This window comes from Pseudochaenichthys georgianus, chromosome 14 (assembly GCF_902827115.2).
Source record: "Pseudochaenichthys georgianus chromosome 14, fPseGeo1.2, whole genome shotgun sequence".
NCBI lineage: Eukaryota > Metazoa > Chordata > Actinopteri > Perciformes > Channichthyidae > Pseudochaenichthys > Pseudochaenichthys georgianus.
The window spans coordinates 20003547-20291904 of record NC_047516.1 but is presented as its reverse complement, the minus strand read 5'-3'; the positions used below and the strand labels follow the sequence as shown (position 1 = coordinate 20291904).

At 40.7% G+C, this 288358-nt stretch overlaps 1 protein-coding gene and 1 long non-coding RNA gene across 4 annotated transcripts; one reads left to right on the top strand and one right to left on the bottom strand.

The window, feature by feature from the left end:
* Positions 1 to 68371: 68371 nt before the first annotated feature.
* On the top strand, positions 68372 to 280051 carry cadm2a (cell adhesion molecule 2a). 3 transcript variants are annotated; one of them, XM_034099363.1, is made up of 11 exons: positions 68372 to 68763; positions 205513 to 205539; positions 220794 to 220943; positions 240687 to 240839; positions 242943 to 243080; positions 254427 to 254588; positions 255094 to 255184; positions 255287 to 255465; positions 258442 to 258549; positions 274016 to 274138; positions 275002 to 280051. In XM_034099363.1, the coding sequence occupies exons 1-11, from the start codon at positions 68703 to 68705 to the stop codon at positions 275118 to 275120; spliced, it is 1311 nt and encodes a 436-aa protein (XP_033955254.1). In that variant the 5' UTR covers positions 68372 to 68702; the 3' UTR covers positions 275121 to 280051. The 3 variants fall into 3 exon arrangements, with proteins under 3 accessions (XP_033955254.1, XP_033955255.1, XP_033955256.1); XM_034099364.1 differs by lacking the exon at positions 205513 to 205539; XM_034099365.1 differs by lacking the exon at positions 258442 to 258549.
* Positions 260610 to 261637, bottom strand: LOC139435084 (uncharacterized). The gene is made up of 3 exons (XR_011644358.1): positions 261265 to 261637; positions 260826 to 260886; positions 260610 to 260720 (listed from the first exon to the last, which is right to left on the bottom strand). It is a non-coding gene; the product is annotated as an uncharacterized lncRNA (long non-coding RNA).
* Positions 280052 to 288358: the final 8307 nt, after the last annotated feature.

The window sequence follows — 288358 nt, the reverse complement described above, 5'->3', positions numbered from 1 at the left end:
TACATTTACCCAATAACCTGATCCAACAGAAATATTCGTCATGGCCCTGGCATATGCTTCCGCCTCAATATTTCTAATATCTAACACTGGTTCTCCTCTGCATTGTGAGGTGCTACCTTGTGGTGGATATTGCTGAGTTGGGCAATCTCTGGCCAGATGTCTACAATCTCCACATATGAAGCAGCCATCATTCCTTCTTCGTCTCCATTGTCCCTTTTGTTGATGCTGTATGGGAGTGTATACCTGTGCTTGCGGCTGTACTTGGGTAGGAAGATACACAGGTGTCTGCTGTTGAAGATACTGCGGTGCTTGTGGCTGTACTTGAGTAGGAAGATACACAGGTGTCTGCTGTACTTGGGGATAATACTGTTGTGTCTGAGGTTGGAATTGTGTAGGATTGTATTGTAGTACTTGTGGTGGGTTTAGTATTTGTTGATGCGGACAATCTCTGGACCAATGGTCCATCTGACCGCATGTGTAACATCCCACTTTCTTGAAACCCTTTCCTCTGCCTTTTCCTCGGAATCTTCCTCCACCTCTTTGCTGGTACTGCATCTGATTTTCTGGCACCACCTGAGCTTGAACGGTTAGCGGTGCTTGCATTACTGTCTCTGTTTCTATGGTCTTCTCTGCTTTAGTTGCCATTTGCCTTGCCACTTTCTTGTTTTTATTAGCTTCGGTATCTTTCTCAGCTATTTGTAGCTTCACGAGTCTCCTTGCTTGGATTTTATCGTCCTCATCAAGTCCCGTTTTTGCTGCCTGGTGTCTGTTATCGTGGTGAATGAGATGTTGTCTCCATTGTTCAGCGGGTTTATTGTCCAATCCCACCACTTCTTCCAGACGTGCCTGCACTGCTAGAGGAAGGGCTTTAATGACCGAGTTCTTCCACACCATTTCAATAGCTGGAGAAAGATCATGTCTTTCACCCGTGCTAGCCTCCCACACTTCTTCACATTTCTTCAAGAATGCATGCATGTTTTCGCCCGGCTCCTTCTTCAAGCTGCTGAGAGCATGTAAACTGCGTGTTGTCGGGTAGATGTGACGAATAGCAGCCCAATAATTCGACCTGATGTAGTTGAATGGAGTTTCATCTGGGTCATTTGTGCAATTGGCCTCGGAATCTACTGCTCTTGCCCCTAATCTTCCGCTCTCATGTCTCCCAAGCACAGGTGGTCTTGGGCTGTGTATCGCTCCAGATCATTCACCCACTTCTGACCTCCTTTCGTGAGTGGAGGTAGCTTTGACACTAATGCTTCCATGTCCCTGTGAGTCCATGGTTGGTATTGAAATCCTCTTCTTCCAGCCGCTATCAATGGCATGGAGGTGTGTGCACCGGTCTTGGTTCTTTTAGTTTTGGGGCATGTCCCAGGGTAATGTTGCTCGTTTCCGCTGTCGTCATTTTCATCTCCCTGTCCATTGGAATAGTCAGGAGAGTAGTTTGTCCGGCGTTTTCTTTGAGTTATTTGTTCTTCTTGTTCTCTCCGTTGTCTATCTGCCATCATGTCCTGGAATCTTACATCTTCTTGTCGTCTTTCCGCCAGAAGTTGTTGGTATTTATCTTCCTCCCTTTGTCTTTCTGCAATAATGTCATTATGGGCTTCATCTGCCTTTTGTCTCTCTTCCATCCCTCTGATGAGTTCTGCTTCCAGTCTTCTGTCGAGTTCTGCTTCTATTCTTCTGCAGAGTGCTTCCTCTCTTCTGCCGAGTTCTTCTTCCATTCTTCTGCCGAGTTCTGCTTCTATTCTTCTGCAGAGTGCTTCATCTCTTCTGCAGAGTTCTTCTTCCATTACTGGCAGATCTTCTGCTGCTACCACATGTAAGCTGTTTGTCAATCCCTGGCTGGTATATTTTAGATAGAGAATCAGATTTGCAACCATAACTTTTCTTTTTTCAGCTTTTTTCATAGCGTTTTTAGCAGGTCCATACCGAGGGGGTTGTCCGGCTTTGATCCATGCTTTTTCCTGTTGTAGGTATTCAGCATTCTCATGTTCAACTACAGCTTTTCTATGGGCTTCCGTTGGTCCAGGTTGATCATCTGCTGGAATCAATCCTCTCGTTTGCCACTGCTTGAACAGTTCCTCTATTTGGTTCCATTTCTTCTGTCTTTTAGTGGGAACTGTCCCAGCATCTGACCAGGAGTTTACTCTCGCCTTAATATCTGCAGTTGTGCCTGGCACTGGGAGTGCTCTTAACTTGGTGTCTGGCGACATGTTTCTTAAGTTCACGGATAATATTATTAAGTTATCAAAAATGAATTACTAATCCTCTGAATAGTACCTTTGTATTCTTTATAAAGATATCGTATGTCATCCGAACTTTTTTTTTGAATTTGAATTTGAATTTGGAAAATAAATGTAAATGTTGTAAAACTGAGATTAGAAAATCAAAATTAGACAAAATTATGCAAATTTCTAAAATCTAAATAAATAAATGAAAATGAACAGTGTATGGTTTTTACTTTGTAATATTAAAATAGGAATATGGTGCAAATCCAAATAAACCGTGTAGGCCTACCGTGTATACTAAAGTTTATGAAATTATGCAAATGTCATAAAATGTGTTAACTACAATACTTCAATTCAAAGAAACCACATGTAATCTTTATCTGTGTGGTGAAGAATGTATTAACGTAATACTTAGTATGTCCGCTAGGGGAGCTGTTTTATTTGTAACTCCTCTCAAATGTATCAACTAGTACTTCCGGTTCATAAACCTACTTCCTGTTTATTTCCTCAAAATATAAAGTGCAAATTACTTTCTTTGAAAAGCATGAAAAACAACTCAATCTACTCTCAACATTAATCTACACCATCCCTGTGTATTCAATCAGTAGTTACCGGTTGTATCTTTACTCAAACTATTTCACCATCTACTAATGCTAACTGGCTAGCTAACTAGCTTAGCAGTATAGCATTAACCACATGTGATTGGGGGAAGGGGAACACAACATCTGCAGATAAATAACCACACTGCTTGACAATACAAAACAATCTTCATTTATCTTAGCTCTAAATTCTATAGATGCTGACCTCATACCAATCTTGTACACAATTGCCTCGGCTTAGATCATCACACAAAAATACTTTATTAAACCAGACTACGCAGGTTTAACACATCAAACATATAGACTAACATGAATGGACCCAGTCCAGCGTAAAACAGATCAGGTCTGGTACCTACCCAGAGGTATCCCAGATACAAGCTAGTGCCTCCCCAGAAGGTCTTAATACTATGTAATATTCACATTAATCGGGCGGCGCCTGAAGATACAACAGAGACGAATAGAAACACTATATACACACTCCACACCACTTGCAATCACCACGGAATTAAACAGGTAACTGTCTCACCTTTCATTTAGGCCCAGCCAAAAACTTAGTGTGATGCTAGTTAGCTTGCAGCATTACCCCGTCTTCCAGCTCAATCTAGCTTCAGGGTCCACCCAGTGACGCCAAATGTTAGTGAATTATAGAGCCCTGAAGGCAGGAGAGACTGAAAAGAGTCAAGGGAAGCTTATAAAAGTTAACAGCATTTAATTACACAAAAGATGCGGTGGTGTACAAATGTGCGAGTGGCTCTCCCCATGCGTCCGGTCAGTCCGGGTCAGCCGGAGGAAGAGGTCAATCTTTTGCTTGCTCTTCCTGTTGTCATCTGAGGTCTTCTCCTATTGGCCGACGTCGTCGGGGGCGGGTCCAATGCAATTCCTGCCTTGTTGTATTGTTAAATTACATCATTCTGGTGTCTGTGGTTATTTAAACATTCCCTAATAAACGTTATTCAGCGGCAATAAATGAGTGCTAACCCCAGTGTGCTCTGTGTACAACATCACATGTCATTTCACCTTCGATTCATGGTTTGAACATGCAGCATTTCGCCACATGCTAATGCTAACCGGAAGTGAAGCATTTTCAGAATAAAAGTATTAAGTTAATAGTTAGGTGAACTTCAGGTTTTTCAGAATAAAACTGATTTAAATTAAATAGTGTATTTAATTCAAATTACGCCATATCAACATTGATTTTAATTTCTAACAATTTCGCGGGTTGAGTGATGTACAATGACAATGGCATCCCGTGGAGGAATTCTGAAGTGTTTTACCGTTACATCACAAAAACGCACAGCAGAACCAGACCCTGGAGCGCCGGCCTCTTTATTTACTTACTCCTCTTCATCCCCTATGAGTAATAAGGCTGAGATGAGAACCCTCCATCGTATTTAGTCCTTAGCAATATGCTGCGCCTCTCCCCGTGTAGGGATGGGTACCGAGCCCCGGTATTAAACGGGCCCCGGGCCGGAATTATTAAAGACAGTGGTAACGTTAAGCTCCGACGTTATCAGACTTTTTATCGGTACAGGAGACATTTAAAAAATATATGTATTATTGCTACATACATATTATATCGCAGTTTTAGTTTCACCAACTCCGTTTCTAATATGCAATAAGACTAAAACATGCGTCTATGATGTATTTTCGAGCTTTCCAATCCAGATGAGATCTCTGTCCCGTCTATGTGCGAGGGGGCGGGGCAGTTTGTAAAGGTCTCCTGACTGTGTTACAGACTGTCATCCTGGTTAGTGGTTACTCTGGGTTCTGTCTTCAGGACACAGTGTTGGATTTTTTTTTTTGATAATTGGATGGGACTTGATTGGATTGATGGAGTAATTTTCTCGTTTGTGTGTTTGTTTAAATATATTTGGCCTTTGTGTATGTGATTGAATGATTTACTAAAATAAAAAGGTTGATGAATTATCATCTAATGATTTGCATGATGTTTTATTTATGTTAAAGGTCACTTTGAATGATTTTAACTAATGATAATGTAGGGAAAAAAATAAAAATTCGGGACGGTCCACATTAATTTCGGGACGGCTTGGATTGTATTTCGGGACGGTTCCGGGAGGATGGGGAAAAAAGTTAGTCGAGAGCCCTGACTATTACACTACCAAGTCTATCTTGGGTATTAAAATCAAGTAAAATTATTCTAAAAATCTGTTTTAAAAGATCTGTTCAAATAAGTGGTTAAATTGAAATCAACGTGAATCATGGAAATAACCCTGATACAGGCTAAATAATGTTCTCAAATGTATTCTCTCTTTAAATCAAGATTTGTACATGTGTTACTAAAAACAATTGATAATACACATACAGAAGTGTTCCCTTTGCATGGGTACAATTTCATAGATCAAAGTTGAAATACAAAATGAATAAAAGATGAATAATCTAATTTATAAAACACCTGAAAACTGTGAAATGTCACATTGCTTTCACACCTAATATGTGCACTTACCATTCAACTACAGGGTTTATTTGCACCTTAAATTATGTGATTTTCGCACAATCCTTATCTAAGTGTGTGTGTTTGTGCTTGCTGAGTGGTGTAAAATACACTGCCCCCGGTTAGAATCCATAACAGTATTATGTGAATCACTAGAATCTTCCAAGATAATCACCTAACAATTATGATATGTAAAGCACTTAATAAATGTGTTAGTAAAGCTGTTTCACGATGCAATCAGTCCTGATTTACTGTAGGTTCTTTAATACAAGTCCAGAAGTGTGTGCTGTAGAATATCAGACAGTTCTTCATAGCAAGCCAGGCATTTAAGTGATAAATATGATGTATAAACGCAAGTTGAATAATTGTCTTCACATTTTAGAGGTGCACGTTTTGTAATCCTTTCATTTGAGGTGTGATGTGCCTCGGACATAAATGGCTTCTGCAAGTAGATTTGTTTCAGTATAAAAGCCAGCATTGCAAAATGTGATGTAAAGTGCATTTTAAAATGGTCACATAATATAATTCTGTCATTTTTAAGCAACCCACTCTTCAGTCTGCGTACAAATAACACGACTTTACACATTGGAAAATGCGTGCAATAGATACGCTAAAGTCCGATTTTGCGTGTCTATCATACGCCAACTATTCCCATTGGGTTCTGAGTCCGAGTTTTGCGTGCATATGAGACGCAAATGGATACGGTCGGGTCTGAGAAGACCGGAAGCTGTGTTGTCCATGAAAACATGTTATTACTCAATATCAAGCCACGATTATTGATTTTATTTTAAATCGTATAATGTCGGACTTTTTTTGCCGACCGTGAGGAAAAGAAATAGGGCTCAGAGCCTCAGAATACTAAAATCTGTATTTTTTTGTAATCTTTTTTTCCTTCGAATTTGTTATCCTTTTCTAAATAACACACTGTTATTTACTCAACAATAACACACAATTATCCTTGTTTTTATTTATTCATTTAATTCTATAATATTGGGCTTTTTAGCCGTCCGTCAGGAACTGATTTTCAAAATAAAGTCACCGGAAACAGACGTAGACCTGGTTCAAGCTCGATGATTGGATGTTGTAGCCGCAATGCACGCTGGGATATGGTGTTTCTCCAACCCAGTCTCACAAGTAGTGTGATGAGCCTCGGACATAAATGGCTTCTGCAAGTAGATTGGTTTCAGTATAAAAACCAGCGTTGCAAAATGTAATGTAAAGTGCATTTTAAAATGGTCACATAATATAATGCTGTCATCATTTTTAAGACAAGTAGCCTTAACAGAATATGAGGGTGGTTTTGCTTGTTTTTCTCTAAATCAGTGTTGTATACCATATTTCCTGAGAACAATTTCATACAAATACAGTTATTGGTGCCAATTAATTTACTTAGGATATTAACATCTTCCATGCATGTTGATCGTGTTGCAGCAGGGCAACTTTTCTCGTCCTCTTGGTGTGCTAAAAGACTGCAAGGTCATCTTTTGCCCTGATTTTTCTAATCTTTATGTTTCATGCCTCTAGGTCAAAGCCTAAAGAATACATATCAGCTCGATAAAATGTATGCATTTGATATTGCAATCTATATACATATATTATTCCGGTGAAATCATCATATCAAAATGGCACTTTCTGGTCTTAACAAAGCTTAATAAGCCAATCGGGATTAATACACAACTGTATTTTACATCCAACCTTGCCAAAGTGATTGACTGCGGGACCCAAGACAAAGCAATTAAATGTGTCTGGTATCGAGGGACTGGTACACACTGCTCTAACCTTTTATTGTATTGCCTCTGTCAAAGTACATACATTAACATGAATGCCTCTGATGTAATTAACTTTTCTATTAGCACACTGGCCTCAAAGGCAGCCAATGTCACATTTCAAAAAGGAGTTGTTCATTCAGAGTGTCCAGTTTCAGAGGACTCTGTAATGAGCCGGCCCTAATTGAAATGCAGAACCACTTTATTGGCATGCTGATCTTTCCGAAATTCTAATGCCTTTACCCTTAAGAAGCAGCCTTCACATTTCTGATTGAAAAGAAGTAGGAGCTAGTTAATAACAAGTAGTTTGTCAAAATCAGATCATATTAATGGCCTGTAGCACCATCCTTGATGGAGCATATGTGTGGAATGGACCTGTATTTTACAGGACAGGAGTGAGCAGAGGGTAGAGTTTTCGATTCTTGTTCAGTTTTCTGTGACCATCTTCCTCACCCTCTCAGACTTTCAGTTGCACACGCTACTAAAGATACGTGCTACCATGGAAACCAAAGAATGGTGTAGCTGTATTAAAGTCAGAGTGGAAACAGTCGTGAGTAAATCTGATTTTGTCAGAAATGCGGGAGAAATATGACCCCGGGAGGAAACCGGGAGAGGGCAATGAAATCGGGAGGGTTGGCAAGTATGATGATTGACGAAATGAATACATGTAGTTGCTTATTCCTTTTTTTACTGGCATTGGCACAACATAGGGAGCTTCTTCCATCTAGTTTATAACGTTTCTAAATAATTAACGACTCTTACTCTTGAGGTGAAATAAATAAAATGACAAAACATTTAAACTCCTCTTTCTGACTTTGAAAATGCATTTCATCAAAGCTGTTGTGAAGTCCTAATAATGCTCTAACAGATACAAGTAGCCAAGAAAGTACAGCTTATAATCGACATCTAATGGAAATTGGCTTGTTTATAGGAAAACTCCACCTTTTTAATGATATGAAACAATCCTAATTGGTATATAATCTTTTTGCTGTGCTTAACAACAAGGTTGCAAATCATGATCATTATCAGCTACAAGATTTGGCTGCAGCTTCCCTATTAGTCACTATTCAGGATCTCTCTTGAAGGGTGACATGATTAACAATCTACAAATGTGATCACTCCTGTCAGCACGGCTGTATTTACAGAGCAACATCAGGTCAAGCAGAGGGTTAAATAAGGCAGTGAAACAAATCATCCATCAGACTGCTAAACTGAAGCAGTCCGCTCTGTAGAGGAACATGATTCGGCAGACAATCTTCAGGTCCTGTTAATTTCACAGCCATCGCAACAAGCTTAACACAGAGTTCCAGCATGATCAGGATTAAAGTTTCCAATAATTTGTCAACACAAACCCAGTGTGCTTAAAGTGGACCTATCATACTATTTTTAGGCAATAGCATAGGTCTCAGATATATAAAGATATACACAAAACATGTCTATGAAGTGTTTTGCTCAAAATACCAAACAGATCACCCATTCTAGCCATGCCTCATATCCCTCTATTTCACTTCCTGTTTCAAAAGTGCTGATTTGGGGTATAAAGCTACTGTCTAAACTAAATGCTGCCGTGATGAAACGCCATATCATGGATTATCAAGGATTATCTCTGAAACAGTCTGGAGCTCAAAGGCTTTCTCTCTTGCCGGTTATACCACAAGGTGAGTTCCTTTTTATTTCCTGCTTCTTCACACACATGCTCTCCAGTACAGGTTAGCTCTGAGTGTTAGCGATGCTAATGTAAACATGCAACGACTATATTACGTCCAAAACAGTCGGGCATTGTTTCTGATAGCAACTTTCTGATAGGGCCGTGGGTGTAAAGCAAGCCTACATTTGCGATATTACGTCATATCGGACGCAGATCTGGATCAGCTCCGTTGTATCCCCGTTTTTAGAGATTTGGGTACGGAGGAAAAAAGAGGGTTTTATTTTTTGACCCTGCATGAGTTCCCTGACACCCCGGGGTCACATATTTATGTATAAAAGACATCAAAAAGTGCATTTTGCATGATAGGTCCCCTTTAAAAAGTCTAAATTACCCGCCTAAAAGCAGGTAGCCACAGAGACGGATACAATAATGCCTGTGAAAAGGCACTGTTTATCTAGATCTAGGAAAGCTTTGTATTTTCAGATTTAGCATTTCACCTACTGATAAAACCGAAAGGTCACTATTAGCAACATGCTGACCTTTATCAACAAACACATCCGCAGAAACAAGTATAGAGGAGGTAGCTTCAACTCACTGCTGGTTTTCTTTTTCTTTCTCTCACTGTAGATTGCAAACCGAAAACAACACGACTTCTAGAAGAATGTGAGATAGAAATTGCCAACACCTGGTGAGACAGCTCCAAAGGAAATACTAACAAGAGGTTTGCACTTTGACCCAAAATAAAAGAAACAAATTAAGCCAACACTCTACGCATCAGAAGGGGTTTGTAAATAGGGCAGCTGATGGAGAAATGTAAAGACATAAAAACACGTGCAAAAGTGAAATGCAAGCACACACACTGACATTCACACACTGAGCAGCAGAATTGCAGGTTGGTGTGAGCAAGTGCAAACCTTTTAGAGGAGGTTGATCTATCAACAAATCATCTTTAACTGTCTGGCGGGAAGCCTATTTGTGGAGATGGTCATCAGACATTACGTCAGCATTTTTTCCTGCCCCTTCACACACACACTAAATTAAACCTCCACCAGACCACACACTGCATACTCACATTTTAGCAAGGCTTTAATTGCATCACAGAATGTCAAATGAAAAATCAATATTTGATTAGTTCTACAACAAATTCTAAAGGGCATGGTTCATTTAATAAACGAGAAGATATTTTCGAAACACACCTAAAACAGTGCTGTTTGGGTGAGTACTGTATTTTTACAAGAGCAGTAATTAAACCATATTTTTATTAGAATGGGACTGCATAGAAATGTCCTGTGTTTTTCTGAAGCTTGAGCAGTATCTTTAAAAGTTGGATTTCAAAAACAATTTGGATAATTTGATATTACTCGACATGATTGTTCAGATCTTTACTTTTCCATTTCTCTTTTTCTTTCGTTACTATGACAGTTGGCATGCATTCATGTGCAAATGGGAAACATGTCTCTGAAGTGTTTGTCTGAAACACCAAACAGATCATTGCAATATCCCATAATCCCCTCTGTTTCAGCCCTGTTTCCAAAGTGCTGATTCTCTGTCTGTTACTTTAAATGAAAATAAGGAGCCCCTCCCCACGCCCCTCTGAGAGAGATTTGGTTAAAAAGAACACAAAGGTGCTCTAGGAGGAGATTCAGGTGATAAGGTGTGTGTGTGTGGGGGGGGGGGGGGGAGCGCTAATGGTTACACAAGCCAAAAAATCGTTATGACATCATAAAGTGGCTAAAATCTGATACGCTCATTTTCAGACAGGTTTTTATATAAATGGATCAGGACAAAGTGAGCGAATCTTTTTTCCTGAAACTTTCAGAATCTCTTTCCACAGAGGGGACACATGGTGATGTAGAAGAGACATGAAAAAGTGGATTTTGCATAATAGGTGACCTTTAACATCTCATGCTGTGTGTCTGTGTGGGGATCTGTATGTGTTATTGTCTTCATATGGACATTTTCTCTACACACATGAACTCAATCCCAAGGCTTCCTCTCACTGATGCCTACTCAACCATGACAAGAGGCTACGTTATTTGTTTTTTGTTCCTCCCTCCATCTCTCACTATTGATAACATCATGTCTTCCACAGTCCAGGCTTGTCACTATCTATCGTTCTTTGTCAATTTCAGCCTCATCACTTGTCTTCCTCCACTTCTTCCTCTCCTTTATGTGGTGTTGGTAATCCTGCCATTGTTGTTGCGATCATGTTTGTATTTCCAACATAATTGGATGAAGTGCTGCTGTCTAGACGGGATTGGCACGTCAATTGTTAGCCATCAGTCTTCTATACAGATGACTTTACTGTGCCAAATGAATTTCTGTCAATGAAAAGAAAGAAAAGAAAAGAGATGGGGCTTTTAGAGAAAGGGATGAATTCTCCAAATAGTAAAGCAGATTTGAACAAAATACAAATACGTGTGTGGTGCAGTGGGTTGTGCGTTGGTGTTCAGATCAGGGGAGCACAGGTTCAAACCCCACTGCAGTCAGCATGTCGTTGTGTCCCTGGGCAAGACACTTCACCCCAAATTGCTCCTGTGGGGATTGCCCACAGTATAGAGTATGTAACAAGTGACATGTAATGTAATATATATATACTATATGGAGGAGCATGTGTTAGTGAATTTGTGTTTTTATAATACACACTTGGGAAAACCAAAGAGATGATGAAATAATCAAATTGTTTTATTTATCTGTTAGTTGCAGATGAAGAAATAATCAAATTGTTTTATTAATCTGTTTTATGTAAAGGAAAATAACCTCTTTTAATCTCATTTTTTAAAGTGATGGTGCAGCGAGGGAGGCAATTTGTTGAGAATTACAGATGAAGAAAGTCAAAGGAAAAAACACCACTGAACTTAAAATCACAGTGAATAATTGAGAGAAATGTCAGGGTCTAAAATACACTGCAGCTCAAAAACAGAGCTGACTATTTAGGATTGGAACGTCATAATAATGTAGTTTTTTTAATGTTTTTTTTTTTTACCCCCAGTACGACCGTGTTTGATAAAGCCAATGATCACAGAGCAAATATGGATAACGAAACTGCTCCATGCTGTATAAGCCGAAGGCCTCTGTGAGCCACTGGGTGGTGCCGTGCTGATAACAGCCCATTAGCTGCTGAATGAGTGACCCAACTCTAACATGATCTGACGGAGCCAGCACTGAAGACATAAATCCAGCGTTTGTTCACATAAACATAAACATCACTGCTCACTCTCTCATGCAGATTTCATCCATTCCTCTTTCATCTTCTGTCTCTGACTCATTCAATTGTTCATGGGATTACAAAAAAAACACATTTTGAGGCATTCAGGCATACTCTATAAATATTAGTGTATTTTCTTTATATACAGGCATTTGTTTGGTATGTATCTTTGATATGGATGGAATGTCTAATTTAAGCAGATGCTAATGCAGGGTGTCTGCGGGGTCTTAAAAAGTATTACAATTTGATAAATCAATTTAGCGAAAATTAAGGCTATTAAAAAGTATTAAACTGCATTTTCCAAGGTATTACATTGTGTAGCTTGTTTTCAATAAGTATATAAATGGTCCAAAGAGGTTGTGTTCTACAGTGTGCCTGAATGTAATCATGGCGTAGGTGTGTAGTGTGATTCTGTGTCGTTTATTTATGGCATCCCGTTGGGTTTGACGTCATCTGAACAGGACATCGCACGCTCACTGCTTGATAGCGCGCAAAGGTCCGTTTACGCCGGTTGCTAAGCAACATCGTTATGGGGAAATGCAAGTTTGCGTCCAAATGGTTGGAAGATAAGGAGGAAGGACAATCTATACTGTATAGTCAATGTGAGGTAAAGTGTGTCGCCAAGGTAACCGGTTAAAACTCCAAGTGGCGATGAGGGCTTAAAATGTAGGAAAGGGTCTTGAAAGGTCTTACATTTGACTTCAGGATTCCTGCATATACCCTGTAATGACTGAAACAGAGGTAGAAAATACGAAAGGACATAAACTAATCAATAAAAAAAAGTATGAATCTGACAACAAAGATTTAAATTAACAGTAATATAATATAATTTAATATATCCCTCAGAATATACTGACTCCCACTTCTAGAAATCAGACTGTAATTGATCACGTATCTTATGCATATTAAATAAGCATAAAACAATCACCTTTTCTTCTAAAAAGCCCCTTTACTTATTGTTTAAACACTTTGCACTGATGCTCTTTGACTTTGCCCTTTTTTCTCATGACATTCTGTATGTTTGTGTGTGCAAAACGTTCTAAAGATTGTTCTACTGTTAATCTCTATATTATATCTCATATAACCTTAGATGTCAAAATGTAGCATTGAAATATACTATAACATCTTCGCAGACACACTAAGTTTGTTATGTTAATCTTCACTAAATTCACTCATTCTTTCCATAGTTCATTATAATTTAAACCACTCTTTTTAATACAGATTCTCTCTCAAATCAGGAGACTGAAAGTCAGCTATAAATGTCTTTGCATTTATATTTCCATAATTATTTTGTGCTGCAAAAAGCAAGAAGCGTACATTTATCTTTAAGAAAGAGGACCAACGTAATGTAAACTGCTTCCAAATTGAAAAGCCTGGTATATTCTTTGTGCACATTTTCCTACAAATCCACACTCTAAATACCACTTCTCATTTTAAATCTATATTCCACTCTTCCTGCTTCCTCTATCAGTTTACCACTTGTTGTCGCAGTGGCCCTTCTTGTGGGGATCATTACATTTCATCTCATCTGTTTGAACCTGAATAAGAACCCTGTTAAGCATTATAGGTTAGACTTGAGGATTTATAGAGTGGCATTTGAAATGTCACCTCTCGGCACAAGAAAGGCTCTTCATCTATAGTAATTACATGAATATTTAACATGCGCATTATCTGTTCCCAGAAGCCAAAAACAGCCTTAAAGGATGGGCTCATTGTGTTCATGGACACAATGAGCCATTACAGGTATTGTTTCTAGCTCACTCTAAAGGTGACGCACTGTCATTTACTCCCTATTGATGGCACAATGTGGTCATTTTGAATCTCATGGTAATGGCACACAAACAACAACAACAACAGCTATACATTTTAAATGCCATCTCCCTGTATGAGGCTGTCTTTCTTAACTACCTCACACATCTTTCTTTCTCTGTCTGTCACTCTTCCCAGATTCCTCACAAAGTGTTTTTGTGTCTGTCTGCATGTGAGAATGAAAGATTGGTGGATTTAATGTCTCCTGATACTTTAAGTGACTTCCTGTGTGCATGTTGATGCAGTGCTTTCCTTTTTCCAACTTCAGTAACGCGTGTACTCAGTGTGTGAGAGAAACACATTTCTATTGCACGTTTTACATGGCACACTGGCTTGCCAGTTCATGAGGTGCACTTAGCTAATGCTATTGTAGTTCGATAGGGCTACAAGAGGCATTTAATAATTCTGACATTTACAGTATGAAGCTCATTGTTTATGAGTGTCAGAGGGGCATTGATTGCACTCGGTTAGTTTAGAGGCTGTAGTTGTTTTTGCTGTGCTTTTGAAATATCTTTTTAATGTTTTTGTAAATCAGCGTTGCCTATCGGAGTGGGAATAAACAGGCACTACAAACATGTGCTGAAAGGAGCTAATGAAAACACAGCAGCACTCGTCATAAATCATATATGCTAATATGAAAATCATGTACTAGTTGCTTTAGTATCAACTAGTGAACACATTTAATTAAACAATATGTCCATTATAAACTGTACAAAACGTTAGGGGATTAAGCAATTTACTCCATACAAAACAAAGCAACAATTCAAGGGTTTTTCTCACCATGCCAATGATAAATCACCACCCCTCAGAGAGATACAACGTATGAGGCAAAAGTAGTGCTATCTTTTCTGCTTCAGTCAAAGCTCACATAAATCTGTTTCCTTCCACAAGTGAATGCTATGAGCAGCTTCTAAAAACTGAGAGCCACTTCCTGCAAGCTCATGTATTATGTTGTATACATTGGACATTGAATATCAAATTATTGAAATATCCTCAATAAATAAAACATGACTAAAATGAAACTGCTCAACCAAAACAATACATATAATAGGCTCTCAGTCAAGTGTCTGTACAATCCAAAGCATTGGCATCAAACAACACTGGGTGTTTCTCAATCGCGAGGATACTGGCTTGGTAGTCGCATACTTCCAAGTAACTTCCTTCAGAAACGAAGCAAGTATGCTTCCAAGCCACGGCTTCGGAAAACGAAGAAGAATGGAACAGGCTAACAAGTGTGCGACTCTCTCTAACGGTTTCAACATAAACTGTACCGAAAATAAAACCTCACGATGTCTATCTAATTATGAACTTGCTTTACTTTCACGGAACACATTTTTGGTTATAACAAACAAATGTAACAAGGTAACATATTTACCAACACATGTTCTACGCCACTATACTTACATTTAAATGTGTGCTGCATCGGTTCAGCCATTCTCCGCAAGGGTTTTTGAAATTGGTCCGTGCGCAAAGCATTGTGGGGATTTTAAGGACGCGAAGTCTACCCATGTGCAGCCTCGAAATTTCCCCCAAACCAAGGACGCGGCCTCGGTGGAATTCCAAGTATGCTGGAGATTGGAACAGTCCTTCGGCGGCACTCGATGACGTAGCATCCTTGAAATATTGGCTTGGAAGCCAGAATCCTCGAGATTGAGAAACTGCCACTGTGTTCTCTTTGATTAACCAAAGACACAGTCCTATATCACCCCTTGCTGCTAAATACCAATCAACTATGTGCTATATGTGCAATATATATATGCCGTTAATAACTGTGTAATTTATACCTGGCTGCTAAATCCTTAGAATCGTTACAAGGTGTGTTTTTTGCATTTTGTAAATTGTGTAACTTGCTGCTGTTAAATACCAACAAACTATGTGCAATATATACATTATTATATACATATGCCATAATAACTGTGTAATATATACCTGGCTGCTAAATCATAAGAACTGTTACAGGATTTGTATTTTGAAAAGTTTTTTTTTTTACTTTTTTTTTTTTATTATATCTTTTATTATATCATAACTTAGTACTTTTTTTTAACATATGTAACATTAAGCTGTCTGTGGCTATGTAACGATGCAAATTTCCCCTCTGTGGGACTAATGAAGCTCAGCGCAAGTTCAATCAGGAAGACCAATATCCTCTGTCTGTTACACGTCATCTCAATACTCTCTCCCCTCTCAATAAGTGACCGGGGGCGTTACTCCCCAGCTAGCCAATCACTTCCCCCCATTTTCACAAGCCTATCATTGCACCCGCTAACCCCTTTAAATCTGCTCTTCACTCTCTGTCAGCTGTCATTTCAGGTGGCAACGCACAACCCTCCTCCACCCCTTCGCCTCCTGTCTCCTAATACAGGGCCAAGCTAAAACCTTCTCCCTTCAGACCAGACCGAACTACTTATCACCACCACCAGTGTCTAGACCCCGGGGGGGGTTCATCGGAGCGTTTTTTTCCCCTCCTGAATGATCATCCTGCAAACCGGGGCCAAATCGCCAAACACCATTTCATTCACTTGTTACAATCTGTCAATCACTATTCATTCATATTATGTGTCCCGGTAATAAACATGTATTTCATACATCACGTCTCTCCTGATTGAAATAAAGGTATTCTGATTCTGATTCCGAACAACCGAAAAAGAAAGAGATTGGTAGTAGGAGTGTGATGTTTGACCTCAGGGTGATGGCATGTTTCTACATTTTGGGAGCAGTAATGACCACATTAACGTTGTGTCGTGTATTATACTATTTCACATTATACAATGTCTGATGGCTTAGCAAATGCATAATGACAAAAATGGACAAAGATCCTCTGGGAAGCATTAAAGGCATCAGTTAAATTTCTCATTACATCTTGACATATTCTATCCCCAAATGAAATGTTTGGCCTAATGGCTGCTGCACACAGGAAAGGTAAAAGGGTCATTACGATCAAATTGCCTTCTTCTTTCACTCTCTGCACGTTATTACTGTGGATTATGACATTGAAGACTGCACTTTATAATTTATGTTGTTGATTATGGTTGTTTATCTCATCCAGGGTCCACTGTCACTTTAACGAGTGCATATTTTTTTCCTTGCATAATATCCAATTTCATATGAATATGATACAAAGAGGGTTGTTTGTTTGAATATCCTTTTCTGTTTGGACTAATGCAGTTTTTAATTGTATGGAAATAAATCTGCTTCTGAGTAGTCATTATTTTGTAAAGTATGCAAAATATAGCTTGGATTGCTCTGTATACTACAAATGCTGCTGTCATCCATGTCTATAATACATAGATACATATCCTAATTAATAGAAACAAAACTCTTCTTATTTCTTAACCACTGCTTATAGATACCTCTAGCTAACGGCATTTAGGTTGCAAAGTTCTGAAGTAGAAAACAAAAAGGAAATGTATTCTATAGTATCTGTTCTTTCGGAAAACCATACTATACCAATTTTTTACGCATGATAACGTTGCATAATGAATATGAAAAACACGTCAATGCACACAGTTAGTCTCAAGGGAAACAACTTTCAAAAAGCAGCAACGCACTGATTATGCAGAGCTTACAAAACAGGGTTCCTGCTCGTATACCTGCTGCATTGTTAACAACCCATATTGTTAACAGCCCATTCCATAAGGGAATAAAAAACAAGAATTAGAATAACTAATCAGTTGATGGGATCCGCTGCCGTACAATGAGATGGGGGTTCATCTTTCCCTGCTGTGTCTTTCTATCTCTCTTACAATGTTTTGCATACCCCATGATGAGATACTGGCACCCGAGAACGATGGGGTGGCAGCTGCAGGTGATGGCTATCAGCTTTGCTTATTCTTTCGTGTGCATTTGCAAACACAAACGCACACTAACACACATAAACACACAGCAGGATCAGAAACAGCCGTGTATGGTTTTGATCCTGATCCCACTCATCTGAACGCTGGTCCGTGTGACACTGTCAGAAGGGTTGTCATTAATGGAAAATCATAGTCAGATATAGCTGCTTTTTTGTTATTTTTTTAATACCTGTCGAAGTGTATGAATGCTATGGTTTCATTCTCGGGAACAAGTGTTCTTTCGTTAAGTATTTTTTTAGAACTGTAACAAACAGTTGTTCTCATCTCTGCTGATTATTTTCTTAATTAATTGATATTGTGGTCAATACACATTTTAAAAGTCAAAAGTCCAAGGTGATATCTTTAAATGTTTTGTTTTGTCACTCAAATACCCAAAGATATTCAGTTGAATATGAAATTAGATGATGAAGATATACCTAAGACGCTGAAAACAGCTTTTTCTGACATTGATGCATAAATAAAACTCTTAAGATAAGTTGGATATTTTTTTCTTGATCGTTAAATGATCAGTCTGCTAAACATTACTGCTCTCTAATAGTTAACTTCACCCCCCACAACACAAGTGTTTTGTATGCATGTACCACTGCTTGATATGACAAGGTTTCATGTCTCAAAGTGTTTAATAAAGACAGTTAAAGGAAAATCAAAGCTCCCTGCTGTTAATGTCTGAGCGTGTGCATAACCTCAGTCCCCGCCTGAGTCCCATATTGCCCCCGGAATTGGCATTAATTGCTTGAGAGAGGAAAGTAATTATCTCAGGTAATTATTACTCTGGGTAGAGTGAGAAACTAGACAAGGCTTCTCCACCGATTCCCTGCGGAGAGAAGTAAAGAGAATTCTGCCTTTAACGTGTTATAATTGGAGGGGCTGGGCCCTCAGAGCCATAAGCTCTCATGGCTCAAGGGTTTAAAGCACACACACATGCACTCATGTCGCACACACACAGCGACATAGACACCATAGCTATCACAATCATACATTATAGACTCAGACTTTTAAGCCCTACATAAGTATAAATAAGAATCTCTGTGATGTCCACATTAACAATACTAATTCACCTTAATGAAAAAACAAACAATTACAGATTGCATGCACAATTCTCATTAGAAAACGTAATTACTAGTTACAATTATCACTTAAAGACACAATTGCCCTGGACCACAGATTAATGTTGCTGTTACAGGCTTTGTAATCCTCTGATAATGTCCTTTACCATCAAAGCATATTATAAAGTGACTAAGGGAGGCAGGTGAACTTGTATGAAAAGGAACAAGGTTGTGTAAAAATGTCACTGGAGACGTGCCGATGCTACCTGCTGCGCAGCAAACATGCCAGTCAAGCACCGGGTGGTCAGCAACCCCGCTAAGCCTTCACATCTGTAAAGACACAAACACACATATGGCAGCTGCGTAATGACACAGTCACAACAACACATAATGTGAAAGTAAAGACGGAGAAGAAGAGGATTAAAACATTTTTCAGACGTGTTCTTGCCCTCCAGACTTCCTAACTGTTATGTTAGGAATGATGCCTCCTTTTATATCAAGCATGTGAGCTAATGCCATATAGGAAATATAAGTGCTAGATATGAGGGAAATCAGAATCAGAATACCTTTATTAGTCCCACAGAGGGGAAATGTACATTGTTACAGCAGAAAAGAGCCAAAAACAGCTTAATGCAGTGGTTCCCAAACTTTTTCTGTCAGGCCCCCCCTTTGGAGAAAAAAAAAGTCGGTGCCCCCCAACACAAATAGTCAGGCTCAGTGGCGGCGCCAGAGATTTCTTTTGGGGGTGCTGTGGGGTAGCTTGACGTTTCATAGAGGGTGCTCGAACATTTAGGGTTTCTCATTAATGTACCGGTCACTACAGTGGCATTTTCTACTGCAACACTCCCCACACAAATACGCAGTGTACCCGCGACTGTTACAATTAAGGCTCGATAATCAGCTCACGGAATATAGGTGTAAGCAGGGGTCAAGTGCTATTTGTATAGGTGGTGTGTCGACCTCACATAGGGAGCTTGCCCCCGGGAAGATTTATTTTTAAATATTGAAGTTGAAAGCATCAATCTGGTGCACTTTGAGAGCAAAATGAAGAGATCTATGGATACATCTCTCAACACCTATATGAAACAGAACAGTAAACAGATTTTCTTTATGGATATTTTACAAATCACCCTTTTAAACTTTATTCTTGTTTTACTGTCATATAGTATTTCATACCTGTTTTTCATTTATTCACTTATTTTTTTATAACTATAATGATCATATAAACGTGTGCCTCGGAAACAATTGTTTACATTTGTGACCAAAACGTTTAAGACCCACTGAGATAACACTGAGAGAGTCCTTTAGCTCACTGAGTCTCTCAGTCTGACAGGAGAGGACTCTCCTCCACCTTTTGTTGAAAAAACTCCTTATATCCGTTAGCGTAGCTTGCTAGCACCAGAAGCTAACAACAACGATCTCCGGTACCGGTGCGCTCTCTCTCTCGCGCACACAAAATGGCTCGTTCCACACACACACACACACACACACACACACACACACACACACACACACACACACACACACACACACACACACACAAACACACACACACACACACACACACACACACACACACACACACACACACACAGAGCCGAGCTTTAATGAAATACAGAGACCCAGACGTAATAGTACTGTACTGCATCAAATTATTTTCGAATCAATCATTTTTCAAATATGATTTTTTTTTTTTTAATCTTTTTTTTTTTTTTTTTAAACATTTTTCCTCCTGGTCTCTCGCGCCCCCCCTGTCATGCCTCTGCCCCCCACTTTGAGAACCACTAGCTTAATGTTACCTAAGCATGCATACAAAAAAAGTACTTAAGATAAAAGAACACATTATAATAAAAAAGTTACATATTTTACAAAAATAATAAAAAAGTTACACATTAAAAAAAAATACACACCATGTAACAGTTCTAAGGATTTAGCAGCCAGGTATATATTGCATAGTTTTTAACGGCACATATATACACTGAACAAAAATATAAATGCAACACTTTTGTTTTTGCTCCCATTTTTCATGAGATGAACTCAGAGATCTAAAACATCGTAACCGACTTGAGTGGGCAAATGCTCACATTCGATGGCGTCTGGCACGTTGGAGAGGTGTTCTCTTCACGGATGAATCCCGGTTTTCACTGTTCAGGGCAGATGGCAGACAGCGTGTGTGGCGTCGTGTGGGTGAGCGGTTTTCTGATGTCAATGTTGTGAATCGAGTGGCCCATGGTGGTGGTGGTGGGGTCATGGTATGGGCAGGCGTATGTTATGGACGACGAACACAGGTGCATTTTATTGATGGCATTGTGAATGCACAGAGATACCATGACGAGATCCTGAGGCCCATTGTTGTGCCATTCATCCACGACCATCACCTCATGTTGCAGCATGATAATGCACGGTCCCATGTTGCAAGGATCTGTACACAATTCCTGGAGGCTGAAAACATCCCAGTTCTTGCATGGCCAGCATACTCACCGGACATGTCACCCATTGAGCATGTTTGGGATGCTCTGGATCGGCGTATACGACAGCGTGTTCCAGTTCCTGCCAATATCCAGCAACTTCGCAGCCATTGAAGAGGAGTGGACCAACATTCCACAGGCCACAATCACCAACCTGATCAACTCTATGCGAAGGAGATGTGTTGCACTGCGTGAGGCAAATGGTGGTCACACCAGATACTGACTGGTTTTCGGACCCCCCCAGACCCCCCCAATAAAGCAAAACTGCACGTTTCAGAGTGGCCTTTTATTGTGGCCAGCCTAAGGCACACCTGTGCAATAATCATGCTGTCTAATCAGCATCTTGATATGCCACACCTGTGAGGTGGGATGGATTATCTTGGCAAAGGAGAAGTGCTCACTATCACAGATGTTTTCAGATTTGTGAACAATATTTGAGAGAAATGGTTAGTTTGTGTATATAGAAAATGTTTTAGATCTTTGAGTTCATCTCATGAAAAATGGGAGCAAAAACAAAAGTGTTGCATTTATATTTTTGTTCAGTGTATATTGCACATATTGCACATAGTTGGTATTTAACAACAAGAGGTGTTATAGTAGAGTACATATACTCTTGCATAGTTGGACTTCAAATGGAATTATCAAACCAAAAAAAAAAACGACAGAATATTGAAAATAATGACACTATTTTTCACACTGATATAACCACTCAACTGATTATTTTTCTTGTAGCTTGTATTTGTTAGCCGTGGCGAGTGGACATGACAGCAGAAACGTATTCTTCTAGCTGACCTTATTGTGTATATGGTATGCTACAGTATGTAGACCCAAGACTGATTTTAAAACTTCCCACGTTTTTTCCCCCTGTTCTCTCACATCTTTAAATTGACCTTGTATGCAACCACATTACCTATATAATTCATGTGAAGTTCAGACTGAACACCTCTTAAAGAAACTTAGGGAGAGTATTCTCTGATTTGCTAATCACGCAGAGACTTAGCTGCAGCTCTGAAAATAGCTTGATCCGTGAAATACACAATGTACTCTGGAATGAAAACCTGCCCTCCTTGGCCTCTGTGGCATTTCCCGTGCTAGAGGATGTGCTCTCAGATTGAATGAAGACATCACTCTACTAGTGCAGAAAACCTACCCTAATAGTGAATCAGTTAACATTAATGTGAGTTGTTTGCAAATTTAAAATTTAAAGAAGCCCAAATCAACCAACTGAATGGTACAAATCACTTACATGGATTGTATTGAGACAACTTACATGGTAATAGATTCAGGGCATGCAGTGTGAAGACAGCTGTGATTTAAAAAGCCCATTTCCAACCATGCTCCCGGCTGGTGCAAATGGTTTAGTTATTTCTGAAATGCCTGCGATACTGTGTATTTTTCAGAAAATCCACATTCCCAGTATTTCATTGAAATTCCAATCACATTCAGTAGTTTGTCACAAAATCACATGTGAGATTGTGTAAAACCCCTGAAGTTAATCACACCCACTGTCAAAAACACTCGAGGGATACGAGTTTAGAAAGCATTGTTTTTAAAAGTGTATCGCTCACCTGCCAGTGGTCTGCTGAAAAAGGTGTTTGGCTTTATAGAGGTCGATCGTGCTCTGCTTTAGAGCTTTTATCATTTATATTGCTTCTGCGACAGTTGATCTGTTGATTATACTCTTTGAATCTACTACTGGAGATGAAGACAATACTATCACGTTTAAAAGTGTACTGTTTGAACTTTTACTCAATGTACAAACTAATGCTCTCAGTAGCAATGACAACAACAAAAAAAGCTAAATGGATGACTGCAGGCTTGATTCAGGAGACATAACATTCCCACTGGAGAACACGAGAGGAAGAAGAGTTTGCACTCGATTGAGGAATGGATTGGTTGCTGTATAGAGAATGGATTGCAAAACCTCCAGCAGCTGCAGAGCGCAGTGCGCAATAGGAAGAGTTGTGCTGGATCATATTCTGGTGATGGGAGGAAACTGCTCCTTTTGTATCCTATAGAGTAGAGTCTGGCACTGACCATTCTGAAAAATAGATGGAATTTGTAGCAACAAAATGTTCAAACACACCAAATCGTGATGATTATTTGATAATACTTTTTCAGAACTAGTCAATTATTCCTATCGGGGGAGAAAGGCTCTGCAATTCTAGGTCTATTCACATATAAACCAAATGTACTTTATTTTATCCAGCAAGAGCTGTGTTTTCTAACATTTGTCATTCATATTGGATCCATTTTAAAGGTCACCTATTATGCAAAATCCACTTTTCATGTCCTTTGTACATCAACATGTGTCCCCTCTGTGTAAAGAGATTCTGAAAGTTTCAGGAAAAAACATTTGCTCACTTTTGGTCCTGATCCATTTATATAAAAAACCTGTCTGAAAATGAGCTGATCAGATTTTGGCCTCTTTATGATGTCATAACGATGTTTTGTGATGCTTGTGTAACCATTAGCCAATCACCAACCAAGGTAACACCACCCACCTTATCACCTGAATCTCCTCCTAGAGCACCATTGTGTTCTTTTTAACCAAATATCTCTCAGAGGGGCGTGGGGAGGGGCTCCTTATTTTCATCTAAAGCAGGGGTGCCCAACCAGTCGGCCGCGAGATGTGTCTAAAAATAGAACAACAATATTCTGTTTTATCGTTAATGTCCTATAACATAATCTTCCTGTGCCAGAATAATGCACTTGAACGCATCAAAGCTTTGTGATTGGCCGGCGTGACCCAAGTGTCGGGGCGTGGCAGGTGGGCAGTGGACACTATTTCGCTGACGTTGTCCAGGAGTGACAGTCCGCACACACACAACACAGCAATTATGGCAGAAGCAAAAAAGCCCAAAATATATAATTTTCACTCCGAGTGGGAGGACGATTATTTTTGTATCTATTCCAATTCAAAGTCCATCTGTCTCATCAATGCGAGCGTGGCTTTATCGAAGAAGGGTAATTTAGGAGCGGGAGACGTAATTCCCTCCTAATTCTGCCCTACGCTCCCAAAAGGGGAGGGACCTGAAAGGACAGCTAAATGCACAGCAGTCCATTTTCACCAGGCCCAGCAACAAGAGCAAGGCTGCTACCAGAGCATCTTATCGTGTCAGTCACGTTCATGCGAAACACATTAAGTCTTTCAAAGACGGCGAAGTTGTGAAAGAAGCATTCCTGGAGGCTGCCGACGCGCTTTTGGGGGACAGTAAAAATAACAGTAGCATTTCAACAGGCTTTTGATATAATAAAAACTCAAGTTAGATACCGTTATTAATCAGCTGTAAGTTTTAGTTTGTTTGAACTTATTCATTATAATTATTGTACAAAATGGTATAAGAATGCAAACATTAAGATCTGTTCTGTTTAAATTGATTATAGTCTATTATCAATTCAGGTTAAGAAACTAGTGTTGCTTGCATCCTATTTTAAAGGCATTTCTTTGTATACTCTACTAAAATGCAAAACAAAAAGGGTTTGATTCTATACATTTTGTCTTTTTTATTGCACTTTGGCAGCAGATTCCTGTGTAGCTTCAGATCTGAGTTGTCTTATTAGTAAGCCTAATTTATACTTTTGTAGCAACACTATTTTTATATAATGGCAAAGAAAGGGTTCAGAGTCTTTTCTTTTTTCCCTGTGTCATATGTGGCAGCACTGTTCAATGTTTCTTGAAAACATTACCCACTGTAGTGACGTGTGGATAAACTCCAACTCTGTATCAACAACACTGTTGTGTAACTTCAGTAAAATACTTGTATGTGTGTAGATTAGAAAGAGGTAAAATAAAGGATCTGCAGTATTTTATGGAGTATTAAAGGTCAGTTTTATACAAGTAGTGTGTATTTACTTGGTAGTAGGCTGTCAGTAATGGCTACACCTCTCTATTTGGACTGGTAGATCTCGGCAGACTGGCAACTTTAAAAGTTGCTCTCGGTTCAAAAAAGGTTGGGCACCCCTGATCTAAAGTAACAGACAGAGAATCAGCACTTTTGAAACAGGGCTGAAACAGAGGGGATTATGGGATGCTGCAATGATCTGTTCAGCCAAACACTTCAGATACATGTTTTGTCTGAGACCTATAATATATTGATGAAAACAGTACAATAGGGACCTTTAATATCACTCATCCTGGCTATATTTCATAAAGTTGGAAAACATAGCCCCCCGATGTATCATTACACAGTCTATTTTTGCTTACCAGGACCTGTACTATATTCCTCTGACCCTTGCACCACATTTTTTTACCACTTTATTCTCTCACTCCTCTGTGTTGGTCATGCTCATTGTACAGACAGGAGAAATGAAAGAGCAGCAGTGCAAAAGATTATATGTCTTTCACAACTGATACGACGGGGAATCAAAGTAAGCCAGTGTGAGGCTGAGCGATGTGCCTGTTTACTTGAGCTCTTCAGATTTCAGAAGGTGAAGCTCTGCTCTTTTACGTGGCGATGAGGAGGGAAACATACCCAGCGGGGTCTGGGATGAGTACATGCATTTACATTTTTCTTCTTGAATTCATTAATCAGAGCAGTGGCTATAACCTACATTTTAAATAGGGCGGATAATTCCATCATTTATAGAAACAGAAAGAGCCATTTGTCCAACTCATTCCTGCAAATGACTGAGATAAAAATAAACCAATCTATATTCTGGGCTTATTAACTATTTCTACTAGCCTACTTCAAAAGTATGCAGGTTGTTATTGTGAAAATATTGTGATTATTAATTTGACTTAAAAGTCCTTGGGCAAAATGTTCGTACACTTAGTTGGGATGGAAGCAAAATTGCAAAAACCTTGAAATGTACAATATTTATGCCTGCAAAAAACATTTCATTATTATCTTCTCTACTTTGTCTTCATACAGGCTTTGATCTTCAATAACTGCCAAATTACACAGCCAATTTATTTTTAGATGTACTTGCTGGAGTATTTTCAAATGACTCTTCATAGTGAATTGAAAGGATGGATTTTAAAATGGGCTCCTGTCACTGGATCGCTCATAACTCAACTTTTGCTGCTGTGCATCAAATTCCAATCAGGTAAGCATCTGCTTAGAATTCACTAAACAACCCTTCATATTTACGCTAGGAAAAAAATTAGAGCTTTCTAGGCTTTTGCTCATTTTCTCCTTCTGCTGTTTGGGATAAGAGCTATGATTTATTCATTTCTAACCATGTTGGGCATCTAGATGGTATTCAGGGCCAGTTTTCCTTTTTAATTAACGTTGAGGTAAGCTGCAGTTGCATTTTGTAATTTATAGCACCATCCCTGACTATCTAACGCCCTGGGTCTGTGTGTCTTGGCGTGTGTGCGTGTGCGTGTGTGTGTGTGTGTGCAGTTGTGTCTTTGCAGGAAAGACAAAGACATCAATATTGTGTCTACATATTTGCCCATTGTTCATATCTTTCTATGAATCTTTTGTATAGGCTTGTTAACATGGACATCAGCATGCGTTCCACTGCGTGCTCTGCCTCAAATACATAAATAACAATGTCCATGGCAATTATTGTTATTATTGCAATAAAGTCGATGTTATATCAGATATTGAGGCGCTGGCATTAATTTATAATCATAACAGTAGGCTATGCAGATTAGACAATGAAATGCATCCCTGAGGTTGTGTGATACTGGGTGATTAAACTAATTTAGAAATAGCAAACTGACTGTGAATATGTGCCGACACTTTAACACACACACACACACACACACACACACACACACACACACACACACACACACACACACACAAGGAAATTCATGAGTAAAACTAAGTAGGCTTGATGGTTATTGAGAAATCTACTTTATATGACATTTTATTTTCATCATTCAAAAGTTATAATGACGAATTAAAGACACTACTCCCTGCCTGAGCGTGGACTTTTATTTTGACTTGAACGCTTTAAATCCTGTAAGTATGTGTCTAAGTGTGTGATTTACTTTTCTCATGCTTCTGGGCTTTTGCTTGTGCATGTGCGTCCCTTAGATGCTCCCCCCACTCCCCCGGCCTGCCTCCACTTGGCCCTGAATGCATTATTACACTTCAGATAAAACTAATAAAGAGGCGGAATTCAAATGTATCTGGATTCACCCTTTTCATTTGTTTCTACTGTTGTGAGGCATGCGTTGAGATTCACAGTGTAAAAAGCGGACGGAAATTGGATAGGCTGGGAGTCTATCAGTGATTATGAATAAGAGTAACCGGAGTGCAGCTCATTACAGCAGGCTGTGTGTGTTTTGAGGGGGGATAATGCATTGTTAACTGAGTATTCCTTGATATGAGTTACTAGTTGAGCTAAACAAACACATTTCCTATAAAACCCATAATCTGAAGGGTGTCAGCTTCACATTATTTCATATTAGGCAGCTTAGTGTTAAAATGCTGCACTTTAGGATTACTGTATGTTCACTTACACGTGGGGCGTTCCCTATTGTTTCCTCAATGAATACTAAAGGGAAACTGTTATTCTCCAAAGCCTGCAACGAGGGCATAATCCAATAACCTAAAAATGTGTTATGTTAGCCTAAAAAAAACACAGGATGTGTGTCCACCGCTTAATTAATGTATATTAAAATGAAATGAAACAACAATAAGGACTTCTCCATCCAAGGCACAATGACATGCAGGTTAATTAAACTGATATTTTTTGATCAAACAAAGCCGGCCTGATGCAACATACGCGTGAAAAGAAGCCATGTATTTAAATTAGGATGCAAGGACACAGACATTATTAACATGAGTAAATGGAATATGATAATATCTCAGGGTCTGTGTTTGCTGATGGTTGTCTACAGTTTGCATGTGTCAGTGTATGCTGTTGGTGTCTGTTAAATGTAATAACAACAAGTATTTATTTAAAAAAGAATTGTCTAGTTTGAACTATGCGATTGCGTTACATCCACTACGGTTCACTTGTAGCATGTCTGGATGGTTTCTTTGTTTTTAAAGTAATGTCTGACTATTTCAGGTGATTTCTCAGTTGGATGTGTCCAGCATTTTAAACGACTAAACTTTCCCCAGCTGGGAGGGATAATCAGTCATGCTGGGGATTAAAAATGTTGATTTTTATCAGCAACAGGCAAACCCACGTGGATTCGAGCAGAGTTATGCAGGACTGTCTAGTGGCTCAGAATCTGTAATTGGGTATAGGAACAATCCACTCTGGGCTGAATTCAATTTGAACACAATGCCCTCTACTTTGGCATCATTACAAACATTTCACACTGAATAATGAAGCAGAGTGCAATGCTAATTAAGGATGAGTGTCACGCTAACAATGCTCTTATCCGAAGAGAAAATGTCCATGTTTTCATTCATTATAAAAAACAAGAGCCCTCAGGTATGATGAGGGGGTAAAAATTATGTCTGGCCTTACTTTTCTTGCTGTATCCATTTGAAACGTTGATGTTCTGATAGGGACAAATTCAATGTGTAGGAAATAGCCAAATCCTTCCTGTAACCTTGCATTAAATCCACAAATAAGCTACCCTGCACAGCACAACAGAGCTCCGTATAGAAAACTTATATATCCTTTCAAAAAGAATGGACTCAATATAAAAAGGTCCTTCAATCTGTAATTGAATTGGATTTTAAAGGGGAACATGAAAGGAATGCATCATTTGAGTTCAGTTTGCATGTCCAGCTTTTTTATTAACTTTACAAATATAGATGTATTATTATAAATAGACATGGCATTAGTACATCCTGTAATTAAAACCTAGTGGCTCCTTTTAATTGACTGTTTGCATATATTGTCTAGTTCTCTCTTGGGTTGATCAAGACTGGATGAGGAGCCATAAACGCTCTTGTCAGATAAAATCAGTGGTGAACCGAAGGGTCTTCAAGGTATTCAGAGAATACCCTGAAACACTCAGATAAAACAAACAAAAAATCGATTTAATTAAATAAATACAATTTAAGAAAATGTAAATAAAATGATGTACGGCCTGGCTCAGTCAAGTGTAACAAAAGCATATTAATTTAAAATACCACAAAATCCAAAGGTCTTCAAAGAAACCTAATAATTGTGGAAGTCAGTTATCAGTAATGGTTGCGTGTATGGGTGTGTGAAAATGTGCAGAAACAAAGACGCGGCCGTGTCCAACAGAAGAGTGAGAGGGCAGTATGGGTTGGTGTTGGCCTTTTATGTCGACGGCCCAGGTGTGGCTCATCAGGTTGATCACCTGAAACACAAACAAGAGCTAGTGGAGTGGAGGGGGTCGTAACAAATGAATAAATGAGAATCGTATCTGTGTTGTTGATCTGTTCTATTACAGTGTTACGTTGATTGGTTTGTCTTTCTCAGTCCATGCACTACGCATTTGAGTGGTTTTGTGTTTAGTGGTTTTGTGTTTTTTGCAACCTTCGACACAGTTCATCATTTCTCCTCTCACTGTCTCCTTTCCCATGGCACAGGTCTATGGCCTTGGGTATTGCTGCTATCTCTCTTAAGGAGGAGCAGCTTGGGCACATTGTTGTTGCCAGTCTATGACAGAGCACAAGCCCGCCAAAGCTGGGCAACAATAGTCTTGCAAGGGGGGGGAAGAAAGGAGAAGAAGGGGGAAGAAGGGGGAAGACGAAAAAAGAGGGAGAAAGAGAGGAAAAAGAGGAGAAAAAACGATTCTCTTGCTCCCTGTTTCCCTTCTGCATGTAAAAGTATTTATATACAGAAGTACTTTAATAAAGACCAACAATGTATGCGTTTGTTGACTAATAACACTTGTGTTATGCAGTTAACTATTAACACATTTCTATTAAATATTATATATTTCTAATAAATATTAAGTAAAACGTATCTACTACTTATTACATACAATTATTATTATTTTCTTTATCAGGGATAGTTTTGAAGTACCCAATATGGACCAGCTCATGGTTTGTGTGCTGTGGACAAATACTTAAATGTAACCATTACATTGAATATGAACTAAGAAGGTATTGGTGTTATAATGTATTTCTTTTAACAAACAAAGAGAAAACCTATATAAATTCTAAACATAGCACTCCACTCAATTATTGGACAGACATACTTGGTAGAACCAAACCTTTATTTTAAAGTAGTTCAACTTAATAAAATGTAAAACAACCCATACAAGTAAGTAAGGTGCAGTATAACAAAATAACACTCTAAATGGGTTTTAACATCAAATAAACATTATCATAAACTTAATAAAATATATAAATATCATATATATAAATAAATATCAAACTATATACCGAACTATATACATAAATAAGTGTCCAGTGTCCATGCCTCTGGTGGGGGGATATACATGTTGTTATGTCCTCCAACCACTGCTCCTTTGGCACAATGTAGTTCACTACTCCCTGTACTGGCTGTGTCCAGTGTCCGCTGTCCCAAACCTCCCATACCTCCACACGTGTTGGGCAGTACTTTGCGGGTCAGTGTTTGGCTGTATGGAGCAGGAGCAGGAAAAGCAGAGAGAGGCTGGCATTCAGAGCCTGTGGAGCAGCGACCAGGACAGGAACCTGTGAGCTCACTGGAGTAAATATCATGGAGCCCAAAGGTGGAGCAGGGAAGTGCTGCAACACCACCTGAGGACCTGAGGGTGGAGCAGGGAAGAGCTGCAACACCACCTGAGGAGCTGAGGGTGGAGCAGGGAAGAGCTGCATCTCCACCTGAGGGCCAGAGGGTGGAGCAGGGAAGAGCTGCATCTCCACCTTGCTTTGATGCTTTGTGATCTGGAATGTGACAACAGCGAAGTTGAGGCATTTATTAGAAATGATCTACAGCAGTTAATGTTTCCAGATTCCCTAGTGACATCAGGACAGCAGAACGCTTACACACCTTCCGGCGCAGACTGAAAACTCATCTCTTTCGACTTCACTTCGAGCGATAGAACTATTAACAAAGCACTTATATACTAATAAAGGACTGGCTTATCTAAAGCCAGTTGAGTAGCACTTGAAATGTTTTTGCTCTATGAAACCTGATGTACTTATATGATTCTGTTTTCTTCAAGTTTGTATTTTGTTGGTCGAACGCACTTATTGTAAGTCGCTTTGGATAAAAGCGTCAGCTAAATGCAATGTAATGTAATGTAATTTATAACCGAACACATTTATAATAAAAACTAGTTTGTAATGTTATTGTTTATAAGAGAGTTTAACAAACACGGAAATCAAATACACAGTCACGTTATGTTTGACCTTTTTGGTTGAGTCCATCTTTAAGATGGAACCAAATGTGGAAGTGACGCTGGCCTTGATATGGTCCATGTGGGAGAGGATATCCCTGCCGTACATGGACAGCACCCAGAGACTGCTTGGGAGGAGGCTGGGCTCTGGGGGCTCCTGGCAGGCCACAGGGAGGAGGCTGGGCTCTGGGGGTAACTACTGGGGGTGTGATATAAAATGTATGCATGAGGCATTTCTTAATCTGAAACTATCATTATTATGTTTTAGTCTGGAGTGAGTCACTCAGTGTAAATCTTTTGATTGATAATATTTGCACCAGTAAATTGTAAATGTTCAGTAATATACTTACAGTATCATATGTGAATAATAAGTAATAGGTACATATGTTTCTATACTTTACCTTCTGACAGAGGTCACGTCACTTCCGTTTCCTTGGAGCGGGTTTATCTCTCCTGAAGGCCAAAGCCTGTCCATTCTGCATCTCCCATTTCGTTATGGCTTATAGGTTTAGTGATCATCTAAACTTTAAGTAAAATAACAATGCAAGTGTTAGAGAGAACTACACTGCTAAGCGAACAACACTGATACCATGTTAACCATTATTTATACAGGTTATCTACACATATAATCATGTATAAACACACATCATGTTCATAAACGGTGAAGTTGTCCTTTTATCCATATATGATTGATGTGTGTATATTGAATTACAATTAATGTAATGTTATATACAGTATATAGCTATCTTGAATATATATTCAACAATATACTGTGTCCTTCCTGGAGCATATAACACACTTTATCATATCATAGTGAGCAACGATCCCTTATCTCACATAAAGATATTTATATCATATAATATATGATATACTTTAGGTGTCTATATGAACAAATAAACTGAAAGACATAAACTCATAAAACGCCACCAGTAACCAATAGGCATCTTAACCAAATCTGTAAAGTAACTAAAGGTAAGCTATTAAACACATGTAGTGGAGTAAAAGTACACCATTTACCTCTGAATTGTAGTGAAGTAGAAGTACACAGTAGAGCCTCCCTTAAATATCTCTGGACATCTATGGATGTGTGTGTGTTTTGATTTGTGAAAGAGAGAGAATAGGCACATTAGAGTAAGGGGCTAATTCTAGTGTTGTAATCATGATGCCGTAATATCATATGGTGATATTTTGTGTTTTTCATTATACAATATCACATTGATATCTAATCCCAATGTAGTGGCTCTTAAATTTGAATTAAAGCGAGTTGAATATGATATAATTATTTGAACACAATGTGTAACCCGCAGGCTCACATGCTCTATGCGGTCAATTCAATTAATCGGCAGGTCAATACAGGAAATAGACTCAGGGAAGATCTGATCTGCCGCTGCTGCGGGTGTCGCTGCTCGTTCCCCGTATTTTATGATAGGAGTATAAAGCTGCGGTTCAGTCAAGTCATTAAGTTTTAATAACAAGAAAGTGCTACAATGTTTTGGTTATACTGCTCTTTTATTAGTTTGCAACTAAATGTCTTAATGTTTTTAGCCATTTTGTTATAAGATTGTTTTTAATCCTTATTATTCTGTAGTTGTTTTACTGCAGTGAATGGTTGCAGCGTTGAATCAATTGCCTTGTTTTTTGTGTGCGTTCACCATAAAGTTATAATAAATAGCATTTCCTAATTTACATGTCTTAACATGACTAGAACTTTATGTGTTGCTAAATTGTGTACCTACAGTACACTAAACTAGAAGTTTTCACCTATTTTCTAAACTAGAGACATATGTAATTTTAAATCAAGGTAACAGTCTGTATCATTCTGGTTTAATTTAGTGGCCTATAATTGATTCCTTTGCTTCAGTGGTTCAGTCATGAATAAACTTTGTATCCAGATTAAAACCTTGTTTTTATATCTAGGTACATATATATATATATATATATATATATACATGTATTCAATTGAATTGTTATCTTTTTGATTGAGCGTGTCTTAGTGGCATTGAATTACATATTATGCATTCAAGTCTGCCTTTGCTTTTACCGTATCTCTTTCTTTGTATGAAATCAATTGGGCCCTTTGCATATACCCACCATTTTGCAATCATCTATATTTTTGCAATTACAGTATAATATATTTGCCCGCGTTGAAAAATTCCATTTGGACTTATGAAAGTTGATTCATCAATAAGCTATAAAAGATCTCTAAATTGACATTTTGGAAAACAAATGTGATGCTTCATGTTTTGCATGTACAGGATAAACATCATTTCAGGCACATTAAAGTGGACCTATCATGCCATATTTGAATAATATATTGTAGGGCCATACCAATATAAAACATGTCTGTGAAGTTTTCTTTTCAAAATACCAAACAGATCCTTCATTTTAGCCATGCCTCATTTCGCTCTATTTGCTCTTTTCCAGCCCTGTTTTTGCAGGGGCTGATTCTGTGACGTAGCTTTAATGCAAATGAGCTGCAGCTGACCACGCCCCCCTTCAGGAGAGGGGAGCGTGCTCTGATCAGCTGCTGGGCTCTCAGAAGAGAGGCTCCGTCCTCCGTGTATTATTCTTATATGATTATATCGAGTCGTTATTCATTTGTTTTAAAGCTCAATAAATAACAAAGAAGACCTTTGACCGGCACTTTTCTAATTTTGTCCTGAAGATTTAACCTTTAACGGACATCTTGACCGGCGAAAAAAAATCTAACTGAAACTCTGCCGCACGGTCCCCTCGTCCCTTGGAAGAGGCGGAGAGGTGGATGTTGTCATCTGCTGGTGGCAAACCGGAGAGAATTAGAGTGCTTGCCTCAACGGGGAGGGATTTGCATTGAATTACAGCAGCAGGAGCAAACGCTTGCCTCGGGGAGAGAGAAAATGAGACAGAGCGTCCACAGCGGAGAATAAACAGAAGGGCAACCATGGCAACCATGCGCGGCAAGTCTTCTTCGCTGCTTTTGTGGCAGACTACAGCGCCACTTACAGGCCTGGCATATGTACTACAGCGTCTCCAGCGCTTTCGAGCGGCAGTGGCCGTGGCCCAACCCCCCATTCACCTGATAGGTGGAGAGTTGCCCATATAGGCGGAGTACCCCTTTTCTGACGTCAGAAAAATTAACGTCTGTATCAGCTCCGTTGCAGCCCTGTTTTTAGAGATTTGGTTATGGAGGAAAAGAGAGAGGGTTGTGTTTTCTGACACTTGGTGAGTTCCCTGACACACCGGGGACACATATTCATGTCAACCTGATCTCACCAGAATGCGTGACTCCACCACGACTCCTTAACACCACAATGCGTGGTGGAGTCACGAACTTTGTTACATTTGCGTGTCGGCACCACGCAAACAACCCCAATGTAAAGTGAATGAGGCTCCTTTGTCGTGGTGCACACACGCATTTCTACAACGTGCATTGTGTGTAATGCAACTGTGATTTTTATTAAATTAGTTAGTTTTTAAGGAAGGCCAGAGCTTCAGCTGTGTCAAATAGATTGTTCCCTTCAGTTAACGTTATTTAAAAGATAATGATCATGTCCCCTGTATTGTATTACGAGCGTCCATTCCCATTGGATAACGGAGAATTTTACACCCGGAAGTAAGTAGCCTATTCTCCTTACTGTCGATTGATTTTACAGTGATATCTGCACTACTCAACGACTAAAAAACACCAAATTGTCCTTGTTAATTACACAACATTGATTGGTTTGAATTGTGTACAATGCTTTTGTATTTTACCCCTTCGATTCGGAGAAACAAATATATTTTCGGAGTTTTTGGACGGCAGAAGACACTACACTACCCAGAATCCTCAGCTATCGTTTGGGACTACACCATGTGCTTAGCTTGACAAACCCCGTGATCAATCCTCAACCTCTGTGATTGGATGCGCGACGTTTACACAGAGCGTCCAAAAGGACTTTGAAATGGAATGAAACCCATCGACGGCACACTATTCAAAACAGGAATCGAACGTGTCCTACCCCCTCCCCCCCTTAGGTCACAGGCTCCTCCAACAGTGCTACGCAATAAAACAGATACACAGAAAAAATAGTGAAATAGTGCAATAAGAGTCTATATACAAGTGATTGGAATATGATATATTAGATAAATAATTTCTAAGTAGCAGCCAGATGAATGTTATTTCTAAGTGCAGGTGTTTAATAGTCTTCTGGCCTGTGGGATGAAGCTGTCTCTGTGTCTGGTGGTTTTAGTCCGAATGCTGTGGTACCGCCTGCCAGACTGCAGCAGACAGAACCGTTTGTGGCTGGGGTGATGGTGGTCTTTTATAATCCTGAGGGCTTTCTTTAAGGTTAACCTGGTATTTTTACTCCACTACATTTATTTTAGTTACTTTACAGATTTGGATTAATGATGTGAAATATAAACAACCCTTAAATCAGACTTTAGTTACACCTGAATGAAATTCAGTGAAGGTGATTGTCAAGTGCCAACAATCAGGCGAGATATTTGATAGTTGGTGCTTGAGAAGACTAAATATTTATCTGCAGATCCGTTTAAAGCATATTCATTACTCGTTATTCTCTAATAGTTCATTAAAGACTGTATATAATTGCTATTTTGCACATCCCTTTCAAGATTTCAAGATTTTCTAAGGTTTATTGACATATCATATACACAACAGTGTAGTTATGCAATGAATGAACAACTTGGGTCACAGGTTCATCAACAGTGCATTACAAGACATCTATCAATGTGTGTATACTTCCACCATTACACTGTAGTATTCTGCACATTTCTTTAATTAAAGCCTTATTAGTTAGCACATCCTCCTATCAGGCACTAAACTGTTTTACTCTAGATATCATTTGAGTATCTTCTTGATATTTTCTATTCTATATTTATATAATTGACCTTCTACTTTCCCACTATTTTGTATGTACTCTTAATATTTGAATGTTTTCATAAAATATAACACATTCAAAAGTGCGTTACAAAAATGAAAGACATTAAGAAAAAGGCATTTTAAACAGTCATTAAAAAGCAACACAATCTTCCTGCATTGCAATTACTCTAAACGTGTAATAACGTGCTTTAACCAGTAGGTGGTTTGGGTTAAAAGGCTGTCAAGTTTACAGTGTTAACAAAATAAAATATAGGCCTACTGCTGTTTCCGGTTTAGTTTACGACGAATATTATTTTGTTATTGTTTTGATATTTGTAACACAAAAGCGATGGAAAAAACCCATAGCAACCAAAAAAAGATGGTCTTAACATGACCCAGTCGTCTAGTAGTTAATAAAAAACAATAATATCAAAACAAAATATTACTACTAACTTTATTGTGAAATTAAAACAGAACGGTAGAAGAATAGTTTCCGGTGTATTCTGATGCCCGATCTCTGTAGATAAATAAAGAACTAAGACAGATGTGTAATATTTAATGCAGCCAAACCATTTATTACAATGCATTCATGTGATGACTATCAAAGAGTAAAGCAAGCACTGCTGAATAAAGTATGATTTTCTCTTTTACGAAACGTTTTTTTTCATATGGAATGCAGTTGGAGGTCAACCAATCAAAGAACTTGAGGACTGATCACGGGGTTCATGGTGTAGTCCCAAACGATAGCTGAGGATTCTGGGTAGTGTAGTGTCTTCTGCCGTCCAAAAACCCCGAAAAAATATTTGTTTCTCCGAATCGAAGGGGTAAAATACAAAAGCATTGCACACAATTCAAACCAATAAATGTTGTGTAATTAACAAGGACAATTTGGTGTTTTTTAGTCGATGAGTAGTGCAGATATCACTGTAAAATCAATCGACAGTAAGGAGAATAGGCTACTTACTTCCAGGTGTAAAATTCTCCGTTATCCAATGGGAATGGACGCTCGTAATACAAGACATGATCATTATCTTTTAAATAACGTTAACTAAAGGGAACAATCTATTTGACACAGCTGAAGCTCTGGCCTTCCTTAAAAATTAACTAATTTAATAAAAATTACAGTTGCATTACACACAATGCACGTTGTAGAAATGCGTGTGTGCACCACGACAAAGGAGCCTCATTCACTTTACATTGGGGTTGTTTGCGTGGTGCCGACACGCAAATGTAACAAAGTTCGTGACTCCACCACGCATTGTGGTGTTAAGGAGTCGTGGTGGAGTCACGCATTCTGGTGAGATCAGGTTGATTCATGTATACAAGACGTGCAAAAAGCACATTTTGCATGATAGGTCCCCTTTAACTTTAGAGATAGAAAGCTCTCCAAACCATACACAATCAGTATCCAAATTCTGCAACATCTCCAGTCTCTTTTTGCTCTCTAAGCGCTCAAATATTTTGCATGTCGGGAAGCCTACCCTGGCATAACCAAAAGAGCAATTCCGAGGAAGAATATCCATCCAAGACGAGGTAGAGAAGCGAAGTTCTGAAAGACAATTTAAGAAGCTCAAACTCTGAGCCAAATAGGTTTGATGCCCTGCGCTCAGGAGCATCGGGTGGTGTATTTACCAATCACTGCGCTGTTTGTTTTGCTAAATGTGCCGTCACAATCCACAAGCCACAATTGAGCAGAGCCTAATAATTTTGAGCAGTCCCAGTTAATTTTGGTCTGAAGTGATACATGAGAATTATTGCAGTGTTTACTTGTACACATGTAGTAAACCTCTCTTCCGCTCTCCTATCAATTTACACCAAGCCAGCTTAGCTCAGGCTACCTCAAGCATAGCCGGAAAAGTACCACACAATAGACAATAGAGTCAATCCTACAAAACAAGCTGGTACACACACACACACACACACACACACACACACACACACACACACACACACACACACACACACACACACACACACACACACACACACACACACACACACATACACATACACATACACACACACAAGCTCAGCACACTCAATAGAACAAGTCTGGGCTGGTATTGTAAATTACAAAATGTAACTGAGTCTACAATCGAACACACACATTCTCAATTTGTTCAAACATAGCAATCCGCTGTATTGGAATACATTAATCTTATGGACACACACTGGTTTCAATTATTGTGCCTCATTGTTACACACTAAACACGAATTCCTACCTTATAATTAAGGTAGAATCTAATTAAAATGTGTACTAGCACCCTTAAGATGTCTGGAAAACAATCTGTGCAAGTCATTATATTTATGGGCTTCATGTTTTCTCCCTCTTTTTCACTTAATTAGGTCCATTCATGCAAGCCAAGTCCCAAGGGGCAAAATGTATGTGTATAAAAGACACACATGTCATTTATATACCTAGATGCACTCTAGAAGATAGAGGAATATGTTATTTCAAAAGACTGGTGTAACACGAGCACCAAAAGTTAATGCAGAGCACAGAATTATTTATACGAATCAGTTTCAATCAAACCTAAGCTATATATTCTAATTTTGGGAAGCAGGACTCTGTATTTGAAATCTTATTTCAGACTCTTAAATAAAATGAAAGAAAAGTTATCACATTACTTCTATACACATATAGTTATAACATATTCAACATAGTATCAAAACAATCAATAATCAGTTCTTGGCTCTCAACTTGTGAAGAGAAAAAGATGCACAAGTTATTGTCCTACCACCGTTGTGGGTAACTGTAATAGTTCTCTTCCTTTAAGATAGGTCGATGGGTAGCTCGCCAGACTGAAATTCGCCACAGTACACCAACAGAGATGAGGGCAGCGTTCCAGTCAAAGAATCCAGAAATCTCCTTCACATCAAACAAAAAGACCCGACCAAGGGAATCATATAAGAGGCAACGCTCTTTGGAAATTGTGGCAAAGTCGGTCAATCAATGTCTAAATGATTCCAAATAACTACAATCAAAATCCACACAGTGCTACTGAGTCATTGTCCAAAAAGGATACACAGCACATCTCACTTCCTGCTAGACGGGCAGACAAGGGGGCGGGTCTAAACTTTGATTTGCTTAGCCTTGCTTAGCAACCACTTTAGATGGACAGGGGATTTAACTAATCACATTCATTTAAATGTTTTCATGAAGAATTGTCTAAATCATGTTGTCCTAAATTGCATATTGTGTATCTATATTGTTTCTATTTTAGTTTCAAATAATTTATATTGTGTGTGTATGTAGTGCTAAGCCTTAAAATAAAATGTACACGTTACTCAGTGTTATTTCTCAGTGTCTTAGTAACCGGGGGTTACACTGGCCCTTTATTTAACGAGTGCAATTATTAGTGTTACACTGTGTTGTTGAGAAATGTAAAGGTTGAAGTGGAGTAAGTGTCCTATGACCTGCTAAAGCAAAGATTATGACTGATTTCACTAAAAACACAAGATGAAGAGCTTTGTAATAAATGAAGTCCGTACATGTAGATTTACTAAAGCAGTAACTTGTATGGCAACTAAAAAAGGGTTCTCCTTAGCTTCTGTCACAGGCTGTGCAGCAGTTGCGGGTGTGGTTTCTGTCTAGAATCTCCAGAAGACTGGGTGTAGAAGTCACTGGGGGACTGATTGTGTTACCTTGCTGTGTGTAGTCATTTGATTGTGGCGGGTCTTTGGTAGTGCCTCTAACAGGCTGGGCCGGCAGCCAGGTGTGTGAAGAGATGAGCTGCCAGCCAAGGCTCTGGTGACTCTTCCTCCCATGTGTGTGCCATGTTCTACATTGTTTACGTGTGCGCCGTCCGTGGAGCTGCGAGTGTGGGGCCCATGGATCTCTTGTTTGTTTGTTTATTCAGGTATCCTGGTATTTCATCAGTTATTTAAGATCATACGTAATGTGTTGCCTTGATTTAACTTTGTTTGGCAAGATATGTAAACAAAAATCAGCAGCACTTAGCATCATTTTCACCACTGGCATCTTTTCTTTTTCCTAAATTAAATATAGACTGCTGCTGAGTCAAATCCCACATTGGATGTCTGTGTTTTACATTTCATACGGACTTTTTTGCTGACGGACTGTTTGATCTGTGGGTGGCTAACCACAAGTGGGCTGGATAATTCTGTTTATTATTGCTTTATTCATAGCATGAGGGAGCTTCAATTATTGGGTATCAACATCATCTGTGAACTGCTTGAGTTCCATAAAAACCACAGATGGGCTATAACTCGTAATAATGTAGCTGTTGATGCAAGGGATTGCCAGTATGTGTCATCAAAACTTTTTTCCCCACAAGGCTTAACAACATCCTGTGTTATATAGAAGGAAGTGCACACTTTTGTGATAACTGGGATGTTTCTTTGAACTACAGGTATGTGAATATCTTAACTTAAAGGGGATGGTGGTGACTTGCGATCTCCGTTGTTTGCTGAACAGTAGTGCATTTTACTCTACTCTGTGTAGCAAATTGTATTTATTTTTACAAGGTTAGATTGGAGACCTGGTGTGAATACACAACACATATATATAATCAACTTTTCAAACTTGGGCAATATTTGTTAAAGTACAGAAGCCTTGAAGCCATGGAGTACTGCCTTGAGGTGTGCCATTGTGTTACATTGGTATTCCAATGCACATCAAACTTCTACGTAATGTTGTGTTTATATGCCACGGGTTTTCGAAGTATCTTCATCAGTATAAACACCAGTTTGTAAGTACAATATCATAACAGCACTTCTGGTGTGTCCTGGATAACTACTGTCACTCATTGGTTGTCTTGATTTCAATTTGTGTCCAAGATATAGAATGTTCACCTACAAATGCAAAACTACATTTGACGGTATGCAATCATTAAATGCATTAGCTATGTCAACACTGCCGACAAAGTGGATGCATGTTCAAGTCTGAACAATATAGATCCTAATAAAGACACAGCCTTCACTCCACCTGCCTGTGCTATTTCCATCATAATAACTGTAAAGGTTTATGAGGCACTGTGAGCATGTGTGTGCATGTGTGTGTGCACGTTTGCTCCCAGATGATCACTAAACAAAATAGAGAGCTGCAAAAGTCTAAAGATTTACAGCCGAGGCATGGGCTTTCAGGAGACATGAGTCACACAGGAACATTAAATATTGCAGTATCTCTTCTATGCGCGTGCCTCTGTCTTGGTTTCCTGACTTTGTGCATGTGGCTGCATGCGTACTCTCTTCTATTTGTTCACAAGTGACCATTTGTGTGACTTTGTGGGGGATAGAGATATCTATCTCTCTTTTTTCGTTTACCTTCCAGATGTTTTTGGTTTGCTCACAGCTCTTTGTCATTACCTGGTGACCATAGCAGAGACAGTGCTGTTCAGATCTCCTCTGCTCAGCCCAATACAGAATAGCTTAGCAGCATGTTGGAGAATGGATGAGAAAGACGGGAAGGGGTGAAGATAGTGAAGAGAGAGGTGATGGATGATGCAGACTTGATTTAGGAGGGATGGGGGCAGGTGATCGCTGAGAGCCAACGAGTGAAATGGGGCGAAGAGGGTAAGAATAGGTGAGGAGAGATGAATGGGTGTCATAAGGGTGGAATAGGTGGATATTGATAATAAACTGCGCAAGATGAAAGTGTGCTGGGGGACAAAATATGGATAACAGAGTGGGCTGATGGCATGTGGGAAAGATCAAACCTCTCCCTGCAAAGGACAAACACTGATATATGAATACACCATTATATTATTAGAAGCTCTTCATCGCTCTCCTCTGTCTCTGTCTCCTCTCCTTTGTCTCAATACTCATTGTAGACTATTATCTCCCATTCCTTTCTCTCTTTTCTCTTCCCTTACTCCTGCGTTTTCTATCAGTCTATTTCCACCAGTCTAACAGTATATTGCCGAGCAGTGTATTATGGCTGCCATTATCTGTGTTATAGTAACTGCCTGTCCACTGATAACAGTAATCAATTACACCTCTGTTCACTGTGCCATTAGGCACTGAAGCAGGCATCACTTTATACAACACACTCTACCAATCTCTGCACTTTTTTCGTCTCCTGCTCAAACCTTTCAACCCCCTCATTATTCTCTCTGAATCCAGTTTCTTTGTTTCTTTCAACCCATCACGGGGTATGATGGTTTTTTCTATTTCTAAATCCCAGTCTCCAAAGCGGACCATGTTACAAACAGCATGCTGTATGATTTAGACCTCAGGACTTCCTAATACAACCTTTTCCTGAGGTATATAATGTTCAAAACAAATACCTTCTGTATCTTCCCTAGTTCACCCCTTTTGGTATATTATAACCCGTAAAATCATGATTCCAGCTTTCAAAGTATTATATATTACAGTATATAACAGTACATAAACAAATAGAATTAAGGTTGCAAAGGGCATTTCCTTTTATCACATATGTCTCTACAAGTCTTGAATTTTTTTTTTTTCTTTATTCATTTAAAATGTGTATTCTATAACACATAGGTTTGAGCAAGCTCTCTGATTGGTCAATAGGCGTGTTTGATTCCACGATCAAACAACGATCAAATAGAACGTGCCTAATCACAAAGTATCCAGTGGCCTACACACGCCACTAGCCTACCGAAACTACTTCCATGAGCCTACATCGTGTGGTTTCCATAGCGACGTTTAGCGACACACAGCCGTTACACTGTTATACATTGTCTCTCGTTGGAAATCGGTAGCTACAAAATGTCAGATTTTAAAGTTAATTTTGATTTGTTGGGGGGCCTCAGTATTGATGAATGGTTTCGCAGCTACTGGGCTCCATCTCTAGACAACAGAAAGATGTGGAGCAACGCGCTTTTTGCCGGTCCGGGACACGCCATGAAACGGCCACTGGAGGAAAGCTCTTCCTATAACGTAGTCCTACCCGTGAACACCATGGCACCACCTGCAAAAGAGTCTGGCATGGAGTTCATGGAGAGCTGTTTCAAAAATTGCACTTTTAATGGCAGCATGAACATCCACCTTCATTCTGAACCCAAAATGTTTCAGCACCATGGACAGCCTGATTTGATTTGTTCCGCTAATCCCACACAGTGATTACTCAGATATTTAAATAGCCTAATTCAAGAATTGTTTTCAATAAATAGTTTTCAATAAATTGGTTAATAATATATTATTTACTATAATTATATCAATAACTGTAAGCGGGGTAGCAGGAGTGTTCGATTGATCGGCTATCGTTACCATGGGAACTACTTTCTAGGAACTACTTTCTGACGGAGATTAACTCAAGCAGAAAGCTTAGGTTTGGGAGCAAATTAGCCCACATTATGAAATTATTTTACGATATTGTTGATTGCAATGATAGTTTGTGTAATAGAATCACAATCATACACTTGAGGCCGTTCTTGAACGTCATTATTGGTACGACATTATTGGCCTCTCATGTATGATTGCTTAAATATGTATGGTTCAATTCGCATTAAATATAAAACAAAGTTGCAGGTTCAATCCTAGTTTAGTCGTATAAGCTGTACAACTATATTTCGGTTACATTAGGAGCTATATGCAATGGCTCTGCAGGCTAGAAACAGTTGGTGTGTTGGTGGCCATAGGTTTAGTAGCAGTAGCATCTGTAAGTGCATACTGGTAGTAGGAGGAGTGTAAAGTAAACACACAATTGATAAGTCTTTACATTTGGGTTTTTCTGTGGTTTGCTGCTATTAAGAGTGGCTATAAAGGTAAGGATTCACAGCGTGTAAAGGCCCACAGCTCCTGGTGAGAAGTCACAGCTGTAGAGAAGTAATGAGACCCATTTCAGGCAGAGGGAAGACATATTTCCCCACAGCCTGCCTCGAGCAATACAGCCCTCTAGGACTCACTGTGGTGATTATCGAAGACAAAAGATAAAAGGAGAAGTATTTCGTTGCGAACACTAATGAAGTTGTGTAATGATTTCAATTACATTTTAACTGGAACAGGTTAAGCACACCATTTGCATCAACTCACCTCGGCAAGCATCGATCCCTTTAAATGCCGCCTTTCCCAGACACACATTTCCAGTTATAGATTCCTCCCAGCCCAGTATATACATATGGATACTGTATCCATATTGGAGTTCCACGCCTTCAGATTTATGTCCAATGCTGTGAAAAAGAGGGAAATAGTGTGCCGTGTATGTTGCAAGGTGAAAAGTAAGGGTTTGTTAAAGAGCATGTGCTGTAGTCTGTTTAACTTTCATTCTGGAGATGCACTAGTCTTGCTTTTAACATTTCTTTAACAAAACTCCACAAGCAAATGCATATATATTGGGCAAATTATTTTCTTTTTTTTCTTTTTATGGTTCTCAATAGACCGTAAGCCGATGTTTTGCTTGTCATTCCTCATTTGAAGACCGTAGATTCCAGATTCTAAATGGCTTTGAGTTGCCTAAATCCTTATATTTATTTAAACAATGGTTTAATTGCCATAACCATCATTTTCACATAGAATAGTTTCTTCCAAACATTCAAATATGAAACCATCACTGCAGTGAATCACTGAATTCTCCCACCCCCTTCTTTCTTTAAAAAGGGATTAGTTCAACATTTTATACCTTGCCCTGTCCCTGCATCAAGAAAATCACATTAAGCCAAACATATAATTAGCTTTGGATAATGGCTGCAGTAGTAGTGGGAAAAGATTATCTCCATACCCAAAGATGCATATACTTATGTGATTTTGTGATAGCAAATCCCAAATGTTCCTCCGAGCTCTCTGGTGATGTTATGAAAATCAATTCCGTTCACAGCTGAGATTCTAAATGTCATCAGCGAGTTGATAAGACATGTTGGTGTACTATTGGATACTACTGTAAAGTAAAATCTTGATTTGAATTTACACTATAGGCTATTGGCAGCCTATGCTATGATTAAAAAAAGTGTAGAGGCTCTTCCTCTGAATAAAAATCCCATGCCCCCAAACCATCTACAGCCACAGTTACTCGGGCTCTAACACTGTTAACGGTAGGTGAACTGACTCCTGACAGCATGTTCACTATAAATACTGTTATAGGGATTGTAGCAACTGATAAGAGTTGTGAGTGTCTGCAATGAAATGGACGAGAATACAGATTGGTTTTGCTAGACCCCTTGTCAGTCATTGGGCAGTTAAACAGGTGGTCCACACTGCAGCTTATCAAATTGTAGCTATTTTAAACTTATTTTTCTTTCACACACACCGGTAAAAACAGAGCCTCACTGCAGCCCTGCTCTATTAGACTACTGCAAGTCCTTTGAAATACACAGCTTTCCATATATCTATGTAAAGAAGCCCTGATATAATTCCTGTGTATATTAAACTAAAATATAATGTACAATAGTTGACATGAACTTGATGGAATTAAGTTGAAAATAAAGCCAAAGTTTACCTTCATCAAGGAGTCAGATTAGCAGAATTCAACCTGCTAGGAGTAGCTATGCTGTGATATATATATATACTTTTTTTTGTGCAATTACTGTTGGGCACTTTGAGGTAAATGAGCATAACAAGACTTCAGGTGTTTCTGCTATGCTAGTTTTAGAATCACAGTCATTCCAGCTATTAAACACTTTCCCCGAAGAGAAGTGAAGGACAGCAACCTCTAATTTCATGCTGATTCATAATGACCCATAGCTTGATTTGCCTGTGCAGCCTGCTGTGTCAGACCTCACTAATAATGACACTCCAAAGGAAGGCTAAAGACTGAGCAATAATAATTAACCTGTTAAACCCCAAGGTCGCTGCCGGCGGGGACCCTGTTTTTCTTTTTCACGACACTGTGTCTCAGGGGATCTTAATATTTAAGAACCTATTAATGTGTTATACCAGATTAACGGGAATAATCTCAGCTAATTGACGATACAAACCATTTTTACCAAAACAAAACACAAGTCTCATAAGAAGCATCTAAATGACCCCTTAGTGAAAAATGCTAACGGACATTGGCACAGAACTCAAGATAAAAGTACCCTTATTACTTATTGTAGCTGCACATACAAGATATCCGATTAACTTACTATATGTTGTACTTTGGATTCCTAAAGCTTTTAGTCTACTAACCCATCATCCAAGGTTAGTTTTCACTATAAGTACAAAATATTTTTTGGACGGACACTATAATTTACAGTTTTTTACCATGTTCAATCTGAATTTTCTTTCAAATAAAAAACATCTATATTGATTCTGACTTTTCTAAATCCAACTCACAAGTTTATCATTACTTTGATAAAAAAGATTATTAATGTAACCCTTTTAGAAGGGAAGATATGGTCATTTGTTCTGGGAATGTCATTTTCGAGCCTGAGACCTGAAAAACAGGCTCGGGGTTTAACAGGTTTGGCAGCCAGTTGTGGTTTGTTGATAAAGCTCTAAAGTAAGGATGTATGATTTTGTGAACTCCTTAGGGCAGCAAAGCATGAGACATAATATCTCCCATCTATCCATATTGATAATTTGATTGTTGATTGTTGATGTTGATTGATAATGTCCTTTCACCTTAGCTTTAAGTTACATTTTGTGGAGCGCCTATCTTTTCCAAAGCTTTTTGTATGCACTGCGACAAAGCAACCACAACATTCTAATCCATTCTGCTGCTGTGTTAAAGCAGCAGCTGGTCCTCACTAAACACATTTGGTGTTTTTCCACCTCTGCACTGTAGGTGCCAATGTGTATGTGGGTTAATAGCACAGTGAGGGCCTGTAAACTGAGTGAGGCTGATGACCAGAAAGTTTGTCGGCACCGAGAAACCCTTCAAGCCCATCATCATCTGGACCTCCGTCATAAACCCAAGGTTTATTGTATATTTGGGTCTCGACATGCTCACCGACACCTCTGTCTTAAAAAGATAATGGAAGCAATTCGATGGGACGGTAAAGTTGAAGGATCCAGCAAGAAGATTACTTCTATTAGCAACCTTAAAAGTGTGTAGAAGTCTGCTGATCCATCTTCGGTAGTGTGCAATATCACACAGGTTATACAATAGTTTTAATGGAGGGGCTGGCAGGACAGACAAATCTATGTTTTACAACGGCTATTTAAAACCTTCCCCTTGCCTTCTAAAGCTGCTTATTGTACAATTAAAACATAAACGTATCTAAACAATTCGAATTTTTATATCAACTGAAATAACCCTAATCACATGTATATTTTCATTGAATTGTTTGAGCCTTGAATAGGGCTGAGAGTTGATCTGTATCATACACCTTAACCCCATGTTTAGCATTAAAATGTCACAGGAACACATCATAAAAAGAATAAAACAATTGATTCACCGTACTGAAAAGACAGTCAAAATAGCCTTGCGGATTTCAGAAAAAGTATATGAAGTCAACTAGTAGCTGAAATAAATATTGTATTATGATAAGATATATAAATGATCCAAGGGCAGCCCCAGGCAAGTGCTTACCATGTTTAAACATCTGCATGAACTGTCACAACACCCCTGCAGCACGCCCGACCTTTCAAAGCTGTTGCCTCTGCATTTTGGCATAAATGCAGCTCAGGAATGTGTATTTTTTTTTGTTTAAGTTCTTTTAAAAGCAGTGCCACTGGAGATCCACTGGGGCAAGGCTGTTGAACACATAATGACCTTAGATACAAACATTGCTGCAATGTCATGTGGTACGACCGCATTGTCTGGCCTGGCCAGGTTAATACCTTTTTGATGACAGGGGATCAATGTGAGAGGCCTGTGCTGCCTACAAACAGCTCTTAGTGCTGGATGGGTTGGGCTTTGGCCAACTTGAATGTTGAAATATATCAAATGAGTCAAACCGTAACCAGGAACATATTTGGGAAATGCAAGTAAAAACAATCAAAAACTAGAAGTCAGCACAAGCGGGACAAAATGTGTTCAAGATGTGTCCATATTTTCTCATAGCAGAAAAACAGAGTAGATTTCTGTTATCCATCCAGCAGAACATCAGTAGAAATGCAATCCTAAATATATTTTCTTGTTAAGTGTACTCAAAGATTAGGGTGAAGTGACTTCATCTTCTCATGTTATTTTAGGATTGGACTACTGTCAATTTCCATGTTGCACGAGGTGAGCATAAAGGATGGAATGAATTGAGTCAGTGAAGGTTTTTACACCAAAGTGATGAAAGGGTTTTGGTGTTTTTCTTTTTCTTTGTTTCCCTGTTTGTAGACTACAGTACCTGCTGGCACTAGATTACCTTTAGTTCTCTCCACTAAAGCAACGTTCAGAGACACTGCCAGCATCACAATTTGAGTCTATGTTTGGATTACATACAATGACTCTTTCAATGTTTTGATATTCGGTCCAACAGAAAACAAAGCATAATGATAAACACTGGACTGCACCGAGTGGTTTGGATCAACTAGTAGATGAGGATGAATGGTTTTATATCATAAACCATTATGTAACTAAATATTCAACGTCTGTTTTTAATGTTTATTCCTATGATCAGAGATTAGATGGTTGGAAATGAGAAAGAACCTGAATGCTTCGGAGAGGCCATTTGGTTTGGACTTAATGGTTGAATATCCATAAATGTTTTTTGTGGTCTTTCAGTTGTAAAGGTACTAATTATATTTGACAGTAGAGCTTCAGATATTATTGAGACTAGGATAATGTTGGAGGCAGGTTTTTGTTCAGGGTCTGGAAAACTCCACAAAAAGCATAAAGGTAGCCTTCGTTAGCAATATCATTCAAAATGAGATACATGGCTGATCACTAAGTTATCAAATGATACGGTCTTTTGAATTTCACCATGAATTGATGTGTTTATTGCATTAAAAAAGGGAACATAGTGTAGGTACAACTTAATAGATCATATTACAAATGAGTATTTACTATTGGATTCAACAAATCTATGGAAAGCATGACAGTAAATAAAAAATGTATTCTGTGTGTCTCGAAGTAGATATGTATATTCATAAACAATTTGTATGCATACCAGGCATTCAGATTATATTTGGGCTATATGTTTATTCTATCTTTAGGCCTATTTTGTTTTTGTTATATTTTCATATTGGCTTACTTTTGCCATTGTCTATACAGCTGGATATGTATTCAAATGTTTTGGTAACAGTATCCTACCAGATAACCAAACAAATCTCTTTTCACAGGATACTAAGAACATTACCTTGGCCCGGGAACTGACAGGGGTTTTAACCCCAGCAAATCAAATGCTGTGCATGAGCTTTATCATTGTAGGAGTAGGTCAAGCACTGTGCTACCTATTGCCCTCCTCTCGCTGAACGCACCGACAATAAGAAAGTTTGTTTCTGATGAGGATAGTCTTTTTTTGGATTTTCAGGGTCTATGACATCTAAAGATCCCAGGTATCTTATCAATTGGGATGAGCTATCTGTCAGTTGTTCTGTGATTTAGGTTAGCCATCCCTTGCTCCCTTTCTATTTCCCCCTCTCTTTTATACACACACACATACACACACACACACACACACACACACACACACACACACACACACACACACACACACACACACACACGCCCGCGCACACACTTGCAAGAACTCTGGCCCATGGGGATATTTTTCTTTTGGCTGAGGGATCAGAAGGTTGTGGAACTGTGAATGCTTCAGTTCTGCTCTCCTTCGGTGTGCGCTCTCGCTCACACTGTGTTGGGAATTAATCACTTCTCTGTGGCCCATCAATAGCACCAAACACGTGGGGAGAAAACATAAGAGATAGAGTGTGGGGGGAGCAACAAGGGGAGTAGGAAATAGGAGATAAACATGGGACCTTGTGTTGAATTCCTTGGCTATGCACTGTACTGCGACAGAAAGGGAGGTAGAGAATAATACTAAAAGGTGACTAGAGAGCAATAGGAATGAAGAGAAAAGAACAATAAGATGGTGCTGAGTCAGATTGGCGATATTGAAAGAGGAGGTAATTTCATTTTTCCTTCCCACAAGAGACCAGAGAAAAGAGAGGGAGGTTTAACACTTCATGCCCTTTCCTTTCACCTTCTCACATTCAAGTTTAAACACATACTCTCATTCATGTAATGTTTTCTCAGTTGTACATTTACATTACATGTCAACACATGTATCCAGAGCTTAAAAGGAAAAGGAATAAAAGAGGTTGAGGGAAGGGATGTGAGGAGACCAGAGATTCCTTTATTCATCTATGTAGCCTTTGATAACAAAATAAAGCCCTCTAGAATGACTCAACCTACACATCATTAAGTTAGAATGCATGTATATGCACAATTAAAAAATCAACCCACTCTTATTAATATAATTGCATACTGGCAAATATTAAATAAGGCCAACACTATTGTAACCTGAGTTTCGCCTAAGGCCCTCTTGAAGCTACTCATTCACCCACACCCACCTACCCCGCCCCCCCCATAAGACAATGCAAGACGCTTATGTATAATTTATCATACACAGGCATTAAGAGAAGAAACACAATGCGATGTAAAAAGACATATTTAATCAAGACTTAAAGAAAAACACCTACCATTGGCTGAAGAGAGAAGGTTATTTTCATTTTGAGATTCTGAATTCTAACCAAAATAGATTTTGAGAGTAAACCTCATTCTCTCAGATTTCTCAGAGTGCAATACCTTTTTGGTTCCAAGTATAAAATAGGAAAAGGATATCTACCAAATGCTATAAACTCCTGAATCAGTTTAATCTCATAGGCAAATTGAATGCCTACTGACATCTTTAATAAGTGGCAGCACATGATTCACTTCTAAAACCGAGGTTCGTGTTAAATCTTGAGATACAGTATGTGCCCAGATGCGTTGAAAAATGTGTGGAGGTTGGGGTTGTAGATTACCAAGTTGTAACAAGACAAGTTACTGCACAATTGGCAGTTTTTTTTCCATTCTGTATTAAGTGTTTATCACTCTTCCCCATGTGGTGTGGCTCCAATTCCCAGTTCAATATTGTTAAGGTGATGACAGTTACTAAAAAAGGTGCTGACATTGTGTTGCCTGTCCGTAGTCAAGCTTGGCGAGGGAGCTCCCATACAGTAGTTTAGTCTGACTAAGCATTTTTTCCCTATTTCGAGGCTCTGCAGGCCTTCAACTGCAAGATCACTTGTCCCCTTACTCAATCAGCTATGACGGTCCCCACTGTGTATTTATATACTGTACCATTATCTGTCTTATCTCTTTTTCTATCCATCTGAAGTATTCTTTAACTGAAATAAATCTGATCATGAGCTGTCCTCTTTCATTTGAGCCGACACTACTTCATACTGTATGTCTCATCGCACTCAAACCGGAACATGCTGTAGTGAGTTTAGATAGATAGATAGATAGATAGATAGATAGATAGATAGATAGATAGATAGATAGATAGATAGATAGATAGATAGATAGATAGATAGATAGATAGATAGATAGATAGATAGATAGATAGATAGATGGATGGATACTGTCGATAGATAGATGTTTTTTAGTATAGTATTTTATTGATCCCAATTTGGGAATTATTTGTGTTGCAGCAGCATACAAAAACAAGGCAATGTACATAAGAGAAATTAAGACACTAGAAATAAACAATCCAAAAATATTTCTGAAGTAGAAATAAATAGCATTAAAAAGTAAAAAAATATACATGTGGAAATACAAATTTCCAGTAACAAAATATAATCAAGGATATTATATATATAATTGTGCAATAAATGGATTATTCAATATTAAATTGAATACAAATGTAAAATGTACAGTGGGTTTACAGGTATTTCTCATTGTTGTGTATGAACACATTTTATCTGAATTGTTGAATATAATAATAATAATAATAGATTTAATTTGTTAGCGCTTTTACAGGTGCTCAAAGTCACTTTACAGATATAGTGAAGGGAAAAGAAAAGGAAGGAACAACAAATAAATATATAGTTAAAGTTGAAGTCAAATAATACAAAAACAATCACACATTAAAAGCCAGATTGAAGAGGTGAGTTTTTGTGAGTTTTTTGAAGGTGGTGAGGTCAGTGCAGTCTCTGATGGGTTGGGGGCGTGATTTATATAATAATATAAGCAATATGAGAGCTCACTAAGAAAAAATAGCTACCATAATATTGTACTAACTTGTGCTGCCATCACTGAGTGGAATACATTTTGACTTCTTAGGAAGATTTGAACACACAGAGTTCAGTACAACCGTTCTTTTCTTTAGCCCCACCATCCAGAGTTGGATTGATTGCAGAATCGACTTGAGCTTGCCTTAAGTACTTGAATTACACTAAAGTGCTGACTTTAGCTTGCTCACATGAGCATTTATGGCACCGACACTAACAGCCAGTGAGGCTAACTCGCTTAGCTTTGATAGCCTTTAGGTTTCCATCAGTTCACTTCTCAATCTGCTGCGACCAACAAAGCTGTAGTTTGAAGTAGTCACTTTTTTTCCACTCGCAGCAAAAGGTTCAAAGTCAGCAGGATTTCCTTGAAGCAGAGGAGCTAGATGAAAAAGATTCTTCACTTGACATCACTGTTTAAGAAATACGATATTTCATCTAGTACATCTGATGACGTTACTGGCCTTCAGGCTATATTTTTGAAATGAGCTAAAATGTACATAGTCCTACATTCTGAACAGTTATTTAATAAAGGTTTTCAGTGTTGTGGAAAAGACTGAATGAACATCCGGACAAAAATGCAGCATTCAGAAGGATTATGATTCTATTGGATTATGTTTGAATGTAATTAACGAAGCAATTCATTATGCGATTACTTGACGGTAATACACATTATATAATAAACATGCATCCAGCCCTGCGAACAATGAGACATGCAAATACAGCCTTTTGATCAAATGTAATATTTGGTTCTGAACACTTGAAAGGTGGATTTTTACTAAGTAATCACTTCACTGTTATCAAAGACTGTTATTAGAGCTGCTTTCGTTGGAGAAATGTGAGTTGGAGAGCACAGCAGGGCATAGTCCAACAGCCTGTTTGCTTTGATAGGGTGATAGCACCCACCAGGGCCGGACTGGGACAATTAGTCAGGCCGGGAATTATACACCCACTATCAGTTTTTTGTGCCATTTTGCTGGATTTATTTGTCAACTTTTACAGCATTGCTGCCCATAGAGATAGCCTTCTAAATCTACTACCCAAAAATAAACATATGGACATGGGTTACTATTTAAAAAAAATGCGCAAATCTATTTAGGAACCTATGTGAACATATTTTAAGTGGGTGTGGACCTCAAATCCTATAGGGGGGTCCAGGGGCATGCTCCCCCGGTAAGATTTTTTTTTAAATGTTGGACTTAAATGCATCAATCTGGTGCATTTTGAGGGGGAAATAAAGAGACTACACCCATATGAAACATAACTGTATACATTTAAAAAAATCATAAACACATGGCCATAACCAATACTATATCCAATATGAAATTTTTTTGAAACTTGTTTATTTGTTTTTGGTTAATTTATAGTTGTGAGTGTGTCTGTGCTCCTGAACCAGCCTCACCTGTCTCCCTCCTCTGCCCCTGCTCCTCTTTGAGGCAGCGGGAAAGACTAGTTTTAGCTCTCAACAAGTTTTAATAGTTTATCTTACCTTTTTTCACCTAGTTAACCTTTTTTTTTGTATTATTCATGCATATTTTACTAATCACTCCCCCCTCAAATGGAAATATGTGTTACATTAATGGTGATCAAACTGTTTGAGACCCACTGAGATAACTTAGACTAAGTTAACTATCTAAACACTCAGAGAGTCCTTTACCTCACCTGAGCTGTAGTTATCAGTCTCTCAGTCTGACAGGAGAGGACTCTCCTCCACCTTGTTGTTGAAAAAGCTCCTTAAATCCGTTAGCGCAGCTAGCTAGCACCAGATGCTAACAACAACAATACACGTAACCGGTGCGCGCGCTTTATCTCACTCGCTCGCGCCACACATACACACACTCCCGAGCTTGAATGACACACAGAGACCAATCGAGGGCATTAGTATGATCTGTATGAAAGTGGCCATGTGGGCAGGCCACATCATGTAGACAGCCAGTCACCCTCTGTGAGGCAGAGTCAGACCCACATTTGCGCAGCATTCCGTTCACAATACATACATAAAAAAAAAATCCTCAGGCCAGCAGTTCACTTAACAGGCCAGGCCATCGGGAAACCTCCCGGTCCTCCCGATGGCCAGTCCGGGCCTGGCACCCACACAAACACACCAGCATCTTTAAGTGACAGGTCAGCACTTACTGTACTAAGAAAAGGCTTCTGAATCACTTTGGCATAGAGATGGTGACTTCAACAGCCTTCAGCCAGATTGCTGTAGAGCAGCTGGCTTTAGTTCACACATGAATTTGGTTCTGCTAAAATCCAAATCTATAGCCATGAGTCGTTTTAATGAATTAGCAAGCAGAAGAAAGGTTACATTAAACTAGTGGCATGCAGCTAAGTTAGCATTACCAACCAAACTGGTTGGTAAAGAAACACAACACAAAGAAAACGTCTGTCCTGTCATGGTCCAAATCATGGTTCAATCAATGTTTAGTTATATAGCCCAATATCACAAATGTTACATTTGTCTCAGTGGTCTTCACAGTTTGTACAGAATATCAGTATGACAATACGACACCCTCTGTCCTTAGACCCTCACATCATACGAGGAAACACTTCCAGAGAAAACCCATAGTTTAAAGGGGAACATGGGAGAAACCTCAGGGAGAGCAACAGAGGAGGGATCCCTCTCCCAGGACGGACACACGTTCAATACTGTAGATGCTGTGTGTAAATCGAAAAGATAATACATTTAAGTTTAAGTTTACAGATACAACATAGGTAGTCCAAATGTTTGGAAATGCATGTGTCTATAAGAAGATGAATCCACAAGGATGTCAACAATCCTGTGGGAGCCATCAGGGACGTAGTATGATGAGAGTCAGGCAGGACTACAGAGACAGGTTTAGCCACGACTCGAAATCCAGGACTCAGGATCCAGGACTCAGGATCCAGGACTCAGGATCACAGCAACAGGATCAGCCACGACTCAGGATCCCGGCGTAGATAGACACCAAAAATAAATTTGGGGGAAGCTGGGTTATTCGGAACATGAGTACACAGGTACAGACAGACAGAAGGAAGGAGTAAGGTGTCCCCCGACAGTCTAAGCCTATGCAGCTAAACTAGGGGTTGACTGAAAGGTGAATGAACTAAATTGTGTTGCAACATTTGATCACTTTCCAACTGATGATGGCACATTTCTTGAAGCCAAAATAAAATGGGATGAAAGGCCAGATATAAATAGACATGAAGACTTTGATTTAGTTTTTTTACTTAGTATCAATGAATCAGATATACCATAGGACTTATAATTTCCCATTAGTGATGTTCTCGTAAAGTTTTGCTTTTTGATTTGGCTTTCTCGTGACCTTAAAATGCTTTTTCATGCATAATTAGCATTTTGCTCCAAGTGTGAATTAGTTATGCTTTTGTTTAGGTGGATCATTATTTCAAGTCATCTGCAATGTGTTTTTTTTTGTATGCTTGTTTTCCAGTGTTCATGTTCATACCAACATTTGTGCTAGATCTCACGGCTCCAGCACTCGACTCCCCTGACCGCCTCGGGTTATCCATAGTTGATTCCAAATAACTGTCAACTTCTCAGGACCACACTACTATCCTATAGCTCAACCACATTGTTTCTCTCTTTTTATGAACATGACATCTAACTTGAGGGCACAATGTGTCACTTTGTTTCCCTTCTCACTGACACATGCTCACTTTATAAAACATACTTTTCCTGAATTGTTGGCATTCTTTGTTACTGTTGACATTTCTCCTCTCTTTAAAAACGTTACTTTTCAATTTCTAAGTAGTCAAAGCAAGTCACATGTTAAAACTGAGAGATATGTCTACTAGCTAACTATATATTTGACTATATCATTTAATAACTGTCTTATTGTAATTGTGACATTGACGTTTGCTTATTGATGAATGACAGATATGGGTGAATACTTTTAGTGAAACAGTGGCTAGATCATCAGTGGATTGTATACTAGAGATACCATCAGCAAAATGCTATTGAATGGAAGATGACATCAAAGCAGCTGCTATTGTGCCATAATAACATTAGTAATGCTGCAGCTGCAACATGTTCTCATACAGCAGTTCAGTTGATCCCTTTTGAAAAAATGATTCCTTGTTTTGTGTGCACTGAACAACAACTGTACAGCTAGCTTTGTGAATTTACATGTGATACATTCATATACAGTCTTTTCAAAATAAACTTCCAAATAGATTTTAAAAGGAATGAACAAATAACAGTGCATTTCGGTACCAACAGTGTAAGCACGCACACAGGTCGCACACCACTAGGCATCTGAATGAATACAAACATTGTACTGAGAGATTCTCCCTTCTCCATAGTTAACCTATAGAGTTTAAAGCATAACTCATCTATGGAAGATGAGTTTTGCAATATTCTGCAGGCAGAAAAGTCATGTTTGTTGCTCCTCTATTCCCTCAATACTGAATAGACTGTCTCTGTCTGCTTAAGAAGAAGACACAGGGTCAGTCCACAAGCCTTTGCTCACACTCCCAATGTCAAATATATCCTTATGTGGCAAAGATACTGTACAAGAATATTGTGGATGTGTTTCCCTGGCACACCTACTGTACACACAAACACATAACAGAGTGTTGTATTCAAAAATTGCTACCATTGCTTCTATTGATTACTGTTGCCTTTCACTTCTCTTCATGGGCCAGCAGTGTCATTGCAAGCTATTCAAACACACTCGACCTGCCCTCACCTGCATGTGTTTCTCTTTGAAATGTTGCTGCTGACATAACCAGTGCTAAGTATAAAGTGGCCACATGTTTTCATGTATTGCAATCTGAAATGCATCACTCACACCTTTTGACCAATAAGTGAAGGAAGGTTACTCGGTGTAAGTGATTCAGGAGATAGACAAGGGCAACAGAAAGTTACGAGGGCGGTGGCAATGTTTGTGAAAGGTTGGTAAATGCATCAGCATATTTCAAAAGCTTTTATGTTTCCAATGAAAACTCAAATAACAGAGTGCATATTTCAGAGTCCATCCAAAAGAATGTTACAAAAGTCAAATGACTGTGGTCAAAAAAGTGTACGGTGTTATTGTGGATGGAGAGAAAAACACAAATTCATCTCTAAGTGTAGTCACTACCTGCAGGTCTAAGGCTGCAGAAAGGGCTGGTAAAGGAAGATAAAGTCAGTCTATAAAGATAGATTTTTTCTTAGGGATATTAACCACAGTCGGAAACAACAGTCAATGTTGGAAGGATTGCCCATTTATTCTTTTTAAAAATGCAAACAAAGGGAAAGAACAGAATAATCTCTTTGATAATAATACAACGAATGCCTAAAACTCTGAACATTTTTTAGATGTGACATATGGACTTATGGACATTGGTCTTAGTAAAAATGAATGGTTATAGTAATAAGGGTTTGTTTGTAATATGCAATGGCTGCAGAGACATGTACTCTCCGTCAGGGATGCAGTAAAGCAGGTACAGTTGGAGCATCTGGATCGGTAATAACCAGGTTTTCTCGCAGCCTCCAGCAGCAATATAAACATGCATGCTTACACAGTATCAGCTCCAAATTAAATGTCTCTTCACATCGAACCTCCTTTTGGCAGCGTGTTTGAAGGTGACATTCAGGAGTGAGCGGTAATTTGGAAAAGACTGTACAAGAATTTAGCAGATTGTGCTCCCAGCTTTTGCCCCCACAAGCTGCAGATTCACACTGTTCCTGTGATATTTGTCCTTTGCTATGAGATAAAGTAGGAATAGATGAGCTGCCAAATTACCCATTTTCCTACACTTACCTCCGTAGCCGTAAGATCAAATGAATTAAAACAAGAAAATAGTAGAAAAGTGCTGAGAGTGAGGTGTGGAAAATGGTATTTGATAATTAGTCACATAAACCCTTGGGCTTTTAAACTGTGTGAGCAAGTGTGCATCCATTTAGCTTCCACTTAAAAGTTTTAGACTGTAGACACAGTCAGTGCAATGTGCCTGGTGCAAGAAGCAATATACGAACACATATACTGCTATTTGTATATCAGGATCTCTTATTATTATGTTGGTGGTATTATTAACCAGTGGTCGAGAGCACTCTTACCAGGAAGAAGAGCAACAAAACAATCAACACGTTTTTTTAATTTGAGGAACTTAAAAAAATGATAAAATAATCACATTAATAATGTTTTATGTTTGGAGTAATTAAAATGATTGGATTATTTAATATGTTGGCTTGCAAAAAAGTATTGGTCCATTTACCCCAATTAAAACTGTACAATTCCCGGAGGATGGTAGTGCGCGTTCAGCTTGGGAATGGCTTACATTAGATGCTTTTCTGTGAGACCAGTAATGATGCTCGGGAAAATATCATGTTGAATTTGTTTACGTTTATTTAACAGTAACTCATTTTACAAATGCGGACATTATTTTTTTCTTCCATATATTTTCTTTGTAGCATCTCTCCATTTGGCATGAGTCTGCCAAGCTCTTTTAATGTGTTTAGAGGGATTTTAACAATTTAGGATGAAGTGGTATTCATTATTCGTCACATCTGGGTAAGAGCTGGTTTGGATGGCTATGAACGTTTGGTGCATCTAGAGTTGACCTGTATTTATTTTGATTACAGAAAATGTAAGAGAAATGTAGGAGAATGTTGCTGAGGCCCAATGTGTGTTCTTTTATGAAATGTTGACTGTTCCTCCTTTGAACTGTTGTTGATTTTTAAAGTAAACGCTTAATAAATAAGGTTGTCGATAAAAAGCGCTGCCAAAATATAGTTTAGATTGTCCAGAAAAGTTGTGTACATGTCAATAAAACTAATTCCAATTCATTGTCTTTAAAGAGAAAAGATCTGCTATATATTTGTACCTCTATCTGTTACAGCTTCTTTTTTTGCAAGGAGCTGATCAATTCTCACTTTGGGCCTTTTATTTTCCCCTTCCTCCTTTCTAAATGTCAGTGCCGCCAGATCACCGTGCCATCGTTCCACCTCTGAACACTCAAACGGAATTGAGGGGAGCCAAGAGGAACCGGAACAATTTGGCCTGATAGCACACCCTCTGCTCAACATTGCTAAGCGACCACCGTGAACTCAATTTCGTGAGCCTTCCCTTACCTAGAGGCTAGAGCTAGTGAGTGAGTGAGAGTGTGCATGCGTGTGTGTTTTCATGTGAGGCCCACTTCTCCACTGAATCATCCAAAAATCTGAGCAAGTGCTGGTCTGTTGGGTTTCAGCCTACACTTGGTTACCGGTGTATGCTCATGTGTGTATAGTACTTGTGTGCATGTTTGCATGCACATGGCAATTGTGTGGTTCTGCATGAGTGAGAGGTCTCTGGCTTGACTAGATACCTCAGCTGTGGACAGTCACACTCATATTACAAATAAATGCCCCATCATGGAGCGTTTTACTGTGAGAGTGTGAGTGTGTTTGCGTGTGTGTGGCCTAGCATTACTATACTTGTGGGGACCTACATCTGTTTACACAGTCACGTGTGGGGACTCGCCTCCCTTATGGGGACAAATTGGAGGTCCCCATGAAGGGAATCTTTCATTTTAGGGTGAAGACTTGGTTAGGTTTAGGGTTAGTGTTAGGCATGTGTTGGTTAAGGTTAAGGTTAGGATAAGTCTCTAGGAAATGCATGTAAGTCAATGTAATGTCCCCCGAAGTGATGTATACATGGTATGTGTGTGTGTGTGTGTGTGTGTGTGTGTGTGTGTGTGTGTGTGTGTGTGTGTGTGTGTGTGTGTGTGTGTGTGTGTGTGTGTGTGTGTGTGTGTGTGTGTGTGTGTGTTTGTGTGTGTGTGTGTGTGTGTGTGTGTGTGTGTGTGTGTGTGTGTGTGTGTGTGTGTGTGTGTGTGTGTGTGTGTGTGTGTGTGTGTGTGTGTGTCAGAGTGGTCTTTTTTGTAAAAACATTGGCCTTTACAATGTTACAAACATTACCATTTTCATAACTATAATTATCAAGTAGCTTTACAGTCTTTGATTTATATTACACAAATGTATGCTCAAACTAAAAAGTAAATTACAAATGTAAGCAATGTCCTTCAAGGGCTTAATTAGTCATCCATTATGCGCTTCATATTATATTATATTTGACTGAGACTACTCAGTAAATTGCTTCTCTCCGTTCACAGAATATAATGCACCAAAGAGTCTTAAGTATTATTTCATTAAATATAAATATTATTACTATTCATAATCTTACATCAACAACTTATTTGTGTTCTCTGAAAATGAATGTTTCGCCTCTTTATGTTACATCAAGGGTGTGTGGTTTCTGCCTTTTGGCTGTTGAAACTATATACATATATCAAAGTTCACATATCCTTTATTTACGGTCGATAAATTAGTATTTATTAACATTTGATCTTAGCTTTGACTTCCACTGATTTGGCATCCTTGTCACTGCTTAGCTAAATATGGCAATCAAACACGGAAATGCAACTTAAATGGACTGGCTAATACTTTATCTCTGACTGCCAGGGAACAGTTGGTGTATTCAGATCTGGCTCCTTCCCTCTGGACCAGTACTGGATCTGGCTGAATCAAATGATGTATTGTGTCCAAGCACATAGACAGACATAAAGGCGGATGGGAACATAACACACAGAGAGACCGACAGTGGCAGACACAGAAACAAGAACACAGGCCAAACTGGAATCCTGTGTTTTCTAATGGACACGTCAGACGTTGCCCTTTATTGCTGATTCTGTGTAAACAAACTGAACCTCTATCTTCCCGTGTTAGATGAATCAGGGACGTTATGTTTGCATGTGTCTGCTTGTAAAAAGTTGGCAATCATCCTTCAAACTGCCTCTGTCACACCTGTCTGCAATCCCGTTTGAATATGCAAATGTTGGTGTGAAAAACAAGAGAAAAAGGCTGGTGCTGGTAAAGTTGTTGTCTCCGAAATAACAAGCTGTGTTTAACCACCAGCAAGACATAATGCGACATTTTACAGGCAACAAAACATACAGGAAGGATTCTGACCTTTCAAGGTTCAAAATGTACTAATCAAATTGATACCAGCACAAACACTCACACACACAGTCATGCTGGCTTTCACACAGGTTTTACTTGTGTGTGATATCAAAGAGACATGGTCATTATTCAGATTTGACAAGAACATGAGCATCAAAGGACCTAATATGTAATATTATATTATATTTTCAATTAGTTTCAGAGGGGTTTCCCTTGTAATGCAGACAGAAAACACCTTGTTTTATTAGAGAGTATAATTATGTGTGTATGAGAATAAAAATAAATGAGAAAACATTATGGGTGAATATGGGGGAGAACGAGATGGATAAAAGCGTCTAGCAAGTAACGTGTAACGTAGAAACAGTGGTGAGAAAGTGAGACAATGAAAGTGTTTGTGACATATTGTAATAATGGATGTGAGAGAGGATAGTGTGAAATAATACATCCGATTTTAATCTAAGAAAAAGGCATTTTTAAATTCTCAGGTGATGATTGTCTCTGATCAATTTTCCAATAAAAACCTTTAATGGATGCGTGGTGATTTTGGTGTAGAAGCAAGAGTAGAAATTGCAGGTCACATGACATGCTTTGATCATTAATGTATTTTTAACTACAGGGCCAATATAAAATATCTTTCTGTAAATCATTATATAAAAAGACCTCACACATGATTCTTAACATATGTCTTCGCATTATCAAATCTGAGCCATCAGTTCCAAAAAGATAAAAGCCCTAAAGGGTTATTTCAAGATCCTATTTGCATTGCCTTTCATAAGATGAGAACAACTCTGATGTGCATATGCCATAGTTCAAAGATCTGTATGTATGAGAACATTACGTGACATAACTCATGCATCTATAATAGTGTTTCTATATGCTTTAGCTTAGTATTATGTTTAATTTTCTCTCTCAACCTTGTTTGACTTACTTCAATTATTCACACCCACTTCCATTTTCTATTGGTTTCTGGTATATACAGTACAGTACTATAACATTTTATAAGCAGTGGGGTTTTTTATATATAGTAGTAGTGTATGAGTTATACAAAGAGCGTATGGCTGTGTATTTATCAGGGTATTTGAGTCTTTAGCGCTGTACTGTATTCATGAGTATGATTCTGTGAGCTAAAATGTATGGCCTTGTTTTGTTAACAGTCAGAAAGGAGCACACACTGAGTCAATACCGTGGACAACATAAGGTTAAGTTTTCACAATTCCCGGTTAATGGGCTACAAAAAATAGAAAGCCATCAGTTTGGTCTTTTGAAGACTGCTGCCAAACCGAACACTGCCTTGGAGCCCCTCACAGTTAATGTTCTGTTCCTGAATATGCCCGGATATGAACTTGACCTAAGTTACCAAACAACACAACCAACCCTTACTTTACTTTCTATCTGGCATATACTGCAAATCAAAGAGTGTCACTCACAAAAACATTGTATTGTAGAAACATTTTTAAGAGACCCAAGTGTAACAGTGAATGTTATTCAGAACGTGCGTCTACAGCCTTTTAAACCTCTGAATGTAAGTGGAATGCTGCCATTCTCATTAACAAGAGGGCAGTCCCTGCCGCCTTTGTATTCAGAGTTTGGTCGAGGAACACTTTCCGAGTGAGTGGTACTGAAACAATTGGTGTGCCACTCTAATCTCAACACTGCTGCTGAGCTTTGGATCTGGCTGTATTTGGCGGACAGTCTCCCCTTGTGGTGTGGCAGCCTGCAATGGCTCTGGTCTCTGTGGCACTTCATGGTTGCCAAAATCTGAAGGAAAGGTCATTTATTCTGCAGACACAGTGGGAGAAAAACACCCAGGTGTCTGAAAAATAAGCCGCCTGTGTCACACTGAAGTTATACATCCCTTCTGGATAGTAGCTACTGGGCTGTGAAGCCTTTTCAGTTACTGATGCGTTATATTAGCTACATGCTATTTCCTTCTCCACAGTCCGTCACTTGTCAATGTCATTTTCCCTTATCTGTCTAAGTTGCTAATTTGGGCTTTACTGACAGTATGTGTGTTGATATTGTTTTTCAAGCTGCAAACGTTTGGTTAAACTTGGATGAAAGCAATATTACAACACATAATGTTATATTATATTCAGCAGCCTTTACGTAGCTGTGATTTATATTAGTTAGTGATTTCGTGTTTGTAAGCTGTTCCACATCATTGTTAGCTCATCAATCAGGCAATGCCTTTTGCTTAATAAATGGATGGCAGGAGAGTGCTGCAGAAAAGAGAGCGCTCCAAACCCTCAACAATCCTGGCAAGGACACCCCCACGCTTCCAGATGTCACACCACAAACTTCCAAACTGTATGTTATTCACATAATTATGTCATGAGTCCAAGAAAAGTGTGAAGGAGGAATAATGTGTAATACTGAAAATCTGCTTTTTCTTACCAGTCAGTTCCATCTCAATATTCATCATCATCATCATCATCATCATCATCATCATCATCATCATCATCATCATCATCATCATCATCATCATCATCATCATCATCATCATCAGCTTTATTTAAAGAGACTCTTGGTCCATTATTTTATTTGAAAATTAAATTAGTTTTATAAACAGATACACTGGACAATACTCAACAGAGATAAATAACATCATGTGGTAAATATGAAATACTCATTTGGTTTGAACTATTCATGACAGGCCTTCATATCCGTTCTTTGATTTAAAACAAATCTTTTATCTAATTTTTATTTATTTCTCTTTTTCAAATTTGCCATTGTGAAACCCTTTGTACAGAATTGACAAAGTAGGTCATTCAATTGATCACACACACACAAACATCGATGAAAGAACATTTCAATATAAAAGCTGAGGTGATTTATGTCGTGCCCCGCCTTGTTTTATCCAAGCCAGAGTGCTCGGCCCTCAGCTTGGCAACGTGTGTCAGCCTATATTAGGTGGACGAGTGAACAATGGCCTCAGCCAGGAGCAGGTGGTGGTTACTTGAAACTCTGAGAGGAGGGTGTGCATTAGTGGCTGTGTGCATGTGTGTGTGTGTGACAGAATGAGAGAGACTGGTCTATCTGCCATCTGGAACGCCGGGACAATCAGGTGAGGCGGAAACTTGAATGTGCTGTTTCTATCAGTTCACTGACTGGCCTCTCTCCTGAATCCAAACACTTTTTTGTTTTTGTTTTTCTGAGAGGATCCAGTGGTTCCTCTCTATGCCTCTAGTGATGGCACACAGCAATTTTGAGAGTGTGAAATGAGCCATTACAAGGTGTGCTTCACCCCCTCTTAAAGTGGACCGACCCAAAATGAGATCAGCGGGCCAAGCCAAGTCAAGTTTATTTATAGAACATTGTCGGCAAACAGATTTGTATCTTTTTAACGGAAAACAAGGGTCAACATAACAAGGGGTTGTGTGTGTGTGTGTGTGTGTGTGTGTGTGTGTGTGTGTGTGTGTGTGTGTGTGTGTGCTTATACGAGCATGTGTGCCTGATTTAGAGTATATCAGAGGGAAAAACTGTTGTGTTTTTCTGAAAGTATCATGCTGAAGAAACAGGAAATGACTGACTGCTGAGAGTAAAGGCAGGTTATGAGAAATGCTGATTAAAATAACTGATTTTGAATTTGTGTTTTATACTGGACCGTGTCATCGTTTCTAAGTCAACGTGAGTCAAACTCTTTTGCACTCTGTCCTTAAAAAAGTGACTTGCTGTATATATTTTCACTGTGTTGTCTGATGAGGGACATCCTGCTAAGCAGCTTTACTTCTGTGATTGAATTGACGTTGGGCTCTTATTAGCATAGGTAGGCAACTTTAAATAAGCAATGTTAATTTGTATAAATAATGCATAGACTGCATTTTTTGAAGCCATCTGATAATCAAGCTAAAGATGCAATCTGAGACCCCGTGCCTTTGCCCCAGAAATATGAGATGAAAGATTTGACAAGTGATAAATGTCAAATACATTTAATTACATAACACGTATATATTTATAACAAAGTCAGCTTTTCAATCACACACTTTGCAACCATTTTTTACAAACACCTTATTAATAAATAAAGCTTTTGATTGCAGAGTGTCTGATGTCCTTCCTGAGATTAGTCTAATGATGCTTGACATTTATATACGTACAGTAATTACATAGTTCAAAGCATATTCCCGGGCTCTTCTACTGTATGTTATCCGATTATAGTCTCATGCATGCTCATTAAAGTCTTCTTCTTCTTATGTTCATGTAACATCACAAAGCAGTTTGTAGCCCCTTCTCTCTGATCTCACAACCGGAAGGCCTCAAACTATCCTACTCAACAGGAGCAAATTATTTCTATGGTCGAGCGATTTTGTGATAAACATTTCTTTCTTTTGCTGGTGCTACAAAAAAGGCATTTTCATATATGTAAATATCCATATTCTGTTCCTTCCTTGGACTGTACAATTTTCTGCTTACACTTACTTGTATCCCCTTTGTACTGTGAAACCTGCTCTTTCTCTCTATATTTCAGTCCCAGCAGCTTATTCCAAAGGGCTGTAGACCACTTCCACCCCCATGTCCCCTACACCTATACACCGCCTGATGCCATCACATCCCACCTCACCTCTCCACCCCTCTGATTGTCCTCAGCAAAACAATCTTCAATGCTCAGGCAGTTGTCAACATTAATACTTCACAGTCCGCTAACCTGGATCATCACTATCAACAGAGCAGAAAGCAATGCAATGTATAAGTTACTCAGTTCATGTGGAAGGACAGCTCACACACCCAGAAGCACGTTTGCATGCTCTTTCTCTGTTTTGAATTCTGAGCCCATTCTACTTGTACACTGCAAAAAATGACCCTTGTTGTCTCGAATGGGTCAGGTTGTATCCGGTTGTGGCTGACCATAATATAGCCTTCCTGAGACATTTGAGATACTGTAAGTGATGCTTTACATACATATTTTTACAAAACCAAATTCAAATATCTTAAAGGTGGGGTAGCTAAGTTTGAAAAACCGGCTCGAGATTTTTGTTATATTCCATGGAATGCTCTTAACATCCCGATAGCAATGAATATCTTAAGTGCTTTGACAAAAGATCCATAACAAAATGTCATCTGTGGAAGCCGTAGTACTGTAAAAAGCACGACCAATCATTTGAGCCGGCCCGGCTAAAATAACTGGATGACCTACCTGCCTGTCAGCTTTCCATCTGTGCACAAACTTATCTCGTGCCCTCATTGGTCATGTGCGCGTTCGTGTGTGTTGGAGGCGCACTCGAGCTGGTTTCTCCAAAATGACCTATACCCCACCTTTAAGTGTTTTCCAAATGGTGCTCTGGTTAACAGCAGGTTTTTATAACCTACACATTGCACATCTATTGCTGCAGAGTTGTTATTTATAATAATTGTAATTCCTTTAGATGGCTTTAGATAATTGTAAAACCTTTTTTTTGCTGCCCACCTCTTGACATGTTTTATTTTTATTTATATGTAGGTGTCTTTATAAAACTGCCTTTCTGAAGAGATGTCTTTTTTTGTTTATGTTCTACTAATGGAACACGTTTTTCTGCTGCGGAGAAACTAAGATATGATACCTTAGTTATGATAAAACAGAACTCTTTTTATAGGGATGAAAATGGCTATGTATGAACAAGTGCAGATATAAAACGTGATCAATAAATAATCCAAAGTCTTCTAAAACAGTTCACTATTTGAATTTTCCAAATATGTGCTATTATATCGGACAGGCCCTTATTTATGTATACTAACTATTGGGCCTTTTTTGTGCAGGCTTTTCCTAATATTTTAAAGGTTCCATGTCATGCTTTTCAGGTTATTACCCGTCCCCTTGTGTGTTATGAAGGTTTTTATGCATGTAAACGGTCTGCAGAGTCACAAACCCTCAAAGTACACCCTGTAGTGAGTAAAACTCTAACACAGAAAATACCTGTCTGCTGCCCCAGAACGCCTCGTTGGAGATTTCTCTTTTTCCATTGTTTTCTTCCTGGGTACAGTGACGTGCCCATACCCAAATGGACCAATCCGCGGAGCCGTTACGTTAAGTCCGTGGATTGGTCCAAATGGACCAATCCGCTGACTCCCTCCCTCCCTCACACACACACACACACACACACACACACACACACACACACACACACACACACACACACACACACACACACACACACACACACACACACACACACACACACACACACACACACACACACACACACCACACACACACACACACTCAGGCCCATTCCCAAACCGCCCCCTACACCCTACCCCTCCGTTTGCGCGTTCACGCGGAGGGTCCGCCATATTGAGGGCTGTTCCAAAGCAACGGAGGGGGAGTGGGCTATCAAGCCCTCAAACAGCGAGTCTGCAGCAGTGCTGACTTGAGACCGGTCTCTACCTGACCGGAGTCACGCTGTGTGTCCGTCAGGAAACACGCTGTTTACAGCAAACAACAAAGTTCCAGCAAACATCCACTGATAAATTGCGATGTTAACAACCTCATGATAACCTCATATGTTTTTAACTTAGGATCATACCTGTGTTTAGTCTAGAAAAAGGTAAATGTGTGCATTTTATTATAAAGTTGTGTATATTTACAGACCGTTGCAAAAACTAAGAAGCTTATAAACATCAGGTTTAAAACTAAAAGAGCTTTGAAACTCAATGAAAGATGTTTGGAGTTTTATTTGAGTTATTAAATTAAACTTTTTGTCTAAGAGATGCTGATTTGAAACCGTTGTTACATACAGTTACGGCATTTCCTGTTTCTGCCGGAGAGAGGGGAGGCCGTCCCAAAGCTTGCTGCTGTATTTACTCCCTCCATCTGACAGGACGGAGCCTCGTTGAGCTGCGAGTGTGGCTACAGACGGAGTTCACTCCATCACGGAGGGGTAGGGTCGAGGGAGTGGTTTGGGATTGGGCCTCAATCTTTTCTCAGCTGCAGCTCAGCCGATTTCTCCTCCCTGAGACGGCGGGACGCGGCGAGGGAGATGCTGTGAGTGTGTGAGCACACACACAGACTCCCAGCCATGCTGCGGGTGTGTGTGTGCTCGGGCTGGCTTCGTGCTGGGTTTAGCTGTGTCTCGCTGTCTCGCAGACGGCCACTGGGCTCAAAACATGCTGTATGAGAAACCACTGTGAGTTTGGAAATTGCACAATATAAATATATTTTAGTATACCTCAACAATGGAATTATGATCAGTAGACATGGTCATGGGACCTTTAATACTCAGTAAGTCTAAAGACCACTTCAAATAGACTTTTCTTGCAGTGTGTATCTCACGCTAACCCCCCTCCCTGCCTCCGTCCTCTACTTCGATGTACTTTGAGTCATTGTGATTGGCTCACGTTTCATGTCCATCAGAGCTGTGTGGGCGGGACTCAAACAATCCACTCGTGCTTTCTTCACTGAGGAGTGTGCGCCACAGCAGACAGTAGTACAGCATCGGCAGCATCCACTCTGTGACCGGAGACAACTACTGCTGTTGTTCACTCTCCCGCAAACTGAGCCTGTAGCCAACCGCTGGTGCATCCTTGAAATTGTTATTTTTTAGGAGCGAACACATTTCTGCTTTCAAAAGTAACACAGTTTTACGGTCGTGAAGTCGGTTGTGCCCTGAGACGCACTCCCAAGTCCACCTGGATAGCTGACAGAGCAGTCCGGTCTGGTTCGAGGTCCAGTGGGGAGAGACAGAGAGGAGAAGTTAGCCCGGAAGGCAAGAGGAAGAAACAGAGAAGCCAGGATGAATCAAAAGAGTCATTTGATTTTCACCCTCTACACTATTTATGGGATTCTTCTGAAAGGTGAGTCTGGGACAAGTGGTGCGTACATGCGGGTGTTTTGTGCATACTGTGTGTGTGTACTCGTGCATGTTACAGGGCAACAGCAGAGCAGGATGGAGGGACAACAGCACGCGCGGTCACAGTCACACCACATGCGGGTGCTGGCAGAAACATGCGGACCCCCCTCTCTCCCTCACCGGGTTTCTCATTCTCCAGCATGTGTGTTTGTGCGTGCGCGGGTGTGTACGTGAGTTGAATGTACGTGCATGTGCAAACGTGCGTCTCATGCATAGGTCTCATGGTACAGCTCGAGGAGAGCGAGAGAGCTGGTCCTCTAACATCCTTCTGGATCCCTTAATGTTCTGGAATGAGGAGGATACTATTTTCATAATTGTGTGCTCAGGGCACGACCCGAGCAGTGGCTGTGAAGCCAAACAGAGTGGTGCGACTCCTGAGTCTGCGATGTGCGTGAGTGCCAATGAAAGAAAAAATGAGCCCGCTAGGAAGACACACCTTTACATGAAGTAACCAACCCCGCGGTTGTTTTTGACATGCAGCACTTGGATGAGTACGCACCGAACAGTCTGATGCTGCTGCTGATAACGGCAGCTTTATATGCACACACAGCATTTTGACTCTAATCTCTTTAGTTTTCTTTTATGAATTTGCCCTCCGTTTTATCTGTGCAGGCGTGGTGTCTGTGGACATAGTGCGCACAGTCATCTCAGGTTTCAGGGAAGGCTATTGTCAATGAACAGGTGCATGATTAGGATGACAGGCTTTCCCATTACTTTCTGAGAAGTAGATGTTCCTGTGTGCGAGCTGATGTAAAGGTCAAGCTTCTCTCACATTATGCTTCATATAGCCAACATGCACAACAATGTACCAGTGATTATTACTGTGCTTACAGTATCCATTAGCAAGGAAATCAACTTGACAATGGCTGATGTAAATGTCAATAACATTTCGATCTCATAACTGTTTGTGATCAAATCAAGATAAACAGTGTTGTTTACAGAAGACAGGTATGTAAACATTAGGTTAAGGTGACATAGGGGTCAAGGTCATATGGTTGCCATGTCTGCCATAAGTGGTTCAGTGAGATATCAGCATATTAATTAAAGTGGAACTACAATACATACATTGCACTGAAATATCATACAATGGCAATAAAAAACAAAACAGCCGTGTATACAATATTATATATGCTTATAGTTTCTATTCTCCGCCTGTCTTAAACATATAAAGTATCAACAGAGTAGAGGATGTGGGCCAACACAGCAAGAACATTCTGGGGCTTCAATGGCTTGATGGTTTTGATCAGTGAATACAAGACTGATTTTTTAATTCAACTATCTTTAGAAAACTCTCTTTTTATATCACGCTATTTTGATGATGCAATGCAGAGGGTTCATTTTTGTTCCAGTATTGTTCCATATTTAAGAAATGTTATAGAAAGATGCCCGAGTACAACCCAGTGGCATGTTTTGTGATATTTGTTCACTTCACTTTAAACACAATACAGTGTTGAGTACTGGATTGCATTCACGTGTTGAGGCATCCAAGGAAAACAATATCTTTGTAAGAAATTAAAGAGGGACCACTTCGTATTGAGTTGCTGGACTGTCAGTGGCAGGAGGGTGATGGATTTACTCGGGGACAAACTGTCAGTCCAACAGCAGGGCCACTTATGCTGCGCTGAGCCCCAGTTTGTGATATAAAGTCCACTTTATCCCACTCAAATGACATCAATGTGTATTTAAGGCATTTGATAGCAGATTTATTAACATGAAAGCCTTGACTTAAACCAGCTTTCCACAAGAGTAAATCCCAAAGGAGAGATCACTTGATTCCCTTGATAATTTGTTGTTCTCTCTTTGAAGTGTGTGAGTGTGTGTGCATATGAGAGTGAGTGAGAGCAGTCCTTAACAACCAGCCATGATTAAGGCCACTCTTGACTTAATGAATTGATACGTAATGAGTTATCTTAGGGTATCTGATGTATCTGACAGCTCGCACTGCAGCAATTATTGACATTTAAGGGCTTCTCTGTTCCCCTTTATTCTCCTAAGGGTGGCACATTCATTATGAGTGTGTCTGTGTGAGCTTATTACCTTGCAAATGAGTGCCACGTTTCTATAGTTCAAGTCTGGAATGGCCTACGCAATGACAAAAACCATGCCGTTAGCAGCCGCGCGCATTTCGGATCGGTTTCCACACACCCTCACATCAGTCTCTTTCTCTCTCCGTGCCTAACTCTGAAGGGGATACTGTTAGGCTGCTTGATTTGAACAGTCATCTCGCAGTGCAAGACCTATTATTGTATAGGTTCCACACAGCAGGCAGGTCAGCCTCCCTCTGAATGAAGTCTATCTAGCCGCAGCCGTATCCGTGCGCTCTGTAAATGGCAGCTGTTTCAGCCCCTCTGGCCCGGTGCCACCTGGCATCAAGACATCCAGACACACTGCATCTCTGTCACCGACTAGACCTGCGTTGTGTATATATATATATAGTGTGAACGTGAAGTGTTTTGATGGAGGTTGTTGTTTACCAACAGCCCGAGTTGTTAGCATATTATCCAGTGTGTCTCGTGTGCCCATGCCGATTCAGAGAAAACAGCCTGTTATGCAAATGGCCCTCTTACGTAATAGCCCGGGGCTGCGTGGCAGGCGAGGGGAGATGGAGGCAGCAGAGAAAGAGGGAGATATTCTAGAATAGAGGACTTGATGTTAGAGTGACGTGGGAGGAGAGGTGTGGAGGAGGAATGTGCAATCTTCTCGGCTAAAGTGTGCAATATGTGTGCTCTGGTTGTTGTATGCTGTTAGGATGGCTGTTTATCGCTCTGCCTGCCTGGTAGTCCGTCTGTTTTGAACTCTGATCTTGCTAGCCTAAATACAAACCCCCGCTGAGGGATGTGTTTATCCCCGCAGTGAGTCTAAGCTGCTGTAGGCTGACCCTCCATCCCTCTGTACTTCCGAGCATTCCTCCCTCGCCTCATCCTCTCATCCTGGTGTGGAGCTTTGTACCACAGCAGCGTGGGAAAGCTTCCGATAACAAGCGGCCGTGTGTGTGTGTGTGTGTGTGTGTGTGTGTGTGTGTGTGTGTGTGTTTTGTGTGTTTGCAGAGCCACTGATTACATGGGAGAAACAAGGTGCTCTCTCTTTCTCACTCACTTGCACTCACCCTCTCAATTCTATGTGTTTCATGTTCATGGACACGCTTTGACGGGTGGAACATGTGACGTACTCTGTACCTTACAGAAGCCATCCACCTTCAATGCTGACAATCCTTAGTAGAGCAGAACTGGGCATCACACACACGGAGCCCCACTGTGGATTCATTGCTGCCCTGCCAAGGGATTTCCCATGATCAAAGCCAGTCTTTTGTTAGTCCAGGTGTTACAAAAGTTAAAACAGAAAGGAGGAGGAGGCTGGAGGGGAACGTGGGATTCCGAGCTTACAAACTCTTCATGGCAGAGCAGAAATGTGTCATACTTGTGCATTTCTAATTGCAAGAAAGTGCTTCAAAATGCAGCTACATTGGCAACATCTGCTTAATTCCATGTATTGTCTTTGTTTAAATGTTGTTCCTTAATGTTGTGCAAAGCATTGATTGAGTGCTTAATTGCTAAACATGTTCTGTAGCTAACATTATGGAATGATGTCATAATACTAATTGAATCGAAGGATTTACTGCATCCACAAATGCATATCTGTTCACTTGTTGTATCATCATGCTCTCAAAGGAAGCCTCGAAGTAGCTAAAGCTAATTGAAATGTAATTCCCCAAAGACGAATGTTCATGTTAATTGACTTTCTGTGTGTGCCTGTGTTTGTACGTGTGTGTGTGCGTGCACTTGAGTGTGTATATGTGTATGTTTTTGTATTCATAATATCGCCAGAAGTCACTTTCTAGTCCCTTGTCTAATCAGCTTGAGGGTCCCTCCACATCTTAATTCAGTGTTTGAAAGCCATTAGACATTCGTTTGCATTAGCACCATTTCTAAACACATCTAATTTAGTGAAATTAAGCATTTAGAATCCACTGATGTTTTCTTTAACTCCATTCAAGCCATTCCTTCCATTCACGTTGGTGCACATTGTAAATCGCAGCATACTTACCGCTGTTTGGTTTCACCTCTTATATATCAGGCATGTGTAAATGTGAAGAACAATAGGGCTGGGAACAAATGGATGGTTTTTGCACAGGTTTCCGTGTGAAAGTAGAGAGAACAGGCATTGTGTTTAAAGCCTACAATTAAAACTAAAGGTGTGAAATTTCATCCACTTGAAAAGGTTTCAGCTGACATTCAAATAGATTTTTACCAGTAAAATGAATTCATGTAATACCATGAGCAAAAAGCTTTAACATGACTTCAGAGTCTCTAAGTGTGCTTTCAGAAGGAGGTTATTTATGATATATTTCCTTTTGATCTGTAAATAGGCAATACAGTTTGTATTGTATGCATATGTGACCTGCTCTATCGAAATCAGCCGCATTGACCCGAAGACACATTTTGAGTTGTATACACTGCTGGAAAGAGGATATTCCTAGCTTTCTAATGATATCAGGATTGTTGTTGTACTCCAAATATTAAGCGAAATATGTCACATTATATAATGACTGTCACCGAGTCATCATTTTGAGAAAAAGGCCTTTAAAGTTTCCTCTTCTCTGGAATCCATCGATCTGATTGATTATTAGTGGAGCAAATGATCAAAATACTACGGAGGGAAGATATTTTCGTTTGGAGGGGAAGCTCGCGAGTGTGTGTGTTTGTGTGTGTGTTTGTGTAATTTTGCGTTTGTGTGTATTGTGTTTGTTTCCCGGGGAAAACCCTCACGAGAAACACCGGCTGTTGTTATGCTGTGACGTCAAGTTACTTTGTTCTCCGCTTGTAATTATGCCGTCACAAGCTTCAAAGTTGTATTTATCATCTGAATTTGCCAAAACAAGTTTAGTATTCTGAAAGCCAAGACTTTGTTTATTTGAAATCAGATGAAAACAAACTGTCCCGGACCCTGCCGTGTTATCTATGATTACTATACGCCTTACATTCATAATGTCAGCTGGAGGGAGGGGGGGCGGCGCTGCGGAACAGCAGAGTGGCGAGGGAGAGCTGTCTTCTTCTCTTTACAAGCTTCAAACATGTATTTATCGTGTGATTTTGGAAATAAAAGTTTCATATTCTGAAAGCCAAGACTTTGTTTGTTTAAAATCAAACAAAACCCCGAAAAAATAGTTTTTTACGTAAATCCACGTTTATTTTGAAATGAGCCGTTGCGACTTCCGACTGATTTCGATAGAGCGGGTTACATATCTTTACACGAAAGTGGCCTTATTCCTCCAAATCTCTCCATTCCTCTCCGTGCCTTGTGTCATACTGCATGACGACTTCCATTCAGTTGTCCTTAGCGGTGTCTATATTTCTATATAATGGATGCGTTTTGTTAGGAGAATTTGGGAATCCGTCCGCTTTCTATGTAGAGATTGCTCCAGGCCTGTTGTAGTGAGGAGGGAAGATGGAGTCAAGTGAGACAATTTATAACAGTTAAAAACCAAATGAATTGAGACCCTTGGCTTGGGTGAACGAGCGGCAGCATACATAATGCGCCTTAGGGATTTCTTCTCCACACACATTGCGCTGTGTGTGTGTGTGTGTGTGTGTGTGTGTGTGTGTGTGTGTGTGTGTGTGTGTGTAAGTCCAAGCTAGCAAACACATAGCACACAGCACCCTCCGCCATCTGTCTCTGTTTGCCACATTGCAAATCCATTATATGCAACACAACATTATTCCCTCTATCCTAAGTGGCACACCCCCCTGAGCTTACTTCCACTATCCCACTCAGTGGAACGGTGACAATTTGCCACCGCACACGCATCTTTATTAAAGATGTGGTGGCATGTTTCCAGCTGGATTTTAATACATATTTTCATGCTCCATTTGCATTTTTTGTAAGTTGTTGTTTAGCATCGATGCTTTGAGATGTTACAAGCCTGTTAGCTTGTTCCTCCTGCTCCATGTGGGAATTTGTGTGATATTTTCAGCTCGTCCCTGTTGAACTATCGGTGGACTTTAATAATCCTGCCACCTCCATAATTATTATTTTTTGCATTTTGGCAGACTGATTTAGCACATGCACACACACACTCACAGAGACACACACACACACACACACACACTGCATGCATCTCGCTAAGGTTTGGCTCAGTGGTTTTATAGCTAACTCATCTCCACTTCTAATCAAAAAGCCTCCCCAGCTCTGAACCTCCCGCTGAGGAAACAAAGAAGTTATTATGTTTTTAAATGGTCTCCAATTACGGGTAATTTCACCGCCTATCTTAAAGCTATTTGCTTTTCTCTCACTTTGCTCCGGATGGGTAGAGCTAGCATTGTGCTTTGCAAAATCAACGACAAGACAAGTTAGACACGCAGCAGATGCATTCTCGTGGAAAACAGAATGGTCTGCCTTTCTTTGCACTCACTCTCTGTCTTTCCTCATCGTCTTATCATTAGAAATGGGAACACAGTTAACTCAATTCCTCCTTTATCTTCCTCATTAGTGTTTGTCTCACAGTGCACTCAATTACTCAGTCCATCACTCTCCTTTACCCACACGTCAAAAGCTTCCACTGGCTGAAGTCAAATCCTCATGTAGTTAGAGTCCAGTAAAGCTCATTAGGGAGTAGTGAGTGATGCCAAAATTGTGCTTAACATAAACATTTTTAAATCCCTGCTTTGTGCTTTCAAACAATTTTGGTATGGCCTTGTCAGTTTACAGCCTGATGCTGCGTGTTACGTTTTTACACCGCCAGTCAGATTCTGACTGCTGTGGCATTTTTCATTTTGATTGTTAATCTATAGTCCACCTTGGAAGTGCATTTAGCACAGCCGGATTAGTTTTGATAGATTTGATTTTGATTGTAACCTTGGCTGTATGTTTCAGCAGCATTCATTTATCTTTTTTTTTTTTGATTATTTGACATTTCACTAATAGCAGCTTTATTCAGTTGAATTTTTCTGTCAACATTGTTCCTCCTAGTAGCAGTTTATATTATCTGGCCATTTCATATCCAAATACAAATGGTAAAATAAGAGGTTTTGAAGAAAAGAGCTACAATTTCAGTTATGAATCATGGGTAAAAAACTTGTTTGCAATGCTTTTTACATTCGAGCATCTTTGTAAGGTAGGATTTTTCCATATATTGACTTGATTAACGAGACATTGATATCTCCCTATTGAAACTGTGCAGCTGTATGTTTCTCTTTCTCCCTGCTTCCTCATCTTCCTTCCAAATGCATTGCTATGGCTACCATCCTTGACTAGTTTGCCATCATCCTAATGCTGCTGTATGTGTATCTAGTTCAAATAGCCTCGCTAATGCTAATCTCTTCTAATCCTCTGAAAAGCACCCTTAGAGTAACGTTATCATGCTACTCTGAAGTTACAATGGATAGTGGAGGAGAGGGAACAGCAAAATGGTGAATGGAGATATCAGCATAGCAAATATTAAATCATAACAGCTGACACGCACAAATCCTCACACCAGTGGTCACCTTCCAACAGTGGCGAACCGTCAGGGCCTTCAAGGTATTCAGAGAATACCCTGGAACACTCAGATAAAACAAACAAAAAAAAATCGATTTCATTATATAAATAAAATGTATATTAAATGAGAATGGTATCTGTGTTGTTGATCTGTAATATTACAGTGTTACGTTGATTTGTTTGTCCTTCTCGGACCATGCACTACGCATTTCAGTGGTTTTGTGTTAGAAAAGAAAGCAACCAATCAGATCTTGTTCTGGGTCTCTGGGTAGAATATCCTTCAACCAAGGTATTCTACATCCTTGATCGAATGCCCTGGCCGTTGCACTGAATGAGAGCGTACGTTTGGACTGACAGTTTGATCAACCAATCAGATATTTATTTGTAGCCAATGGGCGTATTCTTTCAGAGTTTCCCTCGGTTCCAGGGTATTCTAGAAGGCCCGCTAGTTAACTGGCTCGAGACGGAGGATCTCGAACGAATGTGACAAAGCAATTCATGCCGTTTTATTGTTTTTAACGTTGAAATGACAAGTGCAACAGGTGAAGATGAAGTTGTTGCGAGTACCCTTTTCAAGACGACAATTCAGTGAAAAGACGGACATTATAATGCCGCGGAGGGGGGGTTGGGGGGGCGGCGGTGGGTGTGTCTACAGAAGGTCCAGTTGTGATAGCCACGGTTCGCCACTGCATTCCAACATCCGCACGCACGCACGCACGCACACATACACACACACACACACACACACACACACACACACACACACACACACACACACACACACACACACACACACACACACACACACACACACACACACACACACACACACACACACACACACACACACACACACACACACACACACACACACACACACACACACACACACACACACAGAGCTGCAGACACAAGCTATTACTGAAGAGACAGCGTTACCACAGTTGCTCTGAGCTGGTAAACGGAAGACTACTCTATAGGACTATGTGCTGATCCTAATCCCTTGTCGTAATGCACTTGTCGCCCTAAGCCTGACCTTATTAAAAGTGAGCCAGAAAGAAGCCAGAATTTAGACTGTAGTAGTTCCTCAATACAGCTGGTCGTAGCCCAGGCACTTTGAGAGGAGGTGACCTTCACACGACATAATCCCTGAGCCACCTTTCACCCCGTTAGGCATTATGATCCCAGAGATTAGGTCCCCTTCGAGTTTTTCGGGTTCTGGTGAATCCGATAGCATTTATTGTGAAGTAATGTAATTGATTTCTAAGGAAGGTGCAGTGTGTAAACAATGCAGTGCAACGTGACACCCTGCAATACAGAGAGTAGCGCTACATATGATATTGCTCATGGCAGCAGGAAATAATTGACCGTACTATGACATAATAAGAAAGCTTCTGTCAGCATTACATTTTAACTACATGCTTTTATCCACATGGAAAATATGTAGTGATGACTGTTTTTTTTAATCCGAGATCTTAAATAAAAAGCTATATTTTTCACATCTTTCCATGACATTACGGTAGCTAGGCTTGCTGCCCTACATAATGCTGCTCTACTTGAATGAAATGTATCAGTAAAAGATAAGAAATAGATGAAATACAGTCTTACCCTTCTCTGCAGTAGACGCATGGTTCTGTCAAGATGTTGGAGTGGTGGAATATGTTGATTCCAGCACTTTGGTTACATTATATCTACAAAAAGACAAGGCTGCATATAGTGCTGTCCCTCCCACAGACAGAAAATATGACCTATAAATCAGTAACCCTTTCCCACTTTGAATTAAGCAAAATCCCTGACATTCTGACACATTACGTCTGCACAGGTTGGCGCCGTTTGAAGTGTAATACTAAGAATAAATCAAGCAATATCAGACACTACTGCTGGATGTACTTGTGAAGCAACTAAGTAGACATTAATTTGCTAATTTGCATCAAATTAGGCCTTTTAAAGTATGACGTTATACCAAACAGAAATACAGCTTGAACGGCTTGCTGTGCTTTTATCCTTTTCCAGCCTGATTAGAAAATTAATAGCATAATCCCCAACGTCTCAGCAGTCCTGATATCCATTGGTACTTGTCATTCAAAGGAGAACACCATTGATGGAAGAGATTACAGGAAAGTGATTCAGAAAATCCACCAGGGGAAGGTGATGAGTTGTTTTGAGATGTTATGCGAGTGTATGTTGTGCTGGGATCCTGAGTGAGACGTTATGGCCACTGCTGTGCCAATGCTCTCTTTTAAAGCCACTGTGATAACATCAGATGAGACAGGGATGGGGGTAACAGCAACACATTGGGTGTGTGTGCGTGTGTCATAAATGGGTTGAGCGTTAGAGGGATGTTGGGGGTAACAGAATGAATATGAAAGTCCTATCACATCTGCTGCTCCACCCTGTACAGACAGGAATATGGAGCAGAGACAGATTAACCCGGAGAAGCTGAACAAAGATAATAAATAAATAAATAACAATGCAAGCAATGCATCAGCTTCAATCTTGTGCTATCTTGTGCACTGGGTTGAACCATTTATTATGTATGCAGGCACAATGGCAGAGATAAACAGTAACAATGAAGAGGTATGTTTTTATCAGGTCCATTTCATTTTGCTCTTTGAGAAGCATCTCAATGGATGCAATACAAATAGTTGGTTCCTGTGTTTTTTTTCTCCTTTCACTTTATGTCTCTGCTTCCACATCCCACTCTCTCTCCTTCCTATCTGGATGTTTCTTTTTTCTTTTACCCTAGACACCTCACTCACCAGCGTCACCCGGGGCTTTCATCTTGGCAGGGTGCTTTCTTTATGAGAATACTCCAATTGGCAGACAAGCGCCCTTGTCAGACACCATTCATTGCACTTGCATAGATATGAAAAGTGTTTTAACAAGCACCACTGGGTTTTCCGGTGCAGCAGAAACTGCATACCAATGTCAATTCAGATCCTGTGACCAAATTAAAGAGGCAGTGAAGTTTGGGGAAATGTATGTTGATGTCCTTGTCAACAAAGTTCCTCTGCAGCCGCCCAAAGGTATAGTGACTGAGTAAAGTTTGCTTTGCTGTTGTCCGTAGAGAATTTGGAGTTTGAAATTCAGTAGTGAAGTTAACCGAACGGATACTCGAGCATCTTTTATGAATTTGATTCTCTTGCATTCAATTTGGTTACATTTATCTTCATTTATTCTTGGCTGTCACGACAGTAACTTCCAATTGGTATTCAGACGCTAAGTCACATAATGTGTAATTAGGTATGTTAATAGCTACTGTATATTCTGAGCATGAGAGCGAGGCACACTATCCATTTGTCTATCGGATGAACGGCTGTTAGATGCAACATCTGGACCGAAACAAGCAGTGGGAGTTAATGACGTCCCCAAATATATATTGAGAGTATGCTTTGAGGGAACTTCCGGAAGGTTCATTATTATAGATGCATGGCTACTGCAGAAGTTATATAGTACTGCGCTTGTTGGGGTTTGAATAAGGAAGTGTTCAAAAATAAATGTCGCCTGTTTGAAAGCAAACCAACAGGAGAAATGCACAAACAATCTAATTAGAGGGATGGCTGACTGTTTAGAAATAACTTGGTCTTGTGCCAAATAAAAATGAATGACTTTAATGAACGGTCTCTTTATAAGTTATGCAAATCTAACGGACCTGCAGGTGATGTGGTGGTGAATTATTTCTCCAAGCTTGCAAAGTCAAATTGACTTCTTCTATTTCCCCCCCTGGCCTTTTTCCTTCTCTTTTTACAACACCTCATAATGTCCCTTTGTTACTGAGCCTTAGTCTTTTATACTTTGGGAGAAATTGGCAGCCAAAAGACCATGTGAGGAGGCCAAACATCACTTCTAAATTGTATCTAATTATATGTTGAGCAAACAGTCCTTAAACTATGTATCATGGTGCATAATGTAATCCCTTTTATCCCATCAAATCATCCCAGTACGCCTTGATAACAACTTGAATTGATCTTTACTGACTGACTTTACTGACTTATTTCTCCTCTTACCCTACTTTGAAGCAGTCATGTTCACAGCAAGTCTTCAAAATGTCAAATATTGTATACATGAGTATGACAATAATCACACTTGATGGGTGTAAAGATCTGCCATGTCATTATGTTGCTCCAGTTGTATTTGGGCTTTTAGCACTTGAGTCCCTAAAGTGGCCTGATCTTCTGCAGTCAGCTACAGCAGAGAGACCAAATGTCCTGAAAGGAGGCGATGTCATCATAACGGAGGGTTTTACATCCAGTGTACAATGATCTAAGCCACAGGGATACTGTCTCCAAAAATATATAAAGTACCCGCTTTATAGACCATGACATATCATTTCCTCTCTTCAGAACGATACGTACAGTGCTCTGTTTCCATCAGAAAGCAGCCAGGCCGTACTGATGAATCTGTTATACCAGCCAGCTACGTTCTTTTTGTTTCATTCTCTTTGTCCTTTACACTCTCTCGCTCTCTCTCTCTCTCTCTCTCTGTCTGTCTGTCTATTTCTGGATGTAGTGAGACTTCAGCTTCGTTTCAGTTCTGGGGCAAATCATCTGCGTAACAGTATTGTGCGTCTAACTGGCAGCTATTACTGTATGTAGCGTCTGCCAGAGGTCATTTTTGACCTAAGCAAGTCTCTTCTGTTGTACATTATAATGCTTATGGTATGAAATTCCTTAACGGTGACAATAAGTGGATGTTGGGTAAAGAAATCTTGATTTGACTTTTGGATGCACATTTTCCGGTACTTGAGAATTAAATGGATTTTTGCTGCCTATTGATTCAGGAGGTTAGAGAGCAACACAATACTGACATCTGGTTACAGCAGCAACATGATTGGTTGAGAGCAGGTGTGGAGAAATATTATTGGTTGAGAGTAAATAGTTGCAAGAAAGAAAGGCTGCTGACAGTGTGGAAAATCCTGAATACAGTCTTTGTGATTGAACTTTTTCTAACCTCAGCCAACCTCCATTTGTCTTATGATGGAAATCTATCCATAATCAATCAAGCAAAGCACCACTTTGCAAAGGAAATATGTCTTTGAGTATAATTTAAAAGCCAAAAAAAGCTTTTAATTCACTCAATCAAATGATAAAACGTAGGCAGAGGATTGGTTCATGAGTGTAATATAATACTGATGATGTCAAAGAAAAAGTGAATGATGCTAAATACAGAGGAACAGAAAACACAATATAGCAACATGAGGGCAGGGGGTTGAATGGCTCGGCTTGGTTAGTACCAATCAAAAGTTAATTAGTTAGTTATAGTAGGACACATTTATGCATTTTTGTAAGTTTTGTTAAATCTTCCAGGAAATACAATTATTTTACTTCAAATAAGTATTGGAAAGGTTTTAATTTGGTAGTTGTTTTAAAAGTTGGCTATAGTTTTGGCTTTTGGCTATAATAAAACAGTGTAATTAACACCCAGCAGGCCCTAGGCATTAATCTGTAATGGCTTCTAAAGGTCGAGTTCTCTTTCCTGTGGGTGTTGATCAGATCTCCAGGATGTGTAAGGAAGAACTTTGTTTGTGTTCGAGGTGAACAGTTAAAGAGGTCTTATTATTTTCTACTTTCAATTGTATCAGAAAAACAACCTTACATCACACTGAGTGGGCTATTGTGTGCATAGAACGGTTATGACGAATAATGTACATATTGCAACAGCAGGAACCTCACATCAGTCTGACTTTGTGTGTGTGTGTGTGTGTGTGTGTGTGTGTGTGTGTGTGTGTGTGTGTGTGTGTGTGTGTGTGTGTGTGTGTGTGTGTGTGTGTGTGTGTGTGTGTGTGTGTGTGTGTGTGTGTGTGTGTGTGTGTGTGTGTGTGTGTGTGTGTGTGTGTGTGTGTGTGTGTAGCCTAGCATTACTATACTTGTGGGGACCTAAATCTGTTTACACAGTCACGTGTGGGGACTCGCCTCCCTTATGCGGACAAATTGGAGGTCCCCATGAGGGGAATCATTAATTTTAGGGTGAAGACTTGGTTAGGTTAGGGTTAGGGTTAGGCATGTGTTGGTTAAGGTTAGGATAAGTCTCCAGGAAATGCATGTAAGTCAATGTAATGTCCCCTGAAGTGATGTATACATGGTATATGTGTGTGTGTGTGTGTTCTTTTTGCCCTGTCTCCTGGAGGGGAAACATGGCTTGTTTACAGTGTCTGTAGCGACAACTAAATGAAATGACATTTCCCATCAGTCAGTGGGCTAATTGAGGCTAGCTCTTCCATTAGTTGTCTGCTCACATCTTTTTTGTAGGGAGCCAGACCGATCAATGTTCAGTCAGAGTTTGATACTTGGCTGCACACACACACACACACACACACACACACACACACACACACACACACACACACACACACACACACACACACACACACACACACACACACACACACACACACACACACACACACACACACACACACACACACACACACACACACACACACACACACACACACACACACACACACACACACACCACACACACACACACACACACACACACACACTGCTTATATAGTTTATGACTTGCAGGTGTAATCCTTTTTCATCATTTTCTCCATATCAAACTGAAAATTCCGCTTTATCTGTCCCTAGTATTTCCATTTCAACCAACCTTTTTTTCATGGGCAAATGTTTTGCATGCAATCCGAGTGGAAAAATAGTTTCACTGCCGCGTAGGGCTCTGATAAAGAAGGTGATCAAATTAACTATAGTACTTTCACTGCTCCAAATGTATGTATTAGGGAATAGGAGAGTTGAGCTGCTCTTTCTCCATCTTTTGTGGTTCAAGAAGGAGTCTGGCTGTTCCCACAGTCTCCCAATCCTGCCTTCCCAAATCCTTTTCTCCGTAATTCTGTTGTCCTGCCAACGGTGAGTGAAAGTGCAGAAGTGCATTATGGACTGGTCATGCATGAGTAACGAGGGCCCCTTTGAATCCGTGTGTGTTAGAGTTTGTGTGTGTGGGTGGGTATTCTGTCCCACAGAAGCCTAGTTATTATGCACTCACTGGCCCTACGTAAACCTTTGCTCCTCAGTTATCACACTTACAAACCCACACCTACACATCAGCATAGTCCCAAAAACACCACACATCAGCATTCATTAGAAACTTGCTTCTGCAGTTTACTGTAATGCATAAACCCACGCCATCCTTCAGCACCTTATCCCTCACCTCCCTCCTCCCCCCCTACATTTCCCCCGCACATGTCATCTGTAGCAGCGAGGCAACAGTAACAGTACAACTCACTGAGTCTGATTTCATATTCAGAACAGGTTGCCGTGCGATACTTTCAATGTGAACAAACCAAGCCAAGATAAACCTGACTCAGTTAGTGAAAATCAAAGTGTGACAATTTCCCCAGCTCTGGGAAGAAATCATTTTGCTGTTGGACGAGACAACAGTTTGGATTTAGTGTTGTGAGGATTATGGTGATACATTAGTCCAATCTGTGTTGATCTAGCAAAGAAGGAGATGAACAGCCCGTATGTGCTATTGTCGTTTGCATGGGTTTGGATTTGTATCACGTCTGCTTTGGTCCAGTGTGTCTTGGCGGAGCTCTCGGAAGCCGTACCGAGTTTGCTTTTCAATACGTCCCTTGTGCCAGTGCAGACAACTGTCATCATCAGCAGAAGCATGCACTGCCAGCATATAGATCAGCCATATCGATCTATTTTATAGCTCTAAATCAGGGGTTCTCAAAGTTTTGATGCCAATTTAGGTACCCAATATTGGATTGAGGGCCGCCCACGAAAACACGGAACAAAAAATAATTCCAAAACAAATCCTTTCTTTATTGTACTAACCAATTATACATACAGTATACATTAAGAACTTGCAGAGGACACAAAGTTGGATTATCTACAGACAGTGACTAGCTAAAATCGCTAGCTAACTCCCGTTTCTGATTCTGATAACTTACAACAGATTTTCCGCTTAACCGCAACTCGCGAGATGCCTAGTTGCCATGCAACCAGTAGTCTAGCAAACTTTCAACAAGCTGTCGTTCATAATTTAGGAATGACAACCCAGGGGGGCGCAGTTTTACCATTCTTAAATTCCATTCAAATTCTTACTAGATACAAACCATGGAGGATTAAAATATAACGCATGCATTTCAGCGTGTCACATTAACTATCGCGGGCCGCCAGAAAACATTTCCGAGGGCCGCCATTGGCCCGCTGGCCGCACCTTGAGTACCCCTGCTCTAAATGAACGTGTCAAAGTCTTTTTAACGGCATATTCATCTGTATTTCATTAACTAGAAAAACTCAATCTTTTTGCAGCTTTTAAGCATAAATAAAACTATTTTATTAATATAAAATACATTTTGGATATATTATTATTTATACATATTTCATAGTGTATTTTTGACAGCAGTAACATTTTCAAATACATACTCGTCTTTTACACATTGTCCGTCCAGAGAAATGTGCCATTGCAAAAGCAGCGGTATAAGCATTTGAAGGGATTTAGTTGATCAATCAATCAATCAATCAATCAATCAATCAATCAATCAATCAATCAATCAATCAATCAATCAATCAATGTTTATTTATATAGCCCGATATCACAAATGTTACATTTGTCTCAGTGGTCTTCACAGTTTGTACAGAATATCAGTATGACAATACGACACCCTCTGTCCTTAGACCCTCACATCGTACAAGGAAAAACTTCCGGAGAAAACCCACAGTTTAAAGGGAAAAATGGGAGAAACCTCAGGGAGAGCAACAGAGGAGGGATCCCTCTCCCAGGACGGACAGACGTGCAATAGATGCCGTGTGTCAATTTAAAAGATAATACATTTGCAACATAGGTAGTCCAAATGTTTGGAAATGCATGTGTGTATAATAGGAAGATGAATCCACGAGGATATCCATCCAGGACCGATGACCCAGGACCACAGCCACGACTCGCGATCCAGGGCTCGCGATCCAGGACACGGGACCGCAGGATCATCCATGACTCCGGATCCCAGCGAACAAAAACAATTCCTTATCCATTCTAAATATTCAATTATTGTTCTTTGGAACAACAGAATCGGGATTTTCTTTAAATCCGGCCCTCTTCAGTACCTGTCTTCTCACGTTCTCCCCCTCCTTGCTAACGTGACATGCAATACTGTCATCAGCGATTACTTGAGCAGAATGAAAGCCGCACAACAAGAAGACACATGCTGGATTTGAGTCTGAGATGACCTGGCTTTGGCCTCGTGTATGCTGCTTATTGGTGCAGACAGTCACATACAAGGTCATCACAGCGCCTTGATCTGGACGCATTTGAGTTTGAGAAAAGATCAAAACTATCCTGAAGGATGTAGGAGAGGAACCAATCATCCCGCATCCGGCTTTACACCTGTTAGTTCCCACGACCACCCAGCAAACAAACACAAAGTAACACATGCACCGTCAGCTCCTGGTGTCTGATCTCAGGCCATGTCCGTGTAACAGTCACACGCAGGTCAGATGTAATCAGGGTGGCTTTTCCCACACACACGTATTCACACACCTTAAACCAAGGTCATGTGTAGCTTGTTCTGATGCTAAGGTGTGTTTGCTGATGTTGCATTGCGCTCCTCTTCTCTCTGTTCTCAGGATTGTGCAGGGTTAGTTTGCACATGTGTGTGTGCTTTGTGTGCACGTGTGTAAGCGCGCAGACATGCCGTCATTGCCCCTTGCTACAGGCCCCGTTGTGGTTTGGAAACTGGTATTGTTTGGCGTTATTTTTGTCACATTCTATTTTTGTTGTGCCACAAATGCAGCATGACTTCTAGCCCACGGCACAATGTAGTGCAAAGTATCAGAGTGCCAGCGCACAGGATTTGTGTTGTGTCTTTGTTTGTTTATGCGTCTGTGTCTCCAATCAATGAAAACCCACTGTTACACATGAAGTGTAAATACATGATTCACCAGCAGAAATCTAATGGATTTATCTGTACTCCTCTCTCAGTCTGCTTCTTGTTTGTGTGTCTGCATGGGTGTTTGCTTATGTGTCCTGATGGTGTGTGCGAGTGAATGCTTAAATAATGACCAGTAGTGACGGAGACAGAGGCTCTGAGGCTCTTGATTTGCTGTGTTTCTCAGCATGCTGCATGCAGCCAGCCAACATGTCTCCGCAGGGTCAGCTCTGGCCCCCTGACTGGCTGACGAAGCGCGCGCTGTCTGTTAGGGGCCAGGCCTATTAAATGATCAGAGACTGCGTTCCCCTGATGCCGCTCTGGCTGAGAGGCCTCGACTCCCTCCTGGAGGCTGGCCCAGAGGTGTGTGTGTGTGCATGCATGTGTGAGTAATGTATGTTTGAGCACGTTTGACTTCATTAACAGTTTCTTTTGAAGATCTGTGTATTGTGTCCCTATACACAATCCCCCTATACATGAAGTCAGTAAATGCAATGTCACAAAGCACCATCATCTATGCATACTAAGCCTACATGTGAGTACAGCGGACACGTCACAGTGTGTTTGGTCTGCAGGGTGCTGTGCTGTTTCTAGTACAGTAGCCCAGGAGATAGAGTTATTCTTACAGAGCCATTTTGAAAAGGCTTGGTTTTGCGAATGTGTTTGCATGCTGGGAGGCTGAGAGAAACAATGCATTCAAACCCTCAAATGCTGTTTCTCTCACAGCTGGTCATTATTTGACCATTTGCCAATTGTTTTCCACTGGCAACAGGCATAGATGCACAGCAAATCAAACACATGCAGTTTGCTTCTGCTGGCGAGCCCTTGTTATGTGGCGAGAAGCAGAATTGATGTTCGTTGTCACTTTCACATATATCCTTCTTTACAAGGCTCTATTGTTATTGACAGAATTATTATTATTGACTAAGCCTTACTGAGCAGAATATACAGGTCCAGATGTTTCAATTGTGGCCATGAATATAATTAATGCAACCCTGTTTGGCCAATCTCAAGAAGAAATACTGAGCCTTAATGTTTCCAGGAACTTTGAGCTATGTAAAAGAACACAGTGAATATTTCATGGTCAAGCAAGCCCATTGTCACATCAGTAAGTATCACAGCAGGATGATGTTGTTATGGTTTAGGATCTCTTTAAGAGGTTTGGGAACATTGGATCTAATTCAGCCTATTTGTCATGGTTTCCAATGCTTTCAGCCTTTTCTACCAGGGTGCTAATATGTTTCTTTACTCAATTATAGCTATTCTGACAGATGTGTTGTTTCAGACTGTAGTTGATAGGATGGTGTCATGGTGTGGAAAACCAAAAGAGGCCAGTCAGTCATTATCCTTTTTTATTCATCAAGAACCTCTCCCAAACCCTTATTATCCACTCCCTTCCTGTCTTTGTTTTGTTTTCTGTGTCTTTGTGGTTAGAAACCATGAGTTGCATATGGCAGACAAAAAGCCCTCAATTTCATTAAAAAAAACGTTCACAAAAAAACTGAATAATCCCATCTCCAGGCTTGTTTGTCTGTATTACTGTGTGTGTGTGTGTGTGTGTGTGTGTGTGTGTGTGTGTGTGTTAACACTTGGATTACATATCTCTCACTATGTATGTCTTTTTAATATTTGATCTATTTTTTCGAAATCAGGGCTTTTTCTTTCAATGATAAAAATAAGTTTCAAATGTTAATTGACACCATCTTTTCTTTAACCTCCTGTCGATCAGGAGGTAAAGTGTTGCTGCTAAACTCATGGCTGGCAACGCTCTGACGCCTTTTGTCTGCATGTCAAAGTGTCTTTAGGCAACACACTGAACTCCAAAATTGATCCAGATGGTTAGAGACACTCTATCATAGTTCTTTAAAGGAAAACTATGAAGTGCTTTGGATAAAAGAGTTATGAAATGCAGTGTATTCAGCTTTTTATTCATTGGAAAAAAATGAGAAAAGCAAAATTACTATTATATATCATACGAAAATGTTATTGTATTGCATGTATTCCCTAGAAAACAAGTGTGCACAATTACTTTAAGCTGTTTTTGAAAGTAAAGTGACTACGGCAGTTTGTGTGTGTGTGTGTGTGTGTGTCTACGTGTGTGTGTGTACATTTATTGTGCATGCTCATACTTTAGAGTGTCATTAATCAAGTGGAGTATTATTGTTTTCAGCATCTTGCCCAAGTCTACACATTACCATTTTAATGGCATTACTCTGCTATTAATCTGCTTACCACACAGCCAGTGGTGCAACTTATAAAACTCAAAAACTACTTTGATAAAAAAACACAAAGAAAAAAACAAGGCCATAAAGAGAGGAGGAACAGTAATTAAAAAGCCACTCTAATGAAAGAAAACTCATAAACAAGAAATAGGGGCAGAATAATGGAAAAAGTGCATATGCTGCAGTCTTGAATTAGACGTGCAATAAATAAATGGATGCTCTTTTCAGCACAGAAACACTGAGTGTGTGGCAAAAGTGATACTCAATGCTTCCAGACATTCCCACTATAATTGTACGTTCCCTAGAGCCTAATCAGATAACTAAATTAAAGCTTCCATCGACATCTTACAGTCTAGATGTAGGAGCTCAGCAAACCATTTCCAAATAGTTTTTAATGTCTCTTTGAAAGTTTGAAACCATGGAATATTTTCTGAGTATCTCTAGGAAGGAAGTGAAGCTGAAGTCCCTCATTTGTTTCTTTACCGAATGATGAGCTGATTAACCTTGGTCACAAGGTCTAATGAATCTGTGAAATCCATTTACATGGGGCATCGGAGGAGGACTTACGGACATCCACAATGATGAAGGGCAAGTCAGGCCCGTGGGCTGTGTTTGGCCACTGCACCTGTTATATCGAGGCCGCTCACCTCAATTTTCCTCACGTATACTGTAAGACAAAACATTTACCATCAATTTTGAAATGTTAATACAAATACCATGCATAATATACAATTACATCTACAGGGCTTCAGTCTAGCAAACGGTGTGAAGAGTGTTGCAAGAGAAAATACAAAAAAGAAAATAATACAAAAATAGCTTGCTAAGTTTCTTATAACACACAGCTTAAAGTGGACCTATCATGCTATATTTGAATAATATATTGTAGGGCCATACCTATATAAAACATGTCTGTGAAGTTTCATGCATTTTAGCCATGGGCTGATTCTGTGGCAAATGAGCTGCAGCTGACCACGCCCCCCTGCAAAGGAGGGGGGCGTGGCACGAGCGTCATGTTACCATGCTGTTACCATGCCACAGCAACCTCTCATTCTCCTGATAGGTGGAGAGTTGCCCATATAGGCGGAGCTCCCCGTTTCTGATGTCAGAACCATTTCAAATCTGTATCAGTCTGTATCAGATCCGTTGCAGCCCCGTTTTTAGAGTTTTGGGTATGGAGGAAAAGAGAGAGGGTTGTGTTTTCCGACACTTGGCGAGTTCCCTGACACACCGGGGACACATATTCATGTATACAAGACGTACACAAGTGCATTTTGCATGATAGGTCCCCTTTAAAAGAGATACATCCATTTCAAGTCTTATGTTGTTTCTCAACAACAAGCATGGTTTGGAGTTTGGAAAAAGTATGCTAAGGTGATCAAAAGTGACCAGATAGAAGCTGTTATATGTTATATCTACTGTACAAAATGGTCAAACAAACCATTTAGAGTAGATGTGACATTTTTAGATGGCAGACATCATTTAAAAAATACAGATATTTTCACTATTTCAACACGTTTTTTTGTGTGATTCAAAAAGTTGTTTTTTCCCCTCCTGCCTCTCTCATTAGCTCCTATTGTGGCACTTCTTCTTCTTCTTCTCTCACTTCTTTCTCAGGAACATTTCTCACTGCTTCTCTTAATCGGGCCTTTACTTACCTTACTTGTTTCTTCTAGTGATGCACAAATGCAATCTTATCCTGCTGTTTTGCTCTTTGTTTAGTTGCTCTCTAGTATTGATCTTCCGATGGAGCCGTGTTTAAGCAACCTTGTTTGCATTATGTCGAATGGAGTTCTCCCATATTGTTTGCATAGAAACTCACAATTCCAAATTGTTATAAATACATACGGTCTTGTGTAAAACTATTCATGTATAATGTTATAGGCTATAACCTCAGGGAAACAGATGCATTACAACATCTTATCTTAAATATACTATTTGTTGTCTTTCATAGCATTCAATCACACACTCAACATTAGCGTGTTTACTGTTTATCATTTTATTTTTAACTTCTAAAAAACGATTTCTCAATTGCAGCGTTTTGACAACTCTTCGAGAAAAGAAAATATTTGTTACAAGGATGACATTTTTACATTCTATTGTCCCTACCAGCTCATCCGGCCTTGAACCACAGCTGGTTTTTATTCAAGAGGATATGCGAAATAAACACAAACATATATTATCTAGATCAATTTAATTGGCTGCTTTTGTCAAATCAGGTCTGCATTATATCAATGTAGACACGATCATCAAATGAAGGCTTTGCCATAAAGGAAGCGTAATGGAGGTACAAAGATTATTTGAATGCGTGACAATGTGTTCAGATAACATAGGGAAACAAATGTCATACTGTAGAGAGATGTCAGACCGTCATGAAAATTGTTCGTGGTGGCAAACATAAACAGATAGAAGCTGCAGCACCTGCTGCCATGGCTTCTGAATATGAGCAGTCACACACGTTCAACTAGCCTGACAGTAAATCCCATCCACCCATTCCACTCCTCCCTTCCTCTCCCATGCTTGTTCTCTCTCTCCTATTATCTCAACACTTTCTCACTCTTTTTCATCAGCACTTTGTATGTGAGTTTCATTTTTGGATGTGTGCATAGATGCTCTGACTGTGAGAGGAGTCCTGAAAGTTGCAGCCAAAATGTGCTGTCCAAGGAAACGTCTTATTGGCTTAACATGTGCTGAGAAGACCCATTCACATAATCCTTAAGCAGCTAGAATCCAGAACATCCATCCCTGTCAGCCATTGTTCTGTCCAATAAAACGGAGTGTGTGTGTGTGCGCCTGTGCCTGTGCCTGTGTCTGTGTCTGAAAGCATGGCACACACATATGAACACTGCTGCCTTCCCATCCATGCCTCCATGTGTCTTTGTGTCACACACTGTTGTTGTGTGACACAACAAGTTGTTGTTTATGCGCGTGTGTCTTAGTGTCATCAGTAAAAGATTAACACTGCTTTCAAACATCGAAATATGTCTTTATTTAGATGGTGGCGAGGGAAAGAGAAGCCTAACATCGTTTTTCGTCATTCTATTGTAGAATTAACCGAAAGAAGACTGAGCCCATTGTTGTCAGTAATCCAACTATTTCCATTTCAAAAGCAGCGTTAAGTGCCTGGGATGGACACAAAGGCGTTACTGCTGTCATTTAGTCCCCCGAGTTGGATCGCAGGACCATGATCACCATGGGATGTCTGTGGAGTCAAGGGGCTAACTTTGCATGGAGCACAAGATGAAGTTGTGAACCCTTAATTGGGACTTTGCAGCACATCAGAACTGACCAACGTGATTGTAGTCTTTGTTGCATTAAAAGTGTGTATTGTGTGTGTGTGTGTGTGTGTGTGTGTGTGTGTGTGTGTGTGTGTGTGTGTGTGTGTGTGTGTGTGTGTGTGTGTGTGTGTGTGTGTGTGTGTGTGTGTGTGTGTGTGTGTGTGTGTGTGTGTGTGTGTGTGTGTGTGTGTGTGTGTGTGTGTGTGTGTGTGTGTGTGTGTGTGTGTGTGTGTGTGTGTGGTGTTGGGCGGGGGAGGGTTGTTCCCCTGGCAACCTGACCAGGGTCATCATGTCACACTGTTTCACTGGCTGAGTGTCGTGCCATATGCAAATGAGGCCTGTGCCAGCCTTCAAACATTAGCATTGGAGATCATTTGCATAATATCAACTTTTGCCTGGTGGAAAACTAGGGCATGAGAGAGAGGACAGAAATAAAGACTTTGGTATGAAAATAAAGGATTGAATTACTGAAAATTGTATCCGGAGTAATAGGCGGCCTTTCCTTTTGTCACCCGTTATTAAATATACTGTAACTCCTAAAATATCAAATGAAGCTGAGAGAGTTCTCTTTGTCAATGAAGTCGGGACATGCTACATTCTCTTGTGTCTTCGGTGACACGGTACATTCAAAGGAGCGGAAATCAACAGTATGTCTTTCACGTGTTTGTGTGTACGTGCTTGAGTGTGTACGTGCTTGTGTGTGTGTAAACACGGATTTGTCTCCAATCAGCTTTTCACAAACCAAGCCGTCTTCCAGAGATCAAAGACTCTCCCTCTAACTAGCTTGCTTGTGGATCAGGTGTTGAGATCCCAGCATGCACCTCTGCTTTTATCTGTGGATTGCAGTCTCTCTGTCGCTCTATACATTTTACCCTGTGTATCTGCGACTATTGCAGCCTATTTTTGTCGATGCTACTGTGCGGGGCAAAATGGACAGTCAGCTGAAAGGAAAAAAAGATCAGATAAACCATTCCCATGTTGTGCTTTTGCTCATTAGTTCCTATTTATCTTTAGGCAGGGATGGATGGAAGCCATGAGAATGTGTATCCCTTTTCCTGTTTACAAAATCTGTCTAAGCCTCCTTTTTAAAAACATAAGTCTTCATATGCTGGTGCTAATTATCAATGGTGTGCGTGAGTGTCTGTCCCAGTCAACAGGGAGGAAGCCTGTTAGGCACATATAACTGTATGACACTCCCCGGGGTGCACTTTTAGTTCACAGGGTGCAGTTTTTCCCAGTGATTGGATATCGACAGAGGCATCATGCTCTGGGCCATAGGTAGATCATACACTCTTTCACATGTGCACCCGCACACGCACGCACGCACGCACAGCATGTATGGATGTGAGAATATCTGAAGATCATTAGATAAACACATCTGTGTAGAAAATAGGATGGAAAGGGTTGAATAGACGTCATCCTTTCATACCTGGCTTCTCTATTTTTTCCCTATTGCCTCCACATGCAACAGTTTTCATTTTAAAGGCCTTTTGTTGCACACCGTTCAACACTGTTCTCCTGACGGTGCCACAGGGAGGCAGAGAAGATCTTTTCTCCCACATTCACCCACTTCTCACCTCCCATTTCTTTGTCTTCCTGCTGCCTCTTCTGCTCTTCCTCATCCTTGCCCTCCTCCTCCTCCTCTTTTGCCTTCTCCTCCCTATCTGCCTATTTTAGTTCACATTGAACAGACTGCCTGCTGCGAAAGCTTATTCAACACCCCCTATCACACTTGCATGCACACTGCACACGGCTAGCAAGCACTCACAGTGGCATACAACAACTAACCTACACAAAAGAGGTGGATGTGAACGCACGGGCGAGAAGTAGAAGGGATGCATTTTTTCTCCGTCTCACACAGACAATAATTGTGTTTTAACTCGACATTAAAGCCATGATGACACAATGTTTATTCACTAGTTTTCTCTGTGATACATCTGGCGGTGTATTGTTTTCACTTGTCTATGGCATAACTTAACAACAGACCAGATGTTTCATCAGGTTGTTTAGGAAGTCAGGTCATTTGAGGAACAGTTTATATATGCTTCAATATTATTGTTTGTTTCGACACTTTCACTTGACAAATATGCTTAAACATTTAATACCTGTAAAGAAACGGTCACATACATGCAGTAAAAACTTCCTAGTGTGTTGGCTATAAGCTTCAGACTGGCATGTCTATTCTGGAGAGACCATTGAGTTTTTTGTTTGGGGTGCAAATATATCTTTTTATAGAGACTAGAGGGTCTCAGTGGTTTTAGGGAGTCATATCACTTCATAAAATAATAAAGACAGAAACACAAGAAACACTCTGTAAAGATGCATGAGGACATTACATTTCTTTACCGAAGCTTTGACAGCTTTTATTGTTTCCATCTGTTGTCCATTATAAATCAACTCCCACAGAAAACCTATATCCACAGTTTCAATTTGATATGTATTCTTTGTGTCTTCGCAGTGTTTTTGTTTGTTTTTATCTTTCTCTGATTTCCCAGATGGAACATTTTGCCATCCCCATTGATTTCCCTTAAAACCTCTCTTTGCAGCTGTAAACACACACTTAAACGATAGTTGTTTTGAATTATATTGTTCCTCATGTTTCTCCAGTTCTTTATTTTCCTTTTTTGAGTATTTTCTTTATTCAAAATGAATCCATATTTAAAATATGTCGTAGTGGCTTAGGGCTTTAAAAGAACCTTCCCCTGTATGTGTAATGTTGTAAGGCCCAGACACACCAAGCTGACACCAAAGAACACGTCCCGACGGACCCGACTGTTGTCTCGCCTCACGTCTCCTGCGTCTTGACCAACAGTCGCACCGGAACACACCGCAAAGACTTCAGCCGACGGCCAAGTACGAACTGCGCATGCGTGAGTGGCAATAACTCCTTACCAGCAGGCGGCGGTAGTGTGTATTCATCATTCAGAAGAGGCAACCGGAAGACAGACTGTGATATATACACACTTCAGCTCTCTGAAGCAGAAATAAACTATTTAAGCATTGTGGCTGGCAACCTTAAAGTACTGCTGCTACCACATTCCATGCATCATTCATTATAATCCAAGATTATATTAATATACAACATCATAACACTGACAGGCAAATTATGTATCATCATGTACATCTGTATCTTCTGACTTTTATTGTATCATAGCACATGTTATCCTCATTCTAATGTTGTGTTATCTAATGGCTGTAGTATAACAACGTTTTGTATTTTGCAGTAGCAGTAACAAGTGGTTTATTATCAAATGTAGAACTGTACAATGTAGACAATCGACTAAAATACAATAAGATAAAAATAGAAACTAATAGGCCTACAATAAAAAAAATATAACCACATCGTCCAGGGTCCTGTCCGTAAATACTTGAAGAAGTTATTGTCCTCTTCATGCAGGAAGTGTGGCAGCTAATTACGTGGCAACTGAGTTGGTATTCGGTTTCTTCATTCCAGATCGCCATGATGTAAAATAAATTATTGCATCCAGGTGAGATGAAAATTAAAAATAATAGCCGTGTGTGCGCCTTCTTCACTTACGTTTCGCTTCTCATGCACTGATTCGCTAAGCTGAACAGCCAATCAGAGTGATTTATTTTGCCGACAGCTCCCCGATTCGACATGTTGAATCGGGGGCGGAAGGTGTCGGCACGGAAGAAAAGACACAACGGTGTGGGACACACCAATCTGAGTAGGGCGACAGGACGCTCATCGACGGCCAGACATCTATCGACGGCCGAAATGGGCTCGGTGTGTCCGGGCCTGTAGAGGTACTATACGGATCAGCAATTGTGTCAAGATGCAAAACTCGGGAGGCACTGTTCCTTACAGTAACTATCGGCTGCACTCTATTCATATTAAAGCCTTTTTTGTTCATGTTGCAATACTCCCTTTAATTACCGCCCCCTCAATATTTAGGCTTTCTTGGAACCCTGCCATTTTCTTAACAATTAAACCTGTCCGTCCACGTCATATTGTTTGCAGAGCGCAGACAATGAGTTAATCACAGCCGCAGAAGACATTCTTCCAGATGAGTTGCGCTGACAGATCTAAAGCTAAACGTTAAGATCACACAGGCCATCAGATAGCAAAAAGATAACTTGCCGTCACTGTCTAGGTGGAGGCTGTGGTATCGTTAATGCAAATACAGTTCAAGGCACAACTTTGCGCTATATTATGTGTGTGATTCTACCGAACGTAGGCGTTTGTGTTACCGAGGATCCTTTAATCCCATATGGCATGCCACACATTGTGACAAGGGCTGTCCCCACCCACGGCTTTGATTTTGTGTGAGAAAAGATAATTATTTCACCTTTCACTTGAAATTCATTATCAGAGGGAGAGAGAGACAGGTAAATGACAGGTAATAGCTTTTCAGAGTCAACACCATTCTTCCTCCAGTATAAGAGTGAGCGGGGAGATGTGAGGAATAGAGAAAGAGAAGGTGAGAGAAGCGAGACAGAGACCGAGTGGGAGGAATGAGAGGGAAGGGCTAATTTCCATAATGAAAAGGTAATAATTTGTGGTGTTAGTTAGTTTCAGTCTAGTGTCTATAGCGTGTCAGCTCCTTGCTCGAGGTCATTGTGCGCTACCAGCCATGCATACTAATTCATTAACAAAACCTCGCCCGCATGGCCTGCCCCCCTCTCAAGAATGTCAGTTTCACCTTCCCTCTTTCCTCTCATCTTTCCTACCAACCCCCACTCCATTCCCGTTTCTTTATCTTTGTTCCTGCTTCATCCACAAGACCCATATGGTAATAAGGAAAATACACATGGATGATATCCACTCCTGGAATCCCACAAAGGCTATGCAATACCATCGCATCCGGCACTCCCTCTTACTTCTTGTATTCTTATATTGTATTGCCAATAGAGGCCTCTCCTCTCTCTTCTCACGCACACAAACACACACAGATACCCCCCCTCCACACAGCTACATGAATGATTTAGGAGCATGCACATTGACTATCTGCCACCTGCCTCGGGCTCTGCTCAGGCCCACCTAGCGGCTGCTGGCCCTGCATGTTAATGCCTACTGGATAGGGACTTGCATGTTAACATGGAGGGGGACACTGGGGCAGCTGACAGAGTGACAAGGAGCTGACACTGTGCACCTCCACTGATGGTTAAAGGGCCAAGATACAATATCAAGAAAGGTCTGGTTTTAAGTCGTTTACCCTTGTGGCGGTGTGTGTGTTCCTCAGAGTTAACTGATGTAATGAAGGGTCTGCTGGACGCAAGCTGGACTCAACTTAAGTGCAACGATCTTAAAGGGTTCAGGCCAGAGCCATTGCCGAATGGTTCGGATATGTCAAGTGAAAGTAAAAGCATAGCAACTGTCCTCGTCAGAGGCAGAGTGGTTTTGTCCTCCTTCTCCACTATACTAACCTCCTTTTTGTTGCAAATGCTTTTGGGAACCACTGACAAAGGAGGCGGCTGTTGCTATGTGACTAATGGAAACACGTTTGAAGTCCACTTCCCCTCTGCTTGCTAAAAGTTTGACTGTCTTTCTACTCCTGGCAGTGTGTGTCCTTATCGCATGCTCTGCTTTCAGCACTGTCAGGAAGTGCAGCAGCAGTGCGTTGTGTCTTTTGTAAAAAAGCAACAAGGGTTTAAGTTTTACATGTCGGGTCAAACCTAGCAACAAGGAACAAATGTATATTATAGTTAAATAATAGAACTGTGCTTTTTCGTGTACATGTTACACTGTTTAACTAAATGGGGAAGCACGTATTTAATAGCATTGCTGATGACTGACTGGCACATAAATGATGCATTGACTCATAAGATAACGTTTCAGAAAAGTAATATGTCTGTCTCTAAGATAAATTAAAGGGGGCCATAAGCTACATTTTAAATCAGCTTATAATGCTTCTAACTTAATTGTGAGAGTTATGGGTTTATATTGCGAGCATTTCATCTTATATCCCGCTTTTTTATCCCGTTAACATTTTGTAGTGAACTGAATTGAAATCCATTGTATGTGTATGGACACTTTCTCCCCATCCATTTTGTTTCCAACTCACTTCCTCAATAGACTTTAATATAAAAACATGCGCTTGAAGAATATTAATGTCTTCAGTGCTGCCAATTTTAGGAGGTTGAATACATCACAGATTAAGAGCAGACTTTTCCTGAAACTTAATTGGCTATATTTATAATCATACACACATCATGTAAAGAAAATGATGGATTTTGGGAATCAGTGACTCAGTAATTAATATGGATTTGGGGCTCACGCAAAACATCATGTTCATAGCGTCGCATTGAGTCAAATGTCCCAGCAATTCTCACATTTAAGACGTTGGTTATTAACCGGTGAGATAACTGAGTCGGGTTGAAAACATGAAAACCTGCTCCACTTTTGAAGTTTTGTTTGATTTATGCATGACTTATGTGTTCTCTAGGTGAAATGGTGGTCTTTGCATAACTGTGTAACAGGATTATCCCAGCTGGGTTAGATATCTCTTCCCACTATCTCCCACTGGCAATGCAGAGAGTGTCAAGCTGAGGAGGCTGTCAGTGGGTGGGCGACATATTCTTTGCAACTAGAGGGGGATTTTATAGAGTCTGGCAACCACTACAAATAGGACACAGGCAGGCAGCTCCCCTTCCTCTCTCAACCTTCCTCCGCCGTCTGGGCTTGTCACTTCTAAGAGGGGAACAAACACAAGGGCAGCCGAGGGATTACATCGTTCTTGTTTGGAGGAGAAATGTGTTGTTAGTATGTTACTATCATCGTTAACATGTTTTGTTTACAATTCTTTATTTAGAAGATAGTTGAGAACATTTCAATGAAATATACTTACAGTTACAGGGAGTAGTAAACCTTTTCAATAAGGGAACAGTATTGAAACCCCCCCTTTCTTATTGTCCTCTTTTTTCTTATACAATGTTCCTGTACTTTATACAATAACAGAAGGGATGTTTCGTAACAGAGGCATAGTTCCCGTATGGGACGGGTGGCGCAGTGGCCTGTGCATCCGATCATCAGATTCTGATTCTGTTTCTGACCATTGCATGTATGATGTGCAATGTGTGTATATGTAAAGCGCTTTGAGTCATTGATAATGCGCTATAATAAATGTAAGGAATTATTATTATTAGATCAAGGGGGAGTGCTGGGGAACTCCAGTTCGAAACTCGCTCCTGCCGCCACTGCGTCAGGCCGTTGTGGCCTTGGGCAAGATACTTCACCCGGATTTGCTCCTGTGGGTATTGTCCACAGTACATGTATAATACCAATGTGTACTTGTAAACGCGCCTCGATGACCTCGAGGCGTGAAGATGGACGGTGTGTGCAATGATCATCAGATCAAGGGGTGAAACCCGCCGCTGCTGCCGGTGTGTCCTTGGGCAAGACACTTCACCTGAACTTGCTCCTGTGGGTATTGTCCACAGTTTCTGACCATTGCATGTATGATATATGTGTAATGTGTGTATATGTAAAGCGCTTTGAGTCATTGTAAAAGCGCTATAATAAATGTAAGGAATTATTATTATTAGTTGACATAATTTGGGACAAATCTTGCAGGTGCAATAACAGTCGAACAAACAAGAAATTACAATATGTTGATAATTAGACCAAGTAACCTTTTTCTTTTGGTGATAGAACTGGTTACAGAACATGGGTTTATTCATGCTCAAGGTGTGCCGGAAGTTGGATTCAAAACGTGCACTTGCTCCACGTTTCCTTCCCTCCGGATAATCAACTCCTGAATATTCTCACTTGCTAATATGAGTTGAGAATATGCTGTCAGTGATGGCCTCTCCCATGTATTTTAAAGCAGACAGGCATGACCGTTAATGCGGGCACAGCCAGAACTGCATCAACACTTTGTCTCTCTCAAATGAACCTGACATGTACGATGGTGTTTGACGACACAGCGGACAGCACCGTGACATAATGTGGACTAAACTGTACGTCTCATATACACACACACAATGGCAATGCAGTAAGCTTCTACATACAACATTTTAAAATGCTTCATGGTCCAAAAAGTTATGTGAGTTAATAATATAAGCATACGTGCTGATGAAACAGTTAATTCATTATTCATTGATTGGTAAAAACAAACATTTTAATAATTAATTAATGTTTTAAATGATTTATTATTAACCAACTATTCTAAAATATAAGGACATATATTGTAAATGGAGTATTTTGGACTTACTTCTGTGTGTGTGGGAAATTATGATGGGCATTTCTCAGTATTTTCTGAACTGATTAATGTGAATAATTAACCAATTATTCAATGGAAAAAAGAGTTGCAGCCTTACGGTAGATGTAATTGTACAATGCAATCTATCGATGCAGAAACAGAACGGAATTATAAACACACACCCAGAGAAGAGGCCACGTGCGCAGACACATGCAGATGCTTCAAGTGTTGTTGATTATGCTCATTAGCACTCATAATCCTGGTTTCTGTCATAAAGTGAAGCAGTAATTTGTTGTTGTTTTTTTTGCATTCAAGGCTGTCAATGAGGAAGATGTTATGAGGCAGGAGACTCGTGCCACATTTTAAAATCACTTACTTCTCAATTAACACAGGCATGCATTCACCCTCTAAGAGGAAATGCTGTGGCACGCAGGGGCAGTATCTTGTTTACTCTGAGAGAGAGGGGGGGGGAGAAGAGGGAGGCAGCGAGGGAGGGAGGGAAGGAGGGAGAGATATGGAAGGACTTCCAATGTTTTTCTGTTGAGCACTGAGGCATGGATAAATATTCTACTTGTAACAATAAGTGGAAGAGACAGAGGTTGTCCGAGCAAACCTCCATTCCTTTCCTCTGCTCTCCTCTCAGAAGAGATGTTCAGAGTCTGCATGCAAAAGCAGTTTTCATTTGTTTAGGCCATAACTGTCAGTTCAACTAGCAGCACAAAATGAGGATGCATAGCACACACACTATTAGATGGGATACCCATATGTTTTATTTCTAATTCCATGTGAACTTTTATAGCGGTATAGGCTTCTACTTTAACAAGAATGTCCTCTTTCTGTATAATGTATTTTACCTCTATCGGCTAATACGGTCATTATTCAACCTAGTGTGAGCCTATTAGCCCTGTAGCTTAACCAGCCCCCCCCCCACACCCACACACACACACACACACACGCACACGCACACGCACACGCACACACACTGCCAGAATATTCAATCGCAGCAGCAGCTTCCCCAGCAAGTACAGTATTGGTGACAGTTTTATTGCGGATCTTTGACAAGTTCCTTGTTGTGGAGCAAACACGGGCATTGATAATTCCCTCGACAATTTAAAACTCCGTACATGTAGCCGTGCTGAAGTCACTGTAGTGTGTTAGGCTATAGCTACAAATTAATGGCTGTGAGCACTGCAGCGTGGAAGCGGGGAGAGTGTCTTGTTGGACATGGAGGATTTGAAAGCCAGCATGGTGTCGGCAGAGCTGGACGCATTCAAAGCTCAGTGGCTGCAGGCTTTATCTCTCCACGGGGAACTTTAGGCAGAAAGACAGAAATACACCACTAAATACCCTCCAACACAAATGTATTACACACAGCATTATACACACGATGCACTCTGCTGTGTTAAATTATACAAATGTTAATGGTTACATGTTGAGGGCAATATCAAGACCTCCATAACAGCAGACCCAGGGGATGTTTTTCTCTGCATGTTGTATCTTTCTACTACATTATCATTGTTCATCAAATCAATTTTCCATCACACAAAGAAAGATATAGACAAACTAAACACGATTGAATCTTCTGTGAAATATGGTGTTTTATGATATTGGATGGACTCGGTATTGATGTGGAGCAGTTGTTCTGCCAGTTGGTGGACCGACAGACTGGCGTGCAGGCGCTCTGGGGACAGCCGCCTCCCCCGGGTCAGTGGTGAGGGACCCCACAGAGGGGCAGCTGACACCTGGGTCACTGTGAGAGAGGCTAATCCAACCTCTTTGTTTCATTTTCCAATACTGATGTCCACATGTTTCAGAATTTCATTCCTGCATGTTTTTTCCCCCACGCTCAGCACAGCACATTTCCGTGTTTACATGCACACGTGAAATATTGGCTTGGACCTAGGTTTGTTAATGGGTGCAAATAATGGCAAATGACAGATACACCGGGTAGGGATTTCCAAATAGACCGCATCGATGTTTAGACAAGCTGAGAGAAGTGAGTGCCACTGTGAAATGTGAACTGTACTCGAGCTGGAAGCCAAGGAGTCAATCAGTTAACAAAACACTGAATAAACACAATATTTGCATCACCCATACAGTCTTATCTCCCTTTACAATTAACAGCTGTTGGTTGCGATGATGTGATATTATTTCTCACACAGAACGGTGTGCATCCTTTGATAATTGCACTTGCATCTGCTGTAACTCTGTACATGCTTCACTACATATAATTGTCTGAGAGCAGATATTCCTGTCTGCAATAATAGCATTCTCAGCAGGGTTGAACCTAAAGGCACAAACGGCTCCGTAACACCAGGTGCAGTTCCAACCCATTGCTGCCTCAAGCCCATGTTCTCGTGTTAAGACGGGATGAAACGCTGAACCAAGAAGGAGGTGCAGCCTTGATCAGAGCAGATGTGACATGTCTGTCGAATGACCTACTTCTGTCCCTATTATGAATTAAAATTGTATGATGAAGAAGACTGGGGCATTTAATGAATGATTCATGATGGGGGTGGGGCCAAGTGGGTGGAGAGGGAAAACAAAAGGTTACATGAAAGTAAATGTTGTTTTATTTAATATGTGTGCCTATGCTGTGATCAATGTGTAAATAACACATCCAGTTCATTGTGCCATAGTAAGATTGCATTAACCTAGAGAACAAGCATGAACACAAACAGGCACACTGACCCACACACCACCCGCCAAGCCTGAGCGCTAATGGCACTTTAATTGGTTGAGTGTTTGCAGGGAGGTAGCTGCAGACAGATGTTATCTGGCCCCGCTCTGTAGGAGGTGAGAGTGGGGCTCTAATGGTCTGTGCATATGGAACCAGGACTCGGTCCCGGGGCGGACACACAGCCTGCTGATCTGGCCCCTTTAGCTACTTAGCTGCTGAATTAGTTAGCGTAGGAAGAAAGTCGACTTGAGGAAGATTTACTTCCACATTTTGTACCAGATCTTATTGTGCCAGCATCAGCACATAGCGTGTCCACTGCTTGCAGAAAACACTACACTTGCCCGTATGGACAAACAGGCTTTGAGTAGGATGCTGTTTTTGATAAATGGACAGTGGCTTCTCTCAAGAAAAGTTGTTTGTCTTTCTTAGTGTCTCCTTCCTTCCATCATCCTCCCCCACTTTGTCTCCCTCCTCTCTCTCCATCTCGCTCTCTCCCTCCGGCGCAGTGAGGCACAACTGTGTGTCGTGAGAGATCATATCCTCTTGACCTTGCTCCAGGAGTTCTGATATATTTCATCTCTCATCGATTTCCTATCCTCTGCCATTTTTTTATTGCCCGCTCCCTCCCTTCCATTTTCATCTTTCTTCCTATCCACAGAATCATTTTCATCTCTCATCCTATACAAACATACCAACAGACTTTCTATTAGTCAGAAAAAAAGAAAGTGAGGGAATGGGACAAGATCGCATTTTCCATCAGTGAACTCTGTTGTTGATGTCCACAAACAAAAAGAAAAATACAGGTATGCTTGCAAAGTATAGATGAGAAAATGGGTGGAAAGGAAAATCAATACATATGTGCACATAGGTGCAAACACACACACACAAACAAGCTGTGGTTAATGGATGGCAAAAACAGCCATTTACCTCTATACAAAAACAGCAGCACCGCACCCTGTGCTCTCTAAGGATTGGGAGTCAGCACCTGTGAAAGAAAAGAAGAGACATAAAAACAACTTCTTTCACAAAGTGACTTTTTGACCTTTATGCCCCTGCTAATGTGTTTTGACTAACACAGTCTGTCCCATTAGCATCCGTGCTGTTGGGGGCCACAGGTTCACGCGCCGCATGGTGTTACGGTCAGAGTTCAAGGTTATTGTTACGCGGGCCTCATTGGCGTCGTGTTTACTGTCCACGGAGGTGACTCAGCCCACGACCTGCCGCACCTGGGGTCTCCCCGTGGAGCGGCTCTTTGTCGCTTTGTGTATCCGACCTCGGCTGTCACTCGCATCCTTTCATCACCTCTCAGCGGTGTGCTTCATGCCTTGTTAGGGATGAGAAGTGAGAATAAACACAGGATAAAAGATGGCATAACAAGCGACGTCTCACAGAGGAATACGGTGGCCAAGGTTTTCCCTGTCGACCCGTGTTTGTCTCATTTCATCAGAAACATCCCTGCAGTGAACAGCTCATACCTTTTCCTGTGCGAACACACGAGTGAGTTTCAGGCGAGGAACAGACTATTGATTCGTCGCCTGTGTTCAAAACAGGGTTACTGTATGTAACATCCTGCTCCATCTTTCTCGCCACTTAAACTAATTATTTTCTTTATTTAGCCATCAACAGAATGTGCTATGTGCGTGTGCAAAGCGAAGAGCTTATATAATCAGATGAAGTCCTGCACTGCCAGACATATTTATTTTAAGAGAGATGGATATTTAGAGTCTATTTCAATGACGTTTCAATTGAGCACAAATTGAAATGATTTGCTGGCACACTTTTCACTGTTTTCTAACAATAATGTTGTCCTCTTTGTGTTCTCCCCCTTTTTTTTTGTTGTTGTTTGTTATTTTCCTTTTAATAAGAGGAGACAGCGGGGTCACTTCATTGTCAGTCCATGATGAATCTTTAAGCAGTCGCCACTGAAGTTTATGCTCAAGCACAACCAGCCAGGCCGGTCTCTTCTTCTTCTCTGTGTGTGTGTGTGTGTGTGTGTGTGTGTGTGTGTGTGTGTGTGTGTGTGTGTGTGTGTGTGTGTGTGTGTGTGTGTGTGTGTGTGTGTGTGTGTGTGTGTGTGTGTGTGTGTGTGTGTGTGGCCTAGCATTACTATACTTGTGGGGACCTAAATCTGTTTACACAGTCACGTGTGGGGACTCGCCTCCCTTATGGGGACAAATTGGAGGTCCCCATGAGGGGAATCATTAGGGTGAATGAATACTTGGTCAGGTTTAGGGTTAGTGTTAGGCATGTGTTGGTTATGGTTAAGGTTAGGATAAGTCTCCAGGAAATGCATGTAAGTCAATGTAATGTCCCCTGAAGTGATGTATACATGGTGTGTGTGTGTGTGTGTGTGTGTGTGTGTGTGTGTGTGTGTGTGTGTGTGTGTGTGTGTGTGTGTGTGTGTGTGTGTGTGTGTGTGTGTGTGTGTGTGTGTGTGTGTGTGTGTGTGTGTGTGTGTGTGTGTGTGTGTGTGTGTGTGTGTGTGTGTGTGTGTGTGTGTGTGTGTGTGTGTGTGTGTGTGTGTGTGTGTCCTGGAAAAGGGAAAGGTTACAGCCCTGGAACATTCTAGCCTTTCCCCTAATTGGCATTTGTAGAGAGACACAGATACATAAATAAGCAAACAGGGAGCTCAATAGACAGCAGATCACATCAGTTCCTCTGTTAGTCTATTGATTTCATATTGGACTAGCAGAAATGATCTCCGATGATGTAGAAAAGATATTCAACAAGCTGATGATTAGATATGGCCACTTTTCTGGAACTAATGGCGGATGCGACAGCTATATTACCTCACAGTTCACTTTGGTGTTTTGACTATTCAAAATCAATTGTTCTCTCTTTGGTGTCGTTTTCTTTGTAACTCTTATTAACTTGACTGCTGTCTGGAAGACAACACGATGCAAATTGATTTAAATTCAGTCATAGCTGAGGAGGAAGGCGCTCTCTGTGTGCTGACGATCCAGCCTGCATCCATTCAGCCTCAAATCAGATCGTTCTGAGTTTAAATATAGGGAGAAAACATTTCTTTTAAATCGATGGATCTTCTGTCTGCCCCGACGCCTGTTACATCTTATTGAGGATGGTATCGTCTTAAGAGTAAAGATATATCTAAAGAGTAAGAACATTTTGCCTTTTGTCATGTACAGATATATCTTTCGTCCAATAAAGACAGTTTTCATTTGATGTCTATATTCATGTTGCTGTAGTCGAGGCTCACTCTAATATCTGCTCAGGAAGCCAGCCATGTGTTCATTAGGCCGGTTAGAGAGACATGAGGAGCTTCATTGGTGTGCTGTATGTGTCACAGGCTCGGCTAACAGTCTGACAACTCGACCTGCGGACATAGCTTCCGACATTTCATTTGGTTCCTTCATTTTGTAATAACTCAAGGAGATCGGAGCTGTTCTTAAAACGACATGTTCTTGCATTATACCATAATACAAAATACAACCAGGTAATATATTCTTCGCTAAACTGCCAACTTACAATAACAATAATGATTGTATATTTAAAGCAATCAAACATACTTTGATTGATAAGTTATGTCTTTCTGTTTGATAATGATCTAATATATGAGGTAGTAACCATCGGAGAATATATGTGATGTGTTTTATTTTGTGTTTTTTAATGGGGTGAACCTCACCTTGTATTATTAGCAGGATTTACGATCAGAATGCGTTCATCGCTGCATCGGCTCCTTCATCAAGGGATGAGGGAATATGTGCTTGCTAGGAGACTGTATTCAGCTCTCCGGTTTATTTTATGGAATTACTGAGTTCACAAGTCATTCACAGATTTAAACTACACAACATTTTTGTTTTTCCACAGCTGGTATGTCGCCTCAGTTTAATTGCTAATGAACATGTTTTGTTAGATGTCTTCTGAGCACTGACCTGGTTTCCTGAGCTTTGACTGTACAGAATATTTTTAATAACAAGCACCGAAGGCTAAATAAAGATGGTGAACATTTTCTCCTGTGTGTCATCATAAAAATACAACGGCTAGTCTTGACTAAACGACATGCTCTGTAGTTTGTTTTTTCATTTGATATACATTGCTTAACAATGTTTTGTTAGAATGCAACGTGATTTGGCATTTCTGTTATAATCTTTGACTCGCACATCTTTTTGGAAACAAAATATTGTACAGCAATGTTTAAATCTTTAGAATTGTATTTTACTCTTCACCACATAACACGGGTGAGTTGCCGATCCTTTACAAAATGTCAACACCCAATCCTTACCGTGCTTCCACCACTATGTTCTAAACGGTTTTTATGGAAATTCCTTTTTTATGGATCACTTTCCCTGCATCGGCTCTGCGGCCTCCCCCAACCCTATCCGTCTCATCAGAGGGAGTGGAGGACATGGTGGGAAGCTTGACCTCTGTGTATTCTCATGGTTGACTGGAACAACCCGAGTCTACCTGTCCCTGTGGAGTAGGAGAGGATTGTAGAGTGCAGGCCATGACAATCTATTCCCTGTGTGCACATGGTTGGCCTCTCGTGGACTGCCAGTTCTGCAGCTGACATTTATGCACAACTAACTCAGCACTCAGAAAGTTAAAAAAATACTTGCATTAAGTACCGTACTTTTCGGACTATAAGCCGCAACTTTTTTCCCCATTTTATTTGTACAGCTAACGGCCACTAGGGAACCTCCTAAATCTATGGATTTGACAGGTAAAATTAACCACCTTTAACACTATGGGCTCTATGACCGGTCCGCGCCCGCCACCTTTAAGGGGCGGGCTCCAGCAGGAAAAGCTGGAGGCCGGAAAAGAGTGAGACAGGTAGCGCGCCAAAGTAAAAGTGGAACCGAGAGACAGAACGAGAGCAAGACAGACGGACAATTTAGCTGCTGCGGCTTATATGCTTTATAGTCCGAAAAGTACGGTAATATCTTGAGTTCAAACGAAGGTCGCTTTTGCCCAATAATAGCACCTACAAAGTTTTCTTTTGGTATGTCTGCCGCGCACTAATGTGTGATACATGTACTGCTGCTGTCACATGATTACAAGCAACAGATACTATAGACTCAGCTCATTTGCATACTTCTCGTTACATTAGCTACAAACAAAATTCGGATTATCACCAATTTAATTCAGAGCAAAAATGACCTCCCGGATGTTTTACTGTTCCTGTTCATTCTGCTTAAATAAGCAAACATTTAAGCAGTAGATAATTAACTATCTATTTAAACAATGTGTCATTTTGCATTTGCATATATAATGTGTTGGTGAATGTGTGTGTGTCTGGTAACCGCACTGTCTGTTTTGTTGTTGACAGTTAACACGACCAAGTGCTCAAAATACTCACTTTTCACTCTCACTTTATTATGTGCGGGTGTTTTATTTGGCTCTAAATCACTCTCTCTTTTTATTTCTCTCATAGGTGAGTTCCTCGGTGCATGTCTCATGGGTGCGAAAAGGCTCTCGGTTGATCGTCACAGTAGGCACTCAATTAATTACATCCACATTTGAATCTGCTTCCCTCGATGCACTTCCCTAAATTGACTGTGATACTTGAGGGCATCGACACTTAACTTCCATGAGTAATGGCAGATTATAGTTGTAGGCAATACAATAGGTAATCATTAGACATATGCACTGTGTACTGGCATTGCTCAAGATTTAGAGTGCTGTCCATGGAGCTGAAAACAAATCTATCGCTGCCAATACATTTGCGCTGAGTTGTGTAACAGGTCTATTGTGTGTGTGCAAGAATCTGTGGGAGCATGTGCCAGTGCTTCCTTGTCCATCTTTGCAGCGTGTATGTATGTATGTGTGTGTGTAGCTCCATTATCTTTGCGTCTGAACAGTTTTCCCGTCCCATGCATCATCCACCCCCGTCTGTCTCCATGTCAGGCCTGATAACAGCTCCTATTGCCCACAGAGATGACTAATCAATAACACACAACCATGGGAACAATAGCTTGCTGTCTACACACACACACACACACACACACACACACACACACACACACACACACACACACACACACACACACACACACACACACACACACACACACACACACACACACACACACACACACACACACACACACACACACACACACACACACACACACACAATGCGGAAATATTGGCTCACTGTCCGCAAACAATGCAATGACTGCTGTAGGCTGACAAATAATCTGTTGTTTTCTGATTTTAAGGATATTTGGAAGACTCACACATCCACAACACCTCCCACCACTGGTAACACTCCCACACACGCATAGCTGTAACACACCTTCTCATAAAGAACACACACACACACACACACACACACACACACACACACACACACACACACACACACACACACACACACACACACACACCAAACTGCCAATAGAGCCACATCAGTCATGCTTTATCAGCCTGACAGTCTCACTATGTGGTGCCGAGTATGTTTCTTTTTACAAAGAATCTTCAGTTTCTTTCTCCTTGCATCACGCTCACCATTTGTTCTGTTGCCATCTTATCTATTCATGTTCTTCACTTTAATACTCTCCTTGTACGAGGCCTGTCGACTCCTCTGCAAGCGAAATCAGCGCCTCAGCTGAATGGGACTGCTTACTGATTTCACTTGATTCAATGCCCCTCACCTTCAATCAGTGTCTCAGTCGGCCTCAGAGGAATAACACAGGATGGATGACAATAAATGCATAAAACGCCTTAGAAGGTACGGACAAAGCACTTTACCTCTCTTCCCCTGTTCTTTTTTAGTCACTTTCACCTCTCAGCTAGGTGTAATTCCCACAGACAGACTGGCCTGTATAAAAGCTCGTCTGCTGTGCTCATTCCCCCCCGAGGTGCCATTCTGACCCAATAACTCCTTCATTCCATTCATGCTTCATTCAGTCCTCTTTCTGCCGCCTTTCCGTCCTCTTATCCTCCTCTCACTCTCTCTCCCTCTCTTGCTCGCTATCCCTCCGGTGGCCACAATGCGGTAATTGAGTTTTTTATTCAAGTCAATTAAAAGTGCAGGCCCAGCTAGAGACCAAACAAGTCAGCGTAGTGGCTTTATTCCCCTCGGGCGGCCTTGTTGTGTATTCAATCCACTCTTTATGATACCAAGGAGCTAAGAAGGCATGGGGTGTGTACTTTCATTTCATATGTGTCATTAAACTGTTTTGACATTGTTTACAATGTAATTTATCGTTCTCTATGACGCCTTCCCTTCCCCCAAAATAAATCCTATTTAAATGGTAATTCAAACTTCCATCAAGTTGGGGCCTTTGTGAATGCCATACAGAAGTTGCGCTCTTCCCTCCCTCCGCCTCAGCACGCTTTTGAAGCATGATTGTTTACTCCCAAAAAGCCAAATATTCATCAAACGGAAACGCCAGCCATGTTGTCTTCAGTTGATAATGCTTTCCTATTCTCATTTAGCGTCGTATTTTGCTAGCCACTGAGGTGATGAATGACGGTGCTCAGTTCATAGGAATCATTCAAGATAATAAAGCATCAGAACTATTTGTCTCCTGCCGACGCACAATACCTGTCATCATGGGAAGGTCTACCGAGGGTGGAGCTGGTCCGCTTAAGATTCACAGTGGAATTCTGGGTACAAATTGAAATGCGAATGTTGACACAAACTGCGCCACATATCACCCCTTAAATGCTTTTCTCTCCCTCGTTTACCGAAATCTCAATTTAGTTTGTGCAACGTAGAGACAGCGAAAGTGAAGGTGATGCTTTTCATATGCAAATGAGAAACAAACTGTGAGATTTGCAGCGTCCATTAAAGAGCAAAAGATTTATTGTGACTGTTGGACATTTCTTTAAATGCTTTAATCAGAAAACAGTTTGAAAAGCACAACTCGGAAATGGAATTCTGCCACTACACACACTCACACACATTTACACGGCTTACAGTATATTCCTGTTACAGGGTCGAAATGGAAAGTTGATGTTTTCCAGGTCAAATGTCTGTCAGTTTCTCATTCAAGAGCAGATTTGTGCTACATAAGACAATTCAGTCCAGTCCTTCATTTTACCCAGACAATATCAGTAGTATTATATTTGTAATAGCACAATATGAAATGCTGAACTTCGATTCAGACATATTCAAAGCTGAATCTCCCATTGTATCATTTAACACTGAAAGAAAGAGTGCATAATTGAAGACTCTCTGTTCTGATGACATTCTTCAGTCCCATTGACGTTTAAAGCCTTCACACTATCATCTCAAAAAACCCTGATCTTCTCTGATGTTGCAATACACTCTTCACTTTTCTTTCACCAGCAATTGACATTGAGTAATAGCGGTGGTTGCGGGTGTTGTAGCCATGTAAGTGAATAGTGGTATGAGGGATCTGAGGTGTGGGGCGCTTGTGGACAGTGAGTGGAGTCACATATCTGAGGCAAATTCTTTAAGCAAGTGTATATATTATCTCAAGGAGGACTTTCATTTTGATAACATGGTTGTATCCCTGTCCTTCCTGTCAATGCAAGCCTACAGTTTACTTTTACATTGCATTTAATTGCTCATGTCTATACAAGCACACTCTTCAATCATTCCTTGATCCTTGTATTGCTACTCAAGCTATTGCCTCATTGTATGCATTTAAACCCTGATAAAGACGTGTCGGGGTTTAAGTAATTTGTCGTGACTTAGACGTATGGGAAAGTAAACCCCCAATTACAAGTCGACTGCTTCTCTTCCGATAATCTAAAAGGTGATGGATGGGTCACAGAAGCAAATAGTGTCCAGCTAACCTTGAGGTGTGAACATTTACAGCCACTATCTTTTGGTTGTGTCTGTATGAATGGAAGCCTTTCATTATTCAAAGGACGCTTGCATGGGAATAGCTGAGGTAAGATAATTAATGTTAGCTTTAGACTGGATAGGAGAATATTCCATCCACACCTGCATCAATATCAGCTTTAACAATTCAACCTTAACGGCCAGTCCACACGGCAGCGGACGTTGCTTCAACGGAGACGCTTCCCATTCACTTCGGATGGGGTGACGACAGGCTTTGCCGAACTGCACTGTGGTTCCGTTGCGTCGCTTTGCCTCCGTTGCTCGCTTCAAAAGTTGAGAACAGTTCAACTTTTCAAGCTTCGACGGAAACGCCAGCCAATCAAATCATATGCCAGTACAAGCGCTAGCCAATAAAACCGCGTGCTTGTGTGTCCGGGGCGGGAGATTAATGTGATTGGTTGTTGGTCGCGCACCAGACACGCCCACCGGCAAACTTCGTGTGGGTGTACCGTAAGCGAGGACTTAATACAATGTGGTTCAGGTGTAACAGGGCTGTTGTGTTATTTAACTCACATAGACTAGTCTGTTTTGTCAGACTTTTTTCACTGCAATGTTTCACCTTTCCGTTATGCATGCTTTGAGTTATTAATTGAGGTATTTTCATATTCACAGCTTGAAGAGATTGTAAACCACAGCTTCAGATCATTTGACGTTAGTAAGCAATGTTGATTCTAGGCGGTAGGGAAGCTTGGCAGATTGAAATTCTCTTTTGTTTTGTGGGAATCAGGCATCCATTAAAAGTCCCCTTGAATAGAAAAATAAACCATATTCATTCCTCTCTTATTGTCCCCCACGCTAGTGCAGGGAGCTGGCTGCTGATGTAATTGACGATGTGCAGCTTCATGTTCCCGTTGTTAATCATTCGTAGGATGGTTCATCATTATTTTCAACATCCAAATGAGGTTTCTGATTGGAAGCTCATCACAGGTTATGGCACAAAATATCGTTACATTCCATCCTGTTTACTGGTAAATACCACTGCACTCCATTGTAATTGCTTTGGATGAGAACGCCAGCATAATTACCGAAAAATGTAAATGGAGGCATTCTTGCTTTTAAAGAACAAACACAACGTTCATGAGGAGAGTTGACATGCCGAGTTATTTTCCAAAAATAATTCTGATTATTAGGAATGAACATTTCAGGTGAGATATCTTCACACACCAGATCACAGATACAGGCAGGCAGTTTTTAGATGATGATAAAGCATAAACAGAGATTAATGCACAGCATCTTCTCGGCCCATCTGCCCACATAGTCTGTGCTGTTACTGTTAAATGACTTCATTAACACACATACATTAACTAATACCATGAGACAACTGAGAACTTACTAAAACATTGCTACCATGTATTATTTTTCACATTTTAAATTATTTAAAGTACTTTTCTTTTTCAAATGTGACACATCAATCACCGGTAACACTTTCTTATGAAAGGAAAAGACAGTTGAATGCTTTGAGATATTGCATTTGAAAGGGCAAGTCATAAGCCTGCTGCTATTAAAGCTTTATAAAGTTTTTTCATCCATTAAGCCGTTTATCTGCCCCGAATAAACACAGAAGTGAACCAGTTGTTGACATTTTAAAGTTCCTTAAGCTTATATGAAGTTTTCCTCATATACATTTTCTCAGTGACAACTTTTAAAGAGTTTTAATTGAGTTTGATGCTAGGAGGAGTGTTGGTGTTGTTAATAACATGCTGTGGGAATTCTCTATTATAATGATTGGATCCATCCATCTGCACGGTACAAGTCTTCCTCGTTCACCCACCTTTCTTCTTCACAATATCTCAGTTTCCATGGTTACTGAAGACTGTAAAAAGCAGGTAAAAAGTAGGATACGCACTTTGAGTCTCTTCACTGTTTGGACTCAACAGGCTTAACTGAATTGTCCTCCATCATAAGAGTCGTGGTCGGGGTGGACGTGGGTTGCTGTTCCTAATGCATTTTCATTGTCAAGGCGAGTTCAAACGAGGCTTAGAAGGGAAAAAGACCCGACGGTGTTTTTTACCATGCTTTTTGTTCAGCCTGGTTGTCTGGGTCATAATAAAAAAGGTTTCCTGTATGAGCTCTGCAGCAATATACCACATTAGTGTAGCCACTTTGTGTTTACACGGCACTCACAAGCTGCTACGGCAACAACTCTACGCTATAGACAAGATTTGCATGAATGTGCCGGCTAGTATTGCAGCTAGATCAAAAGGTACGCTTTGTCTGAGGTTTTTCTTTTTTTGTGTTTGATTAATTCAGCTGTGAGAAAAATGCATAGCAGAAACAGTCAGTCAAAGTGTATTATCAATCTCAAAATAAGTTTGTACACACAGAAAGATTGAAATACTGTTTCCCACAGTCCCGAGTTATAAAATAAAATAAAACAAAAAAATAACAGTTTACTTCAAAGTAAGCAGGATATATAAAGAAAGATGGTTCTACTGTTGCAGTACACTAAAGCAACGTTTCTCACAATGTAAGACACGTCTTTAACTGTATTCCACAATATTTATACCCATTTATTGTACACTGTTTTATTTATTTTAAGTCCTGAGGGATGTATGTATTTATTCCTTCATGTAACACTCCATCTTCTCCTCTTAAGTCAAATCCTCTTCCCTCACCTCCTTTCTCCCCCAGCTGTCGTTATTTTAAGATGCGGGTTTTGGAGTCTGAATCTCTGCCACATACTGTATCATTTCTTTACACGTGCTACAGCCACTGAGGATCCTCAATAGGCTCTTTTCTGTAGCAGTGATTATGTTGGTGTCTGAACTATTAGATCTGAGTTTGATTCATTGGTTTCCAGCCAGAAGGTTCTTGTTATTGGTGAGTGTGCTGCGGTTTGACAGGACAGCGTTGAGGTATTGGAATAACTCTCCTTCACTCAAACACTGAAATATGATTTGCTCCATGGCGGGGCACCTGCTGATGTGATGTTTTGACAGATTGTAGGGAGCTTTATACAACAGTAGCCTTTTTCCTGAGGGGTGGCTATGAAGCATACTGCCTGCAAGTGTTTTCCTTTCCATTGTTGTGTTCTTTGTCTGTCCAGTGGTCAAATCATTGGCTTTTATCTTTGTGTCGAGTAGCTGTGATGTTGTGAAATATATATTTTTATAGATACACATATATTTGTATTTTATGCATGTTTGTTCCAGCTTTCTTTGTTTTAACTCTTTTTTATAAAGAGTGGCTGTCGAGTTAGATGAACTTATCAAGTGGCCTCAAGTTAATTATCTTCAAAGGGCACATTTAGAAATAATAAATAGACTTATAGATTCTCAGTTAATGGCATAAATAACAAGAGAGTCGTGCTGGATTACAAGCAAAGCTTTTACAATTGGATTATAAAGAAGGAGAAGGCCATTTGGAAATGAATAATTCACTGCACAATCCTCCTAAAACCCTCTCATGCCCTTCACAAACACACAAACACACATTGCCCTCTTTCAGATCCATGCACACGGAGTCTTGGCACGGTAGGTACACTACAGGGTGGTGCGGATGCAGACCAGAAACCTTTGTCAACTCACCTCAGCAGGATCTAATGATATTGATGACAGGAAGTCATCATGGAGGACATGTATCACAGCGGGAAATGTCTGAGGTGAAACATGTCCCCTCTCTGCTCATCAATTCTTTAGCAACCTGCTGTCATCTCACTCTTCTGGGTACAGCAGCATATATCTTACCCTTGCTCTTTTTGCACTCTCTGTCCCTTTCTCATTCTCAGAAAAACACTCTCAAACCCAGTGAAGAGACCATAAACAACAATCTGAGTTTCAGGGGCACACAAGAAACCATAAGAGGAGTGAAACAAAGAATCGTGACAGCGTTTGACAAAACATGGACCATTAAGAACAGACACTATAGTCGTGTAAGGCAAAATTAAGGTTCTACCTGAAATCACTATTTGTGTAGTCAAAAACGATGAAAACAATTCGTAAATATATCCGACCATTGCAACCCTGTGTTCAAGTTTATATGACATATAAAAGAGACTTTTCCAGGGGATTGAACATGCTAGATGTTTAGACTCAGCGGATCGTGTGTTTTGTAGCAAGCAAATGTTTCACCTTCTACTTCTATTTCTATTTACTGCTTTCAAGGCCTGTATTGCAAAATGGTCTTCACCTACTTATACACGTATGCTGGACTGGTACCCTGTCAAATTATTTAAATATACCTTTCTTCCTTTTGTTTTCTGATTTTGGACATGTGATTTACATATCAGATATGTATACTGTCTGAGACCTCAGAGAAATCATAATCTTTCATTTAATTTCAGGTTGCCTTAAAAAACAAATTTGTTGTTGTTATTACTGCTGCTGGTAAAGTAACATTTAACAGTTCTTCTCACATTTATACAAATAATTATTATTCAAAAGTCAAACGAGATAACAGATAGCATCAACTAAGCATTATCAATCAACAGGGAGGCTGTGGCTCAGTGGATAGTGTGCTGGACTTCGAATCAGGGGATGGCAAGTTCGTGTCCCACTGCTGTCCGCATGTCGTGCTGTCCCTGGGCAAGACACTTCACCCACAATACTGAATGTATGTAAGTCGCTTTGGATGAAAGCGTCTAACAAATGACATGTAATGAAATGTACAGTACGTCAAGGTTGAAAAGATGCTTAGCATAACTTAAATAGGAAGGCTTAGCAGGCTGAAGTGGAAGGTTTACTCCTGGTTATATGATATGTACATGGATATCTTACCTGGGCAAAGAAAAACACACATAATGCAAGGTATACTGTTAGTGCCCGCAACTTGCACTGTAATGTGAACTTGATCGTGTTTGCCGTCCGCCTTGAATCTTTTGCTTGAATGTCAGCCTGGGTCATCCAGGTGCAAATGCAGTGTGCACGTTGTTCATGTGATTGGAAAGTGTTTCTCACAGGGTTGAAAAATGATGATGCACCTATGTAACCTTCCACACAGCTTTACTGAAAGGTGCCACATAATCTCCTCCCTCCTGGCTATGCTCTTTCCCTTTCATTCAAAGTGAAGAGGTCTCTGTGCCAGGCTACACGGTCTCCGTGAAAGGCTGAAAACACTTAGCGAAAACAACCTGTTGTGCTACCTGATGCACCCGATGATGCTTTTCTCTCATTTCAGCTGAAACATAATACAATGTTGACAGTTTTTTTTTTATTCTCCGGGTAGAATATCTGCATTTAAATGATATATTAATGTCAGAGGAAAATGTGGCTCGGAAAGGGTTTTTATACTTCTGAAGGTATATTGTGTTGGTATCCCAAGGTGCTCGGTGGCAGGTAACTCGACATGTTGCTCAAGTACACCTTTGTACAAATCACATTTCCCTTTTTTTTTAATATGACCTAATTATTGTTTTATTATCTGTACTAATATCTGACAACTTAAAAAACAAACATATTTTTCTCTCTTTCTCTGCATGGGTCCGCATCTCCCACTGTGCTGCAGAGAGTCTAGCTGTTCAGCTGGATCTACTAGTGAATTAGCAGCTCTACAGCCTGGCAGGTGCCTCATTACAAATATTAGAGCTGTTATCAGTAACCCAACACTCCCTGTTAAAATGTGTGTTTGTGTGTGTGGTTTAACTGGAGCTGAATTAATTTGGCGCAGCGGTTATTTAATACAGAAACTAAATGCGTTGATTTTCAGCCTTTTTGGTGTTGAGTGCCTCTCGGGCAGCTGCGTGTGCGAGGACTGAGGCGAGGTTTCAACAAGGGTCTTGAAACTTTCATGATAATATATCCGATGTTTAACAGTAACTCAAATATTCTAAACGAATAACCTTGACAGCAACTATAAACCTGTGGGTAAATTATATTGACCTTTTTGTATCATTGCTAAACCACATTTGTCATAGCTTATAAAACACTTTGAAAAACAACAGTTATTACAAATACTCACTAGCTCCAACAGTAAAAGCCATCTACTGATACTGATAAGAGGGAATGTACTGCATTGTGTGTGTGGCATGGATTGAAGATGTGTCCCTCTCTAATGCAGAAAGCATGTGACATATTTGTTGGAGAGGTTGTAGTGGAACTTACATTCCCACAGAGGTATAAAATAGGTGGACGGTATTTAATCTCTTTTGGAGGCAAGCGAAATTCTAATTTATTGAACATATTCTGACTCGGCAGGGGAGTCTGTGATCCTCTTCCACGGCTGTTACACTTCATCATTCCCAAACATTTTGTTTAAACAGCAGTGTGCCTTGGTGAACAAATCCTTTGTTGCTCTGGAGTTTTTTCTCTTTACTGCAAGTGCTGTTTAATTCCCTGCTGAGTTCAGAATATGATGACGTATTCCCATTTGTTATAAACATAATTACTGCGTTAATGATAAGGGGCGGTTTGAATATGCATGTAAAGGGTGGTGCACATGTTGTATATGGTTTTAGCCTCAACACAACCCATTTTAAGGTCCTGTCTGTGCAGCATGACCTAATGATATCTAACTTCCTGTGTTACTTCTCAAATGTAATCCCATTAGAACATTCAGTTTAACATCTCTCACTACAACCCGAACCAGAAGCTAATAAATAATAAAGTCTGCTCTCATGGGGAAATGAAAATACTGTTTGAATGCAGTTACCATTTTAAATATGTTTCCTTCTACCTTGATTGTGATGCAAGAAAACATTGTAAAAAACACTTTTAATCGCAATACAAAATAGACAGGAGGGAAAGCGTAAGGGTCCAAAGTGTGTTTGTGTAGCTTAAAAAGGTTCTTCTTCAGTGTATTGTATTTACACTTATTGTAGACGTCAATGCCATTATTAGCGGAACATTTAATGAGACAAAATAACAAAAGAAACCAACACATTTGCTTTGCTGTCCTATTATACTTTTGACTTCAAACAAGGTTTTAGTTATGTTGCAGTGTTTGTGTGTCAGGGCGAAAGGAAAGTGGCTTTGTGGTGAGCCGAGAAACACTCCGTTAACTACAAAGTGTGGAAATTGACAGAGTTTGGTCGTTGGCGGCTGACGGAGTTAATTGGAGTGGAGCCGAAGGTTTTCAGGCGGCTTCCACAGACAGTGAGATCTAGATGAACCGATACTTTAGACACAGTGCAACATATTGCTTGACTCAGTGTATGTGAACATGGATAAACATAGAATATCTGGTTCTTGCAGACACAGAAGCACATACACGCAGATGGAGAAATGACTATTCCACAAAGCTGAACGTAAATTGAAAGCAATCACAATTGGACTTGTGGTGTGTTGTGAGAAAACGGGAGAAAAGCAAATTACACTGAGTATTGACAGCATTTAAAGGGGACCTATCATGCAAAATGCACTTGTTGATGTCTTTTATACATAAATATGTGTCCCCTCCCCGGTGTGTCAGGGAACTCACGCAGCGTCAGAAAATAAAACCGTCTCTATTTTCCTCCGTACCCAAATCTCTAAAAACGGGGGTACAACGGAGCTGATCCAGATTTGCGTCCGATATGACGTAATATCTGAAATGTGGACCCACGGCACTATCAGAAAGATGCTATCAGAAACAATGCCCGACTGTTTTGGACGTAATATGGTCGGTGTTTACATTAGCATCGCTAACACTCAGAGCTAACCTGTACTGGAGAGCATGTGTGTGAAGAAGCAGGAAATAAAACGGAACTCACCTTGTGGTATAACCAGCAAGAGAGAAAGCCTTTGAGCTCCATACTGTTTCAGAAATAATCCTTGATAATCCATGATATGGCGTTTCATCACCGCAGTATTTAGTTTAGACAGTAGCTGCCGGGTCCCGCATGAGCTCAGCACCCTCCTTTTTAATCTTTTTTTTTTTTTTTTTTAAAGCTATATACCCCAAATCAGCACTTTTGAAACAGGAAGTGAAATGGAGGGATATGAGGCATGGCTAGAATGGGTGATCTGTTTGGTGTTTTGAGCAAAACACTTCATAGACATGTTTTTTATACATTTTATATATCTGAGACCTATGCTATTGCCTAAAAATAGCATGATAGGTGACCTTTAAGTTTATATTCAGCAATGAACAGTCAATATACATGCATCACATTGATATTTACACACATTCAACACTATGTTGATTTAGCAACCGTACACACTGTAACGTTATCAGGGGCGCCGCCAGGTCGTTGAGACATGGTACAACACAATACGTAGGCTAAGTACTAGCATCCCTCCTCACATGCTTCACTCTCTGCAAGCGTTTGGAGGCAGGACCAAACCATTACATGTAAATAGAAGGGGGTGTACAGAGGCTTTGGATAATTAACTTTTGAAAGAAAATAAGTTAAATGAATCGTAAGTTTAGTGAGTACTTTATCAATATAACGTTCTATTAATGTTAATTATTGAGGATTGATGAAAGGTTACTTACATTTTTGTTTCTTAAAGTTCTAAACATTTTTGGCCCCCCGTCAGTCAAGGCCCCTTAGAATCGTCCTAACTTGTCACCCCCTTACGGCGCCCCTGCACGTTATCAGTTTGCTCACATCCAAGGAAATGTTGCAATACAAAAAACGACATTTAAAAAAAATAGTATGCTGTCTTCGGGGGCAACTGTTGTATGATTAGATTAAACATATGCAGGCTTTAAATAAAAAAAGAAATCTGTATTGATATTGTGAACCAAACCTCATAATAAAAACTAGAAAAAATCTTTAACCAAGCTTTGTTCTGTCATTAGATAATGTGGTTTTTCATCGATTATATTTTGGATTACTACCAAACTGCTTTGAACATACATTATTTTTGTATTCAGCGCATCTATTTAAACATCAGGGTTGATAGCAATAACTCAACAATTTAGATGCAAAGTGCTGATGTTTACAGGCATTACCAGGCATTCACTTCATATATTTACTTGGCTTATTTTTTTTTGTGAAAGTAGCAAACATGTGATATTTGCTTTTGAAGAGTATGCATGAAGTGTCTTAAAAGTAGCATAAAGAAATGCACAAATTGCCTAATGGATGAATGTAATTTGCTGATAACTTGAGGCCCCTTCTCTAACCCCTTAGCTTAGATTGATTTAAAGAAAAGCAGCTGAATACAAGAAGCTTCCAGACTAATGGAGTACTTAAGTAAGAAGCACATCTATTGCGAAAAAAAGTGTTTCGTTTTTTGTAAAGCACTTTGAATTGCCTTGTGTTGAAAAGTGCTATATAAATAAACTTGCCTTGCCTTGCCTTACACAGGATAGAAAAATAACCACTGCAAAGTGCTACTAACGCTGGAATATGTTGCCGGCATGGTGTTTTGTATGCTTTTGTTTTACATTTGAATATGCATAACTGGGCCAGCAGGGTATTGTGACAGGACATGTGAGGGGGATAGAGAGAAAGAGGATTCATGTATGTATGGGTCCAGTAAATCCACTAAGATTTATTCTGACAACAACTTGTGTTGAAATGTGTTGTATATGTTTGCCACCAGTCAAGGAGGAAGTGGGTGAGCAAAGAATCATAATTGTATTCTTTGGTGGGAATGATTATAAGTATTTGAAATAGGGTCATTAATATAAGACTGTCATTCATTTATTTTATTCAAACCTAATTAGAAATACACTTGACTTGAACCAATGTAGTTATTTTGTGTGTTTATGAGATCCAGACAAACAAAACCCCAGACCATGCGTAAATAATAAGCATCTTAAACCAAACTTTAACTCACACCAGCATTAACCTGAGGTGAGATTCTTAAAGAAGATATACACAATATGCAAAAAGATGTGAACCCCAAAGCATGAGCAGTCCTAGTGATAACACCTGAGCTGTTTTAATAGCAAGTCGAAAAAAAAATCTCGGTTGCAGTTTTTCTTTCTTCATCTCATTAATCTCTCTCTCACACTCTGACACACTTTTTTTGTCTCCTTCTGTTTTTACACTGTGTGCCGTGATCATCTTGGGGATTTAAAGCAGTCACAAGGCTCCTCCGAGGTGTGCTCCGACTTCAGACACTTTCTTAAGTGGATGAGGCTGTGAGTGTGTTTGACAACAACCATGTACTTAGTGTCTGAGTTTCATGTCCTGTCCTTCATTGTCAAGTATTCACAAAACAGAGGGATGATACAGACTCTCTCAGGCTGTATAATTAGTGGCACGATATAGCCTCACAGTGTAAATCCAAAAAATCAGGGCAGGGCCAACAAGTACATCAAAATCTTGTGTTTGAAAGTGCTTATAAATAATATTTTGAAAGATATTATTTACTTTTACCAAATGAATGAGTAGCATATAGCTTGTAATGTAGTGATCAGACTTTTAAAGGTCACCTATTATGCAAAATCCACTTAAATCTTATATACATAAACATGTGTCCCCTCAGTGTAAAGAGATTCTGAAAGTTTCAGGAAAAAGTATTCTCTCAATTTTTGTCCTGATCCATTTATATAAAAACCTGTCTGAAAATGAGCTGATCAGATTTCGGCCACTTTATGATGTCATAACGATTTTTTGGGTTATGTAACCATTAGCCAATCACCAACCAAGGTAACACCCCCCACCTTATCACCCGAATCTCCTCCTAGAGCATCATTAGCCGCTGTCACACCAAGTGCTTTGCCGTACTTAGTTCCCAGCACTTAGTACCCCCATGGAACTAAAGAGCCGATCGCGTTCACACCGGAATAAGTTCCCTGAGGGAAGATTACGCGAATGAAGCCGCTGACGTCACTTCTTCTTCTGCTTTGGGTTTACTGGCAGGCCTCAAACAATTTTATGGCGTATACTGCCACCCGAAGTCCCCGGCCGGAAATCCCCGGAGTTGGGGACTAGTCCCAGCAGCTTCTACTGAAGCCTTCCGAGTAAATTGCCAGGACGCCGACACCTCCTCATCACTCCACCGCTCCCATGTTTTTTTTTGTGTTGCCATAAGTTATTCTCTCTCCGTTGGTGCGCGGGGCTAATGATAATAATGCTAATGCTAATAATGCTAATGCCAGCAAATACAATGGCGGCTTAAAAAAACTTTTCCGAGTTTTACGGGGCGTGGTTTGCAATTCGCCCAGCCAATCAGAAATTGGAACTTTTTTCTCCCCAGGAAAGTACCACCTCTATAGCAGGCACTAAAAAGGGGGTAACAGTTCTCATGAACTAAGTTCTCTTTTTGGTGTGAACGCCGAATCCCAGGAACTATCGGAACTAAACGGGAAAAGTACTTCGGTGTGAAAGCGCCTATTGTGTTATTTTTAACCAAATCTCTCTCAGACTGGTGTGGAGAGTGGCTCCTTATTTTCATCTAAAGTAACAGACAGAGAATCAGCACTTTTGAAACAGGGCTGAAACAGAGGGGATTATGGGATGCGACAATGATCTGTTTGGTATTTGGAGCCAAACACTTCAGAGACATGTTTTGTATATATCTGAGACCTATAATATATTGATAAAAAAACAGTATAATAGGGACCTTTCAAATGTTAGTTTTATAGATCCTAACCTGATTTCATGCTGCTCCTCTAGCAAAGATTTCCACTCATTGCCTGCTCTGCTTCCAGTGCAGCATCACATGTGTTGAGACATTAGAGCTCTTGAACAATCACATCCACATGGACACACACTTACTTTCGTCCTGTCAGCACTTCCTCCAGATGTGTCCTGATGGGTAAATAATCCATTAACACATTAGTGCGTTTTTTATCCATGTCAGTGCAGCTACACACCCTGGGATGTGTTCCTGCGTACACACAGCTCAGCTTCCTGCTCAGACCGAGGTGAGCGTGTTGCGCAGCTGCAGCAGGGCGCGCTGCGACTGGGTATTTGCTCATAGTGACGTAAAGTCAATTCATGGAGGCCTTAATGTGTTTACTGAGGAAAAGTAACTATTTTCCACCTCCGAAAGATCACTTTGTTCACTGAGGTGAGTTTGACTGTTAAATGTTAGGTTTTATGTCATTGACCCGAGCTAATGTGAAAGCTCCAGTTTGGCACAAAAGCTATAGTAAGGCATCTTAAGGTTCCCTCTTTGTGCCTCATTAGTTTTGCTATCGTTTGATTGGAGCAGATGAGCCCGTGCTTTGCTTTTGGCTTCAGACCAGGGCTCATTACCCCTCCACTCTAGATCTGTCCATGCTTACAAGGTTTTTTTCTTCCCTGTCTCTTTCTCCCTTAAACACATACACATAGAACCTTTCAAATAGCAAGTGGAACCAAGCTTTTTAAGAAATGCCATTAATGGATTTATTAATCTAGTCATTTATACAGAGCACAATCTGTTATCAATAGCTGCTAATGCAGTCAAATATATATATTATTTTTTTCCAATCACAAAACAGAGCCTTCTACGTAATTTGGAGCTGCCAATGAAGACTGACACTGAAGCGCATCTATTAACATTTCACAAATGCCAGGTTCGCATCCACCCACTCTCACACAACGACCTTGGAAACACAGATACAGAAATGTACATACGGCCACCTTTTATTTTCTAATAAAAACACTCTCCACCCCTCTATGATCTCTGTCAGTCACTCAGCAGTCAAAGACGGATAGTCTCCTCTGATCCACCTTCACTGTTTACTCACCGTTATGAAAGGGAGAAACCTTACTGTTGTGTGTGAATGTGAACATAATGAACACATACAGGTATTTGCAATATTTAGGATATGCCTTTGTCTTGAATTATTATTGTGCTATACACATTTGTTGTTTTATAAAATGGTAATGGCAATACTATACGAGAAGTTCATTGTTTTTAAATGTGGTATTAATGCATTGAGGAAATAACTTCTTTTTTTCCTATTCTGTTTTGTTTCCTCTGTCTTTCTCTTTCTCTCCAGGTGAGTCAAACATGTGTGGTGAAACGTCCTCTAAAGCGCAAAGGATTTGTGAGTTAAAGGGGACTTATCATGCAAAATGCACTTTGTGATGTCTTTTATACATGAATATGTGTCCCCAACATAGAATATCTGGTTCTTGCAGACACAGAAGCACATTCACGCAGATGGAGAAATGACTATTCCACAAAGCTGAACGTAAATTGAAAGCAATCACAATTGGACTTGTGGTGTGTTATGAGAAAACGGGAGAAAAGCAAATTACACTGAGTATTGACAGCATTTAAAGGGGACCTATCATGCAAAATGCACTTGTTGATGTCTTTTATACATAAATATGTGTCCCCTCCCCGGTGTGTCAGGGAACTCACGCAGCGTCAGAAAATAAAACCCTCTCTCTTTTCCTCCGTACCCAAATCTTTTAATAACGGGGGTACAACGAGCGGATACAGATTCCATCCGAACTGACGTCAAATCGGCAGCGGACCCACAGAAAGTTGCTATCAGAAACAATGCCTGACGTGTTTTGGACGTAATCTCGTTTTTATTTACATTAGCAAGCCTCGCTAACACTCAGAGCTAACCTTTACTGGAGAGCACATGTGTTTAAAAAGAAGGACATAAAAAAAAAGAACTCACCTTGTGATAAACCTGCAAGAGAAAAAGCATTTGAGCTCCATACTGTTTCAGAAATAATCCTTGACGTGGTTTGAACAGGATGGCGCTTTATCACAACCAAATTTCACTTTATCGCCGGTAGAATTCTGATCAGGCATTAGCTCCGCCTCCTCTTCTTTCTTTTTTTCAAGCTAAGGACCCAAAATCTGCGTTTCTCTAACAGGGCTTCAAAAGAGGGGTTTGAGCAGTATGTGGGATGGCTATAATGGGTGATCTGTTTGGTATTTTGAAAAAAAACTTCACAGACATGTTTTGTATAGGTATGGCCCTACAATATATTTCTTAAATATCGCATGATAGGTCCACTTTAAAGAAGATACACACTGCTTATTTGAGCAGTAATGTCCACAGATTTTTTGTCTATTTGAAAAACTTTTGAAGTTCATCATTAAATCTCAACTTTTTCAAGTGCCTCACATCATCAATTCAGGCTAAAATGTAGCTGTACATCATCTTTCCCTGAGCTCCCATGTAAAAAATCAGGTCTGTCCAATCGTTTCCACGAAGTCTTTTTTTTTTTATAGCAGTTCTGGACGGTTTTCTTGCCGAGAGCCATCACAGATACATTTTCACAAGAAATGGAAGAGTCCATTTCAGTTCTTTGAACATGGGTTAACCAGGGGAGATCACCAAGCAATATTTTTACAGTACACAGTTTGACATCTCAGCAGCAAAAATACCCTTGTAAACCCTCAGAGAACCCTCCTGCATTTTCTCTCACTGCCAATGTTATTTGCCCTAAAGCAAGGAATAAGCAGCACGATTCCTTTCCTTTTGCTTGAGTTTAAAATGATCCATCTGCCTGCTCCTGGAGCTTAACTTCTACAGGCTCCTGGGAAAGATGTACATTGGTTTAAAAGGTTGGATAAAATATGACATGATGACAATTATTTAAAACAGCGCTTTATGAGCTCCTGAGCAGTGCTTCTGTTTCCAGTTCAACACATCCTAATCAGCTCTCAGAACAAATTAAAATACAATTTTCCCCAAAAGCCCTTTCTTTAAACTTGTTATGCTTCAACAGACTGCAATATTTTCTGTCCTTTGTTTATAGGGTCAATTGGTTAAAAAGACAGAGGGATTTTAGCTTAAGATCCTCATGTGATCCATTCCATTCAGAGGGACTTTGCTACACATTGCAGGCCATATGTTATACTTTCATTAATGGCTCTACTTCTTTACATGTCTCTGCTGTTTTGTTTTTTCTTTCCTTTCATACAACCATTTTAGTACTAGATTTAGCTGAATGTTAAAACTCATTCAACTTTGAATCAGGACAACGATGTAATCAGAGACACAAACTCAGGGCAGCACGAATGCAGTTACATTTATAAAGAGTGCCACCTGCTTACTTGAGCACATGACTCTAAGCATGTTTGTCGCTCTTAATTATAACTGGAAATACACACAGCAACATATTTGCTGTTAATATGTACACTGTTTAATATTTATTTTGATAATAGCTCTTTGTTTACGGTAATTCTCTTGTGGCTTTTGGAGGGTGTGTTTGGTGATGGCTGGTTCAGTTGGGAATCTCTCCGTTGCAGTCTGTTGCTTTGAGACCGTTGACTGTTTTAGTGCCTCAGGTATTTAAATTGGAAAATTGCTTCTGACTTGATTTGCATTAACTTTCTTAATGGGTGGTAATTTATGTAGTTTACCACCTAATTCATTAAGTCATGGTTGCAGAAGTAATTATTGTGTCTCTTAGTAAATTCAATTCAATTCAAAATCTTTATTTATCCAGGTAAAATCCCATTGAGATCAATGATCTCTTTTTCAAGGGAGACCTGCAATACGGACCACATGTTTAAAAAACGTGCCATGTGAATATTCCTCATCCTGAAGATCTGTCAGCTCTTACCCTGACATCAGTTTTTAATACTTGGAATAGTTTTGTTTTACAGTGTTGAACATTTTTTCCTAGTATAAAGCTTTTGTATTCGACTGGTAGTTCTTTGTTCCGTTTTCTATATGGCTTTCTTACATGCATTATGTAACCCCTGCAAGAAAAGAACAATAAAGTTAAATCTAATATAACTTTGCTAACATTTTACTTGAATAGTTAAGTTCTGCCCAGCGGTAACCTTTAACTAATAGAGTTGCACCTATTTGTCACTGGCAATGACCCAACACCCTTTTGACCCTCCTCATACTGAATCATTACTATTTTTCTATCCTCAAACTGCTTACACAGATCTCAGTGCTACCTTCGGAGTTGCACACCACTTGGGTTTGGCATTACATTTTAAAATGTTTGTAATATTATAATCCAAACCTGTTTTCCAACAACCTTTCAAATCATATCCATTCTGATAACAAGTGGCCAGAAGGCTTCAACGCGAAGAGAACATTTCTCTCATTTTCCGGGGATGAAATTAAAGTCTATTGTAGTAATTATAGACATTTTCATGATATGAGAAAAGCTATGCTTTTATAAGATAAAGCATTGACCTGAGCTCTTACAACTAACTCTACACCATTACACAGGTGAGCACGTTTGAGACAACTTATATTTTAAGCGGAGTGCAAGCTTCCAGTCCTCCTCCCAAACGACCCTATTTCTAACATTAACTCAGTGCCTCAGATAAACCCTGACCCAGATCGTCATATATTTTCACTGACATTACAGTCGCTTGATAGGACATTTAAATGGGGGACTATCATACTGAAATCTGACCATTACTACTTTGTCTTTTACATTTGGGCTACATTGTCTTTAACTACCAACAAACTCACATGCCCCTTTCACACCAGCGCTTTTTCAGCTCCGGCTCGGAGCTGGAGCCTGAAAAGCGCCGTTTTTTCCTGTTCACACTGCAGCGGCGCCGGCTCTTAGCTCCGGAATCGGGTTCACTTCCAGCTCCAAAAAATTGTCGGTCGAGAGGCAAGAGCTTTGGAGCTAAGAGGTGGCGTCGCTTACGTCTCTCTTACGTCGAGGCGTGCAGGAAACTAAACCCACCTCCCCTGAACACTGTTATGCCTGCCTACAAGCAGTAGTGCCTATAAACACACTTTATAAAGTCAGGCAACACTTCGTGTGATTCTGTTTATTTGTGCCTTACTTTGACCATCCGTTCACTGTTATCGATCATTGTGGAGAGAAGCAGACGTGTTGTTTTGTATTATTGCAGCTATCGGATGCAAGTAGTCAGTTTAGCTTCGGTTGCTATGCTAACATCACCCGTTTTATACCAGAGAAATAACAGCGTTGTGATACCAAACAGCGTCAATTCAGACTGACACACATTCACTTAGGCTAAGGGAACTGGGGATATGCATCAGCTGCTTGTGTGAGTCGGACAGTGAATACTTTAGAGCGGCCTCTGCAGTGTGAGCTAACCGGGAGCTAACGGGAGAATACACTCCTGTGGAAGAGCAGCACTGCAGCGGTCGGTAAATGCTGCAGAAACACATTAATAAACAATGAACCACGGCACTCTGGAGCAAAGTATAAGGTTGGAGAAGTCGTTATTCAATTTATTCTGGCTTCGTGTGATTAAAAGCAACACGATCATCGACCCGACGCAGTTGTTGTTGTTGTTGTGAGCGCCGTAATGGCTGCCGTTGGGGAGCAAATCAGCGATGTAAACGGTGACGTCATGACGCAGCAGGGGCAGCTCTGGGGCGCCAGTGGGCGGTGTGAACAGAGCGGGAGCTGAAAAGGGAAACCGGAGCTGAATCAGAAAAGCTCTCGCTCGGAGCTAGAAAGGGAAAAGCGCTGGTGTGAAAGCCGCAATAGAGGGTGCCTTAAACTAAAACTATCAAACTGTACACACAGTATTTCTCTCAACACGGCCCATTATAGAGATTGTATGCAGCTGAAATCAGTGTTATTGGCTCCTGGATAGCTTTACATTAACTGCGTTGGACAATTTAATTCCAGTTGGATAGAATAAGGATAAGGATAGCTTGGCACTGCAGGTTACATTATTAAGGTGTCAAGTTAGCAGCTGCTTAGCTTTCCTCCTCAGCCACCAACAAAGTCTCTTTCTCCCTTTTAATATCTGCAAAGACACTCTTTCTGTGGATGTTTGAAGTAACATGACATGAATAACTCTTGTCCTAATATTATACAAAAAGCCGTTTCTGTGTCATAATGACTTTTTTTTATCATTGTCACATTCAGTCTTTTTCCAAAAATCAAATCTCGAACTGGATTGTCGGTTTGTAGCATGCCCTCAATGCTAGAGCACATAACTGAACAACACTACATTTGTTCTTAACCACTAACATTTTGAAATCAAATTTAAAACTGAAGAACATACAACAATTAAAAGGAGAAGCCATTTCCCAATGCCTTCTCTGTAATATTGAGGTTATGGCAAGGAGATCAAGATCAGCAGACCCTTCACTAACTGTATTGGGATTTCCCCACAATTGACTCCCCCATACACCCTAATGCAAACAAATACAGACTCGTCTTCACACACACACTTGTTTAGATGATATTTGGTGTCCTCTTCTTCCAATCATGCTCCCTTTCTTCCCTTAATGAAGCTGCTGGACTGAACTCAACCAACCCTCTGTAACCTCATTAACCCACCTTCAACCAAGCAGCCCCTCCCAATGTCTTCGGTCTTCCTTTTATACGGACAAAAAGGCTTTGGAGCACTCCCAATAACCGGGAACATTTCCGTTGGTCTCACACACACACACACACACACACACACACACACACACACACACACACACACACACACACACACACACACACACACACACACACACACACACACACACACACACACACACACACACACACACACACACACTCAGACTCATGCACAGACGGGTGTCTCCCATCTGTCTCTTCTAAAACATTAAGCACTCAGACGTTTGATCATGCAGAGTAAGCCTGACTACTAAAATAGTAACAAATGAGCCCTCAGCAAAAGTGAAACTGTTGTCCCATCTCGGGGTGTGCTTATATTGGATCAAACAGCAGGCAAACCCACCGCCCAAAATAAAAGGCTGTGCCACAGTGACTCCATGCTGTAGCAAATCACATACATCTGGTCTGCATTAGCACAACATTACTCATCTGGGATCTGCCCCTGCACTGGAGACCACGCTTCTGTTTTTCTCTTTCTTTAAGTGGTTACTGGATTCATGAACTACTGGTTTGGCTCGTCATAAAAGAAAATACAAATGAAAGAGAGAAAAATAAACAATTATTATCCACTGTGTATTCTTAGAGCACGTCCAAATTGGTCGTAAAGGGATATTTTTAGTTTTTATATGTTCTTGTGGGATTAGGGAACTGGCCTTCTGGGTGAGTTTTTATGATGTGCTACACCCAGATGTTGCTTGGTCATCATATGACTTGATGTAATGCTTGAAAAGACCCATGTGCTATTCATATATCCTTTTTCTTGGCAGCCAATACGTTTTTACCAATGAGAGAGCCACGCTATACTGCGTTGTCTCTGCTCAACATTGACCTAGACTATCCTGATTAACACGGGCCAGTAAACAAATACTGTGCGGAGAAGTCATTGAAAGACTCAAGAATGGAAGCCAGTTGTCTTTGGTTTTCATGAACAGGGAATATAATCACACAAACAATAGATACACTTGAAAGCTGTCAAATCTCACCACCCTGTGTGCCATTTCCTCTTCCTTCCATGTTTTTTGGTGTGAAATATCACATATCGGGGTGTAAACAACCACCAAACTGGCTCAGGACTTGCCCATGCTCACTTTGCAGACACCAGGAGCTGTCGAATCCTTTTATACGCCTCATCAGATCGGGAACACAAACACTTCGCAAACCCTCCCAACCCTCGGCTAGGCTCCACCAAAGCACCAAGAAACACATCAAATAGACCCAAATCTGTGACCGGGTGGGCAAACACCAAGACAACGGCAGTTGGACTAAGAAACAAATCAGTTTTAAATTACTCTCGTAATTCTAGCTTCTCAGTCTTAGAGCCGTTGGAAGAAAGCAATTCATACACGTTAACGTAGTCCAAACATAAAAGTGACTTACATTGTCGAATTCATTCATTTTCAACTTTATAGTTGAGTAAGCTCATATGTCAATGTGCAAATTAAAATCGGCTCATTAAGTGTAGTGGGCGATGCTGAAATCAGTATGTAAATCAACACTCTGTGCAGTCTTAGTGATCCTTTCTCATGCTTCTGCAAGCACACAGACTGTGATTAAATCAAGGCCTAGCAGGTATGTAGCTGAAGATACTCTGCTCTGTGAGAAGTATAGTGTGAGGTTAGATAGGGTGTGTGTGTGTGTGTGTGTGTGTGTGTGTGTGTGTGTGTGTACATGTGGCAAACTAAGGGAGGTTCAAGAGAAGAGAAATTGAAAGGCAGACGGAGAGGAGAAGGAAAAGTGTGTGTGCAGTGTGTATAAACGTAGCCATGTTTCTGTTATTGTATATCTGAGGTTAACCTCAAGCTGCGTGACGGAGCCGGCAATAACAGAGCTCAGAAAACCACGGTACAGTGTTTGCTGCTTTAATGGCCAACACAAACACGGGCATTAACTGTATCTGGGAGCACTATAGGGCAGACGTTTGAGTCATGACACATAGCGGGACGGCATAGCTGTCAGTGTGACTTACATGTTTCTAAAAGGTGACAGATCTGAACCACTGAGCAGTCAGTCACACAGCCTACTCACGATGCACTGCACTTGCCAACTCTTTCAGTTGAATTCAGTTCACCTAGGCTAATTTGTTATTAAAAAATATGACAAACCAGTAACATTTAAGCATCCCAGTAGCACAGCATTTGTGCATTGCATTGGCTTTACATGTCCATCTTTAAAAAATGAAGAAACTGTGCTTGCGGCACAAAGAAAATACACACACCCACACTATCCATCTTTAAATGCTTTTATTTTGTAATGGTGACCTGATTAAATCATTGTGTTGGTAGGGTACAACTTTACAGCCTCCACACATACAGTCACCACAAAAGAAAAAACTGAACTGCTAGATAGTATTTGGATTTACAGAGTTGAATTAAAGGGATTAGTTGTGTTGTATAATACCATTACACATGTCCCGTATGATTGTACGAGATACTGCCGGTTCAGATGTTCTCTATTTCACCACAGAGCATTCCAGTTTATTAAATTGAAGCACAGAGCTGTGTGGTTTCATGTTGGTTTGGCTCCATGTTTACTCTGCAGGTTGTAAAAAAGAGCTGCTTCATTTCTTTGGATATGAAATCATTGTGATTGTATATCTTTGGGTATAACATAATTGTGTACTAGAGCAGAGAGGTAGAGGGTATAGAGCCTATTTCTGCACTCGGTTATTTTCCTGAGAGGTCCACATATGCGTCCCGGATGAATTGCTGGAGATAAAAGTAAGGCCCCTTTGTTGGATGTAAATGGAGTTGTATTGAGTGGGAGGGAACTGTGGTGTGGGGTCTTGGCTTTGTTGCTGTTAAATATAGGCTTGAAAAACACCACAAATTGAGGGCCTAGCCTTTATATTAAATCATTCTGCGGCCCTCTTGCACAAAAATACACTAATGAAAAACATACTGTTATACACACACACACTTTACTGTAAATTGTTTTGCTTCCTCTCCCTCTGAATAACACAAACATTACATAGAGGCTTTAAAACTCTTGGAGAATTGGGGAAGATCTTACATTTCATTGAACAAGAGAACTGGCTGAGCCCTGTTGCTTTGCAGGAGTAGATCTAAAGCATAGCATCATCTGGCTTCACTTTATGTTTTCCTGTGGTGTTTGTTCCACAGTATAAATTCAGTGTGGCATCTTATTAGTCTGTCTTTTCTACGACTCCCTCCCTGATGGAGTGAGCCTCTAGAATTTGGTTTTAATTACCTCAAATGTACAACTCCCGCTTTGGAGGATATCTGTTTAAAACAAAACACGCATACCTGCGAGGTGTCGTGATATCAATATCACAAGCAGTGCTGCCTCCCAGTGTCCTTTGTACCGGGCTGAGATCAAACACAGCGCTGATATAGTTTGACCTGAAGGGGGCAGGGACTCCCTTGGGAGGGTTTACTGTGGGCCGAGGGAGAGCCTATAAACACTCCATTTAAACAAAGCGATTCCAAGGAACAGGCGGGTATTTGTGAGTGTTCACATGTGTGTTGATGCTCGCGTCGCATGTGCTCCACCTCTGAAGTATCCAGCGACCCTTCAAGATCAGAGAACCCAGAAATTGGCACTTGTGAGCACCATTTACCCTGCTTTGATGTACAATAATGGGTGAGGTTAAGGAGAGTTTTATTGGTTGAAAAAAGGATCCAAAGTTGAATTATTCCCCTCAACTTTAACAGGGTTTGTGTCCTTGTTTGTGTTTTTTCTATTGATTTGTATCTCTGTGTGGTCTCATGAATCGTTATGGGGCGAGTCCACATCGCCCGGCATGGAGAAGAGAGGTTTGGAATTGAGGCTAAAAGGTTGATTGCATTAGTGACTTCTATCAGGATTCATTTGAAGACGGGTTGAGAAACCAAGTGATGGTTTTTGAACTCTGAAGGTGACCTTGACATTTGGGTGTCCGAGCAATCTTACCCATGTTGTGATGTGTGTAAGCATGTGGGTGTATGGGCTCGCTGCAGTAGATCCAGAACAGCAAAGAGGCAGAAGAACAGAAAAGTTCAGCTATTTATTTTCTTCTTCTCCCCCCTGGTTGCAACATTCATTCATTCATTATGTGCGAAAGCAAGTTCATATTTGGGCTTTTTATTTTAACGGATATGATCTGGCAAACGGAATTATAAACATGTGCAGACGGAGAAGAAATGTAAGAAACGCAAATACACGCATGCACACCCCTGGGGGCGCACACATGAGAAGCTCTTTGCTCTGGGCTCGCTGTGAAGTAGAGCGTAGGTAGCCATGACGATAGCGTATATCATCATGGGAGTGGGAGTGAAGGAACAAAGGATGTGAAGGGGGAAAAAATAAAAAAACATACCGCAATTCTACCATTATTTACCTCAACTGCACTTAGAATCGGATACATCATAGATACTTTACTGTATTCCTAATTTTCCTTTTAAACTATATCATATTTTATGATTGTTCTAATCAGCACATAAAGCCTTGATCTGACAGGTACTTTGAAAGGTAAGCCACCATTAACGTCAACGTTACAAAAAACATGTTTACCAATAAACAAAGAATATTTCAGCCAGCAGATGTCAGCTGCTGTGTGTGTGTGTGTGTGGGTGTGTTTGTGTGTGTGTGTGTGTGTGTGTGTGTGTGTGTGTGCGCGCGTGCGCGCGCTACGTTTTTTAATCTAAAGGCAGTTATAGGTTTCAAAGCAAAGCACATTTTCTCATCTGCGTTATGATTGAGGCAAATTGTATGAAGGAGAGAAGGTTAAATATTAAAGAAAGCTTACTCTCGAAATAGTGACCTACATGGCAACATACGGCTAAATGCTTTCAGCCTGCATCCATCCCTGCCTGCTACGTCACTTTCTTCCCCAGAAGGGACAGGAGATTGGAGACGGGCTGGATTGCAACCTTCCGCTTTGTCCTTCACAAAACAATAGCTTTAATAATCTTGCTTTTCCCCTGAGGTCATCTGTAACAACACACTGCGTCACATGGACACCAAATAAGGAATTTGCACACATACAGAATGGGAAAGATGAGACTACAGATTCAAATTGTCTTCAGAGGAGAAGGAACACACAGGAAGTTGCCACTGAGTCATTTGGTAGGTGCTATTTAGATGCATTGTTCTTGTCTACCTTCCTCGCCACTCCTCTTCTCTTCTCCTGTGTGTGATGGATGGATGGGCTGCTTTATCATATCAGTAATACTTATATAGACCTTTCTGCATTCACTGGCTCTGGCCCTCGCAAATTGAATTTGTCAGGGGTCTTTTTTTCTCTGCCTGTGCTTTTTTCCCCTTCCAATTCACTCCCTCATCATTTTTTTTACCGTGTGTGTCTAAGAGTGTGTGACTAAGCTGGGTAGTTTTTACACCATCTCAACACATTTGCGCTGCTCTTTTGCGGTTGTATCATGTGGTTGTATGTGTGAAGCTTTTGAACAAACCATTCTGTATTCAAATGACCTTGTATCGACCAAGATCATGTGAGCTTTATCTAGTGAGAAAAAGACAGAGTGCTGAAATCACAGCCATTTATTTTCTCATCCACTCTTCATTCTTTAACTTTGTCAAGTCCCTGCCCATGTTCTCTTTATTTTTCTCATCTTCAAACCCCTACTTTTTTTTCACGAGATCTAGTTCCAAAATATTGTTGTGGTGTTACTACCACCCAGCTCCAGAACATTTACCCCTACCAAGTAGCCATTTCAAAAAGGCCCTTGTTTTTTTCTCCTTGTACCCTCCCTGACTATCTCTCTGTGTGATACCAAATGAGCTGCACTGCTAACAGGGAGATAAAAGATGGACAGAATACAGTTGTACACTGCATGCTCACTCCTCTCCTTCTGTTTACCACTTTCTCTCCTGCTGTCTTCCCTGCTGAGCTGTAATCTAACAGATGTGTAAAACCCAAATGAAATAATGTTGTCGGTTTCTCCTCATCTGTGTGTGTGTGTGTGTGGTTGCGTGAGTCGACGGACAGGTTGGTCAGCATGTGATCACGCATACACCTGGTGCATTTACACTTTGTTTGTCTCGCTCAGCCATCAATATGCTGCTGAGGTGAGAGCTGGGTGTGATGATCCTGCTCTGGTTGGCCAGCAGTCTGTTACCCATGTGCTTGTTTGGATAACACATCAAGTGGGGAACACAAATAGATACCATGGATTCCTCTCTTCTCCCTGCTAGTGTACAAGCACCGTGTTGCTGAATCAGATCTGAAAAAACACATTTCTTATGAATCCAGATCTTTTTATTGGTCACATTGCAGTTGTGTTTTTTATTTGTATCTGCAGTATCTGCTTATCACCCTCTCTCAATCACCCTGTCTGTTTGTGTTTGCTGCACACAGTGAATAGTACCTCTCACCCAAGCCTTTACCAATTCCCTTCCCCTCTCCTACCTCCATCTTGTCTCCTCCTTCACTTTCACTTTAATACCATCAACACTTTATTTCCAGCCGTTCTTCACCTCAATGTGTTTCTCACCTGTTCTTCACATGTCCGTGTTGCTACACTCATCTCTCTGCCGTCACTTTACAACCTTCCCCTTGCTCTTTTTGAGCCTATCATTAAGGACCATTAAGGTTTCAGCTGCTCCTCAGAGAATGATGGAGTCACTCTGACACCGTCAGTGGAGACATTAGGTAGGAGGTATGATGGAAGAGAGCGAATAAGAGATGATAACAAAGTGAGCAAGTGAATAAAAAAAATATATAAAAATGTATTCTTGCTAATGCCAAGTACAACTAGAAAGACACATGAGCAAGCGTGGCAAATGTACAGACGTAATATCAGATTGGTGATTTAGGAAAACAGTGCGACAATGTGAGTAATGGTGGTGATGATGATGATGATGATGATGATGATGATGATGATGATGATGATGATGATGATGATGATGATGATGATGCTGCTGCTCATGCTTGTGTTATTGTTAAAGGAGCAGATAATATAAGTGTGTGTGTGTGTGTGTGTGTGTGTGTGTGTGTGTGTATATATGTGTGTGTGGTAATAATTCATGACTTTCAAACACTTGGCTGCTCAACCATTTTATTCGACTCATGCAACCCTTGTTTCATGGATATACTAGCAATGATGTTGCCTGCACAAAAACACATTGCACAATATACTACATCAGTACTGTATGTCAGGTTACATATACCATCGACTCGGTACATGTGTGTGCAAGAGCAAGAGAAGGAAGGAGATCTATCAAAATGACGGCTGGCAGACTGGTGTGCTGCTCAGCCAGAGTGGAGTAGAAGTCCCCCGTCTTGGTACTCACACATCTATTTTAATTTCTCTACTCACTGTCAGTCCTCCCTGACTAACATGTGATCAATATAGGCAGACGCCTATGTAATTATGATAGATTGGATTTCTCTGAGCATGAAACTAGTGACGTGCAGCAGGGGGATTGTGACATGTTGAGCGGGACACTAGGACTGCTCTCATTAGACTGTTGGTACATTGGAGAACGTCTGCAGATCACCATGTTCTCCGACATCTGCTGTTCACATCATTCATGCAGATCAACCCTTTTTTATTCTATTCGTACTGTTCAGTTATTGCATAAAAAACATCAGTATTTGGATATACTGTAAATGATTTAATGTGTTGTGAGTTCCTTCCGTACCTTCGGAAAGAAACCCTTTTTTCCCCATGTGCTTGGAGAGCAAAGATTGAAGATGTGATTGTTTATGTGCTTTGCATCTTGTGCACTTGTGTCACTCACTTTTATTACTAGTGGAGCATTCATATTATTCAACTCAATGGTTCATATGCTTTCTCATGGCTTGTTTCCAGCATAACATAACATATTTTATGGAGATAAATAGATATTGCACTTCCTAGAAGATGCGCGCCTTGCTGGTCTAATGAGTTGAGGAAGATGGAAAGCCTATATAATAGTTCACCACGGTTACTCTGCTTTCAACAGACACTCCTTTAATATTCAAATGTTTTAAATCCAATAGGAAACAAGCTAAAATGTGAAATCAAAAGGCAAGCGTTAACTTTTAACATTAACATGCGTATATCTCTCAAGATTAGGGACACTTTAAAGAGATATGTATGTCAGACAACAGATCATGTAGAAATAACTCTCTGACTTATCTATTTGGATACTGTAAGTTAGTGAGGACTGCAATCATCACTGGGGCTTTTCTACGATGACCACAATCATCACTGGGGCTTTTCTACGATGACCACAATAACCCTAATGAGGTATGAAGACATGAGTACAACATTCGCAACCTCCTTAATCACATTTTTGAATAAATGTCTGGTTAATTACAAATGTCAGTTGTTCAGATGTTGTGTGAGACCATTTTAACATACAATAAAAGAACGTATCCAATGTGGTTTTAAATGAAGACATATTTGAGTGATTTGTTTTAATTCACAATTAACATTCAACAGTCTCTGCTGATAATGCCTACTCATGTAGTGCCTATGGAAATAAGTAACACATTTTACAACAATTTGACCTTTGAAGTGTACTTGTGGCGAAGTGGGATTCAAAGAATGTGGCCTCCGGAAAAAAGCATGCCAGAATTCAGTAGCAGCAAACAATAAGGAATACACTTAAAAACAGATTGCTGCAAAATAAACAGCTTGGAGATAGCAGAAAACCTAAGTATGTGACATCAATAAGAATATGTTCTAACATAAAATCAGATCTTTTGTGTGTCTGGAACAACTTTCTGGGTTTGTGTGTGTTAGAAACACGGCAATACCAGAGATCTCGGCTCATAGAAAATGCAGACTAAAAGAAAAGGTGACTGTGTATCTGTGTAAGAGCTTTGAGGAGGTCTTCAATTGCGTGTCGCTCCTGCTTTTTCGAGGGATGGTCCTCCACAGTCCATGATCTCCCTTGTGTAGCAGTTTAGACCACAGGAAAGCCAAAAGCTATACGTCAGACGACAATTAGAGATCTGGAGGAGTCTTGAGGGATTAAAAGACCTGAGCTGTATGACAAGATCTCACTAAGTGCCATACAAAAAAACACTAAGATGAATAATTGATAACACTAGAAGCCAGTGAAGAGAGGCCAGTGAAGAGAGGCCAGATCGGGGGTGCCAGGAGGACGTCCAACAGCAGCACTTTGAGGAAGCTGACGCACAGCAGGGACTTATATCAACAAAGGAGTTACGTAAGTCGAGCTGAGAGGAAATAGTGCTGTTAATAACTCTAATCAAAAGGCAATAATGAATACGATCAATCATTCTTATGGGAAAATCCTAAAATAAGGCCCAGGTTGACTATAACTCAAATGAACACTTTATCATATTTAGGATGCAGATGGACCATTAAAATGAATTGATACACCTTGATGCTAGTGTGTTGTGAATTGAAGCACAGCCTGAGCGTTAGGGGAACTTGAAATGATCTGCAGCAGTGCACCTCCACAAAGACAGACTGTTTTAGTGTTGTCGAGTTTGATGATTCAACAAAAAATGCAACATGTCCTGTGCTGACAAGCAAACATCACTGAATAACTCAAGCAAAGCATTTGCCAATCAACAGACAGTAGCGCCAGTAAAAACATGCAGATTATTTCCCCTGTTTGAATGGACTCCAGCAGGCCTTTTTGATACTGTGTTGGCACCATGTGCATTATCCAGTGAATAACAAGCAAGTCACACTTGTTTAGTTGATAAGAGGTACAAATCACATTTCATATGTCAGTCACAAGCAGCCCGTGAAAAGCGTCAGTACTCCAATCTATTATTCAGTATGTGTATTGGCACTGCAGTGTTGGAAGTGTCAGTTTCTAACATTACATGAGACCTTCTGACCACAAATAGGCCAACAGTTACAATATTATTTGTTATAAATATGAAATTAAATTAAAGTATTGTCAGAATTGAATTTTGTTCTTGAACAATAATGGTCTGACATAATACAGATCAATGCCACAGTATCTGCTGCAATTCATCCAGCTATAATAATGTAATAAGAAGAGATGGCAAGCAGGATTATGCAAAATCAAGAAAATATGTGCGAGTATTTATTTTTATTTAAGTTCTAAGTGGACATCTCGACAAGAAAATCAGCACAAAATCCTACCCGATTAAGAAAATGAAATGTATCAGCACAAAGTTAGAAAATAAATTGAATGTTCTTGTATAAACTTATGAGAGATAACAATGACTGAAGGCAAAACCTTGATTTTATGCAAAACAACTACAGAATAATATGATGCACATACAGTAGAGGCTTTATTTAAACAAAAGAAAAGCCAGTGGACTTGTACTAATCTAGCCCGGTAGGACCCAGCTAAGGTCAGGTTAAAGTTTTGCTTTAATTTTCAGGTTTGTTATCGCATTAAACATGAGGGCATAACATATTTCTTTATACTGTAGAAGACTAAGCCAACTCAGGAGATAAGACAAGTAACATATATATCTATTCAGAAGTAGTCAATATTATAAAGAGAGTGATACAAGGCAGTGTTTATACATTAGGTGGATCTCTCTGTGTAATGTAAAAAGTTTTATATAGTGAACATTTACTCTGGAGAACTACAGTAATGATGCCACATAATGTCAATTATTTCTGCCATAATATTTAAACAATAATCTTCTTCATATTGCTTCAGGGTTTGTCTTTGGAAGCAGTTTATATATCTTTATTATGTCATCTATCAAGTGTCACTGGTTGTTTTATTGCCCTTTGTGCTGCAGTAGTGCTTCATAGCAGAGGAGGAGTAGATTTTTTAAATGTACGTCTCTGTGTTAAGCTGTTGTTAGTTCTGAAGAACTGAAAAGTTCACAGGAGCAGGGGGAAATGGCAAAAATAGTTTATGGAAAAGCGCTGCAGAAATTCAAATACTAATTAGGAGGATGGGGGGGTGGAGAGAGCGGAGCAGAGGCGACACGTCAGCCGTGCTGCCAGACAGCCGAGGTTCACCTCAGCACCCCGCTAAGAGGGTACTGGGCACGGGTAGAGAGGCTCGCTGTTCCTCTGTCTGACTCTGTCACAGCCTCCCTATGGGAGTCTGCCATGTGTCAGCAACCTTAATTACTACACCTTATCTCCGCAAAGATTAATGATGCCTCTGTTCTCCCACTATTTATCTTCTTATCTGCTCATTTACATTCTGCTGTGCACATACTGTACGTGCCAGTGTGTGTTGCAGCTACCATAGGGATGTCCCGATCACCTTTTTTTTGCTCCCGATTCCGATCATTTGATTTTGACAATCTGGCGATACCGATTTTTCCCGATCCGATCTTTATGCAATGCATTAAGAGAAAAAAAGGTAACAGATAACGGCTGGTCATCCAACGCGAGGAATTCAGCTATCTTGGCTGTTATTTTTTTGGCCTTTTCACTGTTCTGGGGCAGTTTCTCTTTCCTTTTAAAAGTCTCTGAAAGTGTCGGTTGTTTCAGTGCCGTTACCTAAAACCTGTTAAATAGCAATAACTAACTCTTAACTTGATGAATCCACAACAAGTAGATATTATTTTTTTAATATTATTTTTATACTTTATACAAAGCTTATTTATATAGGAACGTCACTGGTGTTACGTGTTACCAGGAAGAAGAGAAAACACTACCATTTTAACAAAATGGCTGCAATGTGTCAGACCATATATGGCTTCAGTCAATATCAAAATCGTTTAACTCTTCAATACAATACATTTTCCCATTCAAATGTTCACCCCTAGAGCTATGCAATGAGTAACTGACTTGAAAGACGCATTTAAAATTTGAAGATAAAATGACACCTTTAACAAACAAAGTAAGAAGTATCTGACTTTCCTCATGTCTTTGTCCACTGCACTGCCTCAAATGATCTCTTGTTGCAGGAGGCACTTCAGAGACAGTACATTACTTCAAAATAAAAGCGTTTTGTGTAGCAGTAACACCAATGACGTAATTGTGGGTGACTGACATTTATTTGATAGTATTAATAATAATTTGCATTTTTTTTACCATTTCAGTGTTATATTTAATGCTTGTAATGTTATGTAAATATAAATTTGATTTATTTATTGAAAAAAATTAAATTAAAACTATAGGCTCCACTTCCATGTATGATCAAAGTGACAAGGCAGTTCCTTGAACTTGACATTTTAGATAAATTGCAATTTACGTATAAAACCATTTTTTATTTATTTTTTATTTAGTACTATTGCAAAGACAATCTCTATTTATTCAACATATATAATGAATGTGAGTATTAGGTCAACGTCATGTATTTTGGTGTCTGCAAAAGTAAGTGACAGCACTTCCACCTTTTCTGTAGAATGACCCAGCTCTGTTCTTTCCACCACGCGGAACCTCTGCCTTGCAAACATTGCATCTGGCTGTTACACGGCCTTCGCTTTCAATTTTATAATACTTCCAAACTCCTGACATTTTCTCTGTTCCGAATCCCGAGTCACCAGCTGAACGTAGCCTCTCGTTAGCTTACTGCTACTATTAGACACTGCGCCCACTCTGTTGCCAGATTTGAGAGAAATAAACAACCAGGTCTATGAAAACAAGCCCAAAAGAAACAACTAAGGCCTCAGGATGACTTTAAGATGTGAACATGGTCATTTTTTTTTTGTAACATTAAAGTTGGGGTAGGTAAGTTTGAGAAACCGGCTCGAGATCGCTAGAATTTGAAAATACACAACCGGAGAAAATCTGCCACTTCCTTATAGAGCCCCTCCTCCAACACACCCATGCAACACACACGAACGCGCACATGACCAATGAGGGCACGAGATAAGTTTGTGTCCCGATGGGAGGCTGACAGGCAGGTAGGCCATCCAATCCGTTTAACGGATTGGTTGTACTTTTTACAGTACTACGGCTTCTACAGATGACGTTTTTTTATGGATTTTTTGTCAAAGCACTTCAGATATTCATTGCTATCGGGATGTTAAGAGCATTCCATGGAATATAACAAAAAGTGTATCTCGAGCCGGTTTCTGAAACTTACCTACCCCACCTTTAAATAAAATAATACAAATATTTTATTAAAAAAAAAAATCCCGATCCCCGATTCTTTTCTCCCGATTCCGAACTTTTGAAAATCACGTGATCGGCTCCGATCCCTGATCACATGATCGGATCGGGACATCTCTCAGCCAGAATGAAATGCTCATTCTCTGGTTTATTTTCGTATTTGTGATTCCCATTTAAGACTGCACTTCACAAATTAAGTGAACTGTCTTGAAAAAGGAGCATGCTGTTGAACTCATTTGTTTTCTTAACTACCTGCCGTGCGCTAAGATCCTGTTTGCCTCGATGTTGAGGCCCAGCCCGCTCTGATTTGGCCATTGTTAGTATCTCATGTTTCATCATTAGTCTTTTTATTCCTCGCAGCTTGTCGTGCGTGTTATCGTGTGAAATCTGTCTCTCCGTCAACGCCATCAGTCCCCCATTGTGTGACAACATGTGCATGTTTGAGGCACCAGTTTGCAAATATTTCTGTTTAATTAAGATTTGCATGAATTATTTGTGCAAATTGAAAGCTAAAAATAAACCTTTCTTAAATTAACTTGATCTCAGTGTAGCTGCTCAACACGAAGCAGACTTTCAGACACTGTTTTTACAACAAGAAGACATAATGTTATAAGGTCAGGAGGGTCTGTCTGCCTCTATCATCTCCTGCTCACTTTATGTAATATTTATGTAGCTGCTTCCTTGCTCTGTGGCCCTTTGATGCACACACCATGACCTGCCATCCACATCACTGCTCTGGTTCAAATGCCAGTAAACTACTGTCTAGTTGAGGGACACTGCTCTTCTGTGTAATTGTTCATTTTCATAGGGATCAAGGGTCAAGCCTCCTTCAATTGGCTACCTTTGTGCGCCTGTCTGAATGTGTGGCATGGTCACGGAATCCATTCTAAGCCTTTCCCCTAGTGGTACATATTAATTTAAATCATTGTTCAGATGTGAATTGCTGTGTTAATTAGCCCTAATTGTCAGGCGCCAGTGCAATTGTATCCTTGAATCATCTTTTCTCTTTAAGTGAGCGAGTGTTAATTTCTCTCAATAACTTCACACATATACACTAAATGTGAAAAGGGCTGGGCCAGACAAATCACAGTTATTGATATCAATTTATTCCTAACCTCTCATCTTTCCCACAGTTTTTGAATAATCAAGCTGTCATCAAGCAGAGACGGGTAGAAAGGAAACGTTAAATAGAGAGATAAACATAGTTGGATGATCCTCGGGGAAAATGTATTTTTCTTCAATTTGCTCGGCACAGTAACTGAGCCGGCGCCGCTTGGAGTCTGTTAAGAGTTTGAAAAGTATTTGCGTTGAGTGTGTTTGAGTGTGTTTATGCAGGGGAAGCACTCACTTAGAGTGTCTTTCAATCCGGCAGTGGCTCAGTCAGCAGGGGCTTGGACTGGGAGCTGTAGGGTTGCCGGTTCAAGTCCCCGACCAGACATAACATATGAAGTGTGGACTGCTACTTGGAGAGGTCCCAGTTCACCTCCTGCCCTGCCGTGGTGCCCTTGAGCAAGGCACCAGACACCCCCCACTCCTATTGCTCCCCGGGCGCTGTACACTAGCTGCCCACTAGCTGCCCACTAGCTGCCCACTGCTCCTAGTACTAGACTCCTGGCACTAGGATGGGTTAATTGCAGAGCCCACATTTCACTGTGTGCTGTGTGCTCTGCATGTGTGACCATTAAAGAGGGTTTCATCCCTCCCAATTATAATGCTAATACATTAAAGGATATGTGTACATAATGATCTTAATAGACATCTATATCTGATAAAGTAAAGGGAAACCATTTGGGAGAGAACATTTAAATGTCCTTGCTGTCAAAGATGACCGTTTTTTTTAATAATTCTTATTATCTCTGATTATCTTATGCACCAACTGAGAAGGATCAGTGTGTTAATTGATTGAAGATTCGTTAATTTACATCATAATGTGTCGGAAAAAACGACAACCCCGTGTGACAGATGATGATAGGCAACTTAATTGCCGGGTAATTAATATGTGCAGCAGCATTTTCTGAGATATTGCAGTAAGATTTTTACATATTCTTTCCAAGATTAAACTCCAGATTAGAATTTTAAAACGTTTGTTGAGGTTTTTATAAAATCATAATATGGACCGTAGTGACAGATAGCCCTGCATTCATCTGTATGTGTTGTAAACAACAACATGAACAGATGTAAATATCCAGTGGGGTTTATTTGTAAATCATTTTGTATAATCACATAAATTCTGTGTTCTTCATTTTATTGCATGTTCAGTACCTGACGAGGTCGGAGATCAGTGGGCGGGACCTCTGAAGTGTGGTCGCTGTGCTCAGGAGATTATTGTTGTGAGGATTTTCCCTCCTATATATTGTGTCCCTCACGTTTCCTCTTCCCTTTTTGTAACTGCCCATGTGAGAGGAGTCACTGTGAGGGAAAGCTAATATAAAACTGATCGTTATATCTGTTGTCAGATTGTCAGTAATAAACCGGAGATCGTCAAAACCGTATGCTGGCTCGGGTCATCCATGAACAACGCAGAGACCGCTTAACGACACAGATCCTAAAGTCAGTCTTGGTTTGGTCCAATAAGTATGTAACATCATGAAGTATCATGAACAACTAATTCCTCACTTTTGTCATACACCTGGTCATTCATCCGTAATTAAATATTATCACTGATTTCCAAATGTTAATTAGCCACAGTGTATAGGTCTGGAACTGACACATGCTATAGCAATTAGCCTTGAGATCTTTGTACGTGACAGCATAGGTCAAATCGGTTATATCATAGCTTTACGTCAATGTGTACAGGAGGTTGTGTTCACCTGTGGGTGTGCACGATATACAAATAAATGCATTTTGTGAAAGAAGAAATTAGGAATATTTATGTTTTCATTCAATCTTATTTCAAGTATTTAACATTTCATTTGTTTTATTTAAATGTAAAATGATTTATTGACAATAACTTGTCACAACACAGTTAACATTATTTGCTTCTGTAAATTAAGGTAATGGATTTCCTGTATCAAGACTTTTTAGGTTCCTCTATACATTGACTGCCATCACTTAACCTTGCAAAAGGCTTTAAAATCAACTTGTTTTGCACTTAAAAACCCATGAGCTTATGGCTGTATTTTTAAGTATTGTGACATGCTGTATTAGGGTTCCAATATTCTTATGGACATTGCACAAGATATTTCCAACTAACCTTGGGCCGAGAAAGGACTGAGGAGGCAGAGGCAGTAGCAAATAGGAGTATTAATCACAAGACAACCTCACCAACACTCCCTACTCCCATCACTTCCCCGACACACACACACACACACACACACACACACACACACACACACACACACACACACACACACACACACACACACACACACACACACACACACACACACACACACACACACACACACACACACACACACACACACACACACACACACACACACACACACGGAAGTCCCTGCCAGACAGAACCAATCATTCTCGGCAAGCCAATGAGATCCCTGATGAGCAGCATCAATAGTAATCTTAGAAGTTGCCATGGCGGTGATGGATTTGTATGCCTTTTTGCCCTCATTAAAGGCCAGTCTGATAGCTTAGCTAAACTCATATTTACATGGCTGAACTTTAAACATTGGCATCAGTATATGTATATGTTATAAGTGTAAGTATAATTATAATTATTCAAAAATTGGAAAACACAATAGTTTTATTTTATTTACCAGATTTCCTTTACTGTTATTTTGCTTAGTCATTGACACGGCAGCTGATTGCAAAACACACTAAATATATTGTATGACATCTTTTAAAGTTCAACTGTAATCACTTTGGTTATATTCAAAACATACCATTTTAAATTCCAGCTACTATTCATTATGGCTGTAGTGCATAAACAGTCAGTTTCCCCTGAGCTATAAATGAAGACGTGCATTCATTTGACCTGAGTAGGCGGTTTACGGTCAATAGGCCCTATCTTTGATCCAAATGTTCTCTTCGCTCTAATTTCAACACTGCAGTTTGGCCTGACATGCCGTAACAGCTTGGCTGAAGTAAACATTTAATTTGTCATTTATACATTATACTGTAAAACAAACATCCCTATTAAGTAAATGCTGAGGGGTTCCAGTCATCATTTGGCTGCATGGCAAAACAGTTTGACATTTTTATTTCTAAACGACACCGTAAAATAAATGTAATATTCACACTTGATTAACTTCCTCCAATGAATGTCAAGGAAACCTCACAGCCTGCCAAGTGGTTAAGCAAGAAATGTCCTTTTTTGAATCATTCCATGTCCTTATGATCATCTGAATTAAAAATACTCACATTTAATGTTCTAAAACATGCCTAAATGGATCACCTAGTAATATAGTACAAGTTCAGACCCTCAGTTGAAATAAATGTGATACAATTTCAGAATATCAAATGTATTACACTGATATGCTATTTTAAATGTGTCCGTCTTTATCTATAAGCTATTCATCCGTAGATGAACACAGGGATAAGTGGTGAAAAAAAGTCAGATGTGCAGGGGCTTGGGAGAAAGTGATGGAAAGAAGGAGGGAGAGAGTGCAAAGAGACCTTTACCAGGTCATGGAAGAGTGGAGAGGGTATCTGAAGGTTAAGCTAAACTGTTGGGTAAACAAACACAGCCCTGCAGTGCAGAAGGTCTGTGTGTGTGTGTGTGTGTGTGTGTGTGTGTGTGTGTGTGTGTGTGTGTGTGTGTGTGTGTGTGTGTGTGTGTGTGTGTGTGTGTGTGTGTGTGTGTGTGTGTGTGTGTGTGTGTGTGTGTGTGTGTGTGTGTGTGTGTGTGTGTGTGTGTGTGTGTGTGTGTGTGTGTGTGTGTGTGTGTGTGTGTGTGTGTGTGTGTGTGTGTGTGTGTGTGTGTGTGTGTGTGTGTGTGTGTGTGTGTGTGTGTGTGTGTGCGCGCGCGAGGTATCAAGGGTATTGTAACCTTTGTTATAGCAGCACACAAATAAGAGCATTAGGGTGCAAACATTACCCTAATTGGTCATTTGGTTCCATTTTTTCCCAGGTTACGTGCACAGATTAAATTATAAACTGCTATAAACCACACAGGACAATGCTTAGCTCATCCTTTGCTTTTGGTGGGAGTGCATGCGCCCACTCATATGGAGCTGTGGAGATCCTCTGTAAACACATGATATCAATATATCAGTGAAAACCCACACACATCAGCTTTTTAGTCCCATGTCTCCAACCATTCAACTTTACAATACTTTATATCCTTTTTCCCAGTGGCGGTTCAAGAACATTTTACATGGGTGGCAAAGGGGGGGCAAGAGGTCATGCCAGGGGGGCATGGGAGGACGGACAGTACGTGGTATTATATAACCTATTTATTGTTAAATCATGCCCTAACACAAGTGTTATTAATGCACAAGAGAAACAAGGCGTTCAGACAAAGAAATTAAAATATAGTATAAAACAGCTCATGATACCCTAGAATTCTGTTTACTGTAAGTACAGTAAAGGTACGTAGTTATAATTAAGTACACACATGACATCGCCCATCTCTTAAGAGAGCTAAAGGTGACGTGTGCAGCAACACATTTCAATACATATTGTCAAAACTAAGAGCCGCTAGATTGAGCTGCTGTAATGGAATAGGAGAATGAAAACACTGCCTCTGTCCCTCTTTCTGACACTTCATCTTTATTCCTCACATACATTTCTTCTTCTTCACTAATGTCTTCGTCTCCTCCTCTTCCTCCTGCTCTGACCCTCCTGGTCTCTTCATCTCCTCCTCTTCCTCCTGCTCTGACCCTCCTGGTCTCTTCATCGCTCTTTTCCTTTTCCTCTTTCTGTTCGTCCTGATCACTTCTCAGATATGTCTTTTTGTTGTTGTTGAATCACTCCTATACTCTGGCCTGCAAGAGTCTACTTGTGAAAAGCACTGGTAGCCTACAAATGATTGTATAACTTCACACGTTAGGGCCATGTAGCTAATAAGTAACATATAATAAATATTAAATCAGATATATCAATATATATCAAGTATATCAAACGCACACAGGTTTAGACCCAGTTTGACGGTAAAGGATGTATCCTGGTTTCATTGATCTGCCTCATTGCTGTGATGTGTAATTTACGTGGATGTAATAGTAGGCTACCGCGTAGTTTAGCAAATAAAGTGATCGATCTCCCAGCTACCGCTGTCTGTGTAGTATTTTGTAACGTAACGTCCCAAACAGCGACCGTCTGTTAAACGCTATCGATTCAAAAAGCAGCGTTTTATTAATATTTTGTTTCAAGCTCTTGTCTTTAGTAAAAACAAAACTAGTCGAAGGGGAAATGCTCCCATGGAAAGCTGATCCTCCTTCAGGTGCTGGGACAGCTCGCTCCCTCTCTGCAGCTGTGTGAGAGCCGCGGTCTGTGTGAACGCCGCTCCGCAGTTTAATGCAGGGCCGTAGCTACGTTTTTAACGGGCCTAAGATGATATTTAAAATGATTCACTTTTAATTAATTAATTGCTTGTTTCGTTGCTGGAGAAGCTTGTGGAAATAGTGTAGGTTTGTTTCTACAAGTACAGTTTTAGGGAAACAAAAGTTAGGGGGGGGCAGCTGGGGGGGCAAGGCTCTACAGTGGGGGGCACCCCTGCTTCTTCCAGGTCACATTGTCATGCATAGCGCAAATACACAGACATGCGCTAACACACACATACACCGTGATTGCCTCAGAGGAGTAATTAGTGATAAACATGAGGTAATCATTATTAGTGGACATGTTTTTAGACTCTAATTAAACGCCGTACCTGCAGAGAGGGCACAGCGTGAGTGAGCAGGGGGACTCTGTTGCTCTTCATCATTGTCTTCCTCTCTGCTTGTTTTCTTCCCGCCTCATAACATGTACATATACTGTGCCAGGGGCGGACTAGGACTACAAATCAGCCCGGGAAACTCGACCGGCCCAATTGTCAACGGGGGGAGGGGGGTGGGGTGCTAGTGAATTGTCCGACCGGCTTCGGTACCGGTAAAACTCCCGGTATTCCCAATGGCCAGTCCTCCCCTGTATACTGTGCTACATATACCTGCAGTCTTCTCTAGATGGTTTTTAATATCTGAATATATGTTTTTGTTTGAGTGAGACGACTGAATACATTCGACGCATTTCTTTTTATGGTAAAGCTCTGCTCCCTTTTTGATTATGGCATATCTAGAAGTATTGAGCAAAGAGAAAACTTTTTTTTCTGACAGCGGTAAGATAAAGGAATAATAGCATGAAATGATTTCATGGAAAACAGTTACACAGACAGAAGGAATTGACTGAGTAAAGGTTTAAAGAAATAATAGAGATAGTTAGAATAAAGAATAGAGAGAAAGAGTGCATTAGGTTGTTATTATAGACTGTCTAGCTGTTGTTTCCAAGGGAACAGCTATACCGTGTGTGGAGGTTGCTGTAACCCCTGAATTCTCCGGCATTACGTTTGGCTCTGGCCTGAAATTGGCTGGGATATAACAGGATAACATCTAATCTCTTCAATTAGATCCACCAGGGGGCTTCCCACTGTGTGTGTCTGTGTGTAGTGGCTTGCATGCTTTGTGTGTGCGTATATATTTGTGTGTGTGATAATGGGGGTGTGGGGATAGAGGAACAGTGTGCTCACTCTAACAATGGGTAAAAGGAACACATTTGTATACTGTAGGTAGGCATTGGATGTATATCATAGCAATATCATCAGCTCATTGCAATACATTACAAAGCACATGGACGGCCAAAATAAATCAAGTTCTGTGGAAAATGTGCTCTTTATTTAAGTGACCTCTCTTACTAATATGTAATCTTTTAATGTCCTTCTTTCACACTCTTCAATAGCCATCTAAGTACTTTACTTTTACGCTTTACGTTAGCATACATAATGTGTAATTATCTATGCTCTGCGCTCCTCGATGTGCTGCACTTCAACAGATTTTCAGACTCACTCTCCACTATACTCTTTCCTATTTGTCCTGAAGGCACAACATGTTACCCTCTCATCTCTCGTGAGGCATACTTCTCTCTTTCTCACTTTCTTCTTTTGTCGCCCACTCTCTTTGCACCCTACGCAACACCTAGTAATGTGATGTGAATTAAGCAAATGCTTTCTATATGGCTCTATAACTGTAGATCCTAAAAGTGTTTAGTACAATAATCAACTTAACTCAGATTGTCAACTTTTCTAATCTCTAGCTTCTACTCTGGTAAGAACATATAAACATGAATTACATTAATACAAAAATGTTTATGATGACTTTAGCATGCACATCCCTGCACATTGATGACATCTGAGAAAGCTGCAATGGAAATGTTTTACATAGCTCAAAATGTCAACGCATGATGAGCTATTCTTAGTGTTTAATGATTGAAATCAGCAGAATGCAAATTAGATTGAAAATTGTAGCCATAGTCTATTGACTTTGCTTAATTTCATCTTTGTCTAGAAAGGATAGGGCACTGTGTCTCTCCGTCTGTCTGTCAAACATAATATGATGACACCACTTGACTGACTTTAATGAGATTTGAGAGGATGATGGATTCAAGAACTGTGACATTAAAAAAAGGCCAGTAATTGGAGGTAAACTTTTCCAAACCTGAAAGTAGTGTTAATTTCGTTGACTAAAACAATGACGAAATATGTTCGTCAACGACCTTTTTTTCCATGATGAAAACGAGACGATGACGAGACGGCACCGACGGCAGTAAACAATAACTGCAACGAAATCATCATGCAATATCGTTGACGAAAATGTAGTTTACTAAATAAAAACTATGCCAAAATCTCCCTTTACTTTCGTTGACAAAAAATGAGGAGACGAAATATTATCAAAGATAACGTTACATTTCTGATAGTCACATAGATTACACCGGGCAGCGGCACACTGTAAACTGTCAGGAAGACTCGGGTCCAACTCATGGTCTAACTAACCTTATTCAACAGAAAATAAAATGGCAACAACAGGGCTTAGGAGCAGTGGTCGCACTCGCGTTAACCGAATACCCCCCCGTCAGCGTGAGTGAGTGATAAATTGTGTACTCGAAGGGTAATAATGGATTATTATGACGGAAATGTTACAATCCTGTCCGTCAAAATGACTGACAACAAAAAAGTCTAAAGCCACCACTGCTTGGGAGAAAGAAAAGATGTGATATTTGGGCCCATTTTCGCTACAATGAGGCGGAGAAAAAAAGTGAATGCATTGTTTCATCAGAAGGGAAGCAATGTGGCCATAACACAGAACACACCACAAACCTGAGCAGATACTCTGCAAAGCTGCTTAATCATTCAACCTGTGTTTTTCATCAAATAAGGACAAGATATAATCCTATGTATTTATATATACTAAAATGACAAATTATTGGTTTTGGCTAGACTAGTTTGACTGAAATGTTCTATATAATCTGATGACTAAAAAAGACTCAACAGTTTTCATTAACAAAAAGTAGACTAAAATAATTTGTTTTCTTTGACTAAAATAAGACTAAAATGCTCAGACTTTTAGTCGACTAAAACTTGACTAAATAAAAACAGGATGAAGGTGACTAAATATGACTAAAACTAAAAAGGAAATTTAACAAAGGACTAAGACTAAATAAAAAAATAGCTGACGAAATTAACACTACCTGAAAGGCCTTAATTAAAGCAGTAGTCTGATTGATTCTTTCGACACAGAAACATCTTTACTATGTCACTGATCAGTCTAAGAGAGGAGGGATGTAAAAGCAAATGTTGCTGAAGAAAACACTTTTGTTTTGATTCTCTCTTAAAAATATATTTTGCCGAAATATGTATTAATTGACTGCATAGTGGACGTAGTCACTGCTTTGTCACCTGTTGGTCTGTGGACTATGTTTTGAAGTCTTAGCCTCTGGGTTTTAAGAAACCAGAAGAGGGTGGGCCTATGCACTTCGCTGAATAAGACATTTGAATAAAATCAGTACGCACATTTTAATCTAATAATGGCCAAAGATGAAGTCACAGGGTTAGAGGTAGACTGTAGGATAGAGAGTGCTAGCCAAGGATACTTCATTCATACAGATGTAGCCTTCTGAAAGGCTCTAGCTTGTCCATTCACCATTGTAACATAATGAACATACTCTTTGTTAGTTCAGATCATATTGGATCTAAACAGCTAATGCCTCTCTAGATCCAGTATGGTTGTACAGTGCTTCTGTCCCCTACCTCCTTTCTTTTTGGAGCTATTGTGTGCTATCCTTGGTTGTGCTCATTGCTTTATTAGTCTTCAAGGTGCAACTGTGTAGTATTGTATGACCTACTAGCATAGCCTTTTTCTGCTTCGATTTTATGGGGAAGTACATGAGAATACACTTTCTAACTACCGGTAGTTACTTTTTAATTTAAGTCTGCCTCGTTTTTTTTTTTAAAAAGGCAGGACAAGTCAAATGCACAATGTCGTTTGCGTCATAGCGGTATATAACACCAGCACCAGCACCAGCAGCAGCAGCCCTCACAAATGAGATGATCAATCATTAGGGATAATCTGATGGTTCTCTCCCATGCATCCCACATAGCTGTCGTGGGCCTTTGATTGTGATACATTCCAATTCTCAGAGCACAGATAGGAAACTGCAGACACACACACACACACACGCACGCACGCACGCACGCACGCACGCACGCACGCACGCACGCACACACACACACACACCATTAATGCACACACACTAATGGACAGCACAGATTACGAAAGCAGTCACAGATAGGTCCCCTAGTGAAGGACAACATCCTACAGAAAGGACACATGTGTTTCCAGCCAGTATGAATGTAAGGGTCCTATTCATCATTTCAACATTTAATAACAAAATATACCTATCAGTGTTTCATTTGAACAGCTATCAATAATCAGCAGTAAAACACCCATGAAGAGATTCTTTTTCCATCAAACTAAAGTCAAAATAAAACTTTTTTATTTGTATTTAATATTTATATTTATTTAATCATGCATGTGGTTCAAAAAGACCTTCCCTTTAATGGTTTGATTTACATTTTTTGAGAATACACGCAAAGTGATTGCTTTGCCACATGAGGCGTGTCTCGAATAAAAACCAAAAAGTTCTCCTCGAGGCAGCACTTTCAGGAAAGTGGTACATATTTCGATTTACAAGTAATCTTGATGAAATGTTCCATTTACCAGCAGGGATTCAGGTGCTTTCCAAATGTTGCAATGTGAGTTAAAGCTGTCTTTCAAAACATGAACATTGAACATGTCCAATGAGGAAAAGAGGCGACAGCACGCTTCTTCAATCATGGTGGGATTTTTTTTACGATCATCTGATGTCTGTTATTTAAAAAAGAAGGAAATTAGTCTTGATCCATGCTTCAAGGCTTACCCGACATACACTGCAGTGCCATGTGTATAGCTTTAATGTAACTGCTAACTTAATACTTAATGTCAGACATAGTCTTTTTATATTTGTACTAGTCCTGTAAGGCTATCCCCACCAATGGAGACCTGCGGTATAGAGCAAGGTGAAATGCTGATTGAGTCTGGTGAAACTACAATGTATTTTTAAAAGTATTTGTATCTGTAATACACCTAAAGTCCAAATCTCCTATACTTTTAATGACATCTCCTATGAATGGTGTACACATTCAGAATGCACTCGCATGACTTCAGCATGTTAATGAATGTGTTGATTGGAAGTAAAAAAAGATCCCAAATTGGAATGATGGCAATAAAAGCAATCCGAGCAGCCAGGCACGGGAGAACTGAGTCTGCAGCTTTCAAGGATGGTTAAAGATGCAGCTATTAAAAGAAAAAACAGCACATTGAGGAAAATCCTAGATAATTAGCAAACTGAATTCCCGTGCCTAGAGATGTATTTAAAAAAATAAAATTGACCAGCATTAAAAAAAAATGACAAGACTAAGCTGTCCGTATTACCATCTCAAGCTGTCTATCTGGTGGAGCAGTCATTAGCTGTTTGAGAAAGCCACAACTTCTACCTATGCGTGGCAAAAGTTAATCCGGCAGTTTTCTGCATTGAATGAGGGAAAGGCACTTACATATGCATACTTTATTGCAATCACAACAATTTATAATCTGACGAAATATAGCCATAGCCCAGAGAAAGAGACATTACTGTGCTGCTCTATCTAATGAGTATATGGGGAGGATAGAGGAAGACACTAAAGGAAAGCTGTCACTCACTCTGCATCAGCTCAACAACATGTCTTAACAGATCACCCTCAGTGGGGTTAAAGTAGACAATGTCTTCTTTTAAATATGTTTTTATAACATGCTGAACTACCAGTGAGAGGAAGATGTCATGGATTATGATGCCAGCGCCAAGTTATTCTCCCCTACTAGATATTCCCCCTCTTTCCTGTAAAGCTGTGCGACCTTTAAATGTGGTTTAATCGCAGTTTGCCCGTCTGGCTGCTGGGCCTTAATCCACTGACTCTCTTTATTCTTTATCCAATCTCTTTATTCGACACTTAGAGACCCAGACTAATCTTCATCCAACAAATGTAACATACTGTGCCCACTATCCTAATCTCCCTCACTTTCTCCCTGAAATCACAGGCAAACATTTACCTACTTTTTTCAATCAAATTGACTTTTTTACAGTTTAATTTGCCCATGCTGCATGGCCTGAGATGCCAAACGTAGGGCAAGCTTACCTTCTCTGTGTAGCATTAGCACAACACAGTACTTACGCATACACGAGATAAATGTCATGGAAACAGACGCTCTACCTTTATTCATTTGATTTAATCAGAATACCGAATAAAGTTATTCTGATTCTAATTTATTTGTATGCGAGTGAATGACAGCTTCAGTTGTGAACATGCATTTTAAAGATAAAGGTATTAAATGCAATAGTTTGTTGTTATGACCTGGCTCAAAAGGCCACAACAAAAAGGAGACACACCATGTTGACGGTTAACAAAATATGTTTATTTAGGACAAACAAATCAAATTAGGTCAAAACCAGTAAAGTATGAGGTGTGGATGTCAGTGGTATCAGTAATATAAATGCAGGGTGAGGATTGTATGGACATGTATGTGTGTGAGAGTGTTGAAGTGCACAAAGTAAAGCAACTGAAGAACCGCATAGTATACTCAACCAAACCAGAGTGCCTGCAGGGAGAAGCAGAGAGGCTTTAAAATAGCTGCAGAGCACCAGACCCAGGTGCCCTGAGTTACTGCAATCAGTGCAATCAATGCAGCCAATGCAGCACAGACCGACCAGCCACACCCTCTCTACTGATGGACCCACAGGGGCATCACATTTGTAAATACGCATCAACTTCTGATGTGATGGCAAAGTTTAGCTCGAGTGCTCTTTGATAAAAATTCTGCAGCACGCTGATGCTGGCACTTTGGGAGAGCTAGAATGAGGCTAAGAGGTCTGTTGGCTCAGCGGCTCGGTGCGTTGGTGCTGTAGAACAAATAGCTGTGTTTTGCCTCAGTGTGTTTGTGTGTGAGTGTGCTTGGAGAGCAGGTGGGGGAGCGGAGTCTTCTGTGAGTGTTGGACTGTGAAGCAGCTGAGACAATGACTCTGAGGAAGATGGATGATATGGCTACACGAGGCGCTGTCCTCTAGCTGGGGTGCATACTGCCCTAAAGCAAGGAAATGCAAACAACGACACACATACGCTCATTATGTCACTTTTTAAATGTTGTTTACAGTGCACCCAATCGCAGTGGATCTCAGAAGGTAGCTCTGAAGCTCCACTGTGTTGCTGGAGTGCTGAACTGGCAACCAGGATAAATGGCTGCTCTGAGATTAGCTAAATCCGAAAATCCTAATGCCATGCTTGGCTGTGCCAGCTGACACAGGACCAGACTTTCGCTGACATACAGAGTGTGGTTACACACACACACACACACACACACACACACACACACACACACACACACACACACACACACACACACACACACACACACACACACACACACACACACACACACACACACACACACACACACACACACACACACACGCACACACTGAGCTAGCCTTACAAAAGACTCTATTTACTGACACATAACATATTCATTGGATTTGTTTGGATTTCGTTTGGATTTATTTTTCAACTATGGTGTCACCCAGCGGTCATCACCGAGTTACAAGTTGCCGACACGCTCGAGGACAAAGATTGCACAGATTCAACCAACGGCACAATAGGCTGTGATTTTCCGTTAGAAAGATACAGTTATGAAGAGTGAAAGAATGAGGACTCATGTGCGTATCTTATTTGTCTACTCCATTGAGCTTGAGGGTTTTTCTTTTCTTTTTTGGGGAAGGGATGTTGGAATGTTGGTTGACAGGTAGACAGATGAAAGGAGGCAGAAATAGAGACAGAGCGAGCAAAAGTGAGACTAAGGCCAGGAGTATTCACACACAAAGTCTTCCTCAGTAACACTCACTCCCGTACGCACACACAGGCACACACACACACACACACACACACACACACACACAGAAAGGGAGAGGAGCTGTCGCCTGTCACTGCCAGTCACTTAGTCACAGAGGCGTGGACAGCCACCTTGTACAGAGTCCATTTATATACAAAGGGAAGACGGACAGAGAGACAGGGTGAGGGTGGCAGGGGCAGAGAGACAGCAGTTTAGGGTGTAGAACTCATGGCAGGAGTTAAAATGTAAAGAAACAAACACTGGCAATACAAAAGTTATTATCATAGACTTTAGTGGATTCAGCCACGTGAACGTCACCCACTCAACTATCTTAAAACTAGGGCTGCTCAATTCATCGTATTTTAATCGCAATTACGATTATGGCTTGCAACGATTACGAAAACAACATAATCGAAATAAAACGATTATTTTTTTATTATTACTTATTATTTTTTCAAAGAATTTTTTTTTTTTATTGGTTTTTCAGTTGAATTATACTTAAAGTTCAGGGTAATCAACTGTTAAAAACATACTGTAAAGATTTTTTCTCCAATAAATTGATGTTTTCAAAGTAAATGGATAATCGTTTTTAATAATCGTGATAATTATTGACCCGAATAACCGAGATTAGGATTTTTGCCATAATCGAGCAGCCCTACTTAAAACCTAACGTTTGGCATTTGAGTGGTCGCCATCTTGTTGTTTTTTTCCGACTAAAAGGTAAACATTTTGGAACGCAGATGGAAGCTTGATATTCATACTCAATGTCATGCCTCTATCGTCATTGACAGGTTGCTGTCGTAGCATTGTCAATCAAAAGGGAGCCCTCCCTGAATCATACACGTCATGTACTTGACTCTGAAGGGGACCATCATTTACAAAATATAGAGCCTGCAGTTTTGAACAAGACTGGAAACTAGCGATTGAAACGCTAAACTCACTCGGTAAATGTTCACTGAGGTAATTAATCAAGTGAGAAGTACGTTCATTATCTTATGCATTTCTACCTTGACAAAAAAGAGGTGTCGACTTCTTTTAAACAGTCTTTGGTATTTATCAACGTCTCTACTTTGTGTCTCCTGTGGTATGTGTACTTTTTTAACGCATGGTCTGTTGTAGAATTATGCTAATCAACTAATTGCTCATACTTTTGGATTTCTTCAAACTAATTCACAAAGCAAAGTGATTCTTGACTTACCTTCGAGGCAGCCACTTGCTTCCATTCATGCCCCTGGAAATCAGCTTCCAAGTGGGAGCGTGGGTGTTCTGTGCGGTTGCTTTGGTATTTGGAAAGGTTTCTATATGAAAGTGTGTCTGTTGTGTTGGTCACAGAAAATAAACATACTGTATCATTGTAACAAAGTGAATCACGTAAAACAACTTTGTTGGCGAAGTGCATCTGTTATTTTTCGACATGAACAGACCCCACTTTCCTCGGAGTTATACTGTATGAAGAGGAGTGTTCTGATCCCATTTATAAACATGCTGCTTGTTAGGTTCTTAAATGGTGTTTACCGTTCAGCTCTCAGGTTCATTACTGTAGATAATAGCAATGCTCTCCACTTTTCTGTAATAAGGTTAGCTGCTCTTCCTTGATTAAGAGACATAATAACAAACTCTATAACTCTATATAATAAAAACACCCTTATTTAAGCTACTAATCTGACTGGATGATGAATCTGGAACCTATTTATACGAGACATTACTGTGTCTCGTTTCCAAGAAGCCAAAACTGAAACTATATTGTCTTCATCCTAAACTGCCTTGTTAATGCTTTTACTGAGCCTGTTTTATGTCTTTTGTTGACATTTAGTTTAGTCTGTTGAGGAAAATGCATCCCTATACTTAAGGTATTCAGAATTGGCAGACAAAATAGTGTATACAAAATACTACATATGTTTTAAGTGCAAAGAAAGAGCCCTGTTGTGGCTATGTTGAAGAAACTCAACAGACGGGCCTCCAACGGCTAACTAACTATGCCTTGAGCCTTTGTTTTCAGTACATTATTGTATGTATCGTCGGATGAAAGAAGAAAAAACGGTATAACAGACGTAGTTGATGGACCAAAAATGTTCTACTCTAACTGTTCTATTGAAATATTCTCTTGCATGCTCCCTATTGTGTTTGTACTGCTTTTACCAGGACAACATAACTTGTTTTCTGTATCCTGTGTGTTGCCATATTGTTTGTGTGTGTTGTGTTGTAAAGTCTCCACTGCCTGTGAACCTGTTAGCTCGCTTGTATTGTTGCCATCCTCCTCCTCTCTTACATTCACCAGCTGATGTGAGGCCAGGCCGCCTTGTAGTGCCTGCTGTCTATTTACTCCCATTCAGGGGATTCACTTGAGAGGCCACAGCTCAAATAAATTCACTCAACAGCCACTGCTCAGTAGGGACCTCTCTCTCCGTTCCCAACTCGCTCGCTCAGTGTCTCTCCGAGCCTCTCTTTCTCCCTCCCTCAGACTCCTCTATTCTATTCCCCATCTTTTTCTGTCTTTGTTCATTTCTGTTTCTTTCTGTCTCACAGGTTTATTACCATTCTGTTTTTCTCTTTCAAACTGAACACCAGAGCAATCACCCAGCATCACACCAACTGTGCTGCTGTCGGACTTAAAGGAAAAGTTCTGCTGGGTTTTCTTATATTTACATTACTTGGATTGTGCTTTGTGAAGGTGTTTCTGTTGCGGGGTTGAATATGTGCTCGGTGTATATGTTGGTTTGGTAAACAGAAAGAGAAACCTTTTGCAGAATCCATGTTTTTCCCATCAAAGCTTTTGCCCATTGATTATTCAGGACACTTTCAAAAGCAAGACGTATTCCTCCTCTGCTGAGTTTCCTTCAAAAAAGGCACATGACCATGAACACACACATAACTTACATGCTCACAGGCTCACAATAATACACACATGTGCACACAGAGACAACTGATCTTGTGTTTCTCCTTTCCAGAAGGAGCATGAATAAAACAGGAGAGCAGAGACTTAGTGAGAAGCGCAGAGAGACACGGGGTGTACTGGCAGTCCTCTGCAGCAGCAGCAGTGTGTGTGTGACAGACTCTCCGTGTCTGGACTTACAGGATTAGCTTGGACGCTGTCAGCTCGGAGAATACACTCCAACCTGTCTGTACACACATACACACCACGTATGGACAGACAACCATGCAGACACACCACCACGCTATACCTGGGAGAATACACTTCAAAACAGCAACATATATATATTATTACTTTCTTTCTTTCTTTCTTTTAGAACTATTTAAGTTAGGATCCCTACTCTTCTTCAAATTATAAAAGTGTGTGTGTGTGTGTGTGTTCGCTCCTAGCTGGTCTCCAAATCAATACCTGAACATCTCCAGGGGTTCTTCGCCCTCCTAGTGAAACGGTTATGAATTCTGAAGACTCAGCTGACTGAACCTCTGACCCTGAAAATCGCCCACTGAAAAGAAATGAATGCTACTGTGTTATTTCAGTCTCTGTAAACAAATGAAAGTGGAGAGAGAAAATGCAATGCCTTTCAGTACGCTTAGGATTTGATTCTCCTGAGCGCCCTCAATTCTCTATCGGTCTGAAAGAAGACCCTTATTTCAAATTGAGATAAAAGTTGAGGAATAAACTGAGAGCTTGGCAGGTGGATTAAGTTCTTGGCTGAGGGTAGATTTTAAAGGTTGATTCTTGAAGTCAGGCTGATTGTAAAAATCCTTAAACAGTCATGCCTTGTTGATTTAAGTTCAGGCACAATACTTAAGAAAGAAAACCCTTTTAAGCTTCAGGTAGTTTAAGAGTGTATTTGCACACTCTGTGAATACATTAGTTACCATAGTACCCTCCTCTTTCTCACTTGTTTGCTTGTGTTGTTTATACAATTACAAAATGATACCTAGTGCCTTTGTGCATTGTGTCTGTGTGTGTATTCAGGTTTATAAAAGTGTTTGTCTTGCCTCACAAGTGTGTGCGTGCAGCTTTGCTCTCCAGTTTGCCAGATAAGAGGAGCAGTGGGAAGCCTATAAAAGCTTAATGTGCAGCTTCATATTTAAAAGGAAGTGCATTAGGGGCTCTCTTTCCCCATGGTGCTCTTGCAGCATCCCTCTCCTGCCTGCAGCCCTGCTGAAATCCCTCTCAAAACAAGCGACCCCGGTTCACTCCACCTCTCTCGCAGCAATGGAAGGCAGTCACGAATGAATGAGTGCGCATTTAGTTGAAAATGTCCTCTCAATAGCTCAGTTCAAGTTAGCAAAGGCAGCAACAGTGAGACAATCTGTTGCTGACACTGAGCAGAGGCAGGGGCAGGCAATTGTGTTTTTGTTCACATTTCATTTGATATAACTTTGGGCATTGAACAGAAAGATGGCAATCACCGCAGCTCATCAAATAAATCAAATAGATGTCATGGTTCATTTGAAAGGATATTAACTGATAAACACGTGTGACAGCAGCCAACCACTGAATGGGGGTAAGGATGTCGGTTGTTTGCTTAAAGTGACTCTTTGTAAGTTTTGCACACAATATTAAATGCTTAAACGTAGTGTTTATTAGCTCAAGTGGGTATACGGTCATGACTCTGAATTTTCTAAAGGTTCCTTTTATGCTTATAATTGTATCATTGGATTTAATAGATGAACATTGCCTTGTTTATTCTGATTCACTTGAAGTCGACCACAAATAATTCTTATATTTCTCAGAAATAATTTGACTAATACCTAGAATGAACAGGAAAGAAGCACCATTATGTGATTGTGCAGTAATAGCAGGAGACCTCATTTCTACAGTAAAAGAACAGCAGGAGATTCTGTGGAAGCATTGAATGATTGGATCATACTGTAGCATAGAGAGGCTTTCAGTAGAGATATTTCAATCTTTGATATTTCTTTCTAAGGCAAATCCCTGTGATTTGTGGCACATCCATAGAGAAGAACCCTTGCACTTTGAATGTACCGGTTGACTCTAAAAACAGTTGTTTACTGCTGTTGTTTAGATAAGTACATTACACTCTGAATGTGTTGAGTTCACAGTTGCAAAGCACCATTACTCAGGTGAAAGTAAATCATGTTATATTCAACGGATGCATAATGTTGGAGTCCCTCTCTTCATTCGCTGAGAGCTCTTGAGTTTGACATGCTGTATTTCAAACGATCCATAGTTTCTATCTAACACGTGCATTCAAATCATCAAGTGGTTAAGTCGAGCAAATACTGCTTAGCCGTTTCTAGGCTTTACATTTCATGCATTTGAGGAGCTGATAAACCAAAAAGTCTTCTTCACAGGGCTACAGCAGCAGGAATTGTGGATATCAACCCACAACAATTCATTGATTCCTATTCACACTACTGCAGGAAACCGTCAAAAGCAGGACATATGTATCTGGCTGCTAATATTTTCGACAGTGGGGTTCCATGGGTGGCAATAGTCAAACTTCTCTGCTATAAAGGATGATGAAATAGCCCCGACTCATGTTGTGATCCATTTTCCCTGTTGGTCTGCTGTTCGTTTTGGGCATTGTTGTTGTTTTGATAAAAGCCTAGTCGGGGTAACAGCAGGAATCCAAAGCCTGTTTGAAGTGACTGTGTTCCCTGTAGTTAGACCCTTTTTGAAGACACGTTGTCCGACTGGTGGTGTTAGGTCTGGATTACTCCCAGTATTTATTTCAGTGCATGGTGCGAGCCATAAAAGGGTTGCACTAGTTTGCATTTGTTCCCTGTACAGCCTGGTGTCAGGTTTATCTTTTAGAGCAGCGTTCCGAAAGGTCAATTTGTTGTTTCACATCTTCTCTCTTTTTGCATGCTGAGAATCTATCCTGGTTTGACCGCATGTCAGTAAACACGCACTAAGAGCAACCTCTCAGATCAAAAACCAGGGCGAGATACTAGTTTATACCCACAGGACTATGAACAGCTTTAGGCATCATTACATCAAGGTGCAAGGCTTTTATTAGTCATACGTACATAGCTACAGTGTAGTTATGACGAGGAACATCTTAGGTCCCTCCCCCCCAATCAGTTGGCCTGTAGCCTGTCAAATGTTTGGTGTACGTGAAAACTCAGTGAATCCAGTTTAGGATGGGTTCAATCTAGACTAGAGCGGTCAAAAATTGTATCCCTCATGGTTTGTGCGTTGCTTTCGAATGTTGTCTTTTCAGTAAGAACACAACAACAGTCTAGCTTAAGAGAATGACAGAAGACAACAGAGGAAAATAAAGATGCTAAATGATATAGTGTTCGATCCGATTTTTTAATAGACTAGTGACTTTGGAGTTTTGATCGAATACTAACGATCGAATACTAACGATCGAATACTAACGATCGAATACTAACGATCGAATACTAACGATGCGATATCAACATTTTAGGGAACCTGACACCCTGCCTCTTAGTTCTCTTTTTGCCTCCTCACCAAAACCTTGTGTTGCATTCCATACCAGGAGTTATCATTAAAGACATGATTGTAGTCAAGTTGTAGTATCGAGCGGAGACACAAAGACTTTTAAAAGGGAGCCATCGTTGGAATATATGAGACATTGCAATTAAAAAAAACATGAACATATCTGGAATATGGTCATGAATGAATGTTTTATTGTAATAATAGTATTTGGAAATAGCTTTGATCACATTTGTTTTCCCTTTTCGACTTAACTTAAATTAAGGTGCAGGAAGAACTAATTGCATTTCTTAAGATTGAATCACACAAAATGTTCTTTGATTTGTTTATCTTTATTTACCGGCTAATTTATTTTAATGTGTGCTTTTACTACACAGTGTCCTCTTTGAATATGTTCTTACACTCTGCTTTCTCCCTCCCTCTCTCCAAGTCTTCGTCTCACTCGTAGAGTATTAGCCTCACACTCATCTCTTCCCTCGTCCTGCATCATAGTCTCCCAATTACTCAGAGTCAGTGTGGTTCAATGCCGAACAAAGGCTAATTTGAGGCATGTCAGTAGCTAATTTGTGACATGTGGGTAGCTCTTTGAAATGATATCACACATAGGCTGTTGGTTGTCGTGAATGAATCAAGCTGGGGAAGGCAGCTCTCCACTTTGATCTCATTAGCAGCCTTTGTTCCACTTTGCTTCTCGTTTCAAGGAGCTGGACTCACTGTGTATCAGCTCTATAAAAGAGGTCATATATGAGGGGATGCTGAGCCACTGATTTCTGTAAGTATCATCATTATATAAATGTGTACGGAGTGGTCATGCCTGTTAAACCTAAAGTGAGGACACCTTAAAATGATGCAGACTATATATATATATATATAGATTATAATCGACGTGCCATTATTTGTTGTTTTCCCAGTACTATTGTGTATTATTTATTCACAGTTAGTAACTCACTGTTGCTGCAGTCTGCTGTAAATGCACACAAACCACTTCCTTTAGGTGTTTTACATAAAAAGAGGTTCAGCTGTTCAGAAGCCATAATCCTTTCCCTTAATGGAAGGCTATTACTGTAAAGTATCTGCAGGAAATATGAGCTTCAGTAACAGCAGGTTCACACAGGTATTGAAAATGATGTCTAGCCGAGTGAGCATGCTAGTCAGCTGCTGTAGGAACCAACATGCGTATTTAGCCGTTGTTTTTTGTTATTATCTTCATTTGTTTAAAGCACAATTTAATCAGGAGAGACAAGTTACCTTTTGATATAACGATATATATGTATTGCCGGGAATACAAGGATGCGTGTAATGGTGTTTGGTGAGTAGACCCCGTTGTGCTGGAGTATCATTCGGGAGGGGACAAACCGAACCGATGAATCCCCCCCCTGGGGTATAGACGGTGGTGGTGGTGGTGGTGGTGGTGGTGGTGGTGGTGGTGGCGGTGGTGGTGGTGGTGGTGGTGGTGGTGGTGGTGGTGGTGGTGGCGGTGGCGGTGGCGGTGGTGGTGGTGGTGGTGGAGGCATGAAGGGCTTGATGGAGGTCAGTGTGAAGAGTCGTGACCCTGGATTTGGAAGAACGGAGGTCTGCGTTGAGTCACCTGAAATGACAACTGTGTGGAAGGGGAGAGAGCAGATTCAAAGGTTTAGCAGAGCGCTATAGGCTTGTGGGAATAGAGGTGAAGTGATCTGGGGAGTGACGCCCCAGCTCACTGATTGAGAGGAGAGAGAGTAGTAAGCTGGGAATATGTGAATGAATGACTCAAGATGGTCTTCCTGGTTGAACTTGCGCTAAGCTTCATTTGTCACTTCCGGCAATTGTCGGCTGTGGTTTAAGGTTATTCCACCTGTTGTGTGCTGGGCTTACGTGGAGAGAGAAAGAGGGTGCTTTGGTGCAGATATCTTTTGTTGACAGTATATATCTACTTTGGTTATTGTTTTTTCTTTATTTAACAGGGTGAAACTTTACTTCTTACAACTGCTTGTTGGGAACGAGTCACACTGATGAGCCAAGTTTAGCGTCTTAATCGACATGATTTATTGTACGTTTTGTTGCTAGAGCTACCATATCCTTTAGCTAGTGTAATCAAGTCCCAGGATGATATGCAGTGTGCTACATTTCCAAAGGCAATACAGAATAATAGCAATGAAACAGCTCTGAAACATTACAGCATGTTGGTATCGTCAGTTTTTTTAAAGTATTTCACGCACTCCATTTATACCCACTGCCACCGCTAACCTCAAATCAAAACAAAGCGCAAACAAACTTCATTTGAATAACATCAGTTGATTTCTTGATTAATGGATCACTTTAGTGACTCTCCAACAAATATGAAAAACGTTATGGGTCCCTCTGAAGTACTCTGCAATTTGCAAACTTTTTAATTAGCGATAATCAGCGATGATGTTGCTTGATTTCGGCCCACATTATATCGTCGGTGTGTTTAGCGTCGGTGGCTTATGCATGTCTAGATCCAAATGAGACAGGTTTTGTTCTAGGCTCCTTAATTATCTTGAGTGTGTCTGAGCAGGGAAGGCGCACAGGGCTCTGATACATCCTCTGATACCCTGACGTGACCATGAGAAGCCTTTTCTGGTTGGGCTCCAAACACTAAATGATGTCTTCACCCTCTGTGGGCCAGGTGACCTATCACGTCCTGATTCGAGAGGCCTTACCTCGATCGACCCATGTTAAAGCTTTGAGTTTTCAAAATGTTCCTATTAATCTTATATCTGACGCAGATAGGCCTAAAGTTCGAAAAGATCATTGCAAGCAGAAGCTTTGTATATTTCCAGTTTATAGTCTGTTCAATTTCAGGTCAAGAAACATTAAGAGAAAACTGATCATAAAGAAATAATGTGCAGCAAACAATAATGCACATGCCTAAATACAAACATAACTTAAACCAATGAAAATTCTTTAAATTGTGTTCATTTCTCTGCAGAAAGTCCTACTTAATTTGAATTGGAATATACTGTATTTCAATCGTTTTTGTAGATTAATAATAATGATTTCATTTATTTTCTCCGTGGAGAATATAGCACTATATGTATTTTGTGTGACTAGCTTGAATGACAATTATAAAAACACATAGTATTAGAATTTCTTAGCGGATTAACTTTTTTTTTTAACTCCTTGTTGACAAACAATTCTAATTTAAACATGAAAAGCTTTAAGAAGAAGAAGATGGACCTTTGTTAATCCCCCGAGTGGGAAATTCAGTTTCCACTCTGTCGTACACACACATGCGTTTTTATACAAGTACATACAGTACACACAGTACACACTTTTCATAACATGCACATACATATACAAATACACACACAGTTATATGTACACATGCACATGCAGTTGAGAGGTCAGAGCGGAGGCAGCCAGTCTAGCCGGCGCCAGTGAGCAGTTGGGGGTTAGGTGCCTTGCTCAAGGGCACTTCGGCAGTGGCCCAGGAGGTGAACTGGCTCCTCTCCAATCCCATACAGACTGAACCACTGCCGCCCCTAATGTATTGGGTAAATAAAGCAACCTGTTGGTCAATTTCAGTAAAAATAAGGATATTTGTGTGGAACATTAATGGTTGGTTCAGTTCTTGTTTACTTGTGAATCTGTATGAAAGCCCATGTATACATAAGATAACCCTTAAGATGGGGTCATCCATTTTCTATGTCTCTCCTGCTGTGTATTTTCCACCACCTGCAGCTTTCTGTCCCTTCTTTGTGCCTTTTCATAGAACTTGAGTCTGTTACAAAAGGGTTTCATTCGTCCATCTCTGAGAATACTGGTTCAACCTTCAAAAAAAGAATGAAAATGTGATCTATCATATGTTATAAATTGCCTCCTGCACTGTTGGTAAACTTTGTGTCTGCGTCAGTGAGTATACTATGAACCATAAATCAGCCACCTTTCACAGCCTCTCGGTTAGTTTTCATTGTGCTGCTGTAACTATAGTAACAACCCTGATGATTTCACTGAATGAAATAAGTCATTTTTCCTTTTGTCAGAAAGGTGCCATTTACTGTAAATGCTGCCAATTACTGGAAACGTCTGTGTCTGACACTAAACGCTCCAACTGATCATTCCCGACTACCAGAGACGGCAGCCATTTGTATTGTTCCTCCGCAGTGGTTAACTATATATTTTTAATAGGAGATGGGAGAATTATGCTATTAGAGACTGCAGATCTGTCCCTCTGGAATGGGGGTGGGTTGGTTTATAAGCTCACACTCATCAATAATCTTTCAGATCCCATGCCCCCATGTGATAGTAAAAGCCTTTCCTGTCCATCTAATTGCTTCGTCCTCCCTGTATGACTGTGACTCATGCATACACACACACACACAAGCTTCGCCCATGGCCTCCCAGTGGTTGTATTTTCTTACTTTGGATCTCCCAGCTGTTACCCTTTGACCTCCGCTCCCTAGCTACTGTATTGTTCGGTGCCTCTCTGTTGTGAGTGAGTCACTGCAGGTGTCCCAGGCACGGTAAATAAAACATCCTCCCACCAATGATGAAATATTGAACAGACGAGGCACTGAGATGCTTGTCTTCTCTGAGGAAGGAAGTTAGAGAGCCAGAGGGGTTGTGGCTGCGGAAAATAGAGAGGAAACAGCACTATGGTTAGGGTGAAACAGAGTGAAGATATGGGCAAAGGCACATCCCCACAGAGAATCCAGTTGGAAGAAATGGCACTAAAAGGAAAGAAAGATGGGAAGGATATGGGAACTGTTAATGGACTGCAGGCTCTCCTTGCTCCTATTTCTTTGTCCCTCATGTCTCTCACTCTCAATACATTGTATATAAACTGTGTACGAGAATAGAGGTGGATGCAGGTGGGCTTTCAGCTTAAGATGTATATTGGTCTCGTGTTGTTGATTCATTAGGCCCTTGCTGACTCACTCTTCACAAAGCAGCACACAGCCTCTCACTATCTCAAACCCATTGTCACATCAACACTCGGCATGCCTGGGAGGATGCAGTGGCAGCAAAGAACAGCACGGCTCTCTTTCACTCGTTCACACGTGCAACAGAAAAGACGTGAAAGGTGTTATTCATGCTGTAAACACTCGTTGCTCATATGTGTGCTCGTGTATTTTATGATCATAACATGTGCTTAGGGTTAGGACGTGGATGGTGAGACTATATTTATTATTTCCCTCATAGATCGTACACATGCTTTTGGACAGTGTAAACCTTTTCATTGTAACTTTCCACCCTGATTATAAAGGAGTGAATTTAGAAATATGAAGTACTCGAGAAATTACAAGGGAGTGTTTATATTTCCTCACTAACTCAGAATTAGTACCAGTGCTTGTGCATCAGGTACAGAACATCCAATCAGGTGTCCAAGATGACTCATTAAAGTTGTACTTTAAATATTGCATGACTATTGTTTGCATGTTTAGATAATGTATTTTTGGATAACTATTCACTAGTCACGTTGTGCCTCCATGTGGCCTTTGCCTGCTTATCAACACTTTTCAAGCTGGCAAAACTTGAATATGCCTGCTTCATGCACACTGACAGAAATAAAGTAGAAGAAAGCTCGAGAATATATAATGTGGTGGTTTTCCCTGCTGTGTGTAATATGTAATTTTGCTAACCCCTTCCTGTGTACCAGAACAGCACCACAGTAATTACTACTTTTCCTTTGTGAATCACAGGGGAAGCAAGCACCTATAACAAACCTTAAATCAAATGCCTCCATTCTTTTTTGATTGGCCTTTGTATGGTTTAAAAGGCTACTGCCGCTGCACTATTTTTAAATTCTGTGCTCAAAAATATACTCAAACATTGAAATAAGCTGAATGCTTGCATACAGTATGAACAGTGTGTACCTGTATGCAGGCGCATATGTTCCAACTTAAGAGCATATTGCACATCGAAGCCATGTACCTGCTTTCATAAATAAAAGTCATACACGGAACGAAACAACTGTAGAATGTATTCAAGCCTACATGCAGGCATATTGTTCTTCACTGAAATAAGTGAGAGAAGCTTTTCAAAGATAGAGGACAAACTGAAGCTACACTAAACAGATCCGGAAAAAAAATTATGATTTGTTTTGATTGCCACTTAAATAGTGTTTTGCCTCAACACAAACTAGCGAAACACCAAGTAGTCAAGGCATACTAGGCAAGGCAAGGCAAGGCAAGGCAAGGCAAGGCAAGGCAAGGCAAGTTTATTTATATAGCACTTTTCGACGCAGGGTAATTCAAAGTGCTTTACAAAAAAAAAAAATTAAAGACATTAAGCATTAAAAAAAAAAAGCTAATAAAATAAACATTAAGGAAAAATACATGGATAAAAGTTACAGTGCAGTCTAAAATATGAATAGTTCAATTAAACATTGCAAGAAAAAGTACATGGATAAAAGTTACAGTGCAGTTTAAGATATGAATAGTTCAATTAAAAGCAGCGACAAAAAGAAAAGCATATAAAATGTAGCACAATTTGTAGCATTTCCTCTTATTCTTTGATTATTATGTTTTGTGGAAAGATAAGCATAATATAGCAAAATGCAGCTCACCAACCTTTATATATTTACAAATATAAATTGTTCTGTGTATTTCATTTCATGTATGACTTTTGAAGTTGCAGCATGCATTCTTCATCAGTGCAAATCATGTTTCCCTCACGTCTTTTCGGATCGTAATTACATTAATGTGATTAGATAGCTGCTGTATTGCAGGCACTAATGTCAGCATTGGCTGTAATGGGAGGTAATGATGCCGGAGTTGATGCTGCCAGACAGAAGGACATGAATCAAAGGATTAATGGACTCATTCAAGCCATTAAGCATTAGGAGTTAACTGAGGAGAATCAGCGGACACAGCCCACAGGCTGAACAAAAGGAAAGGGCGGTTTCAATTGAATCTGATTTCATCATATTTAAGATCTCGAAAAATGTATGTCGGCATTTGTCAGTTTGAATGTTGCGACTCTTGACATTTCGCACAGACTTCCTTTGGAAAAAAGCCGGAAGATAAAATGTGCCATTTGACTCAACACTTTCTAAATGTCGGACAACAAATCTTCATTTTAATTGATTCTCTTTAGCTTGGCTTAAATATTGGCAGCTCGCTCTCATGAAAGTCTCTGCAAGTCTGAATGACAACTCCAACAGGCAGGCCATCTGTACACCAGACTCATGTCCAAGGATGGAATAGTGCTCAGGAAATCTTTTGTTGGTACACACTTTGCCCACAGATACCGCTTCCCTCCTATTGGCATTTACCATTTTATTCAAATGTACGAAATCAGTCTGGTAGCTTCATCATTAGAAGATATTGCTTTCAAGACTCGCCAGGCTGTCTTTACTGTATGTAGAATGGAAGATTGCTTGGTTGATATGTGTAGAAAGGCCTGCTATCAAGCGTTCTTTATAATGCTTTCAGACACAGGCACCCCCTCCACTGGCTGATTGGCCATCTAGCTATTGCAATTATTATTACAAATGAAAAGTAAATACAAGATACAAATCATTTTTACAAAGCTGCACCACATCGGACCACCCCAGATCTCTACATGTGATGTATTACCAACAAATGATTCAGTATTTTATTGCATTTTAGAGATTTATTTCCCAGCAACATTTTGTGATTTTAGGTTGTTTTGGGAACTGGAAGAACACGACATGTTATGGGTGTCTATCTGCATGCAGGTGTGTATGCGTGTGTATCTGGGTTTGTTAACACATTTATCTAAAATGATTAATTCAGTTAATTCAAAGCATCTGGACTTGATGTTTTTTAATTAGTTTTTATGTCCTTAGCTGTCATTATCTCTGTCACACTTCTGGCAATCTTGCACCGGGCAATTTTTTTAAGTTTTACTCGGGGGATGCAAGAAGAATATCATCAAGTCATTAGCCAAAGTTGCGACCAACATATTGTTTACCAATTGTTAGCAGAGAGGCACTTAGATTCTAACTTTCTAACCTCAAGCCCTTGAATATTACCCCTTTGTAAATAAGACTCGCCTTGCACTTGTTAATTATTTTACTCCAGGATGGCAACGCGATTGAAAGTACTCTGGGAATGATTGTAATTCCTCGCTTAGAAGTGACTCAGTGATTGCTCACATGTAATTATGTAAATATTTGTTATTTCTTGCTCATGAGTACGTTGCCCTGCATAACTGACTTCACTGAACCTTCCGCACAAGTGCACAGAAAAACAATTTGTTGCATTGTTTACTTTAGTTCAAACATTTTTATTTTTGTCATTAACAACAAAACTTCAAAAGCAACAATCCTGTGTTTGCCTCCGGATATGTGCACACTGTTTATTACTGGGTATAAGTTCTACCTGCAGCTTCGACATTGACAAATTGTGGAAAATCAAAAACAACATGGCAATAAACGAAACAGTGGAATGACACACACATGCTCACACAAACACACACGCAGTAAAGCATCTGGTGGTAATATTGTATTTGACTTTTAAGTGACTAACAGCTGTCCCCTGGTTGATTTGTAATTAGAAAGCTATTGATTACACTCAATACCAAACTTCCACTTTAGGCCTGACTAGCAAGCACAACAGATGTTTGAAAACATCAATATGGGAGTCATTATTTAATGAATGAAGTCCTGAATTCACTTAGTTTTAGTACCCTCTTTCAAACACAAGCACCAGCATTTTCCAATATTAATGAGCTGCTGGCACCACCTCAATTTGAGACCAATATTGTTGTTTTAAGAAGTTTCAGATTTCTTTAGCAACGTAATATAAAACTTGAAATATAGCCATGTGTCGGACGTTTTATAAATGGCCTTCACAAAATCTGTTATCCACTGGGAGTGAAAATCATTAGCTTATTTCATAGTTTCTCTCAATCAATCAATAAGTCTATACAAAGAGAATACATACACAGCAGTTTGAATAATTTATGAATGATGTATTTGATTTTTTTTAAAGGAATTGTGATAGCACTTTTGGAACTATATTCTGAATGTAAGAAGATATGATCTCGATGAGATTGTATAGAAAGTTATTTCTCAAATAAGTATTCATAGATGTATCAATAATTTAGGATGTATCTCACCTACAAAGAAACTAATTGTCAATTTCACAAAAGTCAAGTTTACTATAAAGGGGTGTGTGAGTCCAAGTGTTGTTTGGGAGGCTATGGCCTGGGGAGAAGTAAGACGTGCTGCGCGAGGCATGCTTTTGATGTTGAATTTTGATTTACAAGTTGACAGCTATTAAACATGCCTTCAAGTCATGTTTCAACCAATGGTGCTTCAGTCACGTCCCTGCCTCTGGGGGTCGCCCTGCAGAGGGTCCCTAATGAGAGTGGATATTTTTTCACTCTCTTTTTTGGAACATGAGTTAGTGTGTCAGCTTTTCTTCCCCACAGGGAGGCAAACGGAGAGACAGACAATCTGCGGTATAAGCGCACACTCCTAGAATAGGTTCAGATTTAAAGTGTCTGTGTCCACTGGTCCTGCAAGTAATATCCGGTCATGTCATTAGTCCAGCCTCGTCAATAGTCAATCGGTCCTATTTCCTGTCAGCTGATTATGACAACTGTTGTATTGACCGTCTGTTCCTGCCACCTGCACATGCTGCACTCTTAGCCACACACACACAACTCCACACACAGGCAAGATAACACTGTCTGCTAAGGAAATGGAGTTGAGGTGCACACCCAAAGTGGTTGTTGGAGTCACTCCTGCACAGTTATCAGCATAAAAAGAATGACTTGAGAAATGTGTTAGTGAAATGTGAAAAACATTGCATTGCTTCACCTGTAGTTAAATGCATTCAAAAGCTTATTCTCAGAATGTATTACTTTCATTTTGTAATTATACAAACGTGATAATATTCCCTCTCAATGAGTGTGCATGTGTGTATCCAGGCCTGTGCATGTGTATGTGACATCACACACAGCAACCCCTCACTAAACCCTCTTATCCTTCCTCCGGGGGCACAGCTTAGTGTAAACAAAGGGAGAGAGCGCAAAGAAAGGGAGAGGCGGAGTGGATTATCTTCCCTCTCCTCTTGAATCCGGCAGAGATCAGCCAGTCATTTACACAACATAATTCATTGAAATGTAATATTCCCTTAAAAATAATGGACTTAAAACACAACAGCTGTTTCCAGCTTATGAACAACTCTGGTCGGTTAAAGCTACTCCTCAAAGCTGCAGTGTCACTGCATTTTGGTGTCCCAGCGTTTCCCCCTGGTGCCCTATGAAGAATCACGTGTGCTTTTCTCTCCCTCTTTATTTCTTCTCACCGGGCTCAAATCCTGAGCTTCACTTAATATCGCTCTAATGAGAGTCGGGAAGGATTTCAGTACTGTATTCACTTCTTTCATACAAACACATTGGAACACACACAGCTGCCCCTTAAGGTCCCTTACTGAGTGCAAGGATATTTTTACTATATGGCTGTTTTTATTTTTATTGATTCTTACGTTTATTCTGGTTTGTTTTGTGTTCGTATATTTTATGTGATGTTATACTTATTGTTATGTTTTGTGAGCTGAGCTGTGTGATTGTATATGTTATGTATCTCTCCGTACAGCACTTTGGTCTGGAGGTTTTAAAGTGCTTTATAAATAAAGTTGGATTGGATTGAATATGTCGTTTTATCTATGACTAATTTGTTCCACAGCAGAGAATCACATACAACACTAAATAAAAACTGTTTTAGTATTTTAATTTTGCAAAATAAACTGTAATTTCTCTTTTTGTTTTGTTAACAGTTATCCTAATTTCTTCTCTTTTTGTTTTGTCTTTCATTTCCTCTCCCCGCTGCCCTGGCTGCTACCTGCTGCTCTTGTTCCATCATCAGGTAAGCGCACCATTTCCTGTCCTCTGACAAAAGTCTGTTTTTCTGACTTGGTTCCACTCCCCTTAACACATCACTTTTCCTCACCACCTGATCAAAGCATTTTTGCTTGGAAGGTAACTTGGCCAATATCAAATGTTGTTGCTGAATATCACAGAATATTGATAAGTGATGGAGAGCACTTTTAATCTGTTTTTGGCATCCATTGTGCCGTCTGTATTCTCTATCTGCCTCACTATCTGAATTCGTCTTTTCATATAAGATTTTTATTTTACTGAGATCAAGTGTTAAGGTTCAATTAATCTTTGCAGTCCTGCCTTCTTTTTTGTATTACATTTAAGCAAAAAATTACCAACAGTATTTAAATGGGACCTCTGGCAAGATCAGAAATGAGGCATCTTTTTTCACTAATTGGCTCCAAAAGCTTCATTTCTTTTGTCATTAATCCCTCGTTTCTCTTTTAACTGGATTGCCATGCAGTCATGATTTCATGTTCTGTTCCAGAGCCAAGCAGTACATTACTGACTGGTAAAAATACTGACATTCAACATATACAAAATCTTATTTTAGGAGCAAAACAATGAGCTGCCAAACTTTGGCAATGCCCGTTTGACCCTGGTATGGACATGGCCTCGGACACACCAAGCCATACACTATAGTCGTTTTTCACAGCATTGTATATGTTGAGCGGTTTATCAGTTCAACTGTTTTTCCTATTATTATTATTATTTCCTTTATTACCTATTAGCAGAACGTTCTCTGTAATCTGCTCCATGTTAGATCTTAGATGAAATAGAAAATGTAAACTTGGTAGATATACATTTAAGCAGAGAAATATTCAGCTATTTTCTTTATATTCGTTTAATTGATGTGATTATAATGTATCATCCATCACAATTATTCCCCTCACAAGTACCAACTTGTTTTTGAGGAGAGATATACAAAGAAACATGACTATTTTAATTGGATATATCAATATTTTAGAGTTTTTCCAACATGTAACAGGGGATTAAGACTGCCTTTCTTGTAACCCAATAGTTCTGAATATAAGTACATTCAAATGTTATTGCTCATTATATCCAGCCTATTTAGGCTGTGTGTAATTGCCAATAGGTTGCACCCACAGGCATTAAAATGAGCAAGGAAACATATCACTGCTGAATGTTTGATACTGCTGAAAACTAAGCCTCTGCATATGCTGCCGAGAGTCAAGCACAAGCAATTAAAACTGTAGACCTTTAAGCAAAAAGTGGCATTCTCTCAGTGCTATGTGGCAAGACTTACAGTAAAGGGGAAGCAGAAGCCCCGAGCAGCAGCAACTCCAGCATCAGCTGTTTAACACGTGTATCTCAAAAAGAGTGTTCTGTGGAGACGGGGCCATAGTTAGTTAGGAGTTAGAGGTTAGTGTGAAGCTTTCAGGGGTCAGGCCACTGATGGTGGCTGCAGTAAATATCTGTAATGGCCAATAATAAACAGAGAACATATAAGGCCCTTGCTATTGTCAGCAGAAAGCTCGATACTACATCTTTCTAATGGCATCCCAAATGGACAATGTCTGCGAGTGACTCTAAGCACCCAAGGCAAGAACAGCAGCCACTCCTTTGTCTCTTTAACTACCCAAGGCCTGGAGAAATACACCTTGTGGTACCTCATAAGATCTTACCATCCACTATAATAAAATTCACTCCAATGAAATGGTCTAATATTAGTCCTGTGCTGCCAGTTTTTTAACTGGCTTGGGTTCTTGTTGGATGGGACGAGCGTGTGAAGAGACTCGTAACCCACCTGCCGTTAGATCATTAATGTAGTCATTGATTCATTATCATTATATTTCCAGGGGCGACTACAGAACTTAATGCATGTAACGCATATATCGATTTAACAGAATAACAAACTAAATCATTCATAAAACGTTTTTAATGTTCTAGTGTATTTTTTTGTGATGGATTAGCATAATCATGTGAGTTTAGGAGAGATGTTTCAGGACAGAGTTTATTTGAGTGCAAACATATAGTATGCTCTCCTACATACTCAGAGAGCCATTTGTCATAGTGAAGAGCGTGGGCCCACAGTCAATACATTTAATATCCCATGTTTTCTGCTCATATATGGTTTGTATTGCACTCCAAAAATCTCAGCGGTACACTGCCAAATGGTCATGTTCGTTGTACTTGACTTCTCTGTATACTAGTACCCCATGGAGGATACTGAACATTTCCAGTTATGTAGCAGTCAGCTAAAAGAGAATACCCCAGACCCAAGGGAAAGGTTTAAGCTTAAAAGGCTGTGTGTAAGGTTATCCTGCTTCCCCAGAAAAAAAAGTCCTAACACTGAAGGTGTAAAAGAATGAATGTGTTTGACACAGTTATGTGATAGCACTCTTTTATTGTTTTTCCAATAATTGTATTAATTCGAAAAGAGATGTTCTGTTTCTAAAAGAAAGCGAGAGCCGCTGCAGAAATATGCAGAAATATCTGGAACAAACTCCCAGAAACCTGCAGGTCCGCTGCAACTCTTACTACTTTTAAATCCAGGCTGAAGACTTTTCTTTTTTTCGCTGCTTTTAATTGAATATTCATATCTTAGACTGCACTTTAACTTTTATCCATGTATTTTTTCTTTTTATGTTTATTTTATTAGCTTTTATTTTTAATGACTGATTTTAAATGCCATTTTCTTAATGTCTTTCCTTTTTTGTAAAGCACTTTGAATTGCCTTGTGTTGAAAAGTGCTATATAAATAAACGTGCCTTGCCTTGCTGTTGGAAGTCTAAATGGATGGCAGTCAGGACAATGAGAAAATGTAAAACCAATTGTTTGTTGCCGCTATCGAACAGATGGTGAATCATGGGTCATGTTGGATTTGTCAGAACAAGTTGTGTCCATGTACAACAACTGTTTGAAACAAAACTGCAGAAGTAGAGTTAACATAGTCTGCTGGATTTGGACAAAACTGAAATGGCACTCTGTACCACTCATGGAAATTAATCTGTAAAAATTAAGGTCATATATTGAACTGTGTGATTTTACTGGTATCCATTACCAGTACATTTTCTAAGTCATGCGCACAATCACAAGTATTAGAGATGAAGTTCTGAATAGTGATTGTCCTAACCCTAGCACAATATGCGGCAAGGAAACAAGCTGCATTAAAAAAAAAACATTTCTGATTGAATAGGGTGAGGCTGATTAACCATTCATATAATACACCAATATATTTAGTGACAGGGGAAGTTAGATTGATGTTCCAGGTTTCACTATGTTGACATTTAGCATATTTAATGTATATAGCATGGTTAGCAAACAGTATATGCTGTTTAATTCAGCATCTAACCATCGGCTGCCAGCACTGGGTCCCTCATTACCCATCAGCCCATTTGCCAGCTGCCTCATCATTACCCATCTCCCCTGGCGGCCCCTGTCACTCAAAATGCCTGGGAAAGAAGCTGGAAAGTCAATTAATGGGTGTTATATGCAAGCATGTCTGTCTTCCTGTCTTTCTCCGCAGCAAGAGGGCGGGTTTGTGTTGAGTAAATAGTGTCTAGTTGAATGCAGTGGCGGAGCCAGGACATTGTCAGTGGGGTGGCCAGGATAGAACCAGTGATCATTTTGGGGTGGCATTGAAATCACTATTATATGAACATAAAAATACATCTCACTAGAAAATAAGGGATTATTTAAGGCACCTACACAACACACCTCTACATTATTTGGGATTAAGCTAGTGGTGGAATAGATCAAATAATATATATCTAACTATTTTTTTTCTTATACTCGCAGTCAAAGTAACAAGGAAACTTACATTATACAAATGTAGTGCAATATACAGACTGTTTAGCTTATGGTGATCAGCAGCCCTATGAGCTCATTCTCTCAGTGTATCATCAGGAATACAGAGACACACACACATCATTTAAATAAGAGTTTTTAAATTCAATTATTGGTTAAGAATAAACATCTTAAAGTAAATAACAATAAACAATAGCCCTTAACCCTGTAAGGCCCCCGGTTGTAATTTTACAACATTACTTTAAGCTATCCTAAAAAAGTCAGTAAATGTTTTTTTTTTTTTTTAAAAGACTACATTTACATAGTCAAAAGGTCCTTTTGTTCAGCCTCACAATGCTATTGGGTAGGAAATGTGTGTATAGGTCCTGCCCTCTGGCCATACAACATTCCTGACAATAGATCTCAATAGTCATCTTTCATGGTGTAAATGCCTTTTTAATAATAACATTTTTGAATGGAACACGAATCCAACAAGAATGCATCAATCCAAATAAATATAACTTAAATATGTGGAAAATACTCTGTTTGAAATGTATGATTGAAATGAGATGTTAGCTTTTTGTTTTGATATATTGTATTCCAGTCTCCCTTCAGATATGTTAAGTGGCATGTAATTAAACACAATGCTGCTCACCTCCTTCAAAGTGAAATTAAAAACCTCTGCATTTTCTATATAGACATTAACAGTACTTAATGTCAGCTTAGTAAAAAAAACAACATAACAATTATTATTTACAATGGACTACGCTTAGCTAACAGACTAATTTCCACCACTCATGGACCACACCCACCTTTTCTCTTGAAATACTGGGTGACATACTGTCGTCCTTTAGTCCCTCTCTCTTTTCTTTCTCTCCTTTCTTTTCTTTTTGAAAGCCTGACTTTGTGAGTGGTTGAGACATGGCACACAGGTAAGTACTAGCATCCCTGCTCCTCACATGCTCTCACTCTCTGCTAGAAAGTGCTGTTGGAGGCGGAGGCGGGACCAAACCATTACATGTAAATAGAGGGGGGTGTACAGAGACTTTGGATATATAACTTTTGGAAGAAAATAAGTTAAATGAATTGTAAGTTTAGTGAGTACATTATCAATACAATGTTATATTAATGTTAATTATTGATGAATGATGAAAGGTTACTTAAACATTTTTCTTAATGTTCTAAAATTGTTTGGGCCCCCGTGTTTGGGGTGGCCAATAGGGTGGCTAGGATTCAGCTGGGGGTAGCCACGGCCACTCCCAGCCACCCCCCAGCTCCGCCACTGGTTGAATGGTACGTATTCATTACTGAACATGACGGATTCCTGACCTTTGAGCCATTTTTCGAAGATTTATCACCAATGCCAAGTGCTGCATCATGTGCACAAGGACACATTTTAGAGCACAAGCTCTTTAATCTCTTATACACGTATAACATGATGCTGTTAAGGTATATGCAATGAAATATAATCATATACTTCAGCCATTCATATTCTGTGTCTCTAACCTGCGAAACAGCCGTAACAGTCAGTCATTTTTTTTTGGTTAACTTTGTTTATTGTGAGTTTTGTTTACTTTTTGTTTATTACATTATTAATTTTATCGAGGCGAAGAGATTTCCTGTTCAAAATCAATGCTATACAAAAGCATATATATGTTTTGTCCCCGGTGTTATTTACCCAATATTACCATATTTCTATTATAAACATAATATTAATATTTTATTTCATAGTAATGTCAATACTGGTATATTTTGACACCCCTAATTCTAAGGCTTACATTCATGTTACTCTGGTGGCTGTGTGTCCAAAGCCTTGTACACTCCCTTTAGGTTGTGTACTGTGTAAACTGGGAAAATCGTAGATTTGAACTAACAATTCTAAAGTTTCTGTGGTTTGGTTTTAGTTGTTGGTATACAATTAAAAAAAAAAATGAACTGTAATCCCAATGCATCAGCATGCATAGTGATGAACCAGCCTTCAGTTTGCTTCAGGGAACCAACACAAAAAAATTGGCGAAGGCATACAAAACAAATTCCCAAGCCCGCCAACAGTACAGTACATTTAGGGACATATATTTTGTAACCAGATGATATTGCCAATTGGCTCTGTTAGTAAGTAGCCGGTGTACCAATTTCAAATTCAGTAGGAGGTGTAGCTTGAATTTCTCAGGTCTAAAGTGTTGGGCTAGGATGAAGTGTGTGTGGGTAGTCGAGTGTTTACATCATCCGAAAATGTCAAAACGGATGATGCTGAAGTAGAAGCAAATCAACAGATGATGAGAAGTGTAGGGGGTGAGAGAGAAAGAGAAAGTTTTCTCAATGCCAGATGGAAGAGCAGTTGGCATCTCCCTCATTACTGTGGGCATGGATTTGCCTCTATCGCCCCCACACACACATACGGTCACACAAACAAACATGAACACACATGCAGAGCTACCTCCTGTCACTCCACACCACCTGCCTGGCACCTGGTCATCAAAGCAACACCAAGGAGGGCTCTCGTCTTTAGTCGAGAGAGAAAGAATCAGAGGAATGGGGGAAGAAGAGGAATATGCCATATGTTGTCACCTTTGGTTGATGCAGCCCGATCATTTTTTCTTTGCTAATCATCAATTTACCTGAATCCGCTTTCTATCATCTCCTATTGTCTTTCCGCTGTGTGTGTGTTCACTCGTGGGCAGACATGTGTATCTGTGTCACGCCCTCGCCATCATGTCAAGCAAGGCCTGTCGTGGCTGCGATAAATTAAATGTGACACAGATGGGAGGAGCAGCCTCCCCCTTTGATCCAAGCGGTGCAACAGAAGGACAGACGCTGACCAACACATGTCAGACAAAACTGTTGGGCAACACCAAAGATAGCTTTGTGGTCCCATTGGATGTCGGCCATGGGATGAAACCACAGTGGAACACACACATGCAAATGTTCAATTTCAGTGTGAACAAGTGTGTGATGGTGATACAATACTTGATTGTGTTGAAAGCTACAAGCACACTGAGTTTTGAATATTTAATTCGTGCAAGTGTGAACTACTGTCACTTTGCTTGTCAAGCTGAATCTCCACTCCTGATGTAGCTGGGAGGTGACAGTCTGAGTCAGAGCTGAACAATGTGCTCCAACCAAAACACACTCGGCTTCATTGTCTGGGGGATGTGTCACTCACACAGGAGTAGACAGCATTGAGGTGCGAGAGAGAATTATCTGATGTACAACAACATAGTGAACATGATTATTGCTGCTCAAACTAAGAGACTAACAGTTTCTTTCTTATCTTTTTCACTTTTGAAACCGTCTACATACATGTACAAATAGATTTAATTTCCATTTTACTTGAGTATTTTATAGGGAGATATTTGGTGGTATGAGCCTGGCCAGATATGGATCAATCATGTATTTTACTAAACCATGGAAAGGCATACTTTAATTATGTGTTAATAAAATAGGCAAATATATTTCTGTTTAAATTGATTTAAATAATGTAAATGTTTCTCTAATTGACCACTTCATATTAATTCTGTTTCAAGCTAAAGCCTGTTGCGTTTGCCTTGTGGAAAATCACAAGGTTGACCTCCCCTTGTGAGATTAAATTACATTACATGTTACTTGTTAGACGCTTTTATCCAAAGCGACTTACATACTCAATACTGTGGGCGATCCCCACAGGAGCAATTTGGGGTGAAGTGTCTCAGGGACACAACATTATGCTGACTGCAGTGGGGTTTGAACCTGTGACCCCCTGATCCGAACACCAAGGCTCTATCCACTACGCCACACGCCTCCCGTGTACAGTATAGTAAGCCCCTGATTGCAGTTGTCATTGCTCTCATTTGTGCTTGTACTTAAAGCAACAAAAGTGTATTATGCTTTGAACGACATGCTTGCATATAGGCCCCATTATGCTGTCAGATGGATGTGGAGTATGTAAAATGGCATTATAGTGCAGCACAATAAACACCTTACAATAGCGTGATTGACGGGACTTCAAGTTCCATTGTAATGACTTACATTTAATTGCGAAACGGTTCATGCTATTGCATCGAGCTTTTGTGTTCAGAGGGGCCACCAGTGGGAGGCTATTGCAGAAAGACCTTCAGGGGGTCCAAAACAAAAATACCTAATAGCAGGTGAGGTGATATTTGAATCGCCTCACCTCAACCTTTTTTGTCAGAGGGCGCATTATGCATTACACCTGCTGTTATGTGAATGTTAGGAATGCATTCCCATTAAAATGTATATTGATAATTATGTCCATGTTGTAAATGAAGTCGCACTCGGATTTATTAACACAGTTCTTTAGTACAAACTTTCAGACGGACTGGAGACAGGTGGGGTAAATAAGTGATTAAAATGGCTGGTTTGATTGTAATGTAATACATGGATGTGAGAAGGCATGTGTTCTAATGGCATACTCAGGGATATTTTTTAATGCAGTGGACTTGATAGTTACTATGAGACATAATACCACGGCTGGTTCTAAATTGGGTGGAGGGTGAAGGAAAATAATTTTGCTACCACCCTAATGTCTTTGGATATAATAGCCTATTAGGTTCCTGCTTTATAGCATGGGTACTGCAGTACTTACACCAAACTGTCTCCAACCAGCCTAGGTCACTCAGGCTTGGAAACCTAATGAGAACAATGACCTTGTGTTCCATTTTGATGGTTAGAGTCTGTATATCTCTCCACCTATGCCACCACCCCTACCCTCTATAGACATCCATCTTCAAGTATGTTCTCCCTTTGTCATTCCTTTTCTTCTTATTTATTTCCACTGTCATGTTTGGTCTCCTTTCAACTCTCTTTCCATCTCTTTTTGTCTTTCCCTCCTCGTGGTGTATTCCATTGGGCTCTGAACAGGCATCCTAAATACAATTACAGTCTACAGCTGAATGGAGAGGAAAGGTCCTCAGGGATCCCTCGAAACAGGAAATGGTCTGGAGGGTTGGACTGAGGAGGGAACAGCAAATCCCTAATTCAATTGGCTGAACCTTGGCAACAAGCCCCTGGCGACTCTTACTGTGGAATCAGTGGAATCAAACAATGTGTCTCAAACCGCAAGAGAGTTTCTCATCCCCACTAACAAACACACAAACACACTATCACAAATTGACACAAATGCATCTCATTGTCCCTTTTCTTAGTGTTATGTTTCTCTGTTTTCCCACACCCCTCTCTTTATGTTTGTCACGATACTTAATACTGGCCACCAAATGAGAGCTTGCAATGATGATTTAATGTTATCTTAATGTTATCTCCGCATGTTGTTCCAAACTAGAAAGGGGGATCAATAGCAGCTGTTCTTTATGTCCATGATGACGACCTCCAACCCAGGGTTTATGGGTTACAATTGATTACTGAGGAGCTGCATGGCACTTATGAACACTCACAAATATACAGAGAGAAGTGTGTGTAGAGTAAGAATAAGAAAATCAATCCGTAACGGCACTAAATCTTTTAATCCACACTGTGGGTGTCCGTTTGAAACCCAGAGAAAGGCCAGTCAGCATGTGTACAAGCACAGAAGCATTAATAACTAATGCCTTGTAGCTTGAATACATAAGTGACTATAAGAACATCTCAGTTGTGTCGCATTATGAATAATTGGTGTTCTTTTGAAAAGTACAGGCAGAGTTCCAGCCTCTAAATTCTCTCTTAGCAAATAACTGTGAGAACTTTAACACTAAAAACGCTGTTTTAAAAAAAATAAAGAACTGTGAATGCCTCATCATGATGCTATAACAAAGCCTTTCAATTATGTCATGTGACATTACCCAATGACCTGGCAATAATATCTGAAGTTATCGGTCAGTTTTAAGACATTTACAATTAATTAGAAGCGTTTGTTTCGTTCATCTGTGTCACAATATATTGGTCGAATTTCTTTTGTGAAACATTTTACAGTACATGAATGAATTTGGGATTCATATGTAGAAGTTGCACATGGAACATGTAATTAAATCTTGGAAATATATTTGTATTTATTGCATCATATTATGTTCTTTCCTTCAACTCTGCATCTTTTGCCTCTTCCTCCTGCTCCTCCTACTGTTAAACCCTGAGCCTGTTTTTCAGGTTTCAGGCTCGAAAATGACATTCCCAGAACAAATGACCATATCTTCCCTTCTACCAGGGTTAAATTAATAATCTTTTTTCTCAAAGTAATGATAAACCTGTGAGTTGGATGTAGAAAAGTCAGAATAAATATAGATCTTTTTTATTTTAAAGAAAATTCAGATTGAACATGGTAAAAAATTGTAAATTATAGTGTCCGTCCAAAAAATATATGTTGTACTTATAGTGAAAACTAACCTTGGATGATGGGTTAGTAGACTAAAAGCTTTAGGAATCCAAAGTACAACATATAATAAGTACTCTGTATCAAGATTGATGCAAAACAAGTGATATTTGACCTTTTTAGACTAATAAAACCTCTTCTGGGGCCATTTGGGTGTGTGTGTTAGATTGCCGCATAGCCAAGACCGGAAGCAGCAGCCACTCTGGTGGCTACCATTAGCAGCTAACTTTTGCTCTGAGATTTTTACATAAAAATGTAATTATGGATTATAAATGAAATAATTTTTTTATACAGAGACGTTAAAAACCTATGGATTAACCGATTCAGCCGCGTTTTTTCTCGTTTTAATGCCATTGCACACGTCTTTTGATCAGATTCACAGCTACGGTGAGACGATCTCCCTAGAAGCTCCGTAAAGGTACGTGTTATGATGTCTGTGTTTGCTTCCCCTGTCGCGAGTTCGGATCACTCAGTGATGATACTATATACCTACATAATCTGTGGAACCTCAGTTTTAATCGGATATCTTGTATGTGCAGCTACGATAAGTAATAATAATAATAATAATAAATTGGATTTATATAGCGCTTTTATAATACCCAAAGACGCTTAATAAGGGTACTTTTGTCTTGAGTTCTGTGCCAATGTCCGTTATTGGCATTTTTCGCTACTGGGTAATTTAGATGCTTCTTATGAGACTTGTGTTTTGTTTTGGTAAAAATGGTTTGTATCGTCAATTAGCTGAGATTATTCCCGTTAATCTGGTATAACACATTAATAGGTTCTTAAATATTAAGATCCCCTGAGACACAGTGTCGTGAAAAAAAAAAACAGGGGTTTAACAGGTTGCCTCCACTCTCAGATGTGGTTGCCTGTGTTGCCCTAACGCTTGTGTGAATAGCAGTATTGGGCCCCATACCCCGACTGATAATTAGAACAAAGTGGGGGATCGATGCAGAGGGCACATACACACACAACAATATAAACAATCACATTTCCAGACAAACACACACACCAATGCAACCACACAGCGCACCAGAACACCGGAATCAATACAACTCAGAGGCAGGATTTTCTTCTGCATTTACAATGCATGCGCCAGACGATCCCGCCTTAGACCAACAGATACAAAACCACTGGATTGTTTGGGGTTGGTTTTTGTATTGTCTCATGCGGTCTGCATTATCTCAGGCCAGTAACTCACACAAATCAGTACAGCTAACCAGCAGTCAAAAACACAAACTGAAAGCTGTTCAGTCTGATTTATTTTAGACATTTGCCGAATGAGCCATCTTAACAAATCCTACCTTGTCTGTTTTGCAAAGCTTAGTGCTTACCTGACATGTTCACCCACATCGACCTCTCACTGTACGACATATGTGTGTGTTATCACATTTTACCAAGATTTGACACGACACGCCACAAAACATTGTCAGTTTGATTGAAATGGGTTGAGGGATCATGATTGTCTTTCCTTTTTTTAAAGCCTGTCCACATTTCTGTGCATGTGCTTGCATTCGGCATGCATGGCTGCCCTGGCACGTGTGTTTTCCACAAAAGAAATATCTTGTCTTACGGTGGTTCTCCTAGGGGAGGAAAGAGCAGCCGAGTGAGACTAACAGGCGGGTCTAAGTGGAAGTGTGCTGATGTAGGATGTTGCCGCATCCTTTTAAAACAGGGAAGATATTTGATCATGGCCTCCAGTTGTCCTTCTTTCAGGACAACAGCAATATAAATGCATGTCAGACAGTCACTGTGTGCCATTCCACAGGCAGCCTATTTGTTCAGAGCCAGAGAACCACAAGAGTTGTTGATGACTTTGGTCTCCCTGAGAAATGTGAAAGCCACAAATAAATAAACAACACAGAGTTTATCCAAACAAAACAAAACCAGTTTAATTTCACCTTCGTATAGACCTCTAGATAAAGGAGCAAACCAAATGAAGCCATGCTCAGCTAGTAGCTACATGTCTGGTTATTTCATTTGGTGATACATGTATCCCTCAGGGTGTACACTAAGAGAAGTATACTGAGAAAGAAGAAATACATTATCTGTGTGTAATTGATTTCTCTGAAGTTGCCTTCGTTTAAGTTACTTTAAGAGGGGAAATATTATCCTATCAATTAACGGTTAAATCCGATTGTCTGCTGCTGGCAAAATGTTAGTGAATTCAATAATAATAATAATTGTTTCTGGCATTAAAGTTCTTCTTATATTTCTGATTTCATTTTTTTTATGTTAGAAATATAAAACCAGCAGTGAACAGGAAGTTTCAATGTTTTAAATTAGAATACTGCAAAGGTATGTTTTATCCCATAGTTGGTAAGCAGTAGATCGTTAAAATCATACTGTGCAATGTATTATTCATTGGAAACATGCTGAACACATTATTAATTGTCTGCTGAATATTCTCACTTTGCCCCCTGCTTTCAGTGTGTTGCACCATGAAAGAAATGTCAAAAACGTTTGTCATGTTTCTTTTCCACAGCTCATTAAGTCTGAGATTGACTACATATGCAATTTGTGCTGCCCTTTGTTCACTTGGTATTATAAAGTAATTTGGCCATTTCCACGAAATGTTAGTGGAGTGCAGGAAAATGACATTTAACCAGACTAAACACAGTCTGCCTATTTCCCTTTTATTAAGACCAACTTCAAAACATCAGTTTCTCTAGCTTATCTCTCTCAGGTCGGAAAATGTGTTACGCTCAACTGAGTCTCATTGAACCGCAACAATCATAACCGATATTAAAGGGAGTTTAATCGTCCTGTATTTTCATCACATATGTTTTAACAGCTGCTAGTGAAAATAATAATAATCAAGACTGCTTGTGATTTTGCTTAAAACACAAGCCTTCACAAGTATTGTAATTGTCTTATGGAGATTCACTGCTTATATGTTCAAATGTAAGAGGATGAAGTTGTAGTTGTAAGACTCTCTGTGTGTTTCAGATCTATATCATTGTTATTTGACAAAGACGTCTGTCGTTTGTGCTGAAATTAGTGTTTCTCACACAATTAGACTTGTAATCCAACTATGATCATTTCAATACATTGTAAGGGAGAGGCTGATTTCCTCCCTTCAGCAGGTAGAGCATCGTTATTGGATAATATCAGGATACCCAAAAAAGCCTAAAACTTCCAGAAATGTATGAAGAAAGCCTGCAAGGAGTGATCGTTGTTATCGACCTGAAATGATGGGAACAAAAAATAGGGGAGGTCAAATTAAAAACAGGAGCAAGATTTTGTTTTTGAACTTAGGCACGACTGTTGATAATAAAGACAAGAAGATGTCCATTCAAATGTAATGGCAGATTCAGAGGTGGCCGTGAGCTACAGATAGCAAAAGTAACCTTTTCTACATTTATTTTTGTAATAAATGTAAACATTGCTATGTTTTTTACTGCGTGACATTTATATTATATATATATATATGTATGCATTTATTTATTTAGCCTGCTGCTGTTAAAAGGTTTATATTAATCAGTGATCCATATAGACATCTTAAGTGTACATTTACCTAAGAAAAAATTCTATTTGCAATTCAATTAAGAAATCTGCACAAAATCCACTGTAATTTGATATTCAGCATCAGCTATCAAATTAATATGCAAATTGAATATTTGCACCTACAAAGTAAATAATTCCATTGTAATACATTAGAATTCTAGTTTCGAACATGATGAAGTCTACAAGAATCAAGAAAAATACATAAGTATTTAATTAAAAAGACCCAATAAGGAAGATACTCTGTGAATACATTTGGAAACTGTGCAGGTTGAAGTAAATCAAAGAATATGAGGAACCAGGGAAATAATATATTGGAGAACATGATTCAAATGGGGGTGGGATGACATGTTTTTTGAAAACATTCATTTTCTTTTACGATGAAAGACAGAAATTGCGTTGGAGGCACTGTTGGAGCTGAAGAAATTACTTCAAGAGCCTTTAAGGGTAGTTGCACTTTTAGGTGGAATACAAATAACAAGAGCAGTCAGTGTACCTATGTGTGGCTGCTGACGTCTTGGAGAGCACAACAATAGTTGTTTTGGAGTCTGTCGATGTGCGGTAGTTTGCTTCGGGGTCAATAGTGAGCAGATTGTATTTGGCAGTGAAAAGGTGCGGCACAGTCTTGTTAAAGTTGATCTTTTGGTGGATGGCATATAAATTAAATATATGTCAGTGAGAAAAGCCAAAGACTCAACCTGAGTGTCAGAAAATGGACTGTGGTTGGAATAGCAGTGAGAGAGAATTTTGAGGAGACATGACGCAATGAATGAATTTCATGTGGAGGAAAAGTAGCATGGGTCCCAGGGAAGAGCCCTGGGGAACCTCATCTGGTTAAGAGAAAGTTCCACAAAACTTCAAATGTTTGAGATATTCAGTGGTCTGTCCTCACTCTGTGCAAGCAGAAGAGTCAGCCAGCTAAAAAAGCTGCCAAGCTTGATATTGTGGTAAAGAAATTAAAACAAGAACTCGTTTGAATCAAGAAGAAAGAGACTCATTCAATGTTACTTTTGTTTTTATAATGTGTCCTTTATTTATGCTGTGGGGCTTGTGTTTCATGATTACCTAACACTTCTAGTCTGAGGGATTGTCATAACAAGTTACAGGAAGGTTAAAAAACAATCATGTTTCCTCCACTTTTATGTCTTTAAGATACAATTCCACAATTTGATTGTCCTCCACCTTCACAACCCACCTGAGAGAGATGTCTGAAAAGCTCATTGGGATGTAACTTTTACTGGTTTCCCGATGAGACCCAAAACTATATTTCTTTATGGTCGTTGTGGTCCATCTGATATATGGGGATCTTTATACCTTAAAGTGCAATGTTTTTCTGTCAAACATAAATACAATTGTACCGCTTTCTGATCATTGTACTTTACCTACGAGCTCTGAATAATGTGTGAAAATGCAAATTGGAGGAGCCCATTTTGGACATTTTGGTTGTCGTGTTGCATGGCTGCACTTTGATGTTTCAGTTCTTTGCTTTTGGTAATAATGCCTTTATATTATCATCCAATCATTAGTCTGTTAGTCCATGAGTACATATATAGTTTGTACATGTCAGTGGAAAGATGTCAGGAACAAGTTATCCATGGGAACTAATAGACCAAATCTTAATGAATCAGTCAGGGGCCAGGGCTGCATTTTTCTGTGATTAGAAGGATACTAAATATATGCGAGTGAGGGAAGCCAGCCGACTCATTACTGTAAATGTAATGTTGAGTGAATCCTTCAACAAAGAACTCGACTATATTAAGTGTCTTTTTGTTTTTCAAAGATAGGTGAGCATCAGAGGTCATCTTGTCTTTCGTCTCTGGTGCCAGTTTGTCCGGACCAACTCAGTTTATTTGTCTTTCCGTAATTGAAAGGAGCCCAAGACTTTCCTAGATTCCAAACCCCTATGATGAAAAAACAAACCCCCCTTTTATTTCCTCCCTCTCTTCGACCAATCAACCTTGTGAAAATAATGAAGTCAACCTTTGTCAATTCAAAAACATAGATGACATTAATGATATTGTTCATTGACCATGGCCATACAGGTGCAATGTGCATGCAGACGATTACATGTTCCTGATCTTTGGCTGAGTCACCAGTAATAAATGGTGATTCAATTGACATTACAGCTTTTCTAAAAGTGTGAGTTAAAGCCAGTCTGCCCAGCACCATTCGGCTGTTGTGCTGTTGTGCATTTTAACAAGTTCGGGGAGATCTTGATTTTTCATAAATAATGATGAAGCAAATGGGTGCAAACTCAGTTCCCTGATGCATTTCTGTTGAGATTCAGTATGTCTTTGTTTTTTATAACGCATAGCAGACTCGTAAGTGTCAAATATTTCAGGTGAGGTGTGAAGCTTCGCACTTAAATTCTCTCAACAATACACCCGATATAACTTTTATTACGTACTGCAGTGGTGAGGTCTGACAGTCTCACACCTGACTGAGCAATCTCAATGTGTCTCCTGATGACCGGGGCACTGCAGCGATAGCCACCTGATTTCCATAAGTGCTGATTTGCCAAAGTTGACAGGTGTGATTGTACCAACTGAATACTTGCCTCAGAGGATGAAAACATATTCATTCATTAAATCTCAGGGGATTGCTTCTCTTGAGCTTTATATATGCAGTGGCCTTTTTCCTGAGTTACCAACTGACAATCAGCAGATACCACCCATCTATGAGAGCATGGCTATGTGTCAGCTAGCTGACGTCTGAATGGCCTCCTCACTCACAGTGTGGTGTTGAGGTGTCAACACCTTTGTCTGGCCCTGACAGAAAGCCGGCTCTGATGGATATGACATTGGAGCTCCTTGACATTATTGCTCCCATTGAGAGGTCTGTAGGAGTCCACACCTACAGGATACAGGATGTCTCTGTCTGTCTGCCTCTCGCACCCACACATTCACATGCACACACGCGCATGAAGCGGGCATGAAGCCAAATGGCATACTCCTTCAATGTTCCATCAAGAGTTTGAGCAGCCATTGTGTCCTGACCATTAACTGGGCGAGGAGAGCATCTTTGAGATGGTAATGTTGCTGCTTTCATTTAGCGCATAGCCAAGACAAAATTGCAACTGCTAATCAGCCATGTGTGTTAGAGAGAAAGGGAAGGAGAGGACCATTAAGGCTTTTCAGAAATTCACAATTGTCCTCATTATTTGTGTGGATAACCTAATCATAATCTAGCCCGCCAATAATTGGGTTTTGTGTTGAAAATCTTATGGAATGTAGAGGATGCTCTGTATTTATATAAACCGTCTACCACCAATGAACAATACCAGCAAGTGGAGCGCAATTAGTGTCTGACTTATAGCAAGTTCCAGCCAAAGGTGCAGCTATAAAGACAGTTGGTTTGTTTATAAGATTTTAATCATTGCTAAAACTCTTAACAAGTATTTTTCTTTTCCAGACTTTAATCATTTGAGGCTAAAGGAGTGACGGTTGAAATGTTATTTATTTGTATAACCTTATGATATCACTTGAAGTTAAATTAATAACTACATTTACTGTAAAACTTAAATAAAGAAACTCATATGTCTGATAAAATATAAATCGTGTCCTTTTCTCTTCCCAAGCACCTGTTTGTGTGGGAGGATTCCTACTTATCTATGATACTGATGGATTATTAATAAAGTAATGTACAGTTATATTTCTACATTACTCTGCTAAACAAAAGTGGCCAGAACACATACTCAGTGTATTCAGGGGTCTAGGAAATGAAAGATAATGTAAGTCTCTCCCCCAAGACACAGCAACACGTGCATGCCCACACAAATGTGCAGCATGGTGCAATGGGATGTTTGGGCGCATTGTGTGCTGCACTGTGATGTTGGGGGCGGACAAATAACAGATGGCGCCAGCTACCTCCCAGGATAGTAATGTTCAATTATCTGTGTCCAATTTACACCTTTGTAATGGGTGAGAAAGACAGGGAGAGAGAGATCGTTGGTTTAAATGAAAGCTGGGATAGACAGTAAACGTGGTAGGGGGTTTAACAATGACAGGAATAGAAAGGTTTTTTGATAGCATTAGTAATAAAATGCTGGGCGATGTAGATTCTCCTGCAGAGGCTTAGAAACACCGAGTCCAACCGTCCACCCTTACCCTCCCCTCAGTCTTTACACAGCTCCCATGGGCGCGTTCCTGTGGATAGCTTTTAATAGGAGCATGTTGAGGTCAACTTGAATTGGATGGGGGGTGGAGGGGGGCAAACAAGTCACCTTTTTATTTATGTATTAGTTCAATTGTAACACTTGGAAGAAATTAGTTCCAGTTGAATTTCTTCAAAATGACCCAGATGAGTTCAAATTTGTCTTTGGTAATTGGACACGCTTTTCCTTTTGTTCCTCTGTAAATATACGCTGAGGCATGAAATGGAATGGATTCATGTCTCCCAGCTTTGGGTGAAAGGTAACTATTGAGGCGAGGTGTGTCAGTGCTTGGGTATTGTTATTTGTGCGTTATTTATTGGTGTTGACATGTATTAGTCTTTATTTTGCCTATTTGTAAAATGTGTTTCTATTACAAAAGCCTGGTTATGTTTTATTCTATCTTTGATGAAGAGTTTTCAGCATATTTGCCTTCAAGACTTGCAGTGTCTTCACAAACAATGGTCAATACAAAGCTTAATGATATCATATTATTGTCTCAATTTGAACCAAACTGCTGCTACGAAATGCAACAGGCTTTCACCAGATTGATAGACAGGTAAATGCCGTTGATTAAATATGCAGAATGTGTAAACAATTAATATATTTATTTGGCTGGACACATTTGTCACTTGAATGAATCATAACCCTACACTTGTGTGGAAATGTGTGTAATTGTGACAGCTTTCCCTGCAGAATAACACCCTTTTTGAAATAGCATTAGAGTGTGACAGGAGAATATCCTGTACTGATTATAGAGGTTTTACTTGCAGCACATTTATAAATGCCAGATTGATGGATGGGTAAAAAAGATTCTATTGTATTAATGTGGAAGGGAAGACTATAAACATGAAATATAAATTCTAAGATTGTTTGAAGTTATATGTAGTGGATACTCAACATATCAGAGCAGAGGATCCTTGTAGGCGGCCTGGCTGACCAGGTTAGCTGGAGCCGGTTTCATTCCCATGGGAGACGTGTGCGTTGCAGCGATGCTCACCTCACCACAGCTTCATTAGAAACCCTACTTCTTCCCCATAGGGTGTGTGTTGGTACATTTTGTGAATTTGTGTTATTTATGTGAATCCACAACACCCACACATGTGCTTGATCTTTCTTAAGAAACACAGTATGAATAATGGAAGCTTTTGAAGTGGAATAATTGCCTAAACACATACACAGGCCACAACCAAACACGCAGGGTGTTTCTTGTTTATTTCTCCCCTTTATTCACTATATCATGCATACAAATGTACACATTTAACATACAAGAGGCAACAAAAGGTGTCATTAATTTACAAAACCGAAAAAGAACAGAAGGGCACAGCATTTGAAACTAAAGTTAACCAAATGAAAAATTGTGAAAAGACATGCGAGAGGGAGACAAGAATGCCGTGATCGTTTTTTTTTTTTTTTTTTTTTCGGCAGCAGGAAAGAAAACGTTGGCAGCATTGTTTTCCTGGCATTAGTGTCTTGGCGACAGTACCTACAAGTATGTGTATATATGCGTATAGTGGACATCTTAAAGTGTCTTGAGAGCATGAGTCTGATCCAGTAAATCCAATTAAGTGCATTTATACTGTGAGATGAAAAGATGCAAGGTTAGCCATTTTACGTTACCCTTTCTCTTCCCCCTACTTGTCTTTCCTTCCACTCTCCTACTTGCTTTTATCTCATTTCCTCCACCAACCCACCCTTTTCATAGAACAGCACATACTGTACTGTAGTGTATTGTTGATTGTTTTTCACTGAAAAGCCCATTAATGTAGAAAGCTACTGCTCCTCTCCTCCCTATGAGGGTTATACAAAGAGAGTACAATGCAAGACAAACGAGATATAGCTACAGTCATGGGCTTGAAAGGGTGATGAATCCACATGTATCTTTGAGCCCTTTCTTATTCCCTTTATCCTTCATATCTGCGGTCTCCTGTGAGATGCTGCCTACTGAGACAGGCTGTGGCCTTGATGCCCTGGGGGCAGGGAGTCTTGTGCTTCTTAATGGATGAAAATTAAAAATCCTAACACACACACAAGACATGCATACAACATTCATTAGGGGTGCGCAGGTCCCGAGCTTTCAGTCCCTACAGTCAGAAGTCTATTATCTTTTCAACCTGCTGGATATCCACAGACGCACACAAAGCCCTAAATATAATGGAATATAAAGGTGACGGTTCAAAAATACGAGGTAACAGCCTGGCGATGACTGAGGCAGTAAGAATCACAGGGAGCTTGCACCGTTTGATGCCAAATGGTCCCTTGAGGTTGAGGCTCAGCGGTCAGCTCCCTACAGAGACACAGTGAACACTTTGCCAATTTACCATCATTCTAGCCTTTGTAATGCAACACAGCACAAACATGCCTTTGTTCACTGACCTTTGAATAACTCAGCCCGAGCAAAATGCTATGACACATTTTTGATCAAAGTCTCAGTATCAAGGGGGAGGAGGCATTTTTCAGACGTTATGTGTTCCTCTCAGCGGAGGATAAAAGCTCCCATCCTCAACACAATGACAGAGACGAACAGTAAGGATACAGCCACAAAATATAACGTCTAATGTCGAGATAGGAAACCCTGTATCCTTGTGTTTGAATGCAAAAAAAAATCCATAATGCTGAATAAAGCATTGTTTTATTTCCTATCTATCCTATCCTTTGACCTCTACAAGAAAAAAATAGGGGGAAAACGAAACCCTTTTACTTGGAAGTTTATCATAGAAATGTCCTGTCCCTCCACCCTGTGACAAATGGCTTCAGATTACTGGTTGGTGACCAGGTATACACACCCACTTCAAAGCTTTGTCTGGAGGAAGCCATTTGTTACCCCCGAGGCATCTATCACAATATAACTTCACCTTCTAAACTATTCATTTGAAGAAGCAGTGGAAACAAAAAGCATCTGCTGAGTTATAGGCCAAACCCGGACTGTCCATCATCCGACGGCAATACCTGGTTGACAGTGTGCGTGTGCGTGTGCGTGTGCGTGGGTGTGGGTGTGGGTGTCTGTGTGTGGGGGGGTATCCGTACGTACATGAGTGCATGTGTATGTTTTTGTGTGTGTCCATCATCCTATAGCAATTCCTGTTTGACTTTTCTTGTTGGGGAGATTCATGAGTTCGATATCCCCGGGGTGTTTTGTGGAAATTGAAATGTGCTTCTGGAGTGCAGGGGGAATTTCTTTAAGGCTTTAAATGGCAAAATGTTGTGTGTGTGTGTGTGTGTGTGTGTGTGTGTGTGTGTGTGTGTGTGTGTGTGTGTGTGTGTGTGTGTGTGTGTGTGTGTGTGTGTGTGTGTGTGTGTGTGTGTGTGTGTGTGTGTGTGTGTGTGTGTGTGGTGTGTGTGTGTGTGTGTGTGTGTGTGTGTGTGTGTGTGTGTGTGTGTGTGTTCGGAGTGTGTGTGTGTTCGGAGTGTGTGTTAGTGTGTGAGCGCACTCACTTGCCTGAATTAGTTTTTGGCGGTAAAAGGGCAGTTTTTATGAGATGACCGTAGTCAAACCTACACTAGTCTTTTATCTTCTTTTCTCGTGTCTGATCCTTATTGTTCTTCGCCTCTCTCTTTTATACCATCATCTTCTGCACTGTGATGGATAAAACACGGTGCATACATTACCCACAGTAAAATGATAAGAGTGGATTGAAGATTTATTATTTCTGCGATAGAGCGCTGCCATAGTTACAGTCCAGAGGGTGTCTTGAAAGGATTAATGAGATGAGTTGGATGCTCATGTCTTGTTAGTTTTTAAGAACATACTCATCAAGAATTCATCAAGTGCCAAATGGAAAAGTAAAATATGAAGTGTTAAGCTGAAAAGTGTATGCAAAAACACAAGGCTTTTATATAGTCCCAAGGGTCATCATTTCATGTTGTCTCTTCTTTTTATGTCTGATCTGTGGGGTTTAGTCAGGCGTGTGCTTACAACATGAAACAAAGCCATGGCTCTGTGTATTTTAGAGGGCATCAGCTGTCTAATAAAGATGGTATTTATCTCCTGCCACTGCAGATTTACTTGCCTATAGACCAAGTGAGATGAAATTATATTTGCTTTCATGTTAAAATAAGGGATTTTCTGCCATGGATATATCACAATTATTGTTATTGCTAAGATAAGACATACTGTATAGGGTTGACAACCGGTAGATGGCTGCAATTTGAGTTCATAAGTCAAAATGTGAGTGATGCAGATGCCATTTGTTACTTAATGTACACTATACTCTTATGACAGTCTGATTGCAAATGACTGAAGCTGTACTTGCAATCATCTGCTTATGGCTTTTGAAACACTAACATCAGTGTGAAAGGAGAAATGGAGAGAAAATTATATATTTTTCGTTAAGTAACTGCCCAGCATTACAGACTGGCATTACTTGTATTACTGACAGTGTGCCCAGAACACAGCTTGGGGGTATGTCTTTAAAAGCCCACAGGTTGTTTTATCTTGCATATCAAATATTTGATGTTTAATATCCCGAACAATGCTCCGTCAATTTCTAACCTGGTAGTTCTAAGCTCACCATTTGTCTTGCAGATTCTCTGTTAATTAAAATGATATATGAAACCGTTCGTACAGTGGGGATCAAATCAGAATAGGATTCTGTGCAGTACACAAGCTGTTCCTGATGAAGTCTGTTGCTTGCATGGGAAGACGTGATATATGGCAGCGTGTGTGTGCATTCTGTGAGGTTTGCAATTTGGGTTTGAGTTATTTGTGTTGTCTATGTGTGCTGTGTTAGTGTGGAAGTCCAAGAATATGTGCAGTTGATGTGAGAAATGAACACGTGTTGTGTGTTCTTGTGAAGGCGTGCAGACTGTGACCTTTCTTATAGAACAGCTGTGAAGTCAAGTGACGGAGGAGCGATGAACCAAAATGTCCTGTTATTAACACCAGCAGGCCGCTGTCACTGAGCCTCTTCTTAATGCACTGTGGATTGTGTGTGAAAAGAAGACAGTTCTGCACTAGAAAGGTTCCTTTCAACTTGGGAGCTGGAGCCAAGACTAAGTAAGAAATTGAAGGTGAAAACAGATGATTTTTCTCATGAATCTACACATTTCACATATTTGATTTTCTCAGCTAAACTTGCTGCAAATTAGAAATGGTTTGCTAATGAATAAGAACATCTGTCAGTGCCACAAACAAACGTGTTTCTAATTGTGTGGCAGATTTCCATACAAAATCTGTTTCACAGTTGAAACATAGTACGGCCAAAAGTTTAATTACCACTGTAATTAAATATTAATGATGGTTGGTGAGCGTATGTTACATCCAACATAACCATCGCAGAAATGAGCTACAGTATGTCAATGTTTCATTTGGGTTACTTTTTAATGCTATTTGATAAACCGGCATGTCGGATAATTCCTTTTCCGTTGTATTTATACACTTTACTGGACACTTCATCATTAATTTGTGCCTCTTCATTTTTCATCACTTCTGCTTCAGGACATTTAAAATATATATTACATTGAATTACATTGCAGTTGTGCTTACATCAGGAAAAAAAAAAAAATTAAATAAGCAATCGTTAGTCAAAGAAACAAGAGCAGCTTCAATGAACTAAAGCCCAGAGTGGAGGCAGTCCGTCAGGTGCTCTACCCCTGTGTGTTCAGTTTGTTTTTAACTGGAGGCCATTGACTATAAGAAATGAACGGTGACTCCCTTGAGTTATTGTCTTTGCGTATTGCCTCAGGACCACGCCCACATTGTCAACACAACACGGGTGTTTCAAAGAGGTACAAAAATGTATTTGCATTCAGTATTCTCAAACAATCCCAGGCCTTCTTCACATATTCCCACGATTCCATCTCAAACTATAGCAACCACTCAGAGTTCCTACATGTTGTTAACAGTGTTCGACTACATGTTTGTTTTTCCATTTATTTATAAAGACACTATGTGAGTTGATCGTTGTGTTGCTAACAGGAAATAGAAAAACTAAAAGCAGCTCTGGGGTCCAGATTGCCTCATGCCATTCACACATGGTGTAGTGATGGTGATTCACCAGATTTAGCTATGTTCCGCATCAAAAATAAATAAATCTGGAATACATTTCCTGCTGTGAACCATCTTTAGCGTAAATGAAACAAATGTTTAAAAGTGTGTGTGTATGCGCTTTTCAACACGTGAGCCTCTGAACATGCGAACACGTGTATGTTACATGGGCGTGAGCAGATGAGTCTACCGTGGACAGGGAATGTATGTGTAATTGTGTTAAGGAGTGGAAATCAAATATGCTAGATTAAATGACAAAACAAACAGATGTGTGTCTCCCTGTAATGGGAGAAAACAAGGGCAAGGTAGACAGATCTAATAAAGCTTGCAGTATGGCGGCAATAAGCTGAGTTAAGTAAGCTTGATTCCATCTATTAACACTGTTTACCATCTCCTTTATTACCCTGAGATGAATTGCAGCCCTTAGCAAAAGCTGTGCTAAATGAAATGTGATTTAAATACATGTGCTTATGTTAATTCTGAGCTGTTTTTATCCTTATGAATCTGTTGTAATGAAAATAGTCACATGAATATGTGTCACAATGTTTATTTTCCTCAGTGTTTTATTGCCCGAGTGGGTCGATGGCTCCATGTACAGCCAAGTCATATGTTGACAAAGAGCGTGTTACGGTTTTACAGCAATCTGCTCACCGGTGGAATATTGGTTGGATTCCAAGTACATCAAACATATTGCAAAACAGCTGCTTCTGTACGAAAGATAAGCTAAAGTCTCCATCATGCCATGTGACAGCTCAGAGAGCCACGCTGCACACATCGATCTCCATAGGCTTTTCACTGCATGTCAGACTCCGAATATATCTACTTCTGTGAAAAAGTAAGCCAGAGGGGGAAGAAAAACAGAAAGGGAAGAGAAAAATAAAGTTAAAAGTGAGGCAGAGAATATATGAAAAGGTAGGTAAGACAAACTCCCAAATGAACATAAGTAGAAGGCAGAAAACGGAGGGAAGCGAAGAGGATAACAGGAAGGATGTTGGGAATGAACACATGTCCTCCCAGGAGTTATACCCTAAGGGAATACTATGATCACAGTATGTGTAAGTGTGTGTCAGTAGGTGTGTGTGTCACAGTAGGCGGTGTCTTTATGAACTATCACACAGTTTATTTATGACGGCGCCCCGCTGACGGTGATGGAGATAGAGCACCACCTGCTTACATGTCAGAGCGTTTCCTGTTGTCACCATACTGTCACTTACTTTTTTCAGTCTCAAAAACAGTGTGCGTTTAAATACACACACGTACATGCACCAATAGCTTCAAGCTGGGTATAGATTGATACTTAAAAAGCGGGTTGAATTAATCTTCATGTTCATAGAACAATTATTACTCTTCATAGGGAACAAAACTATTATTTTTATTTAAATTAACGAGTTATAAACCAGGGTTTTGTGATGATGAAATGTATGCAGATTATACCATATTTCCTTCCAGGACAAATCCAAATTCTCTCAATATTAGTGGACTTTCACTTACAGAACACTGGTTTTTAAGTCAAGGAACTATGGAGCATTCACCAAACACTATATTGTGTACATTCAAGACACCATGAAATGAACTTCAAGCTACATTAAGTGTTTTAACCAGTAGGGGGCAGAGCAATTCCAATTTATAGCAACTTATACTTGATACAATCAGCTATATTGCTGCTGTTGTACTGCTCAGTTTGGTGCAGCAGCCACCGTTATTGGAACATCCACCACACTGTAAATCTACTGGTCCAATGAACCAGTGGATCTAAAAGAAATACAGTGGTAGTTGGTTCTTTGTATAGGGTCTGCTCTATTTGCTACACTTTGACATTATAGGATGTCAAAGTAAAGCAGAACGTTTTTTTTCAAATAATAAAATACTGATTTACAGTATATATTGAATAATCCTAGACATTATTGCCTTGAATGCACATTTCCACACCAAAAAATAGCTTATCATGATAGAAAATGGTGGACAACATGTATTCTTCTTGTAACTTTATTCTACATTTTTTGGTAACAATTTACTGCACATGAGACACTGGTAAAGGAGGAATTAAATGATAAGGTTAAAATGACTCGATGTATTAACAATAGCCTTATTTGATACAATTCAGGTGCCAGTTTCTTAGATATCCTTGGTGTATTCACTCCAATCAGATGTATTGAAAGCATGTAAGAGGGGGCAATTTTGTAATCAAGTGGGAATACTAATGCTCATAGCATGGTCAAATGGGGGAATGAGAGAGTGCAATGGAAAGCGTTTTGTTCAATATCAGCTTGCCAGAATTTACCAAAATGTTGTGTTGGTTGCCTGGTAACTGTATTACTCGGATACAAGTGGAGCGAGTGTTGTAAATAAGACTCCAACCATTTTTTTATTTTCTTTACTGCTTGTGTTATGTCTTCCTCTCTCTCTGTCTCCCTATTGCAGTATATATGCTGTATATTCTGCCGTTGTTACAAGTGAATAGTTGCAAAACCATATCAAAAGTTTTTTTGTACACCTTTGGTCTCCAGGACCTGTCTTTCTTTTCATGGGTATTGACTCGGAGAGATCACAGATCCACAGTTGTGACAGGGAACTCTTACCTTGGCAGAAGGGATGAAAGGCAGGAGTAAAGTGAGGTCAGACTCTGCTGAGGGAATATTTCATCAAGCCATCAGTCTCATGTAGAAGGAAGTGTTGCTGAAGATATGACAAGCACTGCTCCGTTTCTCTGCCGGCTCCTCTCCCTCTTGACCAGTGAAACAGCAGCAAGGTGGGAAATGTTCACCGGCTGCTGTATGTGTCTATTCCTGTGTCGGAGCAGTATTGTGTAGCTTTGTATATATTTTTGGGTATTGTGCCCCGTGTCTTACTTATCCCCATGAGTTGTGCGGATATACCATTATGGTAGCAACCAGTGGCGTAACTTTCGACGTTTTTTTTGGGGCCCCAATGGCATTGACCGGTTCACGCAGTCTTCAAAGTAACCAAGCAACCTAAATTCATTTGTTTGTCTGTCCAATGACCTTGCTCCCTTTCATGTCATGTGATACCTTGCGTGACGAGCGAACCGTTTAATCAACCTGTACTGTACTGTACAGTAGCTAGCAGCACCAAGTTCGGTAGCATTATAAAAAATGTAATAGCTTGCATTTATAATGTACAGCAAACCAAAGCACAAGAGCAGCACTCAAAAGAGAAAGGGGACTCTATGGCGCTATTGAGACCCCCGGCGCCAAGATCAAAAGCTATATTATAGCAACCTGTCTATGTAAGCCTACCAGCCCATCCCCCAGAGGCAAACATCAAGGAAACCGGTTTAATCCTCTTCTTAGTTGCTGTGCCGTTGTCAGGCTGTGGTGGTCTGAGGCCAAGGCAGGCTGTTGCTGATAGCATATACATGTGGCGCTTCTGAGTAGGGTTGGGTACTGAGAACCGGTTCCAACATTTCGATTCCAACGGCACAATTTCGGTTCCGCTTTTCGATGCCTGAGGAAATGTTTCTCGCCGCTCTCCGTAGCCTACTGTAGGACTGCGGCGGGGCGGGAAATGTAACGTTGTACCTGTCACTACCCGATCCGTCACCCTACCCGATCGGTACTGCGCATGTGCGAGATGGTCCGGAAGTCCGGACGGCAACACAAGATGGACACTTGACACAGTGGCTTTTAGCAAAGCTCAAAAAGAAAAACCGAGAGAGACGAGTTATTGTTATTACAACGTGACTTCACTATTATTTAACAACTCTTTTTATTGGGTTCTTTTATTTGGGGTTAAGTACATTGTCAGAATAAGTGAGAAATAGATTTAACTTCTGTTAGACAGCTATCATACTGAATAAATATTTACTGTGAATGTATGCAAACATGTATGGCATATGGCTGTCTAACAAAAGTTACATTCATCTCGGTTTTTCTTTTTGAGCTTTGCTAAAAGCCACTGTGTCAAGTGTCCATCTTGGGTTGCCGTCCGGACTTCCGGACCATCTCGCACATGCGCAGTACCGATCGGGTAGGGTGACGGATCGGGTAGTGACAGTAACTACACTTCCTACAGCGTAACCTGGGACCAGGGCCGGCCCGTCGCACTGGCGTAGATGTTCGCCTAGGGCGCCAGATCTGTGGAGGCGCTGCGCTGACAGCTCTGGGAGGGGAAAAAAATGTTTTGACCGTTGGTGCTCATCCTAATTTTCGGCCTTGATGTTACTTGATCATAATTAAGTAAAGGTAACACCCTTTTCATCCCGGTTACACTTTTCATTTGCCCTGTACGATGGGCGCTGTAAGTGATGAAAATGGGGGATGTTGGCTTATCTGGCACCCGCACCTCACAGCCAAAGTGCGAGTGAGCGTGGGAGCGAGCAAGGGAGAAAGGGAGGGTGCACCGGTACCAGCGCTGTTGTTATTAGCATCTGGTACTAGCTGCTCTAACGGAAGAAGAAGATGTTTCTACAATAATGTGGAGGGAGAGTCCTCTCCAGTCAGACTGAAGCTGATAACTACAGCTCAGTGAGGTAAAGGACTGTTAGATAGTTCAATTTAGTCTAAGTTATCTCAGTGGGTCTCACACGTTTTGATCACAATTTATGTAAACACATATTTCCAAGGCACTCCTTTATAATTATTGGGATAAAACAGGTTTGAAATCATTCCAATGTATACTATAGGACAGTAAACCAGACATATCGTTTTAAACTGGAGAGATACAAAAATATGCATAAATAAAATAGTAAAATAAGATATGAATGTACAACAAAAATAAAATAGGTTACATTTATTTGTTATTGGCTATGGAAGGTTATTGGTTATGTTCACATACTTATTTAATTATTAAAATGTATGGGTTCATATGGGTGTTTTAGAGTTGTACCCCCTAGATCTAGTCTCTAGTAATTCTGCTTAAAGTGCACCACATTGAAGCATTTTGCTTTAAAATGCTTGTTTTTCTCAACAAGAACTGTTTTTAAATGGGGGGGGGTTTCCTTTAAAAGTTGCACTGTTGTAGCTTCAGTGGTTCTCAGGTTACAGTTACATAGCAGTTAATATAAACAGACTGATTAATGTGAATATTACTGTAAACTAACCTGTGTAAAAGTTTCTCGAATAAATGTAATTATTTTGGTGGAAGAAGCATGCATCATTTTTTTACCCTGCCCCTCAAAGAATCGGAATTGAGAACCGTTAAGAACCGGAATCGAAAAGTAGAATCGGAATCAGAATCGTGGAAATTCAAACGATACCCAACCCTACTTCTGAGTGGTTGTGTATGTCCGTGCGTGTGTGAGCGCATCAGTGTGCGCTTATCTTTGGGGCGAAGGGCGGGGGGGGGGGGGCCAAAACAATATTTGCACCGGGGCCAATCACAACCTTGTTACGCCACTGGTAGCAACCAGAAGACTTTTGCAAATCAAAGCAAATACAGATAAAGAACTTTCACTTTTGCATGCTGGTCATCATGATCATGATCACAGGTTTTGTGGCATATCAAAACTTTATTGTCAATCTTTCAGTTTGTGTGTACAGACAGAGAGATCCGAATATGAAAATACAAATATGTATACAAATATGTATATCCTATACACACTCAACAGACACATTTATACATGTGCACACATTAAGATAAAAAAAACACAACAATCAATATATACAAAATAACACTTCAATATCTTTGGGAATGTACATTAGTGCAAGATTGTCCAGCGTAAAAAAGTGTCTGGTGCTGGATTTGAGTGTCTGAGTGTGTGGGAGTGTTCAAGTCCAGTGGGGGCAGGGGGGAGAGAGGGGAGAGAGTTTAAGCCTCCTAGGTTTACTGTAGGTCATATAGAAGCATTAGTGTTGATGTAAAATTGAGACTGTTGCATAACCAGCTAAACACACATTGTAGAGGTTAGGTCAAAAAGTACCTTAAAGATCCCAGGAAATGATCAGTCTCTCTCTTTCTCACTCTGTCTATCTTGCACCTTGGCAACTTGTGAAATGGAAATAGAAAAACATAATCATCTCCATCAGTCACTGAAAATTGGCCATTGGGATTTGATGGCTCTATAATACAAACATGATGTAAACAATTTTTATTTGAGAGTCAAAGAGTGTCCAGCTTCCAGCTTGTATCCCTATTCCTGACAATGAATTTCAACGTGTTTATTGTTAATGTCTCAGCCAAGACAAGGAAAACAGTTCTATATTGGTTGAAAATGGAATTGTGATTTCTGTATCTGTAATCGTAAAGAAAGTACGATATTATTTGATATCCCGCAGACTCGCCACCTGCAGTGATATTATCTTTGTTCTTCCTCTCTCATCCTTTTTTCAGGCGCTGTCTCTTAGAGCTGTTCAGGTTTTCAGGCTCAATGGAGGCATTCCAATAGATCCATCAATTTGGCAAAGCAGTGTGTGTGAAGCATAAGAGTCATTCCCTCAGGATACACACGCAAATACACAGACACGCGCTCTAATAGACAATCTGTGTTGTTTATTTGGCTCTCTGCTGTGTTTTTACCGGCAGGAAGTCTCAAAGGTGACGCTCTTGTTGTTGGTTAGGTTGTGTTTCCTTTTGTTTTGATACATGGCTATTCTATATAAAAGCCTATATGATTAATTGAACCCTCCCTTAGCATGGCTTATTATCGGCTAGGTGTGTGTGTGTGTGTGTGTGTGTGTGTGTGTGTGTGTGTGTGTGTGTGTGTGTGTGTGTGTGTGTGTGTGTGTGTGTGTGTGTGTGTGTGTGTGTGTGTGTGTGTGTGTGTGTGTGTGTGTGTGTGTGTGTGTGTGTGTGTGTGTGTGTGTGTGTGTGTGTGTGTGTGTGTGTGTGTGTGTGTGTGTTGTTAGGAGATTAGGTGGATAATTAGTCCGCTTTCTCAAATCTCCTCGCGTCCCTAAACAAGCTGTTATCTTACATGAAGGAAATCCAGAGCATACAATTAACCGTTAAACAATAATCCACTTTAATGGTAATATACAATGCAATACAATCAAATACAATCAATACAGTACAAATTACATACAGTTCTGTGGGATCCCACATTTACCTGATACTCACGTGAGCCAGCCAGCCAGCCAGCCAGCCAGCCAGAGGAGAAAGAGAGCGAGCACATGGCGTGCTTCCCTTCTAAATACCTCGCTTCCAAGAACAGGAGTTATCTGCGCCTCCCTTCCAGACCTCCGTGATTGGCTGCCCAAATTATCATCAACACCTCAAATCTTAAGTTCCCCAATCCCAGTGGCTCAGCTTCATTATCACAGGGATGACTGTATGTTAACTCCTGACCTTCCCCCTCTTCCTTTGTCCTCAAAAAACCACATGTTAGCAGGCCCAAAACCAGCCCAGTTTTCTACACAAATCATTTTCAAGCTTCTTCACAGTTTGCATGAATACATACAAATATTTCCTTACAGTGTGTGTGTGTGTTTCTCCTCTCTGTTACAGTGCTGTCAATCAAAACCTAATAGGATGCCGCACCAGTGTGTGCATGCACGGCTCTAATCCTGAGCACACAGAGGCAAATCCTTACCGTCTGTGGGTACACATGAAATTGAAGCCAGAGAGGCATCTGATAAAAACAAGATAATCAACTGTAAAATGTTCATAAAGTCTGAAATATCCACGAGAAATCAAATGAAGCACAGCCTTCACTAATCGAAAACATGATATCTAGAGTATGCCCATATCCTTATGGGGCCTTGCAAGCTCATTAGAACGCAACAAGCTTCCTTGTATGATCCAGATGATGTGACACGACTAATTAAAAGGTGCCACATTGGAAGGTCTCAATTTGCTGATGAGCTAAATCGGGACATTCTCTTTCAGGGTTGAACGATCGGAGGGTTGCAGCAGTCGTGATTGACAATCAAGATAAAGACAATGCTGTTTCTCCATATACACGATAGATAAAGGCACACTGTTCTTTAAACGGTTGTCTAATTGGTTACTCTGTCTTCTTTCTTTGTTCTTTTTCCTCTCTGTTTTCTGGCGTCTGCCTCTCTCGCTGTCCATCCAACCCTTCTTGTCTTCTTGGGTACTCCAGTGGTGGCTTCAAAAGGCAAACCTCGAGGTGAGTTGTGGCTGTGTTTCCTGTGCCTCCAACTCAGCCTCATCCGTAGAGCGAAGTAGAATCCGCTTTTTTTATTTTAAAAAAAAGTGATTGACAGACATTTCCGATCTTGTCAATCGCTTTTATTCACTTGTTTTGTGATTTGCTTGCTTATTTCTATTTGTTTTGATGGACAGCAGTTTTCAAGGGCTTTTTAAAGTTTTGTGTTGTCATTTCAAACTTCATCCAGGCTTTCATAGATGCAGTTTGATTTCAATGCATATTTTAATATGTTTTGGTAAACACACTAAAATGCACTTTGCATTGTTCGCATGGCAATAGGCAGAATCAAGACAATTTCATTACTAAAATGAGTCTGCTTCAGAATAGTACATTTATGTGTTCCTACTGTACCTTAGGGCATTTCTATTGGCTATTGGCTTCAATAGTAATACCATACTGTTATATTCCTACAGGGGGGTTCATCCAATCAGTGTGGTGTGGGTTTCAAGTTTGTAATGACTATATTATATATGTGTAATGACCATCACCCCAGTCCTCAAAGACCTTCACTGGCTTCCTGTCTCCCATCGCATCAACTACAACATTCTGGTCCTCACCTACAAAGCACTGCACCATCTGCCCCCCCCCCTTATCTCACAAACATTCTCACCCCCTATCAACCCCCACAGTCCCTCAGATCCACCGCAGCCAGACCCCTATCCATTCCCACATCCACACTCTGCATCTGTGGGGACAGAGCCTTCTCAGTGGCAGCTCCTAGGCTCTGGAATTCCCTCCCCCAAGATCTTTGTGACTCTGAGTCCCTCACAGTCTTTCAGTCCCGCCTCAAAACACATCTTTTCAACTCTGTCTACCCATAAGCCCCCCCCCCCTCTCAATCAACTTCCTCTTGACTGCCTTTTCTGTTTATTTAATTTAATTAATTTGTTTGCCTGTCCTTGTTTGTCATACTGAAAGCGTCTTTGAGTTGTAGAAAAGCGCTATATAAATATAATATATTATTATTATTATTATATTCTCACCACATAGTTCACTTGATTCTACACAAATCTCCAAGATACGTTTTTATTTAATGATATGCATGTACACTAAGTAACATAAGCATAATGTACTTTGTGTGCAAACAATTGTGAACCCATGAGGCCACAAACTACTGTACAATTATATTCCCATAGATTTACACTCACAGGCTTTTGACCCCAGCGAGGCTCCGTAAAATAAAGCGGCTCGTGTGAATAAAAGAAAATCTAATAGTAAAAAAATGATTGTGTAAATGCTCTTTCCAAATACTTTCGTTTCTCAAAAAGTGTCAAATGTTTTCCCCGGGGAAGATACACCACACTTTATTCAATTGTTTGTCAAAAATGAGAACTCTCTTTTCTGGAGAGAGTGAGTGAGTCATTATGGGCAGCTGGCCTTCTGTTAAAAATACTGCATCGGTCCGCTCTAATAAAACCTGAGCTTTTGTAAGAACTGAAAACAGTAAATCAATTATAAGACATTTCTAGTTCTTGAAACAAGGTTTGTTGTTCTTTAAAGTTCGCCTACGTATTGGGAGGAGATAGGTATATAGCTCTCTCTAGATCGTCCTCAGACGAGCCCTCCATCGTCGCTTCCAGTCATCCCGGTTCTCCATACATCTGGCCAGTTCATTGGTACTTTGTGCTCCTGCGTCGTTCTTGAGTACGTCCACGTATGTTTGTGCGGGACGTCCTCGTGACCGATGCCCGTGTGTTGGTTCCCACAGCACCAATTTGCCGGCTGGCAGCTCTTGGTGCCTTTGGCAATGTCCTGCTAGTCTCATTCTCCTGGCTGCAATTTTCTCGCTCACCCTTGGTATTCCCTCGTACAGGATGTTGTTGGTTAAATGTACACTCTTGCTGATGTTAAATACTGCTCGCAACATTCTGGTGTAGCATCCGTCTAGAGACTTTTGCACTGTTGGCTTCAGGGTCCAGCATTCACTGCCGAGGAGAACAGACTCTACCGTTGAATAGAAGAAGCTGAGTTTGATTTGACGGGGGAGGTTGGAGTTCCATACACTGGTCATGCCATTCAGAGCCCTCCATGCAAGTGCCTTCCTCACCTTAAGATCTTGCTCGGTTGAGTTGACCCATGAGCCCAGGTACTTGAAGTCCTTGACTTCTTTAAGCACAGTGCCTTCTGTTGTTGTCAGAGGTGGATGTTCCTGTAAGATGTTATAGGTAATAACCTCAGTTTTCTTGGCGTTTAGCCTCAGGCCAACCTTGGCACACTCTGACTCCACTCTGTTCAGGAGTTCCTGTGCTTGCTCCACGCTGTCGGAGAGCAGGCTGATGTCGTCCGCATAGTCCAGGTCTGTCAGGACTACTGTGGGGTGTCGTCTCGACCTCCTTGGTGTTAGAGTGAAGCCGAGATCCTGCTCTCGTCCACTGATGGCCTTCCTGAGCGCGTAATCCAGGACCATGATGAAGAGGAAGGGGGCCAGGGTGTCCCATTGCATTACCCCAGCCAGGATGTCAAACTCCTCGCTGTTGCCATCTGGGGTCACCACCCTGGCCCTTGTTCCTGCGTACATGGTCTCTATTGCCCGGAGTAGATTGGGAGGGACACCGTAGGTCTCAAGGATCTTCACCATTGTGCTTCTGTGGATCGAGTCAAATGCCTTTTTGAAGTCGATAAAACACAGTACAGCAGTCAGGTTATCCTTTTTCACCTCCTCGATCATTCTCCTTAGCGCCAAGATCTGGGCTGCGGTGGTTCTCCCCTCTCGAAAGCCATTCTGGTTCTCCCTCAGGTGAGAATCGATTGCGTGCCGTATCCTGTTCAGTATCATCCGGTTGTAAACCTTTGCGGTGATACATGTCAGGCTGATGCCTCGGTAGTTGTCTGGCTTTGAGAGGTCTCCAGCTTTAGGCACCGGGATGATGTTGGAGAGAGACCATATATCAGGCTGCATGTTGTGCAGTAGAGCGAGGTTGCAAAAGTCTGTCATCGAGATGACAGTACTTTAGGACCTCCGGGGGTATGCCATCCGGCCCAGCACTTTTGCCCTCTCTCACTGTGGACTTCGCCCTGGCAAGCTCACTGGCTGTGAAGGGACCATCGTCTATGGGCAGGTTCTGGAGGAAAGCTGGTATACTTTCCTCAGCTCCATCCGCTATTGTGCCCAGTAGGCTTTGGAAGTGGTTGAACCATGTTGTCACCCTCTCCTTGGGGCTGTGTCCCTCAACTTGTCCCTCCTTAGTCCTCTTTCGCCCAGTCATCTCATTGATGACCCTCCAGGCCTCCCCATATTGCCTTTCACCTTGCGCTGCCTGCACTCTTCGCACACTCTCCATCAGTTCCTCCCTTTTGATGGTGTCATAGGCACTGAAGAGAAACTGTTTGGCTTCGTTCAGTACCCCACGTCTCTCCAAGGTTGGTTCACGCTCAAAGTTGAGGCGTGCTTCCTCCACCCTACACCGTGCTGCTACGACCTCCGGATGTCTGGGCCGTAGGGAGGTTCTGGCTCTGTCCAGCATGGGCACACATAGCCTGGTCACCTCCTCGTTTGCAACAACGAATCTCCTGTATTCGCTGCTGGGCTCCGCTCCCTTATCCAGCTGCCGAAAGCGCTTCCTAACCTCCTCCGTATACCTGGTTTGAAGGCCAGGGTCGGTTATGAATGCTTTCCAGTCATGCCGGATCTTGGGGCTTGGTTTGGGGACCCTGAGGCTCAGTCGCACCCTCATGGAGACCACGCGGTGATCAGAGCCCACAGAGCTGAACGTGCTGTACGGTTCAGCATTCAGGATGGAGTTCCTCCACTTTTGCCTCACAAGTATGTAGTCCAACTGACGTAGCATACCTGTGGCTCGATCTTGGAAGGTCTATCTCTTGCCTGTTTTTTTCCGGAACATGGTGTTCACTGCCAGTAGCTCGTGTTCCATGAGAAGGGCCATGAGGTATGTGCCATTGCGGTTGGTAGAGTCGTGGTATGGGTAGGGTGCGTCCTCTGGTCCAAGCCTTGCGTTGAAGTCACCCAGGATTGCCAGGAAGTTGTGCGCTGGGACATCTCGGACTGCTGTTGCAAGGTCCTCATAGAACTTCTCCACCTCCTCAGATGGTGCCACGTTGGTGGGTGAGTACACGACTATGACTGTTGTTTCTGGGTTGCCTGAGAACTCTGCAATAAGGATCCTATCGGTGTGATGATAAACCTGACGAAGAGCCTTACGCGCCCGAGGGCCCAGCATTAGCCCTACACCCCCTGTTGCAGCCTGGGCCTCGTTTCGCCACGCAGATGCAGTGATGAACGTGCATCTCCCCACTCTGCGATACACGATCCGGTCATCAGTGTGCACTCTTCTGTGTTCCTGGACTCCCAGGATCTCCACTCCCCGTTCCTCAGCACAGTGTGCTAGTTCTACCAATATAGCTTCTTCTCTCACTATACATGCATTGAAGGTTCCCATTACAAATGGTCTCCGACAACGCATGAGTGCATCGGACGGGGTGCTGTGATCGGACAGGACCCTCCCTTGCGGGTTTAGGGTATTATCGTCATGTTGTCCTCCGGAAGGAGGACCAGCACCACCATCCGCTGCGATGTTCCTACGGACTCCCGCCGCTGGAAGTATAGGATTTGGGATGACTTTGTTCTTCATGGTTGGCTTTACTATGCTGATTAAGGACTGGGGGGCGCAACTCCTCTCAGTCCTGGTTTTAGTTCAGAGTGTCCTTCTCCTAGATGGGTTGCCTTCCATGGCTATGAGCCCCATCTGCCCCTGCTATTTGCCCATAGCTGGGACAGTGGTTGGCAGGCACCAGGGCGTATCCACACACCGTTGGGCCTGTGCGCCTTGCCTCTGGGGCCCACTGTTGCTCCGAGATCCCCTACAGTTTAGCCTGGGACCTCACGGTACCCAGTTACCGTGTGTGGCCACGAGGAGGCACTGCAGGAGTCTTGGCGGTGGAGCGGCTTTGTACCAGCAGAAGGAGTCTTACACACTCGGCTCCTCTCTTCACCCTCCGCGAGGAGGGCTAGCCGGCGGCAGTAGCTGAAAGCAGAGTAGAAATCAGAAGCAGCATGCAACATGCACTAACTAAGCACTACTACCACAGATCTACTGCACTATGCATCACACAGCCCTGCATGCAAGCACACACACATTGCTCATGTTAAAAAAGAGTCCTGTGTACAATGCTGTGGCAATAGCAGCATCAGCATCACCTGGGGGATCTTCTTGTTTTCCCGCTGGGTCTCAATGCCTCATTAAATGAAAGGTTCCTTCCCCGAGCCAACATCAGGCTGCATGTGTTTGACCCCGTCTCACTCACTGTTGACCCTCCTCTCTTTGAGGCCACCCTTACCTGGCTATCATCCTTTTCTATCTCACTGTGACAGTATAGGAAATCCATTGCACTCTTAATAGGGGAACAGAGAATGTGTAGATCAGAGTCAAGCACATGTCTCCCTTCCGCCTCTCTCGCCGTGATAATGAGGCTATTGGAAGAAAAACATAACAAGCCAGATAAGATTCATGCTGACCAGTGGGCAGATAAAGGCTGAGTTTACCTCAAAGAGACAGTTCATCTCTGTGTGTGTGTGTGTGTGTGTATGTGTGTGTGTGTGTGTGTGTGTGTGTGTGTGTGTGTGTGTGTGTGTGTGTGTGTGTGTGTGTGTGTGTGTGTGTGTGTGTGTGTGTGTGTGTGTGTGTGTGTGTGTGTGTGTGTGTGTGTGTGTGTGTGTGTGTGTGTGTGTGTGTGTGTGTGTGTGTGTGTGTGTGTGTGTGTGTGTGTGTGTGTGTGTGCGTGCGTGTGATATCCGTAAGGACTGATTTACTGGTTAAGTGTGCCTGCCATCTATTTATTTGTAAATGTATATATTTTTAAAACAGCCAATTACTGTATACAGCACTATAGATACATTTTAACTGTCAATATACCATTTGTTCATAGGTAGAAAAATAAAATAGGGTTATTTTAAGAATCGTGTCACGATAAAATTGAGCATGAAAAAGGACCTCATTAAATACAAAACTCAGATATATGGCAACTGTGTGTGTGTGTGTGTGTGTGTGTGTGTGTGTGTGTGTGTGTGTGTGTGTGTGTGTGTGTGTGTGTGTGTGTGTGTGTGTGTGTGTGTGTGTGTGTGTGTGTGTGTGTGTGTGTGTGTGTGTGTGTGTGTGTGTGTGTGTGTGTGTGTGTGTGTGTGTGTGTGTGTGTGTGTGTGTGTGTGTGTGTGTGTGTGTGTGTTGTTAGGAGATTAGGTGGATAATTAGTCCGCTTTCTCAAATCTCCTGTGCGCGCGCGCGCGTGCGTGCGCCATTGTCATGAATTGATATATACAGTAGTATATATATATATTTCGTTTTTCTGTCAAGCATAATAATGCACTAAATTGGTAAAAAGGTAAACAGGAAGTACAATTGTGTGCCGTCTCTTTATCCTTAATGTATATTCTAGCCTACATTTTGTAGTAGTCTATAAGCACTTTTTGAGGATTTACAGAGGTTTATTCGTTGACGTCGAAGATATTTAGATGGTCATGATGTGCTCATGCTGGGTTACACCAGTCAGAGCTGTGCTTTGTGAAGAGATCTCCAGTGTCAACTCTGCCTGGACTGGAAGTTGTGTTAAAGGAGCATTACAGCTTGACGCATGAACCAAATGATAAAAGCTGTTTTTAAAACTATGACTTTCTGTTCATTGAATCTTGCAGATCCCCCCCCGGATGAGTAGCATTTCCCCAGATCACTCTCAAATGAACAGTATCTGTCAACATATCATGCAACATTAGAAGAATCATACTTCGGCATGTTGACTCTGGGAATCTGGGATTCTTTGGTGGCAGCAATGATTAATCTGATTTCCCTTGTGAATACCACCCTAGTCTGCGATCATTCTACCCTCACCCTGTATAAAAGCTTTTTAAAAAATGAATTGCTTCCTGTCATCAAAAGTAGTTTAACGCATTTCTCCTCGATATAAGTTGGAGAACATTTGTGAATGTCGTTAGCTAAAATAAATCTGATTTCCCTGACCTTTTACTTTTGTGACATTTAATTTACAAAAGCTACGAAGCCAGCATGATGGACTGATAATATTGCTTTACTATTGCCCTGCCTTATATTTAAAGAAGCATAGTAGAGTAGTATATTTGAGCATAGTTGTATTGTAGAAAGCCAGAGCTTTACCTTCTGTGTCCTCTTAGCGCTGAAAATAGTGTATATTACAATGCTCACTTTCAGCCAACACTTCCACACTGACCACGCTTACATGCAGCATAATTACCATTGATCATTAAAATACAAGTACACACAGAAAACCACTTTCTTACTTTGTATGTAAAAAACTGTGCAGCTTCACTTACCTGTTTCCCAATTGTCCTCTTAAATCTCAGGGTTTAAGAAACAGTTCCTCTTTAGCTAGAAAGTAGCGTTATTTATTAGTCATTTCCAGAGATGGGGTCGTTACTAAAAAAAAGTAATATATTACATATTACTTTTTAAAAAAGTAATAATTACACTACTTCATTACTCTCTACATAAAGTAACTCGTTACTTTACTCGTTACTTTACTCACAGGGCCGGCCCGCCCCTCCCTACAGGCAGATCACGCAGACTGTGGCGCACCTCCAGCAGTGGATAACAGCTTCTGGCCTGGACACAGTTTGCACCTCACCGTCACATTCCTGTCTATTCTTCGGACGAACTCAAAATAATGGGCATACCTCCACCCCTCGAAAGTTATCGCTGACTCAGCCATGTTTATGCAGCACTGCACGTGGAGATGTGGACGCGCAAGTCGCGCAGATTACGTATACATATAAACCTGCGGCGGAAACCCCTCTTGTCTGTCAGTGTAACAAAGTAACGCGTGTTAGTAACTGTAGTGTGATTACTGAATTATAAAACGCGTTACACTACTCCGTTACCGACAAAAGTAATATTATTATTACAGTAACGCGTTACACCCAACTCTGGTCATTTCTGCATCTGCCTCACTTGTTTACCCCATCCTTCACCTAACGGTCAAAACATGTACTCTGTCCTTATCCTTATAACTAGAATTTGCTCTCATCTTATTCTGCTCTCTTTTACCAGCTGGAAGATGGCACTGTATGAAGTATTCATGAAGGCCAGCTTTACTCCTGACATACAGTAAAACCGTGAGATGTCTGCCCTTGGTTCAGAGAGGAGAGTGAGATCGCTCGCCATTCTGGCCTGATCGAGCTTGAGCTGCAGCTTACACTCAGATAATGGGCAGAAGTTTATATTTCAGACCTTTCAATGTATGTGGCTGAATCAATGGCAGGAATGATGGGTAAATGATATCGGCCTGTGGTCACAGATTTGAAATGAGTGTGTGTGTTTTTGCAAAACATACACAGAGGGAAAAACTCCTGTGAGCTCTGGCATGTTTATTTCCTGTAGTGCTTTGTTGGAACAAGAAGGTGCTATCAAAGGAGACATTCCTACCTGGATGATTTGTCATCACCTTATAAACGTCTGTTACCCCTTTCACACCCCAGATGCGACTACAAATATCTTCCTGCGACCTCAAAAACAAGCCAAGAAGATGTCACTCTCCCCTCTGACAGCTCGTGGTTCCTACCAAACTGCCTTCTCTGTGTCATGCTGTGCTTAAGCAACACCTAATATCTCCTTGGAGAAGGAGGTGATATGTTGTTGATCTGACTTTAGTTGCTGAGTTTGACATCAACTTTGTGCTGGCAGCTCCAACAGCTGCCCGGTCTAATTACTGTATGTAAATGACAACAGCACTGCCATAGCCAGCCTCTCTGGTGCCGGTTAATTAATTTCATATCTACAGATCAGAAATGAGTGTCCTGAGGTAGTTGTACACCAGCGCTGAATACAAAGGTAGCTCCACCCTCTGCAGGGGTTGCATTCAATTTGCTCACAGCAGGAGTCTTATCACGTCGAAAGAGCCAGTTTAGATTGGAAATGTGCTCACACACAGAAATTAACATACAGTTCACTTCAGAAAAAAACGTAACAAAGCAAAGAAATAGAAGCTTTATATGTTCCGCTATGAGAGCCAGAAAGGAGTGAACCCAGTTGATGGATATTTGCATAGTAATAATATTATTTATATTAATATTTCTAATTCCTGTGGTTCAGTTTATTAAAGGTCATTGTAACTGAAAATGATGTTGTGTTATTACCAATTCTCCCAGCATAGTGTCTGAATGGAATATATTATATACATGTATTCATGACTCGTCTTGATTGTATGTTATCAGTTAGTTGCAGCATGAGCCCCACATGATTTCATATTCAGATAGTACCTCCATTAAAACAATGTTGAGGTTGTCATGGCAAATGCATATATCCATAGATATATCAAGGATTACAGTTTGTTTAAGTTTGAGTTTTTATTTTTTTCATAGAGTAGCTGAAATATGAACAAACAAATGAATAAAGAAAACACCAATAAGTAAGCACACCCTGAATAATTTAATTAAAAACAAAGCAACACTGTATTCTTTCAAAAGTACAAAGGTGTTAGTATATCTGCATAGTAGAAGTAAACATAATATACCCAGCAATGTCTGCAATGGATGAAGCCCCCGTTAGACCGTTATCCCAAAAATGTTTCAGTACACAGTCCTTGATCATATTTAACAAAGATAAAATCTCTCCAGATGTATTATATTTGGCATTTATTCTGACCAGAATCATATGGGTACAGAATCCATTTTCCACAATGTGAAGATGACATTTTTTGCAATCACTTTGCCAAACAAAACAGTATTTTTTCATTCTGAATGGCAGAATATGGCTATGAGCGGATTTGGCTTCCAATAAAGGAGACTGTGGAAATTCAATGCTTTTAATTTAGTTATTACTACTTCAACTCAAAATAGTTCGACTTACATGAGTCTATCAATCCTCTTAAGTGCTTTATTAGGCAGATATACTGTAAGGTTTGTGATTTATTTCCCAACATAGGCTGTGCCATTTAATTGACTGGACGCTGATTTTCCAGGGAATAAAAGCGTTATGAAACATTGGTAAATCACATTTGAGATACAACTTGGAATCGGGACGCATGTTGATAGACTGTGAAAAGACTGTGTGTATGACATGTTCCTGAGAAAAAATGGAAGGTGTTTGTGTGAAAATCGTCACAGTGGGAGGGAGAGTCCCAGAGCGAGGGGGTGATGACGCACCCGTCTGATATGTTAGCTTCTGTTACGGGAAGTTACTAACAACATGTTGTGTTCCATCGGCTAAAAATTGGCGGTGTCTATCTGTGTCTTCAAAGGTGTTCCGGTGCTCTGAACAAGTGAAGAATTGTGAATATGTGTTCCACCTCAAGGACACTTTGACAGAATACATGATGAATTCACACTAGCTCTTGAGCAGATCAAACTCTCGACCTTGTCTCCAATCACGGGGCCACCCTGCTGTCTGACACTCTGTGAATCACTTATATATCCAGCTGTGTAACCACCTGTGTAACTTTATAGACACCAACTGGTCACGGCAAAGCTGTCATGTCCTATGGTATCTTCTGTATCGTATTCATGATCTTCTGAGTGGAATGCATTGGGAACAGTGAACCACTTTGGGGTCGATTATTAACCCCTTGATTTAATTGATCAAAAACAACCGCATGTGTTCATAATAGTGTTCTTTAAGTCATTATAGACAACAAAGGATGCATGGGGTGCAGACAGATGCCAGCGGTGATTTAGATACACTGAAAAATGTATCATATGTAGCATTTCGCGGCTCATTCATCTTCCAAGTTCCCTGAAATCGAGCCAGAAGTTGTTGTTTCGTAGATGCTGACAAACAACAAAACAAGTTCTTAGCACTCTGAGCTTTTGCAACAATACATCCACATCACTGTGATCCCAGATCGCTGAGATTTCTTTGGTGATTTCATATCCGATTGAAATGATGGCAGGTTGAAAACAAGCGTAATCCTTTTAATTCAAATGTACAGTGATGAAATCTGCACCTATAAGGTTGATGTTTGACTGGCTTAAAAGGTGAATCGTCTAATCAGAACTGTGCACCACCTCGATCCATTTAGTAATCCTGCATTCCCGGCCCATACATCATAGCTCTACAGCTCAGTTGAGCTCCAGTCCTGGTTTAAAGGTCAGTAGCTCCAGGCTGTCCGTCTGTCTGCCTGCATTTGTCTCTTTTTCTCTGCTTCTTGAATGCCTAAATAAGAAAGGTTAGTAGACTCCGCAGCTCTTGCTTGAAAGGTCATGTCGGATCGCAGACAGGAAGCATCCGGTATACTGTTATCGGTATTATGTGTCCGGTAGTTAGCTTTGGCAACAGGTACTGTCTGAGTGCGCCTCTGTGAAGATCTCTACTGGCAGCACAGGCATCTGATTTTGGCATAAGTAAGATATTGGTCTGTTGAGAAATATTGGATTCAGTGCTTTGTGTGCGGAGAGGCACAAGTCCAAAGGATTGTGGGGAAGCTTTGCTGCCAGCCTTGATTATTAGCCAGTTTATACACTGGGTATAGGAGGGTAACCAGTGGTCCCATTAAATCGAAGATCCACAGAGACAGGTGTGAAGAATAAAGCGTGACAATCTAGAGGAAATAATGATATGTTTAAAGGCAGCTGTAACCTACGTGGCAATGGTCACCATCCTAGAAAATGAAGCTTTGCATTGCTCTATAGCATATGCCATTAACGGTGACTTATATACGATCAAATTAAACCTAATAAAGCAAAGCCAATTTCATTTTGTCATTACCTCATAATGCCATGCACGGGAGGACGTTGTTGACCCGGCTTTGGCTTGGCATGTCAGTCAAAGTGGAGGGCAATTAAACTGACCTCACTCTCCATGAGAGATAGAGCCAAATTGAGCACAAGAAAGGAGGTAGGATCAAGATAAATGTGAAAGACTAGGGAGCCAGACAGACTATGAAAATCGGAGACAAAGAAAGTGGAAATGCCACCCTTCAGGGATCAACTAAAGCAGGAAACGTGACACAGAGAGAGAAAGAGGAATAGGGAATTGAGTAGAATGGATGTGAACTGGAAAAGAGAGTAAGGAACTGAAAGTAGGAGAAAGCGTGGAGGTGAAGTGAGGGAAGGACCTAAATATAGACATGGAAATCAGAAGAGAACAGCTGCCTCTTTCCCTCAGGAGATACATTTAAATCAGGTCTGGGTGGCCAGAGGGGAGAACGGGAGAACCTACTCCACTGGCCAATTAGGCACACAGAACTCTGCACTGTTCTAATATAACCATCATTGTGGCCCCGTTGGCCCTTTCAGTCCCAATGGAGGTGTTTCAGCGGGATCCCCGGACTAGTGTAACTCTGTGTAGGGACAAGTGCCAGTGAGGGGAAAGGAGAACAGGAGCTAAATTAAACCACAGCAAAACTGAAGGTGTTTGGATCGGCTCCGACGATGCCAAATGTGACATTAACATTCAAGTGAAAAAAGAAATTAAAATACTTGGAATAACTATGTGTAGCAACAACTGTGCTGAACTCAATTGGGAGATCAAACAAAGTCAAAGAACAAGTTAAACACTGGGAGAATACAAATTCAAATTATAAATCAAGAATAAACATAATAAAATCATTCATACTTAGTAAGATCCTTTTTCTAGCAAACATTTTCCCCCACCAGCCCAAATAATTATGCAATTAAACAAACAGTGTGTCAATTTGGTGTGGGGTACAACAAGGGAGGTTACCAAACGTAATTTGTTGCAGCGCGGTAATTAAAGTTTAAAAGTCTCAACAATGCAACAACTACCGTAACAAACTGGATGAATGTGAAGTATTGTGTTAAAGGAGATGAAAGCGTAATTAAGGAGCACTATTGGAGTGACTTTGATGGTTATTGAACTCAGGATTAATTCATTTGGATTCCCGCTGTATGAAGAAATGAAAGGACGGCGGAAGTGGAAACAATTCACAAAGGGATTAAACTGTTTAAAACACATGCTCAAAGTAAGCCGGATTTTGCCGATGTGTTTATGTGGATTCAAAAGTCGTAAATAATCTACAAAATGGAGGAGACCGATCTGATCGGAGCAACTGTGACAAATAATCCAACTGAAACCGGCATGGACAATGACTATGTTTTAAAAATGCGCTTATCCAGACAAGCCCGGTTTGGACACTTTACGGGCAGAAGAAACATTTCTATTAAAAAAAGAATTATAAATATCTGTGTTTTTATGCCTATAATAGCTACTAACTTGAATTTGTATTCAAATTAATTAATCAATTATTATTATTTTTTTATTGTAATGTAGAGACAAGGTTTATAGTGACAATCATGTATTGCGTTACAATGATATGTAAAAAAAAAAATAATTATAAAAAATAAAATATATTTGGCCTCAAATCATCTGAGGACTGGCGCCCCCCCTGCGATCTTTGGCGCCCCCCAGGTTGGGAACCACTGATCTAGATGGTTAAACATCTGGAAGCATCTGTCTTCAGAGGGGCATAAGCCTTTGGTGTAACATTGAATCACCTAAATGTCATATTTTCTTGTTGTTGTTCTTTGAATTATATCATTTTGATATTTAATTAGAAGATTATATATTCAGAGTTGAGTACAGGATTGACAATTCAACAAGCCATATCTGCAAGATGTCTCCATGTTCAATTACATGTTGCAGTCATGAACTAAAATGATACGCTGCATCATATTGTTCAGAACCCACACAAAAAAATCATCATTTCCACCATTGGGTATGGCAGCTAACCATTACATTCCCTTTGTGACCAGCACAAAGGGAATAAAATGTTTCTCAGTGGGCTGCATGTCGCCCAACTGCGTGAGTGAGAAAAATGAGAAAAAAGTAAGTGATAGAAGAGAAAAGAGAGGAAGTAATAAAGAGAGCGAGGGCAGGCGCAGGAGAACGGTAAACCGTTGGCAGATCATGCCTCATGCAAAACTTTCATGAATAAAACATTTGCCTAGCCTCCCATTGCTCAGATCCATTTTTCCTCCATTTGCCTGCTCTACCCTCTCTATCTCTCACACGCATGATTAACCTCGGGAGGCCTTAATCAACACTGGAAATGACCCATGCTCCTTGACTTACCTCTCCCTTCCTCTCCTCTCCTCCCCTCCTTCACCTCACTCTCTCCCCTCTCAACACGTCCTTCACCGCAGGTCTGTCAGTGGTGCGGTTTGCCTCACCTGCTTTCCCTGCAGGCAAGCGCTATTTAAGGGTTTGTTTATCTTACCTGTGCAGTCATTAACTGAAGTGAGGGAAACATTCAAATGCGCCTGCTGAATGAGATATAATACATTGGCTTTGTTTGAATGGAAAGGTATTAAACTGCATCAGACAGGAATGGATTTGAGATTTTTTGTCTTTTTCAATATATGATTATTTATCTTTTCTTTTCTTTGCTTTATGATCCCATCCTGGGGGGTCTTGGTTTACGACGAGAAAGTTATAGCTTGGGATGAATAATCTTTCTTACATAAGCCTTTACTCACACACTCTTTAAAACTTGTCCTCTGGGTACAGGGATAGATTGATGGTTATTATTATTTACTTGCTCACAGCTATTCTAACACACACATCCATGAACTGAAGCATCCACACACACATACGTGAGCTGTCCTGAAAACTGCCAGGTTGCTATGACAAACCAATTGCAAAAAGCGACCTGTCCATGATGCTAAAAACTAGCTCAACTCGGAGTTCGAGGTCACACCCAATTATATAACTGTGTTTATCTTTCTGTTTCCCTCATTGGGTGCAGGCCTTACACACACAAACCCACATGTGCACACACAAGTCCACTGAGAATGGTTTTTAATTGGTCTTCCCTGTGTAGCTGAGGTTGATGGTACCACTGGTTAAACGCCCCCTTTGTGTCCTATGTTAGTCTCCAATTTAGCACACAGTAGTGACACAGTACTAGTATCCTGGCTGAACATTAGCTTTTTAATAAGGATATTTTTTTTTCATTTATTTAGATATGTTGAAAACCCTCTGGGTAAAACACATTACCTTTTAGTTTACCGTCATCGTTTTTTACTTCATTGGATCATCAGAAATGTATTAAGCACATTTAATTAACAAAGCAACCCTACAAATCAAGCAATCACAAATCTACCATCTGTTTCCCTCTGTCTACCGCAGTGACGCTCTCTCTCTCTCTCTCTTCTCTCTCTCTCTCTCTCTCTCTCTCTCTCTCTCTCTCTCTCTCTCTCTCTCTCTCTTCCTCTCTCTCTTCCTCCTGATGCATCCTCATCTCCTCTTACGCTTTTCTCCATATGTGTCATGTTACAGGCATCAGCGGTCAGTACCCTCTGGTTCAGAATATGACGGTGACGGAGGGTGGGACGGTGAACATGACCTGCCGTGTGGAGTATAATGACAACACCTCCCTCCAGTGGTCAAACCCTGCACAGCAGACCCTCTTCTTTGGAGACAAGAAAGGTACGTTTGGGAGATTGACAGACAGCAGCAGCCGCACAACAGATGCAGTCTTACAAAGTATTCCCGAGTAAGGCGTGTGGTAGTTGAGAAATGCACAAAACACACAAAAACAGGTTTTATTTTAGCCTGGAAAGCAACCTGAAAAGCTCCTTGTGTTCCCCTGTGTTTGTCACCTGAATAAGCCGCTTTTTTTGTTGTGTCATAGCATCTGCGTCTGTGTTGTCCTGGCTGTGCTCCCTTTTAACAGCAAGTCTGTTGAAGGTATAGAAAAAGAGGCAAACTCTTGGGATGGACTGTATATAGCTACTATTGTTTGTCACTTGATCCATCAACCTTACACACACACACACACACACACACACACACACACACACACACACACACACACACACACACACACACACACACACACACACACACACACACACATACACACACACATCACCTATTCACAGTTTGAGTGCTTTTGAGTGTTGTTTTGTTTGCTTCTTGGTTTGTCTGTGTGTGCCGTCCATTTGACTTTCTTTGGATTTTAAGATCAGCAGGGCACAAGGAGCAGGCGACTGTAGATTGCTGCAAAGCTTTTGTTATTTCTCTTATTGATTGATATCCTTCTCATGATCAGGGAAAGCCTTGGAGCATGTTGACATCATCCCATGGGAAGACATTGGTGGATCAAACTAGGTTTTCTATAATTTTCCATCCGAGTAAAAAACTACTGAAAAGTTTAATATTATTGTTAAAATCAAGTTAGAAGATCAGAAACAGACAAAATACTCTCAAAGTCAACCATTCACCACGTTGCGCAAGTGCCCTTCATTGCAATCCTTGCAGTATGAATAAGAATTTAGCTAAAAGAACAAAGCTAATCACCTAAGCTTTGGATGGTACAACATAATGGCCTTGTGTGTAACTGATGGCGTGAGAGCATTAAATGGGTTCCATATCATTTCACAATTTGTAGTACAGGATAAACAGTGATTTGGCGTTGGACTCTACCTTGCTTGTGGTGGTGTATTTTTCACACTAATGAAGACAGCGTAATGCGGTTAGCACACTCAAACATCGTCGGGATAACTAAAGTGTGATTTTGTAGCCAAAGAATCGGAACAATGGATGTTAGGTTTTCAAAGGGGAGAGCCACATTAGTGGACCCAATCTGACTCAATTTCAAATGATATAAAAATTAATGAGACAGGCTAAATGCGTTTACTCAATTAGATAGTTCAAATGTGTTCATTTCCAACACTTTGCAATATTAGCCAATGCAACACTAATTAAGCTAAAATGACCCTGACAGGGGTCATTTTGGAGAGAGACAGGGGACACAGGGAGTTTAGCCACACTACACGAAAGAGAAAATAAAATAAAAAGCACAATGGGGCCCCTTTAATATAAAGTATGTTAAATGAACTAAAGAAAATGTTGTTATATATTATATACAATTAACAACCTCATCCACCTCAAAACCCACTTCCTAAGAGAATACGGTGATCTGCAGAAAAGACACCAAGCTCTCTCTCAACACTTATATACACCGTAGATCCGCAGTGTGCTGCAGAGAAATTCCTTCCATTAAACGGATACAAGCCCTTTTGTTGCACACAGTCACACACACCGAAATGCACAAAAACAAATACACACACACATGCTGTGGGTGTGGCACCAATGTTTTAATGGTTAATAAGTACAAAGGCTTTATCCCCGACCTTTCACACCCTCTTCAGTGGAGTCCCCATAAAGAGGATTCATGGGTGTTATTTTGTTGGTTCACGCCTGCTGAAATTATTGTGCCCTGTGCGTCTCTCGGCTGTATTAGTTGAGTGTAATAGAGTATGAATCACACTCTCTTGTAAGTGTCCGGATTAAGCACATATGGGATTTACACAGTCTTCCTCCATTATCCGCCTGCCCATTGGGCTGCCTTGCATTTGTGTATTAGTGTTTGCGTGTGTGCGTGTCCGGGTGTGTATGTCTTTTTGCATGCAGAGAGTGAATGCATGCAAATCATTTCAATTTTCAGCTATTTACATTTTCCGGAAAGAGCCACTGCATTGAACATCAAATGCAACAGTTGATGTTCTCTGCAGGTTATTCCATATCACACCAGGGGTCGGTTTTAGGGCTGCATTTCATGACATTTCCCGCGCAGAGAGATTGGAAGTGAAAAAGCAGCAAAGGACTCTTTTATTATCAGAAAAGCAAAGGGATACTACTGAGACCTTTGAATTGCTATGCTGTTTTGGGCTGGTATGTTGGTGTGTGTGTCCGTGTGCACGGGTTTTTGTGCTTTGGGATTTGTCCTGCTGAACGTGGCACATTTCAGATGCACATGCTGATGGGAGTGCTTAGATGGTGAGTGTTTCCAAAGTGCCACTGGCAGTGTGAGAAAGGAAAGATGTCTCAGCTGCAAACGCCTCTGAGCACAGTAGGTTTCAGATTAATTTTCCTTGCTGCCTGTTGGGAAGAAGAAGATGGGGATTAGGCAAGCACACAGTTGCTCAAAAATACATCCTGAACTTGCCAACTTTCTGCATCCTCTGCTCTGTTACAAGTAGTTTAAATGATATGCGTTTGTTCCTTATGGCAAGTTACAAAACATTTTTTAATACAGTCTATATATGACATTATTTAAGGTTATTGATTGACTCCACATAGGTACTGTAAACAAATGTATATTAACTGATTTAAAAAAAGTGCTAAAATGTCATTGCAGTATTTTGATACATACATTTTGTTTTATGAAATGTATAAGCAGGCCATTGTCTTGTCTCTATGATGTGTGTTGACCTAACTCAACAGATTGTTGATAGTGCACATGTGCCTGCGTGTGCATGCGTTTCATCTCAAAGAGTGTCACTTACATCCTCTATTAAATTCAGCCTCAGAGCATTAGCATAAACATATTGTTTTTCAAAGACAAATGCAGAAACTGACTCCATTACGGTCCTTTGAGTGGTGCCGGTTCTGCCTCTGTTGTTGTTGAATGTGAGAGCTGAGGCTCACCCCTAAGACGTTTAGTCGGATGAAAGAGACTCCTCTTGTCTTCCGTCTTCTCAAACGTGCTTCGATGGCTGTGAAGGGTTGTTTGAATTTTAAATAAGTCTTTGTCACGAAAGTAGCCAATTGTGTCTTTTCCATCACCACTGAGGGACTTAAGCCTCAACAGCGATAGAGAGATGAGCACTGGGCAAGAGGGATTCTCTCTTTTATAACATTCAAAAGAGGCTAATATCTCTTCACAAATTGCTCTTTTGGTTACAATATTATTCAAGACCTGATAATGGCTTTATTTCCTGGATGGAGACATTTTGCAGTGATGCATAATTACAATGTATTCGTAATTCCCGTACGAGAAGGAACCGATGTGTAATTACTTTCCAGGCTAAATGTGCAGGCCTACAGAATGGTCTCCTCGTGTGAGAGCATTGGCTAGGGTATGACATTAAAATATTTTATTCAACATGGTTACTAATTAGCTAACCTTTTTCCTCGCCAACACCCGTAGTTTCATTCTCAACCTACTCTCTTGATCCCGTTCTTCTCTCTTTGATTATCCCTCCACCTCTGCCTTCTTGGGTCTGGCACAGGATCGTGATATATCTATCCTTAAAAGTAAGATTAACACACATTTGGTAAACCTGAATGCCTTAGAGCCTTGTTCCAGGAGGGGCTAATTTACGTGATTGTGTGGAAGCAAAAGATGCTGTACACATTTGTCATTTAGGGTATCAGTAGGGCTGCAACTAACTATCATTTATATTATCTATGAATCTGCATGATATATATTTATTGGATTATACATTATTTTCAATTAAAAATGTCTATGTCAGTGTTTCAAAGTCCAAGGTCATGTCTCAACATGTCTTGTGTTTGTCAGTCCATTACTTAACAAATAGTTGGTGATTATTTTTCTGTCAATCAACTAATCAATGAATCAACCTACAGGTGCAGCTCTAGGTGTCAGCGGTTACGTTATTAACGGCCCCTACACACGGCAGCGTGCGTTGCCGCTTCAACGCTTCTGCCCATTCACTTTGAATGGGGTGACGTCACGATTCGCCAAACTGCATTGTGGGAGCAAAGCGTAGCTTCTCTCGCGGTGCTCGCTGCAAAAGTAGAGTTCTACTTTTGCCGCCTCGACGGAGGCGTCAGCCAATCAAATCCCGCGTATGCAAATCTGACAGTACAAGCACTAGCCAATCAAACCGCGTGTATGTTGGGAGAGCCAGACCGCAGTTATTTCCCATATGTCAAAAAATGGAGGAGAAAATGATCGTGGCGGTAGGGAATCACCCGGTACTCTATGACCAGTCCCTCTTTACATACAGGGATACAAACCGGAGCAGCCAGGCATGGGGGGAGGTGGCAGAGACAGTGGGTGAAACTGGTAGGTTTTCACTTGTTTGGGGAGTTTATATCCAGTGTACTTTGTTTGAATGGACAGCTAGCAAGCATAGACAGTATATTTAGCCAGCATGGATGTAGAATGAATGCTTTGCTATTACGGAGCCTACACACGGCGGCGTGCGTTGCCGTTTGGCGGTGGGCGTGTCTTGAGCTTGGGGAGTCAACGCGAGCAACGCGACCAACAATCAATCACATAAATGTCCCGCCCCGGACATACAAAGCAAAGCATTCATTCTACATCCATGCTGGCTAAATATACTGTCTATGCTTGCTAGCTGTCCATTCAAACGAAGTACACTGGATATAAACTCCCCAAACAAGTGAAAACCTACCAGTTTCACCCACTGTCTCTGCCACCTCCCCCCATGCCTGGCTCCTCCGGTTTGTATCCCTGTATGTAAAGAGGGACTGGTCATAGAGTACCGGGTGATTCCCTACCGCCACGATCATTTTCTCCTCCATTTTTTGACATATGGGAAATAACTGCGGTCTGGCTCTCCCAACATACACGCGGTTTGATTGGCTAGTGCTTGTACTGTCAGATTTGCATACGCGGGATTTGATTGGCTGACGCCTCCGTCGAGGCGGCAAAAGTAGAACATTGCTCTACTTTTGCAGCGAGCACCGCGAGAGAAGCTACGCTTTGCTCCCACAATGCAGTTCGGCGAATCGTGACGTTACCCCATTCAAAGTGAATGGGCAGAAGCGTTGAAGCGGCAACGCACGCCGCCGTGTGTAGGGGCCGTTACACTGCTAGTTTAATAGTAATGCACTTGTTCATTCTTCAAGGTCATAGTTCAAAAGTCTTGTCTTTCCTCGGGTTCTGATTGTATTTTTTACTCAGTCTCTCTTTCTGTTCTCAGTATATCATTTCCAGAATGGTAGTGGCATCTCTTCTAGTTTACATTATACACTAATCATTTTTATCTGGCTGTAAATGTCTGTTTCTTAAAGTCTAATTAAAAATAAAATCTAAATGTTACATTTAACAATTTGGAAGAATTATCAAAAACATGATTTTAGTTGTATACCATTTTATGGTGTTTACATTATGTATGGGACAACTGCTATTACACACTGTAAGCAAATCAATGTATCACATTTTAATTTTAATCATTTGCATGACGTCATGCATGATTCAGATTAAGTGGAAACGGCCTTGCTTTCGGCTTTTGGTCTCGGCTCATGCTGTTTCATGGAAAAAGGAACCGACCATGAAAAAGGTCACGATGACTGAATCCAATCCAATCCAACTTTATTTATATAGCACTTTAAAAACCTTCAGACCAAAGTGCTGTACAGAGAGACAAGCTCACACAACATAATATACATTTAAAATACAAGATACAAACACAAAACAAACCAGAATAAACGTAATAATTAAAAAATAAATAACAGCCATATAATAAATAATAGACCACTGAAAGCAAATAAAAGCAACAATCTACTTGTTTCTGAATGCCAAGGAGAAGAGGTGGGTTTTAAGACGGGATTTAAAAGCAGTCAGTGTGGGAGCCTGTCTGATGAGCAAGGGCAGGTCGTTCCACAGTTTAGGGGCGGCAGCAGAGAAAGCACGGTCCCCTCTGCGCTTAGACTTTGTTTTTGGCACCCTCAGGAGCAACTGATCAGCTGACCTGAGAGTGCGAGTTGGCGTTGAATCTCCCTTCAGTCTGAACGCAGTGAGTCACAACGCCCATGCAATGGTTCATCAATATATTATGCAACCAAATAAAAACATTAATTCCAAAGCATGAGACATTAGGGCTGCACGATTTGGGGAAATAATTACGATTTTTCTGACAGATATTGCGATTCGATTTGCGATATTTGTTTTTAAGCGACCCAACGGAAGTTTATTGTAACGGCCATATCTCCGGCTAGGAAGGTCGTATCAACATGCTCCCGTCTCTAGCACCCCCGCAGCCCGAGCTACGAGTGAAAGAACTAAACTTACATGAAACTTCAGTTGGGTTGCTTTAAAGCAGTGGTTCTCAAAGTGGGGGGCGCGAGAGACCAGGAGGAAAAATGGTTATAAAAAAAAAAAAAGCTAAAAAAAAAAAATTATAATTTGAAAAATGTTTGATTCGAAAATAATATAAAACAGTACTATTACGTCTGGGTCTCTGTGTTTCATTAAAGCTGGGCTCTGTGTGTGTGTGGAATGAGCCATTGTGTGTGCGAGAGAGAGCGCACGGGTACCGGAGATCGTTGTTGTTAGCGAGCTACGCTAACGGATATAACGAGTTTTTTCAACAACAAAGTGGAGGAGAGTCCTCTCCTGTCAGACTGAGAGACTCAGTGAACTAAAGGAGTCTCTCAATGTTATCTCAGTGGGTCTCAAATGTTTTGGTCACCATTAATGTAAACAATTATTTCCGAGGCACACGTTTATATGATCATTATAGTTATAAAAGAAATAAGAGAATAAATGAAAAACAGGTATGAAATACTATATGACAGTAAAAAAAAGAATAAAGTTTAAAAGGGTGATTTGTAAAATATCCATAAAGAAAAAGTAAATCTGTTTACAGTTCTGTTTCAAATGGGTGTTGAGAGATGTATCCATTGATCTATTCATGTTGCTCTCAAAGTGCACCAGATTGATGCTTTTAACTTCAAGATTTAAAAATAAATCTTCCCGGGGGAGCTTGCCCCAGACCCCCCTATGTGAGGTCCACACACCACCTATAAAAAATAGCACTTTACCCCTGCTTACACATATGCCGTGAGCTGATTATCGAGCCTTCATTGTAACAGTCGCGGGTACACTGTGTATATGTGTGGGGAGTGTTGCAGTAGAACATTTAACTGTAGCGACCGGTACATTAATGGGAAACCCTAAATGTTTGAGCACCCTCTATGAAACGTCAAGCTAGCCCACAGCACCCCCAAAAGAAATATTTGGCACCGCCACTGAGCCTGACTATTTGTGTTGGGGGGGCCTGACTTTTTTTTTCTCCAAAGGGGGGGCCTGACAGAAAAAGTTTGAGAACCACTGCTTTAAAGTCAAGCTTCAGTTTAAGATTCACCCTGTAATAGAAACAGGTGATGGAGCATTACTAACCTGACTCAGATGGTTTGTTTCACCAAACCATCTAGGAAAGCTCCATTGAAAGCCATTTGGAAAAGTATTTCAAAAATACTTGGCAGGTGATTTGATCAATCTGTCTATCACCTACGATCATGGGCCACTTCTGATTGGTTAACAATGACTGGTACATGTGGAGCACAGCACTTCTGATTGGTGTGGGTGACTGACACACAAGAAAAACAGAAAAAAAAGGTTTAGGGTTAAAGGGTTAAAAACTAGGGTTAAAAACAAAACAAAATCGCAGTCTTAGCGATTTGATAATTGCATCATTTAAAATCACGATTTCAATTTATACAAGCGGCCGAGATGGGTTTCCTCCGCCGGGTGGCTGGTGTCTCCCTTAGAGATAAGGTGAGAAGTTCGGTCATCAGGGAGGGACTCGGAGTTGAGCCGCTCCTCCTTCGCGTCGAAAGAAGCCAGTTGAGGTGGTTCGGGCACCTAGTTAGGATGCCACCTGGGCGCCTCCCTAGGGAGGTGTTCCAGGCACGTCCAGCTGGGAAGAGACCAAGGTGTAGACCTAGGACCAGGTGGAGGGATTATATCTCTTCGCTGGCCTGGGAGCGCCTTGGGATCCCCCAGTCAGAGCTGTTTCCATGTGTGTTTGCAACCATTTCTAATTATGGTATATGATACTTTTTGCAAAGTTACCAAAGTGCCTACTGGTGGACATGTCTTCCCATGCTGTGCCATCTGCAGTTTGATTGAATCTGTTTAAACATTAAGATTAGTGTTCTGGGTGAGCAGCTCAGGGCCAACTGCTCGTTTTAAGGCCCCTGAGCTGCTAAATGTGAAGTTATTCGGGTGCTCCGATGTGAAATATTCAGCTGTCTGAATCCATTTGCTGGCTGTTTTTGGGTTGTGTGAGCATGTGTTGTGTGTATGTAAGTGCACATATTCGTATGTGCATGTGAAATGTTAGGCATTCCACCTCGCTAGTATGCAGCCATGAGAGCTTTGATGCATTCAGAGTATCTGTGCATGAGCAATTTAGGGGATAGGCTTTTAAAAGTTTTCCAAAGTAAATACAAAAATAAGAAATGCTTGACAGACTTTTTTATTGAACAGATAGCAGAACTTTCTCTCTACAAACTTAATCTTTGCAGGAAAGTTAAACTTTTCAGACAGCTGTCTTTTGGTATTTTATTTCCTGGAAGAATGCTTCTATGAAACATCCTTTCATATCGGCCTGAAGATTGGTACGGTGTTCTCTCTGATAGACAATACTTGACTGTAAATCTCCGAAGATCCCTAACAAGTCCCCTCTCCCCAAGACAAGCACCATAAAACATGAGAGGAAGGAAAAGAGAAAAAAAGGTGGCAGAATATAGGCCTTGGTGGGATAAAGGGGAGGAATTAAGGAGGCATTTTATGAGAGCTTTTGGAAGCAGTTATCACCTCTGAAAGACGCAGACAAACTTTTCTTTGACCTTGAGCTTTCTGTGTCTGCTTTCTTTGTCACTTCTCTTTGCACACAGCGTTTCAGTATATCATTCAGCTTTAGTTGATCACATTTTGAATGTGCAGACATCTATAATGATTAAAAGCACAGATCTGTATAGTCATTGGCGTTGTCGTTATGGATCAGAGAAACTGGTGTCAAGTAAATGTCAGCTTTGTTTCTTTCTCTGTTCAGCTGCAAAGCAGGTTTCGGAAAGAAAGAGACTACATTGTCAAATGAAGCAATATATCCAGTTATTACTGCCTTTATTAGTGGAGCCACTTATCATCTGCAGGGTGTACAGAAAAATACCTGAGGCAAAGGGAATAATTAGCCCACACTTAGTAACAGGCTTAGTCTTTCTCTCTTCTGGGAGAAAGTTCTGGAGCACAAAATGAAAAGGGAAAGAAACCAGTTATTTTATGCGTTATCAAAATGACAGTGTATAGCTCTACAAACACTGTCCATTTTCTTTCAAGCGCTTTTGAAAGATAACCATAGAGGGTATCCTAGAAAAAATATGAATATCCTCATAGACGAAGGCATTTGTTCTATTCTGGAGCTCGAGGGGGGAAATGTATGCTTCGGAAAAACACAATGGGGTCTATAGGCGAGAGCTGTCTCCTCCCTGACCCACTTCACACAAGGACTTAATGAAGTGGGGCTGGTGGAGCTGTCCCACTGAACTCTGCATGGCAGGTAGAAACTGATGAAAGGAAATCATTTCTGTCACATTCCATACAGCCAATTACTGTATGGAGTATGGCACATTTTACATAGTAAAAAGCTGGTGTGCCTTTCGGAAAGGTATAACAGGTAATGGAGGTTGAGGAAAAGGCTGAGATACAGAATACACATTAAGCTATTCAATAAGCATAGCTTTCTGGGGCTTCTCTCTCTCTCTCTCTCTCTATCGCTTCCTCACACACACGCTCATACACACAGAAGCTCAAGCCTCCAGATGGGTTGTTGACAAGGAAAGGAGAACAGTCACATCCAGACACATGCAGCAGAATGTATATTCTGAAATTTGCACTTTTCTCATTATAAAAGTGTGTCAGTTGAATGAGCAAACACCTGCCAAGGCTCTATACTAATGCATACTGTCCCTGGGTAGAAAGGGGGACACGGAGAAGGGGGAGCAAGGAGAGGGGAGGCCAGTGGAAATGATGGCAGAGGAAAGGGCAGGAGTGGGAAGAGAGAAGGGAAATAAAGGAGCAAAGTGAAATGTGATATCATAGGCTTAAAGTGAGTGAGAAATATTTTATTACACTCCGTATGCTGATACAATAAAATCTTCCTTAGATGTCTTTCATACACACACTCACGTTTAATGATGGAGAGTAGCCGTGAAAAACTGTGATGCCGACAAGACGTTGTACACAGGGATTTGTTACAATTTTAGCGTGGCTATGGCAACATACTTTGTCAAAACCAGCAGCTCTGTCAGATAATAGTTCGTATCCCCATATTGAGCTGGAAACCCCTTTATGAATTTCACAGTACATTTTACACATTGTTTATAACGTTTTGGAGCCTTAAACCATTTTGCTCTATATGGTTCCATGATCAAAATGAAACACATGCAGCTTTCACCATTACAGTACATTTGAAGTAGTCCTTAACTACTACTTTGTTCTTGCAGCAGGGAAAAAAAGGTTGTTGTCATGTTTTTGTGACTGTTCTTGTGGAGCACTCATAAGTTGTCAAATAGCTCTGCATTGCAGTATGATTTGCGACATTTTGAATTAAAAAAACACAAACAATTGGCAGGATGTTTGGAAGAAGGTAATGTGAAGTAGAAAGAGTCTTTCATTGGAAAAAAAGAGCTTCTGAGTGGGAGGTGAGAGGAAATAATTCGGTGGAAATTTCCGTACATACCTTTTCAAATTTGATTAACCTGCTACTCATTAATGGTTCAAATAGTATGATTGAATGTAACATCATACTTTCAATAAGACTGTTTTACCGGCTGACAGAATGTCTTCCCTCAGAATAAAAAGAACCATGACATATTTGACCTTCTCTCTCAATGCAGCTTCCATCTGTCTCACTTTTCCTTTTCAATGATGTGCCTTTCTTCTCATCCTCTATAGAGCTTTTTTTCCTTTTTTAGACATAGCTGACTCTTCCCCTCTTTGCTCTAACCCTTTTTGATTATGGTGTTTGGGAACAGAGGACCTTGTGGCTTTGGTGTTTATGATCGTTTACTTTCTGTTATCTGATCGGTCATGGCTGCTTTCAGGCGAACCTCAGTCCGGTCATCAGCCCTCAGAATAAGAACAGGCATCTTTCCGCCCTCACTGCGGTTCTGATTATCTAACTGCATCACTTTGGCAAACTCATAACATTGTCACGTCTCAGGGTACTTTGTGTTAGTGAAATCGGATGTTTGAAAGACATCTCTCTCGGTTTTTCTCCCTCTCTCTCTCACACACACACACACACACACACACACAAACTGTAATCTCTGTGTACTTCAGCAGCAAAACAGACGGAGGTGCATTGACCATTAGTTGCAAAACAAATCAAACTTTGATGCTGACAAGTTCAGCTTTCCTTTCAGTCTCTCTTTGTATGTTCACGGAGAGACGCAGATGAAGGCTTAATGAGCAAAAATATGATTGTACATTCAGTAAGTAGTTATTGTGAAACAGAAATCCGCCTCGCTTTGTTGCAGACAATGCGGTCGTCTGTGAACACATTCTGGAGTGACTAATGGTCTCTAATGGATGACAGGCAACAGCAGAGCCTTCACAGACAAAAGCAAAGATACATTCCTCTCCTCTCTCTGTCGATAGCGAACCTTTAACTGAGCAGAGAAGGACAAATCGAAGGTTACATTTCAGTTTTTTTCATATTAAAATCCTATAAAAATGATATTGCATATTATTCATGTTTCAAAGGGAAATGGTATAGTACTGAGGGGGATATATTAGTAATGGGGTATTCAGTTTGGTTCTAACTGAAAACAAAATGCTACATTTCGCCAAATTGTTCACACTATAAACACAATAAATCAAGTTTATTGATTGATAATAATTTGAAGTGAGACAAATTTGCTATGAATCAGAAATCTAACACAAGAAAATGTTTAAATGTTTTCATATTTCAACTGTATTATAGCATCCTTACCAGTTATATCAGGATTTCATGGTTATATAAAACACCTTTCATGTTTTTTTAAATCCACCCTTCCAGGGGGATCAGCGTGATCCTGCATTTTGGCATCTAAACTATCCTGATCTCTGCCTGTAACTTAACGCTTAAAGCTTGATTGGATTTCTAAATGCAAAGACTAATTGAAATGATCAGGATCTCAGATTCGATAGGAACCTATATTAGTATGTATGCTCAATGCCGTATCATGCAGGCAATGATCTGCAGTACAGGAAGTTCAAACCGGAGAGACGTGATGTAAGGAATACATATTTATTGTTTACACGTCATATGAATGAAATGATTGCCATGATAATACAAAAGGAGAATGGAATGGTGTTTGGCGATTAGGCCCCAGTTTGCAGGATAATCATTCAGGAGGGAAAGAACCGCTCCGATGAAATCCCCAAAACCAGTGAAGTATGAAATACTGAGATGAACTGAGTTTCTTACCTTGTGGGGTGACTGTGGTGATCTGGGGATGAAATAATCACTGCCGGAGCTTACGGGTCATGCTGAGACTCTGACTGCCGAAATCAGTGCCGGTCTTATCTGAAAACGACCTGAGGGTCGCCTGCCTGGCTAGCAGGGCTTGACTACGCCGCCCGAAGGTCGAACGTCCTGCCGGAGCAGGGATCTTGTTTTGTAACTGACACCGAAGTGTACGGTGGCCCAACGTCCACGACACCGAAGTGTACGGTGGCCCAAAGCCACGACACCGAAGTGTACGGTGGCCCAAGTCCACGAGGCCGAAGTCTGCTGGGACCAGCAGTCCACGAGACCGAAGTCTACGGGGACCCCCGGTCCACACCTGACTCCGCAGGATATACATTTCACACGGACACATTTGAGCAAGGGCCTGGGATTTGGATACCTGCGTGCATGAGAATGTAGCCCGTTACATGTAGATGCAGCGTGATACGAGACATTGTTCCCTGTGGGCGGGGGCCCACGGACTAGGACAGGAATGCAGTTTGAAATCCGATACCATAATGAGACATGTATACGTGTAGACGTGTTATGAACCACCACCAGTTATATGCATAGATACCATAGTTAGGGTCTGAGAGATCTTTGGGAAGCCAGTACGGCGCTGATGTCCGGGCGAATGTAGGTTGTGAAGGCGGAGGAGGACCACCGTCCTAGTTGTTGTAGGGATGAGGTAGAGAGACCTTGATTAGCAGCAGAGGTGGCTGCACCTATCCTGAAGGAATGTCCCGGGTATGATATAGGTGATAGGCCGGATTTAATGAGAACTTGCTTGAGGTAGAAATTGACGTGGGCCATGACCCTGCAAACCACTCTCCCTGGAAGAAACCCCCAAAACCCACGGATGGGGCGGCATCCGTGAAGAACCTCATTGAGTCAGAGGAACGCACGAGGTCATCGTAAAAGAAAGTAACTCCGTTCCAGTGGGCGAGCAGGAGGGACCAGAAACGTAGGTCTGAGCGGCAGCCTTCGTCTAAGAAAACGCAGTCATGGAGGTTGTCGACCGCTGATGCTGCGTCCAGGAGGCGGGAGATGAACGAGCGCCCCTGGGGGATGACGTGCATGGCGAAGTTGAGGTGTCCGAGAAGGGAGAGCAACTGTTGTTTTGTGATACTTGTTGCTCGCAGTATGACTTGGTGATGTCCCGGATGCGCTGCAATTTGGCGGAGGGGAGAGACGCCTTCATGTCTATGGAGTCGAGGATGATGCCTAAGAACTCTAAGCGTGTGTCGGGACCTAACGTTTTCTCTTTGGAGAGAGGGACACCTAACTCCTGAAGCAGTGTTTAAGCTTGGCCAGTGAGATCCCTGAGCTGTCCTGTGGCGGGTCTATGGGGAGGAAGTCGTTCGGTAGATGAAGGACGGAGGGGATTCTGACGATGTTCAGCAGGTTCCAGCAGAGCGCTTCCGAGAAGGAATTGAAGATGCAGGGGCTGCTTCTGCACCCGGAGGTCAGGCAAATGGCAAAAATAGAGTTTGGACTCCCACTTAATACCGAACAAATTCCACTGAGACGGATGAATGGGGATGATTTTGAAGGCATCGGTAATGTCCGCTTTGGAGAGCCGAGCTCCGTGTCCTGTGAACTTGATCATCTTTATTGCATTATCCACTGAGGTATGGTGAAGGGAGAACTGATCTGGAGGGATGATGCTATTGACGCTGCAGAATGGGCCGGAGCGGGGAGCGGACAGATCGAAAATCAGCCTTTTATTTACGTGTGGCTATTCCGATGGGATTTGAACGGAACACTGAGAAGGGGGAGGAGCTAAAAGGGCCGATTATATATCCTTTGAGAAGTTCTTTGTCGATGAGCTGGGAAACTATGTTGGGTTCTTTAGCGGCTGACTGTAAGTTTCTTGCTACGAAAGTCACTGTGGGAGTCAGCCAATGAAATCCCGTTTATGCAAATATGCCAGTACAAGCGCTAGCCAGTCAAACTGCGTGTATGCTGGGAGAGACTACGCAGGTCATTTCCTCATATTCCAAAAAATGGAGGGAAAATTCATTATAGCGCTAGTGAATCACCCGGTGCTGTATGATCAGTCTCTGTTCATCTACCGGGATACAAACCAGAGGAGCGAGGCATGGAAGGAGGTGGCAGAGACAGTGGGTGAAACTGGTAGGTTTTCGCCTGTTGGGGATTTTTTCCAGTTTACTTCGTTTTAACATTGCTATTGCTTTGTATGTCGGGGGCAAGAGATTCATGTGATTGGTTGTTGGTCGCAAAAAAAATCCCCAAGCTTCAGACACGCCGACCGCCAACGCACACTGCTGTGCGGACCAGTAGCGTAGGCAGAAATGTACTTTAGGGTGGGCCAGATTTTTCTTCTGCGCATCAGAAGCTAACAACAGTCCCCGCCGGTACCGGTGGCAGATTACTTTTAGAATACTTCTTCTTCTTCTTCTTCTTCTTCTTCTTCTTCTTCTTCTTCTTCTTCTTCTTCTTCTTCTTCTTCTTCTTCTTCTTCTTCTTCTTCGGAATACTTTCTTTTCCATAACAGATGGGTATGTTTTGGTGAACGGGAGACACGTATTTTACTGTTTTAATGGCTTATCAAGAACACAACACAACATCTTGGTGTCATTCTGGACAGCTCTCTCATCTGCACCCACATAAAAACTCACCCAGACTGCATTCTTTGTACTGTCTTAAAATCTTTCCTTGGAATATGTTATGCATTGTAAGGTGTCCTTGGGTGCCTTGAAAGGCGCCCCTAAATAGAATGAATTATCATTATTATTTATTATCTGAAACGATGTAATAACTTTTAAAACTTTTCCCAGTCACTTGCCCTATTATTCAGCAGCAGCAGGCCATTCACTTTGATCCCGTTATAAATGTCATAATTTCGACAATAAATAAATGCTACATAAACGTTATCTTCCACGTTTTATCTAACCATCTCCGTTTCTACCTTTCAATATATTTTGAAAGAGAACTCTCTCTCGCTCATCTGCGTGCGGGGGCGGGGCCTCACAGACACGCTGCATCTCTCGCTCACAGACACGCTGCAGCGCTGTGCAGTGTGCACAGCACACGGTTCTGCCGGTAATGAATATTACATTTTGTGAGGAAACTTTTCCACCAATAATTCCAATAAGTATTCACTTCAGGTTTACGAAAGTACTCAGATTACTCGTTTTTCAAATGTAACGCCAGCTGAATATACTAAGATTTTTTGTATTCTGATTACGTAACGCCGTTACATGTATTCCGTTACAACCCAACCCTGTGTAAGGGTGAGTGCAAACATTTTTTTCGTTAACACTAGTACCTGAGTGCAACGGAAGTTGAAGCTCCTGTGACGGAGTCGAAGCTCCTGTGACGGAGTCTTCCAGGGCCTGGAGGCGAGCATCGATAGCTATCATGGAGCTAGCCAGGGATTGCAGGGAGCCGGCCACGCTACTCTCCATAAGGGGTGTGTTAGTGACGCTCCCGGACTGGCGAGCCTGGGAAGGGGTGGATTTTGGAGGTGGACGGGATCCTGGAGGGCTCGACTTCCTGCCCTTTTTTACCTCCGCGGCTGCGGCCGCGTCCTCGCCCTGCTCTCTGGGGAGCTGACTGGAGCTGCTGCCCCGGACTGGGGAGCTACGCTGGAGACCTGGTCCGAGAGCTCTCGGAGTTGAGAGAGAGTGAGGCCTGGGGCTGTGGGAATGCCCTGCTGCAGGAGCCGGGCGATGAGGAAGTCTGCCTCTGTTGGTAAGCCGCTGTGGGGAGCCGAACCGGGATCGGAGACTTCCAGAGAAGGTTCGTGTTCCGAATTGTCCGAGTTGGACATCTTGAGCTAATTGTTTCTTACGGTTTTTCTCATGAGGAGGAGTATTGTAGTACTACCACGGCGTGTAGTCACCTGAAATGACAACTGACAGGGAGGAAGAGCAGGTATTTAAGGAATTTAGCCTGTGCAGCAATTGGCTGCTGAGGGGTGACGCCCTCGTATTTAATGAGGGGGGAAGGGAGCAATAGAGTGACGTGTAAGTGACTCATGTTAGGTCTTCCTTATTGAACTTGCGCGAAAGCTTTCATTTGTCATATTATTAATCAATAACGTTTTTACAGCCCAGTCACATTTAATTTGGCTCTCTCTATAAATAAAATATCATCACTAAGGTTTCATTTCCTTGCATAAGAAGGCCAACAAGTCTTAGAACTATCAATCTATCCACTTCAGATTTGTCTCACAAATTACTTTGGCTGTTGAAGGAAGCGAAGCAAGAAAGCAGAGCTGCATCACGACAGCCAACAAGCCAGCAACAGTGAATTTATTTTCTGACATTTGCCTTCTCACATTTCTTTGCCCTAAGCAAATAAGACAACAGTAGAAAAGCAGCATTATTTAAAGTGTACACACATTCAGAGGTTAGAGTCGACAGAATGAGGTCTGTGGGGGTTGGAGGAAAGAGAGAAACTGACAAAGAAATACAGAGGCAAGGAGAATGTATTCTAGAATCCATCCAAATAATCTGTTCTTTGTCTTAAGATGAGATAAGATGGGGTTTATACATGCGTGTGTGTAAAGAACTATCTTTTCAGGACAGCTCTCACCATTAACTGAACTCGCAGTGCGTTAAAATAGATCCAATTTCGGTGGTCTTGCATTGATGGCGATTCGTCCTCACACACTCGCACGGAAACAGGAATGTGCTGTCACCAGTGCCGAGCGTAAAGATATGTCATGTGCTCATATCGTGGTGTCACGCCTGCTCAGCTCAGTACGCGTCCTGCAGAGATAACCGGTGTTGCGAGGGACGGGAAAAGGACGGAACAAATGCAATACTAAATGAGAGAGAGAGAGCAGCTGTCGTTAAGCCAAACTGATTACAACTCTCCTGCCATTTACTGTAGGTGTTTAGCGTGGAAGCGGCAAAGCAAAGCTATCCATCCCTCTGCAGACCAAATGACATGAGATAGCGTGCACGCTGACATTTCTCAGCATTTTCTCATCTCTGTGATCATTGCAGCAATGCATACACATTACATGACATGCCACTTGTTAGACGCTTTTATCCAAAGCGACTTACATACTCAGTACTGTGGCCAATCCCCACAGGAGCAATGTGGGGTGAAGTGTCTCAGGGACACAACGACATGCTGACTGTAGTTCAGCGCACTATACCACTGAGCCACAGCCTCCCACTATACACAGACGATGGAAACTGAATGCAGCTCAGGTGCCAAACCCCTCCATTCAGTCACCTTCAGGGCAGGACATTTACCAGTGACTGACTAATTACAGCCGTAAGTGGGTGAAAACACGGAGATTGTGGCAGTCTGCGTTGATGTAATCAATCAAAACTATGAGTCAGACCTGTAGCGATGCAATTAATTGTTACAAGTTACTAAGAAACTCTTTTAAAGTTAATTGACTATTACTGTGATTGACATTCTTGGTGAAAAACAAAACACTTTCTTATATTCCTGTTATTCTTATAGATAAATGTAATTGATCTAATAAAAAACTAACAAAAGGTATATAAAATAAAGGTTCGCGTCGTAGTGTGAGACAAAGTTGCATGATGTATGCAGGTTGGGGAAGGAATATGGAAGAAGCTTCTTGAGGACCTTTTTCAGGTCTTCAGATACTTTGATATGATTATTCACCGTTCAGCCAGCCAGGATCTTTTGAAAGTACTCTACAAAAAGACTAATGTCCTTTAGTCTTTGTAGACAAGTTACAAACCCAGGGTGCTTTAGTTTGTATATCATTTACCTCCAATTACCTTACGATTAGAATTGCATGTGGCCTCACAAATAAGAAAACATGGACACTTTTTCACAAATAATCATGCCTCTTCTCTGCTGCAGCCACACAAACACACACAAACGGTTCACTGCACTTGAACGAAGTGTGCTCAGAGTCCCTGTGATGGAGAGATACTCATATTAAATAAGGTTTGTAAAAAGGTGGTGCACTTGCAAATGAAAAGCCTGCATAAATCTCTCGAGCACCAAGGCCAGAGAAACAAATGAATGCACTTTTTTATCACCCTCTACAAACAAAATGAAAACAATTATTTTGTGCTGTGTTGTTTTGTAAACTAATGCAGGCATGAATCCCGTCATTTTCAAGGTGCCAACCCATTCTGGAACATTGCTATCACAGATATTATGAAGTGGAAAGTCTTCTTTGAATACCATGGAGTATGTTTCAACAAGCCAGCCAATTTCAGCAAATCCATTTCAACCCTCACATCTTGCCAAATTCTCATTAGGCCATCTTTTCAGCCAGTTATTGCAGTATTGATTTCCATTCCCGTTATGTCTTTTGAAAGATTACATTTTCATATAAGTAAAATGTCTACGATGGTTTCCACCAGACAAGGCCATCAGTCTTGTTTTCTGTAAAGGTGCACCGATGCGTTCATTTTCTGATTCAACAGAAAGTTCTGTTTTGAACTTATATTTCGATGCCATTTTAGACTTTTTATGCATTTAAATATATTCATGCCTATTGCTTACACTACACTGCCTGGCTTGACCAGCTCAAACTTTTTAAAATGTTACAATTAGCAAAACCTATACAATATCACAGATATTAGTATTCAAAATGAATAAGCAACACTGCTTATGCAGTATATGTGTGTAAATATTGCAAATATCTAAATTGTCAAATGCATGTTGATAGGGTTGTAAGTGGAATGAATAAGCATTTGCTTCCTCCTACTCCCGTTCGGACTCATATGATTTATTATTATTATTAATATGAAGACTTTTTTTTGTTGAATATACAAATATTACCATGAATGTGGATAAATACTGTATTATAACAATACGGTATTCTGTTTTTCACATTTGTTATTTTTTAATCTGTTCGAAATAAAGACTGAAAGAAAGGGTTGTAAGTGTTTAATGTGTTTGTGGTAAAGATCAAACTGTGTTGTTTTCCAACAATATGCACGAGTTAAGAGAGACAGGAAAAACATGATTAGACTACTGATCTTTTCTTTAGATGTGTGCTTTGCTGTAACCGTCTCAGATTGGTTGATGTGTCTGTTGGCCGCCTGCTCTTACTTCCTTTGACTTTCTCTGTCCTTTTGACTGTTTCTGTGCATCGTGTTCCCCAAGAGACACCAAACGCACTTGATACGCATCGACCTTCACACGGTTTCTGGTTTATAAGGTTTACTGACTGTCTGTCTGTCTCTCTGTGCAGCTTTAAGGGACAACAGGATTGAGCTGATGCATGCGTCGTGGTCGGAGCTGACCATCAGCATCAGTGATGTCACGCTGACGGATGAAGGCATGTACACCTGCTCCCTCTTCACCATGCCTGTGAGAACAGCCAAAGCCTACCTGACTGTTCTCGGTGAGTACCTTTTAAACATGTAATACAATTCCTGCTTGAAAGAAATGTTCATTTGTAAATAATTGGCCACAATTACTTTAAAATATAGGTGGACTTTAGAATGGATAAGTGGGAAGAACATAAGTCATAGATAAGCTTCTGTTCTTCCAATTCAATTAAAATAGCTTTATTAGCGTGACTATATTTACACACAGTTTTGCCAAAGCTCTGTACAATTGCAAAATACATACACAATAACACATTTGAAACCAATTCTGAACATAAGCAAGAACAACATGTTTTTTTTCAGGGTTAGTTTTATTTATTTTATTGTTTGTTCTTCCAATTACTGGAGGTTACCAACATAGCTAATAGTGTTATTTGGTTGATTTTTCATTACTAACAATAAGTGGGTTAATTTGTTGCGCTAAGTATTTCAGAAAAAATTAACCGTTGATACAAATAGCCTGCTGACAAATAAAAACATAATATTGGACTCTTCGGTAATGGTTTTGTTGTGATCATCACCCCCACACATTGTCTAATTTCCTGCCACTGGGATTATTATCTTGCCAATTAGTTCCCACTAATGTTAATAGATGTCCTAGTGCACTCCAGCACCATTAGCAGCCTCTCTATGTTAACAAGCATTTAGAGAATTAGAGACATTCAAGGCTACTGCTCAATAAGGTTACAGAGAAAATTATTTGTTTGCAATACTGAACAATAGTTAATGGCTGGGAGATTTATTTAACATACCAAAATAAGTCCGGACGGTGAGTGCTAGGAACCATAATAGGAATACATTGGAATTCATTTGGGGACAAAATACCTAACTATTGGGAAATAAATCACAAAAAATGATTTGATTCAATAGATCTTAAAGAGATATCAACGAGAACCGTCTTGCATCACAAATGGAGCTCTCATTTAATTGTCATGTCTTGAAAATGCTTGAGCAGAAGACCAACAAATATAACACAGCACATGCAAATCAGTGACACACAAATGAGCAGAGAAACACACTCACCCATATTACTACACACTCACATGCACACACAGAGAGGGAGAAGGATTAGCGTCCCCTAGCGAACCAAGGGGAACGTCACTGTTTAAGATGAACTTCGTATTTGATCTGCTCTCCTTCAGTCTTGGGGGAAAACCATCAAACACTTTTCTGAGGCAGGCCACACTGCCTCATTCACTCACGTACACATACAGCACACTACTTGGATATAAAGCCCATCCTTTGAACACATTGGGAAATATGTATAGTATTAAATCAGATGAGGAGGGATATATCTCACTGCATAATGTATTTACACTTTCTTCCCTTAGAGGATGGTAAACAGAAAACAGAAGGACCTTTGCTTCTGAAAATAAATCGTACAGGAGGTGATGAGAGAGACAAGGCCAGAGCCAGTCGATGGCATTGACTGACAGACCTTTCAGTGACTCTGCCTGAGGCAGACGTATTGCTCATTGACATTAGAAGGGCCCCACACACTTAAAACACTCATTTGGGAAAGGCCAGTAATTAACATGTTCTGTATAACCTCGTAGCCTCCTCTGCTGTCACTTGTGTTTGCTTACCGTGATTTACACAAACACACAAAGAAACCTCTTTTAACTTAGAACTTGTGCTATTTAGCTGGAAATGTTTGTTTTCTGTTCTCACTATTTATTGGGTGGTTAATAGTTCAAAAAGAGTAATAATTAAATATGTGAGCATAAAAAGGAAAACTCTATTTACTTTGATTGTATTTGAGTTGAACACAGACAGATATATCCCAACATAGATAAAGGAAAAACAAACTATCTGCCTGGCTAGATACCTCTAGATGTATGGGAGAAAATATGTGTTTTGTAATTTGGGTGAACTGACCCTTAACGACTAGACGGCCCAATGGGGAGAGAGACCATCCAGCACTGTGTCAGCGAGAATCCTCCCTGATGCGTTGTGGAGTAGGCTGCTGCTCTGTAGTCTGCTCTCTCATCTCCCTGCAGGAGCCCGAGCTGGAGGAGAATTTCAAATAAGGCATAACAATATTATCGTTGCATAATGACATGCCGCTGTGTGTGAATTAGTTCCATCGCTGTGATTTCCACATTTCCACCCTTCAGGTGTCCCGGAGAAGCCAGAGATCGACGGCCTGACGAAGCCCGCCTTGGAGGGAGACCAAATCACTCTGACCTGCATGACCCAGGGCAGCAAGCCCGCCGCCGACCTGCGCTGGTTCAGGAATGAAAAGGAGGTCAAAGGTAAGCAACATCTGAATCTGAATGTTCTTCTGCATCACTGCTATGGGTTCACAAATACAGTGAGTGTAATATTATACAGATATTATATATTATATTATAATTACCTTTGGTATTTTAAATCGCAACAGACCGAATACTTGGCCTGTGGCAATGCATTTTGCAGCATCTCTATAACCAACTTTACACTGGACACTGCACTTCCTTGGGTCCTGAGCATTACACCTGCCAACACAAAGTCAGAACCACAGCTGAAATCAAATTTGTTTCATAAATAAAGAAGACCAGTAATGGAATTTACCTTTAAGCATAGTAGGCAACTTTGTGTTGCTTGTCGCCATGCAGATTCAGATTTGACAAAAAAAAAAACTTATAAAAATGAAATATGATGATTTAGTGTCCTCCCAAATCTCAGTTTATTAGGGTCAGAAACGACGATAAAATATAGTTAGAGGAGGTGATTTCCCAGTAGGATGTTAGTCACTACGTAGCTTTGCATTACCACAACAGTTGTAGATTAGAGCATTTTTTTTAATAGCATTAATTAAGTATTTATCTGGCTGTAACGTTGTTAGTGTTATCAGTTCGCATCAAATTACACACATTACTCATGATTTTCTACAAATCATTTTTTAGAAAAAAATATTGGACATTAGTTTTTTCTCAATGGTATCATTTAGTTTTTTACTCGAGTGTTAAAAATATACCATTAATCATTCTGTGCTTTTAGCGATCTCTACTGTAATAACTATTAACAGATGTATTGTCCAATCCCACCCAATGGTTGCTATTTAACTACTTAACTAAGCCTTCAACTTAATGTTGTATATGGAGAGACATCCCTATCAACTGTGTTGAAGAAATATCGACAAACGCAGACAACATGGCTCAGACAGTGCTTTTTGATAAACAAACCGAGGATCAATGTGCATTTGGGTTTTAGAATACTTTGATGGTAATGGTTGTCGAAGTCTCTCCAGAGTATTTTAGTTCTGAACAAGTTGTTACTAATAGAGCAGATTCAGCATGTGTCCTCTGGCCTGAGACCGATACATGAACCTCGCTTGTTATGAGAGAGATGTTCTAAATCACGCTGACTGGACTACACACCTCATTTCCACCCTGCCCCCGCTCTGTTCTACTTGATGAACCATCCGCTTTGTAATTGTTTGAACGGGAGAGAGCGAGAGCAAATGAGACAGAATATTGAAGAAAAGAGAGCTGGGGACATGAAATGAGTTTTTTGAGGACGAGAAAAACAGAGGCGGTTTTGTATCAAATAAAATGCAGAACCCAGTGGGGCAGACTGTCACAGATCATCAGCACAGTTGCAGAACTTTTTAACAAAGGTATTTATGCTGTTTAACAAAGTAGATTAAAGGCAGATGTTCCCACATCTAGAAAAAAACAACTATTTGTATGGATTTTCTCGCAGCAGCTAAACTACAGCCTGTGGCGTAAAGTTTGGCACGGTATGATAACTGGAATAATGATATGATTACTATTTTTTTATCATTTTAACACTTTTAAAATGTGTGTATGTGGAGGTATTTTACTCAGCTCACTGCATCTGTTTAAATGACTCAAATCAAACAAAGTACTTTATTGGTATTGGTATCACTATAAGGGTACTGGTACAGGGGCGGCTGTGGCTCAGTAGATAGAGTGCTGGTCTTCGAATCAGGGGGTAGCAAGTTCGAGTCCCACTGCAGTCAGCATGTCGTTGTGTCCCGGGAAAGACACTTCACCCCAAATTGCTCCTGTGAGGATTGTCCACAGTACCGAATGTATGTGAGTCGCTTTGGATAAAAGTGTCTAACAAATGAAATGACATGTAATGTAATGTACTGGTATCGTAGTTTTTAAATAATACCCAGCCCTTAGTGTAACCCAACAGATCACTGAAACTCATAGTGAGAACAATTAAATCTGGGTTGTGAAACACAAAGACACTTCTTAGATAAATATATTATGTTGTTTTCATATATTTGTATTTACTCTATTTTAATACATTTTTAAAATACAAGATTACAATGTACACACCAAAAAGATTAGCAACTTACAAATGTTTTCTCCCAAACACCGTAAGGGCAACATGTTAAATTAAAAAAGTATCTCTATCATTATTCTCTTATCACTATTTATTGTATGACTTGATTCCCTTTATAATAGTTATAACACTGTACGTTCTATAGAAATGATGTATTATGCCTTTCATTATATGCTAATGCTTAATGCTTCAGATAGTAGTGTTTTTCTCACAATTTCGTAATCCCAAACCACCATGTTGTTGTATTATAGCTGTTTGTCACTCCACTTTATATTCCCTCTTGTTGCTCTACTGAGGAAAATGAAGCTTATAGAATATACACTAATTAGCAGAGTTACAATTGTTCCTTTCAGGCTTATTGTGTCTCTCCGGGTGATTATTATTTCTCCCGGTGGCCCACTACTGAGAGAGAGAGAGCTGTAAGGCAAATGGGAACGGAGCGAGGGCATAATGTTCTCCTAATTTACCACGGAAAGTTAACAGGTAGTAAGAGATATCCTTGGTGGTTTGAAGAGAAGGAAGTCTCGAGAGGATCCGCCTTCTCATTAAGGTCAGATGCTATAATTCTCTCCTCAACGCGGCACACTAGACTATTCCCTCTACAATTTCATATCAGAATATTATTCACTGTGACAAGGTTGTAGTTCTTTGCTCGTAAAGGACGTTAATAGGGGCGACTGTGGCTGTGAGGTAGGGTGTTAGTGGGTGGTTCGATTCTAGCCCCCACAGGACACATGTCGTCTGTCTTTGGGCAAGATACTTCGCCCCAAATTGCTCCTGACGCCAGTGTTTCACCTTGTTAACAACATCTGCCTGTGAATGGGTCCATCTTCATGTAATTGTTATATATACCGTATATATACATGCATACACACATTATCATTTGTAACATTTGGACTGTCTTTGTTATTTTATACGCACGACTACTTTTCACATCTGTGAAGGCAAAGAAAGGCAAGTTTATTTATATAGCACTTTTCAACCCAAGGCAATTCAAAGTGCTTTGCAAATATGAAAGACATTAAGAGCATAAAACACATTAGAAATGTTGAAAAGCAAAGATAAGAAAACATGAATAACACGGGTACATGAATAAAGGTTACAGTGCAGTGTAAAATGTGAATAGTTCAATTAAAAGCAGCGGCAAAAAGAAAAGAAAAGTCTTCAGCCTGGATTTAGAAGTAGTAAGAGTTGCAGCGGACCTGCAGGTTTCTGGTAGTTCGTTCCAGATATTTGACAGTATCCCTAACCACATCCTCACATTCCTCCACCCCTAGTCTTCCCGTGAAATTATAGTTCTTTTGACCCTTTTCTAACCTAAAAAAAACCCTCGTCTGTGTATTTGTGATATATAAATACAATTTGGTTAATTGAGTGATGGATGGGTGAATGCTGACTTGAGCTTTGAGGGGTCCCAACCACTGAAAAATCACTATATAAATGCAGTCCACTTTTATTCATAGTGTGTTCACCCTTCTTTGTAAATGTATAATGTTTTCTATATTCCTTAAAACGTCTAAAATGCTCAAAATAAAACTGCAGGAGGCCGTTCTTATATGTATATAAATATATATATATGAGTAAGAGAACATCAGCAATGTGTTGTCCTTTTTCTCTTTGTTGGGAACATTGTCCAAAAACAGAAAGCAGAACCATGAGACTTTATACAAATGTCAGATTAGCAGATTCTTGTCAGATCTGCATTTGGTCTCATCGGGAGTTTCGATCGGACGTGACGTTCCTCCCCTCGTTGAATTCACTGAAAGCTCCCTCCTTGTCTGCCATTACACCCTCTCTTCCCCGGCTTAAGCCCAGACAGCTCTGCCTGCTATCTGGCATTAGGGCTTCCCAGGGTCCAGATAAGCAAGCCGATAAGCCCAAATCAATGGTGCTTTGCACACACTTTTAAGCAGTTATCATGATATCTTTCCATTTAATTAACTGTAGTTGGGAGATGATATTGTATCTGTGTCAACACATTTATCAGCCTCCCTTTAAAGCATGCCCTGCGCTATTACAAGCTGTGTTGATCTCACATACAAATCTGATTTTCAAACTCTAAAATTGAATACAAACTTAGAAAAGTATGTTTTTAAGGTGAAGAACCCTATCTTTCAAGACAAGTAGGTGTCTGTTTCTAAATAGCGGTTTGTCTCCCAGCGCAATACAGAATATTCAGAATGTGTTTTGTTCAAGAAAAAGTCAGTTAACAAGATTTTGATTGACACGGTAACACATTAAGTTCTCCAATGTCACAAAATAAATGCATCTCCGCCACTTATTGAATGACTTTCTTGTATTAATAAAAAAAGAGAGCCGTTTTGACTTTCTTTCCACATTTAAAATCTCCAAGACCTTCGGAAAAAAAGCAAACATAAAGGGCAAAGCAATGAACAATGCATGTATGCACGTGTCGGTGTATGGGACTGCTCTTGAAGTGTTCATCATCCTGACAGCATCAGGGTGTGTTCAATGCAAAAAGCCATCTCATTGTGGGCGACCATGCTGGGAATAAATGACAATTGTGACATATTGGTGTGGGATCTGGGGGAATAGAAAAGATTATATTACAGGCAGAGCCACTGGAGCAGTCCATCACCCATTCGAATGCAGTTAACGGACAGCGTATGCTAAGTTTGTGTGTGTGTGTGTGTGTGTGTGTGTGTGTGTGTGTGTGTGTGTGTGTGTGTGTGTGTGTGTGTGTGTGTGTGTGTGTGTGTGTGTGTGTGTGTGTGTGTGTGTGTGTGTGTGTGTGTGTGTGTGTGTGTGTGTGTGTGTGTGTGCGTGTGACAGATGGAGCAGACAGCCTGCATGTAAGGACATAAGCTTGCGTGTGTGGAACGGAATCCAATATTCTTATTTCTCAGTCTCTTTGTCCCTCAGATCCCCTCAGTCCCCCACCCAGTAATGATATATTTCTATCTCAGTTACACACCGTAACCCAGAGAGACCTCTGCCAATATCACCACATGTAGCACTTGTTTACACACCGCTGAACCAGGGGGAGCTGTGTGGAGACCAAGCAAGGCGAAGATAAAATGAATATGTATTTCAAATAAGGGTGGGGATGTTGCTATCGGAGTAGTATTATCATACTCTCTGACCTAAACTGTAGAGGTTATTGCTGCATCATGTTACGCGATAACTCTATTCCAATGGGGCTTAAGGAAGCAAACACAAGGATTTGATTCAAGCTCGCTTGCGGTCACATCCATATTCTGTTGTCGAACCTGTTAGTCAAGGACAAGGAACTATTTCTGCAGACATACCTTGCACTGTTTGAGGTCGTTGTCTGCTGACTTCCAGCGTGCGATCACTCAAGTCTGCCAGCTCACTGAAGAGTCCAACGGCGTCTGAACAACCTTTTCAAATAGTCTGTGTTATCTCTTCATTTATGTATAATTGTCCTTGACTACTGTGAGTGAGAGCAGAAGAGGTGGCCGTCATTACTCGAAGGTTTTCTCTTGAAAGAGCTATTGAGGAGAGTGAATAGGCAATAGCGTATTTCAAAGAGGATGATGTTGAAGTTAATGAGACTGCAAGCGAAAGCTAAAATAAGAACCAAGTTCAAGAATTTCAAGTCGTTTTCCAGTAAAAAGAAATACATTTTCAGTCATTTCTGTGGTGTTGGACCATCTTGCACACTACTTAAAAAGTCTGTGTTGGGACTACATTTATGCTATCCAGCTCCCTGGGGTGGACTGGATCAATGACCATTAAAGATGTAATTTCAAGATGGCTCCTGTGAGTCTTTTTCATGAATAAAAGATGTCTAGGTCACACACACAAAAAGCGCATGTATATGTAGCCTCACAACTGTAATCGTTTTTGTCTCTTTTACCATAAGGTGAGAATAAAGAGCAAACATATATTAAGCATTAATAACTCATGCACAACCTCCACCTTAAACGTGTGTGATGTTGATTAAGTGTGCACAGGCAGAGGACTTTCTAACCATGTCTCTGTCCTCATATTGTGATCAGGTTAACAGACTTAGACTTGATGAAAGAAGAGGGGATCAGGTTGCTACACCCACTGTCGAGGCCAATTAAAGGCAACATCCTGGAGGTGGAGCACCTGTCCAGTTTTAAATGCCAAGGCACAGAGTCTAGCCAGTCCTCTCCTTTTCCACCGAAGACATGTATTCTCTGTGAATACTCAGGGAGTTTCTTGTCAGAGAGGACATCATGACTTGGCACTGATAGAAACTCAAAAGTGCTCCCTGGTTGTAGTCAGCTGTCAGTTAGGCGCAGAGTCGTGCTGGTAAGACAGGTCAGAAAGGGGGGGTGCTGCCAACAGGCCTTTCTCGCCGAACACGACACGGTAGCCAGGATATGTGAGAAGATGGTGGACGGAACAATATATCACCTCACTGGAGCCTGCTGTGTATTAGTGCTCTAAAGTTCAGCTACCTATTTCTGTGCAGCTCCTCTGAAAGGCAAATGAAAACATGCAGCCTAGGTAGTATTCTGCAACATATGTATTTCCTTTTGCTCTGTGAAATCGAATTGAGTGTTTTGTACTATTCTAAATGTATATATATTCAGTGTATCTTCACCCGCAGGCGATTTGAGTGGAAAATGGGTTTAAACCTCAGATGGGATGCAGTCCCTGGTATGTTGAGTCAGCCCTCTGACCCCTGCTGCCAGGATTAGTCACCGTTGGAAATTCCTCTCCTGCCCAAGCAGTCTTTCCTGTGTGTCCCTCCATCTTATTTTAGCTGTCCCTCACTTCTGTGAAACGATATGAAAGGGTCAGATTTCTCCACTTGCCATTTCTAACCCTCCATGGCTCGGTCTTGGCTCAGGATAACAATGCAGGGCTCTGAGCACAACACTGCGCCACAGTCATTGCCAAATAATGCCAGGTGTTTTTCATTGAGACTTTCCACAGGTGCAAATAGTATTTATTTTCTTCCAGAGTTTTAATTAAATGCTTAAAATCTACATACATGCAGGAGAACCAAAGGATGTACATTTTAATGTGAGATGGCAGTTTTAGACAATATACTTGGGGTTGCTGCTGCCTGCACTTACAATTTTATATAACTAATTATGATGTTAGGCTCAACAGCTTCAAGAACATGCATTTAAAATGTGCTTGCCAGTTAAAATCAAAACATCATAAAGATAACTCAAGTCTATTTTACGCATGAAAAGTGCTATATAGTGATATGGCCTTTGCCTCGAAGGAGATAACTCACCCTCGATACTTCATGAAAAGCGATGGGATTTGTCTTAAATCAAATAGAACGGTTTCGATGGAAAAGAAAACTTGTCCCCATTAGAGAATCAATGTTTGACTTTTTGTGAAATATTACTGGTAGGAAACACTTTAATATGTATGTAAATTCTTCTACAGAGAAAGCAAGAGTCAAGTTTCCTGGTGCAGCTCAAAGTAAAAAAAAATGATGATTGACAACCCTAAACTTTAATGGCAGCTCAATGTCAGCTGCTCCATTCAGCGGCACTTAAAATGTGATAAGATATTTATAGGCCAATTATACCTTCTCTCAACCTCCCACATGCATGAACACACACACACACACACACACACACACACACACACACACACACACACACACACACACACACACACACACACAGCTCAGAAGCCATGAGTGCATACAGATTGACACACTTTAACGGTGAAGTATGACTTGTTGTGAGACAACTATTATTATGTTCTCAAAGTAGAACTGAGAAATCTGTGGGCCAAATAATGAAATCAATGAACTCGAACTTTGTGCAAGCATGATCTGTAATATTCGTCTCATCTGAAGCACACAGAGGCAATCAGAGTCCATTCAGATCGCCATGAGACAAGAAGGTAAATTGGTCTAGACACTGAAATCACACAGCAATATGATATATATAAAGTGAGCTCCTCCGTGTCTCCGATAGTGTTGTTTGGGAGCCGAGCGCATTTACAATTAGGAACATCTTCGATAGAAACCTTATAAACTAACTGAGAGAAATAAGCGCATTTTTGCTGAAAGCCATCCAACAATAATAAATAGAGTTGAAACACAAAGAGAACATTAAGTGTAGATGCTACAGGGCCACCGCCGAGTGTCCATCACATTGATTGAAGTACTTTATTATGGTCTTGAACGGCGTATAATAAAGGCACAATCAAACTGCAGTAAGGAAAACTATTTTTGAAATGATGTACTTTTTAAAAATGAAATCATCATCTTATCAAACACAGGCCAAGAAACAAAGCCTAACCTTTCTGAAATGGGTTGATTAAGATATATTGGGGTGTAATTTAACCTATCTATGATGCAACTCAGTTAAACCAACTACTTATTAACCCTTATCCTAACCTCAACAACAGCATTTAAATATGAACAGTACAATAGAGGGAGACAAAGGGAGACATGGTGACTTTGAAAACAGAATATATGCGGAAGGATCCTTCGGCAAACAGAGGGAGAAATACAGATGACCCATGAAGAGACATAGAGGCAGGCAGAACAGTCAATGAGGACGTGGAATAACTAATAGAAATAGTAGGTGAATGTTGGCAACAGTTCAAGCATGCCGCAAAATTAGAAATGTGATGTCCTCTCTATCCAGCCTTCCCCTCTTTCTCCCTCTCTTTTGTCTCCTGAGAGTTCCTCTTTGTGGAGAAATCCAGTCATTTTTCGCCTCTCTCTTGTTGTCTGGGTGGATGTTGCTAACACTGCAGACCTGCCAGTCATTCATCTCTAGGGGAGGCGGGCTCTTTGCCTCAGTTGGGGGGAAGTGACTGAGCAGAAGAGTTGATTGGCAGAATGGAGAGGGAGAGGAGACAGTGGGGGAGAAAGCTTAGAAAGTGGAGCAGATGAGCACAGAGGAGAGAAATATATGGAGCGTAAACAGTCTCTTTAGGAGACACAAACAAAGGTGGCCAGCATGAGAGAGAGAGAGAGAGAGAGAGAGAGAGAGAGAGAGAGAGAGAGAGAGAGAGAGAGAGAGAGAGAGAGAGAGAGAGAGAGAGAGAGAGAGAGAGAGAGAGAGACTGTACATGCACTGATGCTTTCTTACTATGAAGAGAAAATAAAAAAGGACATGACTTTATCGAAGCAGGGCAACACCTGAATATAGAGATTAGTGTGGACAACTGGATGTATTCTTTTTACTATTGTTTTCCTTTATATTACTGCTGGTTTGTTTCAGGAGAACAACAACCCCCAAATGATGGTAGAACAAATGAGATTGAAAAGAATACCTGCTTGGAGGTGGATATGGAGAAGGAATTAAGTTACAGCTAGTAGGAAAAGCAGTGAGAGTTGGCTTGAGTGTGTCGTCTGGAGGAGGATGGTCATTTCTATTACATAACGCATACTTAACACTCTGAATTTAGGAGAACATCAAATGCGTAGGCTCAGGCTTCATCAGAAATTGACATCATAAAACAACGTCTGGTACCTGAACACAGCCATGTTTCTTAAATGACTTTGGAATTCATTTGATCAGGATTTCTTCCCAAATCTAGAAGATAGTTTATTCTTTAACGTTTATTGTTTATTGTTCTGGTTAAAACCAATAGGTTGGTGTTAAACATCCAGGATGTCGGCGTTGCAAAATGTAAATGTATGACCTTCTAGTTGTAAGGGCCTCTCTACCCACTACATGAATGGATGATGATTCATTGCGAGCCAATATCTTCAGTAAAGGACTCTAATATGGAAGTCAAAGATTGTTGTCATGAGGGCCGGTCTTGAAACTTCAATAAAACACATTTGGCTTATCTAAGTCTCATATCATTTGGGTGGCAAATGAAGCAATAAGTGGAATGATGTGATCAAGGAGCCAGCCAAATGTCAGGACATCATGTAGATCATTTGAGGAAGCTGGGCTGGAGGAGTTCTCCAATGCCTTGGCAGTGATTAGGGTGGTGATGTGTGTAGAGAGGTGGATCAGCTGTTCAGTTGGTATTACAAGGCAGGTGTTGCCGGGATGGCAGGTTGTACAGATGGGGAGGACTGTGTATGATGATACTTTGCAATAAGGCTGATTGAAGTTATTGCCAAACGTCTGATTTTCCCTGGTGATGTGTGTGTCCCAATGAGACTGGAAAGGGTTGTTAGGTAGTAAGAGTGGAGGTGGAGGGAAGTGAAAGGCATTGTGTGGGAGCATTGTGTGGGAGCAGTGAAGCCCACGAAGCCACAGGCAGAGTTGGAAGGTGAGGCCAGAAGTGGTTAAAAAGGCCTACGGTGTAAATATACACGTTACGTTCAAAGAGCCCTGCGATCGAGAGTTGAGGCAGGTGGAGTCCTGGCAGGAATCCAACATGTGTTGTAGAGATGCCAAAACAGCCTCCCGGGAGACGTGTGATGTTCGCTATATTTATTTGTTCTTGTTTGATCATTCTTTTGTCTAAAGCCTTTTTCAGTCAAAAAAAAAAGAGAATTCTATGAATAAAACTCGATAAAGGTTTCAATGTAAAGTTACTATAGAGTGGGGCAGTGATGACGTATTTTTGTAGGACGACCCGGAAGTAAGCTGCGCAAGGGTTCCCTCGACTAAAAAGCAATGGGGTTTCTCCATAGGAGTTTGGAATATTGTAAAAAATTAGATCTGTGGAAAATGGACCGGTTTGATAAATGCACATTTTGTTCAGCTGGTTAACGTCCACATGTCTACCCTACTCTTCTAATTTTAGAATCATAAATCTAATCGCCAGGATCAAAATGCTAACGTTATGCTATTAACGAACTACAGCCGAATACAGCACGACTTCAACGTCACGCCAACTTAAGATCGATATTCAAAAATACAGATGCAAAATGTTACAAGTTGAAGCATTTGTTTTAGCAGTTTGCAAGAGCGCAGGTACTTGCTTTCAAGCAGAACAGGGGCAAACGGACTTAGCGTGAGTGTTTACGTGTTCGGCGTAATGACGTACAACGGCCTCGACAACTTCTGTAGTCCTATTCAGCCACATCGTTTTTCAGACACGTAAACTCTTCAGAAATCACCAGTGGGGTCACTGCTGATGTATTTAATTTCGTGGAACAAATCGTGATTCGTCTCTTAAATTCGTCACGGATGTTATTTCGAGCTATTTTCCATATTTCTATTTTTCTGAGACGAGGGAACCAGAAATGGTCAAATGCTAACTCACTTCCGGGTCGTAGGACTCGTTCCTGCACCACTCTATTTAGGCGCATGCGTTTCAATGCATAGTATGCCTTTCTCTATGTGGATAGAAGATCCTGTTGGAGTCTGGTTTGTAAAGCAGGTGTGTGGCCCTCACTTCTTGCAAGATGAATGTGCTGCATGGGTGACAGTACGCTACTTTCTCCAAAGGTGCCAAAGAGGTGAATGCAAGTGGGAAGACCTTTACAGTCCGGAGCTCTCTGCAGCTCTATGTGGACAGAAATGATGATGGAGTGGCATACACCTGCAAAGTGGACCATGTGGCACTCGCACAGACGCCGCAGCAGGCCACTGAAGTACTGGAGGTCCATTGTGAGTGTACACACTAACACATTGCACACACTCAAACACACACATTGTAGACATGGAAGCAGAAAAGAAAAATGGCAGGTAGCTAAGTTAGTGAGAATGAGTATACAGCTGCAGAATCCTGAACATGATCAACCATAAAAAGCTTTTCGTACAATGATGGGATCTCAACAGTCTTCTTACAGTTACACATCATGAATCTACTTGTCATGTTTTATTTTAATCAGAGGGTCATCCTATATAATGAGATTTTCAAAACGATAGAGTTTAAGGAATAAGCAATAGGATGAACCTACTAATAATCATAGAATATTCATCTTAAAAGGGCCCTTATACAGTATGCCAATTTTCAAGTTAATATTTGTATTTAGGGGGAGTGTGTTGAGAGAAAGTCCCTCTGGAGGGAACGCAGACCTATAGAGACCTATCACACGACAGGAAAAAGCTTAATAGAGCACCTTTAATAAAAAATGTATCACTGATCCTAAATTCTTCTTCCCTGTCCTAGACGCTCCTCATGTGAAGATCATCAACTCCCTTGTAGTCCCTCAGGAGGGTCAGTACTTAAAGCTGGAGTGTATGTCCAAAGGAAACCCTTCGTAAGTCTCTCAAATTCTGTGTTAGTCGAAGTCAGCTTTTTATGCTTCAGACAGGATCATAAATCATGCCTTGTTTCTCTTTCACATCCCCTCACCTTCCAGGCCAGATCCTGTGATGTGGACAAAGGACGGGGGTGAACTTCCTGACCTGGACCGGATGATTGTAGAGGGGAGGGAGCTCACCTTTACTTCGCTCAACAAGACAGACAATGGCACTTACCGCTGCGAAGCTAGCAACCACCTAGGGACCAGCAGCGCTGAATACGTGCTCTACGTCTATGGTGAGTTCAAACGAAAGGCTAATGTGTGGGTAATGTGTTCCATGTGATCACATCTAAAGATAAGGGAACAAAGACACATCTTGAGTGTCTTAACTATCACAGGTACGAGAACCACTGCGAAATGCTAAGATTTTAATACATCCTGATCCGCATTCTGTATTAGTGCTAAGAGTGATTAGTGGTGCCATCTCTCACGGGGAGAATAAGCGCCTCAGGTGACACAAATGCCACCAACGCCTTTCTTTAAATAAACCTGCGTCCCATATACTACACACACACAAACACATACACTCTCACACACATACCAGGAGGGAAATGTCTGAGGGAGGCAGAATTTACTGCTGCGTTGTCAGGAATATCACCGGGAAGGATAAGTAATTCCAAGTAGAGCCAGAGGAGGTGGGGGAAAAGGGAATCAGTGTGAGGGAAAATAGATAGCTCTTCCTCGCTGCTTTTTTTCTCCACTTCCATTTGTCTCTTAGCATTAAGTAATAATGATTAAAAAAGGAGCCGAGCCGTGACACATATCTTATCGTCCTGTTTTAGAAATGTAGGTAGTGAGCGATTAGAGGAAAAGGAATGTAGGTATGGCCAGAGAGACATACGACTGGAGGCAAAAGAGAATTTCCCTAAGTGGATCAATAAAATATTACATTATAATCATTACATGCACTAGAGGGGTGACTCATTTGCTCTTTTATTCAAAATTAGATCTTAGCTAATGAACATGAGAGAAAAAACCATAGCCGGTAGCTATGCTTTGCCGGAGCTAGAAGTAATTTCTCTATGTTCTTGAGTGTCCTTGGTAGATTTACAGTAAAACCCTGCCGGAGGAAGATGAAGCTAAGGTTAGCATCAATAGTTCATGAACTGCTTTCTAATGGCCGTCGCCAAGGCCAACGCAACACGGGGAAACCTCTGAATGTTGACATTTAAATGACGCAAATGCTTTTGGTGAAGTCTGAATAAAGACATTTGTGTTAGGAAAGCTGTTCCATAACTAAGATAATTACTTGAATAATGTAATGTTACATGTGCTGCATTTACATGTAAAGCAAATAACCAGGTTAACACTGAATATAGTTGTATACCATCTTATATTTGTGATGTGTTTCCTTCAAATCTTGTGTGAAGGCTGTGAAATCCCATACAGGTAAGGCTGTCCCTCGCCCAAACACGCTTTATCTAAGTGCCAGTGACTAGTTAAGAGGGTTTAATGAGTATCCTGGGCGGTGGTGGCGAAGTCGATAGGGACTCGGCTTGGCAACTGGAATGTCACCAGTTCAAGTCCCGGCAAGACCAAGTGCTACCGAGGTGTCCCTGAGCAAGGCACCGTTCCCTACACTGCTCCCCGGGCGCCGTTCAAAATGACAGCACACTGCTCCTAACACTAGGATGGGTCAAATGCAGAGAAACAATTTCCCCACGGGGATTAATAAAGTATATCAATATCAATATCTCCGATGGTGTCTGTGTCATGGAACCTAACAATTCCTTCAAATGCCAGCTGAATTACAGTGATGTTATTAAACTGACAAATAGTACGTCTTACCTGTTCTTTTTGAAATGACACCCAGTCTGTTCCTACCCTTCATTAGTGATTAGCAGACCTTTTAGCCTTTTGCAATTGCAGCCATAATTCTTTGAAAATACCTTTTTAATGGTCCGCCTCCAACGAGGAGATGTTCTCTCTCTACCCTCTTTCCTGAAGACATGCACTTTGCTGCTTAGTGATTCACACCCAGGCTGAAATGTCAACGAGACACGCAGGAGAGTTGGCCCTGAGAATGAGTACCACAGCCAATTAAAAGCCTCAAGCTCACCATAAAAAGCAGAATGACACAAACATAAAAGCCAAGGTGGTAGTGTAACCTCATTAACTTTGTCACACAGTGGTTCATTCGCATTGTTCCTGTTGCTCTAACTTGTGACAGTGAGACACCCTGCCTTGTGTGAAACAATGTTACCATTGCTCTGTAGAGAGAAGTTAAAAAAGAGCATGGGAATGACAGCTTGGCTAACTTCTCCTGAAATCCATCGTGCATACATTGATAATTGGCACTGATCATTCTGTCAAAGCACTGTCTTCATTTGGTGTGGAGTGCAGATTGCATACTTACAGAGTAGAACCGCAGTTAATCATATTCACCTGCTACAGAGATAATTCTTACATTCAAAGGCAGAACTTTTTAAATCATAATGACGAGGAAGGGTTTGAGTCTCTAACATAATGTGAAGAAGTCAACTTGTTACTTCTGTTACACGTGCATACCGAGACATACCCACAGGCTACTCCCACCTGAAAGTTCTGAATATAGACTAATATTCTCTGGCTTTTACTTGCTGATTCAGTATATATATGTATGCTAAGGAGCAAAAAAGTAAGTGTAAACAATTCAGCCTTTTATCCAAGTTGTTATTGTTTCTCAAATATGACTCATTACATTACATTACATTGCATTTAGCTGACGCTTTTATCCAAAGCGACTTATAATAAGTACATTCGACCAGGAAGACACAACCCTGAAGAAAACAGAATCATATAAGTACATCAGGTTTCATAGAGCCACACATTTCAAGTGCTACTCAACTGGCTATAGATAAGCCAGTCCTTTATAAGTGCTCTGTTAGCAGTTCTTAGTAATTATATCGCTCGAGGTGGAGTCGAAAGAGATGAGTTTTCACTCATGTTAACATTGACCCTAAAAACACCATTAAAATGCAATCAATGAGAAATTGAATGAATGTATGTCTTGTAGTGCATCAGGTTGCATCAACAGTATCTCATTATTCCATTTCTGAAAGTGTGTGTTTTCAACAACTTTATGTTAAGGACTTTTTTGTTCCCCGTCACTGTAAAATGTTTTGATCATTTTTTGTTGTTTTTATTTTTAAACTAACTGCCCCCATATGAATTCATTTTTGTTGTTGTTGTATTATTTGTGTGTATATGTGTCTGTCTGTCCCCTCCACCAGACGTCCCCACAACCCTGCCTCCATCCACCACTCTCCCCCTACATCCCATCCCTCCAGATCCTACCGCTCAATTAGGCACCCACGACCCCACAGTCACTGGCAACCGAGGTACAGTACCCCCCCACACATCTCCACAGCCCCCTTAGCATGCTACTATATATATTCACACTTCCCTCTTACTCTCATGTCTCCTCTGTCCTATAACTTCTGTCTTCACTGCCTCAAACTCAGTGTTCCTGCCACATGTGGACACACTGAGAACTGAAGTATATCTGATGGTAAAAGAAAATCTTTCCTTTCTAGCTTTTTTTTATTTGTCCCCTTTCTCACACAACTGTTTTTGTGACAACATGTCTTTACATGCCCATACAAAAGTGCGCTGTTATGTGTTTTACATTAAGGACATTATTCAGAGTTCCCGAGTCCCATTCTGTTCAAATAGTGTCAATCATCTCAAATACTCCATTCACTGTCCCTTTGGCCTTTCAAAGACTTCAGCACTTCTGTGCCCTGAAACCTCAAAGAAGCAAATGTCATGTCCAACTGGAGATGTCTCATCATGACTCCTTATGCTGTGTTCGAGCTTTGAGACTTGAAAGGCTATTTCTCTGAGTTAACTCTGTAGCCACCAAACGGACATCTTACTGCTGTTTGGTGTTCTGAGAGAATCTTTTCCTGAAGGGTTTGAATGCTGTTTTATATAAATATTAAAGCATTTTAATTAAAAAAATATGAATAAATGGATGGGGATAAATGGCTGAAACAGAAATGCTGGGAAGGCATAAAATACTGAGGTTCTCTCACATTTCAAGCTCTTCTCCTTCTAATGACATGGCTGATGGCATGCAGAGAGGTATGGTTGTGGATTCAAATGTTAAAGTGTGCAGTATGAATAAAATCATCTTCATCCTGCTGGATTAATACCATTCACAGAAAGCCTTCCCTTTTGCACACCAAAACCCCCATGCTATTGTTAATATCTCTCCAAATTGTAAAAAGATAACTTAGCACACAAACCCCATAATATGAGCCCACAAGGTCAACTGTGGTGGGCTGGTTTGCCGCCAATCAGGTGAAGGTATTGGTATGTTGATGTCAATTTTGTGCAGAGGAATACGCTCAGGCCAGCGCCATATAGATAGAAGAGTTACGACACCGGAAGTCCAAAAACGGTTATCGTCACGTGGTTCATGTAGACGAGGGATCGTTCCCCGGAAGTTCATGGCGGGCAATGTGAATGCATTGATAACAGGAGATAGAACTACGATTTTTGTTAATTATTAGTGAATAAAGGTTTTGATTTGCAATATTTATACAACAAATCGATGTGTATGTATTTACATCAATATGTTTTAAAAAATAAAATCGAATTTGCTAATATTAAGTGATAATATTAGGATTAGTGTGAACAACTACTGTAGTTTACATGTTAGGCTAACAGTGCCTTGTTAAAGAGCCTGTTGCTGTTTATTTATAGCTTTGAATTCTTTCAAACCAATATTATCTTCTTAAACTTGTATGGTAGTCAGGAGCATCACTTTCTAATGTTTATTGATACATTTAGAGGGAGGGGATCTAAAGTAATGCTTTAAAATTCAGATTGGATTCATTTCTACCATTTTCTTAAATTCATGGTAGTTTCAGTAATCCCCTGGTAATTGAGGACACAAGTTATCTAAACGACTAATGTCATCTTTATGGCTTTCAGAAAGGACAGGAGACCGACAGGTGACTATCAAAGGACTAGCAGCAGCAGCAGGACTAGCAGCATAAGCAGCATATGATGATGTTAAATGTGTTGTTTTAGGAACATCCATTGCAAATACATGGAATTCAATAAACATTGAGTAGCATGTCATGCAGTTTGTCGGTGCCTTTTCCTCCGTGTTGTCCTGGTTTGCTGTGCTGCCTCCTAGTAGCCACCATGGTTTGCTGTGCTGCCTGGGGATGCTCAAATCGCTCGGAGAAAGGAGTACGAATGTACGGCTTCCCCACTGACACGGAGTGGAGGAAAAAATGGCTGGCTCAAGTCAGCAGGAGCAATTTCACGACCAACAGCAACAAAATATGTAATTATATACAAACACTGCATTTGCACTTTTTCACAAAACGAAAACCACACCATTGGGAAAGCTTAATGTTTTGTTTAATACAAAAAAACAGGGAAAGGCTTGAAAAACACTGAGAGTTGAGACTCAGGGTGCAGGGTGAGGGTCTTAGTGCAGGTATTCAGGCTCCATTGAATCCCCCTCTGGTTCTTGTGCTGAAAGAGGGAGTAACTGACAGGAGAAAGAGTTATACACACATATAGCACACCTATTGGATGGGAAATGCCTTGGGGAGATAAGGTGTTTACTTATATAAAACAGTAGTATTAAACGTACCTTGTGTTTTCACTCTCACTTAAGTCCCTCTCCCTTTGCCATCAATCCAGAATCAGCTGAGCTGCAACATTATACAGACAGGTCAGAATCACAAGGACACAATATGGCTCTGCTAAAAACACTCAATCTTACACGCACCAAAGTTATATTTATCTAATATTTAACTCCCTCCACCCCCGCATACAATCCCGTTTAGAAGCCCCTCTTCTCTAATTCAACATGTTGGACGAAATGACATTAAGAGAACGGAATTTACAATTAAAAGGCTGTTCAACGTGTGTTGCTAACTTGCTTCGGTATGCTAGCTTAATCTGTTATCTGTAAACGTTCCCTAAATCTACTAATTTAGGGATAATCCACTGATCCTTTAATACACATGTTCATTTGAATCAGATGTACTGATAATATCCGCAATATACATCTTTAAACTTCTTCTTACCTTTAAAAGTCCGTCACGAACGGTGTATTATGCTGCAACTCCACAGCTCTGCCAGCCTTGGCGCTAACTTCCGGGGAACGATTGAGAGGCTCCACGATCCGCCATTGCTGTAAAAAAGTGGTCCATTGGAGTGAACGGAGATGTCGTAACTCTTCTATTAAATAGCTCTGGCTCAGGCTATTGTAGAACATTGGGAGATACCAGCTACCAGCATATGGTTTATTTCTGGATAAATACTTGCTTCATCTTGGGCGAGGTTGGGGATATCGTATGATAGCTGTTCATTGTGTTTTCCACCCTCCAAGTTGTAGCCAGAAGGTCACTGCTGCTTGACATGGCAGCAACCCAAGAACCGCTGACCGCCTTCAGAGCGATGATCTCTACAGGGTCCTGCTGACCTGGCCGTTAAAGGGAACAATTTGAGGAATTTGAGAATGCTGTCAACACAGTGGAGGCAGATTTGGAGGACTTCGGGGAAGCCCTGCCCTTCCTTCTGGTACAGGTCACTGAGTTGGTCAAAAGCCCTGAAGTAATAATGTGCCAGATGGATAAAATTTCCCCTGAGGAGGTGAAATTTCAGAATTTTGTTGTTGTGTCTTGGTTGACATGCCTTCACAATATTGCATGGTTGGGGACAGCTTCACTGACCTAACAGATGGAGATGGAGGGTAGTGGTATCCTCCATTTTTAGATATAAGACTGGATGTTTTCTCCAAGTGTGTTTGTGCCAGTGTCCTGGTAAGAAGACTCTGGACGAAGATTAAGAAAGTACAATGTAGATTGTGTTGTGGCTGTTGACCATTGAACCAGCTCTCTGCCCTTGCACAGATACTGTAATGACAGTGTTTCCTTTGGGTTATTATGGAATGGCACTACAGGGATATATAAGTAATAATAATTAATAATTCCTTACATTTATTATAGCGCTTTTCCAGTGCTCAAAGCGCTTTACAAATACACACATTACACATATTATTATTTTTTTTTTTTATACATGCAATGGTCACTGTGGACAATACCCACAGGAGCAAGTTCAGGTGAAGTGTCTTGCCCAAGGACACAAGTGCTTGGGCCATTATGAGCAAAACAGGCTAGTATTATCAAAGTAGCATCTGTTCCCAATGCTGATAATGTAGTTGATGCTGCTTTTGATGTATCTGAGTTTGTGTTTGCATTAAAAGGAGCCAGATGATTGTATTTAAACACACAATGAAGTATCCCCTTATTGAATTGTTCCTAAGTGTCCAATTGAAGTGGCTCCGAGTCTCAAGGAGCCAGTTGGTTTCAGCACCTGACCTAGTTACCTACTGGAAGCCTCTCTATGGAGGTTCTCCAGCCAGCTAGGAGGAGACCATGTGGCGGGTGCTGGAGGGATTTCATATCCCACCTGGTTTTTGAAGGTCTCAGGATCCTTCAGGAGGAGCTGGAAGACATGGCTGGGGGAAATGATATGTTGGTGTCAATGTGATCTGGATAAGGTGCAATAGATAGAGAAATTAAATGGATATCCAAAACCTCTGGGAGAATATAAGTTGCTGTAGCCTTTTAATCTATATCTCCTAAGGCGACCTGTATAATAAACAAATGTATTCATGTTGAATAAACGGATTATGTTACTTTACATGAATTTTAATATGAATCTTTATAATCCAAAAGCAACAAAGTTAGACAGAGTTTGTTTGGCTTTATTTTTCAGCTGGAAATGGTCAAATATACAGATTTCTTTCACCCTATTTTAAAAGCCCTCTTTTGACCGAGTGACACATTTGATCACACAAAGGTTATACAGTTTGACAAAGGAGAAAGAAAAGGTTAAAACATGTTTGGTTGCAGTTTGTCTAGTGATTCTGTCTCGTCACATGCTGCGACTCAACCACAATAACGCTGACATGGCGCCATGTCTGCTAGAGTCGAGTGATATGTCAATCAAAGTTTTTCAGTGACTTGTCCATTTAAAACGAATGTGCTGTGATAGGCTGCATGCCAAAAAGCTTGCTCGTCATAGAGCATCATAACCATACTTTCTGAACGTGTCAAGGTGATGTGTAAACTGACCATTTCTAGAACATTAAGCAAATCAAATGTGTTTTCCTCTTTGATAAAATATTAAAAACTGTATATTATCTTTCCCAAAATAAGTATTGAACACACTTAGAATGAAATTGGAGCGTTGGGTAGTTGAGCGTCCTTGGTCTGACCTCTCTCTTTCTCTCTACCCAATGTCTACATAGGGCTCTGTCAAATAAATATATTAATATATGAGTATATGAGAATATGAGTATTAAAATACATTAATATTAATATAAAAAACTGCACACTGATCTTTTTTCTTTGTCCTACACTTTTCTGCACTTTTTTCTGCAGTTCTGTAAGGCAGCTTCATTCCTTTTCATTTATATGTCCGTTTCCATAATTTACCTTTTCTCTGCTTTTCCGGCTCCCTCTCTACATGGTGCTTCACAGTCACATTCACTCCGAATAATTTCCACTCTTCACCGCTGCTTTCTCTATATTACCATCTTCAAAGTCCTTCAGGAGTCTCGCCTCCCCATCTACCTTTTCCTCCGCTGCTTTGCTTTCTACCCAAGCTTCTGTTTCGCTCTTCTCTCACTCGCTTTTCCTTTCTACGCTCACATCTCTCTGAAGACCCTTTGAGATAACACGCTTCCACATGTTGTTGGATATTCCTCATCAGCATGTCTCAATTCTTCTCTGATGTCTGTTTGTGTAGTGCAGAGACACAAGAGAAGCTTAGCCTCTTAGTGTATCTTCAGGGAATCTAAATATCAGACTCCTTCACTGCGTCCCTAGTCACAGGATACTACACTATCTCCTTTCATGTGTCTACTTGATTTATTACCAGGTCTTTTTACAGGCTCTGGGTGAAAGCAAACAACTGTGGAGCTGTACCAGCACCATGACGTTTTGTCTTTTTAATAAAGTTGTCTTGTGCAGTTGAAATACACAGTAGGATCAGCGCTACCGTCTGTATTCAGAGTATTAGCATATCATATGACAGATGAGCTCCTTCGTGCCAGTCCTGCATCTTTTAGCAACGACGTGGTGCTTTGCAAACAGAAACCGTTTTTTGAGATAAGAAAAAAAACGACAGATTTTCTCAACCCCCTTAGACCTTGCATCCTAAATGAACCCTAAGTTAAAAATCATATAAGATATTAAAATCCTTATGAATATTTATTCGCCGTCATTATATAACATGTTATTTTTATCTGCTGGCTCTTTATCCAAAGCAATTTACATACACTTACGTATACATGCCTAGGTAGTCATTTTGTGGTAAAGTATCTTGCCCAAGGCGTAGTTTTATTTACAAAAAAAGAATATATATATACTGTATATAAACATATCTTGTTCTTGTAAGAAAGGGTAGTCTCCAATACCTTTAGTGTTAATACATGATTTGTAAATTAGGTCCTAGAGAGAGGTCTTTTTGTCTTATTAAGCCCTGTTAGCTACCATGGCAACCACAGGCCAATGGGAAAGCACAGTGAGGCTGCTGGACCGACCGGATGCTGAACTATCATTAGGCCTGGGGGCAATGTTGTATTCTAACAAATTGGAGGTTATATTAAACTGATCCAAACCAACATTAATATTCATTGTAATGAATGATTCACATGTTTTCTCATAAATTACCCTTTTGGAACTTTTATGCCAGGAAAAATATGAATGATTGAGGCCAAGATGCAATAGGTGTTAGTCTTGTGCTTTTCACAGATGTGCGAAAAATAGCCTTAATTTCACTCTTATAATAACCCTTATAACTTCCAGCACAAAGGTGAGAAACAAGGCTGTATTTAAATAAGTGAGAATGACTTTTTTCTCTCTCTACATAATAATTTGTTCACAATAGGATCTCATGTTCTGTATTAAGAAAACGGTGTTTGCGAGATAGGAAATGTGAGGTTCTCTCAATATGATTTTACAAAAACAGACGTTTTATTTTCGCTGACTTAGTGACAGTAAGAATAAGTACCAAACATTAATCTGCTGTTTAATGGAGGCCTTAAGTCATCCTTGAAGGAATATTAGTGAATAAATGTTTCATACTGTCGACTCAGCGGTTCTATTGGGGAATGTACATTTGACAGTAACCCATGCCTTTAATACTTGCTGTAGTGTAAAGGTATGCACAATATTCCTCTGGTTTTCATCCCGACTCTACAGCATGGAAGATGCATACCTGCAGTCTGTGATTCACGTTATTAATGAAGTGCTGGCAGGTATGCCCAACACCCACATTGCTTCAATGGCCCAGCCAACCTTAATGGCTATAATAACTCTTTCACTAAGTATCAGAGGTCTATGCAATGTCATCCCGCCCCCCTTTCCACGAACACACTCACATGCACACTCTCTCCCCGTCCATCACCGAGTGCTCAAAAATGTGCCAAATGCCTTTTCATGGCTTGCAAATTAGCTTTGACCTTGTGGAGCTGAAAAGGTTGAATCAAGGGTTTCTTTGGTGTTTAAAATATTTACTATGCACTTCTCATAATCAGCATTCATGTGGCCAGCCCCGGTAGCCTGATATTGCCGCAGAAAAAAAGCCCACTGCAGAGGAGACAGCAATTATTCATGCCTATAGTGTCTCACTCTGCCAGTGGAGAGGACACGGAAAACTAAAATAATATCCATCTTCCTCTCGCAGAGTGAAAGTTCTCTTTTGTTTTGTCCATTAGTTGTTTCCTGAGAAGAAAACATGATAGAAATAAACAAATGCACCAGCAACCTTAAGACTCTAAATCAAAATGTAGACCATGACATATATAGCAACATTTTAATAAAGTGATACGAGAGGGCTGGTTGCCATTTGAGTTATGTTAATGCGCAACATTGGATGTTACCATGGTAATACATCGTGATTTTAAGGGTTGGTACTCTAAAGCTAAACACAAAGGGTGTTTCCTCTCTTGAAGTTGATAGCACTGGCTTCACACTAGAGGAGAATTCAAGAGCAGCGGCTAGGGATTGGTCAGGGTTCAAAAGTTGGGATTAGTCTAAGAGTTGTCCCTTTTCAAGTGAGCACCGGCTGAAAAGCTGCATATGAATAGTAAGACATTAAAACAGAACTTATCCTTTTTGGCCTCCTGGGACTTGAGCCAGCTGATCTATGGTAAGACAGCTCAAACATCGACCCACTAGTCTTACATGAGCTTTCTATTTGAGGCCACAGTAATGACTTCCCCTGATGATTTTCTTCTAATGGTCTGAAAATCCAGCTTCTGGCGTACACAAATCGTGTTGGTCTCACCTCTACAGATATTTAGAGATATGCGAGTGTTAAGAGCAGAGGAAGGAGAGCACATATCCTTTGTTTAATGTGAGGGTTTATATTTGCATATCGATCAACAAGTAAAATATAGCTTGAAGCTCTTCAGTCGTCTCAGTCAACTTGTGTAAGAATCAATATTGGACGAACCGTATTTCTTTTACAAATACATTGAGTTGATTGGCATTTATATCAAAAGATGGAAAAGGTTTTTAATTGGTTCCAACTGTCTTTTGGTTTAGAAGCGAAGAGCAGATGCGGCAAAACACAAGCAACAGAACACAGTATAAAACCAGAGCTGCCATGAGAACAGTACAAATACGTAATACTCACTATTCGCTTTCAAATCTATCTTTACCAAATGTCTCAGCCTTCACATCTTAAGAATTAAAGAAAAAAAACGGAGAAAAAATATGGAGTTCATAATAAAACTTGCAGACATGTTTCAGTGACTCGCACTATAACGCTGTTAAATATAGATATATAGATTGTGAGGTATTAAAAGGGAAGGTTGCGCTCCAAAGATAATGTTGTATGTCTTCAACCCCACACTCACCTATTCATTCTGCTTGTGACCGAGGACAAACCTTGTGAAAATTAAATTAGGGTGGGGACAATTTTCCTTCCTTGGAGCGATTTGTAACGGCTTTATTCCATTGCTATTGATCTTGCGTTAAATGGAGGGAACCGGTTAGACCATATGATGATCAAAAGACATATATTTTTGAGGGCAAGTGTCCAGGGCAATTGGTTAGTTGATATGTGTGGCTAGGTTCAGGTTACAGCGTCCCTGAGGGGGTGAAATATTGAAGAGGACAGGGCCTCTTCTCTCCATCTCCTCATTCGCTTCCACATCCTTTCCACCATAAAGCTGATGAGCACAGAAGAAATTAAAACATAATGCAAAGGTCTTTCCACTTATTGCAAGGCAATTATTATTGATGGCCTGTCACATTAACTCGCTTTAGGGAAGAATTATAGCAACAATTTGGAACAGAGTGTAGAACTGGATGAAGAGCAATCATTAGATCCTGGGGCTAGTGTTATGAATTACATGTAATAGCTCTTCTATTCATTGCCTTTCCGTGGCAGGGGACTCTTTCAGCCGTCTTAAATGGGCCCTCACACAGTGGAGCCAGTCTAAACTTCATGTGTCTTTTATTAATTTTCCCCTGCTTTTTCCCCTCTCAGGGAATTGTTAGGTTTGTGGTTGCAACTTGTTTCCTCCAAGATCACTCATCGTTGTGTTGGCTAGTGCTACCGTTAGCTTACACAATGCAATTCTTCATAATGCGGTTTCTTTGTTCTGAAAGGCAGCAGCAATATGGTCATGATTGAGTTACCACAGGTGTAACATTGATGTCATCTCGCTGCCTCTTCCTTTGTTATATTGTATTGGACATGGAGCTGCTTTGATAGATAGATTCTTGCAACTTAATGAATTTCTATGATTAATTATCTTGCATTGCTTATAACTTCATGCTGTTACCCTGTTGACCACAATTTATTTTTAATCTGAGAAGAGAGAAGGGAGTTGTTGAATATTCAGGATAGTGCACAAGTCCACGTGTGGGCTTTATTGAATGATTAGCAGAAGTAATTGGTTTTCAGAATCTAATTAATCCACTTTGACCCAGCAGGCAATAATGTGCATAAAACACAAACACGTGTCTCCAAAAAGTCTTCTCTTTTGAGTTTTTCTACAGTAACTATGTGTGCATGCATTTAAAAGTGTATGCACATGTGTCGTTTGGCCCTTTGCTCCAGCCTCGACGGACACTTTCATCTTGGCAGTAGCGGCAGCATTAGATGCAGATTGGTGAATTTCCAGTCGAAGCCAAAGAAGTTGTGGGTAATTGACTCATCAAACAAGTGAAGTCTGCAGGCGCTTTTTAACTTTCTATTTGCAGGCACTTTCTTGTGTATCTCTAACTTTAACTTCATTGCAGCAGGATTCATGCCGAGTCATATGTGCCTCTTTAAGTTTCACATTTAATGATGTAATGTGCAGTGGGAAGCCATTTAAGTTAAGGTTTTATTTATTTGTTCTTGTTGTAGTTTGGCACATCTTAGGGGAAATCTTCGTCTCGGAGGGGAAATGTCATATTAACTGCAAAGCACGATATGAGAAAAAAAGACTCACAGTTAAAGATTCTCTGACCCATACACACAAGGACACTGCAGCTCCATAAGCCCGTGCTTAAGCCAGCTTGCTTTATTGATCAGAGCAACTGAAACCATTGCTTCACTGAGCTATACATAGCTAAGATAGAAATCAAAAGGTGTAATTCAAAAGTAAAAAGATAGAGGACAAAGAATTGTAATATTAACACATTTAAAAGAACAAGAGAATGGGATGTATGTTAAGCTACAGTATGCAAAGACCATTTGAATTGCATGCTAATATGATCAAGGACCCTGATCAGTTGAGATTGTTAATTTAAAAGATGAAAGGCAGCTCAGAGGATGGTACAGTGTCAGGCCCTAGAGAGCCTGGAACAATACTTTACAGAAGGGCAAACATCTCCTGTGAAGCTCTGCAGACATACACAGAGAATATGGTCTTTGAAGAATGATAGAAGGACACGCAGGCATGCAGTGAGTTGCCTTCTAACAAGCCTTCTTTGGCTAAGTGGTGCCCTACTGGCTGCTCACATAAAAAGCTGTAGCATCGTTGTTTTCTGTTGGATTTTAAGAGCAGCAGGAGACCTATTTAAGCAAGTGTATACAAGGATAGTGAATATATATTGCCCACACCCGTTTACAGTGTTAGTAGTGTATACTTTGCTGAACCTAAAACATCATAGCAACCGTTCTGTGAAATGTTTCATGTCTGTTTGCAATGAAAAAGCTTGTGAGAAAATGACATATTTAGACAACTTTACTCATGTATGCTTACAACAGCTTGAGATACTCTGACAAAATGTGCTATTCTTTGGTATCATCTCCAACTAATTAAATCAACCAAACTAAACCCATTAGTACTCAGACTGCTCAGCTTACATTCTTGGATATTTAATAGATGTTCCTTTCATATCATTTATGCAGGGTAAAGAAATTCACCACTTGATTTATAATTATGTTGAAAGCAAGGTCATATCCGGCTGTTATAAAACAAGAGTGATGACCTGATTGAAGGAGGAGGTCGGGAGGTTTGTTCTTGTAGACTCATCATTTCTCTCCAGCTGAGCCCTTGATGGAGTATTTGAGCAAATAATGTTCCTTTGCACTTCATTTCCAAATCTCTATCCAACCTTTCTGGATCCAATCTCAGACTTACCATTATTTTGTTCACATACGAAAAACTTTTCTGGGAGTTTGTCCTAAAATGTACTGCAGCCTTCCCACATGCTTTTGAAGTGCAGGATGCCATGATAATGTGACTCCATGTTTCCCATTCGCTGCCTTCACACATCCCATTGAAGACCCACACAGTTTCACTGTCACATATTCTCTCACAGTACCATATGTTGCCAGTTTCAGTGAAACAGATCAGAGCAGGAGTTAGTCACAGAGTTTAGGAGCAACACTGGTAAAGTTCGACCAAGCAGTGACTCAGAGAAGCCGTGAACCCATTTCATATATTAATATTTAATATAATATATATTAAAAAAGCCCAACTCGCAGGGCCAAGCGATAAGGAGGGTTGTAAATATTAAAGAGGAGTTTGCTCTGCCACCCTCTCATATTTAATCGTCAGAAAAGAATGCATGTGCACTTATTAAAACATAATGTGTTCTGGAGCCATGAAAATGTATAACCCTCCGCTCTAAATCTCTCTTCCCCTTGTCCTCTTCCCCTTGTCCTCTTCCCCTTGCTCCGACTCAAAATGCAGCCTTTCCCTATCCATCTTCACTTTTTTCATATCCTCTCTCAGTGTGTCTTCGTACATCATGCTGTACTTTTCTCCTTCCATGAGTGAGAGGGCTAGAACAGAATAAAGGAACCATTTTTTGACAGCATTAGAAGTAATTATACCTTAAAAAGTTGTGATGAATTCAGGCCACCTGCTTCTGTTGCCTCATAAGTATCAAGTTAATGGAATAGACCACGACAAATATATCCTTCTTTGTCAAATATGCACCCCAAGTTGGCTTGAAAGATCCTTTAATCCAGGGGTCTTAAATGTTTTTCAGGCCAAGAAACCCTTAGTTGAAAGAGCAGGTCCCCCTCTACATATACAATACAATTGAGTTGCATATTAATGCTTGAAGTGCCATGTATAAACAAACCCTTTTATGAAATATAAAATACTAATACTGCAAAACTAAGCTATTCAAATTATGTGTTGTAGACGATTTAGCATGTTAGCTTGATCACATTATAGCATGAGGATTAGTGGGCAACAATCTGTCGATTACTAATGTTGTGTAGATAAAAACATTTCTACAAATAGGCCAATTTATCTTTACTGCTAATATGTCGGATTCATGTTACTGTAATGAATTTGTTGTCATATTTAAAAACAAAACTAATTATTTTCAAGCAATAGTTTTTTGGCACCCTTTTGTAACCCTAATGGCCCCTACACACAGCGGCGTGCGTTGCCGCTTGGCGGTGGGCGTGTCTTGAGCTTGGGGAGTCAACGCGAGCAGCCCGACCAACAACCAACCACATAAATGTCCCGCCCCGGACATACAAAGCAAAGCATTCATGCTACATCCATGCTGGCTAAATATACTGTCTATGCTTGCTAGCTGTCCATTCAAACAAAGTACACTGGATATAAACTCCCCAAACAAGCGAAAACCTACCAGTTTCCCCCACTGTCTTTGCCACCTCCCCCCATGCCTGGCTCCTCCGGTTTGTATCCCTGTATGTTCCCTACCGCCACGATCATTTTCTCCTCCTTTTGTTGACATATGGGAAATAACTGCGGTCTGGCTCTCCCAACTTACACCCGGTTTGATTGGCTACTGCTTGTACTGTCAGATTTACATACGAGGGATTTGATTGGCTGACGCCTCCGTCGAGGCGGCAAAAGTAGAACATTGCTCTACTTTTGCAGCGAGCACCTCGAGAGAAGCTACGCTTTGCTCCCACAATGCAGTTCGGCGAATCGTGACGTCACCCCATTCAAAGTGAATGGGCAGAAGCGTTGAAGCGGCAACGCACGCCGCCGTGTGTAGGGGCCGTAAAGACCCCCTCAGCTTCATGGTCCCCCTGCCAAAGACCAATGAATACATTTTCCATCTGTAACATTGTCGGACTTTATATGGACAATTTTTAAATATAAGTTCAAAACTGATACAGCACATCCAGAGTAACCGTCATTTATTTTTCCCTTCCTTGCATTCGTCTTCCTTTTTTCACACATACTCCCCAAGACCAGTAAACAAACTGAAAAATCATTACAGTTCCACTTTAAATTGTGTCGCTTGTTTCTTTCGCAGACGAGTGCTGTCGTCACCCTGGGTTTAAAGTAACTACGAGATAGTGATGCATTCATGGCAGGAAGAACCAAGCTTAAAAACACCTGTTGAAACCCTTCAAACGATTCTGCAGCATAATCTGCTTCGCAGCCATTGATCCATATGCTCAGTGTGTGCCAGACAATTGTCACTTTCCCAGTAAATCACGACACATGATTATTTTCTGAGCTTTAAGGAGGCACTAGAAAAATATTGTTATTTGTGAAGAAACTGTAAATGAGTATTCCTTTAAAGAACTCCTATCTTGCTATTTTTAGGCATATATTATGGATCTCAGATATATAAAATATATAAAAAAACATCTATGATGTGTTTTGCTCACAATACCAAACAGATCATGCATTTTAGACATCCCTCATATCCCTCTATTTCAGCCCTGTTAGAGAAACGCTGATTCTGTACCCCCGTTTTAAGAGATTTGGGTACAGAGGGAAAGAGAGAGGGTTGTATTTTCTGACACTTTGTGAGTTCCCTGACACACCGGGGACACATTTATGTATAAAATACATCAAAAAGTGCATTGTGCGTGAAAGAAGACCTTTAAAGCAGTGAGTAGTAGCAGCATTTCAGAATTTCTCTAGGACATGACTGCTTGTAGTTCTCTATAGGCAGACATATAGCTGTCATGGCTTGTTTGTGCCCGCACCGTGTTGCAACAGCCGTATTGAAGCGCAGCAGAAGGACAGAGAGTGTGTGTGACGGTTAAGAAACGCTCACTGTCCTGACAGATGGGGTGAGGAGACACAACCATGTGTGTAACTAAACGCCTGAGTCCTCGCCCTGCTGGGCCGTGCCAGGGGAACATTCCTCTACGCTCTGCTCCACTGACCAAGCAGAACTGCAGCACAGTGAAACCACGCCGCGCACACCGCTGTGTACGAGCGCGTGTGTCGCTAAGGGTGTGTGTTTGTCCACTGGGAGCCAGTGAAGTATGACGGCCTGGTCACTCAGACCATGGAGAGTTATGGAGCGAGAGCAGGCCAGCTGTTCAATTCGGCCACATGGGCGGACACAGAAAGTAAAGGCGAATACTGAAGAGAACGTGTCTCAGTGTAGGACGTGTGCTGTGTGTATTAACCCACCCTTCTATTACCGTGCCCTGACATTGACATATTTCAGCTATCATGAGCCCACATACACACACAGGGTGACAGGGTGGGTTTTCGGCATGCCCTGGCACTCGGAGGAGGATAATGAGATGAGTGCTAATTTCTCAGGTGTCATGGACTGATATGAATAATACAGGCTATTCCATTACCCATCTCCCCCACCGCTGTCACTGTCAACCTTTTTTCGTTCGCCTACAGTGGACAGCGTCAGCGTCACGTCCTCACTCTTAACTCAAATAACCTGCTAGCCAGACTTTGTGGAAAAGGGAGTTGAGGTTGAAAGAAGGAAATAAGCATTTTTCTTTTTAAATCAAGAGGAAACCTTTGATGGGTTTTTTGCATGAGGCGTGAACAGGCTCGTCTTCACTCTCTCATGACTCTGCTATAATTCCACTGCTTTTCCAACAGCTGGGGACCTGTAGCGACTGCCTAACACCCAATTCATTTCCAAACAACAACCCTTCGTCGACGGGACAGAGAAAGATTGATCTTTCCTTTTTATTTCCACGTGATGATTTATTTACTGTGTACTACTCTTCCACCGCCACCCTGGTTTGCATGGGGACTGCTGCAGCACAGTGTGGGTGATCCTGAATTATTCACTTCTTTTTTTCCCCCTTCATTTTACAGGGCGAATGTGTGTCTGCCTATAGTCGCCCTTTGTGTCAATGTGGTGTCCGTCCCTCCTCCTCTCTCTCTCTTTGTTATTATTCTCACAAGCTCTGCTATGACTGCATGATGTGAAAGCAGAGAGGAATGACAGCAGCTCATTAGAGCAGGAACGAGCTGGAAATAATCATATTTGTTCCTCCTCTGTCTGAATTGTCTGTATTTTGCTTTCCCCCTGCCCTGAGTCCCTCACATCAACAACAGTGCCTTCATCTGCTCTCTTTGTTTCTCTCTCTATCCCTCCTCAGATCCCAACGCCATTGGGCAGCACGGCACGGACCATGCCTTGATCGGAGGAGTGGTGGCTGTAGTCGTCTTCGTCACCCTGTGTCTAATCATTGTTCTGGGAAGATACCTGGCCAGGCATAAAGGTAAAACCACAGTGGACCAGACCTCTCAAGGCTCATGGAGCAACAGAAGCATGTCCTACTTGTCCCATTAGACATCAGAGTCCCTCCCCAAATCCCAAGCAACATACCAATGGAGGAAAAAGAATGGAGGCTTAAGTCCTACACACAGGATGCATTAAAGGATATGTTGTTGATGTGCACATAGTGTGGTGTCCCTTGTGCATACAAATAACTCACTGGTTTATCATCCATTAAACGTGAAACACGTCATGTTATATTTGGGAGAGTAATAGGGCTATACAAATGTATAACTGTTAACCCTTGGTCGTGATTGTTGTCAAAATGTGCACTCAGTCATAACTCTGACCTTAACATTACATTTAGCTTTTATCCAAAGCGACTTACAATTACCGATTACATTCTCCCTGGAGTAACTAAGGGCTAAGTGCCTCACTCAAGGGTACACTTGAGTGGTGTTCCTGGCGGGATTTGAACTCACAACCTTCCGATCTTCTTTAATGTCTGGGTAATACATGTAGCAACTCTGCCGGAAAGGAAGTGGCAACAGCAAAAAATGCTGGGTTAAAAAGTAATGGTCAGTTTCCAACGCTGATGCTCCTAAATTGAGTCGTGTTTTATATCATTTCGATGTCCGACTTTGAGCCTTAACTTCCATCATTCAAAAATAATAAAGAATGCAAGGTTGTACTCTCTAATGCTCAGCTGTATTTGCATGTCCTACCCTAGCCTCTCATTGGATGAATTATATAGCCGTTTGCTGATATTATTGATGTTGTTGTTGTTTCGCCCCGGGCAGCAGACGCCATGCCGGGCTGCTCAGTATTTGTTTTTCCTTGATGTAGGTTTGTTTTTCGTTTTCTCAGGAACTTACTTGACGAACGAGGCCAAAGGAGCGGACGATGCGCCCGACGCCGACACAGCCATCATCAACGCCGAGGGCAACCATGCTCACGCAGAAGAAAAGAAAGAATACTTCATTTAGACTGCAGGGGGAGCTGCTGCCTCTTTCCCTTAAGCCTTCTTTCAATCTCTGTATCTCTTTTTCTCTCTCTTCTTCTCCACCTCTGACAACTGCCCCCGCCGTATCAACAAGAAACCCGCAGGCAGTCCACAGACAAGAGAAGTTCCCCAAGTGTTTTCCTATCATTGCCTTTTGTCTATCATTTACATCGTGTCCTTTATTTCTTTATTGCTTTCTTCTTTTCTTTGGCGGCCGGTTTTCACAGGCAGCTTGTAGTCGCTGGCGAAATTATCCCGTTCTCATATTGTCCCTCACCTTTGGCGTGAATGCCTGGAAGTCTGTATATCTACCATGACTGCTTTCTTACATGAGCCCTTCTTCATCTTCTCTGCTGTTTCGCCTCCAAGCAGACACACAAACACACACTATATCCCCTTTGTTCACACACACGTCCACAAACACATGATCATATGTCACATCAACACGGTGCCTAAAAATACAGACGCCATTGAACTTCTGTCAATGCCTTCATGTATCGTCTGTCAGTAGCGATGTAAATGCTTTGTAGATGGGTTAACTGGACCGTCATTTCATTGCTTAGCTCACAGCTTCTTTGATTATGCATTGTGTCTTTTTTTATTTTACTGAAGATCTTTGCTGTTTACGCCTTATACATGTCTATCACACTGAATATGGTACGTTTAGATCCACGTCCCCCGACCCCATCCCCCTCTAAATAGACTTGTAATTAAACAGTTGACCCTTGTAAGATAAGAAGAAGGTTTTGTGTAACACTGTAGCAAGCTTTGTCAGATAAGTGTATCATATCATTTTCATTATTAGGGTAGGGGTTATAAGGGTAGTGTTGTATTGTTTAGAGCAGAGAATAAACACAAATGCTACATGAAGCATTCCATTAATTAAACTCAATCAAGTGTATAAAACCATTTGCTAAATCTGCTGTCCCTATGTACTTTTCTCTGTATATTCCTGCACTGTCCAGGCTGCAGTTTAGCGGCACACCAACACCTTCAAGGTCCTCTTGACAGCTTACAGTAGTTTGTGCTTCATATAAAGGGTTCAGGTGTACAGAAGGAATACATCTCCTCTCTCTAAAAGCTGTATAAATTGTATTGAAATGAGTTTTTCACTTTGAATTATTTGGTTTGTGTTTATGTCACCATTTATTCATTTTAATACTTAAGGACCCCGTGAAATGTAAGATGAACCATGAGAAGTTAATAAAATAAGTTAGGAGGAAATGCATTTTGTAGTGTTAAATCAGTTTTCTTCCCCCCTGTTAATAATGGATTTATCATGGTTACCTCTTTTAAGCTTGAGGTACAGACAGCTTTCAACAAGGTTTTCTACACACATTCCTGTGTTGGCTCAAAAATAATAAAATAAAATAATATTTTATACAAATAGTGATAACCTCAGTTTGACTAAAACCACATTTTCTGTATTTTTATCTCAATTGAACTATTTAGTTAAACTGTATATATCACCAACATGGCGGAAACTCTCCCCATTATACTGCATAACTGCTCTTCTTGTTTCCATTATGTTGGAGTCACTCTCCATGACCTGCGCTTCGATTTCCATTTCATGGGGTCTTCAAGCAAAAAAAGAGGAGAAAAAAAGAAAATAGTGTGTGAGTGCTGGGTCATAGATCTGCAGGGGGCTCCTTTCCAAAAACTAAAAACTGAAGATAAATAGAGAAGCACAAAATGTCTGAATGAGAAACTGTGTTCCCTTGCTAACAACTGGATTGCCTTGGGAATGTTTCTTCTGTTCAAATGGACAGTGGAGAGATGCTGAGGCTGTCTTTGATTCAATTCTGGAGAAAGATAAATCAGTGAATTTTTTTGAAACTGTAAGGTAAATCATGTTTTTATATAAAAAAAGGAAATGTTTTTAATATTTTTCTTTTAAATGGTTCTAAGCTCCCTGCTGTGTATTGTGTACGCTAAAATGTGGTTGATTGTGAAAATTGCTGTTAAATTCTGGATTCCTTCAAATTTGTATATTAGCCACCCTATCTATTTACTTTTCTTTTCATTTTTATCAGTGCATAATACTTATTGGAACAATTTTAAACAAATGTATTTTGTTTTGGCACAAGGCATGTATATAATGTGTGAAAACTAAACTTCGGTTATACACATTAGCATGTTTTTGTTTGGTTCTTTTATCATATTTAATTTATTTAAACTGAAGTTATTTGAGAGAGAACCGCAATGAAAGTATGTTTGTAACTTCATTTTGGAGAGTCGTGGCTTCTTGTGATTGTGGTGCTAAAATTCAAAAGGATTTGATGTTGTAAAAAATGTGGTCTCTCAATCCCTAAAGTTCAAATCAGAGTTGAAACACTTTCAAAGAAACGTTACCTTCAAGCTGGAGGCGGAAAAAGTTTCCCACACAAACGAAACATATCCTTGGAGACAACTTCTGTTTCTTTTCATATATCCCTGCCAGTCGTCTTTCATCAGATTGAACACATTTGGCTGATTTAGTTTCCCATGAAAGACGGATAAACACTGAGGCCTCTGGAACTGAAACTTAAACGCAAGGCACTAATCTACTAAAAGGGAGCAAATTATTACCAAGGGCAATAAAATACTGGGCCCAGCTGTCTCCAATTCGATGGCCAATTTACAACATTATGCAAATAAGGTCAGCAAGTAAGGTCTTTCTCTATGTGTTGGACTCGAGCTGCTGGAGTGAATCACAAGTTGGGAATCATTAAACATGTCACCACTGATGTAGAAGTTAGGTTGCATATTACATTTTAAACATTTTAATGATTTGATTTTAATGATTTGTTATTTAAAAATGCAAAAGCTTAGCCACAGTTGCCACATTGAATCATTTCAGTGCACTTGAATCAATATTGAACTATTTACAGATTTGACTTCAGCCTCACCACATTATCCTTCTGCACTAAAGCGTTCTTAAAAACCTTCTGTATCACATGTGTGTATAGGTACATTTATCACAATAGTGTTATGTCTTTTTTTTACTTTTTTATCTCTTGTTCTTTTCATTGTGTCTTAAATCAATGACGGTGTCAATTAAATGTTCTGTTGTTTCATCCATCTTAGAAATAAGAGAGTGGTTGAATGGATTTGTTGATTCTGAAGTCAGAGGAACAGGCCGTTTTATATTAAATGAACACTCACAAATAACCGGGTCTGACATGACGAGTTGGTGTTTAGAACTGAAACAGGTGCCATTTACTGAATGATGCACTCTGACTAATTTGATGGATATTTCTTAGTAATTGGTGTAATCTGTTTTTTCCTTTCTGAAAACCACATGTAAATATTTTTGAGGTGAAAGTAATGAGCTGATTAGTTTCAAATTACTTTTCATGATAGTTAGACAGAACCTGAATCTTTTTTAATTTGTTATTCTAGCAGCCTGGCACATACCATCATGCACTATTTTACTATGATCAACTGTAGCTGTGTTACATCTTTTGGTTGGTCATTAGTCCAATACATTTTTTTTTTGTCGGTTGAAACTAAGCTTTAAACTTTTTGCCTCCTTGCGTTCCAACATACTGTATATGCGTTTGGTTAATGTCCGGCAAATGATGGGCCTCTAATTTCATCCTGGCGGCATACAGTTATAGCGCTAAAATACAATGCAATTTTCTTCAGGCACTCGTCAATTATAGACTGGCTTCTGTTTGGTTAAATTGCCCAGCTCCAAACGAAGCCACTTTGTTTGTCTGAAGGTGGGAGTGGTGCAGCTGAGATGACTTGTTAATGCAGATCAGGAAGTGCAATACTGGCAGTCATTTCGGCATGAAATTGCACACAGTTTCGTGAACAATTTTCACGTGAGTGGTTGCACAAAAAAAGACCTGTACACAATCATGAAAATATCTCTCATGTAGGCTGAATTGTAGTCTTATGTGTGTTCCACCTGTGTAGGGCAACTGTTAACAGTAATGCTAGCAATATATTAAGCTACAAGTTACCGTCGATGGGGACTAAGTTCAGTTATAATTCAAATAACATTATATCAGAGGGTTTCAGTGTATCCTGAAACTTACATTTTACATTGAAAAGGGACATCAGAACATCCTTGGCTGCATATTTCGGGAGCTGTTTTATTGTGCCTTGCACCTCCAATTTGTTATTCTGCCCTCCTCCTGCCTGTCTGCTTCTTTTAATGAGGGATGAGACGAGCTGATGTGATTGGTTATTATTGAAGCTTGTCCAAACTCCACCTACTGATACTGCATGATGTATTCATCCCGCTACATCCTTTACACACACTGCACTGCCCCAGAAGAGCCTCTCTGGTCACAAAGTATTGCAGTCAGTTGGGGCAGACACACACGTGAATTCTCGTCTAAGTTAGCGCAAGCAATTGTCTCCAGTTTCAGGAAATTAGAGGCCCATATCAAGTAAAATAACCACTTTGGATCCCTCACCTAAAAGGGATGTATAAGAAAGGAATGGCCACTTTGAGTCATAATCTGTCTGAAATACTTTACTGGTTGAAATCTTGTTTTAAATAATGGTTGGTAATAATGATGGTCTTGGTCTCCACAGAAGTGATGATAGCATGGCATGTTTCGGTCCAGCGCTAACGCTCCTCCTCTGACCCTTCCGGTCTTTGCTGTGCAGCACTTCTTTGTCCCTCTGCACTGTTGACACTAAAACCAATCAGCTTAATCTCCATATCATCACAAAGATGACAAAACATGTGACACAATCACGTGTCAAGATTTGATTTTATTATATCTCTTTTTCTTTTTTTTTGCATCTCAGGAAAATATTTCATTTAGAGAGATTATTTTTGAGTTTGTTTGTTTTCTGTCTTAAAATGGGGACTTGTGAGCACTGATCACTCTGCTCGTCCCTGAATGCCGACACCATGTATTTGTTGAGTTTAAGATTATCGCAATGTTAATAAAACTATTCAGTGATTCTTCAGTAATTGTCATCTTGCTATCACTGGGATATTAGACTTAAGAGACATTGTTTTATATGATCACTGACTTGAAATACTGACATTTAGAAATACGAGTTTTCAAGAATGATAGAAGTTGTGTTGATACGCAATGTTACCTGAATTTAGCTTATGCTATGTAAGCAGTTCAATGCTTTTGCTCTATTTCATAATGTTTCCTTGTAGCAACACGCATCTTTCTGTATATCAGTACTTAGATGAAACAAGTCATACTACACTATCACTCACAAAATACAAAATATCCACAGTAAAGATCAGGATTCGAGTTAGACACATGTACCTTGGTGAAATAATGGGTTTCTTATCAAGCTATACTGAGAGGGCTTGATTTGATATTTAGCACCGTAATGAAGGTGTTTTTTCCCCATTGTCTGTGGGATTTATTATATTTAATTTAGAGGTTCGTTCTCATGTATGAAATGAAAATTGTTGAATAAATAGTTGCCAAAACATCTGTATAAGTCTATTCTTTTAATCCTCTTTTTCTTTCGAATGGAGAGAGAAGCTCTGATGTGTTTTGAAAGCTTAGGAATCGCTCTCATGCACAGACATCCGCTCACAAAACACAAGCAACTACATGCACCGACACATGTTCATGATTTTATATTAACAACAATAATTCATCTTGTGTTTTAGCCTCCCCATCTGCATGCTGTGGTGGTGTTATTCAATTCAAAACCTTTATTTATTGAGGTAAAATCCCATTGAGATCAATGATCTCTTTTTCAAGGGAGACCTGCAGCAGTAGGTTCCACAAGAAGACATAAAAACATTAACAACAGAACAACAAAAGGACATCATACAGCAACATGTACAGGGATTACAATTTACATATTTAACCACATGTACAGGTACCAACAGCATCTGATTTTGTAGCATCCAACCGAGCTTTAAAAACATGTAGTGGTACTAGCTTGGTAATTTTCCTTTCTTTTTGCAGACTGTTCCATGTTAGTGGAGCTGCACATCTAAAAGCTTTCTTCCCTAAGACAGTCCTAGCACTTGGCACATTTAATAAAACCACAGCATGCGATCTCAGGCAATAAGTACTTTCAATTCGCAGAGAGATCAGGGAGCAGATATAAGATGGTAGTTTATCCAACATGGCTTTGTAAATGAAAAAGTACCAGTGACTGAGCCTCCGTACAGTAAGTGATGGCAAAACCGCCTTGGTATACAGGGTACAGTGATGCGTAAGTGCTTTACAATTTGTCAAAAATCTCAGAGCACTGTGATACGCAGCATCTAACTTGCTCAGGTAATTGGCAGGTGCATTCATATACATCAAATCACCATAGTCCAGCACAGGTAAAAAGGTCACAGTGACTAGCCTTTTCCTGGCCTCAAGCGAGAAACAGGACTTATTTCTGTAAAAGAAACCTAGCCTAACCCTCAGCTTTTTAAGCAGGTTATTTACATGAAATTTAAAAGTGAGACAATCATCAAGCCAGATACCCAAGTATTTGTAACAGGTAACCACCTCAAGCTGTACTCCTTGCGTAGATATAATATCCAAAGCAGTCTCCGGTGTATTTTTAGCTTTAGCTTTAGAAAAGAGCATTACCTTGGTTTTATCCACATTTAAAAGAAGCTTAAGCTCAGAGAGCTGAGCCTGAATAATGTTAAAAACAGCCTGTAATTTAACAACAGCCTCGTTAATCGAGGGACCTGCACAGTACATAACGGTATGTCCTTCGACATTTTCACCTAAACTATTAATATAGATAGAGAATAAAAGTGGTCCTAAAACTGAACCTTGTGGTACACCATTAGTGATGTTTAACCACTCAGAAGACAGCCCATCAAACTGAACACATTGGGACCTTTCAGAGAGGTAGTTCACAAACCACCCCACTGCATGGCTGGATATGCCTATACTGACCAGCCTCTGCTTCAAAATGCGATGATCGACGGTATCAAAAGCTTTGGATAGGTCAACAAATAGAGCTGCACAACTCTGCTTATTATCTAAAATACTCGTAATATCATTTACCACTTTCATTGTGGCAGTGATGGTGCTATGTTGCTTTCTGAAGCCCGATTGATGTTTAGACAGGATGTCATTTGTACATATAAACTCCTTTACTTGTTCACTCACTAGGCGTTCAAGAACCTTAGCCAGAACTGACAATTTAGAGATGGGTCTATAATTGTTTAATAAGGTGGCCTCCCCTCCTTTTAGTAGTGGCAGGACATAAGCAGACTTCCATACTTTTGGGATTTTGTTCGTGCTGAGAGAGAGGTTAAATAGAGTAGTAAGAGGTGGAGCAATAAAATCTGCAGCTATCTTTAAAAAGAAAGGTTCTACGTTGTCCGGACCAGCCGGCTTTTTAGGATCTAGCTTGGTTAAGACTTCACGAACAACATCAACAGTAAAAGGAGTAAAACTGAAAGGGTTTTCCAGACCACATTGTTCTGTGTCACCGACTGTGGTGTTCACAAAAGCAGAATTAGAAACGGAATGAAACAGAAAGCCACAGGACACAAAATGCTCATTAAAACAATTTAACATGGTAGCCCTGTCCGATATAGTGCCAGATGCTGTGGTAAGGCATGGAGGTAGCTCATTACGGATATCACCGGTGGATATCGATTTTATGGCTTTCCAGAATTTTCTAGGGTTGTTCAGGTTCTTTGTGGTAACTGACAGATAATACTTAGATTTAGCACTTTTGACATGTGAAGATCTATTTCTTAGCTGCCTAAAACGCAGCCATTCTACCTCTGAGCCTGATTTCCTAGCCTTTGCCCAGGCCTTGTTTCTCTCATGCAGGAGACTAGACAGTTCAGCAGAAAACCAAGGATTGTCTCGTCCCTTCACTCTAAATGTACGCAGGGGTGCATGTCTATCAATGATCTCCATAAAACCAAGATAAAAATAAGACCATGCAGTCTCAACATCAGCACACAAATCGATTTTTCCCCAATCAAACCCAAACAGATCATGCACAAAACCCTGCTCCACAAAATGTTTTATGTCTCTCTTGATGATAATACGTGGTTTAACCTTTTAGACTTTTGTGTCCCTAATTGTGGCTACAACACAGTGGTCACTCAGATCATTCGCAAATACTCCCACAGATAAGTATTTATAGGGAATATTAGTTAGAATGAGATCAATTAGGGAGGATTTATTTGGGGACTTAATGTTAGGGCGAGTAGGACTGTCAACAATCTGAGTAACATTTAAAGAGATACAAAGGTTTTTAAAATCCTCTGACACTGCAGTTAACCAGTCCCAGTTAAAATCTCCAAGTAGCACTATTTCCTTGTAGTCTAGTTGCGATAAAAGATTTGCTAGCGAAGAGAAGGAGTCTTTGACAGCTGAGGGGGGTCTGTAACAGCCCACGACCATGACCTGTTGACCCTTTGCCACTTCTATATTTAAGGCTAAAAATTCAAATTGCTTACTGATAGATTTGGAAACTAATGTGGTTACACTGAACTTATTCTTAACATAAATGGCAACACCACCACCTTTATTAGGCCGGTCGGTACGATACACATTATAACCATTTAAGGCAATGTCAGAGGCCAAAATAGCCTGGCTAAACAGTTTAGCCATGTTTCTGATAAAACAATGACATCAGCGTCAGTCGAGCTCGCCCAAATATGGACAAATATGGACAAAATCAAAAGACCTCATGAAAGACGACACAGGAAGTGAGGATACCCGGCCCGGAGGAAGCCCGGGGTCCCCTTCTGGAGCCAGGCCCAGAAGGAGGACTCGTCGGCGAGCGTCTGGTGGCCGGGCTTGCCACGGAGCCCGGCCGGGCCCAGCCCGAAAAGGCAACGTGGGCAACACCTCCGCTTCTCCGTCCCGCGGGCCCACCACCTACGGGAAACATCGATGGGGTCGGGTGCGCTGCCAGAAGGGTGGCAGTGAAAGCGGAGGGTCTCGACGGACCAGACCCGGGCGGAAGAAGCTGGCTTTGGGGACATGGAACGTCACCTCTCTGGGGGGGAAGGAGCCGGAGCTTGTGCGGGAGGTGGAGCGGTACCAGTTGGATCTGGTTGGGCTCACCTCTACGCACAGCGTCGGCTCTGGAACCTTACTTCTGGATAGGGGTTGGACTCTATTCTTCTCCGGAGTTGCTCAAGGTGTGAGGCGCCGGGCGGGTGTGGGGATACTCACAAGTCCCCGGTTAGGTGCTTCGTTGTTGGAGTTTACCCCAGTGGACGAGAGGGTCGCCTCCCTACGCCTGCGGGTTATGGGGGGGAAAACTCTGACTGTTGTGTGTGCTTATGCACCCAACAGCAGTTCAGAGTATTCGGCCTTCTTGGAGACCCTGGAAAGAGTCCTGTATGGGGCTCCTGAAGGGGACTCCTTAGTCTTGCTGGGAGACTTCAACGCACATGTGGGCAATGATGGAGACACTTGGAGGGGCGTGATTGGGAGGAACGGCCCCCCTGATCTGAACCGGAGTGGTGGTTTGTTACTGGACTTCTGTGCTAGTCATGGATTGGCCATAACAAACACCATGTTCGAACATAAGGATGCTCATAAGTGTACGTGGTACCAGAGCACCCTAGGCCTCAGGTCCATGATCGATTTCGTTATCGTATCATCGGACCTGAGGCCGTATGTTTTGGACACTCGGGTAAAGAGAGGGGCGGAGTTGTCAACTGATCACCATCTAGTGGTGAGTTGGGTCGAGTGGCGGGGGAAGCCTCTGGATAGACCTGGTAAGCCCAAACGTGTAGTTCGGGTGAACTGGGAACGTCTGGAGGAGGCCCAAGTTCAGGAGGCCTTCAACTCACACCTCCGGCGGAGCTTTTCGGGCATTCCTGTGGAGGTTGGGGACATTGAACCAGAGTGGTCGGTGTTCAAAGCCTCTATTGCCGAAGCCGCGGCGGGGAGCTGTGGTCTCAAGGTCCTAGGTGCCTCAAGGGGCGGTAACCCTCGAACCTCCTGGTGGACACCGGTGGTCAGGGAAGCCGTCCGACTGAAGAAGGAGGCCTTCAGGGATTTGTTATCCCGGGGGACTCCCGAGGCAGTTGCAAGGTACCGACAGGCCCGAAGGGCAGCAGCCTCATCCGTGGCCGAGGCAAAGCAGCGGGTGTGGGAGAAGTTCGGAGAAGACATGGAGAAGGACTTTCGGGCGGCACCAAAGTTGTTCTGGAAAACTGTCCGACACCTCAGGAGGGGGAAGCAGGGAACCATCCAAGCTGTGTACAGTAAGGATGGGACGTTGTTGACCTCAACTGATGGAGTGTTGGGGCGTTGGAAGGAACACTTTGAGGAACTCCTGAACCCGACAACTCCACCCTCTATGTTAGAGGCAGAGCTGGAGTATGACGGGGGATCAACGCCAATCTCCCGGGGGGAGGTCACTGAGGTCGTCAAACAACTCCACAGTGGCAAAGCCCCGGGGGTGGATGAGATCCGCCCGGAAATGCTGAAGGCTCTGGGTGTTGAGGGACTGTCATGGTTGACACGTCTCATCAACGTTGCGTGGAAGTCGGAAACAGTACCGAAGGAGTGGCAGACCGGGGTGGTGGTCCCCCTTTTCAAAAAGGGGGATCAGAGGGTGTGTGCCAATTACAGAGGCATCACACTACTCAGCCTCCCTGGGAAAGTTTACTCCAAGGTACTCGAAAGGAGGGTCAGGCCGATTGTCGAACCTCAGATTGAGGAGGAACAATGCGGATTCCGTCCTGCTCGTGGAACGACGGATCAGCTTTTTACTCTCGCAAGGATCCTGGAGGGGGCCTGGGAGTACGCTTATCCGGTCTACATGTGTTTTGTAGACTTGGAGAAGGCGTATGACCGGGTTCCCAGGGAGTTACTGTGGGAGGTGCTGCGGGAGTATGGGGTGAGGGGGTCTCTACTCAGGGCCATCCAATCTCTGTACTCCCAAAGCGAGAGCTGTGTCCGGGTCCTCGGCAGTAAGTCGGACCCATTTCCGGTGAGGGTTGGCCTCCGCCAGGGCTGCGCTTTGTCACCAATCCTGTTTGTAATATACATGGATCGGATTTCGAGGCGTAGTCGTGGGGGGGGGGGGGTCTGCAGTTCGGTGGACTAAGGATTGCACCACTGCTTTTTGCAGATGATGTGGTTCTGATGGCTTCATCGGTCTGCGACCTTCAGCACTCACTGGATCGGTTCGCAACCGAGTGTGAAGCGGCTGGGATGAGGATCAGCACCTCCAAATCTGAGGCCATGGTTCTCAGCAGGAAACCGATGGACTGTCCACTCCAAGTAGGGAATGAGTCCTTACCCCAAGTGAAGGAGTTCAAGTATCTCGGGGGCTTGTTCTCGAGTGAGGGATCAATGGAGCGTGAGATGGGCCGGAGAATCGGAGCAGCGGGAGCGGTATTGCAGTCGCTTTACCGCACCGTTGTGACGAAAAGGGAGCTGAGCCGGAAGGCAAAGCTCTCTGTCTACCGGGCCATTTTCGTTCCTACCCTCACCTATGGTCATGAAGGATGGGTCATGACCGAAAGAACGAGATCGCGGATACAAGCGGCCGAGATGGGTTTCCTCCGCCGGGTGGCTGGTGTCTCCCTTAGAGATAAGGTGAGAAGTTCGGTCATCAGGGAGGGACTCGGAGTTGAGCCGCTCCTCCTTCGCGTCGAAAGAAGCCAGTTGAGGTGGTTCGGGCACCTAGTTAGGATGCCACCTGGGCGCCTCCCTAGGGAGGTGTTCCAGGCACGTCCAGCTGGGAAGAGACCAAGGGGTAGACCTAGGACCAGGTGGAGGGATTATATCTCTTCGCTGGCCTGGGAGCGCCTTGGGATCCCCCAGTCAGAGCTGGTTGATGTCGCCAGGGAAAAGAAAGTTTGGGGCTCTCTGCTGGAACTGCTACCCCCGCGACCCGACCACGGATAAGCGGGAGAAGATGGATGGATGGATGGACAAAATCTAGTTTACCTAACAGACTGCGCATATTCAAGTGGATGAAACCCAACCCAGATCTAGCTTTAAAATCAGCAGGAGTAGCGATCTGACTATTACTACTGGGTGGACCAGGGTTAGGTTGTACATTTCCTGATAGTAATAACAACAACAAAAACAGGCATCTTTTCCTCTTAAGCGACACACATACATTGTCATCTACTTTAGAATCACCGGAAAAGTCTGCGAGAGTGTGAATCGAGCTTAAGAAGCAGTCCTGAAGAACCATCATCGCAGGAAAACAAAAAAGACAAACATATTTTGTCGAGCAGATTGACTGTGACAAGGCAACCGGTAATTGGTTGTGTAACACATCCGAACCTTTGCAGGGGATGCCCACTGCGGGTGGCAGAACAGACCTGAATCCAGTAGACTCCTCAGAATGACTAGAGATCTTCTCATAGTCCAAAATAGTTATTCTGTTCAGTTTGTGGAGTCTTTCTACCAACAGAGCACTACTTCTCCATTTTAATTTACAAGGCTGTATTACTCAGCTCTACCTTTGATATACATTATAAATTCTTGACAACAAATTCCAGTCAATCAGGAACGGATATTGTATGAAAAGTACTTTTTTTTTTAAATAGAGAAAAACTGTGATTTATTTGGATAGGAATCCCTCATTCACATCCACAATGATTTACTTAACCCAATCCCAAACACACCATACGTATACTCAAATGTAAGCCAAGGTGCTATGGTATATTGTAAGTGTTAATATCTTCCTTAAAGTTCATCTCTTAAACTGAAGCCCATCGTATTACGTTGCAATACAATAATCTTCACCTTGCTGTAAGATTAAATCCCCTTTCTCATTTAAAACTGCCTTTATTTCCTTGGCATAGATTCAACAAGGTGCTGGAGACATTTCTCAGATATTTTGGTCTGCGTTGAAATGATAGCATCATTCATTTGTTGCAGATTTTCGGGCTTCACATCCATGTTAAGAATCTCCCCTTCCTCCAAACCCCAAAGATGCTCTGTCTATTGGATTGAGATCTGGTGAATGTTGTGGCCATTTGACTACATGTTCAAGAAACCACTTTGAGAAGATTTCGACATGGCGTATTATCCTGCTGATAGTAGCCGTTAGAAGATGGGTACACTGAGGTCATAAAGGGATGGACATGGTCAGCACAATACATGGCGTTAAAACAATTCTCAATTGTTTCTAAAAGGCCCAAAGTGTGTCAAAATAAATCTCTCCCACACAAATACACCACTACCCGTAGCCTTAACTGTTGACAATTCAGGATGGATGCTTTTACATGCTTTTATGTTGTTTACGGCAAATTCTGACCCATTTATCTGAATGTCGCAGCAGAATTGGAGTTTCATCAGAACAGGCTACGCTTGTCCAATCTTCTTGTCC

What these genes read in the sequence shown, in the direction of transcription:
- cadm2a (XM_034099363.1), top strand. Translation starts at nt 68,703, where the DNA reads ATGAATCAAAAGAGTCATTTGATTTTCACCCTCTACACTATTTATGGG. An exon ending in CACAGTCACTGGCAACCGAG is followed by an intron (nt 258,550 to 274,015) that starts GTACAGTACCCC and finishes ATCCCTCCTCAG; the next exon opens with ATCCCAACGCCATTGGGCAG. An exon ending in ATACCTGGCCAGGCATAAAG is followed by an intron (nt 274,139 to 275,001) that starts GTAAAACCACAG and finishes TCGTTTTCTCAG; the next exon opens with GAACTTACTTGACGAACGAG.